Source organism: Peromyscus maniculatus, chromosome 14 (genome assembly GCF_049852395.1).
Source record: "Peromyscus maniculatus bairdii isolate BWxNUB_F1_BW_parent chromosome 14, HU_Pman_BW_mat_3.1, whole genome shotgun sequence".
NCBI lineage: Eukaryota > Metazoa > Chordata > Mammalia > Rodentia > Cricetidae > Peromyscus > Peromyscus maniculatus.
This window is the reverse complement of record NC_134865.1, coordinates 85,218,312-85,499,023: the sequence shown is the minus strand read 5'-3', so window position 1 is coordinate 85,499,023 and position 280,712 is coordinate 85,218,312. Positions and strand designations below refer to the sequence as shown.

At 51.7% G+C, this 280,712-nt stretch overlaps 9 protein-coding genes, 2 long non-coding RNA genes and 1 other non-coding gene across 43 annotated transcripts; 3 read left to right on the top strand and 9 right to left on the bottom strand.

Moving 5' to 3' along the window:
- Positions 1 to 17,115: 17,115 nt before the first annotated feature.
- LOC121822663 (U6 spliceosomal RNA) lies at positions 17,116 to 17,222 on the bottom strand. Its single transcript, XR_006063831.1, has one exon. It is a non-coding gene; the product is annotated as a U6 spliceosomal RNA (small nuclear RNA).
- A 16,805-nt stretch (positions 17,223 to 34,027) lies between these two features.
- Positions 34,028 to 40,609, bottom strand: Tmem121 (transmembrane protein 121). 3 transcript variants are annotated; one of them, XM_076551549.1, is made up of 2 exons: positions 39,253 to 40,609; positions 34,028 to 38,523 (listed from the first exon to the last, which is right to left on the bottom strand). In XM_076551549.1, the coding sequence occupies exon 2, from the start codon at positions 38,336 to 38,338 to the stop codon at positions 37,382 to 37,384; it is 957 nt and encodes a 318-aa protein (XP_076407664.1). In that variant the 5' UTR covers positions 38,339 to 38,523; positions 39,253 to 40,609; the 3' UTR covers positions 34,028 to 37,381. The 3 variants fall into 3 exon arrangements, with proteins under 3 accessions (XP_076407664.1, XP_006988083.1, XP_042117214.1); XM_006988021.4 differs by having other exon boundaries at positions 40,576 to 40,609; XM_042261280.2 differs by having other exon boundaries at positions 40,268 to 40,527.
- A 17,485-nt stretch (positions 40,610 to 58,094) lies between these two features.
- On the bottom strand, positions 58,095 to 68,381 carry Tedc1 (tubulin epsilon and delta complex 1). Of its 2 annotated transcripts, none has more exons than XM_006988024.4 (8): positions 67,582 to 68,381; positions 67,401 to 67,479; positions 66,752 to 66,954; positions 66,388 to 66,543; positions 65,883 to 65,981; positions 62,351 to 62,437; positions 61,850 to 62,029; positions 58,095 to 60,548 (listed from the first exon to the last, which is right to left on the bottom strand). In XM_006988024.4, exons 1-8 carry the CDS (start codon positions 67,714 to 67,716, stop codon positions 60,219 to 60,221), a joined length of 1,269 nt encoding a protein of 422 aa, XP_006988086.1. In that variant the 5' UTR covers positions 67,717 to 68,381; the 3' UTR covers positions 58,095 to 60,218. The 2 variants fall into 2 exon arrangements, with proteins under 2 accessions (XP_006988086.1, XP_042117212.1); XM_042261278.2 differs by having other exon boundaries at positions 66,388 to 66,537; positions 67,582 to 67,862.
- Positions 68,382 to 70,463: 2,082 nt separating this feature from the next.
- Positions 70,464 to 72,498, bottom strand: Crip1 (cysteine rich protein 1). The gene is made up of 5 exons (XM_006988020.4): positions 72,339 to 72,498; positions 70,988 to 71,082; positions 70,849 to 70,906; positions 70,691 to 70,737; positions 70,464 to 70,571 (listed from the first exon to the last, which is right to left on the bottom strand). The coding sequence occupies exons 1-4, from the start codon at positions 72,376 to 72,378 to the stop codon at positions 70,697 to 70,699; spliced, it is 234 nt and encodes a 77-aa protein (XP_006988082.1). The 5' UTR covers positions 72,379 to 72,498; the 3' UTR covers positions 70,464 to 70,571; positions 70,691 to 70,696.
- A 5,605-nt stretch (positions 72,499 to 78,103) lies between these two features.
- LOC121822505 (uncharacterized) lies at positions 78,104 to 78,694 on the top strand. The gene is made up of 2 exons (XR_006063676.2): positions 78,104 to 78,239; positions 78,460 to 78,694. It is a non-coding gene; the product is annotated as an uncharacterized LOC121822505 (long non-coding RNA).
- A 664-nt stretch (positions 78,695 to 79,358) lies between these two features.
- Positions 79,359 to 84,378, bottom strand: Crip2 (cysteine rich protein 2). Its single transcript, XM_006988019.4, has 7 exons — positions 84,219 to 84,378; positions 81,135 to 81,287; positions 80,800 to 80,940; positions 80,651 to 80,719; positions 80,468 to 80,562; positions 80,027 to 80,084; positions 79,359 to 79,914 (listed from the first exon to the last, which is right to left on the bottom strand). The coding sequence occupies exons 1-7, from the start codon at positions 84,349 to 84,351 to the stop codon at positions 79,847 to 79,849; spliced, it is 717 nt and encodes a 238-aa protein (XP_006988081.1). The 5' UTR covers positions 84,352 to 84,378; the 3' UTR covers positions 79,359 to 79,846.
- A 3,629-nt stretch (positions 84,379 to 88,007) lies between these two features.
- Positions 88,008 to 128,124, bottom strand: Mta1 (metastasis associated 1). Of its 20 annotated transcripts, none has more exons than XM_076551546.1 (22): positions 127,976 to 128,124; positions 113,756 to 113,823; positions 108,750 to 108,843; positions 105,547 to 105,597; positions 104,852 to 104,978; positions 104,718 to 104,781; positions 101,913 to 102,030; positions 98,327 to 98,429; positions 97,481 to 97,580; positions 96,984 to 97,172; positions 94,918 to 94,992; positions 94,528 to 94,586; positions 94,097 to 94,212; positions 93,645 to 93,796; positions 93,354 to 93,543; positions 93,134 to 93,223; positions 91,774 to 91,926; positions 91,538 to 91,621; positions 90,278 to 90,289; positions 89,194 to 89,225; positions 88,742 to 88,893; positions 88,008 to 88,663 (listed from the first exon to the last, which is right to left on the bottom strand). In XM_076551546.1, exons 1-22 carry the CDS (start codon positions 128,001 to 128,003, stop codon positions 88,513 to 88,515), a joined length of 2,208 nt encoding a protein of 735 aa, XP_076407661.1. In that variant the 5' UTR covers positions 128,004 to 128,124; the 3' UTR covers positions 88,008 to 88,512. The 20 variants fall into 20 exon arrangements, 19 of the variants coding, with proteins under 19 accessions (XP_076407661.1, XP_006988085.2, XP_042117200.1 ...); XM_006988023.4 differs by lacking the exon at positions 127,976 to 128,124 and adding an exon at positions 114,214 to 114,494 and having other exon boundaries at positions 91,538 to 91,573; XM_042261266.2 differs by lacking the exon at positions 127,976 to 128,124 and adding an exon at positions 114,214 to 114,358.
- A 9,289-nt stretch (positions 128,125 to 137,413) lies between these two features.
- On the bottom strand, positions 137,414 to 153,886 carry Tex22 (testis expressed 22). Its single transcript, XM_006988015.4, has 2 exons — positions 152,903 to 153,886; positions 137,414 to 137,837 (listed from the first exon to the last, which is right to left on the bottom strand). Exons 1-2 carry the CDS (start codon positions 153,056 to 153,058, stop codon positions 137,514 to 137,516), a joined length of 480 nt encoding a protein of 159 aa, XP_006988077.1. The 5' UTR covers positions 153,059 to 153,886; the 3' UTR covers positions 137,414 to 137,513.
- Positions 153,887 to 153,970: 84 nt separating this feature from the next.
- On the bottom strand, positions 153,971 to 216,740 carry Pacs2 (phosphofurin acidic cluster sorting protein 2). Of its 7 annotated transcripts, none has more exons than XM_076551541.1 (25): positions 216,566 to 216,740; positions 183,018 to 183,105; positions 181,686 to 181,775; positions 179,606 to 179,731; positions 176,531 to 176,693; positions 175,966 to 176,039; positions 175,587 to 175,643; positions 174,271 to 174,330; positions 171,129 to 171,286; positions 169,259 to 169,349; positions 168,904 to 168,978; positions 168,320 to 168,462; positions 167,813 to 167,948; positions 167,342 to 167,446; positions 167,030 to 167,136; positions 166,396 to 166,550; positions 165,563 to 165,673; positions 165,054 to 165,162; positions 163,724 to 163,756; positions 160,474 to 160,516; positions 159,492 to 159,534; positions 159,065 to 159,206; positions 158,143 to 158,369; positions 157,640 to 157,753; positions 153,971 to 156,887 (listed from the first exon to the last, which is right to left on the bottom strand). In XM_076551541.1, exons 1-25 carry the CDS (start codon positions 216,682 to 216,684, stop codon positions 156,769 to 156,771), a joined length of 2,688 nt encoding a protein of 895 aa, XP_076407656.1. In that variant the 5' UTR covers positions 216,685 to 216,740; the 3' UTR covers positions 153,971 to 156,768. The 7 variants fall into 7 exon arrangements, with proteins under 7 accessions (XP_076407656.1, XP_076407654.1, XP_076407655.1 ...); XM_076551539.1 differs by having other exon boundaries at positions 175,563 to 175,643; positions 216,566 to 216,738; XM_076551540.1 differs by having other exon boundaries at positions 167,813 to 167,945; positions 175,563 to 175,643; positions 216,566 to 216,738.
- On the top strand, positions 176,108 to 180,516 carry LOC121822504 (uncharacterized). 2 transcript variants are annotated; one of them, XR_006063675.2, is made up of 3 exons: positions 176,108 to 176,157; positions 179,313 to 179,416; positions 179,720 to 179,857. It is a non-coding gene; the product is annotated as an uncharacterized LOC121822504 (long non-coding RNA). The 2 variants fall into 2 exon arrangements; XR_006063674.2 differs by lacking the exon at positions 176,108 to 176,157 and having other exon boundaries at positions 177,807 to 179,416; positions 179,720 to 180,516.
- An 11,678-nt stretch (positions 216,741 to 228,418) lies between the features above and the next one.
- On the top strand, positions 228,419 to 279,782 carry Brf1 (BRF1 general transcription factor IIIB subunit). Of its 2 annotated transcripts, none has more exons than XM_006988013.4 (18): positions 228,419 to 228,977; positions 235,040 to 235,120; positions 237,446 to 237,619; positions 245,176 to 245,207; positions 249,135 to 249,207; positions 259,294 to 259,443; positions 260,521 to 260,614; positions 263,347 to 263,473; positions 264,085 to 264,124; positions 264,209 to 264,301; positions 267,986 to 268,249; positions 269,915 to 269,976; positions 270,588 to 270,669; positions 270,748 to 270,803; positions 271,570 to 271,826; positions 275,970 to 276,021; positions 276,526 to 276,697; positions 277,256 to 279,782. In XM_006988013.4, exons 1-18 carry the CDS (start codon positions 228,794 to 228,796, stop codon positions 277,291 to 277,293), a joined length of 2,031 nt encoding a protein of 676 aa, XP_006988075.1. In that variant the 5' UTR covers positions 228,419 to 228,793; the 3' UTR covers positions 277,294 to 279,782. The 2 variants fall into 2 exon arrangements, with proteins under 2 accessions (XP_006988075.1, XP_042117195.1); XM_042261261.2 differs by having other exon boundaries at positions 228,619 to 228,977; positions 269,918 to 269,976.
- Positions 250,548 to 252,773, bottom strand: Btbd6 (BTB domain containing 6). 2 transcript variants are annotated; one of them, XM_076551538.1, is made up of 5 exons: positions 252,733 to 252,773; positions 252,262 to 252,568; positions 252,095 to 252,185; positions 251,872 to 251,990; positions 250,548 to 251,708 (listed from the first exon to the last, which is right to left on the bottom strand). In XM_076551538.1, exons 2-5 carry the CDS (start codon positions 252,483 to 252,485, stop codon positions 250,676 to 250,678), a joined length of 1,467 nt encoding a protein of 488 aa, XP_076407653.1. In that variant the 5' UTR covers positions 252,486 to 252,568; positions 252,733 to 252,773; the 3' UTR covers positions 250,548 to 250,675. The 2 variants fall into 2 exon arrangements, with proteins under 2 accessions (XP_076407653.1, XP_006988074.2); XM_006988012.3 differs by lacking the exon at positions 252,733 to 252,773 and having other exon boundaries at positions 252,262 to 252,723.
- Positions 279,783 to 280,712: the final 930 nt, after the last annotated feature.

Genomic DNA, 280,712 nt, shown 5'->3' with positions numbered 1-280,712 from the left:
CTAATGAGGATGGGACTTAGCAGGAAACGGACTTCTTGTAAAACGCCACTGTAGCCTTGGGCCTCAGACAAAAGTGTGAGATGAGGAACAAGCTGTAGGACAAATGTTGGTAGGCAGAATGTTGGGCTACCATCCAGAAGTCAGTGTCGTGTACCAGTGCCCACTGCCTAAGTCAGGGCCCATTGATCACTACTAGCACCTAGTTATTAGAACCTTGCCCCAGTGTCCAGGACTAGAACTCAGTGGTGTTTACCAAGCCCCAATGCCAAATGACCAAGACCAAGATCCAGTTACCAGGATCAAGATCCAGGTTTCATAACCAAACCTAGGTCCAGGACTAGAAACCCAGTGATCAGAGCTGGCACACTGCTGTGAACCAGAGCTCAGTGATGAGGACCAGGGATACGTGACAAAGTCCAGGATTTAGTGGTCAAAACATGAATTCAGTAGGTAAGACCAGGGCTCAATGGTCAGGATCAGGACTCAGTGATGAGGACCACAGCCCAGTGTCCTGGAATAGAACTCAGTGATGGTGTCCAGTTCTCAAAACCTGGGTCAGATGGATCCGAACTAAAACACATGGCCCAGGGCCAGAGTTCAGTGTCAAGGACCAAGGCTTTCTGATGAAGTTAGGGATTAGTGATCAGAACCAGGGCTCAGTCATGAGGACCAGGGCTCAGTGATGAGGACCCCAGTGAATTTCCTATGACTGGAGCTCAGTGATGAGGACCAGGACTCAGTCATGAGGACCAGGGCTCAGTGATGAGGACCAGGGCTCAGTGATGATGACCAGGGCTTAGTGATGAGGACCAGGACTCAGTCATGAGGACCAGGGCTCAGTCATGAGGACCAGAGATCAGTGATCTTGAGCAGGGCTCAGTGATGAGGACTAATGCTCAATGATGAAGACCAGGCCTCAGGATCAGGACTAGTGCTCAGTGATCAGGACCAGGGCCAGTAACTACAATCAGGGCCCAGTGACCACAGCCAAAAACCAGTAACTAAGACTAGAAACCAGTGACCAGGACCAGAACCAGAACTCGGTGCTCAGTGGCAATGCTTAGTGACTGACTATGACCAGGACCAAGCGGGCTGCTCACCAGGACTCAGTGATTAAAAAAGAACTTGGTGATTGGAAGCTCTTCCAGTGATCAGAACCAGGGCTAAGTGCCAAGGATCATGGGTTAGTCGTCAAGACAGTACCTCATTAAGTACTAGCCAGGCCTAACGTTCTGAGCTTCTGAGACCAGGCAAGATGGGGTATGTTTGGGGTGGGGTGGCTAGATATTCCTTCAGTATCTGTGCTCCTCTGGCCCACCACTGTCTTCCCTGTCTCTGTCCTCAGCCACATTTCTGTCTCGCTCAGCTCACTGTCTCTGTCCTTCTCACTATTTCTGTCCCTGCCCCTTCATTCTCTCTTTCAATGTCTCTCCCCGTTTCAGAGTCTCTGTGTCCTCTCATCCAATGTTGTCTCTCTCAGGATTTATCTCTTTCTCTATCTCTGTCCCCTCACCCCACCTCTGTCTCCCTCAGTGCCTGTGTCCCTTCTTCATCTCTGGCTTTCCTGGTGTCTTTGTGTCCCCCAAGATCCTTTTTGAGAGGGGGGAGGGTGGTAAGTAGAGGGTTATGTAACAGTGTGTTTGTGTGTGTATGTGTCATGTTGTGGGTGTGTATGTGTGTGTGTGTCCATGGGGGTGACAGGACAGCATAAGTGGCCTTTAAAGGCCCTTGTGCCCCAAATCTCTTCAACTTGTCATGTCTCTCTCCTCATCACCTCATGATGTCTTCACTTGAGTTGTCTTGTTCCTGAGCCCACTGGTCCCCCAGGTCCCTCATCTGCCCGAGTCTAGGCAGTGCTCCTAGAGTAGAGAGAGCCAAGACTGCTGCCTTTCCCCACTTGTCCCCTTCAAGTCACAGTCCCAGGCCCCAGGGGCTGCCAGGACCACACCACACTGCATCTGTGTCTCTGCCCAGTCAAGGCAGCTCAGCAAACCTAGCCACACCATGAAACCAACATAGGCCAGGGCACGCGTGCACACGTACACACACACACACACACACAGTAACAGAGACACAAGACACAACACAAAATATGGGCACATGCAAAACATGGCCACACAGAGACACAGTACAACTGACAAATACATAGAGATACAGACACATAAACATACTCAGATACACTGGTCACAAACACTCGGATACATATTGTACAGATCCGCTCACACACTCACACATGTATATACACAGAGATGAACATACTCAAACACACATGCTGCTTGTGCACATACCCAGACAACTGGATACACAAGGCATACCACTGTGCACACACAGGAATACAGACACACTGGACACATAGACACATGTGTGTGTAAAACAAAAACACAGACACCTTCACAGAGGCACAACTGCGCTTCCCTAATATGCACCCTTCCCGCTGTGGCCCCTGGTATCACGACTCTGCTTCGTCCTTCACTCCATGCTGGACCACACTGGCCTGTCCACAGCACATATTCCCCACCAGCCATGGCACTATCCAGTCGTCATAGGTGTTAGGATTGCCAAGAGGATGGACAAAAATCTTGTCCTTGGAGTGAGAATGTGAGAGCTTTCTGGGAGCCCCTTCACACACCTGTGCAGTCCCACACACCTCTGCAAAGCTATGCACACCCTCACATTAGCACACGGTGCACAACCATGTGTTCTCCCCAGACTCACTGCTCACACTGAGCCCAGCTATTCAGATTCATGTGTGAATCCCACAGCTACTCACGTGCATGTGTGACTCCCACACCTCTGCATGCACACATACACACATGTGTGTGCGGGCTCACACACACAGAGGTGGCAATAGTAGGGCACACACCAATACGCACACACGAGCCATAGGCTCTGATACCCGGGGTCGAGGAAACTCAAGGAGGGACATCTATAGGCCATCCGGCCAGAGTGTCCTAACCAGAGCAGCTGGTTCAGGCATTGGGCCGTGGCTGCAGTGCGGGACACAGGGACAGTGGCACACGACGAGAGTCAGCTTGGGTCATCATAACCAGAACACTTGGCCAAAGTGAGGGTGTCATGTGTGTGTACACTGGGGGTCTTCAGTAGGCTGGGGTCTGCCACCTAGGATTGGTCCAGAGGCAGGCAACACAGCAAGCCTGGGCCACACTCAGGCTGAGCATCAGGGCTGCCAGGACCTTCCGGCCACAGGTAGCTGCAGCCTGCATTCCATTCGCTGACCAGTGCAGAAGCCAGAAGCTGAGCCAGCCAAGCCCCTCACTGCTCACCCCACCCCCACCCAGTTCAGTCTCAGCAAGACCCTGGGCTGGGGGCCACAGCTCTGCCCCACACCCCACACACAACACAAACACCATTTGCAAATATTTCTAAAAATGCTGAGAACAGGAACCACAGTGCAGGTGGAGGGCTAGAGTGGAAAGCCCCATCACCCATGGGACTGAAACTCAGAGACCCAGAACCATGGGGAGATTTGCATTGGGGGGGAGGTTGGCCCTGGATCAGTGATCCCAGAGAGTTCCTAATTAGTCACTCCCATCATGTCAACCACCCCACCCCCCAAAAAATGGCCAGGCCTAGGCTATGGCTGGGTTCCAATGACCAGACCAAGTCACAGAGGACTTCCTGGTGGGCATATGCAGCAGACCTGCCCAGATGGATTGCAGAGCCAGAGGGAGCCCCCTGGCCAGGAAGGCCACTCAGAGGTGGGCTGTGTCCTCATCTGCTCCCCTCTTAGCTCCTCATAGTCCATGCTGTCACTGTTGTGACCAGACCTGGCCAACCTGGATACCTGTGTAGCAAAGCCAAAGAAACAGTCCCAAGCCTCACGATCCACAACTACTCCCCACGACAGACCTGCCTGATCTCAGCCCACACTTCTGGGACCACAGGAGTCCCTGTATGATCCCACTCTGCTCACAGGGTTACATCAGGCCCCCCTCCCACCAGCCAAGACCACACACAAGCAAGGTGATATGTGTGAGAGGCATTTCATGGGCACTCATGTCTGGGAGACACCTGGACCCTGGTGACTAAGCCAGCCTGTGTCCCTGGAGGAGACTCTGTGCCTGCATCCACCTACCCAGCTCAGCCTAAGCTTGGTATGATGCAGGGTCCCTGAAAGGACCTAAAGAGTAGTCAAGGATGACCCTTCCAACACATGAAGTCTTCTACTAACACAGTGAGGTAGACACACAAACATACCCAGATGCACAGACACACAGACATGCACAAAGGACATGCGGACACAAAGACATGCACAGACCTAGGGACACACATACAAACACACAGCTATATACAGACAAATATACACAAAGGCTCACAGATGCACAGATATACAAGACACACAGAGAGACAGATACACAAACTGATACACACAGAGCACACACATACATGTACACAGACAAATGGATGCAGAGGCTCACTGACACGCAGATATACAAGACACACACATGGGGACACATCAAGACATACAAGCAGACACATAGACTTAAAGACATACATGTTGACCCACAACACACAGAGAAACATACAAACACACTATAGGGACACAGAGACATGTAGACACACAGACCCACAAACACAAACAGACACAGAGGCACCCAGAAGCAAAAACACAGTCAGGCAGTCAACTCCCAACTGGACACACACATGGATACACACAGCAGTCACCCAGACAAACGAAACATACAGAAGTGCAGGCGTTCATGTCACACACACACACACACACACACACACACACACACGTATTCACACACAGGTATGCTCACAAACCCCACACACCCACACATACAGGTCCACACTGGCACACACGCTCTGAGGCCCACGCTCAGCCACAGCCCGCTGACACCGCACACCCCTCACACTCAAGCCCACACAGGTTCCAGAGTCTCCCTCAGAGCTGGAAGCACACCCAGGCCCACACAGGCTCTCGGGCCCATGGGGACACCAGAGCCACACACATGGGACATCACAGACGTGTGTTCACAGGTTTCCTGAGGACCCACCGGCCTGTCCTTGGACATTTCCCTGGGAGAGGGGCTTCCTTCTAGAAACATAGAGACCCCACTCTTTACAGAGGAGCATCCAGAAAGGGGTACCCCAACACAGCTCTGCACTGCCCCAAGAACAACACTCCATCACCTGGGCCCATGCAGGCTGCACAGGACACAGACTTGGGCCCATGTGCTGGAGAGCTCTAGGCAGTGGTAGCCAAGGTGCACGCATCATACACACTAACAATCGCTCACTCCCTGATAACAGCCTGCAGTCTTGGATGAGGCCCTACTAAACCTAATTTAATGGGCACCCCAGTCCTGGGCCTGGACTCTCCTAGCCTCAGAGCCCCCCCCTTACATCCCTGTATGCTGCTCAGCTGTGGCCCCTTCCCAACTCCTAACCTGCCAGCCTGGGAGGTCCCACGCCTCACCACACATTCCCATGCTCTTGGGATAAGGCCCTGAACAGGCCCTGCACCCTCTGCGGCTCATGCCACTGCCTTCCCCTTGTAGCCCTCTCCTCCATTCAGTGGCTGCAAGGGTCAGTGATGCAAAGCCATCCCCTCACCCCAGCCTGGACCAAGACAGCTACTGGGAAGGACAGTCTCTGAGCCCAGCTTGGCCCAGGGCAGCCAGGATGGGAGGACAGTCCCTGACCCCAGCCCAGGACAGCCAGGATCCTGGTGACCAACCAGTCTGCTGTGCAGAGAGAGCAGCCTTTTAACCCAGGATAGCTGTCATGGAATGGGGTCAGGACCTGCCCCCTCCCATCATCTAGCCTGAGCAGAGAGAGCAGCCTTTTAACCCAGGATAGCTGTTGTGAGTAGGTAGCTCCTGACCTCTGCCCAAGCTGGATGATGGGAGAGGGCAGGTTCTGACCCGAGGCCAGGACAGCTGCTGGAAGAAGGCAGGCCCTGGCCCCAGCTTAGCCCAGGACTGCTGCTTAGGCATACAACCCCTGACTCCAGCCCCAGAAATATGCTGGAGCTGCATCCCCTGGCTGTGGGGACTGAACAAATGTCCCCTCATTTCCCTCACCAGATAGGAGCTACACAAGCCCTACTCACAGGGCCCACACAGGCCAGCAGCAGCTGGAGACTGGGAGCCTGTAGAAGTAAGAGCCAGCTGCATACCTTGACGTGGGGCCTCAAAGAATGTGAGAACCAGGCCTCTCCTGGCGGCAAGCACAGGCTGCCATGGAGCTACACAAGCATGCGTACGTCTCCTGTGAGCCTAGTGAGAAGGGCCTGGGACATCCCACAATCCTGGAGCACCCCGATCTCACCCGAGCCCTCAGACCCCACAGGAGCCCAGGCACCTAGCTCTGGCACAGGCTCCTGCCCTGACTTGTTTTCCCTCACCCAACTATCCCAGACATGGTTTGGGACAATTGTAATTATGCCTTGTGGTTTTCTCTGTTAAAAACATTGGCTTCCAAACGAATGGAAACACATGAACTATGAACCAAAAGCTGAGGGGCCCCCAGCTGGATCAGGCCCTCTGAATAGGTGAGACAGTCGATTGGCTTGATCTGTTTGGGAGGCATCTAGGCAGTGGGACCAAGTCCTGTGCTCATTGCATGAGTTGGCTGTTTGAAACCTGGAGCTTATGCAGGGACACTTGCCTCAGTCTGGGAGGAAGGGACTGGACCTGCCTGGACTGAGTCTACCAGGTTGATCTCAGTCCTCGGGAGGCTTTGCCCTGGAGGAGGTGGGAATGGGGGGTGTGCTGGGGTGAAGAGGAGGGAGTGGGAGGGGGGAGAACAGGTGAACCCGTGGCTGATATGTAGAACTGAATGGTATTGTAAAATAAAATAAAAGGAAAAGAAAGAAAGATCAAAAAAAATGGCTTCTAATACACTTTGATGCACAGCATGTTGTGAACTCCCATACTCTGAGGAAGCTTTGTTGAGGCAAAAGTGGAACTAGGGTCACAGCTCAAGGCTAAAGTATGGTTGTCTCACGAGCTAGAGCGTGGTTGCTCGCAGAAAGACCTGGATTACACACACACACACACACACACACACACACCTTAAATTTAAAACATCTAAGAGGAGCCGGAGAGAAAGCTTAAGCTGCTTTTCAGAGGATCCAGATCCAATTCCCAGCACCCACATGGCAGCTCACAACCATCTGTAACTCCAGTTCCATGGTACCCAGTGCCCTCTTTGGCACCACAGGACCCTTCATGAATGTGGAGCACATAAGCTCACACAACCACACACACACACACACACACACACACACACACACACTCACACTCACACACACATTAAATAAATAAATTTTTAAAATAAAAACCTTAAAAAAAAAAAAAAACAGAAGCAAAGGTTCTTAGAGTCCATAACATGGTGGATCAAGGCAGAAAGGCCCGAGTGTCCCCGGGTGCGGGGAACAGCCCTCTCCTCGCCATCCTGCCCTGGAAGCAGATCACTGGGTGCCGAGTGCTCCTCCTAGGGGACTGGGTGGAAGTCCAAACGAACAGGCAGTGGAGAAGAGGGAGTAGGACTAGGAGATTAGGGATGTTGGTGAACTGGTCAGAGAACCCACCCTGGGCAGGCCGGGGACCCCCACTCTCTGCCGCTCTGTCTGGCGCAGGATGCCGTCTGACCAGTGGAAACCCACCGGCCCCGTGCCTCTCCCCTGGCTCCCCTCGTGTCCGTGTTGGGCGCCAGCTCTCCTGAGGCCTCACAGCCCCGCAGGAAACAATCACAGGCCAGGGTGGCTGGGCAACGCCCCGGGGGGGTTAGGACACAGCGACTTCCACTCAGGGCGTTGGGCTCCACACAGTTCCACTGTGACCAGGCTATGGCTCCCGAGTCCCAGGCAGCTCTTGCCACCTACCCCGGCTCCCATTCAGAAGCTGGAAGGACCAGCCTGATGGGAGGGGTGCCAGCGGCCCTTTGGTCCCTTCTTTCTTGCTAGACAGATGCTCCAGAGAAGAGATGAAGGCTGGGGCCCCATTTCCTGCGGCGCTTCAGGAGGGGTCCCAGGGTCTGCCCGCCCTGCTGGTAGTAGCAGAGGCACCTGGGCCTTGGCCTTGCATGTCTTACTGCGCTGCATGAGACTCTTCCTGGTGTCATAGGCTAGGACTATGGCCAGGGCTAGGGACACCAGGTCCCTGGAGGACAGCACAGCTGGGCAGAGTCCGAAGATAAAGACTCGCCTGCCGGCTCTCTTATGGCCTGTTTTATGAGCTGAGGTTTCCAACTTAGGCAGCGTAAGACATAGCACATGGGTGGACCTGCGGCGGTGACATGGCTGGGGGAGGCTGAGAACTGTGGGAGCCTGGCCTTGGGGTTGGCAAAGGGGATCTCAGGACAGTAGACATGTGTGCCTCTCGAGAAGAACAAACAGAAGCATACCCAAGCCGGAAGGGCCGGCCGAGTGGGTTCACCATGCCTAATCCTCAAGCACAGGATCTTAATAGTGAGGATCACAGAGGCATGGCTCTGAAGGCTCCCACAGACCCGAGCGCCTCACACCTGTGTCCCTGTCTTGCAGACAGCCTGATCTGCCCATGTGGCCTGCAAACCAGGCTTCCCTCCCAGGGCAGCCAGTGAGCCAGCTCCACCACCTCCCTGAGACCCCACAGGGCTGCCTGAACCAGGTCGGTAGCTGAGGGGGTTTCCCATGTCTTGTCTCAACCCCTCACTTAGTGTCCCAGGCCCATCCGCTCAGCGATGTCCAAGCGCTGACCTCAGTGGGAGTGCCAGCCCCAAGCATAAGCTCAGCCCTCCACAGCTGAGAACAAAGGCACAGCTGTGCCCAGCGCCCAGCTCAAGCAGAGAACAACCCAGACCGAGGCTGTTTTCAAGCAGGAGCAGAGCCTAACCTAATCTCCACAGTGACCACTATAGTCAGAAGACATCCCTACCGCCCCCCCACCCCCACCCCCGACCCAGCCCAGCCGCCCAGAGCTGGCACTGGGCAGGCAAGCCCCACAAGCAAACTCTGCTGCCCCCGTGTGGCCATTGGCAGCATTGCACCCACAGCACACACCCTCCCTGGGGGTGATGGGGGCAGGGAGGTTTTGTCCGGTTGTGAGGGGCCACCTGGCCCGCCTAGCTGGTGTCTAAAGGGGTGCACTCCTATCTGGTAATTTTAGAAGGAAGCACATGTCCCCCACCTACTTAGGGTGGACGGGGGCATGTGCCCTATTCTTGGTGGCCAGATTGGGGGTACGGTCTTACACCCTGCCCCAGGGGCACACCTCCAGGCTCTTGACCCCCGTGTGCCGGTCCCAGCATCTTTAGACATAACCCATTCCTGGTACTTGACGTTTTGCTAGGCTCTTAGCTTCCTGGAGCCTGCTGGGACCCCCTATGCCAACCAAGATCTGGCGATGATGTGTTCAGGACTAGCCCTGGGGCTGATGGAGTGATGCCCCAGGCCCAGGTGTGCTTGCTGAGTCCCCAGAGTAACCACAGTGCAGAGCTCGTGTGCCCCCTGGTGGCCACAGATGTCACTGCATGCCAGATTCAGACACTTGGCTCCACCCAGCCAGGTGTACTCTGAGTACAGGTAACATAAAACAGGCACAGACAAAGCGCACATGCAAATGCCGTGTGCCTGCGTGCGTGCGTGCGTGCGTGCATGCGTGTTCATGCTTACACACCAGTGTCCCTAGTCGTGACCACTGAGGCCCCGGCTAACTGTTCCTATACCACCCACGATGGTATGACATGGTAAATGTCGACACTGGTGGAAACGGTATTGACAGGCGAGCCCAGGTTTTTGGTTTTACAATCTTACGCCCATAGGGTCTTTGTAATTAGCCAAACTGTAGTCAGCTTGGAAGTAGGTCACCACTAAGTCTGGAGACAGGGTCTGAGTTCACACTGCCCTCACACGATGCTGAGCCTGGGCCAGGCTCCCCCTGCCCACCGAGGTCAGACTGTGCCCTCCCAGCCCATCAGCTCCCGGCTTGCATCACCATGATGCCCTCAGGAGCCGGTCTCTGCTGCCACCGTGTGGCCGTTGGTGGCATTATCTCTGCAGCACACGGGAGGCCCTTGTCAGGGCAGGTGGGGAGGGACAGGCCAGCTAAAGCGGTGATTCTCAACCTGTGGGTCGTGACCCCTTTGGAGTCAAATAACCCTTTCAAGGGGGTCACATACCAGATACCCTGCATATCAAATATTTACATCATGATTCAAAACTGTATTACAGTTACAAAGTAGCAACAAAAATAATTTTATGGCTGGGGTCACCACAACATGAGGAACTGTAGTAAAGGGTTGTGGCATTAGGGAGGCTGAAAACCACTGAGCTGGGGTGAACAGGGATACATGCCGGGGTTGGGTGATCAAGTTGCGAGTTCAGACTTGTACTGCAGTTTGGGAGAGAGTCCAAGGCTCATGTCCTCTTCACGGTTTCCCCCCAAAACTGTGCATGGCCGTGTGCACAATGCACTGGCCACATAAAAGAGCCCCAAGGCAGGCACCCGGGCCCTCTAGGTTCCCACATTCCACACAGATGCTTGGGGACATACCAGGCAAGAGGAAGAGACAGAGACAGAGACAGAGAGAATTCATGACTGAGGTGGGGGGGGGGGTAAAGTGTCAACAGAATTAGGAGACATCCAGGGCCAGCAGCTCCAGCCACGCCCACCTGCACCCCACCCTAAGACCTGTTGGGTTCCTAGGGCCTGGTGATACTTTGCAATCTGGTGTCTGGCACTGAGGAAACATGGTTAGGGCCAGTCCTGGGGCTGGCCAGTGCCTTGTGGGGTCAGGTCACATTAGTCCTGGGGCTGGCCAGTGCCTTGTGGGGTCAGGTCACATTAGTCCTGGGGCTGGCCAGTGCCTTGTGGGGTCAGGTCACATTAGTCCTGGGGCTGGCCAGTGTGGGGTCAGGTCACATTAGTCCTGGGGCTGGCCAGTGCAGGGTCAGGTCACATCATTAGTCCTGGGGCTGGCCAGTGCCTTGTGGGGTCAGGTCACATCATTAGTCCTGGGGCTGGCCAGTGCCTTGTGGGGTCAGGTCACATTAGTCCTGGGGCTGGCCAGTGTGGGGTCAGGTCACATTAGTCCTGGGACTGGCCAGTGCGGGGTCAGGTCACATTAGTCCTGGGGCTGGCCAGTGCCTTGTGGGGTCAGGTCACATCATTAGTCCTGGGGCTGGCCAGTGCCTTGTGGGGTCAGGTCACATTAGTCCTGGGGCTGGCCAGTGCCTTGTGGGGTCAGGTCACATTAGTCCTGGGGCTGGCCAGTGCCTTGTGGGGTCAGGTCACATCATTAGTCCTGGGGCTGGCCAGTGCCTTGTGGGGTCAGGTCACACTAGTCCTGGGGCTGGCCAGTGCCTTGTGGGGTCAGGTCACATCATTAGTCCTGGGGCTGGCCAGTGCCTTGTGGGGTCAGGTCACATCATTAGTCCTGGGGCTGGCCAGTGCCTTGTGGGGTCAGGTCACATTAGTCCTGGGGCTGGCCAGTGCCTTGTGGGGTCAGGTCACATTAGTCCTGGGGCTGGCCAGTGCCTTGTGGGGTCAGGTCACATTAGTCCTGGGGCTGGCCAGTGCCTTGTGGGGTCAGGTCACATCATTAGTTCTGGGGCTGGCCAGTGCCTTGTGGGGTCAGGTCACATTAGCACGATTGCCTAAGCACCTGGTACACCCGCTGAGGCTCCACTATGACCACATAGAGCTCAGGTGCCCCCTGGTGGACAAATGCACCGTGGCATGCTCTGCCGAGCCAGATTCAAAACTTGGCAACCCCCCCCCCCATTTGAAGGGGTGTGTGTGTGTGTGTGTGTGTGTGTGTGTGTGTGTGTGTGTTTCTGGTGCCTTTTTTCTGTTTTGTTTTATTCTGGTTTGTTTATTTGTTTGTCTGTTTACCTGTTTGTTTTCTAAAGAGAGAAAGTTAAATGGGTGGAGAGGTGGATAGTATCTGGGAAGACATGTGGAGGGGAATCCCGATCAGAATATATTATATAAAAAATAAATGTTCCATTAAAAAAAAAAAAGTGGCCCCACCCACCCAGCCGGGAGGACTCTCAGGTAGAGGTGACAAAAACATACTCAGAGAGTGCACATGACTCTGTGTGTGTGTGTGTCTGGTGTGTGTGTGGTGTGTGTGTGTGTGCATGTTTACACACCCGTGTCTTTAATCCTCCCCCACTGAGGACCTGCACAACTGTCCACAAGTGGGTGGGTCACGGATGTCAGTCTGGGAGAGGGTCACCACTGAGTCTGGAGCCAAAGTGTGGAAGATCTGGGACGTTTAGAGTCTGGGCCAAGGAAGGACCCTGGGCTCCGAGCCCGGGCTGAGCTGGTGTCTAGTGTGGTCACGTGGCTTCCCCACAGCCCTGCGGCTTCTGACCTGCCGGAGACTGGGCCCGCGTGAGCGAGGCTCTGCTGACACCGTGTGGCCAGGGGCAGAATTGTGCTCGCCGCCCTCACGAGGCTCTTGTTAAAGCAGGTGGGGAGGGCCGTCTTCTCAGGCAGGTGGGGTCAGTCGTTCTTTCCCCAGTGTGGGAGAGCGCGCGTGCCCTGTAATGGTGGAAAGCACACGTGCCCCATCCATCGCAGGGTAGAGGAAATGCGCATGCCCTGCACTTGGTGGTCGAGGTCGGGATGCAAGCTTACACACCCCGAGGCTCACGTCCCTCTCCCGGCGGTAATGCCCGGGCAGGCTCTGTCCGTGATCGTGTGCACGGCTACCGTCGGCAGGTTCCAGGGCCCAAGCCAGGCTCCTTAGCAGGCCGGACTCCACACTCCGTGCGGGCACATGGCCGCACCAGGCACAAAGAGGGTGCCTGACTGAAACGAAGGGACACTGAGGACCAGGGTCTCCAGCCAAGCCCACCTGCACTTTCCTGTGGGCCGTTGAGTTTCTGGGCTCTGATGGGAAACCCAGTATCCAGCACTGAGGGAGCACGGTCAGTCTGGATCCGCTGAGTCAGGTCTCACGCTCTGGCAGGTCAGCTGACACCCATACACCTGCGGGGTCTCCGCAATGGGCGCGGTGCAGAGCTCGTGCGCCCCCTGGTGGCTAGAGGCACCACTGCACCGCTGCATGCTCTGCCAGGCCAAGCTCAAAGAATTGGCTCCACCCAGCCAGGTGGACACTCAGGGACTAGCGACAGACAGACAGACAGACAGACACAGGCTCAGAGAAAGTGTGTGTGTGTGTGTGTGTGTCTGTGTGTGTGTGTGTCTGTGTGTGTGTCTGTGTGTGTGTGTCTGTGTGTCTGTGTCTGTGTGTCTGTCTGTGTGTGTCTGTGTCTGTCTGTCTGTGTGTGTCTGTGTGTGTGTCTGTGTCTGTCTGTCTGTGTGTGTCTGTGTGTGTGTCTGTGTGTGTGTCTGTGTGTCTGTGTGTGTCTGTGTCTGTGTGTGTGTGTGGTGTGTCTGTGTGTCTGTGTGTCTGTCTGTCTGTCTGTCTGTCTGTGTGTGGTGTGTGTGTCTGTGTGTGTCTGTCTGTCTGTCTGTGTATGTCTGTCTGTGTGTGGTGTGTCTGTGTGTGTCTGTCTGTGTACGCGCACGCACGCTTGCATGCACTTACACACCTGTGTCTCTAATCCTCCCCACGGAAGCCCCCACACAACTGCTCACTTTACCATAAATGACTGAGGCTTGGATAGAGACGAACCCTGGTAGAAACTGAAGGGTTCCCGAGTTTATATGGTGATTTTACAGTCTCACCGTTGGCCAGGATTCTCTGAATCTAGAGCCAAGGTGTGGCAATTCTGGGATGTTTAGAGTCAAGTCTGCATTGGGTGAGAACTGATCCTATTTTAGGGTAGGAGAAGAGCATGTGTTGGGCTCCACGGCCCCCACCATGGTCAGGCCGTGACCTCCCCGACCAACCAAGCACCTGTTTGGTGTCCGCGGGAGCAGAGCTCTGCTGCCCCCGTGTGGCCGCTGGGGCACTACACCTGCTGCTCACAGAAAGCACTTGTCCCAGCAGATGAAGAGAGACTGCCCGGTCTACTTGAGGTGGGAGAGGCCACATGTCCTCTTGGTGATCAGGTTGGGCTTGCAGACTTATACTGCAGTTTGGGGAGGCCAGTCCAAAACTCAGGCTCCCCTCATGGCCATCCCCTGGCTGTGCGTATGGTGGTGTGCGTCCCATCTATCCAAGAAGGCAAGGGGTGTGTGCCCTGTACTTGGTGGTCATGTCAGAGCTGCAGGTTTATACCAAAGGTAGTGGAGGACACCCTGAGGTTCACGCACCCCTATCCCCACATGGACGGACACATGGCCACACCAAGAGCAAAAATGGCTTGTGACTGAGGTGAGAGGGTGTTAGCGGGGTGTCACAGAATGAGGGGACACCCCTCCTACCTGCAATGTGTCTCCAGGACTTGTTGGGTTTCTAAGACCCGGTGAAAGACGGCTTGCCAGGCAGGGTACCACTGTGGCCAGGCACAGCTGTAGGGCTTGTCAGGGCCTTCGGGTCACACTGGGCAGCTTGTGCACCTGCCGGGTCCCTGGAGCATGGAGCTTAGATGCCCCCTAGTGTCCAGTTACATCACTGTGTGCGCTACCAGACCAGGAGGAATCTGCAGAGCAGGGAAAGTGGGTCAAGGTCCTTCTGTGCCTCCAAAAGCCTCAGAGGCGGACACACACATGACACGGGCCCATGTGGAGGTCAAAGGGCACCCTCAGGTGTCAGCCCTCCCCTCCCCCTTCACAGCGGCGCACACCAGGATAGTTGGGGTGCACGTTTCCGGGGATCCTGTCATTACCTTGGGAGCGTTGGGGTTACGGACACAGTAAGTTACCACACCCGGCTCTGTGCAGGCTCTGAGGATTCGAACTTGGGGCCCCACACTCGTTAGGCAAGCACTTTACCCCCTGAGGCCCTGTGTTTTTAGCTGTAGGTTTTAGCTGTAAAGTCAGCCTGTAGGATGGTTCTTACTTCAGCACAGGAACCTCTTCTGAGTGGTCAGTTTAAGTCGCTTTCGCTGGTATTATCAGGGTCTTGTGTCTTAGTCTCATTGTGGGATTTTCTTGTTCGAGGCATTTTCTATTTCCTTCCTGTGTTCATCCTGCCTCCAGATAGATAGATAGATAGATAGATAGATAGATAGATAGATAGATAGATAGATAGATATTTGGCTTTATAGATAGATCCAGGCTGTCCTGGATCTTGCTCTGAAGACCAGGCTGGCCTTGAACTCACAGAGATCCACCTGTTTCTGCCTCCTGGGTGCTGGGATTAAAGGTGTGCGCCACCACCGCCCGGTTTCTTCTGGTTTCAAACATTATGCTTTGTCATTTGGTGGTGATTGCTCTGGGAGCCATCCGACTCATTTGTGGAACTTGTCAATCCTAACGTCCTTCCTTAGCCTAAGTCTCCACATAGCCACCTCTCTTCCGCTGATCACGTCGGGTCCTCTGGATTGCAGTTACGAGTCCCGCGTCCTCTTGTGGCTGCCATCATGCCCTTCCTCCAACAGGAGGCTGCTCACTTGGCTTCTTGCATCTGCTGCAGCAGCTCCTGGGCCTCTGCCCGGACAACGTCCTTAGGCTATTCCCAGTGAGGTCTCTTCTGCCTAAAATGTCTTCATTGCATGCCGGCAGGGACCAGCTTAGATGAAGATCAGGATTTGATCAAGAGATTGGCCCAGGCCCCGGCAGGCCGAGGCGTGCTCAATTTTGGGGTCATCAGAGTCTTGTCAGGGTCCTGTCAACACTGGCAGGCAGGTCAGCCTCAGGGCCTGCAGCGGCTGCTCAGCCTTCAGCGGCGGAATGACAGTGCCTGGGCGCCCTCTGGTGGCCTCTCTGCATCTCTGCCAGCCCCACCCAGACAGACCCAAGCCCGTTTGCCCGACTCCTTGCTCTCCCCAGTGATCTCACGGCGGCAGTTTTACCCGACTTCTGTCTCCTCTCAGGGGCCTGGCCTCTCCTCCTAGGACTCACCTGTGCAAGCACCTGAAGCCCATTCCTAGTACTGGGAAGGGAACACATAGCCGATACCCTCCTCCACCACCGCCAGATGTGACCAGAGGAAATTCTGCCTCTCCCCTTGTTCCTGCTCCTGAAATGCGGTAACACCGGCTGATTCCCAGAAGGCCTCTTCTCCCACGGCCAGAGTCCAAACAGTCCAAAGAGGGCACCCTCAGTGCTGCTGAACCACGAGGCCATCCCTCTCGATCGTGATTGTAAACGGCAAATAAAATCCTTGACACATCAATTTTCTGCAATGGAACTGAATTCACACAGTGCTCGCCCAAAGCGAAGGGTGACCTCATGGTTTCCACCGCCGTTACGACTATCGATTGTATTTTCGCAGCACTGATTGCACCAAGAGGCTTTGGTTTCCTTGCCAAGTTCTGGTCAGCACGAATGCTTCCAAGGGCAGCTTAGTGACTGGTAAAAAGTACTTATTCTTTTACCCATAATATTCCTTCGCCCTTGAGTAAGATTGAAGTCTTATCAAAGTCAGTCCTGCCGGGAGGGGCCGTACAAGCCTATGGGAAGCTGAGGCGGAAGGATCCCGCGTCTGAGGGCAGCCTGGGCTACACAGGGAGACCCTGTCTAGACACAAACAGGCTCTGGCTAATGCAGACATTTTTGAGTCTTGCACTCAAACTTGAAGGTTGAACACGTGCACTCACCAGTGTTCTCCCCCAAATCCCACCAAGGCAGAATCTGGTAACAAAGCCAGATGCTTCTCTGGCCCCTCCCATGAGGCTGCCGCCGCATCCCAGCGCTCGCAGTAAAGCCCCAGCTCTCAGACGAGGAGGCGGAGGCATGGGGCGATTAGGTCACACGGTAAGGAGATCACAGCCAACATGTGAACCCGGGTACGTGCCTGTGACCAATAATTAAGCTGACAAGGTCCAGAGGAAAAGAGAAAGAGATGCCACAAGATCGGGAACAGCTCGTGGAGGTGGTAAATTCAGGCCCAAAGCTAAGGCCGCAGTGGGCGGGCATGGGGCGGAATGCAAGGCCACCAGATTCACATGGCAGCCCCAGGAAGGCTCAGAGCCCAGAGGCAGCCGTATGAAGGTGCTGTGAGCAGGGGTGCGGAGCGGGCTGGGGCAGAAGATGAGAAAGGATGAAGAATCAGCAGGAAATCAAAGAGATCACTGTTCCCTGTCTGTGGCAAGTGTCCCACCTCTACATATTTATTTATTCACTTATTTATAGTGTGTGGGTTTTTATGGCACTCTTTAAGAATTTGCATGTCATCTTTGCTCAGAGGCCATGTTAATCTTCTCTGTATTGTTCCATTTTTAGTATACGTGCTGTTGAAGTAAGCATGTGTGTGTGTGTTTTATGTGTGTACATGTTCGTGTATGTGTTTGTATGTGTAGGTCAGAGGTCAACGCTGTGTGTCTTCTTCAATCACCCTTCACTTTATTTTTAAAATGCTTTTATTTATTCTTTTTTAATTTTTTATTTAGTGCACTGGTGTTTTGCCTGCATGTGTATGTCCGTGTGAAGGTGTCGAATCTCCCAGAACTGGAGTTACAGGCAGTTGTGAGCTGCCATGTGGGTGCTGGGAATTGAACCAGGGTCCTCCGGAAGAGCAGCTAGTGCTCTTAACCATTGGGCCATCTGTCCAGTCCCTACTTATTCTTTAAATTTTTCATACATATCTACGTACAATGTATTTTTATCACATCTGCCTGCCACTACTTCCCTCCAACTTCTTGTAGTGCTCCCCATGTCTCTCTTTTATTATTATTATCATTATTATTATTATTACTCAAACTCCAATTAGTGGTGTCCACATGTGAGTCTTTTATTATCATCATCATTATTATTAATAATAAAACTCCAATTAGTGATGTCCACATGCATGTGAGTCTTTTAGTATTATCATTATTATTATTAATCAAAGTTCAATTAGTGATGCCCACATGCACATGAGCATGGTGGCATCCAGTTGGTCATGGGCAACCTACCAGAGGCCATGTCCCCAAAGGAGAGTGGCATCCCCTCCCTGAGCAGCCAACTGCTCATAGCTCCCCCACCAAGGGGATTTTGACTGACTTGATCTTGTTTCAGTCCAGCTCTGGGTGACACCACTGATGCCCCCCCACAACAGGTGGCATATCAGCTCCAGTACTCTGAAAGCCAGTCAGCAGGAAACAGTTCCTGGCCAGTCAGATGGATTGTTCTAAGCTCTGCAACCAAAATAAGCGGATCTTCAGCAACAAGGTCTCACTGTCTAGTTCTGGTGGACGACGGAGAAAGGAGTGAGAGATGTTGTGATTGCTGTGTGCAGTGGCCATGTCCTGTTCAGAAGCCCGCACCACATAGCACGCCTCCCATCTGGCACCTCTTACACGCTTTTCAGCCCCTCCTCCATGTTCCCTGGGCCTTGGATAGGGGGAGGCTTATATAGATGTTGTTTGTAAGTGGCAGTTTGGCCAGTTATGAATCTGCATTAACCACCACCCACTACAAAGGGGGCTTTCCTGACCACAGCTGAGAGCCACACAAACCTGTGAGTGTACACATACATGTGTAGAAGGTGGTTTGAGCGTTTAACATGACAAGACTAGATTCCCCGCAGGACCTATGATCTCGCTGGTCATTGGCTTTTGACCAGGTATCAGACATGAAGTTCCTTTCTATGAAACAGGCCTCAAACCCAGTCAGAAAGCGCTTGGTTACACTCATAACCATCCTGTCGGCTATTGTACCAGTGGGCAGTGGGCACATCTAACTGGGCAGAATGATATTGTAGCGTTCGAGATCCATCTTGAAATCAAGATCCTCCTGCCTCTGCCTCCTGAGTGCTAGGACTAAAAGCATGTACCACCACACCCAACCTAACCCATTTCTTGAGAGCAACATTGTTCACCCAGGCATATACTTAGTTCAAATAATGGTAGCTAGCTTACAATGTAGTGAATTCCCATAAGGCTTCTTCACGGATCCCTAGCTTTGGCTAAGCTAACCTTTACCCTCTCTGCTCCCCAGTCCCCCAGCCCCTCATCCCACACTTAAATCTTTAACACTGAAAATCCTCTCCTGCCAGGCATGATGGCACACACCTTTAATCCCAGCACACAGGAGGTAGAGGCAGGTGGAGTTCTCTGAGTCCCTGTCCCCTCATGTGTGTTTATCTTCCTCTTCTGTCTCAAGCATTACTTCCAGAATCCTCTGCAGAGCTGGCCAGTGTCACAAACACCTCTAATCTGTTTTTGCTGTGGAAAGTTTTAATTTCTCCTTGAATGTAATAGTTTTTCTGGGTATAATACTCTGGGTTTAGAGTTGGGATCTTTCAGAATTTGGAATGTGTCTTTCCAAGCATCTGGCCTTAATTGTTTCTACTGAGTGAGGGGCTAGAGAGATGACTCAGTAGTTGAGAGCACTTGTTGCTCTGGCAAAGACCTTGGATTTGATTCCTAGTACCACACAGCAGCTAACAACCATTTGTAACTCCAGTTCCACATGATTCAATGCCCTTTTCTGGCCTCTGTGGACACCTTGTGCATGTGGTACACAAACATGCATGCAGGAAAAAGATCCATACACATAAAATGATAGATAGATAGATAGATAGATAGATAGATAGATAGATAGATAGATAGATAGATAGATAGATATTTTCTTAAGTTTCTGTTGAATAATCAAGTATTACTGCTAATGAGGTAGATGAATTTGCCTTTGTAAATAACTGGACCTTTCTCTCTTGCAGCTTCTAATACCCATTCTTTATTTTGTATCTGTAATGTTTAAACTATAATGTGTTATGGAGCTTTATTTTCTTGTTCTGTCTATTTGATGTCCTGTAGGCCTCTTGTGTCTACATGGGCATCTCCTTCTCTGGGTTTGGAATTTTTTTCTTGTGTGACTTTTTACTGAAGAAATTTTATGCCTTTGGTGTGGTATTCTTCTCCTTCTTCTAGACTTACAGTTTGAAGGTTGGGTCTTTCTGCAGTGTCCCAAATCATACCCACACTCTGTTCATTACTTTTATTTATCATTAACTTTAATTAGTAAACCAATTCCTCTTCTTTGTCATCCAGAGTTGACAGGCTTTCCACATGATCATTCTATTGGTGAGTCTTTCAAATGAAGTTTTCATTTGGCTTATTGACTTTTTAATTTCCAGAATCATTTTAACTTGGATTTTCTTCAGGAGTTCTACCTCTTTTTTTTTTTTTTTTTTTTTAGAATTATTTATTATGTATACAATGTTCTGTCTGAAGGCCAGAAGAGGGCACCAGATCTCATTACAGATGTTTGTGAGCCACCATGTGGTTGCTGGGAATTGAACTCAAGACTTCAGGAAGAGCAACCAGTGCTCTTAATCTCTGAGCCATCTCTCCAGCCCCAAGTTCTACCTCTTGATTGAACTCTATTTTCACAACTTGCACTGATATCTCACTCAGATCCTTGATGCTTTTCTCTTGGAGCATTTCCATATCTTCTTTAAATGGTTTGAACACAGTTATAATCATTATTTCGAACCCTTTGTCAGGGAGTTCTTCCAGGTCATTCTCACTATGGAATTAGCAATTTGAGGGGTGTACATTGTCATAGCTCTTCATGTTACTTTTGTTTCTTCTCTGGGACTTTAACAGCTAAAGCCGTTTGGGGTTGAGTTTGTCTGTCTTTTTATTCAAGTCATCCTTCTGATTTTGGTGGAGGTGTGTACAATGTTCACGAGAGTGTTGAGATGCTTTCCTCCTGGGACTGTCGTGGATGGAGGGCTGCAGGTTCTATCCCTGGTTTTCTTTTGAGAGTTGGCTACACCCTCTGCTAACAATCCCTATCAAAAGGTCAGCACACCCCTCACTGCCCCTCTCCCGCAGCACCTTATGGGACGGCTCTCCAAGTCTAGATGCTCTTGAGTCAACCAGAGTTGTGGGATTGAACTCTCAAGGGAGGGAGGTATGACGTTGGGAGGCCTGTGGGGTGGGAAGGAGCAGGGCTACCTGGTGGGTCAAGATTCAGGGAATCTGTGTGGTGTGGGAAAGTGAACTCCCCTTATTTTTTTTAGACAAGGTCTCTCACTGAACCTGGAGCTCACTGGTCACCAGGTAGTCAACAAGCCCCAGGGATCTCCTATCTCTGTCTTCCCTGTGCTAGGGTTACAAGCACAGGCCACCACATCTGTCTTCTTATGTGGATGTTGGGGATCAGAACTCCGGTTCTCAAGCTTGCATGGCATGCACTTTGCCAACTGAAGCATTTTCCCAGCTCTGTGTCCACTTTGTGTAAAAGCCATGCACTGGCTTTCATGATGCCAGATGCTCTGCAGGCTGCTGGGGGAGAAAGACATTGATTTTATCCCCAGCACCGGACCCTGCATGCTTCAGTACTGGCCTGTCCAGAAAAATGTGCCCCCTGGGACAACAGTGGAAAGACTGTAATGGGATGACTGATTGTTCTGTGCCTGGACTTGAGGCCTGCTCCACAGGGGAGTTTCATATGTGGTACTATAATCCTGTTGGGGAAAAAATGATAAGCTCTAAGGTATAACCTGCTATTGTTATTTTGCTAAATGCTCATGCTGTAAAATTGCCTACTCTACTAAACCTTCTTTTTGTGCCCATAGACCTGGGATGCTCTCAACCTTGGGCAAAGAAGCCTCCTTTGGCAGAGGGGAGCAGTCAGTGGAGAGACGCACAGCTCCCTCCACTCTCAGAGTGATGAGACTAAGAGACTAACTGCTCAGCCCTAAACAAGATCTCTGTAGTAATTTCCTCATCATCAAGGTTCAGGGGTCATCGAGGAAGAGAACCCAGAAAGAAAGTAAGAGCCAGAGGCTGGGAAGGAGTGTGTGAAATCTTTCTGGACATGACACAGCCATTGCACTAGTGAATTCATAGCAGCTGTGGTTACCCGTGCAAGGTCAAGACTGCTAGAATCCCAGCATGGGTGGGAGAGATCATCTCCAGGCCTCATCTCGTACTAAGGCGCTGTTGGCAGTGGGCAGTTGCTAGGGGAAGGGAAAGTCATTGTTTTCCAAGGCTGTGGCTACTGTTCGCCTCCAGTCCCAGTGGATGGCCCTATGGCCTTGCACCTATGAGCAGCAATAACCGAGTATAGTGGGTTATCAAAAGAAAAAGAGAGAGGACATAAATATAGGGGGGAAGAGGCGTGCTGGAGAGTTTGGGGCTATGGGGGAGTTGCAAAAGGGGAAGGTAGGGTTATATGATCATATTTCATTGTAGACATGCACGAAATTCTCAAAAATAAAGGAGCATTTTAAAAGAAAGGAAAGGGGCCGGGCGGTGGTGGCGACCACCTTTAATCCCAGCACTCGGGAGGCAGAGACAGGTGGATCTCTGTGAGTTCAAGGCCAGCCTGGTCTACAGAGCGAGATCCAGGAAAGGCGCAAAGCTACACAGAGAAACCCTGTCTCGAAAAACCAAAAAAAGAAAGAAAGAAAGAAAGAAAGAAAGGAAGGAAGGAAGGAAGGAAGAGAAGAGAAGAGAAGAGAAGAGAAGAGAAGAGAAGAGAAGAGAAGAGAAGAGAAGAGAAGAGAAGAGAAGAGAAGAGAAAAGAAAAGAAAAGAAAAGAAAAGAAAAGAAAAGAAAAGAAAAGAAAAGAAAAGAAAAGAAAAGAAAAGAAAGGGGGTGACTTCCTAGATGCCTCTGACCTTGGAGAAGAACTTCCATCCACAAATTGACTTCATTCTTCATCCCCATGTCTGGGACATGCCACATGGCTCACCAGAGCTGGGATTTACGTGTCTGGATTTCAGTCTCATCAGCGTAGGAAGGTAAGGGGCCACCACTGGGACTGCTTACAGTGGCCACAGAGTGTCACTACAGACTAAGGCAAGAAAGACATTTGAAAGAGAAGACTGAGCAAGTCCTTCCACAATCTCTCCGGCCTCAGCTGCGATTAAATTTGGTGTAAGGAACAGTGACCGCACAGGACCAAGTCCAGCCTCCCTCATGTCACACGCCAGGAGAGGGCTCCCCATCCTCAACAGGTAGCTCTCCTCCTGAGTGTTGGATGCAGAAGGGCAGGAAGAAGTGTGAGGGGAATCTCCTCACAGAAGCAAGCTAAGACAAGCTGACAACGCTGAGGAACCACAGCCTGAGTGTCAGTGAGGCTACGACGCACTTTCCTCCACAAGGGCCAAAGGGACCCAGGGCTGTGTAACGGAAGAGGAGGCATAGGTGCTTTGCCTCCAAGACGGGAATGCTAAAAACAGGCCCAGGGCAGAGGCTGGGAAGAAGGCCTGAGGGCAATGTTCGGATCAAGAGCCCATCGCTCCACGAGGGTCATACCACCTGGCTTGCACTCAGCTTCCACCCGCACCTCAGCCCTGGACTGTGAGCCTCAGGCAGTCCTGTGCTTTGTAACCGGCGGTCTGTGCCCTGCTGCAGCAGCATTGGAGCCCAGACACCAGCCTTGTCGGGTGTAGACAATCGATGGTGAAAGGCAAGTGAACCGCGCATGTCTAAAGTAAACCTGTCGATAGAAGATTGTTTCAAGGTCTGTTGCTTTTGTTTATGTTGCATTTGTTTAACTCCGTGAAGCTGTGTGACTGTGCCTGCCTAAAACTCCTGATGGTCTAATAAAGAGCTGAACGGCCAATAGTGAGGCAGGAGAAAGGATAGGTGGGGCTGGCAGGCAGAAAGAATATATAGAAGGAGAAATCTGAGAAGAGAGGATTTGAAAAGAAGCAGCCATAGAGAAGAAGGAAGGCACCAGGGGCCAGCCACCCAGCTACACAGCCAGCAATGGAGTAAGAGTAAGATTTACAGAAGTAAGAGAATGGGGAAAGCCCGGAGGCAAAAGGTAAATGGGATAATTCAAGTTAAGAAGAGCCAGCTAGAAACTAAGCCAAGCTAAGGCAGGACATTCATAAGTAATAATAAGCCTCCGTGTGTGAATTTATTTGGGAGCTAGGTGGTGGGCCGCCCCAAAAAAAGAACAACAACAAACAACATTTTGTTCCAATGTGGGGCTTGAATATCCATCTAGAGCCTGAGAAAGCTGAACAATAACAAAAGAGGGATAAGGCTCCTTTAAGAGTTGTGGCCGGGCTGGAAAGATAGCTCAGAGGTTAAGAGCACTGGCTGTTCTTCCAGAGGTCTGGAGTTCAATTCCCAGCAACCACATGGTGGCTCACAACCCTCTGTAATGAGATCTGGTGCCCTCTTCTGGCCTGCAGGCATACATGGTGTATGGATAATAAATAAATCTAAAAAAACAACACCAAAAAAAAAAAAAATAAAAAAAGCAATACAAAAAAACCTGCTGAACTGTTAAAAAAAAAAAAAAAAAAAAAAAAAAAAAAAAAAAAAAAAAAGAGTTGTGGCCAGGGCTGGAGAGGTGGCTCAGAGCTTAAGAGCACCAGCAGGCAGCTCTTCCAGAGGTTCTGAGTTCAACTCACAGCAACCATGTGGTGGCTCACAACCATCCATAATGAGATCTGGTGCCCTCTTCTGGCATGCAGGAACATATGCAGACAGAACAATGTATATGAAATAAATAAATCTTAATGATTGTATACAAAATAAATAAATAAATCTTTTAAAAAAAAAAAAAAGAGTTGTGGCCAGACAGTTTCTGGCAGTCACTGAGCCCTTGAGCAGCTAGTACATTAAGTAGGACCCTAAAGATGCTTCGTCCACAGGCAGCAGGAAGCAGTATGGAGAAAACTGCGCCCCCATTCCCAAGAGTTAGGGGGTGTGGGTGGTTATTTGGTGGGCTATGGATGTTTGTTATCACTTAGGGGAATGTAGAAAAACTAATTTAAAAAACACCTGCCACAGTGCAAGCATTGACACTGGCATTCTAGAGCTCTAGGAAAGTTGGATGCAGTTCCTAGTCAGACAAACCTCCAACCAACTGGCTGTGAGTTTCAAGCTTGGTTCTCATCGCCCAATAAGTGGGCAGAGCCAGCTGAGAGTCGCACACGGAGAATCCAGGTGGTTAGCAGTCTAAGGTTTGCTCGTATGATCAAAACAGGCTGAAGATATGCAATTAAAGAGGACCAGATGGAAAAACCTCGGTTACAGTCTGTTTAACAATGTGCGTAGGCCTAAGAAAAGGAAAGGGGAGCCAGGCGGTGGTGGCTCACGCCTTTAATCCCAACACTCGGGAGGCAGAGCCAGGCGGATCTCTGTGAGTTCAAGGCCAGCCTGGGCTACCAAGTGAGTCCCAGGAAAGGCGCAAAGCTACACAGAGAAACCCTGTCTCGAAAAACCAAAAAAAAAGAAAGAAAGAAGGAAGGAAGGAAGGAAGGAAGGAAGGAAGGAAGGAAAGAAAGAAAGAAAGAAAGAAAGAAAGAAAGAAAGAAAGAAAGAAAGAAAGAAAGAAAGAAAGAAAGAAAGAAAGAAAGAAAGAAAGAAAGAAAAAGAGAAAGAAAGGAAAAAAGAAAAGGAAAGGGATATAGTCATAGAAAAAATGAATAGTTTATAAAATAAAATCTTTAAAGAGAGAGTAAAACAAAAAGCCATGTAAGATGGGAGATACACAGGTTGTCTGGATCCTGTATGTTATTGTGTTGATTTAGAATTTTTTGATTCTTGAAAAGCAAAGGACAGCTACAAAGAGACCTGGAACTGAAAGAGGGTACTATTGAAATGAATCAGCTTATATACTTTAGGAATGCCTTAACTTTTAAGAAGTCAAAATATATATTTGTCAAATGGAAATCAAAAATGCTTTGGAGTTTTGTTTCCACAGGAGATGAGAGGCTGTGAATTCCTTCAGGATTAATATAGATCAGGTTTGATCAGGAGAGACCTCCTGAAACTTGACAGGTGATATCTATCAGCAAAGGTTACTGTTGGTCTTCCCAGGACTTGTCATTATCTCAAAATTTTCTCTCTGGGATCCTAAAGATACTTCATCCACAGACAGCAGGAAGCAATGTGGTGGTATTGTATTTCCCAAAATATTGTGCACCCTAATAAACTTATCTGGGGTCAGAGAACATAACAGCCACAATATTAAACATAGAGGATAGGCAGTGGTAGCACATGCCTTTAATCTTAGCATTCCAGAGGCAGAAATCCATGTGTTCAAGGACACAGCCAGGCATGGTGACACATGCCTTTAATCCCAAGAAGTGAGCCTTTTATCCCAGGGAGTGATGACAGATAGCAGAAAGGTATATAAGGCATGAAGACCAGGAACTAGAAGCATTTGGCTGGTTAAGCTTTCAGGCTTTTGAGCAGCAATTCAGCTGAGATTCATTTGGGTAAGACTCAGAGGCTTCCAGTCTGAGGAAACAGGATCAGCTGAGGAACTGGCAAGGTGAGGTGGCTGTGGTTTGTTCTGCTTCTCTGATTTTCCAGCACTCACCCCAATACCTGGCTTCGGGTTTGATTTTATTAATAACACCTTCTAAGATTCCTGCTACAAAGCAGAATGGCAAAAACTATGCCCACATTCCCAAGAGTTAGGGTTTGTGGGTGGTTTTGGTTATTTGGTGAGTTATGGATGTTTGTTATCATTTAGGGGAATATAGACTATTGATACAAATTTTAAGTTATTTTTGTTACACTGTATATATGTTTCTACTCTTGTTTAAAGGGTTTTTGTATATTGATAAAAATTTAAGGTTATTTTTGTTACAATATATTGTATATATGTGTCTCTACTCTTGCTTAAGGTATTGTACCTATGCAGTTCATTTAAAAATGTAAGGTATGGTTGGAGAGATAGCTCAGAGGTTAAGAACACTGGCTGCTCTTTCAGAGGTCCTGAGTTCAATTCCCAGTGCCCATATGATGGCTCACAACCATCTGCAATGAGATCTGATGCCCTCTTCTAAATAAATAAATAAATCTTTAAAGATAGATAGATAGATAGATAGATAGATAGATAGATAGATAGATAGATAGATAGATAGATAGATAGAATGTAAGGTAAAGTTCTAGTTTTTGAAAGCTATTATTATAAACTATATAGGACTATCAAGAAACATAGGTCAGTAGTTAGTCATTTCTAACAATCAAGACTGTAGATAGGTTAGGTATGTTTCTAGGTTAAGGAGATATATTTTAGATAGATAGATGGTCTTCAAACCTTTCAAAGACATATAGAATATGGCATTTATAATATTACATCCTTCTGGATCTTTGATGGAGTTGAAGACTAAATAGTTATAGTTATAGTTTTCCTTAGTGATGATAGAAAGTAAGTTAGGTGTAAAACTTTGGAGTCACTAAGATAGGATAGATAATGCATTATTTTCCTTGAATATGCCAACTACAAATGGACAGAATGTTGTAAATGCAATTCCTACTTGATCATTGTTTGTGTTGTTCGTAGTTTTACTGTGTTAAAGTTAAAACCTTTATTTTTACTTAGACAAAAATGAGAAAATATAGTAGAATATTTTAAGGTATGTTACTTTTGTTTATGTTGCATTTGTTTAACTCTGTGAAGATGTGTTACTGTGCCTAACATACTTGATGATCTAATAAAGAGCTGAATGGCCAATGGCAAGGCAGGAGAAAGGATGGGCGGGGCTGGTAGACAGAGAGTATAACTACAAGGAGAAATCTAGGAAGAGAGGATTTGAAAAGGAGGAACCAGAGAAGGAGGAGGACATCAGGGGCCAGCCACCCAGCTATGCAACCGGCAACGGAATAAGAGTAAGATTTACAGACGTAAGAGAACAGGAAAAGCCCAGAGGCAAGAGGTAGGTGGGATCATTCAAGTTAGGAAGAGCCAGCTAGAAACTATAAGTCAAGCTAAGGCCCCGCATTCATAAGTAATAGTAAGCCTCCATGTGTGGATTTGAGAGCCGGGTGGTGGGGCCCCAAAAAAAGAACAAAAACAATAAGCCTAGGACAACACCAAGTACAGAAAGGATCCAATAGGTCTCGAGGGTGAACTCCGTGATGGGTGGGGAGTGTCAGAATTCCAACTCACAGCTCTGCTTAGCACAGGCATCACAGAAGGGACAGGAAGAATGTGGAGTCAGAGGAAGGGGTAGGGTGCCGTAAAAGGCCGTCTTCCAGGCACCGCACGGCTGCTGAACTCACAGCATCTGTAATTCAACACCTAGCCAAAATTGGACCTATCCACATCCTGTCGTGAAGATTTGAGGACTCACGAGGACCCCACTCCTTCCTGAGTATCTACTGGCCATGAATGGCTTCTGGAGAAGGAAGAGACGTTAGCGGAGGTGTAGCTATGGGTAAGGTGAGCATGCTCTGAAAACCCCTCACCCATACTCCTGTAAGCAGCTCCAGTGAAACTCATTAGGTCGCATCCCACCCCACCCCACCCCCCAAAAAAGTCATGAAAAGTAGACGAGGGGCTAGTTGAGAAAAGGGAGGTAATTAGTGGGGGTGGGAAGGGGACAAGAGAGGATAATGGGAATGAATACGATCAAAGAACATTATACACAAAAAATGTTGTAATGAATCCCATTACTACACAATAGTTAATATATACTAATAAAAACTTTTTAAAAGAACAAAACTTGCCAGCCTCGAAAGATTCAATGGTGACTTTCAAAAGATTTTCTTTTTCAAACTAAAACTGCGTTTCTCAAACTGACAATGGAAGTGTGATGGGAAATGCCGCCAGGCAACAGACCATAGAGAGGGAGGTAGCCTGGAGGACAGCTGGAGAAAGCGCAAATCGGAGGTTAAAAATAGGCTTGGCTACATCAGAACCACAGTGAGTGAATGTGAATTAAGTTTGCCTTTTCAACAGAGATTTCCATGGGGAATTTAAATAGCAAGCCCACATCTAAATCAGGCACATACAGCGTCCTTGGCGCGGGTGAACTAGCAGAGGGCCACTTCCACAGCTCTGGAGGCTGGACGCCTCGGGCCGACTGCTCTACCCCAGCTGGCTGGTAAGCAGCTACCTGCTCCCTGTGTCCCCACATAGTGGAGGAAAGAACTCTTGCAGCCTTTCTTCCTATAAGGGCAGTAATCCCACCCCAGGGCTGCATACCCACGTCTCCATCATCGTCTCCATCATCATCTCCATCATCGTCTCCATCATCATCTCCAGAGCGGGTCCCCATTCCCCCAAACACTGCAGCTCTAGGTCATGGCTGGCCCTCTATGGTCAGAAATGCTGACCTAGAACTAGAATGTTCAAATCAGGACTGTTCTGGGAAAAAAAAAATCTAGACATGATTGAAGTCGATTTGCAAGGTGTGGGATGACCATACAGTGGGTTGGGTGTTTGGCTTGGTGTCCTGGTTAGGTTGCTGTTTGTTTGTCTGTCTGTTTTTGTCAACTTGACACAAGATAAAGTTATCTGGGAAAAGAATTCAGTTGAGGAAATACCTCCATCAATTTCTTTGTAGACAAGGAATCAATGTTTGTGATTAGTGATTGATGTGGGAAGGCCCAGCTCACTGTGGGTGATGCCACCCCTGGGTAGGTAATCCTGGGTACTATAAGAAAATAAACTGAGCAGGCCAGGAGAAGCAAGCCAGTAAGTATTCCACTATGGTTTCTGTGTAGTTCTTGCCTGCTGGTTCCAGCTTTGAGTTCCTGCCCTCAGTGCTGGACTGTAGCCTGGGAGTTTTAAGATGAATTAAACTCTTTCCCACTTAAGTTTGGTCATGGTGTTTTATCATAGCAACAGAAACCCTAACAAAGATATTTGGCTTGATTTGGCTTGTTTCTGTTTGGAACAGGGTCTTACTGAATAGCCCAGACTGCCATTAAATTCATGATCTCTGCCATAGCCTACCTGGTGTTGGAATTGTTGGCATGTGCCATATATCTGGCCCACATGGTAGATTTTGGATGGTGGCTGGCTGGTTGGTTGGTTGGTTGGTTGATCGGTCAGTTAGTTTAAGACAAGATCTCATTATGTAGCCCTGGCTGGACAACTCACTAGGTAGCCTGGCCTGGCCTCAATCCACAGAGGTCCTCCTGCCTCTGCCTCCTGAGTACTGGGATTGCAGGCATGTGCCACCACACTTAGAGCAAGATAGATTTTTTTTTCCCCCAGAGTTGAGGACTGAACCCAGGGCCTTGCACTTGCTAGGCAAGTGCTCTACCACTGAGCTAAATCCCCAACCCCACAAGATAGATTTTTAACTGATGCTCAGAATAAACAAAATGCCACAATATGGAAACTCTTAATAAAATACGTATTAAAAAGTAAGTCACAGGGGATTTTGTAAAACTGAAAAAATAAACATTTCATGATTGTGTGCAGATTCAATAAAAGCAGTCAAGCATTGTGGCACACATCCCTAATTCCACTTCAGGCAGCAGATGCAGGGAAATTGCTGCAAGTCGGGTCCAGCCAAGGGTATAGAGTGGGGCCCTCCCTCCCTCAAAAATTACAAATTAAAAATAAGTTGGTAAATTGTATAGAAAGAAAACCCGTGGGGCCCCGGGTGCTCGGGAGTGGAGTGGGGAGGGCTCTTCACACAGGCTCAGCTCGTGTTTGGGGCGCTGGGTAGGAGGTCAAGTGCCTGCTAAGTGATGAAAAGCAGCACATTAAGTGCACAAAGCAACCTGCCCGCCACAGCCCCAAGGATGATGGCGCCTCCTGTTATTTGCACCTAAGATCCATTTAAGCAAGGAGTGGTTATCTATATAAGCCCTATAACCCCAGCATGGGGAGGCTGAAGCAGGAGAGCATCCAAGTCAAGGACAGCCAGGGATAAATAGCAAGATCCTGTCTTAAACAATAGCCCAAAAAAAAAAAAATCCATTTAAAGAAAAGAAAAAATACAAAGTTCCTTCAAGCCCCTTTTAAAAAAAAAAAAAAATGAGCTCCGCAGTGGCGGTGCATACTGTTAATCCCAGCACTCAAGAGGCAGAGGTAGGCGGATCTCTATGGGTTCAAGGCCAGCCTGGTCTACAGAGTGAGTCCCAGGATAGCCAAGGCTACCCAGAGAAACCTTGTCTCAAAAAACAAAAACAGCAGTGGGACCAAGTCCTGTGCTCATTGCATGAGTTGGCTGTTTGAAACCTGGAGCTTATGCAGAGACACTTGGCTCAGTCTGAGTGGAGGGGACTGGACCTGCCTGGACTGAGTCTACCAGGTTGATCGCAGTCCTCGGGGGAGGATTTGCCCTGGAGGAGGTGGGAATGGGGGGTGGGCTGCAGGTAAGGGGAGGGGGTGGGAGGGGGGAGAATAGGGGAACCCGTGGCTGATATGTAGAACTGAATGGTATTGTAAAATAAAATAAAGGAATAATAATAATGGAATAAATAGGAAAACGGAATTGGAAAGGAATCCACAGAGAAGGGATATTCAAAAAGAGAGAGAGAGAGAGACACTCTGCCCCACAAATAGTCAGGGAAAGGATGATGAATCCAGACAGCAGAGCTTGGCTGGCAGCCACTGATATGACTCTGCCAAGGCCAGGCAGAGGTGAGAATCTGAGCGTTGAGAACTTGGTCAAAGTGAGGATTGAAAAGACCAAGTCAGCAGGGCCCGGCAGCCTGTGCTTTCAGAAGCTGCCTGATGAGCCCTGTTCTTTGCTACTCCTGGTCACAGGACACCCAAAAAGTAAACCCTTGCCCTGCTCCCCACCTGAGTGTAGCGCACATCTAAGTTCTGGACAACAGAGATATTATGGTTTGAATATGAAATGTCCTGCAGAGGATCATGTGGAAAGGCGTGGTTGGCCGCTGATGGACTTTGGGAAGTGGTTGACTCCTGAGGGCTCTGACCTCACAGATGAAGTATTTACAGTTTGACACTGGGAGGTGGAGCCTATTTGAAGGATGTAGGTCTTTGAAGGGGTCTCCATCCACACACACCTGCCGGGCTGCCATAAAGTGAGTACCCTCCTCCACCACACACTCCTGCTGTCCTGACGTTGTCTTCCCTTAGGCCCCAAACAATGGAGCCACCTATAGACTAAAACCTCTGAGCCTATGAGACAAAGCAATCTTTTCTAAGTTAAGCTGTTTCTGAGATTTGTCTGTGAAGAAAACCTGCCTACCATAGGAGAGTGAGTATGTGTCTAAAGCCAGCCTCCGAGCACCAGGGCCCTTTTCGGCCTCTTGGGCCCTGTCTCTGGCTACAGCCTAAGGCAGCAGCTGGAGTCCTAGAAGCATAACTCATACCAGGGAAAATGAGACAGGGAGGGACTTGGGTCCCAGAAGAAGTGTCAGCCTGGACCACCTGCCCAGACCTGCAGCAAGGAGAACTGAACTTCACAGGCCGAAGCACTCACTCTCTCTCCACGTCCATTTGTACTGCCGCCACACACGCTCCAGGCTGGGAAATGTCTCAACAACCAAAGCTTACCTCTCATGTTTCCAAAAGCTGGAGGTGCAAGGCCAAGGTGACAGGAAGTCATGTGTGGTGAGAGCTGATCTCGCTGCCAAGATGATGCCTGCAGCACCCTCCCACGGGTCATCCAGGGAGAACAATGGTGGACTCCCCCACTTTAAGCCCTTTTATAAGGGCAGAACCTTCAGCTAGGTTGCTTTGGGTTGAAGGGTCAACACAGATTCTGGAAGGGCATGGACTGCCGGGTTGTAGAGCCGCCCTGAGCTTTCTGTCCCAGCGGGGAGTTACATACTCCTTGGCTGTGCTAACCATGCCAAACCCAGCTCAAGTAAGCACAGCGTCCACTCAAATCAACTCTGACACCAGGGGGATCTCAAGAAAACTGGAGTCCTATCACATGGAGGAGGTGGCTTCTGGGCCCCTGTGCTGACTAGTTTTATGTCAACTTGACACAAGCTAAAAATCACCTGAGAGGAGGAGACCTCAACTGAGAAAACACTTTCATAAGACTGGGCATTTTCTTAATTAGTGATTGATGGGGGAGGGACCAGCCCAAGGTGGGTGGTGCCATCCCTGGGCTGCTGGTCCTGGGTTCTGTAACATGGCAGGCTGAGCCAGCCATGAAGAACAAGCCAGTAAGCAGCACCCCTCCACGGTGTCTGCACCAGCTCCTGACTCCGGATTCCTGCCCTGTTTGAGTTCCTGTCCTGACTTCCCTCAGTGATGAACAGTGATGAGTAATAACAAAGCCTGTGCATCTCGATGGGTCCAGAACCAGGTACAGCCCGGCCACCAGGGAATTCCCACCATACCTACAGGTTTGGCACACACCTTCCCCGGTGAGGCTGAGCCACAGAGGTGATAGCCCTCCTTGGCCACCTCTGGTTGAGGAGTCCTTTGCATTTATTTCTCTTCTCTTGTTTTCACAAGTGAAGTTACTCATGTCTTAAGAGGGTAGTTGTCCTCCTCCTCCTCGCTTTATCCTGGGCTATTAGTAAAGGAGTTCCTAGAAGGCAGGGCAAACCATCTAAATGAGGAAAGAGTAGAGAGCTTTTCTGGGGGCCATTGGTTGGTGCCTCTCATAGTTTCTTTGCTCAGAGGAATCTGATCACAGGAAATTTCACCGATTAGGATAAGTGGGCTTGATGTTGATGAATCTGGGTTTTACTGTGAGACCACCATTCTACAGCAGATGTGAGGGTGCTTGAGAGTGGGAGATGGAGGGCCACAGATTCCTCCGTGGTGAGATCAGACTGGCAAGGAGAGTCTGGCCCTTCCCACCGTCACTCCAAATAGTATTAAAATAAGCAAAGGTGGAATGGGCATTCTTAGCATCCCTCCATCCTCAGAGGCTCTAGCTTGGGACCCCAGGCCTGAACTAGCTCCTAGGACAGCCTCTATACCTTCTTGTGGGGCCCCCATGCTTGGTCATGTCTGGGATTTGACCTTGAGGGCCTGCCACAGTGTCACGGTGGCAGAGAAAACACTGATTCCTGGGCTCAAGTTCAGCACCCCATAGCCTGAGGGTCCTTCTTCCTCTTCGCCTGGCCCAAGGGAGACAGTGAGGACCTGGCAGGTGCTGCCCAACACAGACCACCAGAGCGAGCCGGTGACAATACCGCCCTGCAACACTGAGGTCTTGGAGGTTTGCCCTGGCCTTGGCACCCCACAACACAGCCCTCACTGCTGTCTTCACCCCTTACCACAGCCTGACTAGAGAAAGGTAGAGCCAAGAGCCATAATGCATAGAACCCTCTCACCTGCACCAGAAAAGGGCTAAGATAGGGTTATTCTGTGGCTTTGCCAAAAGGAGGAAACACCAGCCCTACCTTTTTTTTTTTAATGGTGCTGAAGATGTAGTTCAGTTGGTAGCGTGATTGCCTATCATGCATAAAGCCCGAGTTTCACACAGCACTGCTTTTAAAAAAGGGTGGTGGGCACAGTGTTTGTGCCTATAACCCCAGCTCTGGGAAGGTAGGGGCGGGAGGATTGGGAGTTCAAGGCCATCATCCTCAGCTTCATAGTGAACTCAAGGCTAGCCTGGGACACATGAGACCCTATCTCAATAAATAAACAAGCAAACGGTGCAAGTCAGGAAGGTGGCACCTATATTCTCAGCCGCTCAGCAGGCAGAGGCAGGACCGTCACTGGAGCCCAGGAGTTTGGAGCCGATCTGTGCAACAACTCAAAAACTAATATTCGGGAAAGCCGAGAGGAGTTCGGTACTTGTTACTCTTACAGAGGACGGAACTTCAGTTCCCAGCGTCTGAGCTGTGGGAACAAGTCTTGAGCACCATGAGGCTAGGCTCCAGGTCTGCAGAACTGTCTAGACTCTGGTTAACATCTCAGATCTTGGAAAGGTCAAGCTCCCTACAGTAATCCACTGTCTCCGGGGGACAGTACATGTTGAGCACACAGGGACATGGGCATGGGTGATTAATGTATCCAGATAGGGGCTTCTCTGACCCTTCAGTGAGTCTTGCCACATAAGTCAGAAACATCACGTGACCTTGCCTGGTAAGAAGTCAACAAGGTGAGCATGCTCTTGATGACATCAGAGATGGGTCGGTCCCCTGGAGCTGTACAGCAGCTGAGGATAGCCCCCACCCCAGGACATAGCCTTGACACCCATTTCTCTTCCTCCACTCCCCACAAATAGTCTGAAGAGCCAGATGTCCATGCTCTTTCCATCCTGACTCTTGCCCAAGCACTCAGGCACATGCAGCAACCCCCTCCTCACCATGCCCTCCAGTGCCCAGCTACCCCTTCTCTCCCCGCTTGGGCCTCCTCCTCTGGACGGCTCTGTCTAAAGTACTCTGGAGGCTTACCCTTTGACCTATGATTTCTTATGCTTCATACAAGCTCAGAATCCCCTTCTAAAACAGGCACAAAATCTACTTCAGCGTCCTCACAGTGAGCATACCTTGAGACTCCATTCCTCCAAAACCTACCTGAGGGCTAGAACCTAGGAAGACTCCTCCATTCCAATTTACCTCACAGGGAGTGGGCCCCCAAGTCTGTTCACTACCCACCTACCTGCCCTTTCAATTATCAACTTCCTTACCCAACACTTCACCTGAGGTATTCAGCGGGGATCCCCACGACTACAACTATCCCCCCCACCTCACACAGTACCTTTTTTAACACTAATCACATGACCCACCACTTACGGCCCTGGGATACTTGCAGTTAGAGGGCCCAAGCCCAAACTTTTTTCCATGTCCTAAGGACCAGCTCTGCCCAATGCCTCTCCCAGATGCCCATCATACCCAGTCCTGTTGAGGCTCTTGGGTCAAGGTCAGCAGCCTAGCGCCAGGATTCATTAACCAAGAATGAATTAATGAGCACAAAGGGATCCTAGCTCCCTTCTCCACTGCATCTGGCCAAACAAGCCACCTCAAGAACTTAAGGAAGGGATGACCAGATGCAAGCAGGTGCAAATGGAAACACAGACAAGAGACTGGACAGATAGGACGGCCCTGGCTTCATCAAGAGCAGGACACAGGCAACAGCCCAGACACTCAGAATTATAGCTCACCTCTTGGGCCTCAGCTATTGTGGTCTCCATCCAAGACCACAGAGCCAAGGACAGCCAGGGTCTGCCCACTGACTGAGGAACTCCTGCAGCCAGCCACATGTGTACTTTCCAGGGCCAGTGTCCTATACCATAGGCCTCTCTAAGCTTGTTGGTGGGTTGCAGTGTCTTGGGAGGGTAGAACCCAGAGCCAAAGCCTTCAGGGTGCTCATCAGGCACTGCATGGGATGCAGTCAGAGGTGGAGACAAGGTCCAGTGTGGAAGGCAAAAAGAGAGGCACTGGCCACCCTCCACCAGGTGAGGGGCATAGCCAGGGGTCATCTCTGTGACCCTCAAGAGAATGGTCTCCAAGGACAGCTGCTTCCAAAACACGTGACTCTCAAAATCCAGTCTCAGAGAAGCAGCTCTCCGGGTAGGGAAGGGACATCCAGAAGGTGGGTACAGTCAGTGCATCCAGAGGTGGGCTCAGGGATGGAGCTACCCTACTGTGCACAGCTGGATCCACACCCCTCTACAAGAAGTCGGACTGGACAGCAGAGCTCCTGCTCTGGATCACAAGGATGTGGATCCTTGCTTCAGGGAGGTGAATGTGAGGATCGGGCAATGCAGTGGACACAGGCCTGGCAGACCATGGGTCTGTATGGCACTGCGGGGGCCAGGCCAGGAAAACATGTAACCATCACCCCTCACAGGTAAGGCCCCTCAAACAGCCTCATCAAGGCCCCTCCCCAGATGCCACGAAGAGACCCTCCTAGGCCCGGGGAATTTAAGCACCACAGATTTGGGGTGGAGGTCTGGGAGAGACCGCCTGCAGACAGACATCAAGGCCTGCGCAGTGGGCCAGGGCACTGCGGGACTGGCCGGTGTCTGGGGCAGGGCCAGGCTGGGGTGACATGAGGCCAGACGGCTCTTCTGGCTGAGGCTGCATGCAGCTTCAACTTGGGAACAAAGCTGGCACCTGATCCCATTGATACCGGCAGTCATGAGCCGGAGTCGCCACAGCCGGAGGGAGTCTGTACAGGAAGGGGCGGAGTATAGGACACTTCTGAACCTGAGCGGGGAAGCGCAGAGACGTGAGGCCTGGACAACTGTGGAGACTGGGGAATTGGGGGGGAGGGGGTCAGGACACCTCAGTAAGGGCAGAGTCTGTGGGGACAGACGCACTGACGAGGGAGAAGAGTGTCTCTGGCACAGGGCCACAATGGACCTCACCCAGGAACTTCTGAGAACTGCCTGAAGAAGAGACCCCAGAAATACCTGTTTGTTCCAGAAGTGCCTGGCTGCCCCGCGGCTGCCAGCACTCACCAGTCTTTGCCACTCTGCCCAGCTCTTAGGCAGGGGACTTGTGAAACAGGAAGAACAGCCAGGCTCTGGGTACAAAACTGTAAACACAAGTCTTTAAAATGACAGAGGCCTCACTGGCCCCAAACTCTGAGCCAGGGGCCCCTACCATAGGTCCAGATCTCCTGGAACACTGCCCTCCCTTCCCACCCTGGCAGCCCAGCAGCAGGCAGGGGTGAGGCATCTCCACTCGGGACCAGGCCTCACCAAACTGCCCCTGTGCATCAAGGTGAGCCAGTGGAGTGGAAGTTGAGGGTCCATGGTCCGAGAGATTCCTGAGATGAAGAAGCAGACGCGGCCCCGGCACCCCAGACACTGCACAGGTACTCACAGCCCCTGTCCCAAATGGGAGCCTGCCCCATCCCATCCCATGCAAACCGCGTGCGCAGCTAGTCCAGCGTCTGTGCGGCCCGCGGGGGCCCTGTCACGTGTCCAACGCATCGCGAGTGGGCGAGGGCCCGTGGGGGCGCACCGGCGGACCATGCAGTGGCGGAGGTGGCGGCACCGAGTTGCGCTGGGAAGGAGGTGGTTGCAGCTCAAGCGCGAGGGCGGGTGGAGGAAAGTCGCGGACCTGGCGGCGGTACTCGAGGAACGTGCAGGCCTTGGTGGCCAGCGCTACCACGTTCTTGCCCACGAAGATGGCGGAGACTCGGCTATCGCGGAAGAGTGCCATGTTGGCGGCACGGGCCAGCACAGCCACCACGTTGACGGTGGCCAGACTGAGCACCGGGTACAGCATCATCTTCTGCGGTGCGATGTGCTCCCCCTGCATGCTGACCTCGCTGAGCGCCACGCAGGGCAGCACCAGCAGCAGCATGTAGCAATAGAAAAAGGTGAGGCCTTCGGCCCACAGAGGCAGCCCGGTGCGCGGCGGCTCCCAGAGGTTGGCCTGCATGTCCAGCAGATCCAGCAGATCCAGAGCCACCCAGAAGAGGCGGCCGCGAAGGTCCTCGCGCTTTCGGAAGGTGCGCACATACTCCATGCGGTCTAGTGCCACAAGCAACAGGAAGAGGCCGGGCACGCACACGGACAGCAGCAGTGTCAGCGCCTTGCGAGCCACCGGGTCGGCCGCCCCACGCCGCGCCGCCTTGTAGTTCTGAAAGATGAAGTAGAGCTTGATCTCCAGCACGAAGATATAGAGGAACCAGAGGATCATAGCGTAGCCACGCTTGGCCGTGCGCACCTCGGCACCCACCCACACGGCCACATAGCGCAGCACCAACAGGAAGCACACATCGCCTACCAACACAATTATGCACACGCCGATCTTGCGCGGGCCCTGATTCTGCTCCACCAGGTATGCGTCCATGACGGCCATACTGCCCATGATCACCAGCGTGGTCAGGCACACGTGGCGCCGGTCCGGAGGCGGCAGCACCATGGTCAGCGGCCCGGGCTCGGCCCTGGCGCGCGCAGTCCCCACGCAAAGCGGGACCAAGTCCTGCTGTGTCCCAGAGAGCAGCGTCCGCGACGCTCAGCCCTCCGGCATGGCGCGGCGCAGCCGGGCGCGGGGGTTTGTCCAGCTGCCCGGAGCGCGCTGCCGCTCCCGGCCGGCGAGCTCGGAACCTGGGAAAGACCAGATACAAGTGAGATTGTGCTGCAGAGTGTCACCGAGGTTGGGGTTGGTAGGGCACACGGCAGCCTTCCCAGGCCTGGCTGTTTCCTGCGCGTGGTGCTGTCCCCACGCCCGGTGCAGGAGGCCTCCTCGGACGCACGCACGCGCCGCTGCTAGCACCCGAGACCTGGAGCCCGGGAACGGGGCCTCCAGAGGGCGCTGAAGCCCCACCTGAGGGACCGATCTCATTCCCGCCACCGCCAGGAAGGAAGAGGAACGGAAGTGGTTCCCCCCTCCCTCCCCCATCCCCACCGCCACTCGCATTCTAAAAGCCCTGATGATTTGTCGCGGCTGGACACCTCCGACTCTCTTGGCTCTGACAGGAGCTTTAGGCCGCTTCTTTGGAGGTTCTGGGCACCCTTTCCTGGTGCTGCGCTGTACTAAGCGCACAAGGAGAATTGGAGACCCAGGTCCCACCCTGGAGACAAGGCACTGAGCAAGTTTTTCGATCCTAGACGGACAGCCATTCAAATCCTGAGAAATGCATCCTACAAGGCCCTCGCACTTTCCTAGGACTTGCACCACCCCCACCCCCCTTCCCTCTCTCCACAACTCAACCTTTCCCTTCCTGAGGCTGTTGAGGACAAAGCAGACCATTATCTTCCCTGACCCACCCCAGCTAGCTGTCGCTCTGGAGAAGTGCTCTCCCTCCTAAGCGCGCCTCCTGCTGTCTCCTTTACCTGAACCAGCACGCCTGCACTTCAGTCCCTCTGACCGGTGGCTTCTGCTGCCTGCTTCCTTCCCTCCACCTTCGGGGCCAACCTCAGGAAAGCTGTCGCAAAACTGTCTCTTCCTCAGTCCCCAGCACTGGCCATCATGTCTGTGGTACCCACGTTGTGGGCACTCACATCCGGGCCTGTTCTTCACCCACCCAGCCGAAAGTCACTTCCAAGCAGGGCTCTCCTCTCCCCTAACACCTGGCACAAGGGTTCTGTTCACTGTCCTGTCTAGACAAAGACATAAAATTTATTGTCACCCGTGACCGTGATGCATTCAACCTGCCTCCTGGTGACACCACAGTCACCTCAAACTCCATGGTCCCTTCCTCCACTCAGCCTTGCCCCTCTATGTGCTCTTTGGGTTCTCACAGCTACACCACAGCTTTAATAATGTGTTGAGGGAGGCATCTGCCCACACCAGGGTTCCAAGGATCCACACACCTGCTTCTCAGGTACACACTCCATTGTCATGCCCACTGGTAAGTACTCCTCTCCCAGGAAGCACAGGCTGGGCCCAGTCCTGACCCACCTGCAACTCCATTGGCTACAGCCAAACACTGAGAATTAATTCCCTTCCTCTTAGCAACTGTCCAGGCCAAATAGGCTCTGACGGCTAACCCTTCCTCCCCGTCATCTGCACGCCATCACTCCTTTGCTCAGTCACTGTCAAATGCCAAAGGCCACCAGCAAAAGGCTTTAAACTAGTAATGGACAGACTCCAACTCCTAGGAGTGCCCCGGCCTCCGGAAGGCCAGAACCCAAGCCTGGGGTCCCCTCCCCCACACTCCGTCCTAGCCATGTTCTCAGAGACCAAGCCCAGGTCCACCTACCCTGGGTTTCTCATGCCAGGCCCAAATGTCCATCCCTACCAAGCCTGCCCACTGCTCAAACATCACACACAGATTCTCGGGGCCTCCAAGCTCTAAAATGCCTGCCTCTCCCTCAGCTTTGCAAGGACCCCCTACTCGCTTGGTACCTCCAAAGGAGAGGCTGAGGCAAACAAGGGTCCTCCCTCCTCGACCCCGGACAGGAGGGTCTAACAGCTCCCAGCAGGTTGTGTCTCAGTTTGTCTCTTCCCACTAAAGGTTTCCCCCAGTGGTGGCTGGGCCTGGTTCCGCCGCCATGCAGCTGCCCCTGCCCATCCCACGGCCTGCAGCCTGGGGGCGGGAACAGCACAGGCCCAGCTAGCTGCCGCTGCAGCCGCCGCCTACCGCCCAGCTCTACCGACCGGCTCAGCCCAGCAGCCCGCCTCCTGCCGCCCCGCCGTTCGCATCCCGCGCCTACCGGGCCGGCCAGATGCAGCGCGCCGGCCGGCCCCGCCGAGCCTCAGCGCGGGGGCCCAGGCGCTCGGTGCTGCGCTCCGCCCCTCCGCCGCGGGCACCGCCTCCGGCCGAGGCCCCGCCCTGCGCCCCCGGGACGCTCAGACCCTAGCCAAGAGAGGACCCGGGTCCTAGGGCCGTTGCGTAGTTCGGGTTGCCATGACGACAGTTCTGCGCAGCTCCTGCGCCCATGACAGGGGGCACTAGGTGCCAGACAACCTGGCATCCACTCCAGCCCCCGCGGTCTGTCCACTTGGCCTCAACACACAGCAAAAAAAAAATCGTCAGGCAGGTCTCATCAGTCCTCTTCACACCCTGAAATTCCTCTGTAGCCCTCCAATCTTAGACCCTGACGGCCACTAAAGTGACTCTGCGCACCTACAACAGGCAGACCGCTGGACCCGCGGAGGTGGCCGGACGGAGGGGCGGGGCTGATTGCCCCCACTAGACGCAGTTATACCTCCTGGCCAGACCTCCCCAGTGGCCCACAAGGACACACATGTCAGGGCCTAGACCTTAGCTCTCCGGTTGTATACCCTGTAGGAGAAATCCGACTGTGAGGCTCTCGGTAGAAGGGCCAGCTGGGAGGACATTAAAGGGGGGCTAACGAGGCTCCGGGCTGGACCTCCCTCCAGGTCCTGTTCTCACGGAGCACCCCATTCCTACCATGCCATGCTGGCAGCAGGGCTCCCCTGTCACTGGAGGAGGACAACAGGGAGGCTCAATGGTCACCCCCACCTTCCCCTGCTCCGGCTGCAGTGTCCCTCCTGCAAGCACTGAGGACAAGGGAGCTGAAGGGACTAGAAGGGGTGCAGCTGCGTTTCCTCAGCGCCTTTCAGCACCCTAAATAAATCATCGGGTACACTGGCGGCCAGTTCTGGAGAGGTGGTGGGTTCTGTTCTGGTGACTTGGCCCTGGGAAGCTAGACTAGCTGGCCATGGTGGGCCACCCTTGGGGGGAGGTTCTAGGACGCCCATCAGTAAAGTAGGCAAGAGCAGGTGATAAGCAGTATCGATGCCAACCAACCCACTCCCCAAAGCTCTCCTTTGCCCACGAGGGGGCCTACACCTAGCAATGAACGGTTCATATCTCCTCAGCCTCAAGGATCAGAGGGCTGGACATCAAGGCCAGGCCAGACCCAGCATGGAGAGAGGAGGTAGCAGTTCAGAGTCCTGGGCTTGAGAGCAAGACCCCCCTGACAGACCTAAGCAAGGCTGAGTGAGAGGGTGGGTACTGGGAGGAGAGGGGGAGGCAGCCCATGTCAGTCCTGTCTGATCTGTTTCTTCCTCCTTCACTCTCCTACTTCCTCTCGGCCATGGTTAACCCAACCCTCACCTAAGACCTTGCAAGCTTGCCTCAGAGCTCTGCACCACATGTCAGCATCCTCAGACCTATGGCCAGATGATCAAATGCGGGAAAAGGGACTCTACAGCTGTGTTCATGGTGGGGACCACAAAAAGAGACGTCACCCTGGACGACATGGGTGGCCCAGAGTCTTTACCAAGGTCCCTAAGAGAGAAAGGCTAGAGCGTCGGCTCAGAGGGCGGTGAAGAGGCCACACCAGTAGCTCTGAAGGAAGAAGAAGAGGCCAGAAGGCCAGGGGCATGGACTTCTCTGGAAGGTGGTTACATCAGCGCATGGCCTCAGAGAGGAGCAGCCTTGATTCTAGCCTCCTGAGGCTTGGGGCCTATACCACACACAAGTAAACTGTGTTGCTTCAAGCGGTTTCTTATAGCCACAGTGAGGAACCAATGCAATTTCTGACCCGAAGGAACTCCACACAAGTAAATCCAGAAAGCTTTGAGGTGTTGGTCCATAAGTAAGAGGCAGAGAAAGTCAGCACTGTGGCCATACCTTTGTCCCAGCTACTCGGGCCTGGAGCAGGATAGCATGAGCTCAAGGCCAGGATCTTATAGCATGACAAAAATTAACTCAAAATGTACATGGGCCCTAATGCAGTTAGGAAACTTTCAGAAGAAAAAAAAAAAAAAAGAAAAGCCTTACAACCTGGGGCAAAAATAAATAGATTTTTTTTTTTTTTTTTTTTTTTTTTTTTTTTTTTTTTTTGGTTTTTCGAGACAGGGTTTCTCTGTGTAGCTTTGCGCCTTTCCTGGAACTCACTTGGTAGCCCAGGCTGGCCTCGAACTCACAGAGATCCGCCTGGCTCTGCCTCCCGAGTGCTGGGATTAAAGGCGTGCACCACCACCGCCCGGCAATAAATAGATTCTTAGATATGACAAAAAAGCACCATTCATAAAGGCAAATTGGGATTTGGGGTAGAATTTGGGGCAGAGAGATGGCCTAGCCCATGCAAGACCCTAGGTTTATCCTCCAATACACACACAAAAAGACAGATTAGATAAACTGATAAATGAACGTCACAAAAATCTAAAACCTTCCGTTTGAACTGGAAGTGTGTGTGGCTAAGTGAGGGTGTCTTTAGCATTATTGGGGTCCCCTGTCAACCACCAAGGCCAAAAGAGGGGGGAACATTGTTCTCCAAAAGTTACTATTAATAGAATTAAAAAGTCAGCGGGGCAGAGGCCGGGCACACCTTTAATCCCAGCACTCAGGAGGCAGAGGCAAGCGGATCTCTGTGAGTTCGAGGCCAGCCTGGGTAACAGAGGGAGTTCTAGGACAGCCAGGGCTACACAGACAGATGAAGAACAAAAAACAAAACAAAGAGAGAGGGAAAGTTAAGAAGTCGAGATCCGTGGTGCTTGCCTATAATCCCAGCACTCGGGAGAGGGAGGTCTAGGAAGTTTTAGTTCAAGGCCAGGCTGAGATCCGTCCTTAGGAAAGAGAACAGAGACATGAGAGTATTTGTAAACACTTTCTTCTCTGAGAAAAAGGAATCCTCGTGATCACTTGACTTACAATGTCTTTTTCAGCTTTATGATGTGGGAGAGTGATACATGTTCATAGGAACCAGACTTCAGATGCCTATACCTCTGCCCCACGCTGGGCAGCTTGGAAGTGCAGTAGCCACTGGCCTCCGGGTCAGGGTGGAGTCTACAGTGTGCTGGCTGTGGCACCAGTAGTCAGTACACATAGTCTTCAACTTGTGATGCACGTGTCATGCATTTAGATCTGATCTCATTGAAAACAGAGGATCGTCTGTATTTGGAGGGTTTGTTTTGTTTTATTGTTCAAGACAGGGTTTCTCTCTGTGTAGCCCTGGCTGTCCTGAAACTCGCTCTGTAGACCAGGCTGGCCTCAAACTCAGAGATCTGCCTGCCTCTGTCTCCCGGGTACTGGAATTAATAAGTCTCAGCAGTAAGGAGCCAGGCACAGGGGTGCACACCTTTAATACAGGCACTTGGGAGGCAGAGCCAAGTGAATTTCTGTGAGTTTGACACCAGCCTAGTTGACAGTGAGTTCCATGCCAGCCAAGGCTACATAGTGAGACCCCATCTAAACACAGAAACAAGCAGACAGGAAGAAGACCAACAACACAACCTAAAAAATGGGCAGGAACTATGGGTGTGGCTTGGCAGAGCACCTGCCCAGCACACAGAGGCAATGGGTTCAATCCAGCACCCTCCAACCCTGCCACCAAAGTCCAGAGATCTAAACAGACATTTCACCAAGAAGGACATATGAATGGCATATCCTGAAAAGAGGTTCATTGCTAGGGAAATGAACATCTGAACTGTGGAAAATGCAAAAGAAATGTGGTGATATTTTATATGTGCTTTAATAAAGTTTGCCTGGAGATCAGAGGAAATAGCAAGCCATTTTAAGTAAACAAAGAAGTCAGGCAGTGGTAGCACAGGCCCTTAATCCTATCGCTTTAGCAGGCAGGGTCTCTGTGTGTTCAAGGCCACACTGGAAACAGAGCTAAGCGTGGTGACACATGCCTTTAATCCCAGTACCAACCATAGAGACATGGAGGTCTGTACAGACAGACAGAGCCGTGTAGGAAGAGGAAGTGAGGTAGCTGGGCTAAGAGAGCCAATGAGAGGGCAGAACAGCAAGGCAATAAAGGTGTGGGTAAGAAAGTGGCTTGCATTTGGAAGCTGCAGAGTTGGTGAGGTAAGGTTGGCTGTGGCTTTCCCTATTTCCTTGATCTGAGGCTTTCACCCCTATATTTGGCTCCGTGTTTTTTATTTAATAAGACCGTTTAGAAATTCGTCTACAAAGAAATGCTGTCTCTTCTACCAGAGGGTTAAGTAAGACAAAACTTCATTTTTAAAAATAGTAAAGATGTGGGTAGGGAAGGGATTGGGAGGAGAGGAGGAAAAACCTCATTGAGATGCAATATATGAGAAAAGAATTTTTTATTTAATTTAATATTTAATTTAAAATAGTAAAGAATAGTGGGGTGTGGTGGTTCACACTCAGGAGGCAGAGGCAGGTGGATCTAGCCAGCCTGCTCTACAGAGTGAGTTCCAGGATAGCCAGAGCTCCATAATAGAGAGACCCTGTCTCAAAAAAGAAAAAAAAAAAAATGCTGCTTGGCAGAAATTCAAATTCCTCCAGGGTCAGAACTTCTTGAAATCAAAATATATGCTCAAAGTTGCATTATACTTATCAGCTGAGTGACTTTGAATTACCCAGTCCTGGAGATGCAAGGCTGAGCTCTGACCCCTTCTCATTAAGAACAAAAAACCCACCTGGTGGTGTGGTGGCGCGCCGGCGGCGGCGGCGGCGGCGGCGGCGGCGGCGGCGGCGGCGGCGGCGGCGGCAGCAGCAGCGGCGGCGGCGGCAGCAGCAGCAGCAGCAGCAGCAGCAGCAGCAGCAGCAGCAGCAGCAGCAGCGGCACACGCCTTTAATCCCAGCACTTGGGAGGCAGAGGCAGATGGATCTCTGTGAGCTTGAGGACAGCATGATTTCCAGGACAGCCAAGGCTACACAAAGAAACTGTGTTTTAAAAAAACAATAACGATAATAATACTGATGACAATAAATCTAGCAGGAACCCACGGGTGAACTTGCCTGCTTGATCTGACATGGCTATGCATCCTTCTGCCCAAGTAAAACTTTTTGCCTTGCTGAAATACTTAGGATTGGCTGATCATTTCCTTAAAATCCTGGACCTATTTCTAACATAAACATGGGGCCACGTACCACCTAAAACCCTGTGGGCCAAAATCAGCCTTCCTCCCCCTAAGCTGATGATCTCAGTTATTCATTTCAATAACAGGGTGTCACAGACCGAGCGACAATTTTGGAGGCTATAGGTAGCTGGGACTTACATCAGATAGTCATTTACAGACTAAGAGAGACAATCATAAGACAAATAGATTCTCTTCTACAGTTCACATTTAAAAACAAGGATAAAGAAAAATTGACAGTAAGGGCATAGACAAAGTGGTCTCCTGTAAACTCCTGCTAAAAGAAAGGGCAAGTTCCCCTCGTGTCAAAGAGGGCTTCTGAGAATGACGGCCAGGAAGATGTGTCCTGCACCCGCCTGCAGCCAGAAGCACACAAATAGAATCTGGAGGTGTAAAGTATCAACGGGGGCTCAGGGAGGCACACATGTCGGAGCTGTACAGCTGCCCGCGGCCAGTGGGACCAGCGATTCCGTCAATCACTGTGTCAAGCATCACCTGGGGACTCACAGCAGGGTGGATGGCACTGTAGAGAAAAACAGGTACCATTCCTGGTCTGCGTCTACCTGGAGTAGGTGTCCATCCTGGGGAAGCAGCAGGCCAAGGACAAGAGATGTGCTACAGGGATGTGAAGGCCAGGAAAGACAGAACGGCTCTGGGACAGAATGAAGGACAGGGCAGCGGGTGACAAACACAAGAACAGATGTGAATAATCGGGGCTGAGCAGAGGGTTTGGATGCAGGTTACAGATTAGATGGGGCACTGGATCTGTGGTATTTCCCTAACACTGAAGGTCATGCTGTGTTTACCGCTCGGCAAGTCCTTCGACCTCAGGAATATTCTCTTAGGTGGTCAGGGTAATGAGCATCATGCCTACAGCATCATTTTTTAATTTTTCTTTATTTATGTGAGTGTGTATGCGCGCATGTGCACATGAGTTTTCATGTACCACGTGTAGGTGCCTTCCATGGAAGTCAGAGGGTGTCAGACCCCCTGGAATTCAAGTTACAGGTGGTTATGAGGTGACTGATGTGGATGCTTGTAACTGAACCTGGGTCCTTTGCAAGAGCAGTAAGTGCTCTTGACCACTGAGCCTTCTCTCCAGCCCTAAGCTTTATTCTTTCTTAAAGTGTGAGCTGCACAGGATCTGGCTGTTACTGATTGTTTCAAACTCCTCCAACCTCACTGTGCCCAGGAACTGGGCCCGGTTATAAATACCACACGTGGCACTGCAAACTAATTATTGAATAATGCACAGATATCTATGTATAAACATCTATAGTCAGGTTTACATTACACATGCTTTATTCATGTTGCATATGTTTATATATGTATATAGCATGGAGACAGAATGCTGAGGAAAAAAAACGTCAAAACTGGGTGAGTGCATGTAGGAGATATTCAAACTTCTACAGGATTTTTATTTGAAAGTATGCTTTACATTAGGAGTTTCTAAAACCAATAAATGTAATTCTTCACACTAACAAATTCAAGGAGAAATAGGATCATTTCGATAGAAGCAGAAAAGACAGCTAATAGAATTTCATCACCACACATGACTTATAAGAGAGGAGCTCCCAGGAGAATGGAAGAGAACGGCCTTTATAAAATGCACCTACAAAACCCTACATAAACCAGGTGGTGGTGATGCAAACCTTTAATCCCAGCACTCAGGAGGCAGAGGCAGGCAGATCTCTGTGAGTTAGTTCAAGTCAGCCTGGCCAAAGGAGCGAATTCCAGGACAGCCAGGACTACACAGAGAAACCCGGTCTTGAAAACAAACAAACAAAAAACATACACAAACAGCAATCTCAGTAACGAACAGTTGAAAATAATTCTTTGAGCCGGAAGTAGGTAGATGCCCATAGCTGCTGATCTGCTCATTGTGGTACTGGGGACACTAGAAACTAGGAAACAGAATGTAATGAGTAAGAAGTAGACGTTTAAAAAATGAAACAGAGGGCAGGGCAGAAGAGATGACTCCACGGTTAGGAGGATTTGCTGGGGTTTGGGGTTTTTGTTTCTGTGTGTTTGGTTTGGGGTTTTTGTTCGTTTGATTTGGTTTTTTAGTTTTTCAAGACAAGGTTTCTCTGTGTATCCCTAGCTGTCCTGGAACTCACTCTGTAGACCAGGCTGGCCTCGAACTCAGAGATCCGCCCACATTTGCCTCCGGAGTACTAGGATTAAAGGCGTGTGCCACGATCGCCTGACCAGATTTGCTGTTCTTATAGATGACCTGGGTTTGGGTCCCAGCACCTACACCGGTTGTGGTTCACCATAATCCATAATTCCAGTTCTAGGGGGATCTAATGTCCTCTTCTGACCTCCGTGGGCACCAGGCCTGCATATTGTGCACATACATAGTTACAGAGAAAACACTCATGCATACAGAAATTAATCTGCAGCAACAGCAGCCGCAGCCACAGCAGCAGCAGCCCAGGACTGGAGAAACGGCTAGGCCGTTAGGAGCACTGCCGCTCCCCCGAAGACACAGCTTCGGTTCCCAGTACCCACGCGGTGGCTAACCGTTCTAGGGGGTCTGACATCCTCCTCTGGCCTCCGTAAACACGGCACACAGGTGGTACACAGGCATACATGTACGCAAACTATCCAAACACTTAAAACGTTTTTTTAAATTTTATAAATGAAACCGATTAGTCTTCACAGGTGATAGAATCATGCTCTCGGCAAGCTTAAAAGAACTAGGTTTTTAGAATTAGTAAAGAGAGTTTAGCAAGCTTGTTTATACCTGGTCGATATGCAGAAGTCAGTCATGCTTCTGCAATCTTTAGAAAATGTAGTATTAATCTTCAGAGTTAATAACACTTAAAATCAAATATGGATAAATAAACCCTACCAAACAAGACTAATTCTCCATCCAAGGACCCATGAAAACATCAATGGAGAGATGTGCTCAGACGCTGGAAGAATCAAAACCATGGAAACATGGAATCTCTTCAAACTGCCTATACCAACTTTTTGTTCGTTTGGTTTTTTTGGCTTTTTTGGGGGGGGGTTGTTTGTTTAACTGTTTGTTTGAGGGTTGTTTTTTTTTTTCTTTTCTTTTCTTTTTCTTTTCTTTTTTCTTTTTTTTTTTTTTTTAGGGGATGAGTTGTTTAGACAGAATCTCTCTACACAGTCCTAGCTGTCCCAGAACTCGCTCTGTAGACCAGCCTGGCCTCGAACTCACAAAGATCCGCCTGCCTCTGCCTCCCGAGTGCTGGGATTAAAGGTGTGCGCCGCCACCACCCAGACAACCTTTTTCTAACATTTGACACTCACTCTAAGATGTCCATAGGAACGCTGTCAGGAGAGAGAGAGGCCATCCCTGAAGTAGTGCAGAGAACATGCCCTCCACATGACAGATCATTCTAAGGCAGAGTCGGTAACTTACAAACAGATAGGCAAGAAGACAGGAAGACAAGAAGATAGGAAGAATAAGGAACTCGGGCAAGCTGGTCATGGGGGCACAGGCCTGGAATCCAATGCCAGAAGGCTGGCACGGGAACTTCATCAGTTCATGCCAGTCTATGCTAACCCATCTTGAACCAACAGGGAAGAATCCCGGTGTCGTGGCACACACCCATAAGCCCAGAACTTGGGAGATGGAGTAGATGGATCAAGAATTCAAGATCAGCTGCCAGGTGTTGGTGCCACAGGCCTTTAATCTCAGCACTTGGAAGGCAGAGGCAGGTGGATCTCTGTGAGTTCAAGGCCAGCCTGATCTACAAAGTGAGTTCCAGGACAGCCAGGGTTACACAGAGGGACCCTGTCTCGAAAAATCCAGAAAAAAAAAACTTCAAGGTCGGCCATTTCCCAGGAACCTGGGTATGGACCTGGCCAGAATCTACCTGGCCAATATTTAATTTAAACTTGCTTCAAATTTGGTTTAAAAAAAAAAAAAAGTAATTCATGGTCATGTCTATGGGGGAAGGTGCAGCCACCAACCTTGATTAGCTGAATTTGATCCAGAGAATCCACGCAGTAGAAGGAGCAAACTGCCTCCTGCAAGTTGTCCTCCAACCTCCACACACACTGCTGTACATGTACACCCTGTCTTAGTTAGGGTTTCTATGCTGAAGAGACACCATGACCACAGAAGCTCTCGTAAAGGAAATTTTTAATTGAGGTGGCTTACAGTTTCAGAGGTTTAGTCCATTATCATCACGGAGGGATATGGTAGCATGCAGGCAGACATGGTACTGGAGAAGGAACTACATCTTGATCTGCAGGACACAGGAAGTGAACTGTGTGTCACACTGGGCATAGCTTGAGCATAGGAGACCTCAAAGCCCGTCCCCACAGTGACACACTTCCTCCAACAAGGCCACACCTCCTAAGAGTGCCACTCCCTATGAACAAGCATTCAAACACATGAGTCTATGGGGACCATACTTATCAAACCACCATACACCAATACACACATAATAAACAAATAAAATGTATTTTAGAAACTCAGGACTGGGGGAAAGGTTATTAGATGTCTCAGTGGATAAGGACACTTTCTGCCAAGCCTGATGACCTAAGTTTGATCCACAGGACCCATTTGAGAGAAGGACAGGACTAAATTTATCCTCTAATTATTTATTTATTATTATTATTCATTTTAGTTAGGGTTTTATTGTGGTGAAGAGTCACCATGGCCATGGCAACTCCTTATTTATTTATTTATTTATTTATTTATTTATTTATTTATTTATTTATTTATTTATTTTGGTTTTTCGAGACAGGGTTCCTTTTGTGACCCTGGCTGTCCTGGAACTCTCTCTGTAGAACAGGCTGGCCTCAAATTCAGAGATCTGCCTGCCTCTGTCTCACAAGTGCTGGGATTAAAGATATGTACCACTATCACCACCCAGCTTTACCATGGCAATGTTTTTTGACTGTTTCATTTATTTTTTATCTTATGTGCATTGATGTTTTGCCTGGTGTGAAGTTGTGAGCTGTCATGTGGTTGCTGGGAATTGAACTTAGGTCCTCTGGCAGAGCAGCCAGCGCTCTTAACCGCTGAGCCATTTTTCCAGCCTACCATGGCCACTCTTCTAAAGAAAAACATTTAACTGGGGCTGGCTTACAGTTCAGAGGTTTAGTCCATTACCGTCACGGCGGGAAGCATGGCAGCACACAGGCAGACGTGGTGCTGGAGAGGTGGCTGAGAGTCCTACATCTGGATCCACAGGCAGCAGGAAGACAGCAACACTGGACCTGGTCTGAGTATCTGAGACCTCAAAGCCCACCCCCTGGTGACACACTTAGTCCAACAAAGCAATACCCACTCCAACAAGGCTACACCTCCTAATAATGACAGTCTCTATGAGCCTATGGGGGCCATTTTCATTCAAACTACCACAAATGTATTATTATTAAATGTAAAAGAAAGAAAAGAAAAGAGAATTCAAGACCAATCTCTGTTACGTAGTGAGTTTGAGGCCAGCCTGGACTACATGAAACTCTGTCTCAAAAAACAAACAAATAAAACCAACTCAGCAACTAAAGGACACCAGATCTGTAATAAGCAGCTCTTTGGAACAGTGGAAACAGATGGGGCATCAATAAATGATACTAAGATAGTTTCCATCCTGAAAAAAAGTCAAAACTCAAAGAACCAGGGGCTGGAACTGGCTCAGTGAGATTGGAAGTGAGAGCATCAGGACCTGCGTTCAGATCCCCTGTACCTCCTTCAAGTCGGACGCTGTGCCATGTGTCTGCAACCCCAGAGCTAGGAGGGCAGAGAGGTGGACCCTAAGGGCTCACAGTCAGCCAATCTCACCAAAATAGCTGGCTCCAGTCTCAATAGCTAAAGTAGCGAGGCTGGAGAGATAGTTCAGCGGTTAAGAGCACTGGCTGCTCTTCCAGAGGTTTTGAGTTCAATTCCCACACCCACATGGGGCTCACAACTGTGTAACTGTAGTCCCAGGGGATCCAATGCCCTCTTCTGGTGTGCTGATGTACATGCAGACAAAACACCCATATACATAAAATAAATCTTAAAAACAAATTTAAAAAAACAAAGTAGAGCCGGGCGGTGGTGGCGCACGCCTTTAATCCCAGCACTCGGGAGGCAGAGGCAGGTGGATCTCTGTGAGTTCGAGGCCAGCCTGGGCTACCAAGTGAGTTCCAGGAAAGGCGCAAAGCTACACAGAGAAACCCTGTCTCGAAAAACCAAAAAAAAAAAAAATAAAAAAACAAAGTAGAAAGTGACAAAGGAATATTGATGAAGATATAGTGACCTCTGGCCTACACACACACACACACCACAGACACAGACACACACTGAAAACAGATATGACACCAGGCGATTGTAGTACACACTTTTAATGCCAGCATTAGAGAGGCAGAGGCAGGCGGATGTGAGTTCAAGGCCAGCCTAGGTTACAGAGCAAGTTCCCGGACAGCCAGGGCCATACAGAGAAACCCCATCAAGAAGAAACGACTAGTCATTTGCTGAAGGAAAGAGCCAGGGCTGCAGAGATTGCTCAGTGTCTGTGGTACAAACATGAAGGCCGTGGTGTGGGTCCCTAGGACACAAAAGTCAGGTGGGCATGTTGGCCGGCCTGAAATCCCAGCATGGGGGAAGAAGAGACAGAGGAACCCTGAGGCAAGCTGTCTTAGCCAGACTAGCCAAAAATAGGCAAACTTTGAGTTCAGCAACAAACTCTTCCTCAACATATAAGATGAAGAGTGAGTGGGGAGGAACTCAACACCAGCCTATGTGCATGCACCTACCTACACATGTGTACACCCCTATACACACATCCCTACAAACATACCAACCATGCATGCACACATGCACCACACACAGATATACATACCCATAAAGTAAAACCAGAAAACTAAGCAAGTGCATGAAATTATACTCAACTTCAAAGAAGCACATGAGAGAGAATGACCACTCAACATTCAGTCAATGGCCTAGAGAAGCTGAAGCAAACTGAAGGAAATAAGTGATCCCAAGAGGAGCCTGATGGCATCAGGCTGCGCCTGTCACCCTGACAAGAGATTATACACCTCACGTCCACTGACCTGATCTGACTGCACAGCCAAGTCACTGTTCAGAGCAGGACTTTGGTCGCACGAATCCTAAATGGTCTTGTAATAAAAACCCGGAGCCAGACAGTGGGGTAAATGCTGAAAGATCAGAGGAGACAAGCCACAGCCGCTTCTCACCTCGCCCACTCCTCAGCCAAAAAGATCCTGTCCAGGAACCCTCAGACTGAATGCCTCTGAGTCCTCAGCCAAAAAGACTTCATTCCTGTCTCCTCCCACCTTATATTCCTTTCTCTGCCCAGGCATATCACTCCCTGTCTCAACCTACTGCTGGGATTAAGGGCGTGTGACTCCCAAGTGCTGGATTAAAGGTGTGTGCCACCACTGCTTGGCTGTTTCTCTTTTAAACTGGATTAATCTCCTGTGGTCCAGGGTGGCTTTGAACTCACAGAGATCCAAACAGATCTCTGCCTCCCAAGTGCTAGGATTAAAGGTGTGAGCCACCACTGCCTGACCTCTGTGGCTGGCTCTGTCCTCTGATATTCAGGCAAGTTTTATTTCTTAGATTACAAATATCACCACAGACTTTCTTTGGCCTCAGGGAAGCGGAGATAGCTTGAGTGTTGGTCTCTGGGAAACAGACAGAGAAATAGGTACACACACACCTCACTGGACATGGGATAATGTACTTCAGTCAGAACAAGACTCACAACGTGAGTCTTTTAAGACGTAACAGTGCAGGCAGGGTGGGAAAACACAAAGACTTGTCTTAGCTGGAGCTACAGTTCCTGAAATGTGTGCTAAGGCATCCCAGGGTGCCACGGTGCATTCTCAGGGAACACTGCAAGGCATCTGGGGACAGGGAGATGCTTTGAGACAGTGTCTCGGTGTGTAGCCAGCCCTGGCTGGCCTGGAACTCACTCTGCAGACCAAGCTGGCTTGAACTCACAGAGATCCACATGCCTCAGCCTCCCAAGTGCTGGGATTAAAAGTCTGTGCCATCACACTTGGCTATTTTCGTTTTAAGGGAAGGTAACATGGGGATACGTAGTCTGTCAGATACCTCCTGAACACCTTGAGAGAGCTCAGGGTTCCAACACTGGGTACTCTCCCCCTTGGTTACCTCTTTAACAAACTGGGTTGGCAGCCATTGCTGTGATAAGAAAACAAATTCTAGGCAAAAGCCAAAGCAAATTAGGAAGCCCACATGATACACCCAACCAAATTAAAGCTCCAAAGTAGACCCAGAATCCTTCCAATAAGCAAGTGCATTAAGAACTAAAGCAAGGGTTTGTGTCTTTCACTCATTTCCAACTGTAATTTTTTTTCTTTTGAGACAAGGTCTCATGCATCCCAAACTGGCTTCAGCCTGCTATGTAGCCCGAGGACAACTTTTAACTTCTGATTCTCTTGCCTCCGCCTTCTGAATGCTGGAAGTACAGACATGTGCCGCCGCCGCCGCCGCATCCAGCTTACCAGGTGCTGGGAACAGAACCCAGGACATACATGCGAGGCAAGAACTCTACCAGCTGAGTTCCGCTCCGCCATTAACTTCCTAGGACAGCTGGGGAATTCCTGGTTGTTTGACCCAAACACATCAACAGAACGGTTAGGTCTTCCTTTTGCTGGTCTGTGTGTGTGTATGTGTGTGTGTGTGTGTGTGTGTGTGTGTGTGTGTGTGTGTGTGTGCACATGTACACATGGAGAGACCAGAGATCAAGACCGGGTGTGTTCCAGTTCGGTTCCCCACCTTGTTTTCTGAGACAGGGTCCCACTGAGCCTGCAGCTCACCAACTAACTAGCCTGGCCAGCTAGCAAGTGCCTCGGATCCTCTCGTTTCTAGTACCTGCTTTGGAGGCACATGACTCCAAACCCAGCTTTTCACCTGGGTTCTGGGGACCTAAACTCAGGTCGCCACGCCTGCTATGGCACTTTGCCCACGGAGCCGTCTCCCAACCCTCTACTTGGCCGAAAGATGTCACCAGGAAACTACTGAGGCACACACGGCCACTACTGTCAACAGAGGGAGCTGAGACCTCCAGGCCTGCAACAAACAGCAAGGAGCCGTGGAGGGCCGCTAACCATCACCGCTGTGTCCCTCAGGTGCGGGTGGGTGGGAGGTGACACCGCCTCGTGTAGTTCCTGGCTCCCTGGCTGCCATCCCAGGGCTTCCAGGGCCTGACAGCTGTCCCTACCACACTCATTGTCCCTGTCACCGCATCACACGGTCCCTAGAGGACAATGGTGAGGCGGGGGTGGAGTGGTTTAGGGAAATCTCTGGTCCACAAAGAGGAAGTAGGGTTGCAGGCAGACCGCACTGGAAGTGTCTGGCCCACACCCTCTCCGAAATCAATACGATCTCCCTTGACTGCCAGGCACTGCGGTGTGTGGCTGGCGGGTCCTTTCTCTTAGGATGACTATGGGTACCGCCATCACAAGCCTGGCCTAATCTAACAGTCACTTCCTGCTTGTACAGCCTCAGGTGACACCCCTGCCGGTCCCTCTGACCTCGTTTTCCTAGCTGCTGCTGTGGGCAACCAGGGCTCGGGCCTCAGACTTGGATCTGGGCTTCATCCCTCCCAGTGTGGTCCCATCCACACCAGGGTTCTCACCTGTCCTCTAGTCCCAAATTCAATTAGTAGAGCTTAACTGCTTGCCATGTACTCCACTCAAACGTCATGGTGAAGGTACCAAAGCTGGGCTCCGGGGCACGGAGGCAAATGAGCAAAAGCAGGTATGGGCCACAGACCTTCGAATGGCAGGAAGACCCTTCCCGGAGGACTGGCAGCCTAAAGCAGAGAGTTGTCTGCCAGGCAGCCGCCTCTCTGAGAGCTGGCTGTGTTGGACAGTTTACTATCACTGAGAATACCTGACTCCTAATCCAGTCCCAACTACTCTACACAACTCCACCTGTCTTGAAAGGCAGTCTCCCAAGCGAGACCCCGAAGCCATTCTCATTCATGATGGGAAGAGGGATGTCTCCGCAGTAATTCAGCAAGAAGCCAGCGGTGTCTGCGCTGGGTCCTCTGCATATGCACTAGGGCTGTGTAGCTTATTCTTGTGGGACTCCCAACAGTGGGAGCGGAGTTGTCTCTGACTCATTCGCTTGCTCTTGGGACCCTTTTCCTCGTACCCAGTTGCCTCGCACAGCCTTGGTATAAGGTATGTGCCTAGTGCTAGTGTAACTTGTCATGCCATGTTTGATTGATATCCCCAGAAGGCCTGCTCTTTTCTGAAAGGAAATGGAGTAGATATGGGGGAGAATGGAAGTGGGGAGGAACTAGCAGGGTGGAGGGAGAGGAAACTGTGATCAGACTGTAATATATGATAATTTTTTTAAAAAAAGCCAGTAGGGTTGGGGATTTAGCTCAGTGGTAGAGTGCTTGCCTAGCAAGCACAAGGCCCTCAGCTCGGGGATGGGGGTGTGAGCCAGTGATTGGGAACAGGGAGCTGTGCTGATTGGTGTAAATAGAATCCTCCCGTTAACATGTCCAACATGTCCTACACCCCTCCTGGCTATATGACCAGGCGGCTCAGCTTTCTCCAGTCAACGGGGAGACATCTGAGATGCCCCCGGTGCTACACTAGGCCCAGCAAAGGCTTCCTCAGGACAGTCTTTTATCTACTCCTCAGTAGTGCAGGCTCATCTGGTAACACTCACAGTGGCACCAGTGAAGACAGTGGAACAGAGGCGGAAGGTGATGGGCGACAGACCCAGGCCCATCACTAGAAGAGGCCTTGGAATTACCAAGCCTCGAAGGCCAAGGGTCTCAACACCCAAGGGTGAGGAGCTGTAATGCCGCCTTGCACTGCCTGCCTCTACCACCAGCTACTGCTCAGAGTTGAGGCACTGCTGAGTGCTGGGTTGCAGGGAGTAAAAAGCCAGGGCAAGATTCCTCTAACCCCAGCGGCTGGAGCTGCCAGTCTCTGCTGGCTCCTGAGGCCTGGACCCATGCACCTCTAGTTCCCAGGGCTTTGAGCCACAAGCTTGAGTCTATCAGTCCATCAGGTTTCAGCACTCATGAGCCAAGGGTTACTAATGCTAGAACCACTCAGCTACTCTGATTTCCGTGAAGTAAAATGACCCTAGCTAGCTAATTGGTTAACAGCAACTGCCAAGGTCCCCATGATTAAACAGGAGCCAGCTTCTCTCCTAAATGACACCTAGACATCTCCTCCTCGGCCAAATTTGGATGTCAACAGGACACAGAAGATGCTCTCACCGTCCACACAGGTATACATGGTCCTGACCTGCTTGCCCAGGTTGAATGACCCACACCACGAGGACAAAGTTACATATAGCATCTTCATGGGATGATGCTGTCTGGAGTTATGATTTTTCTTTATAAGGCAAGATTGATATACCCAGAACCAGATGTGATATACATGTTATGAATCTATAAAGTCAATGTTCAAGAAGCCCTCAGCAGACCTTTCCAGCACCCACACCTTGTTCCAGCACACATTCTATGAAGGAGGTTATTGTGCGGGTCTTTTTCTGGCCAATTTATGTCTGGGTTTTGTCTTCTGGTACTAGGTACATCTTCAGTCTCGCTTTATTATTTATTTTATGGCCTTGTTAAATGTCATACTGAAACATGGGGTTCTCTTTTTCTTTTTCTTTTTTTCTTTTTGGCTTTTGAGACAGGATTTCTCTGTGTAGTAGGCGTGGCTGTCCAGGAACTTGCTTTGTAGACCAAACTGATGAACTCAAGAGACCTGCCTGCCTCTGCCTCCCCAGTGCTGGGACTAAAGGCATGCATCACAGTTCGTCTAGCTTCAAGACAGTTTTTACACTCAGGATTGCATCATCCTTGGCTTCTCAATGTTGTAGGCATTTCTGGTTCCTGAAGTTAAGCACACTGCTACAGGGTGTCCCTGGCGGGCCTTTTGTGCACATACCATTAATTCTCTGGGACAGACCCCAGAAGTGGTTCTTCCAATCCATTGAGAGCGGTCCTTTACCTACCCAAGGCAGTGTCTCAGCACAGCCTTCCAGCCCTACCCAAGGCAGTGTCTCAGCACAGCCTTCCAGACCTACCCAAGGCAGTGTCTCAGCACAGCCTTCCAGCCCTACCCAAGGCAGTGTCTCAGCACAGCCTTCCAGCCCTACCCAAGGCAGTGTCTCAGCACAGCCTTCCAGACCTACCCAAGGCAGTGTCTCAGCACAGCCTTCCAGCCCGTAGCAAAGCCTTCTTCCCTTTCCGCTGGTTGCCATGAAGATGGCATTCCGGCCATCTTATCAGGCATTCTCAGTTCCCGTCTTACACTCAGCTTTCTTTCAAGATTGATTTCCTGTTGCTCATCTCTATACCCAACCATTTACAAATGTAGCTAATACTCCCAGCTCAAACTGTCTCCCTCACCAACACCCCCAACCAAGAAGATGGAGACGGAATCCAAATTCACACAAGACAGACAAGTGTTCTACCACTGAGACACATCCTATTATATCATCTTTTAATAAACAGAAATTTCTAGCTTTGATAAGAGTTGAAATTACCAAACTTCCCCTCATAGTCAGCATATTTTGGTGTCAGGAAACCACCTCTGGTATTCCCCACGACCTTAAGCAATTGGGGGGGGGTTGTCTTTGCATATTAGGTTCCCTTGGGTGGGAACCCAAGAAACAGATGGCATGTCCTCGCTGGTTTCAGAGCAAGGCCCACTGTCCACCTGCTGGCCTCCAATGTACCCATGGGTGGCCAGATCTTTAGTGTTTGTGCCAAGTATTAGATTTTCCTGACCTCAGGATCAGGTTGGGGGTGTTAGGGACAATGTGACCACGCTTCCTCAAAGTCAGGGAGGATAGAGTGTCAGTCAGGTGGCCCATAACACCCAATCTGTTAGGCTGCCGGTAAGGACCCTGGAGCACCATACATCATCAATTTGTGAGCTTGCCCTTGGACTTCAGGGTCCACCAAGGATGAGGTCAACTGACACTTGGTTTTATTCCTATCTGACTGTGTGGGAGCTCAGGACACAGAACAATGAGAGCACCAATGTGAGCTATTTCAAGCCCTTATGTGTGGAAAAACTGGCACTGAAGTCCTTCCCAAGTGACAATGTCTGACAACTTGACCAAGGATGGGTCCCATGGTTGAGCCCCCAACAGGCTCTTTCCTTGACATGGCCCTCAGACCCTTGAGTCCCACAGAGACAGACAATGCATTCGTGTACATGGAATTCTGACTGGAAATGATTAACTCTGCCGAACAAACAGAGCAGTGGCAGCTGGGAGCACTGATCTGCATTTGGATTTTTTTTCCCCCTGAGACAGGGCTTCTCTGTGTAGCCCTGGCTGTCTGGAACTCGCTCTGTAGACCACACTCGCCTCAAACTCACAGAGATCCCTCTGCCTCTGCCTCCCAGGGGCTGGGATTAAAGACGTTCACCGCCACCACCCAGCTGCATTTAGATTTTTTAAGGTCAAGTTCCTAAGAGCCACTGGAAATCCTATAGCAGGGCAGTTTTCAGAGGCGGGAAGCTTAAGTGGACTTGTTTATAGCCCAAATCAAGGCCAGAAGGCACAGCAGAGGCCCGGCAGCAGGCAGGAGGGTCCAGCGACTCTAGGAGCTACCATCACGAAAGTTAGGAAGGACCTGTTAGACACTGGTCCTCCAGAAGTGTACTAGAAACAGGGAAAAACCATCATGGTATCCTGCCTCCAGGGCCAGAGGCCACCTGCACCAGAACGGTCACCCCAGCCATGAGCTGTCACTCTTACCACACGACACTAGGCAAGCAGGAAAACCCTGTGACAACGTTCTAGTTGAGTGTCCAAGGTGCCCAGAGTCTGGTGGTGGCCTCAGGCCTGAGCTACCAGGAGGCCAGAGGTTGCCTAGTGGGACCAACCACCTGTCCAGCGTCTGGTCAGTTTGGAGCTGGGGATAGGAAGGAAGGCAGGGCTAGAGACCACGGGACCCAGCCTGAGCCCGCTGGCTGGGAGAAGCCTGGGCTAGGAGAGCCATCCCACCAGGCTGTGGGCACATCCTGGACACAGGCCGCTTTGTGAGACCTGAGCTTGCCCGGCAGCCTCCAGAACAAAGGGCTTTCTGTCTACACTGCAGCTTCCCTCTCCCCCAGGCAGAGCCCCCAGGGCCCCCATCCAGCTCCCCACCACACTCACACCAGGCACAGCCACGGCCCAGTACAGGAGGCCCTGCTGTAGGAGGCGTCCAGCCAGAGTCTAAGAAGGAGGTGCAGGGAAACAACCAGGGCCGTCCCACCCAGGGGAGGCCCAACACTTCCTGCACTGTGGGGCATGTGTGATCCCAGCACGGTGCCAACCATGCACCACCTACATCCCAGTGTCCCAAGAGGAAGTAAGGGGACAGTGGGAGAGGGCGGCAGCCTGGTGTCCCCAGAGACAGCTCTACCATGTATCTACAGGTCCCCTCCAAACGTCTCAGGAGGACCAGCCTACGGTGACTCCGAAACTGTAGGCAAAAAGGGCTCTGGCCCTGGAAAGAATACATGGCCTGGACCTCTGCTCCCATGCCAGCCCCAGTCTGCTCCTCTGAGACCCTACAAAGCCCTCTACACAGGTGGGCACATCTTGAGGTCCTCAGTGTCCAGGAGCCAGAATCCAAATCAATCCAGGCAGAGCACTAGCCATCCTGGCCAGCTCCTGCCGACACTGACTCTGCAGCTGACGCAGCACCTTCGTCAGACAGGCCTCCTGGGCGCTCAGTGTCCTGATCACCTCGGCTGCCTGGAGGCCTTGGGGCCTTGGCGACTCCTCCTTACATCTCACCAGTCGATGGGGTCTTTGTGGCTGGACAGGGTTACTGGATGGCTCCCAGGACCCCTGCAGGGCGACCAACTCCTGTTCAACAGCCTTCTGCAAGGCCTTCCTTGTGGTGCTCCACTCTGGCCCCTGACCTAGGCCTCCAATCTGCGTAAGAGAAGATACAGAGGCTCCTGAGCCGAGGGCAGCTCTGTTCCCAGGATGACAGGTCCAGGTGCTCCCAATAACCTTGCAACTCCAGAGCTCTAAGACAAGGTCTTAGCCCATGTATCATTTCCACCATAGAAAGCCAGCCCACACCGGAACCAGTACAAAAGGCCTGGCTAGCCCAAAAATGTCTTACCCCCACAAAGCCCCTGAAACCATGCCAGCAGCAGCTGGGACACACGGACCCAAAACTCGGGGCATCAGGATCCCTAACCTCAACCTCCAGGGCTCCCGTCTCAGGCCTGCTAGCTGCAGGACCACTGGGCAGTTTCTAGCCCACCACGTGCCTTAAGGCCCTTCGGGACTCAAAGAAGACTCCCAAGGACACCCACTACTCCAGGGGTCAGTGCAGCGACCCCCACCACCCTGTTCCGCCTTCCCCTTCCCACTGCTGTCCAGGAGTGGAGCACATGACTTGGCCTGACCCAGGGGACACAGGGTACTACCTCTAACCCTTAGGGCAGTCCCTGTCCAAAGACCCTGTGGGCAGCAGGCCTGGGGTGAAGACCACACTGATGAGGCTTCCCAGCCACTAACCCACTCCAAAGACCCCAGAAAGCTACCTTGAGTCCTGGGTGCTGTGCTGAATGGACTCTGCCCTCACTGTTCTAAAAAAAAATAATATGACCCAGGATAAAAGCAGGGCCTCACTCCTGGGGTAGCAGTTGCTGTGGGAGAGGGGAGGAGACCTCTGGTTCAACCACAGCCTCCTCAGTCTGTGACATGCCAGCCTCACTAGGATGGATAGTGTGGAAATACAGAGGCTGCCCCTGATTTCGAGGAGACCTTCGAGGAAGAGCTTAAGGGCGGCCTGCCTGCAGCTAACATTAAAATGCTTCCCAAAAGGAGAACTGACAGACACAGCAGTGAATGGTGTATGCTACCAGGCACGGCTGGGGAGGACCGCTGGGCAGGGGCTGTGTGGCTGACCAGCAGGCAGTGTGCGTGGAATGGGGATGCAAGGACAGGCAATGCTGCACAGGGTTGCCCACCTCTCTGGGGAGACCCTGGACAAAGTCTGAAGGTGGCAGTGAAGGACGGCAGGATCCCTTCCCTGCGGCCCCCTGCTGCTGGAATTTGCTGTCCAAGTGTATCGCCATCCAATTGAATCCAAATAAGCAGAGTAATTCATCTAGAGACTTAGTCAAATGGTTAACCCAGTCTGGGGGGTGGGGGCAGTAAGAGGCAGGGCTGGAGGATGGGTTGGGAAGAGCGGGCGAAGCAGCTGCCTAGGAGCTCACCTGGGCTTCCCATGCCGCCCGCCGGGCCTCAGCCACTTCCTGTAGCTCCTCCTGCAGGGCCTGCAACTCTTGCTCTACCAGCTCCAGCTCACTAAGCCCACGTTCAGAGATCGCGGGCAGGACTGTGGGCTGTGAGGTCACAGCAGGACTCTCCGACGAACAGGCATCCAGAACTGTATCCTGCAGAGACCCCAGTGAGATGGTCAGGGACGAGATGCAGGGGTTAATGGGGCAGTGGTAGCATTCCCAGGTCCTGGTGTGGACAGGGCACCTCCTTAGCACGCAGGGAAGCACAGAAACCAGATCTCTGGGAGAACTAGGAGTAAGGACCAGCAATACGAGGCCTCCGCTGAGGACCAGCAGCTGTCCTGGGCAGAGCATCCTTAGAGTCCTCCATCTTCCAAACTCTACCACCAATGAAGCCTGGGGCCCCTGGCCAGGGCCCCCCAGCAGGGGGGGGGACGGGGGGGGGGGGGGATGGGACAGGGAAGACTTCCTCACCATCCACTGCCAGAAGACCAGCTCACAGCTCCGCCACTCCAAAGCTGCCCCCAGGCGTGTGTTCTCAATCTCCAGTGCCTGCAGAAGCTAGAGAAAAAGACACAGCTGGGCCAGACTGCCCGCTGACCACCTCCTGAGCCAAGCTGCAGTCCAGGGGCCTTTGACCAGGGTGCTCTGCCCAATACTCCACTGACTGGAGGCTGTCCCAAAGGCTGCAGAGATGAGAAGGTCCAAGACTAGGGAGACCTCTGAGCCGTCCCATGTAACTTTGGGAACCCCCAAAGGTAAGGAAGAGTTTTTAAGTGATGGGGATTTGTGCGTAGGACAGAGGCATGGGACGGAGATGAGACATGCATAAAAGGGGAGGACAGGGCCAGACCAGAAGATAACCTCTGCCTCTCCCCGGCGGAGCAAGGCCTGCTGGTCTTGCACTGATCGGAGACAGCACTCCCCACACTCTGTCTGACCTCCCCTCCCTAAGGACCATCCCCCGACTGGCTTAGTGCCAGCAGCCACTCGCTCCTCGTCTCCCTCCCTTCCCAACCCAGATCACCCAACACACCTGACCCTCCTAAAAGACAAAATGCTTAGTGATCTGTCAACGGAGGGTGCTTCTGGACGCCCTGCAGGTGCCGTGTCTAGTCAGAGGCCCAACCCACACAGAACCTAAGTGCTCCACTCTTGACACCCATACGGGGGACCCAGTGCAAGGACCCCTGAGAAGACAGCGCAGGCCAAGCCCTCTGGACCTAAGACCCCACCCCACCCTGGCTCCACAGAGAATGCAAGAAGGGTCCATGGCCTGAGAAACTGGGGAGAGACCTGAATGCCAGCCAAGGCCGGGCCAAAGGGACAAACAACAGAGAGAGGGCGTCAGAGCCGCCACTTAGCCGGGAAGAGGTGGGAGTGTGGGGAGAGATGTGAGGAGCCAGATCAGGGTGAGGGGGGCCCAACCACCCAGCATCACAGAGCAAAGATCCAACCACAGGCAAAAGGCACCGAAACACACCTTTAGAAGGGCAGGTAAGACAGACTCTAAGAACCGTCCCCAGGGGGCCCAGTGCCCCTAGACTGTGAGGTGTGGGGGGGGTGATGGAGGAACAAGTAAGGCCCTTCCCCTTCCCATATTCCGCCCTCCTCCCCAGCAGGAACAGGGACACAGAGGGTGCAAACAGAAGGCCGTGGACTCCACAGCAACCAAGGGAAGTGACTAGTGATGCAACAACATTCTGGAAACTTCTGGGACCTGTCTGTGGGTGGACCAGATCCAGGTTTTAGCCGGCACCCCAACAAACACGTGGACAGAAGCTGATCTGTGGCCTTGGTCCACCTAACCACTGCTGTCCAGTCCTGTATCAGCAGAGGCCAGTTTCTGAGACACCCCTAGAGTGGCCCCACAGCCAAGTCCTAGGCGGTGCCAGACTGAGCATGGCAGGCCTTTGCTATGATCCAAGGGGGTCAGATCCAAAACAGCAGATCTCCACGACACAGGGTAATAACAGGATATCCGAGAGGAACCCCGGTGAGAGCCCACTATCAGTGGCTAGCAGAAACCAGAGGTCTCGAGCCAGACCAATGACTCCAGGCAATGAACACTTGCAAGCAAAGACGAATGGACTAAAGGGTAGGCTGTGTGACTCAGCGGCCCACACCACAGCCTCCATGATGAGATTCTTCTTTTTTGTTTTCGTTTTGTTTTGGTTGGTTGGTTGGTTGGTTGGTTGGTTGGTTTGGTTTTTGGTTTTTCTTTTCAATTTGGTTTTGATATGTGGGGGAGGTTGCGAGGGCAGAGGGCAGATTTGAAGAGACAAGGAGATTAGAATGCATGATGTGAAATCCACAAAGAATAAAAGTAAAAAAATAAAAGGGGGTCAGAGCCAAGGGTACATAAGGACCCTCAAACGTTGTCTCAGCACCTCAAGGCCTGGCCCTAGCAGGCTGGGTCCAGCCCAGGATTTATCCAGGGATACAGGTCCAGCTGGCACCAATGGCCAGACACGTTACCAGGTGAGTACCCCCGGTTCATAGCAGGGCCTAACAAATCACCCAGAGCACAGATGCCCGGATCTGGAATCTGCCAACTAGCCTTGTAATACGAGCTTGGGAAGACAACAGAAACCATGGAAACCAGCGGGCTAGCTACCTGTCCCTCACCCCGTGATCCTCCAGTACCACCCTGCCCAGCCATAGGACAGGCCTTTGATAAGGTGGAGGAGTCCACCGTCGGACTGCAGAAGGAAGGAGCTGGGCCTGGAAGAAGGGGTCACCCAACCTGAGCTCCAGCTCAGCTGCAATACATGCCTGATGCCAACAGCCACCAACCACTCGGGATGGTCCACAGTCCAGCCCCTAAGTGATAACCAGTGCTGGACCTGTCCTGTAAACCTCAGAAATAAGCTGACCAGAAGGAAGAAACCAGTGATGGGTGGTTTCTATGTGGGAGGAACTGACTATCCTGGGAGAAGCTGGGGATGGGGCCAACACTGACACTCTTCTCAGCCTCAGACAGAAGGCAATGTCTGCCTGAGGCCACTTCGTCACTGGGTCTCATGGCCTGCGATCCTCCAGGTCTGTGCTAAGATTGAGGTCTATTTGGGAACATCAGGAGCCCATTGCCTAGGGCAGCCATGCTTGGAAAGAACCAAATGTCCCCTGGGCAACAGAGCAGGACCGCGGCCTACAAATATCCAGGGCCTGTACATCGATCTACCTCAGCAGACTTCCCCACAGACCCCTGTCTACCCCAGACTTCCCCACAGACCCCTGTCTACCCCAGCAGACTTCCCACAGACCCCTGTCTACATCAGCAGACTTCCCCACAGACCCCTGTCTACCCCAGCAGACTTCCCACAGACCCCTGTCTACCCCAGACTTCCCCACAGACCCCTGTCTACCCCAGCCGACTTCCCCACAGACCCCTGTCTACCCCAGCCGACTTCCCCACAGACCCCTGTCTACCCCAGACTTCCCACAGACCCCTGTCTACCCCAGACTTCCCCACAGACCCCTGTCTACCCCAGCAGACTTCCCACAGACCCCTGTCTACCCCAGACTTCCCCACAGACCCCTGTCTACACCAGACTTCCCCACAGACCCCTGTCTACCCCAGACTTCCCCACAGACCCCTGTCTACCCCAGACTCCCCACACAGACCCCCGAGTCGAGCCCCAGGCTCCGAAGAGCAGCCATCCCCACTCACACTCAGCCTTTAAACACCTCCAGCTTCAACAGGGAGAGCTGGTAGCTCGTTTCAGACCCGAGATCACTGTTCCTCCAATCCAGTGGTCCCCTCCTGGACACCATATCCCTCCGACCCTGACCATGCTGGACAAATAACAGACACACACAACACCTAGTCTGCCTTCCTGGATAGGTGGGCGAACAACGGGACAGGGACAATCCTAAGGGACACACCGGTCACCCACAAATACCCAGAGACATAGAAGTCAAAGCCTAACACCAACCCAGGTGTCCCCCAACAGACCACACCCCACCATGGCAGCACCCACTCCAGCACCCTGCCAACCCTCACCTGCTGGCTGCCCTCTGGGTCTCTAAGCATCTCTGTTTCAGCCACAGAAAGATGGCCAAGGCTCTGTTGGCTGTGACATCCACGGGTGTACAGGTGGATCTGCAACAAGTAACACACCCAGACTGAGAAGTCACCAGTGCTGACTTCACCCCACACACGCCCTTAGCAAGACTTCTCTTAGCTGGATACAGGCACCTTCAGAGACCACGTAGAGCCACAAAGGACAGAGCTGGGCTCAGGGTCGTGATGCTGGGGGTGGGGAGCTGCAGAGGGAGGGGAACTAGACCGTTTAACTGAGGGCTTCCACGCCTTGCTCACCAGGACACAGGTAAAGCAGGGTCCTGCTCTGCTTGTAAAGGTGAGACTTACCGTAAAGGCCAGAGCTGAGGGAAGCCCAGCAGCCCCGTGAGCCAACAGTGGTGACAGAGATGGACCACAGGGAAAGGCAGCCTGGGGCAGAAAGGCAGCCTGGGGCACAGTAACAAGAGCCATGTGTCTGGACTACCTTGCTGAGGAGGGCACACTGCTCCTGCTGACTGGAGATCAGGCGTCGCCACCTAAACCGCAGCTTTCCCATCAGCCATTCCACTAGTCGGAGATCCACAGGACTCTCTGTCTCCACATGGGGTGCAGGATGACCAGGGCTGGCCAGGACCTCACACTGGAGAGGGAACAAGAGTCAGCCCTGCTATACAGCCCATCTCATCCTAAAGGAAGGACCAGGACAAGGAGGCATGCTGCTAGCACAGGATCAAGCCTCTGTATCCTCAGCCCGGAAGCTGGATGAGCCCTTTTGAGGACTGCACCAAGGACTTGGGACAGGGGTTTCTGAGCAGAGTTGGGCTGAGACACCCTCATTACATACTCACCTCACACTGGGGCAACTGATCCCCCAACTGCACCCGGGTCTGGGCAAGCAGCTGCTCAAGCAAAGGTCCTCGTGCCAGGAGCCAGGCCAGGGCCAGCAGCAGTTCCCGGCTTCCCTGAGAACTGCCCGCAGGAAACTGTACCAGCGCAGACCTGGGGTAGCCTTGGGAGCCCAGTGCTGACTTCACCACATGGGCTTGGGCCTCTGGAATAGGAAACCACCAGCTCACGGGGTGCCAACCTGGAGATGTCCCCTGGGTCCTTCCGGGGACCTGGGAGCACCCCTAAGCTGAGAGCCCGCTCAGAGCGAACAAAGGAGGCCCGGGAGGCAGGATTTCTGTGATGGGTTGGCTCAGGGTCTAGCCAGTCTCAGAGCCACGGCTAGCCAGGTGAGCAAGGGAAAACGGGTAGTGGAAACCGGGGCTTAAAGAAGTGGGCGGGACAGAGCTGTCACGAGAGGGGAGAGGCAGGTACCAGCAACAAGGGGGCATTCGAGTTGAATAAAGAGGGGTAGACAAAGGAGGAGCTTTCATGGGGCGGGACTTACTGAGTCAGGGCAGAACTGGGTCGACCGAGTTGGGGGAGTAGAAACAAGGGCCTCGGGGGCGTGGCTTACCTGGAGCAAGGTCCAGGTAAGAGGACCCGGCTTACCTGGAGCAAGGTCGGTCAAGGCACTGTTTGCAGCAAGCGGTGAGAGCACTCGGAAGAGAAGCTGCCAGAGCACTGGAGCCTGCAGCGAAGGAGTTTGTAATCAGCGGACATCAAGGTATCACCTACGTCAGCCCAGGACGAGGCCTGCCCCGCCCCCGGCCGCCTACCCTGGTAGCCTCACCGCCTCTGGACGGTCAAACTTTGCGCGGCGGAAGATTTCGGGGCTGGGCCCAGCGGGCAGGGACCGACTCAGCGCAGCGATAGCCTCAGGCAGGGCCTTGGCCGCCCCTTCCACCCGGCGCCTCCGCCGCCCCATGCAGCCAGCCAGCACCGGGCACTCTCGGATCGCCCGCCCGGGCCAGGCCAGGATCAGCGACCAATCACGGCTTGCGCTGGGACCCGCCTTCTCCGCCCAAGTCCAATGAGCGGTGCGCCTGGCCTTTGAGTGCCTACCAGTCTATCCCGTAGACAGGCACTTCCGGGGTCTGGTTGAGGGGGCGGGGCCTTGGATCTGCCAACTCCGCCGGCTTTGGAACTCACCAATCAGCACCTCCAGCTGCCAACCTCCCAGAGACCTCCCAGGAGCGCGGGGCTGGAGGGCGCGCATGCGCCCGAGCGTCCCCCGGAGGCGCGGAGGAAGCAGCTCGGCTCCACCCAAACACGGAGGCCGGGTCTCCGCGGAGCCGCCCCGGAGCTCACCGCCAGGGGGCGTCAGGGACCCGCGAGGAGGCGAAGCCGAGCCCCGCAAACTGGGTGGGGAGTTCCGGGGGCCACGTCGCCAGAAGTCTCCCGAGAATGCCACCCTCCCTCTCATGTGCAGCCCCAGACATCCTTGTCCCCGTTGTCACCCTCCCTACAGCCACCAGAAGACGAGCTTGTGAGGGAAATTCTCCACTGTAGATAAGGGTGCGGCCACCTCCTTGTAAGGTTGAACTTAAGTTTCGCGCCCTACAGGGTCGATCCCGGTAAGCCGTGAGAACCCTGCAAGGAAAAACAAAAAACAAAAACGTGGACGTACACAGCAGCTCCACGACAATGGCAGAGTGAACCCAGAGTCCAACCTGGAGAGCGGGGGGAAAGACGCCCGCACCACAAGCAGGACCGGAATTGTGCCCAGCAATGGGCATGAGGCTGCTACGTGGCCACAACCTTTACCAGAACAGCCTCTGTAGGAAACCGGGGACGAGAGGGCACAGTGAATGCTCCTGTGCGTGTGGAGGAGGGCCGGACAAAGGCCGGACACCGCCTCCGGGGATCCCGGGACGCGCCGGCGGGACTGTGGGGGCGGGGGCCTGTGCGCTCGAGCGGGCACAAGCCAAGCTTTGTGCACTCGATGTCACCAGAAATGACTGGGACAGTGGACAGTACTATGTGTGCTCTACGTCTCAATAAAGCCGGGAGAGAGGCAGGTGGAGAGGGAGAGGGTGCGGCGCGGAAGAGGAAACTGGGGTGAGAGGGAGGGGCAAAGGACTCTGGACACCTGCCCCCTTAACCGCACCGGCAGGGTGGCCACGCCCCCCGGAAGTGCGGGACCGTTGGCTCACCTTTACCTTAACCTCCCCTGTGCTCCTGCTCCCCGCTTTACCCCCTCATATGACATCTTGCTGCAGACTTTTCCTCGCTCATCCGGGTGCCTTCGGCTATCCTGCCTCGGGGTGTCCTTCCTGGGCCCTTGCCAAGCAGCTAGGGCTGCTGGTGCCAAATGGCCAAGCCCAGTTAGGCCCTACCTGCTCCTGCCGCCCTGGGTCTCGGCCCTGCTTCTGCACACCCTCACACTCGCAGTGTGCTGCAACCTTAAACACAAAAGACCGCGCAGTGTTGGCTACGGTGCCAAGGAACTCCGGATACACCCTTAAGGAGCCCTTTGCCTCTCCAAGCCTCTTTGCAATATTATGCACTTGCCCCGCCTGATCTGCTCGTTCCCACAGGCCTCGGGTTGCTGCTGAGAGTTCACCCCACGGATGCCCCAGTTGGGAGACGTGGAGCTGGGTGCAGGGGGCTGCGACTATGAGGGAGACAGGGTCCTCCAGGGTGAGAGACAACAGGGCAAGGAGAGCTTCTGCCCTTCTCCCACACGCGTCTCTTGCAGGTCCTCTGCGGGTGTTGTTGGACACCCAAGACCTGGAGGTCTGTCCCAACACTCACACCCCTCCCACGAGGAAACTCTTAAGATCTCAGGTTGACCTCTTCTGCTCCGTACTGTTGTCCCCTAAAGCACTACAGCCTCTACCTGTTGGGATTCCAGAGTCGCCCAGTAACACACGCACACACGCACGCGCACACACGCACACACGCACACACACACACACACACACACACACGCACACGCACACACGCACTTCACTGTAGGCCACTTACAGGACTTACCAACAGCCTATCAGGCTCGTTCTTGCAGTATAGGTGCCAAAGACTAAGACAGGCAAAGCCACCGGGCACTCACAGCCGAGACCTTTGTGGCCTTGTTAAGTCCCAAAGGGTCTTGGATGGCCAGTGGCCTGGGGGAAGGGGAAGCAGAGGGTTGCCTCGCTCTACAAGAGTTTCCAGAAAGCCCTTCCTAGTACCACAGAGCCAGCCCTCAACTTCTACTAGAGCACCAGGCCACCCAGGGCATTGGGGGGGGGCAAATATGGATGTGGTATCCGTTGAGCAGCTGCAGACCATCCACCAGGGTACACTTCTGGGGACAGGGTGGGGTTGCAGGAAGTGGAAATGGCATAGGCAAGAAGTCCACACAACTCCCCCCCCCCCCCCGAAAGAATCTCAAAAAGGGAACCATACCAGCTCCCACTGATTCACCCTCTGAACTGTGGCCAGCCCCACCCACTCCCAGGCTCCATGTTCCTGCTGACCCTGTCACCCCAGGCCAGAACCACTAAGGGCTACAGGAGCTTCATGGGTCCCGAAGTTAGCGGTAGACCTGAACTCCTGCTCCCGCAAAGGATAGTGGGCGGCCATGTCCACAGCAGCAGCAGCAGAAAAAGCAAGTGCCCTGCATCAGGCCTGGAGCTGAGGCTCCCACGGCCGCTCCCCTCCAACACACACTGGTAGACAAGCACACAGGTCTTCCAAAAGATCAGGTTTATTAAGGGCATGAAGGGCTACTGAGAGCCCCCCGCTGTCCGGGGTTAAGGCCTGGCATGTGCCTGGGCGGGAAGAGAGGGTTTCCACAACCTGTAAGGAGAAACAGACAAAAGTGAGCACATCTCCAGGTTCTGTTATTTACTCCACTAGGGCTGAGCCCATCCTGCAGGCAGGTGGACTGGGTGGGACTGGAGATGGAGCTACAGTACCTGGGTCTACTTGAAAGTGTGGCTCTCAGCTCCACCTCGCCCAAAGCCTGAAAACAAAACAAAACAAAAAAAAAATAAATAAACAGGAGATCGGTGGGTTGGGGGGAGGGGGCCAGGAGAGATGGGAGGCCCGTTTGGGAAGAGGTCCAACCACATACCTTTGGGCCCAAACATGGCTGAGTAACAAGGATGGTTGCAGTAGGGCTTGCCTTCATGCTACAAGGAGAAGAAGATGAGGGGGGGGCTGCCATCCCAGCCCCCCACTGCTCCTCCCTCTGGCCCCTGGCGGTCCCTTACCTCGGCATGGCCCCCCGAGGTCAGCGTCTTCCCACATTTCTCACACTTCAGGCAGGGCCGATGCCAGTCCTTGCCTAGGGACGTCACTCGCTCAGCTGCAAAAGCACAAACCCACTGAGACCCTGGGGTCCCTGGACGCCCTCTTCTGCTGCACACACAGCTAGGCTTCATCCTCTCAATGTGGCAGCCCACCCTGGGTCCCCAGATTGCCCCTGAGCTCCATAGAGGAGGCACCCCTGGTCCTCTCAGCCAGTCCTGCGGCTCAAACCAGAAGGGTCGCCTTACTGGAGGGATATTCTCTCTCTCTCTCTCTCTCTCTCTCTCTCTCTCTCTCTCTCTCTCTCTCTCTCTCTCTCTCTCTCTCTCTTCCCTCTTCTCCTCTCCCCTCCCCTTCTCTTCTCTTCCCCCCACCTCAGGTTCTTTGAGACAGGGTTTCTCTGTGTAACAGCCCTGGCTCTTCTAGAACTCACTTTGTAGACCAGGCTGGTCTTGAACTCACAGAGCTCCTCCTGCCTCTGCCTCCCAAGTGCTGGGACTAAAGGAGTGGGCCACCCACCCCACCCCAGCTCATTGGTGGGGGCATTTCCAAGCGCTCCCACAGGGATGTGACCCCCGAGGGCTTGTAGGGCTGAACAGGAGGACGCCTTCAGACTTGAGGGACAAGGCATAGTGGTGTTGGAGGGCAAGTCTGGAGGAGCTAAGGCTAGGTCCTCCGGGTTAAGTCCTCTAGGACCTCCGACCTCCGTGCTGGTGGCTGGCTAAATGAACCTGAGCTCACCCTTCTCCACGGCGGGGGCGAAGGGACTTAATCAAACACCCTCTTATGGGGAGCCCTAGGGCGCGCGAAGAGCACGAAAATGAGCACACCGGAGATCGCACCCCCGGACGTGGTTTTCCGCGTCTGTTTCTACTTAGCGTTGGGAGGGGCCGCCTCAGTCCTGCGTTCCTTCCTATCCCGCGGGGATCCCGCCCAGGGCACGCAGAGAGAAGCGGGGGAGAGACAGACGGAGAGACAGACGGATCCAGGGGCGAGGGTCACCGAGAGAGGGGGAGACCCAAAATCATGGGAGTCATGGAGACCTGGAGACCCAGAGGCAAGGAGACTAGGAGACCGACCCCCAAAACATAAGACAGCGAGTGGGCACAGATGTCGGTTCCGTTTAGCACCAAGTTGTCCCTCACGCCCCGGACAAGGTCCATGGGTTCGATCCTAGGCGATGCTCGGGACTCTAGGCACTCCCGCCCACCTGAACAACCCAGCACTGACCGCCTCCGGGCCACGCTTCCGCGTATTGCCTGGGGTGCGCCCGCGGGCATGTGGAGAGAGGCTGGGACACCCAAGCATGCTCACCGAAATACACCTCCTTGTCGCACTTGGGGCACTTCGGCATGGCGGAACTTGGTCCTGCACAAGCGGCTGCAATTAGAATGAAGTAGGTTGTAGGCTCTGGACTGGGTGGCGGCTGCCTGGTCCGCGCTTTTCAGGGACCCTACGGGCCCTGCCCTTTAAGGCCCCGCCCCTGCCCCGCCCCCTGAGTCCGGGACTTGGACCCCTGGGATCTCCGATCCTGACCAACTGGCCAAGAATGGTCATCTGGCCCATGCTCGCCTCTGTCAGGACAAACTGGCCAAGTGCCATGCCGGGGCGCTGGGTCTTCTGGGGACCCTCAGAGGAGCCGGGCAGCTCCTGTGGGCCTAGGCCCCGCCCCCTGCCTGGGGCAGGGCAAGCCCGCGGTCCTGAATAGCGGACGTTGGGTCCTCCCCTCGAAAGAAGAAGCGTCCTATCAGGGTCACCCTGCTCCTTGCACCTGCGAGAGCTAGCAGGAACCGGGGTGGGCACAAGAAACTTCTGAAGTTCAGATAAAGCCGGGCGTGGTGGGATTGCCCGTCCTACTAAAACTGGTGAGGCCAATCTGGTCTCTAGGGTGAGACCCTGTTTCAAAACACACACACACACACACACACACACACACACACACACACACACACACACACACACACAAAGTAAATTCAAGCGCAGATAGATGCAAAACATCATTCAAAAATTCTACACGTATTTTGACCCTGCCTCCTCTGAGAAACAGAGTTGAGAGCATTCAGAGAGTCTCAGCCTTGTAGATCTAACCCCTCCCAGCCTTTCCCAGCTCTAACCCACGCAGACGCCAGCAGGTCCACCCTGGCCAGACGCAAGTGAACACCCTGACCTTTGCCAGCTGACTGGACTGCAGCCACAACTTCACCAGGGGAATTCAGAAGAGGGGACTTCTGACTTCAGGAAAAGCCCTTCCTGCCGCAGGGACTTCAGAATCTAAGTTTGAGGACCCATCAGTTCGAGGTTGGAGAATAGAGGTCAAGGCAAGGAACGCAGGGCGAGGCCACGCCCAGGTCGCCTCCCTGATGAAGAAGAACAGTCCTTATCTCTGGGTGAAGGAGATCAGCGGTCCAAGTCCACCGCCCAGCTAAGGAAGAGGCTGAGCCGTGATTGGTACCAGGTAGAGACTGGACTACCCCTACAGTAGTAAATAAAGTGTGGGGGGCGGGGGCGCTTGCACTGACCCAGGGAACCTGGGTTTCAGAGTGCTCTGCCGACTTGCAGACCGACCTGGTCACTACATTCAGGCCTCCATGGGGGCTGGGCTCTGAACATTGCCTAACACACTGATGGTGTGGTTGCTGTTAGCCGGGCGTTCTCACACCGTATCACCAGAGTCCTCGGCTGCCCTTCACACACTCCTTTAAAAACAAGACCTCATCTCAGGCCAGGCCCGGTGGCCGCTCTTGGCAGCTCAGAAGACCATCCTTGACAATGCTCAGGGACCCTGTGTCTTGGGCTCAGCCCCGACAGAGCCTTTTGTTCACACTCGCCTACCATTATCAGTCTTCAGTCCTGACCCTGTGGCGAGGATCTAGGGTACCTTTATCTTACTGGCTGGGGTGGGGATCAGAGCTCCCAAGCTGTGTGTGGGATTGCTGATGCGCCATGTGTCCAATATAAAAGCCACACTTCAAGGACTACCCCCAGGTACAAACACTCCTCCCCCAGAACTCTCTACCCTCTTCCCAGGGCTCCCTAACTCGAGGCCACAGTTTTGCCCCAAACTGGGACTCCACAAATGCCCAGATCTACAAAGACATTTTGAAGACCCTTTACTACAGGCTGGGGGCTCCAGAGCAGGGGTGCACACGTCCTAAAGGAGAGACTCCCATTCTCTTGCCTACTTGTTGAAAAAAGGTCCAAACTTCTATAGCTCCTGACCTAGCCTACTGAGAAGAGAGGCGGCAAAGGGGGGGTGGGAATGAGCAGAGGCTCTGGAGACCAGGGAGGCCAAGAACCATCTAGAAGGGTGGTGTGTCTGTCATCACAGATTCTGGGGCCTGGCCACACACAAAGCAAACTACCTCACTATCCGTAGAAGAAGCCAACTACTGCCTGCCAGGGGCGGGCACTGGGTGGAGGCACAGGGCACCTGGCAGACTGCCTCCCTCTGGTAGGGTGTGTGCAGGAGGCTGAGTGCTTGGACACACATGCATAACCCCGGGCCTGCAGGCGTACCTGTGGGGGTGATGTCCTGTGGGATGGCTCTAGTAGGGTCATGTGTGTGGCCTCAGAGCAAATGGCTGTCCATGCTTCTATCCAGCTGCACCCAGGGACTCCTTGACAGGCCCTTCCCACCTCCCACCCAAAAGACACTTGCTAAGGCAAGTTGGTCAATGACCCTGGCCATGTTCCTTCCATCCACTGCCCCACCCCAGAGATAGCTCCTTCCTGGATTCAGGCCCAACCCTGCACTAGGGAACCCTCCTCCCAAAAAAAACCAGAGTCTTCTTGGCCTTCCCTAATGTTGTTTCCTGTTTCCATGGTCATGGGAGGGGTGCCAAGGCAAGGGCCAAGGGCGGATGTCTTCTTTGTTGGTACACAGCAGTTTTCTCAGACATTCGATTTGGACATATCCACTCAGACACAGACAAAGACATACACAGCTGGTACAGTTCCACAGGCCTGTGATGGGCTAGGGCCACTCCAGAGGCTGAGGCAGGAGGATCACCTGTTCAATGTCCTGGTCTGTAGAGCCAGGTTCTGTCAAGAAAGAGAGAGAGAGAGAGAGAGAGAGAGAGAGAGAAGAAGGAGGAGGAGGAGGAGGAGGAGGAGGAGGAGGAGGAGGAGGAGGAGGAGAGGAGAGGAAGGAAGGGGAGGAAGCGGAAAATGAGGTAACACCATCTTTGTTTTCTCCGTTCTCAGCCCTGTAGTCCCTCAAAAGTTGTGTCTACCTTGGAAACACATTTGAGGTTTCTATGACCTTGACCGTGGTCCAGATGTATTAACCAGAATAATTAATGTTTAAACAAGCTTAACATAAGCTAAAATAACTGAAAAAGGTATAAGTCGAAACTAACTGTTCGTGGTCTGTCTGAAATAATTACTGTGTTCTGCCATAAACAAACGTTTCAAGGTTACTTGGACTCTCACCTGAGTTACGGCTTTGGTGGTTTTCCTTTACCTGCTCTACCCCAGCCGGGCAGTGGTGGCGCACGCCTTTCATCCCAGCACTCGGGAGGCAGAGGCAGGCGGATCTCTGAGTTAGAGGCCAGCCTGCTGCAGTGTGAGTTCTAGGACAGCTAGTGCTATACAGAGAAACCTGTCTTGAAGAAAAAGAAGGAGGAGGAGGAGGAGGAAAGAGAAGAAAGGAAAAGAAAGAAAAGCTCTACCTGCCCCACCCCCCAGCTGCACCAAAAGACTTTGAGGCACGAGTCTGCTCTTGGCCTGAGAACTCTTTTTCAGAATTTGGAGGTGGAGGCAAGAGGATCAAGAATTCAAAGTCAGCCTCAGTTACATAAAAACATTTAAGGCCAGCCTGGACTAAATGAGACACTGACTCAAAAATAAACAACACACACACACACACACACACACACACACACACACACACACACCACAAGAACTCTTCCAAAGCTTCCATAATGTCAGCAAATGTTCCCCTGATGCTGCTTCTACCCAGACTGCTAGCCTTGGCCCTCACCCCAGCTCTGGGCTGAGTGGGGCTCAGCTGGTGCCGGTCCTGCCAGGCTCCCTGAGGTCCAGCTCCACACTCACCTGCTTCCTCTATCCCAGGCTAGTCCTGGAGGAGGACAACCGACCAGGGCTATCAGGCCAAGCGGAGGCCTGGGGTGCTCTGTACAAGCATGACAGGCCCCACACAGAGCTCCCCACTGCTTGTACGGGGCAGCATGGAGGGTGTGGGGGAGGGGAGGCTGCAGAATCGTCGTGTGTCTGCCCAAGCCTTCTCTGCACACACCTATGCGCCCTCCACCGGCTAGAATGCCACACCCTGAGGCCAGCCAGAGAAGGTAGGGGTGAGCCCTGTGGGCTGATGACCACGGAGGAGTCTCAGTACCCGCTTTAATCAGGAAAGGTCAACAACCCAGGGAAGGGCCTCTGCAGTGTGGCAAAAACTACCCTTATCTACTACTGGCTCTGCTGGTACCTAAGAGTGTAGTCACGTGTGGAGATGTTCATTTAAGGGCTGGAGGCCAGCTGAGCCTGCCCAATGTCCTCTGCTCTCAGGTGCATATCCCGCCAGCACACACTTCAGAGAACATGCTGAGCACACTCAGACACAGCCCAGGCCTCCCTAGGGCCCACCCACCACCCTCCCTCTCCCTTCCCTCGGACCAGTTGAGGACATTTACAAGTTCCCAGGGCCTATTTTCAGCAGCGTGTCTCAAGGGACCCCCCATCTGGCATAAGATCTGGCCCTAGGGTGGGCCTGCTGGGATGGTTAGCCAGTGAGAGGGGGTTGAACCCTGCCCTTCCTCTGACCCTCAGGTTTAGGTGGTCAGCAATTAGCTTCCTCCTTTTCCAGAAGTAACATGGCACGGCCAAGAGGTGGGGTGGTAGAGCGGTAGTATGCACTCCCGACCTAGGACCCATCATCTGGTCAGATGGGGTACCCTGAACCCTGCCTTCCTCGCAGCTGGGCCCCGTGCCTAGGGACTGCTTCCTGGAACCAAAGCTCAGGCAGAACTGCCTGGAATTCCAGCTTTCCCAAAGCAGCAGCTGAGGCCTCGTTCATGGCCCGGAGCCCACCCCCACGGCCAGCCTGGCCCTGGGAAAAAGGGCCGCCCACACCTGGCACCTTGGGCGTTTAGCCAGCCTGCGCTGCACCCACTCAGTAGTCAGAGCACTAGCACATGGCGCTCTTTTGATACCATGCCCACAGGCGTCAGCCCGCAGCCAGTGAGCAGGACCGGCCAGACCCTGAGATAAATGGGATCCGCGGGGAGCCCGGAGCTTGAGGAAGACTCTGGCAGAAGGGCCCCAGAGACCCAAGTCAAGGCAGGAAGGAGGATGCTGGGGGTCTGGAATGCTGGCCAGAGGATCTAAGGCTAAGTGAAGTGGGGAGAGAGAGCCATAAGCTGTGCACCCCACAAAGAAGTCCAGCTGAGCATACCAGTAGGGGTCCAGAGAGGGGCTGGGGGACCCTGGCTGGAGAGGACAGCAAGGCCAGAAAGGTGGGTGGTGCGTGGTTGATAGAGTGTGTCACGGGAACTCCTGGAACACAACTAAACTGTGCAGAGTAGCCTGTGCTGTGAGGCTCCTTGTGGTGTCCTGGACTCAGCTGGCAGAATCTGGAATGAGGTGAGGTGGTCAGATGGCGTCTAGAGCCATCTCCCAGTCTAGGTGTTCGTTTGGGAGAGAGAAGCTCGGAGCACTCTCCCAGAGAAGGGCGGATGCCGGAGACAAAGACTTCCATTCTCTCCTCCATCTTGGGTGCATCGGAAGCCGGTGCCACTGACGCGCGACCTGGTGATGCAGTGGACACCGCCTGGCAACAAGGCCCAGACAAACAGTCGCAGCGCCGCCGCGTTTCCACGACAACTCCTTGGAAACAAACACCACGCAGCGTCATCTTCCCCGGCAGGAAAAGGCCAGATCCTGCCCCGCCCCTCTGAGGCATAGCAAAGCTGGCCGCAGGGCGGGGACGGATCTGCCCCGGGAAGACCCCTGCCCTCGTGGCCCAGCCAGGGGAGTCCCCTTCTTTCCTTCAAAGGTCCCGCTCAGGACTGGGGAGGGCCCCCGCCCGGGCCCCTCCCCCTCTGTTTCCTCCAAGCCGAGCGGGTTGAGAAGTCTTCCTGCTCCGGAGGGCGGACAATTCATCGTTCCCTCTACCCCCACGCATCGCCAACCAGGAAGAGCGCGAGCTGCCCAGCTCGATCCCAAATGTGCAGCCAAGAAGCGGAGTCTTGGTGGGAGGTACCTGCTGGACCTCCCCTTGGCGAGGGTGGAGAGCGGGGGGCACTTCCAGACACCGGAGCCGACCCATGCTCCGCGGCCAGGGACACGACTTTACCCATAGGACACACCAGGGTCAATGGCCTAGAGGGCTGGACAAGAGGCCAGGGACAAGCCCGAAAAGGCTTCGTGCTCTATGGCAGTAGCCAGATCTGGGAGCCACTTTCCCCAAACGCTTTAGGTATCTGAGGCTTGGACCGCGTATGGAGCAGGACCAGATGGGGCGCCCGATCGACGATGGTCCCCCCAAAGCGCCAAGCTGAAATACAGGGGCGCCGTCTAGTGGGCATTTGGGGAAAAGCAAGTGGAGGAAGGCCGCACCCACTGTCTAAGGGGGTTCCAGGCCCACATCCTGGGCCACGTGAGAAGACGCGATTCACTACCTCACTATAAACCCAGTCCCATGAATCCCTGGACCCTCGCCTCGCAGACTATCCTCATTCTGTTCCTGGTCCACCCACTAGAGGCGAGTCAAGGTGGTCCAAAGCTTTGCCCTGTGGACATAGCAGGAAATGGCCATAGCTCTGCCTGGTCAGACTGGGGTCTGACTGCACCCCTAACCTCTCAGGGACGTCTCAGCCCAGTCCTAGGCTGTCCTCCACTTCAGGTCCCACCCAGCTCACACCAGCTTTCCTCGCTCTGCACAAGACCTCTCTGGTCACCTGTCTCCAGGCCCTATCACATGGCTCCTGCTTGTTCTCAAGTCAGACCTCACACACCAAGACTCCGGTGCCTAGAGCTGTATCCCAGGGTCCCAGGCTCATCCCCGGGATCATCTACATGCTTCAGAGCTATCTATGTCTTCAATGGATCCCACCTGTCCCGTTATCTGGACCCCTTTGTCCAAGACACCTCCTCACCTCTGCCCAGAGCAGCCCCCTCCCGCTCCCCACACACATTTCAGTGTGGCCACTGATGCCTAAGTCAGTCTTTCCAGTTCAGAAATGTGTCTGGATTCCATCCCTACCAATACCGGGCCCAGGAGTACAAAGGGAACATCTGTGAAGAGACAAAGGGACACTGTCTCGGGTTCATACACCCCCACCTCCCCCACACACACACACACAAGACACCAGGTCCTGCAATCCTCAAACCAAACCATTTATTGACAGCAAAAGTCTCCGTAGCTGTGAACCACGTGAGGGGTAGGTAGGGCGTAGTGTGGGAACCAGCAGAGGGCTCCTTACAGGGGGCTGCCACCCTGGGAATGCTGTGAGCTCATGGCCATCACCGGCAAGCAGAGCATAAATAATACTGGTGGGCAGGTGTGGGCAACAGCGATATCATAGGGCAGCCACCTCGGAGAGCTATCAGGGACACGGGGACACGGGACACGGGAGGCCCACAGACACAGAGAGGGCAGTGGGAAACACAGGGCACGCCGAGGTGACACACAGAGAAACAGGGTTGCAATTCTGGGCTCTTCTGGAGACTACCCAGGAGGCTTCCTCCTCCGCCACTGAGGCCCTGGGGCTTGCAGGCAAGACGCGCTGAGGCAGGCAGGACTAGGCAGCAGGTCACTCTCCCTCAGGGTCGAGTAGGGGACCCGGAGGGCGGCATCTGCAGATCTAAGGCTGAACGGTGCCCTCAGGGTCCTTGTCATAGATATAGCTGCCCACAGCACCGGTGTTCACTCCTGGGGAGAAAAGTGGCTGGGGTGGCCGAGCAGGAACAAACAGGGGTCTGGGGAAGGAGAGAGATCCCCAGGTCCTCTACCCCCCTCCCCGCCCCACACACACTATACTCACCCTTGGGTCCAAAGAGAATTCCATAGCAGGGCTTGTGACAATAGGGCTGGCCATCGTGCTGGGGGCAGCATAGAGAGAGTGCTGAGCACAGACTCCTCCCCCGCCCCTTCCTTTACGTCCCCCCGAAGACGCAGTGAGACCTTCACAGTGTAGGAGTCTGCCTCCCTGAGATCTTAGGCTTCAAAGGTCATGTGCAGGCCCACTCACTTTGACAGAGTAGCAGAGCTCCCAGGAACATCTGACGAATCTGCCCTCTAGTGGCCAGAGCGCAAGTCCGTATGGCCTAGGGCAACCCCAGGCCAGGGAGCGTGGCCGCCACTGCCGCAGAATTCCTTGCTTCCGGTACCTGCCCCCACCCTACCAGTTCCTGAATCCTCGCTCCAGTATGCTCTTCCTCCTGGAAGACCTATTTGGCTCCCACATCCCAACCGCAGCCCTTACCTCGGCGTGCCCTCCGGGGGTCAGCGTCTTGGAGCAGCGCTCACAGCGCAGGCAAGGCCGGTGCCAGTCCTTGCCTAGAGAGGTCACCTTCTCGGCTGGGAGGGAGGAGGATGGTGAGGGCGGTGACCCCCAGGCCCCCCGAGGCACAGTTTTCCTGAGTCAGGGGCGAAGGGAGTCACTTACCAAAGTACACCCTCTTGTTGCAGCGAGGACACATGTTGGGTTCCCCGGTGAACGTGGTGACACTAGAGGCTGGAAGGGTGTGAAGCTCAGGGTCAGGGTGGCCCTTGGCCACCCACACCTAGCCCCCACCCAGAGCCGATCTATCCCACCTTTGCTGGGACCTTTGGGGGGTCCGCTGGTCTTCCGCTCCTCAGTTCGCACCACAGGGACCTCGATGGGGCCAGTGACCTGAGGGCCCTCGGTCAGAGGCTTCTCATAGATGTAGGAACCGGCGCCCCCTATATTCACACCTGCAGGTGGCAAGCCTGTCAGCTGGAGGTTACTGGCTGGAGGCCTCGACGGCCTCCCCATCTCTCACACAGAACTTCACCCAAAGCTGCTCCACGGCTTTCCAGGGTAGGAGGAAGGGGAGGTAGGAGCAGATGGGCCCCACCCCCATCCAGCCACCACAGGAGCTCAGGCCTGGCTGAGAACCCCCGCTTACCTTTGGGTCCAAACAGTGTGGCGTAGCAGGGCTTGTGGCAGAAAGGTTTCCCATCATGCTCGGCATGGCCCCCAGGGGTCAGTGTCTTGTTGCAGCGCTCACACTTGAGACAGAACTTGTGCCAGTCCTTGCCCAGGGAACTAACCTTCTCGGCTGTGGGTAGTCACAGGAGGTCAGGGCAGCGCTCCTGTTCCTCTTCCTGCAGTCCAGAAGCTCCCAAGCCCACCCCCCTCCGGGTCACACCCCCCGGTAGACGTCACGCCCTACTCCCACCCCACCCCACCCCGCCCGTGGTGGCTCCAAGATTAGGTTACTGTTCACAGAGACTCCCTCAGCCATCCAGGAGCCCTTTTTCTCCTTGCTCATGCCTAAGTGGTCTCAGCCCATGCACTTGGTTTAACCCCTCACTGCAGACAGCACCTGTTTATACCTGCTCCTTCCTCGGACACCTGACTCACACAGAGCCCCACCACTGAGACAGAAGCCCTTCACCTTCAGCACGGGCCGAGGGACCACCAGTCCTGGCTGTGCAGAGCCGCCAGGCAGGATCCCTACTTGGCTCCCTTATCCTAAGCCCTGAGCCCTCCCTCCACCCACTGCCTCCAGCTGCCAGTTTGGCGCCAAAGGTTTGTGATCAGCAGCTGAGGATTGTGGAGCCTCCTGCTCCTCCTGCACCACCAACCCACCCCCCACCCCCCAGCCGCCTCCCACTTCCAGGGCTATGACTGCTGAGCCACATCCCAATGGACGGAAGCTTGGGCCTCCCCAAGGGAGTAAGGCAGGAAAAGGGTGGAGAAGTGGGCAGGAAGAAGGGCCCGAGCTGAGAGCAGAGCCGGAATTCCAAAGGGAAGGGGCCAGGCCAGAGTGGCGGGGGAGGGAGCCGGGAGGGGTGTTATGCTTGCTTGGCTCTGGCATGCTACTCTGAGGATAGAAGAAACAGCTCTCTAGCCTTCCTTTCTCAAGAGTGGTCCAGTGGTCCCTCTGGGGCCAAGCCTCCTCTGGATACCCTTGGCAAATGCGAGGGAGAACAGCCTACTCTGAGAGCTTGCCCCCCCCCCGCCCCCGCCCCCCCCCCCACTCCTGCCCCAGGAGGTGCTGCCGCTGGGCAGCGAGCCTGGATCCTCCATGCGGCCAAGTCTGGCTCTCTGCGGCTCTAACTTGCTGTGCATGGTCAGGACAGGGCGTCCTCCAGGATCCCCCAGACCCTTGCCCTGGAACTAAGTACCCCTCAGTTCCCTTTGTGATACTAAGACACAGGTGAGCCGGAGCCCTTGCTAGGTCCAAGCCAGAATAGGCGAGAGCTACCTGGATAGCAGGCAGGCTTGGCTCCCACGCCGGCCTGGCATCCTCTCTCAGCACAGTGATAAGGAGGTTGTTGGGATGGCCATCAGTGGCTGTGGCAGCTGCAGCCCAAGGCTGCCAAAACCACTCTGCTCTGGCCAGCTCTGGGATGTGGGCCATGTGGGGGCAGGAAACTGACCCTCAGACTCACTCGTTGGGTCGATGGCCCCATTACAGATGTAAATTGGGAATACAGCATCGATTGGGTCTAATAGCTTGGGGGCCGGGGGGGGGGGGGGGGCCGGGGATAGTCTTCTACCTGGCCACATGTACCTGGAGGGAAATCAGTCTCACAGCAGGGGGGGGAGGCTTTGGCCTAGAGTTTACTCAGATGTGGGCTGCCAGAGCACAGGCTAGCTGGGTGGAAAGGGCAGCATTCTGGACACACCACCACCCCCCACCTCCCCATTGCCTTCCCATAGGACAGAAGCCAGCTGACTGTGAGGAGCCTTTGTTTTCCTCCGAGAGCCAGAGGCGCCCAAGCAGGCAGAGTGCTTTTTTCCGGGTGGCCTCTTGGCCAAGGCCCGAAAGAGTTCAGAGCTTGCCTGGCCAGGGGCAAAGTCATGAAGAATGGCCCTGAGGACTGTCCTCACCCTGAGACTTGTCAGACATCCCTCTGTAGGAAAGGGACTGAAATCAGGCAATCTGTCCCCTCCTGGAGGCAACAGGAAACCCCTGGCTCCAGGCCACCCAGAATAACTCCAAGCCAAATCCTGTCCCTCCCCTCTGGGAACAAACAAAAGTGGCCTCTCCTCTCCTTCTGTCAGCTGAAAAAGCCCACTGGACACTCACTACTCTTCAGAGATGGCCATAGAAGGGGACCCTGTCTTTTCAAGCCAGAAGTCTATCTTTTGGTGGGCAGACACTGCTACCCTGGAAAAGTTGCTCAACCAGGAGCATAGCCCCGGGAGGTTAGCAGTTCAGGGATCAGGGATGCCTGATAAAGGTGACTGCCTTCAGAGGCCACCTTAGCAGGAACCAATCAAACATTCCTGCATACTATTGCCTCCTTCCCTGATGGCCTTAACCTCCAAGAGGCCAGGGTCCTGGTCATTTAGTGCACTCTCAAGCTCACAGAGACCTACGTGTCACAAGTGCCCCACCCCGGGTGAAAATGCCGAGGCAAATGGCCAAGAAAGGGAGCAAGCTGGAGCATGTAAGAGGCGGAGGCCAAGGTCGCCCCCGCTTGGACTGAATCCGGAATCCCAGCGGATCCCAGACCTGGTCCAGCGGTCTGGGCAGAGGTCGGAGTGAGAACTGGGGTCACTCACTACCCCGGGTCACACTACTGGCCCATGTGCAGGCTGGGAGGCAGCCACAGACTGAGGCGGAGATGCCGGGACCCAGAGGATCTTATCGGACCAGTCCCAGGCGTCCGACTTCGTTGGATCCCGCCCCAAATAGTGCCACTGACGAAGGGCGATGAGCCGAACATGCGGCTGGCCGGGAGGGTGCTCCTGGCCCCGGCAGACCAGGACTTGCGTACCTCGCCCAGTGTCTACTGGCCGCTTCTGAACCCATCCGACGCCACCGCCTCTCCAGGATCCCAGGTGGCCTCCCTTGCCCGGCGCAGCCCCACCTTCGAGCCTCCGGCCGCACCCTCGTGGGCAGCGTGGCGAGCTTTGCTACCAGCCGGCCGCGCATCCCAAGACCGTAGCTGCGCACCCGGATCCGTGTACACTATGGGGTGTGGTTCTGAGCCAGGGGACTGGAGACGAAGGCGGACGGCGGGTGGATACTCACCGAAGTACACGGTCTTGTCACACTTGGGACACTTGGAGGCCATGGTCGGTGCGCTCGATCGGTCCGCGCCCTCCACCCGCGCTCGTCTCTGCGCCGCCGCCCGCGCCTGCCCCGCCCGCCCCCGGACGTCCATTGGCTCCGAGACCCGGGCGGGGCCTCGGGAGCCCGCCCCCCGGGACGCCAGCAGCTGGGCGCACGGCAGGCGGGGCGCACCTGCCAGGGTCGGAGGGGCAGGGCCTGGCGCCCCCTACCCCACAGTGAGGTGGCCTCTACAGGGATTTCCATGGCAACGTCGTGGCCTCTAGCTGGAGAGCAGACTTGGGGTCCCCAGCTCCAGTCCCCGACGCCCCGGCTGGCTCGTGGCAGGAGGGGGCGCGAGAAGCCCGCGGGACGCCCCCCCCCCCCATCGCCTCCCGCCTCCCGGCGCCGCCTCCCTTTGTTGCCTCGTTTCTATAGCAACGGCCTCGCTGCACAGAAGCACGAAGCATCGGATTCCGGGCGGGGCGCCGCGGTCCTGTCTGTGGTGCTGAAGGAGGGGCGGGCGAGGCTCACTAGTGTAAGCGCCGCCACTTCCAAAAACAGCCTGAGAAACCACTGGGATGAGTGGGGGCGGGGTGGAGACAGCCAGTGCAGGCTCCGAGGGGGCCGCAGGTGCACTTGCGCCCAAAGACTCCTCCCCAGTTCTATCCTTGGAGGAGTGGGGGTACCTGCGAGTTTCCTCGGCATCAAGTGTTGAGAGCTAACACCCCCGTCTGTGAGCGCCCCAAGCCCATGACTGCTGCCGGTCTTCCTCAGGCCAGGGTCACCGACTTCCGGAATTCTGGCCCCAGTGCATTTTGTAGGGCAGCAGAGCCAGAAATCCTGCCAGCCAGATCCTGTCTTCCACCTTGCTAGTCCCCAGGAACAACCCCCCACTCCCCCCTACTCCCCCCCCATCCCATTTCTCCTTCCCACTAGGGGCTTGCTTAGCCCTCCTACTTCTTGACTCCATCCTGGAACTCCTGAAGATATGGACCAAAGAGAGGACCCAGGGACCCACAGACCTCTCTCTGAGCCTCTTGACCAAATCTGGGCCTTGGGTCCGGGGAAACAAACACCCTACATGTCCCAGACCCTGATGACCAACGGACCCAGTACGAGCAACTGACTCCAGAACCACCACGCCCACCCTGTCTTCACAGCTGTGCTGGACACCCAAATTTCATTTCTCTGCCCAGCCCAAGGCCTGGGAGTCAAGTGGTTCCAGGCGCCAGGCATGTTGGTGATCCCCGGCCTACTAACATGGCTCCATGTGGCGGCCCCTCCCCCTTCCCTGCACACATACCCTGCTGCTGCTACCATTTCCATGGTGACAAGAGCCCAGAAACATGTGCCGCCCCCTCCAAGCCTGACTGACCAGCCTGACCAGCTCCCCCTGGGCACCTCTGGACACATGCCAGTCAAGGCGAGAGGCAGGTAAAGTGGCCTCCAGTGCCCTCCTGGACAGGGTCCCTTCATTCATAGCTAGGTTCCTGTTCAGGCTGGATTCACAGGTGCCCTGACTCCCCAACCCAGGCGTCCACTACTGTGCTCTCGACAGCTCCCCATCTTAGGAGTCCTGGGGACCCTAGCTTCCAGCCTGCTGGACCACCCACCACTAAGTGAGCTAGGCTCAGGCAGTCTTCTGAAAAGGCCTCAAGGGTATCCAGCCCTGATGAAAGAGTAGGCAGGGACAGGGCCCCTCCAAGGGGAGGCGGCGGCAGAATGGCACCTAATACTGGCCTGATGCCCAGGGTGAGAAGGGGATCAGCAGGGTGGGGCGAGAGAGCTCAATTGCTGCCGCTGCTCTACCCACTCTCCTGTGGTCCCCGCGCAGTGATGGGGGGCTATGGGGCTGTCCTGGGCCTGGCGGGAAGGCACACGGGCCGGTGACAGAACGGTGGCCTTGGCCTGCGCATCTGAGGCTGTGGGGGGCAAAAGGGCAGTAACAGGACAGCATGGGCAGGGACAGAAAGGCATCTCTGGACACGGACCAGCCAAAGGAAGAGGTGGGTAGGGGGTTCCACAGTACCTTCCTGGATAGGACCCCTTCATTCATAGCCAGGTTCTGTTCAGGCTGGATTCATAGGGGCCCCGGCTCCCAACCGAATCAACCCTTACTGTACCCTCTCATCATCCATGAAGTATGGAAGATGGCAGGGGGTGGAGCAGGTCATGTCTCTACAGTCTCAGCAAGATAAAAAATATCTTGGAATTATATTTTCATGTGTCCCACCCTTAGAGCAGGGTCACAGATCTACTGTAGGAAACCCATGGCTGGGCTGAGTCACAGTGATGCCTGGGGTCCATGGCAAGGCCTGGGATAAAGGCTCTGAGCTGTGACCTGGGCAGGTATGCAGGCTGCTTCCACATCAGGTCTTCAAGTCAGTACCAGTCCCTTGGGTCCTGAGTGCCTGGCCCTCACAGAATGTCCCCTGCCCATTTTCTTCATCAAAAAGGGCTTCCGGATGGAACAGAGTACTTTCCTGGGCCCATCAGCCACCGGCCTGTGTTCACTTCCCATTCTTTGCCTTGGCTTTGATCTCCAGTAGACACATAGACACATGGCTTTGTTTCTATAGTGGCCACCAGAGCTGAGGTACTGAGGCACGTCAAGAATACCAGGATGACACTGGGAACTCGTAGAAGGCCCTCTTGCCCTTGGGTTTCTGTCTCAGCCAGGACCTAGGGATGTCTCATTACCCAGCCTGACTCCTGAAAAGGACAGCCTTTAGAAGACCCTGTGCCTGAGGACAGGGAGCCAGTTCAGAAGGGGCTTCATCTGCCCCTTGCTTGAGCCGACAGCCACGCTCCCTGCAGACTCCCCCATGGGAGAGGACTCCTAGGAGGCCCTTGGAGACTGGGCAGTCCCAGAGCAGTAGAGGACAAGGTGGAAGCCAGCATCAGCTGGGGGAAGCAGCTTAATGACCCTAGGAAGATGGGGTATGTCATAGCCCTATCCCAGACACCTGGCCTGTCACCCTGATAAGCCCCATCACAGGCCCAGGAAAGCCAAGATACCCCCTTATCTGTACCCAGAGTGGGAACATAAGTGGTTTCTATTTTAACCCCCCATCTGAGATTTCCACATATCACAGGCGCCTGCCTGAGTAGGGCAGAAGCAGGAGGCAGAGGCCAAATATCCCCACTGTTCCCAGGGAGGGGCTGGCTGACCCTTTTCTTGGCCAGCTGAGAGGCAGAAGCCTGAGGGACGATGGTCCGTAGCCATCCCTCCTTCCTCCGGTAGCTGGCCAGGCCTGCACCTGTCTCTCGGCCTGCAAGGGTAGGCACAGGCGGAGATAAGGTTTCTGAGCAGAAATATGAGCAAATACTTGAGGAAAGCTCGCCTGCCAGCACAGCGTGGCAGGGCCCAGCGCAGAAGGCCTGACAGCTGGCCAGGGGTCAGCGCACAGGCGGTGGCCCTGGACCTGGAGCTTTTGTGCCATCTAAGTGAACCCTGGTTGGGAAAAGTTGTGGGGCCTCAGGTAGGGTCAGCTCTCACTGTGTGGAGGTCCTCACCATGGCCAGCCCCTCACTGCCCCCCTGGGAAGGGTAGCAGGCACTGGGCCAAAGGCCTGCAGAAACAGGTCTCGGAGTGGTACACTCCACAGCCTGAGTGACCTCAGCACTGAGCTGGGCAGCATCTGGCCTGCCCTGTGGCTCCGGCCCATCTTCCTGGGCTTGGCCGTGTACCTGCCAGGAGAGGCCCTGGGGTATTCCAGGTGTTGGGGCCGGAGGGGGGCTGGGAACAAAGGACGCAGAAGGGCTTGCTGGGGTTTTCCTTTTTATGAGATTTTTTTCTTTGTTTTTGTTTAATATGAAAATTACTTGAAAAGACAAGGGACCAACCCCGCCAGGCAGCTTGGCCGCTGCTGGCCACACCAATCCTAACATTCCAGGTGTAAGTTACAGAGCTCAAGTTCATCTACAAAAAAAGTAATAAAAATAAAATTTAAAATGGCACCTTCAACAGAACACAACAAACCTTAGAGCCCACCCCGGGTGAGAAGCCCTGTGCAGGGCCCGGGCGTTCCTCATCTCTGCTCCAGCCAGAAAGTAAACACAAAGCTAAAAAAGACTCCTCGGTGTCTTGGAATAAGTTAGACACACTTCTTCCCCCGCACGTCCACCAGAGGAGCAGTGTCTCTGCATGTGAGGGCGGGACTTGGGGCGCTATGGAAACCAGAGGGTGGGGTGGGCAGCAGTCTGGGGGGGAGGGAGGCCGCTTGGCCTCTGCAGGCCGCACTGGATACTCGGGGGCTGATGGAGGGGCCGCCTAGTCCTCAATAACAATGGGCTCATCGTTGACTGGTGCAGGTGGGGGTGGCCGCAGCGGCAAGGCCTGGCTCTGGCGCAGGGCAATGGGCTTGTAGGGCCGGCGGGCAGCACGCTTGGTTTCTGAGGACGAGAGCAGCTTTCGGATTTTCCTGTGGGAAGAGGTGAGCCAGTAAACACCAGAAAGCGGTAGCTGAAAACTCCCATCCCGTCCCAGGAAAGGCTCCAACCTGGTCTCCTCAGTGGCCATGTAAAATACGTCGTCTGGGGCGTCAATCCAGTTCATTCGCCGCCGCTTGACTGGAGGCAGGGAGCCACCGCGGATCAGCCGCACTTTGGTGGGGTAGGACTTCCCGTTGAGCAGGAGATTCCGACTTGGTCCCTGTAGTGGACAAGAGGTAGGTATGAGCAACAGTGCCCTGGCCTCACTTACAACCCTCAGACCAAGCGCCCAACTTCCTGGGCAGCCAGGCCTCAGGGTTCCATAGGCCGCCTGCACCCGCCCAGGCAGGGAGCTCCTGGAGGGCCGCTCAGGCCTGAATGTACTGGGCCTAGGCTACCTGCTAGGTCTGGCCAGGACTCCCAGATACTCTCTCCCTGGCACTGGTTGGGGAGTAGGGGCTACCAGGGCCACTTCCCCAACACCTGAGGGATGTGAACACACCCAGTCACCCACTCTTACCATGTGCCTGGTCTGTCCATGGTTTGCCAGACCTGATGAAAAAGAACACCAAGTGAGGCCAGAGCAGGGAAGCACGTTCAGCACCCACACTGCTCGCCTTAGAATGGAGGTGGGACATGATCCCTCCTGAGGCCACTCCCTCCAGCCAAAGCCCACACCCAAGTGGCCTGTTCGCAGCTAGCCCAGATGGTCCCATAGCTCTGCTAACCCTGAGAGCCACCTACATCCTGACCAGCAGAAGATGTAGCAGTTTGGCAGTTTGGGCTCCAGGTAGGAGGACAGAGGTCTCAGATCTAATATTTGCTTCTTTGAAGGTGAGAGATGACTACCCCTTCGCCCCGCACGCCCCCAACGAGGCCAAGACAGGTGACTAGTCAAGCGACAGCCTGCAGAGCTGTATGTACATCATCATCCCTATCCATTCTCGGGGCAGCCATTGTCTGCCGGTTGCTCACATGCTAAAAGCAGTTACCCTGACTACAATAGCAGACTTGTAGGCTGCAGGTCTAAAAAGGAACTGAGATGTCAACAGGATGAAGCTGAGAGGCAAAATCTAGGCTCTGTCAGCCCACCCCAGCAGGAGTCCCAGCTGGGCCCACCTCAGGAATCATTGCCTCCTGGGTCTGCTGGCATGTGTAAGCATGTGTGCCAAACAGGTCTCTGAATGGCCTGGCTCCAAGCGGGGGACAAGATAGGACTCCTCTACCATGCCCAGCCAGTGCCACTGGACCCCTTGGCACTCTGTCAGTCATCAGACACTTCCCATCAGAGATCTCAACAAAGTCTTAACATGTATCTCAGCTACCCGGAACAGAGACCCTCCTATCTTCGGCCTCCCAAGGGTGGGGGATCACAGGGTGGCCCACCTCCTAAGAAGAGTTCTGAAGAGCCTGTCCCACCTCCTCTACTTGCAATTCGACCCTGTTCTGGCATCCTGGATCCAGCCTTCCCCTGCAAGCTCATTTAGCTCTCAGGGGCCCCAATTTCCTGGTCTACAGCACCCAGGCAGGGGTGACCTGTTCACGGCACCTGCTGGGACCCCAACCCGGGGCCCACACAAAGCCCTATCACAGGAGCTACTTACCCAGGTAAGTGCCTGCCAGAGTGATGAGGTGGCAGAGAGAGAAGATACACACTAGAGTTAGAGTGAGCCGCATGCACATGGCAGCTAAGCCGCAGGGCAGAGCAGCAGGCAGCATGGGGCAGGGGTTAGTGAGTTAAGAACCTAGGGTGCCAGGGGCCAACGCCTTGCCCAGAGCTCCCATCCGCCCTGGTTATGCGAGGCCCACTCCTGAGGCTACCGCAGCAGCACTAGAAGGTGGGCTGTCTCCAGGCAGCCAGCCCATGGCTCCTAGGCTAAGTCTAGTGCTGAGACCCGGTTTTACAATTTCAGGACAGCCATTTCTCATGGCTAGACCCTCTGACACAGGGACTGAGCTGCCTAGACCACCTGCAGGGCCAGTGAGTCCCACCATGTCCTGGTTGGGTCCCCATTGCAGACCACACCTCGGTCTGCATGATAGACTGAGAAACTGAGTGAAGGAAACAGCTCTGTAAGGCCGGAAGCAGGTCTGGGGAGGCTATGCCTGGACCCTGGAGTGAGGTGCAGGTAACAGCAGCCAGACAAAAGGGATATGCCTGCCTGGGTGCCTAGCAGCTGGCAAGCTTCCAAAACAGCCTCGAGGGGGAGTGTCCTGGGGGAATAAGGTACAATTGGATGGTCACTGCCCACTGCTACCTCCTGGGCTCGTCCTGACGGCACAGGGGCCTGAGCAGGCTCATGCTGGCTGGCTGGGGTTTCCTGGCTACCCATAGGTCCAGCCTTAAACACTAACCCCCACGCTGACATCAATCAGACTTGGTGCTCTCCCTCATGTCCAGAGCAGGCTCCTGCCCTACAGTCCTTACCTCATCAGGAGAATCTGAGCTAACCTTTAGCAGATACGAAGACCATATGTAAGCCCAGCCACCAGCCCATCCTACTGTCCCCATCAAGCAGGGCACACAAAAACTGCAGGTAGCACTAGCGGCCCTACAAGCAAGGCTGAAGGCATGCGAGCAGGCACAGCGCGGCAGCAGTGGGGGCGCCAGGGCCCTCGTGCAAAGACAGTCCACTCACGCTCAGGCCGAGGGGCCGAGGGGGCCGAGGCCAGAGACCCAGGCTCATGGGCCTTCTACCAAGTCACAAGTCTACAAGAGCATGGGAGTATGGACTGTGGCCTGGGTCTGTGTGGACTGCCCCTGTACGTGCCCCGAACCTCCCAGTCTGCTAGTAGACAGCACACACAGGCATCACGACAGGACTCGGCCACGGCACCCCACCAGCGGCCGCCCCAGGCCTTACCCCTACTGGGCATCAAGAGGCGCTTCTTCATGTTGCCTGGCAGTGCCCAGGGACAGGAGAGAGAGGGAGAGAAAACACCATCAACTAAGATAGCCAATTGAATAAGGGTCATATGGAGCTCCAGGGCCAGCCCCACGGCCCTCGGTAGGCCTGACCCCCTTACAGGGCCAGCCCTGCAGCTCCCAACAGACCTGGCTTGACCTCTTCACAGGGCCAGCCCTGCGGCTCAGACTCACCATCCACCCCATTGTGCTGCTCATAGCTCCTCTTGCCCAAGATGGTGGGGGAGCCATTGTTGATGACAGGGGCTGACTTGGCAGGGGTCAGACTGCTGAGCACGCTGGATGAACTCTTCACAGGGTCAGGCTTCGGGGGGCGGGGGTGGGTCTCTGTGGAAATGTAAGAGTCAAGGGTGTGATTCAGAAACTGCAGTACAAGAGGCTCCACACAGTAATAATAATATCTTCCCACCCTGAAACCCACTGACTAGGCTGGAAGAAAACAGTCACTATCTACCAGAGCTCACTGAAGCTGGGGAAAAATAGCCAGAGGGCTCCCTAGGATATCTTCAGGACAGCCACGTAGAGCCCAGCCTGCTGCCTTGGACAGGATAGCTGGGTAAGTGCTAAGAGCTTACAAGATCCAGACACAGCCCATAAACACAGTAGTCCCATCAGACAGCCTCCACATCCAGGCCACCAGGTCTGATGGCAGAAGACTGGCTACTGGCCAGACACTGAGCTGCCTGGCTGGCCTGAGCAAGGACCCGCCCCACAGAAGGTGGGTCCTGGCACTGACCACATCCTCCTGTGGAACAAGAACCAGGCCGGCCGGCCCTGGGGCCCCGGACCCCGGACAGGGAACAAAGCCAGAGACACTTGTGTCTGCACTGCACACACTTAGCTCATGGTTCTGGAATGTCCTTTCTAGAAGGACTGCTACCTCCACGCTGGAGGACTGACTCAAGCCCACTTAAACCCTGCAAACAACGCAAGTATCTGCTTTAACCTCAGAATGTGCCATTTCTAAATGGCCAGTAGCACTGCCTAGATCTCAGCGGTGCCCAGACCAACACAAACAAGGAACCATCCCCGCAAGGCTGCTAGCCAGATGAGCACCTGGGCCACCAAGGGCTCACAAAGGCCTGCAATGCTGTCCTACAGCCGGGGAGAGGCCTCTTTGCAGGTGGCAGGTGTCCACCCTGCCTTGGTAGACTTGCAGGTTGGGTTACACCTGACATAAACCCTAGTCAGAAGTCAGGTGCAATGGTGCACACCTTTAATCCTAATACTTGGGAAACAGAGGCAGGAGGATCTCTGAGTTGGAGACCAGCCTGGTCTACTGAGTGAGTTAGTTCTAGGACAGCCAGGGCCACACAGAGAGACACAGGGCCCTTACTGGGTGTCCAGTGAGGTTACAGTCAAAGAGCCAGGGGCTCAGGACCAAGGAGGGCAGCAAGCAGCACTGCGGCCTGGGTGTCACTAAGCCCGGCACAGGGCGGCCTCAGCCAAACGGTAGTTCTAGTGATCGTGCAGCGTTTCCTAGACGGCTGCTAGGATTAGAGTCAGAAGGCCACGTCCCCCCGCTCCAGCTTACCAAGGTACCGGAGCACAGCCTCCAGGGGCTTCCGCACTACCTGCTTCAGCACCAGTGGGCTCTGGGAAGCTTCAGGCAGCCGTGCTGTGCCTACAGGAGGGCGAGGTTGGGTGAAGGGCTATGTTCCCCAAGAGTCAGGGCCCTTACCTTTACCCCAACCTGGACACTGCCTGGGTGTGGCTCCTGCCGGCCCCAAGAAAGGGAACAAAGAATGACTCACATTCAGCCTTGATTGCTGCGCTGTTGATGGGCATGTAGGGGTGGCGTGCGGCATGCCATGGGCGTAGGATCTCACGGCACAAGCGCCGGGCAATGCGTGTCAACTTGGTAGTGTGCAGGTAGAAGGCCTGCCTTGTCTTCATGGCAAACTTGGGGCTCCCACTGCTCCGGGCTGGGATGCCATGGGGACTCTGTGGAATGGGGCACACCACCCCAACACAGCACCGTGACTGGAGGCCAAGGACCTGAGGCCTACATGCAGCAGGTGATAGGTATGGCATGTCCCACTTACCATGTTATTGCGGTTTGGTCCCGGCCTCTCTCCATCTAACCGGGTTGGCATTTTCAAGCCACCATATTTCTTCCAATATGTCCAACAAGATGCGCAGAGGCGACACTGCATGTTAGGGGGACCCCAAGAATACCACTGGTAAGACTGTGTGGCTACGGACAACAAAGTTGGAAATAGACGGATTCTTAAGCAGAACCAACGGTGCAGAGAGCATCCCACAGTGTCCCCACCGCCACCACAGCCATCCCACCCACTGGCCCAGGGCCAACGGAGGTCCACCTCATGTTCCTGAGGAACTCTTCCAAACCACGCCCCCACCACTGCAGCCCCATTGTGGGGAGTCATTCCAGGTCTGGGCCAGGGGCCTTTAGGGGCCCCATGAACACCACAGCCACGCAGTAGCATTCCCATGGCCCTTGCTGCCCAGGGTGGATACCAGGTACAGCACTTACTGTAACAGCTCTCGCAGGCCCGGCCGGCCCCGGGGCTCTGGCCTGGTGTTCCTGTGCCATTCACTACACTGGCCTTGACACTGTTGACGCTGATCTGGTTTGGATTTGGCTTGTTACTGATGGAGGAGAAGGATCAGTCACAGGTGCTCCGGGGTGTCTGTATCCCAACAGACATCCCTGTACCCCTAGTCCCTTGTGTTATGGCTGCCATACCCCATGCCCCAATATGCTGAGCACTAAACCCAGCTTGACTCCTGGGCCAAAAGAAGTTGAAGCCTGATCCCTCCTCCCCAGCTGAGCAAGCTCATCAAGAGGGTGACAGAGGCTCCTTGACTTAGCTCCGGAAGCCACCTGACCCCAGTGGACCCTCAGAGTCCCATGCCCACTGCCGTCCGTCCATACTGGCCCCAGGAACATAAGAAGGAACTTACTAGTTGGGAATATAAACCTGCTTTAACTTGCTCTCTGCTTCAGCTGCTTTCAACCGTTTCTTAAAACAAAACAGAGGGTTAGGGAAGTCACCAGGCTGGCCAGGGCAGCTGGGAGACCGCAGGGAGGGGACACCATTGTTTCTCCATCACTGGCTCCCTTGGGAAAGACTTGTGAAAATTGTGCATGGCTCTCTCTGGCCAGCCTAGGGCCAGGAAGTGGGGGTGTCAGGCTGGCTAGGGTTCAGGAATGTCCCTTCCTCCCAATCTGAGTCCTCTAGGGACCGTGGCTCCTTCCTCTTTGCTCCAGGCTTAGGGAAGGTATAAACAAATTAATGTGACTATCTGGGGACTGTGGGGGAAGGTGTCGTGAGGGAGGGTGGGACGGCCCACCTGCTGGACGTATCTGTCGGTGGTCTTCCACATGTAGTAGTATTCAATGATGCTGGTGAGCGATTTCCATGGGAGCTGGGGTGAGAAGGCAACATCAGGGGTGGCAGGGACAGGACTACTGCCCAGACAGGCTGGGGACAGGGCGCAAAGGCAGGGGCAGTGCTGGGATGGCAATTCTGGTCCCCCACTAACAGCACAACAAGCCCCCCTCCCCCACTGTGTTAACCACAGGAATGTGTGGCTGACCTTCCCTGAAAACCCACGCTAGAACAATCACCATTATGTCGGAGAACCTGAGCGAGGTGACAGCAGCCTTGCTGTCCTTACTGAGGATCAGAGACCTTCTTGTCCTGCCCTTCTGCCTCCCACCACGACCATGGACCTCTCAGCCTCCAGAACCACAGACTGATGGATTTGTTCCGAATTACCCAGGGGCTTTGCTCTAGTAGCAGAAGAGGGTCCAAGACAGGACGAGAGGCCGCTGCCCCGTCCACATCCCAGTGCTGCCCCCACCCGGGTTGGAAAGGCACCTTTGCCGCCTCTCTGGGTTAGTTAACTCCACGGCTTCTTCCCCATAGTCTTTGTCCTTCCCTTATCTGTAGCCGAGTGTTGAGGGGCTGGGTGATTCTGATCTTTCAGCACACAGCAGTGAGTGGAGCCCCTTAACCCTGCCCTCTCCCCATGCTTCCCGGGCCACAAGCCAAGCGACTGAAGCTCAGTCTTCTCACCTCAAACTACTGTTTAAAATGGCACTGTTAATTTCAAAGGGCTCATAGGTTGTTTTGCCAGTAGTGGGGATCAAACCCAGAGTCTTGGCCATGAAAGGCAAGCATCTTATCCCTGGGCTATACCCCAAGGCTAGGGCTTCAGTCTTTAAAAGTCTAGCATCTGAGAACTTTGTTTCTTTAGTATTTATCAGCTTTATCTGCATGAACAATTCCCAAGAGCAGACTCACAAAAGTGTGTCTTGTGGCCTGGGCTACACAAAAGCTGGGTATGTCTGTTCTGTGCAGAATCCTGTTTCTGTATTTGGTTCACTTGATCCACTGACCAGCAGGCCTTGCTCTCTAGCAGTTTATCTGCTGAACTATGTCTAGAAATATTGAGATTCCACAGGGCTGTCCAACCCACTGTAGCAACCATGTCCAGTCCCCCCTCAAACGCCACCACCTCTGTTCTAACTGCTGGTTTATTTCTATCCCATTCTTCTAACGCTACTTTTTGTCTAAAAAGGTTGTGCTCACTTGACTTGTTTTTCTAATCCAGTTACATGCCAGGCTGTCCAGCAGAGACCGTGGGTTCTGTGGGCATTGGAGTGACGGGCACCTGGGCTCCCAGGCTGTTCCTGCAGACCTTCAGACCCTCTGTCTATGGCCATGTTAGCACTCTGCATGCTCTTGGCTCTCCCACCCTGGGCTGGGCTTGCTAACTACATTTGTTTGTTGTTTGTAGAAGTTTCTAAGTGTTTCCCAGGCTGGTCTCAAACTCACAATCCTCCTGCCTCAGCCTCCCGAATGCTGGGATTATAGGCATGTTTCACCATGCTGAGCCTTGTTATTCTGATGGTGCTCCAATGGACAATACAGTCCACTCACTACCCATCCTGGCACCTAGTAGCCCACCTCCTCCAGGCTGTGGGTAAGGTGGCCCAGCTGCCTAACCTCACACAGACAAGCTCCTTCCTTCACTAGAGTGCCTGCAGGCTTTCAGTCAAGGTTAATACTGTGCAGTCCTTTGGGGACTTAGGGGCTCTGAGGGCTTGGGTCCTCTCATAGTAAAGACCCTAAAGACTTGCTGGAACTGCACACAGGAGGGAGGCTCAGCTTAGTTAAGAACAAAACAAAAACAAGTTCAAGCAGCTGATAAGACTTGAGGATGCCTCCAGGGGAACCTCCTTCACAGCAGTATCCTAGCTCCACAGTGCGGGCCTATGCCTACCCAGTGCTCACTAGTAGCCATACTATGTCTGGACTGGAAGCACAGAGGCCTGGCCATGGGCACAGGCATCTTCCTGGGTGAGAGATGGGCCTGGCCAGCCACTCCCCCAACCTCACTTAAGCACTTACAAAATCTTGTTGAATGTCTGTGAAATCTTTCCCATATTTTTCCAGAGCTTCCTCAAAGAGGTTGGCTTCTGATGCCGACCACTCCTCCATCTCATCCCGGCAGAGCACCGGCCCCCCCTGAGGCACGAGGGCTGAGATAGCCTTGGAGATGTCGTAGATGTTCTTGTGCAGCGTGTCCATGGCATGGAACTGTAAGACAGCAGGGCTCCCCTGGGTCCAGGCTGTCCCCAGGCCCTAAGGAGGACCTTCCGGAACCACGATGTGACCCGCCCACTCCTTCAGGTCTCAAAGTGGCAATCTAGGGGCTGCCAAGGCCCCTGGGTGGGGCCCCTCCCCCCTCCCCCCTCCCCCCTCCCTAACTCCCTCAGCATATGTTAAACAAATCTAAGGTGTACTAGGAGACGCTGAAGTCCTCAGTTACCTTGCTAGGACCCTCCGTGCCTATGTGGCTGTCGGACCCCAGAAGAAAGCAGGGGAGGTGGCAGTGGCCCACTCACCAGGGTGATGTCTCGGGAGGCTGCTGCGGCACTCATGTGCAGGCTAGGCTGCCGCACGGAGCTGCTGCAATCCAGGGCCCGTGCAAAGGTGCCCACGGAGCTGGGAAGAGGGAGACTCACTAACCACCAGAGCTGACTTGGAGGGATTGCCTCACCAGGCAAGACAGTGAGGGCCGGGGCCCCGGGGCACCCACCAAAGGCCTCTGGGGCTCAGCTTCAGAGGAGACAGGGAGAAGCTGCAGGAGCATCTTGGTGGCATATGAGTCCCCGTGTGCAAATGAGTCGGGGACAAAGAACTTACGAAAGTGCCTCAATGCCGCTTAGGAGAATCTGCCATCTCCAGTGTGTCTGCTGGAGATCTCTCTACAGGGAGCTGCCTCACACCTGAGGACCCTAAGCCTCATTGTCTATGGCAAATGTAGCCAGGCCTCCTCCTGGGCCATGCTGAGATCTATCTGGGCTTCAACTGCTGTGTAGGCTCAGCACTGGTTCTGGGGTCCTACCTCCATTCAAGCAGCCTCCAGCCACCCACTGGGACAGCTGGGAGCTTTTAGATGGGTCCCAGCCTAGCCCTGGGAGGAGCACCTGCCTATGGTGGAGACAGACCTCAGGCACACAGTGAGAACATAGGCCCAGACACACAGGCACACTTGTCACGGGATCCAAAGGGACCCAGGGGCATTTGCAGCCCTAAAAGCCTCCATCCATACTCAGGGAAAGATCTGAGCAGGAAACAAGGACAAGACCATGGACTTCATGTTGCATGTACAAATTAAGGCTCCATGTCTCCAAGACCCATCACAGTGCTTCAGGCAACAACCTGTTTGTCCCTGGTATTGAACTCACCGGGCCACTACAAGGAACTGGTCAATCTGCTTATCCACAAGCGGATTATGGGCTTCCCACACCTTGGTCTCCAGTTTCGACTGATCACGGCCGTCCTCCTCACCTATGGGGAACAAGTGTCCCTTAGAACAGCAAAGACTGTGGAAAAAACTCCAGAGTGGAACCAAAAGTCGGTTTGCTCTCCTTTTCCCCAGGTGACGGGAAGTGCTAGCCTGGAGGGGAGGCCAGCACACATATCCTCACATAAAACCTCCAAGGCACACTTGGCTCAGGATTGACTTGTACATCTTATATACCCAATACCTGGGGAGGGGATGACCTGGGGAAGGGGAGGTGCTGGGCACTCTGCTCTTTGATTTCTATTACTCTGAGAGTCTGGGGACAATTACTGATGAAATAACTGTATACTCATAAAAGGCGTACAAGCACCAAGAGTCTCGAAGAGAACTGTGTCATGAGCCAGGTCAGGCCTGACTCTAGGGAGATGCCCCGAGGATAAATCCCACAATCATCCATTGTCTGACTCTCCAGCCAAGGGCTACATTCATAATTTAATGAAGGGTATCATGCTTCGAAATTTGCATCAGATCCAATCAACTCCCCTTTGGCCCTTGGCATCAATGTACCATGTGGCCATGAACAGCCAGCACTTGAGTGCCTACAGGGTACTGGGTTCCAAGTCAGGGCACGGAGCAAGTTCTCTAACAAAAGGACTGGACGTCTCCAAGGAGATATTTCTGACCCTCTTAAAGAGTTACTATCTCTGAGCCCTAAATCCAGGGCAGGGCCAGTCACAGAGGATGAGGGCCCCGGGATGGAAGCCCAGCACTGCAGAAGACCCGGCAGAGACCACAGTAGAGACTGAAGAACTTGAATCATCAGTTCTCTGGTGGTCACGGTCCACAGCTGGATTCTATGAACTCCAGCCTATGCCGGCCTGGTACAGTGGCATCCACCCCTCCCAACCCCCCCCACCCCACCCCCCGTGCTATGGGTGAGTTTCTGTCTTGGTGTGGACTGTACTCACTCCCTTCACCTGGGGTCACAGGGTGTAACCCCTGGCATTCCAGGGTCCCCCAAACCAAGACATTGTTCACAGTAAATGATTTACAACTGCCTGGAACAGAGAGCAAAGAATGCCGGGGGATCCCAACCCACATTGCTCATTTTGAAATTTCCAACACAGTTACTGGAGGCAGCATGGGGCTGGAGATGGCCCAGCAGTTAAGAGCATGTTAAGAGTATGCTCTTCCAGAGGACCTGAGTTCAATTCCCAGTACCCGTGTCTAGCAGCTCACAAACACCTGAACTCCAGCTCCAAGGGAGCCAACATCTCTGGTCCTGGTGGGCACCCCCAACATGGCATATATACATGATTAAAAGTAAATATAAGGCTGGGCAGTAGTGGCGCACGCCTTTAATCCCAGCACTTGGGAGGCAGAGGCAGGCGGATCTCTGTGAGTTCGAGGCCAGCCTGGTCTACAGAGCGAGATTCAGAAAAGGCACAAAGCTGCACAGAGAAACCCTGTCTCGAAAAATAAAAAAAGTAACTATAATTTTTAAGGAAGACATCATGGGGAAGTAACTGTCTTTGTGTCAAAAGGCTGCAGAGGAGTGTGCTGAGAGAAGAGGCCACTGTGGCAGGCGGCTCCCGTGGGGCCCTGAAGCCAAAGCATGGCTCTCTTGGGGATTCTCCTAGCACTCATCACTGAGCCCACAAATGCCTAGGAACATGGACACGCCAGATTCAGAGGAACAGATGCTCCAACTGAGGTCCTCTGACCTTTGAGACCTCTCCCGCCTCTCGGGTCCCCGTGGAACCCAAGTTCATGTGGATTTCATAGGCAGGGCCTCTGTTACTTCCCGCTGACCCTGGCTAAGCAAGCAGATACTGGGCTTCAGCCCAGGAGGCTGGGCATGGTTCAGGACTGCCTACAGAGCCTCAGGGCTGGGCCATTTGGGGCAGAAGCTCAAGAGAGGCCAGCACAGACAGCAGCTGGCTCTGGCTAAGAGGTTGTGTGTGGGCATCAGGATGTGTCAGGGACAGGGTGACAAGCTCAACCATGGGACAGAAGTCAACAAAGGACAGTCTCCCAAACACAGAGCCTTGTACCCAGAGCCAGCCGTCTGATGAGCCAGGCCCCACCCAGCACCCACCCATTGGGCCTAGGACCTCATTCTGAGATCCAACAAGCACCAGAAAACACCAAGACTAGAAACCAATATGGTAAAGGGAAGGGCATGCAAAATGACGTCACCATGCACCACACTAGGGCCAAGCACTCTAAGAAGGCAGCGCACTGTCCTCGCACACACAAGGTTCTATCTGAAGTACTGCCAGAGAATAAAACAGCAACAGCCTCACAGCCTCGGCAATCCCTTAGAATGCACCGACAGTCACATGGGGTACGGAGCCCCTGACAGCCACTGGGGCCAGGACCTGGAGCTCATCAGACCATTCTGCAAGGCTGCGGAAGGAGGATGTGGGACGGACCCGCAAGCCTCAGGTGCCAGGTCCGAGTTGATGGACATCAATCTGCTCTGGCGGTGGCAAAAAAACCTTCCGACCAAAGGTGACAACCCGAGTTTGACCTCTGTGACCCACATAGTAGGATAGGACCTGTCCTTGCAGGGTGTCCTCTGACCACCCCTACATACAGATTAACAAATGAATAAATGTCATTTCACACTCATCCCCAAAAGACGAGGTGGTGGTGAGATGGCTCAGTATGCAAAGATGCTTGCAGCCAAGCCGGACAGGCTGAGTTCCGTCTCCAGAACCCACATGCTAGAGAGAAGTGACTCCTCAGACTGTCCTCTGACCTCCACACACACACTGAGGACCTGGTTTGATCCCGGAGTCTCACATGGTGGGATGAGAAAACAGACTCCACCAAGTTGTCTTCTGACCTCTACACACACACACACACACACACACACACACACACACACACACACACACACACCACAGGCATGCACGCCCACCCCCATGCACACACCACACACAAATGTAAAAACTATAATGAACCATGTGTGGTGGCTGAAGCAAGAGGGTGACAAGTTCAAGGTCAGTTTGGACTATATAAGTAAGTGAGACCCTGGGATGGGGCTAGGGAGATGGCTCAATGGTTAACAGCACTGACTGCTCTTCCAGGAAACCTGGGTTCAACTCTCAGAACCCACAGGGTGGCTCACAACCTTTTATAACTCCAGCCACAGGGGAGCCAACGCTTTCTTCTGACTCCATGGCACTGTTAAAAAGTGGTGCACCAATATATATGCAAGCAGAATATCCACACACACAAAATGTAAGTAAATAAATGAAATAAGGAATGAGGCTAGGGGTGTGGCATGTGTAGAGCACTTGCCTAGCTGAAAAATATAAAATCAAAGTCGTAATGAACTGCTGAAGGGAAATCCGAGTTCAAGCAGCCACAGCAGGTCCACAGGTGGCTCTGGGGTTGAGACTTGCTGCTGGATCCCAACGTCCACTAGGAAGGAGGCTTGGAAAGCCGAGGTAACCCAGGCTGCAGCTGCAGGCACTACCCGCAGCTTCCTGCCTGCCACGGCCCAACCTGAACCTCACCTTCCTTCAGCAAGTCAGTGATGTCGGCCTGGTACCGGTTTCCTACTCGGATCTCCCCTTTGTCGGCCAGGAGGGTCTTCTGCTGTGGGTCGTAGACTAGAGAATAGAAGAAGAAATCCTGAAAAACACAAGACAGAGGCGTCAGGTGAGTCCTCTACCTTCAGCTGTTTCCAACAAGCCTGTCCAGTTCTGATGGGGGGGAGGGGGCCCGGTGACCTGCCTGTCCATGACCCCAGAACAGAAATGAAGTAAGAACTGGGAGGGACCTGATCAAAGTGCCGCAGAAGGTGCTTGTCTGGTCAGGAGCTAAGAGCTGATGAGCCACGAGCTTGCCAAGGTCACTGGGCACAGCCCTCACAGAGCCACAGTCTTTCTGTCTCAGTAACAATTTGAAATTCAACTTAGGAAGGCCGGGCATAGTGGCGCACGCCTTTAATCCCAGCACTTGAGAGGCAGAAGCAGGCAGAGCTCTGTGAGTTCGAGGTTAGTCTGACAATAAGGAATAGGATTGGTCTTAGAGCCTGAGACAGGGAAAGGTTGAGAAAGCGCTCACTGTGAACCTGCTCTGTTCCCAGCCCTGTTACCAGACATGGTAGTTCAGCTATTGCTCCGTGAGCCCCTTCAGGCCCACGAGTCTGAGCAGCCGTGGACATATTGGTCTGGTGAGAACTGCCTGAAGTCCTGCAGGGCCAGGAGTCTGAGCACCATGAGATGTGCGCCACAGTCCCCGAGGCAGGCCAGGCCTACGGAGGAGGAGGCCGTGGAGGACCATTGGCCACACAGGAGGGCGGGGCTGTGGTTGATGCTGGGTGTGTTTCCCCTGGGCAGAGAGGAGCTTTGGAAGGACCCCGCTGACAGCTGTGGAGAAGGGTGACTACAGGATGGGAAGAGTCACAAGCATTTGTGAGCCAAAGGCCAGTGGTAATATGGCACACACAGTGGCAGCCCCAGTAGTATGAGTGACACACAGACAGCCTAGAGTGTTCCAGGTGCTGCCTGCGTCCAGGTGGTGAAGCCCATGTGCTCTTGATACTGTTTTTCCATTTAGATGTTTAGGAAACATGCGATACCTGAGTGATGAAAAAAGCAGGTTCCTGCTTCTTCTGGCTAGGCAACTCACTGCCCTCTGTGTGCCTGAGACTGCTATTTTTTCCCCTTGAATACCTGTGGCTTACCAGGCGTAACTACCAATAGTCTCTTAAGAATCATACTTTGCCTAGGCCTCAGCCCTCACAGGCAAAGTCTCAAGAAACAGGGACCCTGTTGGGCAGTGGTGGCGTAGCCTTTAATCCCAGCACTCGGGAGGCAGAGTCAGGTGGATCTCTGTGAGTTCGAGGCCAGCCTGGTCTACAGAGTAAGTTCCAAGACAGCCAGGGCTGTTACACAGAGAACCCTGTCTCGTATAAAACAAAACAAAACAAACCAACAAAAAAGAAAGAAAAGAAAAGAAACAAGGATCCCACCAAGAAGAGCAGCCCTCCCACAGGCAGTGGCCAACAGAGGGACACCTAGTGTGGTCAGTACCCCAGGCCTTCCAGCGAGTGAGGCTTAGCATGAAACAGGCTGCATGGTTTTTATAATTCAGAAAAATGGTATGGGGTCTGAACACTGATGGGTCTGGGACAGTACCACTACCCCCTGGGTGGGCTGGACCCCTGAGAAAGGCAGCATTCACTGACAGGTCTGAATGTGGTACTAACACCCCGGTGTGGCAGTTGAGAGAAGTTAGTTTCAGAGTGGTAACAGGAAGTAGATTAGGAGCTGGAAAGAGGCAGAGGAACTGCTGGCCATGGGATGGAATGTAAGGTGAGGACCAGCAGCCCAAGAGCTGTGGAAGAGCTGGGCAGCAGGCCGGGGAGCACTGAGAGCCAGGCTATGGGGAGGAACTGATCTCAGGCCCAGGAGATACTACTCAGAACCAACGCCATGCTGACTGTAAGGAGTAGGATTGGGCTTACGGCCTGAGACAGAGAAAGGCTGGCTGTGTGACTCTCAGCCTGGGTCAGCCGTGAAAAGCTGCAGCCTGCTGTGGTGTCCAGCTGTGCTTGGTGCAGCCTCACATGCCTGCTTGCCTGCAGCCTGTTGGAGGGTTTGTTCCTAGGCACCTTGTGTTTTGCTGCTCTCCTGAGGTGAATTTCTTCTCCCCCTCTCCCCACAAGGTGTTTGAGACAGGTTACTGTGTAGCCCTTGGCTGTCCTGGAACTTACTGTGTGGTTTCACCAAGCACAGCTAAACACCATAGCAGCAGGCTGCAGCTTTTCACGACGGACCCAGGCTGAGAGTCACACAACCAGGCTCAGAAACCTGACCTTCCCAGTAGTAGGTACCCTACAACATCCTCAGGGGCTTCGCTTCCCCAGAGACGCTAATTTCTCTAGGGAGTGGTATCTAATGGGTACTACCCAACTGTGTGCACAGTGACCCTACAGAAGAACCACTTGCCCCAAAGGCAGCAGCCCTGAGGTCACTTCAGGCTGTGGACAGAGATGGCCCGTGTAGCCTTCTGTTTTCCATGTGTTATCCACAAAGTTTTTCTGCGAGCACCCAGGTAGGAGACAAGGTGGCTCTTGTCCCTGGAACCCTGGCTAGGAAGGCTCATCAATGCCAACCACTTATTCCCCCAGAGTTGGAGCCTCCACACAGGGGTCATCTTGAAGAAATGCCTGTGAACACCTGAAATGGCCAACAGGATCCAGACAAACTTCTCTGGGTCCTGGTGACAGGGCACTGTGGGCAGGGAAGGAGTCGCAGTACAGTTAAAGGGCAGGCATCAAGCCAGGCCAGAAAACAGTAGATGAGTCTTACCTCACGCTCCAGGTAGGATTTGAGTGACTCAGTCTCATTGAGCAGGGTAACACTGCATTTGCCCCTGGAAGAGAAGAATGGGTAAGAGAAGGAGGGGCAGGCGGCAGGGCACCAGGCGGGGCCTCGAGAACTACCTGATGTGGGTGGCGGGCAGTGACTCCAACTGCCGAGAGAGGAACAGTTCCCGGTGCCGCAGCTGATGCTTCAGTTTCTCAGGCAGGTCCACCATCTCTGGGTTCTCCACCTCTTCCTCCACTTCCCCTAGAGGACAAAGAGGTCCTGTCAGTCATCCCTGAAGATGGCAACTGAGAACCCTGCCCCCCAAGCTAGCTCTCCCTCGTGCAGGGCACCAAGCGCAGGAGGGCCACTTCCCTGCCTATCACATCTCTGCCCACTCCGAGGTGGCTCAGGAGCTCTGGGCAGCCCCACAGATGCCCTGGAACCCTGGAGTAGAGGGCTCAACATCAGATGGGAAGAGGAGGACAGTATTCAGACTGGCCTCAGAAGCAGCAGGCAGAGAGAGGCAGGAAAAACATGGGCACACTACATGTTCAGGACAGGAGGTTTTACCCGCTAGCCTGAGGCCAGACGGCCCTGCACAAGACACAGTAGATGTCCTGCACTAGCAGGACATCCCCTTGAGGCCTGGGCCACAGTCAAGGCCGGGCTACAGGCTGAACATTGGGGTTCCCAGCCCTCAGCCGGCTGGCAGAGGATGCAGGGATGGGCACGCAGGCAGCCCATCCAGGAGACATCCACCTGTGCGTCGCCCGCCCCAGCCCAGGGACACAGACGCGAGGACACCCTCCTTGCAGAGGTCGGCTCTTACCTTCCTCGCCGGTGTCCGCCCCCGGTCCGGCTCTATAGCAGACTGACAGGGCTACATAACAGACAGACAGCGCCCAGATGGCAGGTTAGGGCCAGTGCCAGCGCTTGCTCCCTGCCCAGGGCCCGGACCGAGGAGACATGGGGGCCACAGGCCTCCCAGCAGAGGATGAACACCACCCAGCCAAAGACTACCTGAGTCTCCTGACTGCTCCAACATTCAGGCCGCCCACCCAAGACCCATCCCTCTTCCAACTACTGTCTGAGACCTTCTGTGAGTGAAGCTCTTGACCACCCCAACCAGAATGTGCACACACACTGCACCAGTCGGGGCCTGACTCCTCCCTAGACGGCAGAAAACACAGGAGTCAGGGGCCTCCAGACAAGACTGCCCAGAGAAAGGCAAGAAAACAACAGGACGGCCAGCAGAGGACACTGGCTATTGCGAGAAACCCAGGCTGTACCAAACGCCAGGTGGTCTGGCTACTGTCTACGACCCTGCATCAACAAAATACTCCTTTGCCTATCCCAGATCCCGGAATTGGGGAGTATGGAATAATGTGCACAGTGAAGCCCAGGCTTGCCTAGTGTGTCCAGCAGGGGGACAGCCCTGCCAACACCCACAGCTCCAATAAGGCTGCCAGACATGGCTGCTCTCTGTCGCCCCCATGTGGTGACTGCAGGGCGTTCTGGCACTTTTGGGAAAGGAATCCTTAGCCTTAGGCATCTTAGATGGAGGCCAGGGCTGGGAGAGATGTTCTCTGTATGACTGGGCCCGGGGCATCTCCACTGAGCTATTTTCCTCCTAAACAAGGCAGGCAGGTCTGTTCAGAGCAGCTCCTGCCCAGTGGACAGGAGCTATGCACACCATCATTTAGAGCCTGAGATGTAGTTACATGAGGTTAGCTTTTATGCACACCCACTCTGCATTATACAGTACATCTAGGGGACACAGCCACACCCTCATGATAGAGGGACCTGTGGGCTGCATCAGTGTCAGGCTTCAGGTACAATCCCCCACTAACCCTGAAAGACACCAAGTAGTTCTAGGATGCCCTCATCTCTTCTAGGCCTAAAGCAGAGCCAGACCCTATCACGGCTATACGCACAGCCTCTGGCTCCAGCTCTCCCTGGAGACCTTACAAAGGACAAATCCTGAAGGCGGTGGGACAGTCCCAACCCATACTCCACGCCCTCCCCTCTTCCCAGGCCTAGAAGTACCAGCTCTGGGCTCCCACGCCACCTCCGGTCTCACTCTGCTAAGGCCTAACCTTGCTCTGGAGGGTACTGGGTAGAGGCCAGGCCACATTTCCCTCTGTGGGCATCTGGAAGGGGTTCCTGTATGGGTGCACCATAAGCTACAGTGTCTGGCCTCCCATCTGAGGCCAGTGCTTGGACTAGACACCCTGGCAGTGCACCAACTGGGAAGCCAGAAGCTCCTGACCACAAGGCAGGGCCCTCTCTGGGTCTCTAGCTCCTCTAATGCCCCCTACTGTGCAAACAGCTGTGTGTGCCCTGGCTATGGGGAGCCACGTCATCAGGAGGCAGCCCCAGGGAATGGGGCACTCGGCAGTCACATGACAGGCCGAGAGAAGTCAGCCCTGGTACTCATGATGCCCGCCTCCTCAGCTTGATGAAGCTCACGAGAGGCCTGGCCAGAGATGCCCCACGCAGCTTTTCTGGGAGCACAGTGTGGGGGCTCTGTAGACGCCCTGGTTCTGGGAGGCCCTCCACACTGAGGTAATCCTCCTGGGACTGAGTCTTCACACCACACACCCTCCTCCACAGAGACAGTAGCACCTCTGGGGCGTCCGAGACAGCAGGAGGTTCGGACTGTACAGTGGTCCTTAAAGCAGGTCACTGCCCTTCCAGCAGACCATCCCCTCAACTGCGGTGGACACAAGATGGCTCTGACTTTACTGCAGACTTGAGACCCACACCTGCAGGTTACAATCAAGTCAAACATTCACAGAGCATGAAGCATATGCACCCACAGGCTTTGAGGTCAGAGGTCGAGGGAGCCCAGCTTTGCATCCAAAAGGGCTCCTAAGCACATGGTCTAAGATGAGGGCTGCATTTTCATTTTGGAAGCAAAAACAAAGGGTCACAGTGCTGTGCTAGTGAGTCATCCAGGGCTACCTGCAGGATGACAGGACGTCACTGCACAACCAACCCTACTCTCAAGTCAGCTCTGGCTCCTTCTTGCTCCTCCCTGACCTAGTCCCTGGGGAGGACAGCTACTTCTGGACACCCTGCCTCTCACACTCCTGCTTGAGGTGGGTTTCTAGGGTTCCCACCTGACTGGCTGCCACCACAAGGGTATGCTGGCTCCTGCAACCCTACCCTTACCTGTCAGGAGTGGGGATGACGGAGTGTGTGCACAGGCGTGTGTGTGTGTGTGTGTGTGTGTGTGTGTGTGTGTGTGTGTGTGCATGTGCACTGCGCATGTGCGTCACAAGTGGGCCTTGAGCCCTTCGCCCAGCAACGAAAAGTCAGGGATGATACCTATCGAACTCTGAATGGAAAAGTACCCTCCCTGGGTGGACAGCCCAGGCAACTCTGCTCCTCACCCACAGTGGCGAGCGCCTTACAGTTCCCAGGCTGAGGCAGAATGCCTGGGTCAAGCACCCAGGGCTCAGCAGTTATGCAGCACTCACATAGGCCTGCTCCAGTCATGATACCGGCCTGCTTCAGTGAGAGGTCAGCCCCTAACCATGAGGACCAGGCAAGGTTCCAACAGAGAGGAAAAGTGCCCTTGGACCATGCTTATTAGGCTTGGGTTTGAGTTCCCTTGAGCAAGGAGGAAGGTCTTCGTTTCTGAAAAAACTACTGAAAACATAGACATCTTCCAGTGAAATGAATCAGTCTATCTCAAGGGCCAGACAATGACCACAGCATCTGCTCTGGGCCAGGACCTTCCTTATCGTCTGCCCTATGGGTCTGAGCCAGGCACCAGGTACACCAACATCCCACACTGGACCACAACTATGGGTATGGGGCACAAAGAGGGATGTTTCACCCTAGCCCATGGGTAAACAGGACTTCAGAGGGACTATGCACTTGCACAGAGCTATAAAGGTGTCAGAATACAGCTAGAGACAGGAAAGGACAAAGCAGGCCAGCAGAAAGGCCTCAGTGAGGCCAGAACCCAAGAGCAGGCACTGAAGGGGGCAGGCCCATCACCCCAGGGGAAAGGCTGGGACTCACTTGCATGCTTGTCAGCCAGGGCGATGAGACTGCTGGAAATGTCCCGCCTTCTGTAGAAACACACCACCTTGGCCTCCACATTCCCGTTGGCTGTCTGTAACAGCAAGGCAGAGGTGTCTGAGCAATGGAATTCCCAAAAGGGGCCTTGAGACAGGACCAAGGCCCCAACCAGAAACATTCAGAGGAAAATGACAGATCTCCAATACCTGAGCCCAGGTGTGAGGCCCCGAGGAGTGAGCTGAGGACAGCCAAACCTCTGACTCATCAAAGTCAGGTAAATGTGACCGAAAGGGAATGAACGCTAGACACACAGATTGATTTCTCCCACCCAATGACCTGGACCCATGAGGTTCTACATTGCCAGCCAGGGGCCCCACCAAGATAGCGGCCCTAAGATAGCAGCAGCCCTTTACCAAAAAGCCTAAGGACAGCCCTGACACAGACTGCAGGTACCCTTCTTCCCTTCCAGGTCAGGCTCCAACACTGTCCACCCCAGGACTGCCAGCAGTGGAGACCTGGTCACCTGGACCCACACCACCAACAGGAACCACCAAGGTGAGACCTTGAGTCAACTGTGGACCTTGACCTGGGTTCCTGTAACACTCTGCATGTTAGCACTAGCAGAGAATACTATACAACTAGCCAGGGTTCACATAAATGCTAAATAATGCAGGGCACATCTTTAATCTCAGAACTTGAGAGGCAGGGGGAGGCAGATCTCTGTGGGTTGAAGACCAGCCTGGTCTACACAGTGATTCCAGGCAAGTCAGAACTATACATGAGACCCTGCCTAAAAACTAACAATAATGTTGTAATGATGAAAGGTTATAACCCTGGCTAGTGTTCCCACCCTGGGTGGAGAATGTATATATCACCAAGTTCTACACAAGGTACCTGTCTCCTCACTCCTGTTTATCCACCCTGTTCACTCACGCACATTGGCATGGTCTGTGGACATCTGCTATACCCAGAGCCATCATCCCAGAGAACTCTGTCCATCCTCTATGGCCACTGAGATCTCTCTGGTTGGCTCTTCTGGCTGACAGACCTCACATGGTGAAGCAGTTCATAGTCTGAAGCATCGACACTCACAGTGAGTCCTGCAGCAACAGCAGCCCCACCCCAAGACAGCCACCTGGGCCCGGACTTCCACAGGCTCTGACAGTTACTGTGGCCACAGCGCACTCCGCACCCAGCCCAATACCATCGCACATCCCTCAATACAGCACTTATTTTATTTATTTTGGTTTTTCAAGATAGGGTTTCTCCGTGTAACAGTCTCAGCGGTCCTGGAACTTACTCTGTAGACCAGGCTGGCCTTGAACTCACAGAGATCCACCTGCCTCTGCCTCCCGGCAGTACAGTATTTTAATGCTGTTCCACGTTTATGCTGTCTTCCTTTCTTTTCCTGCTGCTGTGTTAAGTCACTCTGACAGAGTAACTTAAGGGAGGAAAGGACTTAGCCTGGCTCACAGGTCCGTGTTACAGTCCACTATGGCAGAGAAGGCACGCACCAGGAGCTTGAAACAGCTAGTCACATGGTATCCACAGTCAGGAAGCAGAGTGAGGTAGCCTGGGGCTGCTCAGCTCCCTTTCTCAGCTTACACTGTCTGGGGTCTCAGCCAGGGAAGGGTGCTGCCAGAAGTGGACAGGTCTCCCTACCTCAATTTACATAATCAAGGGAAGACACCCCCCAAGGTGTGCCCAGAGGGCAGTCTTGCATGTGATTCTAGATTCTGTCAAGCTGACAATACTAATCAACCATCACATACTCTGACTACATAGAACTACAGAAAAATGACCACATACTCTGATCAAATGTAACTACAGAAAAATGGCTGAGCCAACACCATGACCCTGTTCCTTCTTCCCCATTCCCCAAGCTCATGTCCATTCACATTGCTCTGTTTACCTAGTTTTCCCCTCAACTGTCTATCATGGAATCCTCCAAACAGCTTACAAGTGGGGGCTAGGAACAAATGTCAAGCTTTAATCACTGGTGACACTCCCACATCATCTTTACGGCTGTCTAAGCTGGGGGACCTCTTAGCGTACCCAGGATGATGGTCTCGTCTCACTGTAGCCAGCAGGTATAAAGACTCTGAGAGGCCAGCAGGTATAAAGGTGGTCACTTGCCCGTCTTTAACTGGACACAGGGTTGGGATGACCTGCCTTCTGCATAGACTGGAAAAGGCCAAGTGCAGCTGTGTGCCCATACAGTCCGCTTCTCCTCTAAACTGAGAGGAGGTTTTTTTTTGGGGGGGGGGTTATTTGAGACAGGGTCTCACTATCTGGCCCTGGTTCGACTTGAACATACTATGTAGACCAGGCCGGCTTCAAATTTGGAGTTCCACTGTCCCTGTCTCCAAAGTGCTGAGATTAAAGGCATGTACAACCACCACCCAACCCCGCTAAATTATTCTGTCTCTTGTGTTCTGAATGACAGGACACACCTAAGAAGACCCCCTGTTCGGTCCCTATTCCTTGGGTCACTCCTACCTGTTGGGAGACTCTTGTTTCCTGTAATTCCTTCTCAGTGGGTGCTGGGTTTTGGAGTTGTCTCTGGTTTTCTGATTTGTGTCCCAGTCTCTCTGCTCCTGTCCTACTTTCTAGACAGTGTCCTCAACTGTTACCAATCCTCCCTTTCTGTTTGCACTTCGCTAAGTCCATCTCGTTTAGGGAGCTTCTCTCACTCTGTGCCCTGGCCACAGCACCTGCCCATGCTTGGTCCTCTCTCCCTCCTGGGCCCTGGGTTCTGTCCCCTGCTCGGGCAGCTCCTTTTCCTCCTGGTTCCGTTTTCACGTATGTATTCATCTCGCACAGCCTCTGGGATCCAGTTCCTCGTCACTGAAGGTACTTGTCTTTCCTCTCTAACAGTCCTGAGAACGTTTCATGTGTGTTGGACATGCTAACTGCGGATGGCAGCCAGGGACATCAGGCAAGTCACACTGCCTTGTTAGCCTCAAGTGTTGCAGGGTGAAACCTAGAGTACCTCTCTCAGACTGTGGAAATCAGAGGTATGCTCTGCCATAGAGGTCCATGACTGAGGCCAAAACAGAAGCCCAGAGAGGAGCCCCACCCCTCTAACAGAGTCTGACATTAAGGGACAGCAAGACTGGTCCACAGCTGGGGTGTGAGCCTGCCCGTGCAGCTCACACCTCGCCACTCCATGACGTGTCCTCTGCACTTGGCTTTGAGGTAGGTGAGACTTACGCCGGACTACCACTCAAAATGCTACACATGCTGGGCCAGGGGACACCCTCTAGCTGCTGCTCACTGAGGATCTAGGGGACACAGCCAGCCAGACTTGGCCCACTCACTGCAGATGGGGTACTCCTCTACAAACTTGTTTGCTCATGTCCAAGTCTGTGCAACTGAAATGTGTAAATGAGAGCCTGTTGGTCCACATCTATAGCAGCCAACTGTTCAAACCGAGAAGAGCTCCAGCTACCCAACCTACTGCCCTGCCTACTGGCAACCATGACCAGGGCCAACCCTGAGGTTCTCGTCAGGGCTCTGGTCCCAGTGAAGTATATCAGAGGAGACACTCGTACCCACCGATGCCATGACAGGCCTCAGGCCTCCAGGAGCTCCCTGTATGCTCTGACTAACTTCACTTCATCTTCCCAAGACATCCCCGGTGTACACATGCACACATGCACACACAACTTATCCCTGGGCTGGTAGCAGATGCTGCAGCAGCAGCATAAGGCCTTAGACAGCACAGCCTGAGCAACATGGGTCCCCAGGAGCTGGAGCTGGTAAGGTCACACCCTAGAAGCTGGGCTACACCTAGGCTTCCATCAAGAGCCACTGCAGGGCCTGGCCAGGCTCAACAGGGCCACCTGAGGGGTAGCGTTCAACCTTGCCTTCCCTGTCCATTTGATCCCAAGAATCCCAAGCCACAACTCCAGCAAGCCTGGAGGCCTAGGAAAGCAACCTCCTCACTGGTTTGTGGTACTCAAGAAGGCTACGGAGGCCTCACGACCACCCAGTATGGCAGGAAAGAGTGTGTTTTCGGGGACACGGGTTTGGGAAATTTGTTCCTGTCCTCTGCCTGGCATTGGAAGAAGCAGAGCAGGAACATGCCCGCCTACCCTAGCACCCTTGAAAAGCCTCTACTCATGTGTCAACTTGTCCATGTCTCCACACTCCTAGCCTCCACCCTAGGTGGCATGTGGATATCCTGGGGTTCCAGTAATGGAACAACCATGTCCCCAGACCAAGGACTAAGCATCTGCCAAGGATTCCCAACATCCTAGCATACACAAACCATGGTAGAAGAAGTGACCAGAGTATGACATCAACAAGGACCCCCAGTATATAAATACTGCATGCGCCCTCAAGGCTGTAATGGACAGAGCAGACAATTTTGAAATGTTCGTGGTAGTCCTGTGTCCAGGAAGTTACCTAGGCTAACGGAAATGGGAGGAGGATGAGGAGAGAGCATGTATGTGTAGTTGGAACCAAGAACACTGAAGGCCACTGCCCCTGATCTGTCACTAGTCTCCAGAATCATCCACTCAGATCCCTCTGAGTCCTTGGTGTGCTCAAGTCCATGCCTCGGACAGAGCAATATTTGCTGGGAGATGAGGTAGGAAGACTACAACACCTCAAGGCTGCCCTGGGCTTGTCCTCAAGAAGCCTAGGCAAAGGCTGGAGAAATGACTCAGTGGTTAAGAGCACTGGCTGCTCTTCCAGAGGATTTGGGTTTGATTCCCAGCATCCACATGGCAGCTCACAATCTGTAACTCCATCTAGTTCCAGGGGATCCAATGCCCACTCCGGCCTCCTCAGGCACAGATACGCATGCAGACAAAACACCCATACACATAAAATTTAAAAAAGCCTAGACATGGCCCGTAAAGAGCCACAGGGACTCACTCACAGCCTCCCCTGGAGGGACATCAAAATCCAGGCAGGAAGACCCTCACCACCCACAACAGGGAAGGCTCCACCCCTCCCCACCAGGGCCAGGCAGTAGTGTTCCTGTGTTGAGCCCTTACCTTATTGAGCTCTTCAATCCTGCGGATCAGGTACGGATTGCTGGAGGAGTTCTCAAAGTAGACATAGTCTGCAAACAGAGAGGCCATCACACAAAGCACCAAGTCTCTAAGTCATTCCCACCATTCTTAGGACCCCCAAAGAACTGACTGGGAGCCTCAAGCTGACCCTCTAAGCCCCAGCCCCACTCTGCTAGGGACTGGAGGGCTGGGGAATGGAGGAGGCAAAGCCCTCCACTGTCAGAACCCAGAGAGGGGTGCTGGGCCAGATCATAGCTGCAGTGGGCTAGGAAGAGGTAGGATTGAGGGGCTGTCCTGGGAGGGGCCTGCAGCCCTCAAACCCCCAATGTCAACTGCCTTCAGGAGCATAAGCCTTAGTGGGAAGGCTGTGGGGGCTGACTTCCCCCTTAAAGTCCAACTCTAAAGCTACCCTGAGGCCCTTGCTCAAAACTATTGGACACCTTCCCAAGTAGCTGCTGCAGGCAAGAACCGTCTGTCTACCATTCACCACCAGAGGCCAGGCTCCACAGATAGACACGAAGACTTTGAAAGCTGGCAGACTTAGCCTGGACAGCTCAGATCACCCCACGACCACAACGCTCCAGGAGTCCCAGTACAGAGAGCATGCTGGATTGTCATCCTGCCAGGCTGGCAGAACTCCTTGGCAATGAACCCCCTCCTTAGCTGAGGTGACTAGAAGGTTCCTCCTGTTGAAATGGGCAGAGTTAGCAACTGCAGTTCCCTGCTCCCACGTAGGCACACACTTGCAGGCCTGCCACCATATTGCTTCCTGAGCCTGGGCCACCTGCCAGCAGGTCAGCCACATCCTTTTACCTCCAGCAGCTAGTGCTCAGAGGCATTCACACCAGGGTGGAGGGTCTCCTGGAAAAAGCAAGGCCCAAGGGAAGGAAAGAGTACAGAATTGGAGGAAGTCTCTGGGCTTAGATTTGGGGCCCTCCTGGGCACTTTGTTGAAATTCATCAATGTGGATCATTTCTTAATAAAACTAGTTTTTTAATAGGGCACCCAAAAGCACTGGTGGTTCAGTGGTAGAATTCTCGCCCGCCACATGGGAGGCCCTAGGTTCGAGTCCCAGCCAATGCAGAAATATACTTTGAGCCAGACAGTGGTGGTGCACACCTTTAATCCCAGCACTCAGGAGGCAGAGGCAGGTGGATCTCTGTGAGTTTGAGGCTAGCCTGGTCTACAGAGCAAGTTCCAGACAGCCAGAGCTCTATGAAAAAAATCCTGTCTCAAAAAAACCAAAAAAAAATTTTAAAGGGGGGAAAAAGGCATCCACAATCTAAACTTTCATGATTACAAATCATAGCAAAATAAGCCCAAACCCCAAATTATTTATACTTGTCAAACTCTGGAATAAAAGCTAATGTCTCCCAAGAGGCAGGCACTGAGGTAGCTCATCTCAGAGAAGGGCAGGCACACAGACATCCAAGAACAGGGGATGGGCACTGGTATGGGGATGGGGTGGTACCATGATGGGAGGGCTCGCTCATGGACAGGGCCACACATTATGTCTGTGGCAGCAGCGACTCAACCACACACCTTCCCCAAACCTCAGGGGTGCCTGCCCAACAAGAATGAAGTATGCTAAGTGTACATTATACATTAGTAAGAAAATAAAGAAGGCAGAAAAAAAATGAACTAAAATCAATGTGAACTTAGACAAGAGGGAAAAAAAAAATCAAACCAGAGAGTGGTTAAAACATTAATAAATGATCATGAATAAAAGAGAAAAGCTACAGAAAACCACCATCAGCCACGACAGGGGGACATCCCTACAGGTCCCAGTGCTGTGGGAAGGTCAAGTGACAAGGCGGTGATAAGATGTTTATGCCAATCACTCAACAACTGATGAAATGGACCAACCACCTAGAAAACAAACCAGTACAGCCTACCCAGGAGCCAAGAGCCACCACACACCTGCAGAAGAGATGCAGACTCCCAAGAGTGGGAGCTGGGGGTGACAGTACAAGACCCTGGTTTTGATATCCAGTTATACACACACACCCTGAAAAGGTCTGTATGATAAAAAATACCAGCAGTAGGTGGGCTAGAGACGGCTTCGTGGTTATATGTACAGCTCAACACCCTCATGGAGCGATGACAACCGCCCGTAACGCCAGCTCAAGGACCCGACATCCTCTCCTGGCCTCCTCGGGTACTTGCACCTATGCGCACCCCCACCCCCCACTCCCCCGACACGCAATTAAAATGGCAGGCACTGTAAGGTGTCTGTGAACTACAATGGAAGCGTGGCACACTTCTGCAGAGGTCCAGATAGTAGAATTTAGGCATGTAGGTCAAGTGTGAGCTGAGTGCAATACGTAGTAAGTACAACCAAGCTTCCAAGTGTTTACTGATGAAATTACGAAGTACAGACGGATTACCGAGAAAACAAGTGCTTTTCGGGGTGACGACAGCTCAGGGTTACTGTGCTGCACGTGCTCCCCAGCAATGCTGCCATAGCTCAGACCTTGGTGACTCTGGAAACAGGCTCTCAACAGGACCGCAAGCATGGGATCTGTATGCAGATATTGATCTGAACAGATGCAGTTGCCGTAGAGCTCATTATGTTCTTTTTATGGGCCTGTTCTCTCAAGATGTCCAAAGTAAGAGCTCTCCCCACAAGCCTGGCTGTCCAGTCCTAGGAGTGTCTCCTTCCCAGACCTTGGCCGTGCCCAACAGTCCTTGGTAACAAGACCTCCGGAGGGCAGAGATGGAGTGATGAAGTGGTCACCCATGAACTTATGACCAACCTCCAGTAACAGTCCTGCTTCCAAGGCCCATCTCTATGTGTGTCTCCAATCATTAGTAACCACATGCTGGCCTCAACACCTTCCTCTTCTGAGACTCAACCATGGCCTTGGCTGGTGGGGCACACCCTTCCATTTCAAGGAGCAAGTAACTGTGTTCAAGAGCGCTGCAGCCTCATGAGTCTTTCTATCAAAGTACTGGTCCAGATGGTGGAGCACACGCCCACCCCTCACAGCAAGGATTACAGTGTAGACCAACCTCTACATCACCGCCGAGGTGAGGACTCCCAACAGACACGGGCTTCTGCCAGAGTGGCAACATGAGCTAGGGAATATTCCTGATCAGACCTTCCCATTTTATTCCTCCCCAGTAAGAGTGAACTTAATACAGTATAAGCTTCTCAAATAAGTGCTGCTCAGCCTTGAGTGGTAGTACTTTACAATGAATTAATAGCATTACCAAGCATGTAGCAAGAACTAATTCTGAAAGTCATTCATTGCATTAATAATGGTGATTATAAGTGGTTTGTCTTGTTTTGGGAATCTTCTACTGTGGTCCAAGTTTAAGCACTGGCAAGCTACCGTGGTGAGCTGTACAATGGGTCAGATCACAATGTCCACCTTCTGCTTTTGACAATGTCCACAGGACCGTGACCCACCAAGCCTTTGCAGTCAGAAGCATGCTGTCTGTGGCACTGGCTCAGTAAAGCCGTCTTTCTGGCTCTTGACTCTTTTTTTAAACCACGTTCTTCATTTATCTAGTCCTACCCCTTCCTGCTCCATGCATCCTGCCTGTCCCTCATCTTAGCAGGTTCCTCCCCCGTTTGCACCATCAGTTCTTTCCCAACTTCTCCAGCTCACAGACTGTTCCAGAGACTTACACATCCTTCTGATGCCTCAGATCAATGACTGAACAGCAGCAGCAGCAGCAGCAGCAGCAGCAGCCTTAGCTTGCCAAGGGCCAAGGAGCCCACTAAGGCTACATACTGTCAACCCCACCCCACGCCACCCACACCAGGCTCACTGTCTGGTGCAAGCCCATGTCCTTCGCTCCGGCAGCTACGTGGCTTGTAAGTGCGCTGCTTTGACAACCATTTCTGTTGGATCCTGATTCTCTGAGGAGGCTCCCGTGGTATGAGAGTCTCCCTTTAAATTTTTTAACTGTTCTGACCATTCTGCTTCCTCAAGCAGAGGATACTGTACCACCAACATATACTGTACTGCTCCCGCACAGTAGCGGAGTCCTGGATATTGAGCAAGGCTTTACCATTTGAGGTAATCAATGACTGATGACACATTCAGCACTGCCTTAAAACCACAACCAAGTCCCCAATTTACACCACAAGTGTATCCACAGCACACACACAGACTCAGAATGGCAGGGCCACTGTGTCTGTAGGACCTGCAGCATGGTGAGCACACATAAAAGCAACAGCTACTGTGATACTGTTGATAAAGGAAATACATATTTGGTCTCTAGCCCCACTTCCTGGCACATGGCTCCTGAAACCTTGGGACCTTCAGAGAGATAAGTGTTCTTTTCATGTGCTACTACAAGATATGGGGTGTCTCCAAAGGCCCCCCACAGAAAGGCCTGGACCCCAGTTTGGCAGTATCGGGGGTCGCCCAAACAGCAGGCATACCCCTGAGGGAAGGGTAGGGCCTGGGTTCCTTTCTTGCTTTGTTTTCTTTTAATGCTCCCAGCCACCATGAGATGCTCCGTTTTGTACCATCTTACATCTCTACCCAAATACTCTGCTGTATCACAGGCCCAAGGGCAGCAAGGACCAGGGACAGAGAATGAAACCTCAGAAGCTGTAAGCCAAGATAAACCTTTCTTCCTTGTAAGGTGGCAGTCTCAGAGTGTAGCCACAATAAAAAGTTGGCTAACACAGAGCGCTGTGGGATGGTTATACCGGATAGAACACCGCGGGATGGTTATACCGGATAGAGCACCGTGGGATGGTTATACCGGATAGAGCACTGTGGGATGGTTATACCGGACAGAGCACTGTGGGATGGTTATACTGGATAGAACATTGTGGGATGGTTATACCGGATAGAGCACCGCGGGATGGTTATACCGGACAGAGCACTGCGGGATGGTTATACCGGATAGAGCACTGAGGGATGGTTATACTAGATAGAGCACTGTGGGATGGTTATACCGGACAGAGCACTGTGGGATGGTTATACCGGATAGAGCACTGTGGGATGGTTATACCGGATAGAGCACTGAGGGATGGTTATACCGGACAGAGCACTGTGGGATGGTTATACCGGATAGAGCACTGAGGGATGGTTATACTAGATAGAGCACTGTGGGATGGTTATACCGGACAGAGCACTGTGGGATGGTTATATCGGATAGAGCACTGTGGGATGGTTATACTGGACAGAGCACTGTGGGATGGTTATACCGGATAGAGCACTGTGGGATGGTTATACCGGATAGAGCACTGTGGGATGGTTATACCGGATAGAGCACTGTGGGATGGTTATACTGGATAGAACACTGTGGGATGGTTATATCGGATAGAACACCGCGGGATGGTTATACCAGAGGCTCCGCTGCCCAGCACAGAGCCAACCACAGAAAGACCAGGTATGAGCAGAAGGTTGAGAATGTCAGCTCTTCATCTGTATGCTTCCTTGTGTCCTTTGTAAGGAGCCAGCAAACAAGGCAATTGCTCAGCCCTGCAAGCTGTTTCAGCAAATTAATCGAAGCTGAACAGTGTAGTGGGCGCCTTGACCCAAAGCTGCCCAGTCAGGAGCACAGGCTACAACCAGGGGTGCACAACTGGCCTGTGAAGTACGGGGGTCTGGTGGGACTGAGCCCTCAGCTACAGGGTCTGTGTTCTCTCCAGGCAGATGGCATCAGAGCTCTATTTAACCACAACACGCCCAGCCAGGGACCTATGCAGATCTGCTGTGAGCGCCCCACACCACTATGCTTGATGGCAGACACAGTGCTCTGTACTGTGCCTGAGGAGGAAAAGCTTGGTTATAACTCAGAATCAGCCACGGAATATACATACATTAGCTTCACAGTGGCCATGTTCCAATAAAACTTTATTTATGGGCAAAGCAATTTGAATTTCATATCATCTTCTCATGTCATGAAGTATTCTTGTGATTTTTTTTTTCCTCAACCACATAAAAATGTAAACGCCATTCTTAGCTCATGAGTCACACAAACCTAGGCAGTGCAGTTTGCCAATGCAGTTTGCCAGTCTCCAAGAGGCCCTGCCATGAGCCACGGTCATCTGAATCTCACCAACTTGTTTGCTATGTAGAGATCAACAAGCCAGGGCCAGCAGCTAGGAACACTTGGAGCCAAACCTGACAACCTGAGTTCAATACCCCAGAACCCACATGGTCAAAGGAGACTCCCTAAATTGTCCATATGTGTGCTATGTGGACATCCCTCACAACACACACACACACACACACACACACACACACACACACACACACACACACACAGACATAAATATAAAAACTTAATTTTTTAAAAAAATGAGCAAGATACTGGGTGGTGATGGTGCACACCTTTAATCCCAGCACTCCAGAGGCAGAGGCAGGAGGATCTCTGTGAGTTCGAGGTAAGCCTGATCTACAGAGTGAGTTCCAGGACAGCCAGGGCTACACAGAGAAACCCTGTCTTGAAAAACCAAAATAAACAAACAGGGGCCAGGCATGGTGGCACACACCTTTAGTCCCAGTGCTCATGAGGCAGGGGCAGGCTGATCTCTGTGAGGTTGAAGCCAGCCTGGTCTAACTAATTCACTAGTTATAGTGAATTCCAGAACATCTAGAGACTCTGTCTTGAAAAAAAAAACAAAACAACCAAACAAAAATCAACAAGCCAATTCTACACTTTTTAAGGGAAAGCTCAGAAACTAGGACAGTCTGCACTATTTTGTAAAAGAACAAAGTTGGAGGCCTCACACAGCTGACTTCCAAGACTACAGTAAAACTACCGTGATCTAGACGTCCACTGGCAAAAGCTGAGCCGTGACCACTGAGCAACCTAACACCCACCGACAGAACACCGACCTCCGGCAGCCTCGTTTCCCACAGTGCTATCAAGGTGCTCCAGTGGGGAGAACTGGACACACACGAGCAAAAGCACCAAGAATCCTCACCCTCCAGGGAAACTGATAAGGACACTAAAGCCAACTCAAATGTCAAGGGTTCTGTAATTATTACAGAATGGTAAGCATAAAGACTCTGTGATCCTGGGTTCTAGAGACACCAAACACGCAACTTCAGTCTTCTGACAAGGGGCTGAATGCAGAACCTAAACCACCTCTGGGGCTGGGGCACAGCTCTTGTCCAGTGTAAGCAGGCCCTTGGTTAGGTCCACACCACAAAACAACACATAAATAATCACCTCACAGCTCACAACAGTAAGAATACAATCCAATTTTAAAACCTGGGAAATGCCTGGCATGGAGGTGTACATCTTTAATCCCACCCAGTACTAGGGTGGCAGAGGCAGGTGTGTGAATCTCTGCATCTAAGGCCAGTCCAGTTGACACAGGGAATTCTAGGACAATCAGCTACATAGAGACTCTGTGTCTAACAAACAAAACCAAATAAATGAACAAACAAACAATAAACATCAGAGGCAGCAGCTGAACATGGTGGCCACACCTTTAGCCCCATGCAGCAGAGGCAGGACATCACCAGTTCACAAGCAACCTGGGCTACACAGCAAGATCCTATCTCAAAGAACCAACTAAACCAAACAAACCGCCAGGGATGAGGACAGTAACAGAGAGATGGCACTGTGAACTCACGAGAAGCCGAACACCATCTACCATCAGGAAGCTCAAATGAAAACAGTAAGGTTGCTGGGTGCACGCCTTTAATGCCAGCACTTGGGAGGCAGAGGCAGGGGGATCTCTGTGAGTTCGAGGCCAGCCTGGTCTACAGATCAAGTTCCAGGACAGCCAGGGTTGCACAGAAGAACCCTGTCTTGGAAAAACAAAACACAACATGTAACAGTAAGAACATCCTGTACACCTGACAAAACACTGTGAAAAGCAGAGATGACACACATGTGTGCAAAGGTAAGGCTAGACACGAACTTTTTGCTGTTCTTGAACTCAACTCTTGCTTAGAGCACTTTGGAACGCCACCTGCCAGATTCTCAAGAGCTACATACATGTCGGCTGGCCATCCAACCCTACAACTGCACAACTGTAAATTTTTATTCGGAGAAATGAGAACCCGTGTCCACTGTTTTTCACCTGGAAAACCTGGAAATACCCAGAATGTCCATGGGTTGGTGGACACACGGTGGGTGGCACACCTGGAGACAGGCACTGCTCAGCACGAGAAGCCGATCTCAGATAACACTAATGCCCACATGCAGAGTGCTTGGTGAAGAAGCCGTCTCAAAGGATGGTCCCATCATGTGACACTCTGGGGTGCAGAGCACAGTAGTTGAGAGGGAGGGGAGGCTTCCGGACAAAGGACACCAGGAACTGTGTGAGGTCATGAGAATGTCTGAAGGTCCGCAGTGACATTTGTCAAAAAGCACAGATCCACCTGGGTATGGGCACACTTGCAGCTGCAGCCCTTAGAAGGGCCGGGACAAGAGGATACCATGAGCTCAGGAGTTCGAGGGCAGCTGCTCTGGCTAACATGGCTGCCGCCTTAGCCCAGCAGGGCTGGGGGTGGGGCACACCAGAACCCACACTTGCCCGTCACAGACACGGACCCTCCACTCCCAGTCAGGAGGCAAGGTCCCCGTGAGAAGACCCATCTGCAGCATCCGCTCCCAAAGCCTGCGTCTCATCCAGCCCGGCCCAGCAGTCTGTGGCTCAGCTGTTTTCCATTTCCAGTTGAGGGACGGAGTGGACGAAGAAGAGGCTGACCAAGCCGTCCCTCAGGAAGGAACCCAGCACCTCCAAACCCACCTGCTGCTCAGCTCACACACGTGCTTGGCTGGCTACCCTAAGCACTCCTGTAAGCTGCAGCTTCAACCTCTAGGGGCGCTACACTTCATCCTGGCCCACGGTCCCGTCACCCTGCCAGCACCCCACTAATCCTCAGTGGCCTTTGGTAACACCTTGGAGGCAGCCAGCATAGGGGGCCACCTCACTGGCCCCATAAAATCTAGGATGAGGAAGAGGCCAAGACCCTACCTGCAAAGGCAAGTGACCAATAATCCCCTTGAGTGGCACCCAGTATGCGCAAGTGGCCAGATGGCCCGGGAAGGCCACATGCAGCTCCATCACTGAGAACAGGCCCACTATGGTGGTAACCCACACCCTGCCTCTGACCCAGGTTCTTCGGGATACCACATATTACCCTTGCACATAGCAATGGCCTTTGCCTTGTGAAACTCCTAAACACCAGCAACACCCAGTTGGGGACCCTAATCAAGAACCTGAGTCTCCCTAGATCCCACAGCCCAAGGGTACCAAGGAACACGCCTTGACGCCGAAATCCTAAAGACTCCTCTAGGGTGAAGTGGAACAACATGGGGCTAGAGCAAACAGCAAGTACTTTAGGCCACCAGGGCTCCACGGGCAAGGGAAACAGGAGGGCCTGACAGCAGGAAGCTGGCTAACAGGCCCCCTAAGTGGCCACAAGCAGGGACATGGACAGGTGAAATCTACCTGGAAGGATCATCATCCCCCTAGAAAAACATCAGGAGTCAGCAGCCTGAGCCAGGAGGGACCACAGGGGGCTGTACCCTACAGATGCATAAAGCCTTCCAGGCCTAGGGATGTCAAGGGACCCAACTAAGCACACAGGTAGACGGAGGCAAGGAAATCCTGCACAGGAGCAGGTACAGGGGCCACATCTGACATTACCTCATAGGCTAGTGGCCGGAGCCTCTCTCATGAAGGCCACCCCAGCAGCCTGCACCCATGCATCAGCTGACATGGAGCCCACAACTGCACGGCAGCACTTGGTGTATGCAGCCTGGGGAGTACCACGGAGGCCCTGGGCCCAGGGAGACGGCTCTAGGCCAAGCAGCAGGGAAAGACACTTTCTGCAATCGTAATTTCCTGAGAACACAGGTGTGAAGCAGAGTGCACGCTGGGACAGGAAGTAGGAGCGACAGTCCTAAGCAGGACCAAGCTCGATATTTGGACAGGAGCACCTGAGAGTTCATTAGAGCCAGCCTGGGACTGAGAGGGCCTACACCTGTCTCAGGAATTCACCTAGCATCCCTTATGACATGTTTAAGTGACACTCTGCGTCACCGATCACTAGCACCCTGCTCAGTGGGACCACCTTGGCGGCCACTGTGAATGGGTGCCAGTTCCAGGAGCCCATATAGAGGGAGGCATCGTGTTTGGGGCTTCGGCCACGAGAGCTGCTTCTCGGGACCATTTACTTCAGTTTTGTTGTTGTTGTTGTTAATACAGGAGTTTAATGCCAAGATCTTCCCTCTCAAATCAAAATAATTCAGAAGGCTAAAAGCAGGCACACAGCCCACCTCCCACCCCATATGGGGCCATGCTCATCAGGTGAGACAAGATGGGGAACAGGCCTCTGTGGGGGAGCAGCAGGCCCTGCCTGGAGCAGTAATGCCCTGCAGCCCTCCAGCGCAGATTCAGCTGAGACTTGTGTGGCTAAGCAGCTGAGCAGACTCCACAGACGCGCTGCAGCCCTGGGCGTGGCCACTGCTACATCTCCTGCTACAGATGCAGGCTTGGGGGAAGAGAGTCAAAACTTCTGGGGGCTTCCCTGAAGCATGTGCTGTGACAAAGAGCTGGGCAGGACCCAGAAGCTTCAACGTGGCTCCTCAACATGGTCCCTGTGCTAGGGAACACCAGAGACACTGGGACATCGCACGGACTCACAGCAGAGGTATCCCCTGGAAGCCTGGACTTCTTAACCACGGGAACAGCTGAGTGAAACTTCCAACTGAGAAATAAAGATTGCTAGAACCGAAGCTAGTTCAGTGGTCTAGTGATTCATTATTTCGCACAGGCCTTGGGCTTAACCTCCAGTACCACACACTAAATTTAAAACAAACAAACGAAATAAAAAAAGAACAGGCCAGGCGATGGTGGCACATACCTTTGACCACAGCACTCTGGAGACAGAGGTACTCTGAGTTCGAGGCCAGCCTAAACTACAGAGTTCCAGAACAATCAGGGCTACACAGAGAAACCCTGTCTCAAAAAACCAAAACAAACAAAAACATTGAAGCAGCACACAAAACTGCATCTAATACCACAATGCAATACAAATGATTAAATTAAAACCCAAGGTAGGAACCAAGAGGCTGGCTTTAGGCATATGAAACACCAGACCAAGGCAGGACCCAAGGCCAGCTGTGATGTGGCTTAAGCCTGCAGGCTGTTGCTTCCTGTCATCTTCCACGAGCACAGTAAAATAAAAACAAAAGCCACTCAAAAGTATAGGGGTTAACTTCTTGAAATGAGAGGAAAAACAAAAACAAAACAAAAACTGCAGAGGGAATGGCCACAGCCCTCCAGTTAAAGGAAAAAGGATCCTAACATAGGCAGCTGTGATGTGAGGTGGAGACGGAGTGATTTCTGCTCTTCTGTTCAGAAATGCCACCTGGTTTTGTAATAGATGCACAGGTAAGAAACCCCTCAGGCGTCACAGGCTGGCTCGGTAAGATCCCAAGCTCAGGGGACAGGCTCTCAGATCCTCTCTGCCACCTGCCTGGCTCTCAGGCACTGATGCCACAGAAACTGCTCAGTGAGCCCACTTCTGGAGAAGGCGGCAGTCCGTGATCCCTCCCTGGCCGACCACCTGGCCCAATGGTCTGCTGGCTTCTCTAACCTCTCCTGCACCTTCAACCCAGCCTGGCCCACCCCAACGAGGCCCTCAGGCAGCGTGCCAGGGGGAGCACAGGACACTCAACACACTGTGCTGCAAATCAAATTCTTCTAGTGTTCATGCCTTGACAACATTTGGGACACACATTAGGGCATGGTTATTTTTCTGGAACTTAAACCTGACCAGAAATCCTGTATTTTGTTATATGTGCTGAGAGAAAAAGGGGGGGGGGGGCATTTTCCAAGCTAGGTCCCCACGAGCACTCCCTCAGGACAAGGCAGACTTCCCAGGGGATCAAATCCCAGACGACAAAAACAGACTGAAGCAAGGCCTGCTCAGAGAGCCACAGTGTGTCCTCTCTCATCTGGGGGCTTGAGAATCTGGCAAGCAGCGACTGAGGCAGGAAGCCAACAGCCAACACCCAGAGTACCATCACAAGGCCCCGCGGGGACTCACAGGGTGGCACTGGAGTTCCCTCTGTAGGTGCTGGCCCTCCCCCTGCCTCGGACACCCTCAGGGCTAGCTCGGGCGACGAGGGCACCGCGAAAGCACTCGTGGCAGAATAGCGGGTGCCCATCCTGTGCATGGCAGCCAGCATACACACGGGAGTGTACACACCTATCCCCGCTCCTTCCTCAGCCACACGCACACCCGCCTGGCGTGGAAGCTCAGGGCCCGGCCACCCACCCTTATGGGACCTCAGACAGGCCACAGGACGAACACAGAGACGGATGCCTGTCCATACCATGGGGAAACCGAGGCAGTTAGAACTGAGTCAGAGTCCAGGTCTTCCTCATCAGCCTGCTAGGGCCTTGGCTGAAGCTCCCTGCCAGGATTACTCTGCCAGGCAGGCATGGGAACTGGAAGGCTGGCATCAGCCCCCGGGCCAAGGACCACAGAGGCCTGCAGCACACCTTCCTCACTCTCACCCCCCCCCCCAATCTGAGTCAGATGCAGGAGCCCAGCTCCCCAACTCTCTTGCTACTCATTCACTTCTTCAGACATGGCATGCCACCACGGGCCAGAAACCACAGCAAGGAAGAAATGTGACCCGGGGGGAAAGGGTGGCCAGGGACTAGGATAATGGGAGCCTTTCACAGGTGAAGAACCTTCCAGAATGAGGGAACTAGAGGTCGAGTCTAAAAAAAGGAGCAGCCCAATCAGCAGGAACCCTGGGCCTCATGCTGAACAGGAAGGGGGTCTGGAGGCAAAAAATGGTCCACGGGGCACAGCAAGGGGCATCATCTGGGAGAGGGCCACCAGGGGAACCGGCCAGCCGAAGCTTCGATGAGGACCAGCCCCTCCTCACGGGGCCCCAACACTCCAGGCTGTGCCCTGTGGCAGGACCTGGCTGGAAGCAAAGGTGTGAGGCCAGGAATTCCCTGAGAGGGCGGGCGAGCCCCGGGCGCCTGCTGTGGGTGGATGACCCATCCGGGTGGGGGGGACAGCCGTACCACTGTGCCCAAGACCACAGACCTGGGCCGCCTGGGTCCTGCTGGTGTGAGATGGAAAGAAAGATCCTGAGCACTCAGGGGTCAGGGTCGTATGGGGTAGTGGTAACGGGCACTTCTGGGTGGTCTCCCACTCCATCACACTCTCACAGCAGAGCCCAATTTCGCTAGTGGGGGAAGGTGCTAGCAACAGAGACCCATCCACATGTAGGCTGTGACCCCCACGGAGAGGGTCTCGAGGTCCAGAGAGGGGGGCAGAAGGCTCTGGGAGGCGATGGCTGTAAGGGTCAGCATGGACCGAATGTGTGCAAGGCCATCCCAGAGTGTCCCCATCACACACACACACACAGGGACCAACATCAGGGGGACCGGCCGCGGCGGCCAGGCCCCTGCGACTCCAGCTCAGTGGGGACCTCTGCCCTCCCAAAGGCTAGCAGTTAAAAGCGCCTCCTTGCTAGGGTGAGCAGCGGGCTGAGAAAAGTTTGGGGGTGACTCAGACCTGCACTTGGGATGAAGGTCCCCCTGCAGCATGCAGCCAACCCTCCCCCTCCCAGGAACCCCTGGCTTAGGGGAAAGCCCCTCGGCCACGCTCGAGGGGCGCGCAGCCCGGCTTGTGGTCCCTGCCACGGGACTCCCGATGCCCGCGCACCTAGCCCGCCCCGCGTGGCCTCTGAGGACACCGCTCGCCACCCCCCCAAGACCCCCAAACTCCTGCTCGCGCGGGACGCTAGCCAGAGCTCCGGAGGCACGTGCTCCGGCTCGGGGACTCCGGCCCGGGACCCAGGCCCAGGCCGCGCGCCGCCGGGCCCGCGGGGCCACCGGGATGCCCCGGGGCCACTCGCCGCTCCTCCGCCCGCCTCTCGCGGGCCGCCCGCCCCCACCCCGTCCCCGCGCGCGCCGGCCCCCAACAGGTGGGCATCGCCCCCCTCCCGGCGCCGCTCGCCCTCCTCCTCCCCACCCCACCCCAACCCCCGCGCGCGCGCTCGCGCGCCCCCGGGGCCCCGGCGGCCCAGGGGCCATTTTGGGCCGGGACGGGCACCGGAGACCAGAACCGAGCCTCGCGGGCGGGGCGCGAGCGCGACGGGGGCGGGCCGGGGGGGAGGGGCGCGGGCCGCCGCGCGAGGGCGGCGTGGGGGGAGGCGCGGAGGCCGCGGCGGGGCCCGGAGGCGCGGGCGGCGGGCCCGCGGCGCATAAAGGCCGTGGCGGGGCCTTACCTCCGACCCTGTACATGTTGGCGGCCATGTCCGGGCCGGCGGCGGGGCCGCGGGGCGCGGGGCGAGGGCGCGGGCGGCGGGCCGGGCGCGGGCCGGGGCGGGGGCGGGCGCGGGGGCGCCGGCGGGCGGTTTAAAGGGACCGCGCTGCTCCGCCGCCGCCGCCGCCGCCGCCTCCGAGGCCGCCGAGGCCGCGCAGGGACGGGAGGGCCGCGGCGCGGGCGGGAGAGGAAGAGGAGGAGCGGCCGCGGGCGGCGGGGAGGGGCCTCGGGCGCCGCCGCCCACCGCGCGGGCCGTTACCCGACCCCGCGCCGAGCCGGCCCGCGCGCCCCCGGCCGAGTGGTGCTTCTGAGCTCGCCTGGTCCCCCGGCTTCCCCCGGAGAAGCCCTCCCACGACCCCTCCCGCCTGGCTCTCCGCATCCCGGGGTGGCCCCCCCTGGAGCCCCGCGCCCGCCCGCCCGCCCGGCCCGGGCATCTCCGGGTGGCCCTCCCGCATCCTCTCCTGAGTGGTCCTCAGCATCCCCGCGTGGCTCTCCCACCCGGCGGCCCTCGGCATCCCGGGGAGGCCTTCCAGGTACTCTTCCGGGAGGTGCTTCCAAACCTCCTCCGCTTGAGTAGCCCTTGGCATCCCCAGGTGGTCCTCCGGAGGCCCGAGCCCTGCATCCCCGGGAAGCACTCCTGCCACCCTTCCAGAGTGGACCTAGGCATCACCGATGGTCTCCGGAGACCCCTCCGGAGTGGTACTTGGCGTCCTCCGTTCTCCATAAGGCCCATGGATCCTGGACCTCGGCACTCACTGAGTGGTCCTCCTGAGCCCCAGGCCCACCTAGCCTTCGGCATCCCCCAGGTGGCCCTCCAGAGAGTACCCTCCCAAGTGGCCCTCACCATACCTCTGTGACCTGTCGAGGTGGGCCCTCCTAGGACTCCCCGGGAGTTTCAAAGTGCCCTTGGGTCCTTCTTGTGTGAGCCCTTCCCTGCACCCCTCACAGGGATACTCTCCAAATCCTGTAGACGTCCCGAGTGTGTCCCTTATCGTCCAGCCTCCTTGGTCATCCTTGAGCATCATAACTACCCTCCCATGAGGCAGGCATGGTCCTGAACTGCCAATGCCTTGGTGGAGCTCCCTTCTCCCTTCAGTTTCCCCCCAAGGGCCCCAGCTGAAGCTCTGGGATCACATAAGCCTCCAGCCACAGACATTCCTCCACCCCTAACCTCACCCCATACCAGGGCTGTCCTCTGTGGAGGAAGCCACCTCTTTGTAGCATCCAGAAGCATCCTTTGTGCTCATCTAAGGTCTGTGGAGAATGGGGTACTTGGACATTACCCCAAGGGCAGAAGATAAAAGGTGGTGTCCCTGATGGAACCCTGTCTCTGCCATAGGTGGGGAGGGGAGGTGAGGAAGAGCTGATTCTGGCTGAGTCGGAGCACTGTGGGCTACTTTGACAGAGAAAGTCAGTGGCTGCTGAAAGTCTGTGCCCCGTTTGAGTGCGTCCTTATGGAACACGAAGTGGGGAGCACAGTAAGTGAAGCCCAGGAAAGCACTGTAAGCCACTATGTGAGGTGTAGGCAGTAAGGGGGTCAGGGCTGATACACTGTGCATTATTACTAGGCAAGAAATCTGCATGACACTTGGACCCAAGCTAGGAAGAATCTCAAGGCCTATGCCACCTCCTTGTGTGCTGATCTCTTGAGTTCAAGGCCAGCCTGGTCTACAGAACCAGATCCAGAACAGTAGGGCTACACAGAAAAACCCTGTCTTGAAACAAACAAACAAAAAACACCAAACAAGCAAACAACCCAAAAAACAAACACTCCCCCCCCCAAAAAAAACCCAACAGCAACTGCCAAGTGGTGGTTTAATTCCAGCACTGGGGAGGCAGAGGCAGGCAGGCAAAGCTCTGAGTTCAAGGCCAGTCTGGTGCCAGTCTGATCCAGGGCTACACAGAGAAACCCTGTCTCAAAAAACCAAAAAACGGAAAGAAAAAAAAAAAGCTACAGATGAAAAAGCCAGGTGGTGGTGGTGCACACCTTTGATTCTAGCACTGGGAGGCAGAGGCAGGTAGATCTCTGGATATAAGGCCAGCCTGGTCTACAGAGCGAGTTCTAGGATAGCCAGGGCTACACAGAGAACCCCTATCTGAAAAAAAAAAAAAAAACAAAACCAAAACCCACAAAACTACCAAATAATATCCAGGCAGTGGTGAGGACAGGACATAGAATTGGCAAACTCTGTGGCATCTCCATTTGCCTCCACTCCAGAGGTAGGCAACACAGTAACCGTCCAGCCTCAGCTGCAGGTCTGAATCCTTTTCCTTGAGGAGAGAAGGTAAGAGCAACCAGGGCTGACTCCTGAAGGAGACTCTGAATTCCAAGCTGGTACTCTCCAGAGCTAAGGACATTCCCTCGGAGTGGAGTGCTATGAACCTCAGGAGGCAGTTCAACTCACTGCCTCCTCAGAGGCCAGCAGAAGAGCTCAGTGGCAAAAGGGACCAAGAAGAATGAATCCACTTGGTAGCAGAGCCACTAGACAGGAGAGCTGCTTTGTGCAGCTTGGAATGCTGATTTGGGAAGCGGCAAGGTGACCACATGAAGTAATTTGTCAGGAATACCTTTCACAAGGGAGGCACAGGGCAGGTGAAAATCCAGCAGAAAAGAAAGTGAATAGAAGCCGGGAGGTGGTGGCGCACGCCTTTAATCCCAGCACTCGGGAGGCAGAGACAGGCGGATCTATGTGAGTTCGAGGCCAGCCTGGACTACCAAGAGAGTTCCAGGAGAGGCGCAAATCTACACAGAGAAACCCTGTCTCGAAAAACCAAAAAAAAAAAAAAAAAAAAAAAAAAAAAGAAAGTGAATAGAAAGGACAGGAGACTCCATCACAGGAGTGCTTTGCCTTCTAGATCCTAGCGATGATGACGAAGAAAAACAAGGGGAGACTTAGCGCCAGGGAATGCCGTATGTGTCCCAGCCCACCGCAGAGGCAAACTGTTGGACAAGTAAGAGAAGTAAGGTTTCACGGCACTCCAGGAGACGGAACTATGGAAGCTGTCAATGGAGCCCATTCAGCTTATTTTCTGAGCACCTCTTTCATGCTACCAAACAATGTCAGGCACTAGAGGGTCACACAGTCTCTGCCTTGGGGAGTTTATCACATAGCAGGAGTGGGAGAGGAGCAGTAGGGAATGCCATGTGGTAAGTGGTCTCAAGGCAATGGAGGCACCATTATCCCATGAGAGGGCAGGGAAAGAGGTCCAGAGATGGGGACATGGGGCCACATCCCATTTTAGGACTTTCTAGTGCTGTGGGATTTGGGTTTTGCCTCCGGGTGCTCTGGTGACCTGAGGCGACCTGTTGATAGCAATGCCTGAAGCCGCTGTGTGGTGAAGGATGGGAGAAGAAGCCCAGCTTATGGCACCTGGTCCTAGAGGCGAGAAATCAAGTGTTCAGAGTTAAGCTGCAAGAAAGTCCTCCTGAAGCCTGTGTGGGAGAGATCCACGCATGCTCCAGCCATCAGTGCGGCACAAGTCATCTGAGGTCTGTCCTATGTGTTACTGAACTTCAAAGATTCCTGAAACCACCTTTCAGAAAAAGAATATCAACAATGAGGACAAAAACCAAACAAAAAAGGAGCACCGGGTGTGGTGGCACATACCTTTGACCCCAGCACTGGGGGGCAGAGGTGGGCAGACGTCTGTGAGTTGAGGCCAGCCTGGTCTACATAGTAAGTTCTGGGACAGCCAGGGCTACGTACAGAGACTCTGCCTCAGACCTCCCTCCATGGCCTTCGCTGAGCTGCGGAGTGACCTGGCCTGAGCCTGCTGGACAGGCTGTGTTTGCTGGCGATGGAGACCCGGAGTGACAGGGCTTCCTTCGCGAGCCTTCTGGAACCCAGAGAAATATGAGTGAGTCCCAGAGGGCAGATTTTCACATTGCTTGCTTTTGGTTTTGCTTTAATATGGTTATACCTGTGCCCTGGTTCTTCCCTATTGGAATAAGAAAGTATTTATTAATATGATCTTGAGGACAAATGAGAAAGATTGTTTTGTGTTGTGTTTATGTGTCAAAAAGGGGTCAATTATGGGTATTTTGTTGTTGTTTTCAACTGGACCCACACTAGAGTCATCTGAGAAGAACCTCCATTGAGGAATTGCTCCATCAGATTAGCCTGTGAGCATGTCATTAATGACTGATGTGGGGGTGGGGGGTGGGGCAGCCCACTGTGGGTAGGGCTACCCCGGGAGGTCGTCCTGGGTTGTACACGAGAACAAGCTGAGCCAGCCGTAAATAGCAAGCTAGTAACTGCAGCATTCCACCATAGTCTGTCCTTCAGCTCCTGCCTCCAGGTTCCTGCTTTGAGTTCCTGCCCTGGCTTTCTTTGATAATGGACTGTAAGCTAAATTAAACCCTTTCCTCCTTCCTCCTCCCCCACAAAAATAGATTGACCTTTTTTTTTTTTTCTAGCAGCACTCAAAGCTTAGAGAAACAGTTCTTAAGAAGAAAATACAACCCACAGTTTTTTACCCAGACAGATTTTCTTGCATATATAAAGCCCTCAAGATACATGTATTTCAAACATACAAGAACAGGAAAAAGTTCTTTAAAAACTCAAGTGGCCAAAAGTGGACAGGGGGAAGACCAGGAGGGTCTCCACCCTACACAAAGAACTAAAGGCAACTACGGAATGCTGAGAGTGAGATATACTCTTCCCCAGGGAGGGGCACAGCATGTGGTAATCCAGTACCAGTGGTCAGTCCTGAAAGCATCCATACAAGTCACAGTATTCAGACTGAGCAGGTTATACCTAGAAATACATATGTGTATGTACACACACACACATACATGCATGCAACAACAATCAATGCAAAAAAAGGCCATGAATTTGAGAGAAAGCAGGGAAGAATATGGGAGGAATTGGAGGGGGAAAGGGGAGGAGAAAATGATGTAATGATAACATCAAAAAGGAAAAAAAAAACTGACGAGGTTTGGTGACACACAGCTGTAATCCCAGCACTTGAGAGGTCGAGGCAGGACAGAGGAAAGCTACATCTTTTAAGGCCATCTAAAAGAAACCAATTAAAAATAAGAACTTAGCTGGGCAATGGTGGCACACATCTTTGATCCCAGCACTCAGGAAGGAAGATGCAGGTGGATCTCTGTGAGTTCAAGGCCAGCCTGGTCTACAGAGTGAGATCCAGGATATCCAGGGCTACAAAGAGAAACCCTATCTCAAAAAGCCAAAAAATAAAATAAAAATAAAAACTTAAGAGGCCTGGACGGATGGCTCAGCACTTGCTGCTCCTGCAGGAGCCTGTGGCGCAGTCCCCATGTGGCTGTCTGCAACTGTAACTGCAGTTTACAGGGATCTGATGCGCCCTTCTGGCTGCCTTGGGCACTTCATGAATGCATACATGAAGGCACTGTACACATAGTATAAAAGAAATAAAACTGGGCTGGAGAGATGGCTCAGCAGTTAAGTGTGCTGACTGCTCTTCCAGAGGACCTGAGTTCAATTCCCAGCACCCACATGGTGGCTCACAACCACCTGTATTGAGATCCGGTGCCCTCTTCTGGCTTGTAGGCATACATGCAGGCAGAATGTACACACAATAAATAAATCTTTAAAAAAAAAGAAAGAAAGAAAACTTTGAAACTGACCTTAATTTCAGCTAATTATAAAATAGAAAACAAATAATGCAAATGGCCCAAGTTCTGGAGGTGAGCTGATCACAGGAGAGCAGAACAAGGGCTGGGAGCTGGAATGGAAGGGAAATGTAATTGGTCTTGCTTGCATGAATTGACTGAGCAGGGGAGGCCCATGGCACTCAACACCAAACCAAAAAACCAGTGCATTGAAAAATAAGCAGAGCCGGGCGGTGGTGGCACACACCTTTAATCCCAGCACTCGGGAGGCAGAGCCTGGCGGATCTCTGTGAGTTCGAGGCCAGCCTGGGCTACCAAGTGAGTTCCAGGAAAGGCGCAAAGCTACACAGAGAAACCCTGTCTCGAAAAAACAAAAACAAAAACAAAAACAAAAACAAAAAAAAAAAAGAAAAAGAAAAATAAGCAGTACGTATCCCTCACTGCAGTTATAATTTCTAAAAACAACTTACAATGTCCTCAGACAGGGTCTCACTATATACCCCAGGCTAGCCTCACATTTACATCAATCTCCTGCTGCCCTAAGTGTGCACCACCACATCTGGCATTTTACCATCTTTCATTGGGTTTTTCCAGTTTAAATGGTTTTACTTTGTTTCTCTTTAGTGTAATTTTTTTTTGAATGTGTAAGCAGAAGCTCTGTGCTTCAGAATTCCCATCATTTCATCCCCTCAGATGTCCCAGAAATAGCTGAGATAACCTCTACCTGATGTCAACAGCCCCCACTTTAGCAATCAAACTGCTTTAAAAAAAATACTCGGTTAATTTTGAGCAAGTGTCTTTTACAAATCCCGCGAAGTAATCTCTTATGTGGTGGCGTGCAAATTCAGCTGTGAACCACATCTTCTAAGAGCTCCAGCAGCCCTGCACTGCAAAAGTCGGCTGCTGGAGGCTTTTTCTGCTACCGGGGTCCAGAGTGTACGGGCTGGTTTTGTTGTCAACTCTGTGAGTCACCAGAGAGGAAGAAGTCTCAATTAAGGAAATGCCTCCATGAGATCCAGCTGTAAGGCATTTTCTCAATAATTGATCAGTGAGGGAGGGGCCCATTCCATTGGGGGTGATGCCATCCTTGGGCTGGTGGCCCTGGGTTCTACAAGAAAGAAGGCTAAATGAGCCATGGGGAGCAAGCCAGTCAGCAGCACTCCATGGCCTCTGCCTCCAGGTTCCTGCCCTGTCGGAGTTCCTGTCCTGACTTCCTTCAGCGATGAACGGCAATGTGGAAGTGTAAGCCAAATAAAACTTTTTCCTCCCCAACTTGTTTTTGGTCATGGTGTTTCATCACAGCAGTAGAAACCGAGACACTGAGTGTCCTCTGCAACCCATTCAGAGCCAGAGTATCAAGCTGGGACAGGTGCTGAGCGTCCAGTGAGGTCCCGTGGCTGTGGCTAGCTAAAGAAAACTTGAGCCTGCCCGTTGCGGGAGGGGTCTCCCAACCTGACCTGCTTCCCTTGACTAAGGTGCTAGGGACCCTTCCCCCAAGGCCTTTCTGCTCCTTCTAAGATGAACCAACCTGTCTGAACCCCTACTCACCCCGTCTCCTCAGAGCTCCCCACCCCCTACACCCTTCTCTGTCCCAAGTTTTTCCCAGTAGACATCCTGAACAGGGGGCCAGGTCATGTGTTTGTGGGGAGCTGTCCTACACACCTGGGTAGCACCTAGCCCTCTGCCCCTAGAGGCCAACAACACCCTGGGGAAGGTGCCATGCTCCCTTCCCAAAAGGGGGATCCTGTGAACATGCTGATGGAGCTAAGGAAATCAAGTTCACTAAGTCTGACCTTAGAACTGAGAGGTTTTCCAGGTCATCTGGGTGGGCCCAGAGTCGTCTTAAGGGTCCTTAACCATAGGAGCAGAGAGAGGAGGGAAGAGGGGTGAACAGAGAGCCAGGACTGCAGTCTGACTTACCCCAGGCAGCTGGGGAAGGTGAGCTGCAGCTCCCCGGAGCCTCAGGAGGAACACATCTCTGCCTACATCTTCACCCTAGTGTAGTGAGACCCTCTGTGGATGGCTACAGAGCTTCGTGAACTTGTGTTCTCTTAGAACACTAAACTCGGGATAATTAGTTGCAGTAGCCACTGGAAACTACGCACCGCCCCAGAATTTGGGCAACAGTGCTCTCACTGGTGCTGCTAACAATTCCAGCACCAAGCTCCATTCCCTGATGAATCCATTGGCTTTGCAGCCACGTTAACTATCACAAGCGGCCGGTGGGCGGGGGCCAGCTCTGGGCCTCAGCCCTGATACTCCAAATGATTTGACTTGTGTTGTGAGGGGGAGATTCTAAGAGGAGCTGACCATCTCAATATCCTTCCTGCTGCAGACTCGGGAGGAGCAGCCCTGTCACCCCTCAGCCATGAGGGAACATGGAGTAACAGGGCATCCTTTAAAGCCACTCAGAGCTGAATGCACAGAGCACAAGGCACGTGTGTGGTGACCTTTGACTTCAGCTCACATGAACAGGGCTCTGTATCTTCTTGCCCAGCCCAGGACTTAGCCCGCTGCGTGCTGTGCTCTAAGTCATCTTCAAACTCTGAGGAGGTGGAAGGGTCATGATGTGCCCCACAGCCCTGTCCAGACTATCCCTGCCCTAGTCCTTGTGGCACCATGCCCTGCCTTCCCTTTACCCTCTGTATCCTGAAAAACGTAGAGGAGGGGCCTCCTAGGATGGACAAAAATTTCATCAAGGGACAGCTGGGAAGGGGTGCCCAGTAGGATGATGCAGGCAGGCTTCCTGGAGGAGGAGGGATTTCACTGAGTTAGGAAGGGAGGGCAGAGAAGTCAAGTCAGCAGCTAGGGACCCAGGGTCGGGCATGGGTAAGTTCTGTGTTTCAGCAATGGACTCTGGGCAGGGGCAGCTGGTGCTGCCCTACCAAGCTGGCTGGTTCCTTCAAGGTCCAGTACACAGTTCTGGCTCATGCCTGCCCTTGAACCTAGCCTATCACTTCCTCTTGACTCAAAATCCCCTGCGCCCAGACTCACTCACACAGGGGCCCAGGCCACCAACCACTACCGGTCTCTAAGTCTGCGGTGCCCCTATAACCACCGACAAACTGGAGTTACCACACTTTTCCTGCCTCTCCTCCAGCGTGGTGTCCCCCAAATGTGTCTGGTGTTACCACCCCAGTCCCAAACCCCTCCAAAGGCCCCCAACCTCGGACAAAGTGAGACGTAACTGAAGAGCCCTTACGTTACCCCGACCTCTGTACAGTGCACACTGCCTTCCCAGCCCTTCCCGACGTCAAGTTCACTGTCTGGAATCACCAGCGACCTGAAAACCTACCTATGTCTAGAGCCTCATAGGTCCCTATCCCTGAGCTGCCCCCACCAAAGTCTTATCCTAGGTCGCATGTCCCCTTTGGGCCTTGGAGCTAGATCCCATGGGTCCCAAATGGTTCGTGACGTGAGAACCCCACTGGAGGAACTGGGCGTGGCAGGGATCTCACCACCTCCTCGTGCAGCTGCTCAGTCACAGGGCTGGCAAAGCGGTGGGTCACAAGCCAGGGTCTGGGAGGCCATCTGGCCTCCTCAGAGGCCCGTCAGCGCTGGTCACCATTATGCCCCACATAGCAGGGGCTCTTTGGGAAAGCCGCCCCTGACTCTCCTTTCCGCGGCTCTCCCACAGTTCCCAACCAGGTTCTCAGGAGGGGCAGCTCTCCCGAGTCCTGAGACCTTTGTCCTTACCTGTTTGTCCTCTGTGGGTGGGTCATGCCCACGGTGGGACACTGTGGAGGGTACGCGGGGTACGGAAGTCATGCTCCACCACAAAGAAAGGCACTGGACAACATACGCTGGGCTAGTCAGGGAATCCTTCTTAGGAGAAAGGTGACCTCGAGGTCTGGGCCTCAAAATTCTCGCTCTGCCAGAGGGGAGTGCTCTGGGCCAAGAAGTCCTAGGAGGCCCTGGGGTACATGGTGGGTTCCAGTGGATAGGGTAGGAGTACATCCCTGTCCACACCCTCGGATATCAGCTGGGCCACCATCTGCACAATATCCTGCGAGGGATCAACCGTGTCTTCGGGGACCTGGTTGGGAGAGGTGGTGGGGGCAGGCCCGGTCAGTGGGGAGGGTACAGTCTGCAGGCCCGGCTTGTCTCTAGATAGGGCTCTGGCTGTGTTTGTCCTGTTGGGCGTACGCATCATGGCCAGACGCCTACGCTCTTCGATGCTGACACTCCAGCGGCTACCTCGGCTCCTGCGCTTGGGAGGCTCAGACACCTGCAGGGACAGAGTGCACAGTCACCTCCTCCAGACTCGGGTCCTCATAGCTGTGCGGCAAGCACTTTACCAACTGAGCTGTGTCCCCGGCCCCCATCGGTTTATCTTTGAGACAGGGTCTCACTATGAAACCCAGGTTGGTCCGACTCCCTCACTCTGCTTCAGGAAGCGGTCCCTGGTGGGGAAGGCAGTGCCCTGACATGTAGTCCTGTGTGCACAATACTCTCACACCAGCCTGCCTGAGCACTTCACGTGAGGTGTTCATGTGTACCGTTATATCTGTCCCCGGATATCTGTGCAGATACTATGGTGGGTGCTGGCAAGTACTCCAAGGTGGAGGGTGGGGCTGGGCCCACGGGCATAACAAAGCTAACCTATTGTGTGCCCCCAAAAAGTTGGGTCTCAAAGATCAACCCCAGGCATCCTTCCTCCCTAATATGAGTATAAAGTGATCCTAAAGACTGGGTTTGGTTAGCAAAACCAAAACCAAAACAAACAAACAAACAAACAAACAAAAAATGTGGTGACTTGCAAGAGAGCTGGCATCGGCTTGTAGGTAAAGCCCACGTATAACAGCTACAGGATGCCCCTCCTTAGGCAAATGGTCTGTGGAAGTCCCTCCAGACTGCCCATTTAGGAGACACACCTAGCGACCTTCTGGATAGAGGGCTAACCGTAGGGATGAGACCATTCCAAGTGAAAGACCTCCTTACCCAAAAAATCTGGAAAGAATTAACGCACAACAACGCGATGGTTCCATTTCTGGGTACAGACCCAGGAGAAAGCAAAGCCTGGATGTGCACACCCACATCCACAGCAGCTTCAGTCACTTCCAAAACACAGAAGCAATCGCGTGCTGTGGAGGGGTGGACTCACCCAGACAATGGAGCGTTATGACCCTAAAACATCATGAGGACAATTGGGGCATCGGGCTCAGCAGTAAGTGCATTCTGCTCTTGCAGAGGACCTGGGATCAGTTCCTAGCTCACATCAGGCAACTCACAACTACCTGTAACACCAACTGAAAGAGCTCTGACACCCTTCGGCTTCTGTGGGCACCTGCATGCACATGGTACACATCAATTCACATGTATATACATACATATAAATTTTTAAAAATTAAAATTTTTTAAAAAATTTAAATTTAGCCGGGCGGTGGTGGCGCACGCCTTTAATCCCAGCACTCGGGAGGCAGAGGCAGGCGGATCTCTGTGAGTTCGAGGCCAGCCTGGGCTACCAAGTGAGATCCAGGAAAGGCGCAAAGCTACACAAGAGAAACCCTGTCTCGGAAAAACCAAAAAAAAAAAAAAAAAAAAAAAAAAAAAAAAAAAAAAAAAATTTAAATTTAAAAATTAAAAAAAAAGGCACATGCTGTTGTGTGGGTGAATGTGAACCCAGAGGGCACTGCTTGGTGAAATAGCAGCCGCCAAAGCACATGTTCCGCAACTGCTATGACCCTGCTGGTCCAGGGCTTGTCAAACTCAAACTCACCGAGAGAGAAAGTAGAATGGTGCCTCCGGGGCCTGGAGAGGGAAAGGGGCTGCTTCGTGGAGGCAATGCAGGTTCTGAGGGTGGAAAAGCCCTGGAGAGCTGTCTCACAACTATGAGAATATACTCAGCAAGAGGCCGGGCAGGCTCCGTGACAGAACACACACTGAGCATGTGCATGACCTTGGGTCCATCATTAGAACCCACACCAACACACCACACACACACACACACACACACACACACACACACACACACACACACACACACACAAAGTGGCCTTGATGGCAAAAATATGAGGGGGGAAAAAGCGAACATTTGACTCCAAGACATATACTGGGAGAAGATACAGAAAAACACAGGAGATGACGGTCTACAAGCCAAAAAGGACCCTGCAGGTCCTCATGCAGCCCTCAGAAGCCAGTCTTCAGGATTTGTGTTTCCACCAAACCCACAGGACAGGGCCTCCCCTTCACAGTGCTGGAGCAGGAGGAAGGCCTCAGGGGAAGGGTTAGGGCCTTAGCTCATCAGAAAGGGACCCACAGAGCCCACTCATGCCCCACACATTAAAACACAGGGAAGGCATCTTCTGTGAACCAAGAAATGGGCTCTCTCCAGACCTGAATCTGTGAGGGGCTTGGCCTTGACCTGCCAGCCTCTAGAACTGAAAGGCACCATTTCCATACTGCCTAAGCTGCAGCTGTTTGCTCTGGCAACGCCAAAAGGAGGCCACCACCGCTTCTGGTTCCTTCTCACTGGAGACCTCTGGTTTCAGAAGCGTAAGGCACCACATTCCTGTTGTTTAACTCGGAAAGAAAGAAAGAAAGAAAGAAAGAAAGAAAGAAAGAAAGAAAGAAAGAAAGGAAGGAAGGAAGGAAGGAAGGAAGGAAGGAAGGAAGGAAGGAAAGACAGAAAGAAAGAAAGAAAGAAAGAAAGAAAGAAAGAAAGAAAGAAAGAAAGAAAGAAAGAAAGAAAGAAAGAAAGAAAGAGGTGGAAGTCCACAGCTCCTCATCCCATCCTGCAGCCTAGCTTACTCTGTTTTCCTAGCCCAGTCCAGAGAAGTTCTTCTCTGTTGAAAACCAGAGGCCTATAGCCACTGAAAGCCAGATGCCTGCCTGTCCACGCCACAGCAAAGTCGTCTGCTACCAAAGGCCATCTGGACACCTACACACGCAAAGTCACCAGTGTCACAAGCCTAAGGAGAAGAGCAGGATGGAGCCACTAGCTGGCTGAGAAACAAGAGAGAGAGCCCAGGTCTGTACTAACACTGTGGCCTTTGGGTGTAGGAGACAGGCCATGGATGAAACCAGAGCAGAAGCATGTGGAGAGGGGCCATCTAGAGGACAAGAATGACCTTGGACATGGAAAGTGTGACTGGGCAAGATGGATACTCAGTGGGAGGCTCGTCTGGAGCTGTTCCTACTCTCAACCCACTTTGTGTGGCAGGACTGCACACCTCTCTCTCTCTTGTAGCACTGTGCGGTCACGGTTCTTCTTGCTGGAGTAGCGTCTGCTCTGCTGATGACACTGGCTGGAGGCATATGCACTCTACACGTGACACACAGACACGAGGCCACATGCTATGCCCCTTGTGTTTGTGCAGCAACCTCAAGAAAGGCAGGGACAGAAGACCTTTGAGAGTGAGAGGCACATGCAGGACAATCAACCTAGCCACTTCTGACCAAGAAATGGGAAAATGTAAGTTCAGAATTCATTTGGAGATACTCATTACACAGCATCACTACCACAAGCACTAACTAACTGACATAGGATTGAAAGCAAAGCACCACTGCAAAGATGCACCTAGGAAGCCACGAGAAAGCCAGAGAATCATTCCTGTTGGATCAACTTGTGGTGAATAAAACAAGAAAGAGAAAAGAAAGACACATACACATGCACATGCACACATTCTGTCCCCAGAGATGGAGGAGGCAGCCTTAGAAGAAAATATTATGCTGACATTTCAGAACACTGGCAAGAGGGAAAAGATCTTAAAAATTTTTGAAAATGAAGCTGGAGAGATGGCTCAGTGGTTAAGAGCACTTCCGTTCAGTTCCCAGTACCCACACAGTGGCTCACAACTGTCAACACCAGTTCCAGCAGATCCAAAGTTTTCTTCTGGCCTCCACAGGCACCAGGCACGCACATGGTGCACAGACATATATGCAGGCAAAAACATTCATACGTATAAAATACATAAGTCTTAAAAAAATAAAAACCTCTCAAAGATAAAAACGGCACAGGGGTGGTGCTACATACAGATGCCTAGCAACACACAGAAAAACCAGAGCATGCACGGAGAAGCAGAAGCCTGCATGTCTATGGCTTTACACAGTCGCACTGGAAGCTGATAGGGAGAGGCCTTAAAAGGCCTGAAAAAAATTCTCTCCTAGAGTTTTTACCTAACTAAAGTGCTGTACAAGTATGCAAAGTCATTTCCACACCTTTGAGTCTCTAAAGCCCTCCCCCCCCAAAAAAACCGTCAACATCCTCTAAATCCTTGTGAATGAAGTGGCTAGATGGTATGCTCTGGGAGTAAACAGAGAAAGAGAAAAACCAAGGGCTAAGGAAACAAGGAATCCTGAGATAGACAAGGAAGGCCTTCACGGGGCCCTGAGGACAGCAGACCAGCGGGAACAGGAAACCCAGGACAACCAGGAGAGAATGGAGCTTTCAGATGATCTGACGTACCTCTCAGTACCTAGAGCCATAGATGTGGCTCATAGAAGGTTCCGTAAAAGAGAGTTAATCCAATTATTATCCCCGAGGAAAAGCAAAAGGCTGAAGGAGAAAAGCAGCAGCAGTGGTCTGGAGAGACGGCTCAGTTGTGGTTAACAGCACTTGTTGCTCTTGCGGAGGACCCAGGATCGATCCCTGGCACCCACATGCTGGCTCACGACCATCCACAACCCCAATTCCAGGGATCCGACAGGCACACATGCAGTGCACACACACCACGCTAGCAAGACAGTCATATACATAAAGTAAAAGAAATCTGAAGGAGGAGGAGGAGGCCGGGCATGCTGGCACATACCTGTAATCCCAGCACTCAGGAAGCAGACGCTAAAGGATCTCTGTGCATTTGAGGCCAGCCTGGTCTACAGAATGAGTTTCAGGACAGCCAGGGCTGTTACACAGAGAAATCTTGTCTTGAAAAAACAAACAAATAATTTATTTTAAAGAAGAAAAGGAACGTTACCGTGTCCATGCCTTAGCTGTGGCGACACTGCCACTGCCATCCTATAGTTGGACACTGGAGCCAAGCATGCCAGCGCGTGCCTGCAACCCCAGCATATGGGACACAGAGACAAGAGGATCTCTCTGAGTGCCAGGCCAGCTTGGGCTGCCTAGTGAGACCTCGTCTCGGGAAAAAAAAAAATCCAACTAATGCTGGAAGCAAATCTAAGAAGCCCGATTGGAGGCTGAGGGCAGGGCACTGTGGGTAATGGCATATGAGGGTCAGAGCCCCAGCATGGAGGTAAACACCAGGTTCAGCAGTAACTGGAGAGATGGAAACAGGAGACTATCTGGGGCTTGCTAGCTGTCTGTCTGGCAGAACTGGTGAGCTATCTGTGTTCAGTTGCAAACTGTTTCAAGAAATGAGGTAGAGAACAAAGAGAAAAACATCTGGCACTGGCCTCTGGCCTATGTACACACATATACATACCAAAAAAAACCACATTTGCATACATACACAAACATGCACATACACACACACCCATACACACAAACACTCATACATGCACCAACACCCATAAACATGCACATACACAAACATGTACACATACATACACACAAAGAAATGCACACACATGCATATATACACACACACATAAACACACATATACATATATACATAAACAGGTACCCACAGACACATGCATACATATATAAACACACACACACACACACACACATACACACACACACACACACACACACATAAACGAAATGAGTATAATATAACTCCTTGGAAAAATGGGGAGAGAGAACAGGTGGAAGGTAGGGCACCAAATCCTCAATTTATATGGCAGAAAATGAGCAGACTCTAAAATGCAGGAGTAGGCCGGGCGGTGGTGGCACACGCATTTAATCCCAGCACTCGGGAGGCAGAGCCAGGCGGATCTCTGTGAGTTCGAGGCCAGCCTGGGCTACCAAGTGAGTTCCAGGAAAGGCGCAAAGCTACACAGAGAAACCCTGTCTCGAAAAACCAAAAAAAAAAAAAAAAAAAAAAAATGCAGGAGTAGGAGGGAGCAGCATTAACTTCATGTGCACATTGGTGAGACCATAGTCTAGAGCACTGACAGCAAGCAAGGCTTTGGGATTACCGCCCAACAGCATGCATGCATGTTTTAAGAACAGCAGCACAAAAAATGTAAAGATAAAGATATAAGTAACTGACGTAGGAGAATATGCCCAGAACTCTTACCCATGTCCTAACCAAACAGATGGAACATTCACACAAGTTGGACATGATCTACGCCACAAGCAAAATGGACCCACACCAGGTCCCCAGAGCTCACAATTTTGAGTGCACAGAACAACACTACCTACTGGAACTACCTACTGGAGATAACACACGCCTATCAAAATGGGCACGCTTTTCTATTCCAACACGTGAGGATGAAAGTTGAGACTGAAATGCATATTTATTCAGATAGAACATGAGGGCACACCAGAGCGTCAGAGTGTGGCCAGAACTGCCCCGCCTCCAGGGCAATCCACAGCTTAAATCCACCATTGGAAGAAAGCCCTTCAGTCCCAGCACTTGGAAGGCAGAAGAAGGCAGATCTCTGTGAGTTCCAGGCCAGGCAGGCAGCGAGGGCTACATAGAAATATCTGTCTCGAAAATCAAAGAAGGAGGAGGAGGAGGACAATGACAAGTCGGGGGTGAGGTGGGGGATGTTGGAGGCAGAGGCAGGTGGATCTCTGAGGTCAAGGCCAGCCTGGTCTACAGAGCAAATTCCAGGACAGCTAGGGCTACACAGAGAAACCCTGTCTCAATAAAACAAAAAACGTGAGAAAAAGGATTTTAAGGACTCTGGAGCGATGGCTCATCAGTTACTCATCACATACTGCTCTTCCAGAGGACCCAGGTTTGATTCCCAGCACCCACACGATGGCTCACAACCGTCTGTAACTCCAGCTCCAGGGACTGAACACTTTCTTCTGGCCTCTATGGGCACCAATCATGCATGAACTTACATGCAGACCAAATACCTATACACATAAAATAAATTTAAAAACTCATAATGACTTATCTTTTTTTTTACTTGCTTGTTTGTTTATTATATATACAGCATGTATAACTACAGGCCAGAAGAGGGCACCAGATCCCATTACAGATGGTTGTGAGCTGTCATGTGGTTGCTGGGAATTGAACTCAGGACCTCTGGAAGAGCAGGCAGTGCTCTTAACCTCTGAGCCATCTCTCCAGCCCATGACTTATCTTATACCTACAGATCATCAGTGAATCTTCGACCCTCATCAGAGAAGTGTCTTCTTGCAGTCAATAGCAATTAACAGAGATCCACAAGTGGTCAGCAAGCAGAGAATAAGAGGCCGAGAGTGCTCAGCCCTAAATGGACATCTATATCACATCTATCCCCTCAAAGGCTCAGAAATCTTTGACGGAGAGAGAACAGAAAGATTTCAAGAACCAGAGGTGGTGGATGACTTCAAGGACACAGTGGTTTTTTGTTTTGTTTTGTTTTGACACAACAGAGCAGGTACACAGAAGAACCCACAGTGAATTTGACAGAATGCACAAGCTCCAGCCAGACAAAAGCCCAGTGTGGAGGGGAAGAGGACACATGTCCCTCCCTTAGCAGAGGAGCTATTAGCATTTCAGAGCTACTAGGTGAGGTAACATTCGTTCTCTCTGCGTGACCGCTGGTAGGCTAACCACACTGCACGGCAAGTCCCAGACCCAAAAATAGCTGGGCAACCCAAATGAGGCTTGATGAGTTAAAAATTACAAGAGGACATAAAGGCCGGGCAGAGAGGTGGGCTGGGTCAGGGAGGAGTTGGGGTGTGTGTGACTGTGATAAAACACATAGCTGTTTTTTGAGACAGGGTTTCTCTGGGTAGCCCTGGCTGTCTTGACTGGCAATGTAGACCAGGCTGGCCTTGATCTCTCAGAGAGCTGCCTGCCTCCCCAGTGCTGGGATTAATGGTGTGCACCACCATACCAGGCCCAGTCAAAATACACTGTATAAAGTCCTCAAGGGATTAATAAAATTTGTGTTTTGATTTTGTGTTTTGAGGCAAGGTCTTTCTATGTAGCCCTGGCTGTCCTTGAACTCACTAGATAGACCAAGCAGACCTCAAAATCACAGAGAGCAGAATTAATAAAAAATTCTTGTTGTTGTTGGTTTTTGAGGCAGGGTTTCTCTGTGTAGCCCTGGCTGTCCTTGAACTCTCTATGTACATCAGGCTGACCTCAAACTCACAGAGATCCACCTGCCTCTGCTTCCCCAGTGTTGGGATTAAAGATGTACGCCACTACCAGAGGGCCAAAAAACATTTTTTTTTTTTTTGAGACAGTGTTCCTTTGTATATCCCTGGCTATCCTGGAACTTGCTCTGTAGACCAGGCTGGTCTCAGACTCACAGGGATCCACCTGCTTCTGCCTCCTGAGTGCTGAGATTAATGTCGTGTGCTACCACCACCAGGCCAGAAAAAAAAAAAATTAAAGAAAAATGTTCTAAACTCATATACTCTGGCCAAACAATTACATACTTAAGAATTTAACCTGAGTCGGGTTTGGTGGTGCACACCTTTAACCCAGCACTCAGGAGGCAGAGGCACATGGATTCCTGAGTACCAGGACAGTTATGACTATACAAGGGAAAACCCTGTTTCAGAAAACAAAACAAAACAAAAACAAAAGCAACAAAACAACCCAAGAGTTTCACCTAGGGGCTGGAGAGATGGCTCAGCAATTAAGAGCCCTCGCTGTCCTTCCAGAGGACACGGTTTCCATTCCCAGCACCTCAGTTAGTTCACAGTCTGTAACTACAGGTCCAGGGGACTCAATGCCCTCCTCTGGTCTTGTGGGCACCAGACATGCATGTAGTACACAGACATACATGCAGACAAAATATCCATACACATAAAATAAAATTAAAATTAAAATTAATTAATAAAAAAATGGCATTAGGAAAGACAAGTGAATAAAGTTAAAAGAAACAGTGGGCAGCATTCACAAACAGGTTCTTGGAAAAACCAACTGACAGAAACTCTTCCCTTACATGTTCGTGGGTCCCAGCCACGGCCATTGCCATTATTTCTACCAATGTAGTCACACTCGGTATTCATTCAGGTGGGGTTTGTTTGTTTTGGAACTGAAAGCCAGACTTCACCCACTTTCTTTTTCTCCATGTTTGGTGTGTGGTACTGGAGAGCAAACGCAGGACCTTGTGTGTACAAGGCAAATGCTCTACCAGTGAGCTACATCTCCAGCCCACCACTCAAGGTAAAAAACAAAAAATATGAGTGTCTGCTTACATGTATGTATGTGCATCACAGGTATGTGTGCTGGCAGATGCCAGAGAGGATATCAGAACTCTTGGAACCGGAGCTATAAAAGGGTACATGTGGGTGCTGGGAACTAAACCCAGGTCCACTGCAACAGCTTTAAGTGCTCTTAACTACCAAGCTGTCTCTCCAGCCCCCTTCCACTCAACTTTCGAGAAAGTTTTCTCATTGCTGTTTTGTTTTGTAGACAGAATTTTTTTGACGTGTAGCTGAGGCTGGTCCTGAACTCACAATCCAGCCTCAGCATCCAAATGCGGGAACTACAGGTAGGGGCTGCTATGTTGGTTCCTCATTTTTAACCATCTCTTCATAGATTCCTGTTAGTAAATATTTCAATGATACAAACATTTATAAGCATTTCTTCCAGACCATCATTTAACATTTCCACCTCTTGCTTGCCCTGTACTCTTGAAACCTGTTGGGCTTTTCCTTCAGGATTTTATGTTTGGATTAAGAAAAGCGGTTCTCATTTGGGGTTCTAAATACAGATTCTTCCAAAGCAACTTTGGGTTTGAGTTCAGCGTGTTGCACATGGGTGCTGAGAGGCAGGGCTGTATCCTACTGTGCTGTAAACGGCCCGCCAATCACTCCAGCACTATCTGCTGCAAACCTTTTACTTCTGCTTTGAAGTTCCATGGTAAGCAGAAAGTAGCCCCCTAGATTTACTCAGAGGTCAACTTCCCAGCATTTGTCCTGGATGGTAGGTACATCTGTCCAAGTCCTGATTCCACACCATCTTTTTGTGCTAGAGCCTAGAGCTGATAAAGCCTTGCTCGTTTTTTGTCTTTGTCTTTGTTTTGTTTTTTTTTTTTTTTTTAATGCTGCATGGCTCAAAGTAAAGCTTTGAAAATACCTTTGCCTTTCAGATTATACATTAATAGACATGTCAGCAACAGATTGCTTACATGTGTGTTTTGTTTTGTTTTGTTTGAGACAGGGTCTCATTGTGTAGCCCTAGGTGGCCTAGAACCCACCTTTCGCTTACCTGTGTAAGTGGGGCAGTGAGCTTGCCTTGGATTCTGATGGTCTTCCCTTCAGTTTGTCCTCCACTCCCTTCCTTCTCATGTGTTCTGAGATACCCTCTTCCTTCTCATGTGTCCTCAGATACTCCCTTCCTTCTCATGTGTCCTCAGATACCCCCTTCCTTCTCATGTGTCCTCAGATACCCCCTTCCTTCTCATGTATCCTCAGATACCCCCTTCCTTCTCATGTGTCCTCAGATACCCCTTCCTTCTCATGTGTACTCAGATACCCCTTCCTTCTCATGTGTCCTCAGATACCCCCTTCCTTCTCATGTGTTCTGAGATACCCCCTTCCTTCTCTTATGTTCTGAGATACCCCCTTCCTTCTCATGTGTCCTCAGATACCCCCTTCCTTCTCATGTGTTCTGAGATACCCCCTTCTTTCTCATGTGTTCTGAGATACGCCCTTCCTTCTCATGTGTTCTGAGATACCCCCTTCCTTCTCATGTGTTCTCAGATACCCCTTCCTTCTCATGTGTCCTCAGATACCCCCTTCCTTCTTATGTGTTCTGAGATACCCCCTTCCTTCTCATGTGTTCAGATACCTCCTTCCTTCTCATGTGTTCTGAGATACCCCCTTCCTTCTCATGTGTTCTGAGATACCCCCTTCCTTCTCATGTATCCACAGATACCCCCTTCCTTCTCATGTGTTCTGAGATACTCCCTGGTTCTTTGAGGTGTGTTCTCAGAACTGAGATAAGAGTCTCTGATGGGAAAATTCTTTCTATCACTTTATTTTTCTTTATGTCAGAGATTTTTTTTTAAAACCAGGTATAAAATTGAAAGTCGACTGCTGGGCTGGAGAATGGCTCAGTAGCTACGCGTGCTGACTGCTGCTCTTCCAGAGGACCCCATCAGGTTCCCAGCACCTGTACGGCAGCTGACATCCTGCACCTCCAGCTCCAGAGAAATCTAACACTCTCCTCTGCCTCTTCGGGCTCCTGCATGCCATGGTACACAGACTCATACAGGCGCACGTACATTCACATAAACATAATTTTTTAAAAGGTGGCTGTTAGGCTAGAGTGTAGTGGCATCTGGGATGCTAGTATCCGGAAAGCTGAGGCCTAAGGACTTCAAATGACTTCAAGGCCAACCTGGGCTTGAGAGCCTATCTCAAAAAACCAAATAGAAGAAAACATCAACTATTTCCTATCAGCACACACAAGTCACCCTGCTCTGTAATGAGCTTCAGCAGCAATGCGTGAGGTGGCCCTGTGAGTGTCGGTACCTCTCAGACCTTCATCTCGGCATTCCGCACTTCCACCGTGATGACGCACAGTAGACGATCCTTCCATTCATTCTGCTTGGGCCCTACCTACAGACTTTGGTTTTTTGAGACAGGTTTCTCTGTGTAACAGCTCTGGCTGTCCTAAAACGTACTCCGTAGGCTGGCCTCGAACTCGGAGATCTGGCTGCCGCTGCCTCCCAAGTGCTGGGATTAAAGGTGTGCACCACCACCGCCTGGCCAAGGGCCCTACATTACTGCATATGACAGCCAGCCTCTAGAATGGTCAGACCCATGGACAGCCAGCCCCTGGTGACCACACTCCTGTTACCCCCAACTCTCTCTCACGCACCAAGTAGGAATGACTAGTGTGATCTCCTCCAAAAAACAAACAAACAAACTACATGGAAACATGGGACGTGACTCCCAGGCTAGAATGCAAATGTCTTAGCAACTTCTACCCTGTCCCTTCCCACTCTCTCACAGGGAAGCCAGTGCTTGGCTGACTTCCTGAGGCTACTCACCTATCCTGGGGAGATCTCCACCCAAGAGCCATCCTGTGGTGAGGGTCTACAGGCTCTCAAGGCCCCCCCACTCTTCACTACCTACCATTGACTTCCTGTGGGCGGGAGCTACTGCAGAAGCAGCTTCTGACTTCCTGCTTTCAGAGGACCGTGGTTGACCGACCCCTCGGCCGTCACCTCCTGAGACTCAAGCAAAGCACCTGCCCTGCAGTCTGTAATTTCTGAACTCATGAGGTAGAGGCAGGAGGATCAGGAGTTCAAGGTTATAGTTGGCTTAAATAGCAAGTTCAAAACCAGCCTGGGCTACATGAGACCTTGTTTCAAAAACCCAAAACCAATGTCCCCTCCCCATAGGAATACCACTTAAATTATTTTGGGGGCAAACTTGCAGGTTTAAAACATTATGTATTAGCCAGCAGTGGTGCCCACACCTTTAATCCCAACACTCGGGAGACAGAAGCAGGTGAATCTCTGTGAGTTCAACGCCAGCCTGGTCTACAGAGTGAGATCCAGGACAGCCAGGGCTACACAGTGAAACCTTATCTTGAAAAACCAAAACCAGGTCGGGCGGTGGTGGTGGTGGTGGTGGTGGTGGTGGTGGTGGTGGTGCACACCTTTAATCCCAGCACTCGGAAGGCAGAGGCAGGCGGATCTCTGTAAGTTCGAGGCCAGCCTGGGCTACATAGTGAGTTCCAGGAAAGGCACCAAAGCTACACAGAGAAACCCTGTCTTGAAAAACAAAAAACCAAACCAACAAACGAAAATTATATATGTCCACACAGTAATAGGATCTGGTTCCACAGAAGATCTTGGTGTTATCTGGCAAAACTCTTGGTGTTCCTCGAAATAAATAACCTAAAGGACCTCATAATTTCTATTGCTAAAGTGAATGGGAACTTTGCATGATATTTTCTAATTTAGTGTATTGAAACAAGTAAGTTACAATAGTCATATAACCAACCTTTGTCTTTTATTTTTGAGCTGGTTTATGTGGATTTTCTAGACAGACAATATATTGCTGCCAATAGCGATTGTTTTCTTCCTATCTGGCTATCAGCTATCCTTTTTCCTTGACTATGGCGAAGCCTTACATATGAATTCCCATCTCCTAGGTTGAAGCTAGCCCAGCTATTCTTATTTTTCTATATGCAGTTAACTGTAAGACAAGAAAAATGTAGGGTACATTATTATTATTATTATTATTATTAGTTTTGAAGAAAGGTATTACTATGTAGCCCTGGCTGGCCTGGAAGTTTCTATGTAGACCAGGCTGAACTTGAACTCGGAGAGATCTGCCTGCCTCTGCTTCCCAAGTGCTGGGAAGTTGTGTACCACTGTGCCTGGCAACATGTAGCATTTTTAGTGATATCCTGAGTTAGGAACCGCCTTGGAGAGAACCCACAGAATCTGACATTGCTCTCCAGAACAGAGTATCTCTCCTATCATTGAGTCTTTGTAATTCTTTGGGGGAGGGTGGGTAAAGTTCATCTCAAGTAGGTGATTCCCCCCCCCCCCCCCCCCCCCCCCCCCCGCTGTCATGAAAAGGGAGGACTATCTTCTTGCTGATCCTGTCTGCTGTTGTGGCTATAGAGGCTACTGACTTCTGAACACCATACTGGCTAAGATTCCAGAAGACTCTTTTGGACTAACCAGGACAATCACGGGGTCTCCACGTGAGGCTGGTTTTGCATGTCTGGTGCTCCGTGGCTGGCCACTCACAGTTTCAGAGGCAGGTGGGGTGAGGAAGGTGTCCCTTATGTGGCTCAGCCTAGAGCCACCCCAAGCCTCCTGCCTGCTCCTCTCCAGTGTTGACAGCATGCTGGCCAGATGGTCTGGAAGAACTGTACTGTGGCTGAACTGGAAGCCTAAGGACCCTCTGCTAGGAAGGCTTTCTCCAACCCTCACCTCAGCCCAAGGTCCCTGCACTCTATGAGGCACCGTGTGTGGCACCGTGGGCTGACTGGGAAGGGAGGGACCAAGGACTATGTTAGCCAGGCCAGGAGCTCTGTGGGAGGCGACACGAGACAGAGCCCGCCGAGGGAAGACCCAGAGGAAGCACAGTCTATACCAAGGGCGAGAACTTGACACAGGACAAGGTTAGGGAACGCAGCCTGGACATCCTTCAAGGCCAGAGCCACTAGCAGGGCCTGAGAACTGTGGAAGAAGGAGGCAGAGGAACTTCAAATTGGAGCTGACCTTTTTCCAAAAGGAGCCAAGGTGTGGCAGACACTGAAGTGACTCTCTCACTGCAGCTGCCCTTGTCCTGGGCAAACCACACCCAACAGATGACACTTTAGTGTCTTCACAATCTAGAATGTCCGGGGTGAGACCCTGGCCTCATGAAAGCTGAGGGGTCTATTGGTTAGCATTGTAGAGGTCAGGTCTTGGCACTTGTAACCTTTGTAGGGGCCTCAAGGCACTGGGTCCCGCGGGGGGGGGGGGGGGGGACATGCTGAGGAAGTCATGGGGTAGTCATGCAGGTGACCCTGGGACCCCACTCTTTGCACTGTTGCTAGTTTTTTTGAAACAGTGTTTTGTTATACAGCTCAGCCTGGCCTTGAACTTGCAATGCTCCCACCCCACCTCTTCAGTGTGTGAACCATGACACCAAGCTTGGGAGCCTGCCTTCTTTACCCGCCTGACCTTTTACCTGGGCACGCACACGGGCTCCTGGCTGGTTGCACCACCAAAGCACTGTGGGCGTGAGTTTTGCCAGTCTTGACTGATGTGGTTTGGCTTTGAACTCTTTCTCAGTGGACACTATACTGCAGATGATGTGGTATCCTCTGCTGGGGAGTGCCCTAGGGGTCTGCACAGTCGGGCCTGTTTCTCCTCCCTCTGGGCCGAACACGACCCAGCACCTGCTGTCCGGTGACGCTGACCAGGGTTTGCTTACTGTTGGAGGCTGTCCCAAACACAGCTGCCGTGTGCGTTTCGGTGACGGCCTGCTGTGGGGACCTCATTCCCCCTCCCACGTAGTGGTACCCTCTTGTCCAGGGTTGGGGGACACTGGGGAGGGCTGAGAGAGGTATGTGTGGCACCCTCTTCCTGACCTCAGGCGATCCCTCCTTGGTGTCCTCCAGAGGAAGGAAAAGGGGTGCAAGTCTACGTCCAAGCCTCCTGGCCGGAGTGGTTGGAGAAAGAGAGCCCTGGAAACTCTGTTTCTGTCAGTCCCGTCCAGGCCTCTCCCCTGGTCCCAGAGGTCCGTTCTCCACGCCCCTCCCCAATCAGCGTGGGTTTTCAGAAGAGCCTCCTGCCCCTTACCCAGTCTTGGGTCTGCAGGTCCTCCTGAGGGTTGCTCTTGGTGTCTGGCTGGACGGAGGCCGCCGCAGGCCCGCGTGAGGGGGACAGTTGCGGTTGTTCTTGAGCGAGCTGCCACTGCAGCGTCTTCCTCCGGGGGCGCTGCCGCCTGCTGTCCATCTCTCCCTACAGCAGGCTGCAGTGCGCACATGCAGGGCTCCGCAGCCGCGACAGACAGACGCGGAGCAAACGGCAAAGCTCTAGGGCCACCTTCTCGCCAGTGACTACTCTTGACAAACAGCGAGGGCGCCTTACGTGACTTCCCTCCCTAGATCCTGCGGCCGCTGCCCACCACACCAGCAGCGCCCCCAGGGGCATCAGTAGCCCCGCAGAAGTAGATGCTTCCCTTCTCTGCTCTCACCAGACCGCCTGTCAGCCTTCCCCAGCCTTGCCTCGGAGGGGGTGCGTTGTCTGCTGTTCTGACAAGCTCTCAACCCTAGGATCCTGCCCTCAGCCCGCCTCCCTTCTGTCATTTCAACAACCCTGCTACACACAAGGCTTGGGGTCAGCCTGAGCTCTCATTCCCCTCCCTGTCCGCGGACCTGAACCGTGGAAGTCAGTTGAGGGGCAGGGGTGAAACGTGAGGGAGTTGGGTCACCCGCTCCCACGCGGGAGCAGAGCTCGCCCCGGGGGCTTCCGGAGCGGGCTCGGTGGACACTACAAAGGGAAGGGTCAGGAGGATCCCGGACAAATGAGGCCGACTTAACCGGACCCAACTGACAACGGATCAGCCGGTGGGACCAGGCTCAGAAGGGCCTGCACAGGGAGTGGGGGGGATGGATGGAGCGGCCAGGAGGACTCAGTAAGGAGGCGGTGAGCTCGGACTAATGTGAGGGCGACCCAGTGGAACCTAAGGGACCAGCCTCAGACAGCAGAGACAGAATCCTAAGAGGGGCGGAGCGGACCTGAGCTTCCGTTCTACAGACCCCGCCCTCCGCTGCTGCTTCCGCCCCTCGACGCTTGCGCCCCAGCATCCCAGCGCCCCAGCCGCGTGGCCCCAATACATTGAAAGAAATCACAGCAGTGGGCGGCTTGAGCGCCGTCAGTTTATTAGTGTCGCTTCAGCACCTTAAAATCGTCCACATGGTCGCATGGGACAGATCAGCATCTGTTCCCAAAAAAGCTATTTACATGAATCCTGCTTTCCATTAAAAACAAACAAACTAGCAATACATACACACCCTAGAAATCAGTCACAACGCGCTGGACAGTCTTCAGAAGTGGACGGAGTCATCCTCACGCAAGGCGGTCAGCCTCTGCTGGCCCCTCTCCAGGACAGAGCAGTCTCCGGAGGGCGTGGGGGTTTGGAGAGCAGGTGAGGGTCCAGTACCCTGGCTCAGGGAAGAAGTGCCGGGACGTTTTTTATAAGGAATTCATTTGAGATGGAGGCTAGAGGCAGAAGTGAGGCCTGCAGGATAAGGCTAGGACAAGCCTCGGCACAGGAGCCGAGGGCCACCCCTCCCCTCCCCTCCCAGCTCTGGTACCCAACAGTGATACTGAGCTGCATATCCAGAGGGTGGTGGCAGGGACCCCAACTGACAGGAATGAGGGCGAGCCTTCCCATCCACACAGGCTGTGGCCAGGCCTAAGGGAACTGGCTGGCAGGCTCTAAGGGCCTCAGGGCTAAGGCCTGTGGGATGCATCACACACACACTGCTGTCCTCACCACTGCACTGCCTGTCAGGGGGCTTTGGTGTCTAGTCATCCTTCAAAGGGACAAAAGTGCTTCTCTTGAATCCTCATTACAGCTCCATGAGGTAGGCAAGGAAAATGGACCATCTCTCTTTAACCAACGGGGAAACTGAGGCACAGGGGATGACTGCTTCTAGGTCTGCACCTGGCGCTGCTATGGTGGTGGGTGCATGGTGCTCATGTGCTAGGCTTTACTGACTTGGTCTTGGGCCAGCTGCTGACAGGCTCTGCCCATACCCTCTGTATAAAGTCAGACCTCTGGACAATCAAGGACGCATGTACAGAGGAAGAGTTCTCCAGAAAAGGGGCTGTTCTCAGGCATAAGCTTGAAACACCCTCCCTCTGCTCCCCCCGCCCCCCATGGCCTCAAGGCCAGAATTCCAGGCCAAATCTTTCCTACCAAGGTTGACCTTTGGGAAGAAACTCAAGTGGTAGGTAAGCCAGGCTCTTAAGCTCCAAGGATCACAGTGGCCTGGCTCTGTAACAGGATCTTTTCAGAGTATTCCTCACCAGGGGCTCCACTACCACTAAGCCCAGGTCCCAGCAGCAGTACAGGGCCTCACCCTGCACAAATGGACTCTTTTCAGCAAGGTGGGGCTGGGGAAGTAAGTAAATAGAAAATGGGCCATCTTTCACCCAAGAAAAAGTGGGGAGTCCTCAAACTCAGCCCTATTGTTGGCAAATTTCTGAGCATGCTCTTAGGAGGTTCTCAAGGTCAGGACCCCAAACTCTGGGCTCCTACTGAACCACCAGGGTGCTCGGGATTGCCACAGCTTTCAAGGGGGCAGGCATTCATTCTTCCAATGACACCCCAGAGAGGAAGAAAGAATTCTTGAGAAAATCAGGACTGAGGCAGTAACCCCTCCATGAATCCTGTGGGGCATATAAAGTCAGGATGATCCTTGCTGCAGGCCAGCACATCCCTCTCCTGCTGAGTGGGAAGGTGGTGGAGGATAGAGCTGCCACCAAGAATGAGATCCAGGTGGCTTTGAGGAGATTAGCTTGGATAGACCCTTGGATAGCTTCTGTAGTTAGACCAGCCTGCTGGAGCCTTCACTGGCTACACACACACATACACACACACACACACACACACACACACACACACACACACACACACACCTCTAGTTGCCTGTTTCCTCCACTGGCTACACTAAACACCACACACCACACCACACCACACACACACACACACACACACACACACACACCACACACACACACACACACACACACACACACACACACACACACACACACACCTCTAGTTGCCTGTTTCCAGTTTACAACCTTGATTCTCAACCCCACATGGCCAGTCCTGGATGTTCCTGTCCAGCAGGCAGAATAGAGGTGGAAGGGCATGGTAGAGCAGGTAGGTCTCCGACAGACCCCAGGAGTGTCTCCCATTTCCAGGACAGACACTGGGAAATTTGCAAGGACCACCTATCTGAGCAGCAGGATCTGCAGAAGCCTAGCAGTGCCTCTGGAACTGAAGCCAGAGGGGCAGGGGTGGGTATGTAGCTCCTGCTGGCTTTACCCCACCCAAGGGGACTTCACAAGAGCAACATCTGCTTGGCAGCTACGTCGTCAAGTGTATCTGAGAGCATTAGAAAGATCTGCTACTGTAAAACCTCCGCCATGAGGCTGGAGTTTATTGGGAACCACACATGGGACTGCTTGGGGCCTGTCGACATCCCATGCTAGGAGACCAAACACGTCCTTCACCCTCAGCTTTTGGCCACTAAACTCCAAAGCCTGTACCCTGCTCCCTAGTCCCCAAGAAAGTAGAATCCGGACTTCAGGGAAGGACAGGACACAAAGACAAGAACACTTCTTGCTTGTGGTCCTGGGGTTTCATGAGACCACAGCTCACCTCCCTTCTTACCAGCCTTTCCACTGCCCACATATTCTGGTTAATAAGCAGAGCGAAGTTACTCGGTAGCCCACAGGGAGCTAGCTTCCCCTTAGTTCTGGGCTGTGAGCACATTCATACTTAAGACTGTTTCTTTGTGTTTTGAAGAGTCTGTCTCTGTAGTAACCACACGTTAACAGACACACAGTGTCCCTCCATTGATAGCTGACACAGAGCAGGACATGGGCCCCTCCACTGTCCTGTGTCAGCCCTTCCGTGGGTAGGGCTAGAAGGTGGCCTTGGAGTGTCCAAAGATGCAGATAGGGAAGTGCTTCACATGGGAAGACCACTGGGCAGCCAGCTGGAAGAACTTGACATCGCTGCATTCCACGCCATCGATGAGGACTGTGGGAGAGGGCCACCTAACCATCTGCCTGCCTGGCGAGGCAACCACCTGAAATGGTGGGCTGCTGCCAGGAGGCAGGGTGATCCTGAACTGGAGGAAGCCATGCTTACCAGGCCCATTCTACCACCTGCCCTCCCAAGACTCAGTGCCATGGTGGGTCTACCTCCCGGGGACTAGTGGCCAAGGCAGTCTAGCCACACTTCAGCCAGGCATGACTCATTATGCCACGTCCACTTCACAAGGTCCTACTTAAAATAGCTGCATTTCCAGAGGGAGCCTTAGGAAGACTCAGGACCTAAATCCACAGAGGACCAAGAGTCCTACACTCTGAATGCACTGCTTACAGAATAGCCTCTGTAAGACACTTAGGTATAAAACCAATCGTTAAAATGAAGAAAGGAAGGGCTGGGAATATAGCCCAATGGTAGAGCATTTGCCTAGCATGCATGAAACCCTAGGTTCAATCTCTAGCAACCCCTACATCTCTATCAATAAAAACACAGAAAAGGCTGAAAAATTATTTGAATTTGAAAGGCTATTAGATGCATGTAAGTACCTTATCAAAATGTGTTCCAAGTGTGAATTTCTCTAAGAATGCCTTTCATAGCAAAACTGGTTCCTGTGCTGGATCTGAAAAGCCAGCCATCTGTTTTGCTCTGCATTCACATTTTATAGACAGAACCAAAAAGGACCTGGGTCATGGACTGATTCCCCCAGCACCCTATAAAGCAGCCCCTTGGCCCATGCTCACCCCGAAGCATGTTCTGTTGGTGCTTAGCTGTGCAGATCAGCCGGCTGATGCCTTCGATGCACTGGCTTTTAGATTCCACATCCTTGTCCTTGGTTTTCTTGGGCAAAAACATCACTGGGAAGAAAAGAGACCTGCTGTTGATCCACTGCTCCTTCAGGGCCAGGCTGGCCAGAGCCTCAGCAGCAGGCAGGACGGGAGAAAAACAGCGATGGGGACTTGGCTGGCCCCTGCTCACCTGGGGCCAGCTTCTTGTTGTGAGCACATACAGAGCACCCTCCTGCCTGATAAGTCTACCTGAAGTCAGAAGCTGCCTAGAACCTCAGTGTCCTCACAGCCATCAAAACATATCTGACTGCCAACCCCTTCTGAAGTGAGTTGTGGGCTCATGATTATGAATTTACTGGGAACTTGCTGAGGGGTGAGAATGATATCCTCATCACCAATAATCACCACAGAGACCCCTCTGCTATTGTCCAGCCCTGCTCAGTATATTCCCACCTCACCCTTCTTGTTCTTCTCCTTGGTGACCACAGTCATGGACATGGTGGGTGTGGCTGCAGCCTCGCCACTGCTGGGCAGCCTGCTGACCTGGAGGGACCGGAAAGTGCACTTGAGCGTGTTTTTGGTGGTGGGCAAGTCCTTCTTCTCAGCATCTCTCTTCCTGTCCGCGGGCTGTGCTGCCGTCCAGTAGTCCACCTGCAGCCCCATGAGCTCGGCGCCGATGCCCTGGCTGTGAAAGGCAGAGGGAAGGAGCTCACACTCATGATGTACGTCACTGTGCCATTGTAGGCAAGGAGGTGTGGCTGGCACCTTACCTACTAACTTGCTAGCCAGTGCCAGTGAACTATAAGAAGCTCTGCAGAGCTGACTGCCCACTTGTCTTCTGGCATACTGTTAGTGCCCTGGCAAAATTGCCATGCAGCCTGTACACCTACTCTCCTAGGACTTAGATGAACAGCTTCATCAGAGGTTGAGTGGCTGGTGGGAGCAGGTAGCTAGAAGGGCCCTGACAAAGAGCCAGCTGACTGACTGGACCTTCAGGCCGTGTTCATTATGCACTCAAACTCCCCGGTTGAACTTGGTTGTCTGAGTTCTGCTCAAGACTCGGGTGGCCTGTGTGGGGCCTGAAGAGCTGTCCCCTGCACCGCCCCCGTCGGCCCCTCTTTAACAGCCCACTCTGCGCAAAGGTGCGTCCAGGCTCAGTGAGGCCCATGTTCGTTTATGGTGACTCCTGTCCCTAGGAGTCTTCATTAAAGACACCAGCTACCTCCTACACTGCTCTATGGCACCCGGCCCCAGCCCCAAGTGTCCCTCACAGGACCCCCACCACACCTTCACCAGTGTCTGCCCGTATTGCTGACAAGACGGGAACACAAAGGGTGGATGTCACCTTATAACACGTAAGATGAGAGCCATGTTGTTTACCTGGGGGAGGACAGGCCTCCGCTCACTGAAGGGGAGGAGGGTGGAGTAGGTGAAGCCTCCTTGGCCGCAGGAGATATAGACACAGACGGTGGGGTGGAAGAGAGCACACTGGAGCCCGAGGGGGCCGCATCGTCCGAGTCTCCTTGGGGAAGAGTCACAGGCAGTGGTCAGACAGCCTCCCGGTCGGCCCACAGTTGGCTGGAGCCTGAGTTAGGGCTGGAGCGGCAGCTCTCAGGGCAAGTAGGGTAGGCAGAGGAACTCATGTGGGGGGCAGGACAGCATTTCTTGGCTGGGAGAACTGCCACTTTGCCTTGAACCGAGGCTTTGTGAGTACAGGAGAATCAGTAGACACTTGCTGGTCCTTCAGACCAGAGGGACCACCTATCCAGAGGGCTACTGAACAGTCCTCAAAGAGGGATGAAGTTACCTGATGTGGCTGAAGATGGCTCCACAATTCCAACCTTCACAACCTGGGAAGTAATAGATGCTGGCTAGAGGCAGGTGGGGAGGTCCAGGAGCCCTGCTGCTCTGCTTAGGCACCACTTTGGAGTTCATCTCAGATAGGTTCCTATGTCCCTGCTGCTGCCCAGCTTCTGTACCCACAGAATAGGAAACAGGTCCCGGCATCCTCCTATCTATGGGGCATGGCTCAGCTCTGGACAGTGGCAAACACCATGTGCATGTGACTGGTTAGTCCCAGACATCCATCAGACTCGGATGCTGGCAGGAGAAACATGGATGCAGAAGCAAAAGCTGCTCCGAATACTGTGTGGGCCAAGTGGGAGAGTGCTTCAGGCTTGAACCGTCCAGCATGGTGGCCACTAGCCACATGAAGCTGTGGCAGTCCAGAGTGAATTACAGTATCACATTCAGTCTCAGCCATGTGAGGTACCCAAAGAGCACTTCTGTCACTACAGAAAGGGCCCCGCCCAGGATGCTATAAAGATAGCTGTCACTGCCTGGAGATCAAGTGTCATGGTGCTCTAGAGGTCTCACAGCAGGACAACCTATGAGAGATGAAAAGGCTGTAAAAATGGGACTGAGAGCGAGCCTCCACATTTAGTCATGTCTAGCCTATGCCAGGAGGTCCAGCCCTAACTGAGCAAACCTGCCAGAAGGCTCATCCTTATCTTGTAGACAGGGCTGAGCCTCCTCGCCTGAGTGCTGAGTTGACAGCCTGACACACCTCCCCCAGAAAAGGGGCTTACACTCCCATGTATTCATTATGGGAACCAAACAATGCAGGAAGGGAGCAAGGAGCATTTATGAGAAGGGATTAAGCAGTCCTCGGTGGGCTCACATGGTGAGGAAGGTTCTTGTATGTGTAAGCTAATAGAAAAGTACTCTATTTTGACAGGAATCTTGGCAGGTTCATGTTCCCAGTGAACGAAGCTGGTGATGATACTCACCCCAACAAAGGGAATGAACCTCTGAGAGGATTCTTCATCAGGGCTGGGAGCAAAAACAGACTGTTAGACTCTCTGCTACAGCACCCCAACCTCGGCTGTCCTCTGCCCAGGGGCCCAGCCCACTCACCCCTAACCGCTACCCACCATGGCCCCCAGCCACATCTCCTGCCCATAGGTACTCTTTGTCACTACAGAAAAGCCCCTGGATGACCTGGCTGATACGTGGATCCTTTCCCGTATACCAACATAACGATAAGCAGAGGATTTCTGCACCCCGGGAGGAAGCTGGTGTACAGTCCTGCAACTGGGGACGAACACTAGAGCTGGAGACCTCGAGGGAAAGAGCTCCCATTGCAGGGCTGGGCAGCCCGGCCCACCTGCCGCTCCCGGCCGACCAAGCCAACCCCGTGCTTCCCGTGTATGCCCATGGGGTCCAGAACCGGGCCTTCTCCAGTGACCGGGGTTGCCCTTCCCAAAACCAGTGCGTGAAGGTTTCTTCCCGAGTCTGTGAAGTCAGTGCCATCTACACAGCCTGCAGCTTTGGCTGACATGCTGGGGTAGGCATGCGAGGTTCTAACTAACATCTAAGTGTAGTCTGAGGCCTGGGCAGGACTCTTGGGACGAGTTTGAATAGCTGACCAGGATTAGTGACTGGATGAGGTACTGTCTGTACTTGACTCTGTACAGCACTTGGCAAACAGCAGCTTGTCCTGGAAGTGCTCGTCATGCCCATCCACATGAAGATGCCAAGGGCCTGAGATCAGGAGCCAAGATGAAGAATCATTCGCTGTCCTCCTTCCACGCACTACCCACAGGGCTAGCCATGTGGTGCATCTCTGAGGAGGAGGCTCCCTGACCAGTCCCCCACAAGGCACAGCCTCAGCATGGTACACATGGTTCCATCAGCAGTCAGAGTGAGTCCTGCATCTCTTGGAAGGACTGACGGCAGAGGCAGTCCTATTTCCTCCATGCCCTTCCCGCCTGCCCTCTCCCGAGACTTCCTGACCCGAAGAGCATGTTAGCAGCTGGAGTCATTTCTGCATGGTTCTCTCAACTCTATCTGGTTTCCTTACACTGCTACTAGAGGCCAGAACACCGGCTGCAGAGATGTGCATGTACATGAAGCCAAGTGCTGAGATGGATGGGCTTCTTCCTGTCTCGAGGCTTGGGGGTGCCTCTCAGGTGTCACACTGCAGCAGGTGCTGCCTACCACGGTTTCAGCGAGACATCTTTGTGGGAAAGAGAACTCGGGAGGTGTGTGGCCGGCCAGTCACCTGTCTTGGGCAGCATGAGCTTCCAAGACTGGCAGCTCATCTCCCTGGTGGGGCAGAGGCTTGTTCCCAGTGCTCCTACTCACAATGCACCCACAAGATAGACCAGTGGCCTATGCAGCAAGAGGGGTCTCTCTATGTCCTCCTCATACCCACAGGCCTGTCAGATGTCTTGGACTGTGCTGGCTAAATCCCCAGCCTTCCTTTCCTTTCTAAGGAGGGCAGTTTTGACAAGAGAAACCTCTTCTCCCTTATCCATTTCAAATTACTCAACTCCTGGCCCCAATCTGCCCTACTCTTGTCTGCCCACTTCACACAACATTCCAGGCCCAGGTCAAATGTAAACAGCAGGCAAGCATAGTGGTTCCTAATGTGGAGGGCTCTAGCCCACTGGGCCACCCATACTCTGTAGGGCCCTCTAGGACCATGGCAGAGCAGCCTCTTATCTGTGGTCCACTCTAAGATACTTGGGAACAGAGCGGGGCTGACAAGGCCATGTGTGACAAGACACAGGAGACATTGCAACATGGAGAAGCTACCGGAACTCAAAGCCAGGCTGCATCCAGGGCCATGCAGACAGAGCCAGCGTAGGTACAGCAACTGTGACACCAGTGCCACATTGCATCCTGGGCCATGCAGACAGCACCAGCATGGGTGCAACAGCAGTGACACTAGCTGGCAAACCAAGAGCCGGGATGCAGAGGCAGCCAGGGCCTGTAGGACAGGTACTCATGGAAGTCAAGTGGCTGGCGTCTAAGAACCATGCCCTTGATCTGTTCCCAAGACCTGCCATGAAGCCAAAGACACAGGCCTGGGCCCCACGACCATTTCACCCATATACACCAGAACAGGAGCCTGGAGCATGTGCTGTCCCTGTATGACTGGGGGGCTCAGCTGCCATCAGAGGACAAGCTCCAGTCCCAGCTTCAGGTAAGAGGCACACAGGAGCAGGCCCTCTCTGCCAGAGCTCCACAGGGAAGGCCAGGCAACACGGGTCCTTGCTGGTTCCTTGCAGGTACCCGTGCCTACCTAGTGCCGGTGTCACTACTGTGCCACAGGCAAAGGGAGGTATGGGGGACAGAGTGTCTCCTCAAGCCTGGTTCACTAGACAGAAGTACAGCACAGGAGAGCATGCTGCAGGCTCTTCCTTTCACAGCCGCTGGCACAGGCCAAGCCTCGAGGCAGGAGAGAGGATGAAGGCTGGTCTTTCTCTAATTTGGGGGCTTGTTTAGCAGGGCAAACTGGTATTCAAGGGCCCTCCTCTGTGTCCTGCTGGCTGGGATAATGGGTAGCACTACCAGCAATGAGGACTCTGGACCCATGACTCGGTCCTGGGCACTCTTCCCAGGAGAACAGATACCTTGAGGCCAGTGTGCAGGACCCTCTCAGCAAGGAAAAGGGTAGCTCTGAGGGTACCTGGGAGTAGTCAAGTTTTCAGATGAGGCCTTCCCAGGGAAGAAAAGCACTTTACCCCTACTTAGGGTCCTCAAAAGCCTGGCTGCCCCTCCAAAGAAACTAGAAAAGATATTACAACCCCTCTGTGCCTCTGCTAGCCCTGGGAGCTGCCTTTATAGTGCAGAAAGTGGGTAGGGCCCTGGCACACTGTGCCAGCTCCGTGATCTCCTACCTCCACACTCTTAAATTCAGGCCCAACACTGGTGGTGCCATGCTCTCCTGAGGCTGTGTGTGTGGCCAGATTGCTGCTATCGTCAAGTGCGAGGAGCAAAGCCAGCACGGGAAGTCAGACGCCAACCCCAGGGTCCACACAAGCTTAGTTTAACAGTACAAACTGCCTGAGTTGGCTCTCTGGGCCAAAGGACCCATGTGCGGCTCTCCCAAGAAAGGGGTTCATTCCTGCTCCTCAAGGAACAGGTATCCTGCCTGGGCATCAGAGGAGAGGCACTTGGGCAATGATCCTGCTAAACAAGCCCTAAAGACCAGCCTAGAGACAGATAGGGGTGTAGGCCAGAGAGCTGTACCTCAGGGTAAAGTCAAAGTGAAAGTGCTTTTTCCTTTTTTGGAAAGCCACCAAGAGAGAAAACATACATGTTAGGACACCCAGGAATAACAACAAACCCTCCACACACTGAGGCAGGAGCAGAATGGCTCCCAGTGGTCTGGCTGGCTCTTCACCCACCTTGATCTGGAGCAGCAGCTGGGAGGGGGATGAGGGTTCCTAGAGGGTCTGTGCAGGATGGATCTGCCCCCCACCACCAGGAGGTCCCTGACCACCAGGCAGTCAGGGGGCAAGGCTCAACTTCTCTGTTGACCTACTACATTGGATTAGCCTTCAACTATCTTTCGGTCCGGGGAAGGTAGTGTGTGTGGTATGTGCAATTTACAAGAGATTCAGAACTTTGCTGTCATTAGCTGCAGGGTCTATGCTCCTCCTGAGCAAGGTGCTAGGCCCACCTTGGACACCAAAGAGGAGGCTGCCTTAGGCTCTGTGCATTTAACTCTTCTTGACTGCATGTAGGGTAGTGTGGTAGTTTGAAATAAAATGGCCCCCAAAGAAAGTGGCATTATAAAGGAGGCGTGGCCTTGTTGGAGAAGTGTGTCATTGTGGAGGTGGGCTTTGAGGTCTCATATCTGCTCAAGCCACACCCAGTGCCTCAGTACACTTCCTATTGCCTCTGGATCAAGATGTAGGATTCTCAGCTACTTCTCCAGCACCGTATCTGCCTGCACACTGCCATGTCCCACCATAGTAATAATGGACTGAACCTCTGAACTGTAAGCCGCCCAATTAAATGTTTTCTTCTATAAGAGTTGTCATGGTCATAGTGTCTCTTCATGGCAATAGAAACCCTAAGACAGGTAGATTGTCCAGAGGTCTGAGCCAAAAAAGGTATGTTCAGTTCCCTAAGATGCAGTGTTGAGAAGGCACTGCCGAAGGCCCTCAGCTTCTTGAGAGGAAGGATCTAGGTCATTCTGTCCAATCGCTCACACACAACTCCTGAGCACTGCCCCACTCTGGGCAGATGGGTTATGACCTGACTGTTCACCCAGAGGCCAGACCCAGGGTAGGGACCTGTGGGGAAGGAGCCATGTGGAAGAAATACGACCAGATATGAGGAATACAGGAACAAGTACCTTTTACTACATCGTGTAGAATGTTAACATGCACAAAATAAAAGGTTCTGAAAACTCAACCGGGTATTCTGATCTGACACAGATTCATTACAGGCTCTTGTCAAGCAGGCACACTCAGGTTTTCCACCCTGGCCCCTTGAATCTATCCCACAGCTTATCAAGAGCAGAGGGGCCGGTACTTCCTCCAGGGCCCCCAGCCCTGGCCCACCATGTTACCTCTTCTGCTTGTAGGTCAGCATAGCCTCTGCGATGGGCAGCTGGTGAGCACAGTTGGCTCCTGAGATGTACTGGGTGATGCGTGACACGATGTCTGGTGTGTCCTGCACTGCACAAGGCAGAGGCGACAGAGGTCAGCACGGTGACGAGGATGATCTGCTGGGGTCTGGGCTGTGTCCCGGGCACTATATTCTGGCTCTTCTCTGTTTGCTTTCTGCTAGCTGCCTCTGGCTCAAGTGCCCACCCACAACGGTCCTAGACAGGGTGCCAGGGTTCCTTCTCAAATCCTGAAGGCCTGTTCTGGAGTCCTGTGCCTGCCCCTTCCCAATGTCACAGCCCACAACAAGGCTAAAAACTCAGGCTGGGTGAGGGAAGCCCCATAACATCCATCCCACCCCACAGTGAGCCTGAGAAATAGGATCTCTTGTGATGGGAGGTCTCCAGTAAAAGGGGCCTTTTCTCCAATGCAAGGGGCAGCCCCCCTCACCAACACAGTGCCCTGGCCTCACCACTGCTCTGGGCTTCCAGCTTGTTGAACAGGTCTCTCCAGGCCAGATCCTGGAAGAAGTTGTTGTAGCGGTAGTCCACAGAGCCCAGGTACCTGGCCACAGGGTGGGAGCCTGGGAGCCCCAGAAAATCTATCACCATGTGGAGTTGCCCAACCCCAGACAACCCAGCTGCCCTGAGCCCCTCTGCTGTAAGCCTGTGGGGGGGGGGGCTATGACAAAGTTCCCACTTCCTGTTGCTCTACCAGGGAAGGCAAATGAGATGGACAAAAGTCAAAGGCGAATGCAGAAAGACCAATGAAGACAATAAGGCAAGGCTCCCAGGTGAGTGCTGCCTTTAAACTTGACTGCTGGTAAACAGATGAAGCCCGGGCAGGTGTGTTTTATAGTTATGCATCTATAGAACTCCCAATGGCTACTGGAGTTCAAGTCCACAGAGCCATAACAACCTATAAAGACTGTCTTGCATTTTTGGTGACAGAAACCAAAGCTCATGTGGAGTGATCTGCGGTGGACCACTAGTTTGCCTGTGACAGAATCTACGTGATTAGGACATTTGTGAAAGAGAAGGAAGGAAAGTGGAGGGAAGACTCAGGTCTCACTGTACAGCCTGCTTCCAGGCTGATCCGGAACTTTTGACCCTTAGCTTCCGAGTGCTAGGGTGACAGGCATAACACTAGATCTGGCAGACATGACCTTTCAATGTGGTGAAAATAACTGAATTGTTAACAACAGAAGCATGTCATATTGGCACCTCTACCCTCTCCAGGCTGTGTCCCTGTCTCTGAGGTCTCTCAGGTTTAGTCACGGGTGGCCAGTAGCCCAAGGCCCCTCACCCAGGGGGATGATGAGGAAGCGCATGTAGCCGAGCCAGTCAGGCGTCTTGTGAGACAGCTGCTCCACGAAGAGCCGCAGGATGGCGCTGAGGTAATGCTGTGCTCCCGCCACAGCGATCTTCACAGGGGTTGGTGGCTGAGAATTGCAGTTGCAGCTGCGATCCCAAGAGGGTGGGGCAGAGAGGGACAGATGCCTCACTGTCTCTGGCCCAGGATCACCCTGCTGAGCTCTAGGAAGCCTATGGCCCTCAGGTGCAGGGGCTATCAAACCCAGGACGCCCCACCAAAAGGAGTTCTGAGTTTGGGGGATAGGAAGCCGAATATCTGCCTGGATATGCCTGGGCCAGAAGACTGTGCTCAAGACCTCTGCTAGGATCACTGTAAATGGAAGCAGCCCACCAGAGAGTGCTTCTTCCCCTTATCACCCTTAAATGAGCTTCAAGATACCCACTGGGAATCAGAATAAAGCTCTGGGGAGTCTATGGGAAGCACATCCGGAACCATCCATGATTCTCAAGATGAAATATCCTCTGTCTCCAAACAGCAGGCAGGGTTGGGATGTAAGGCCCCAGCAAATACTCAGGCAGAAATGCCAAAGGGTGGTGCCCCAAGTAAGGAAGGATGGCAGACTCACTATCGCTGTATCCGAGAGACAATGGTGCTGAAGGCAGCCTGCACATCAGCAGCAGAGCATGTGCATACCACAGGAAGTGTATGCTTCTGTAGGACATCTGAGAGGAACTAGAAAGGGACAAGCTGACAATGACCTTGGCATAGCACCTGGTAGTCCCTATCCAACCCTCATCACAGGTCCCACAGGACCCACAGATATCCAGGCAAAGCTGATCATCAGCATCCCCCACTCCCCCAGCATGGACTGGTGTTCTCCAAAGCCATATGAAGCCTTAATTCCCCAGAAGACAGAGCACATGGCTGTACCCCTTACCTGTCCCTGCCAGTCAGAGGTATTGACAAGAATGATATTCTCGGGGAGTTGGTCATCAGAGATGAGGATGTGGTTCAGTTGGTCATACACAGTTTTCCTGGGAATCTAGAGATAGTGAGGTGTCCACTCAAGGAGATGCGTCACCCAGGCCTTTCAACTTCCAGCCCTGGGCCTCAATACTCTATATCCCAAAGCAGGCATGGAGGCCGGGAGTAAGTAAGAAAGTGCCTAACAAGGACCCTTGGTCTGGGGTGGTCACCCTTTGGGTGGCTCTGATTCAGAGAGAGAATCAGGATGGCTAAAACTAGCCCCAGGGTCAACAGGCTTCCTAACAAGAGGACCCATGACTGTCTTCCTGTCTGCAGGGATTTCACAGTAAACCTTCCAGGTCTGCCCAGGCTTCAGGGCCCCTGCGCTTCTCTCTGCCCGTGCCTGCTACTTGGAGCATCCTCCCTCAGCTCCCACCCTAACCTGCAGCTGGCTCCGCGTGTCGGGACAGCGCTCATTGTCCAGGCTGTTGGCCCGCTCATTCTGCGGTCGAGCTGGCTGCCGCTCCTTCAGGGATGTGCTCCGGCCCCGGCGGCCAGCTGGCTTTGCCTCTGACCTGCTGGACACCAGGAAAGGCAAGGAGAACAGCTGGGGTGGCAGGCCAAATGTCCCCTGCAGGCTGCACACTGAACTGTCCCACAACAGCTGCCACCACGCCCACCCGGTGACAGCAGACCTGTGATGTGACATTGCAATCTCCCTAGCACCCTGGGCCCTGAGCAGTTTCATTTCCAAGAACAGCAGAATGGAAGTAGGTGGCACCTCTTGGGCACACTGGCCTTAGGGTCGCAGGCCAGCAGATGGCCAGAGTCAGCAGCTATTACAGATGGGGTAGGGGACCCACATGCAGTTTCTGGAGTTGGCCCAAATAGTTGGCTTCCCACAACCCTTCCCCAAAGGAGTACATAGCCCCTCAGCGCAGGCCCACACCTGGTGGAGGGGATGACAAGAGACTCAGTCTTGGTGATTCTTCCGCTGGGTGGCAGCTTCTCAGTGAACACATCCAGGGTAGACGTCTCAGCCTCTGGACTATCATCAGGTTGCCCTGATGGCTCCCGAGGGGCTGGTGAACTCTGATGGATTGAGAAGGAGCCATATGCACCCACCAGCCAGAAACATTCATCATGCCTCTCCAATGCATGTGCCCCTGGTTTAGGGTAAGGCTCTGAGCATCCTCTGACCTAAGGTCTTGCATGAGGCACAGTCACATGGAGGCAAGAGGAGAGGCACTCCTCTCCTACAAGTAGCTCCTGGTCCAACTATTAGTAAGAGACCAGCACCCACCCACCCTGCACCATATCTGAGAGATTCCATGAGGGCCTGGGTCTGATAGCAAGGCTAGAGACACAGCCATCGCTTGAGCTACCCAGTCAATATCCAAGAAGGGTGAACCAAGGGTGCCCTGATCACCAGGCAGCCTGGTCATCCGAGGGTGGTGCACACATTTTCCATGTGGAGTTCACTGTACACTTGAGTTCTGCTGCACATGGTGAATGCTCCCCATGCTTGCTTACAAGGGCTACCGTGTCAGAGATGCTGTCACTTGGCTGCTGGCCTCCCAGGGATCTCATCTTCTCAGGTACATCAGCCTGCAGGTGATGAGACAGGAATTGGGCTGTGCTGCAGAACGAGGATGTCTACTTTTGGATGGGGGGAAACCCAGGGAGACTAGCTTGGAATTTCACAGACCATGAGCTCAGGATTACATTAGAAGAATCACCTTCTACTGGGCAGAACCCTGAGCCCAGGACACATGACGCCCAGCTGGATACATGCTGGCTAGGCATTCAGGACTCATAGGGGCAGGAAGGATGAGAATGTCCAGCCTGGTCTAAGGGTCTTACCACTGCACAGCATGGCCCTACTCACCGGGCTTGGAGGCTCCCTGTGGCTCCGGGCACTGTGGATGCTCCCTATCTCTGTCTGTGAGCTGGAGTGTGACAGGCCTTCGAAGTATGGCCTGGATGAAGAAGGAGTAGATGTTATTTCCCAAGATCCCCTGTACACTGAAAAGGAGGTTCTACCCACTGCACAGAGAAGGGAAAGCAGCGTGGAACTCAACAGCAGAAGAGAGCTACATCCAAAGACGCAGGCCGTGTGGAAGAACGGTGTGACTACACATGCACTCCTGAGGGGACCTTATACACACAGTAGGATTCTGGAGTGACTGGACTCCAGGCAGGCACAGCTCCTGCACTGGCTATGAAGTCAGTTGCAGAAAACATGTATTCCAGGGCTGGTGAGATGGCTCCATGGGTAAAGGCACCTGCTGCCAAGCCTGAAGACCTGAGCTTGATCCTTGGGACCCACACAGTGGCAAGGAGAGACATAACCCTACCGATTTGTCTTCTGACCTCCATACATATGCTGTGGCACAGGCATGTCACCTCCCATAATAAAATTTAAATTTAAAAAAGAAGAAAAGAAGAAAATCAGCCAGGTGGTGGTAGCACACGCCTTTAATCCTAGCACTTGGAAGGTAGAGGCAGGAGGATCTCCGTGAATTTGAGACCAGCCTGGTCTACAAAACACTGTCATGATGATGATGACGATGATGATGATGGAAGAAGGAGAAGAGGAGGAAGAAGAAGAGGAGGAGGAGGAAGAGGAGGAAGAGGAAGAGGAAGAAGAGGAAGAGGAAGAGGAAGAAGAGGAAGGAGAAGAAGGAGAAGAAGGAGAAGAAGGAGAAGAAGAAGAAGAAGAAGAAGAAGAAGAAGAAGAAGAAGAAGAAGAAGAAGAAGAAGAAGAAGAAGAAGAAGAAGAAGAAGAAGAAGAAGAAGAAGAAGAAGACCCCCATCTGCTCATGGTGGACCGTAAGGAGATCGGGTATCAGCACAGTCTGTGCATGTGTGTGGACTGGCCTGTTTTCCTACTTCTCTCTCTGCCCTAGGCCAGACTTGGCCAGATGTCCTCCCAGCCAAACCAAGGAGGGGCGCTGGCTGGGGCCTCTCCTCTGCTGCCTGTATAGTAGACGCTTGCAGTTTCCAGTATATTTCAAACCCGAGGGCAGTGGGGGTACCCTGGGGCCACCCATTCCTCCACAGCCTGCCTCAAGGACCAAGCTCTGGCCTCACAGAGAACCTTCCTAGATGATCCTCCTTGCCACCTCCAGATGGTTCTGCCTGTCTGTAGCTCCCAATGCACATGCAAGCACCGTGGTCTGTTCATATGGTTACCACTCACCCTGAGAAATATTCCACCATGTGAAAAGATTATGGACCAAGTTACAGTGGGTCAGGAGTAGTTACATCCTCCCTCATCTGCCTTTCTACAAAGGTATCCTTTTCTCTGGGCCATCGGGAAAAAGCTACCTGGCTCTGTCCATCCACTATGACCTTAGACTCAACTCATGTTGCCTCCTCTCAGGATGTCCCTGCTGGTCTACCCTATGAGAACTGTCCAAGCCCATGGTTCCCCAGGGTTAAACATGGGTCACAATCACAGGGCAACTCTACCAGCCCAAACCATTCCAGAACAATACTGCCAGACCACTCAGAATTCCTTCTGTCTAGGCTTAAGCTTATTACAAGTGACAGTTTCAAGCTGGGCGGTGGTGGCGCATGCCTTTAATCCCAGCACTCGGGAGGCAGAGCCAGGCAGATCTCTGTGAGTTCGAGGCCAGCCTGGTCTACAGAGCGAGATCCGGGACAGGAACCAAAGCTACACAGAGAAACCCTGTCTTGAAAAACAAACACACAAACAAACAAAGAAGTGGCAGTTTCAACCTGGCGTGGCTTACCTTAGCTTGGGCTTGGGGGTGCTAAGGACACTGTCATCATCGTCCATGTCAGGGCCACTGTCGCTGGGGTTCTCCACGTCCAGTGTGTCATACAGAAGATCCAGGTCCTCCTCCACCTCAGGAACATGTTCTGCAGGGTCCTGCTCCGAATCTAAAACCTACAGCAATGCTGACATGTATGAGAGCCCCACAGGGGCCTGTGCCACTGTTTGGCTAGTAGCCGAAGGCTAGCTAACAAAGGCGGATGTGCAGGAACAAGACCAAGAGGACAAACAATGCCACAAAACAACACTTATTGCCAAACATCCTATTTTGATTGCTTTTTTCTTTTTCTTTTTCTTTTCTGTGTGTGTGTGTGTGTGTGTGTGCGTTCACAGGATAGAAGCTAATGTCAAATATCAGGTGTGTGGCGCATGCCTTTGGTTCCAGCACTCATGAAGCAGAGGTAGGAGAATCTCTGAGTTCAAGGCCAGCCTGGTTTACAAAGCAATTCCAGGATGGCCAGGGCTACACAGAGAAACTCCCTTCAAAAAAATAAAACACAAACAAAAAAAATCCTTCCATTTCTATGTGCCTTATTTTTTGAGATTGGGTTTCTTGCTGAACCTGAAGCTGAGTAGTGGTGGCACACGCCTTTAATCCCAGCACTTAGAAGGCAGAGGCAGGTGGATCTCTGTGAGTTCGAGACCAGCCTGGTCTACAGAGTGAGTTCCAGAACAGCCAGGGGTACAGGGAGAAACCCTGTCTCGAAAGATAAAAAACAAACAAACAAACTCAGGCCCTCGTGCTTGTGCTGGCCTCATAACTTACCTTGAAAGCACATAATTTGATTTTATGCTCACACCTGGACAAGTATTGATGTCGACAGTACTTGGACACTCTAGTTTTTAAGAATTTCAGTTGGCCAGGCAGTGGTGGTGCACGCCTTTAATCCTAGCACTAGGGAGGCAGAGGCAGGTGGATCTCTGAGAGTTTGAGACCAGCCTGGTCTACAGGGTGAGCTCCAGGACAGGCTCCAAAGCTACACAGAGAAACCCTGTCTCCAAAAACAAAAACAAACAAACAAACAAAAGGAATCTGAGTTGATGCTAGAGTGAATTAAGATTTCAAAGGCTAGTGTCAACTGAAGAATGGATTAAGAAAATGTGGTACATATACACAATGGAGTACTACTCAGCAGAGAAAAACAACGAAAGCATGAAATTTGCAGGCAAATGGATGGAACTAGAAAAAGATTTTAAGGGCTAGAATGAATATATTTTGTGTGAGGAAAGGAAATGAATTTTGGGGTCTAGGGGCAGAATGTTTTAATATGAATATTTGTGTTCCCTAAATTTTTTTTTCTGTGCTGGAACTTGCTCTGTAGACCAGGCTGGCCTTGACTGAGAGAGCTGCCTGCCTCAGCCTCCAGATGGCTGGGATTAAAGCCGTGTACCACCACCACCACCTAGCTTCCCTAAAATTCTTAGGTTGAAACCTAACTCCCAAGGTGATTCAGTAAGAGGCAGGCCTTTGGAATAGTGCTGTTCCCATCCACTGTGTGAGGATGTGAAGATGCAGCACTGTCTATGAAGATCTAGTCCTCTCCAGATAAGAATCTGCCAGCACCTTTGGCTTTTCATTCTCCAACTATGAACAGCATTCTTTGGATGTACTTTAAAGAAAAAAAGTACACACACACACACACACACACACACACACACACACACACACACATATGCAACTCGCCTGCCATTTTCTTTTTTAATTACTATTATTATTTTATGGGTATGGGTATTTTGCCTGTATATATGTCTGTGGACCACACGTGTGCCTGGTGTTGGTAGAGGCCAGAAGGAGGCACTGGATTCTCTGGAGTTATAGATGGCTTAAAGTTATCATGTGTGTGCTAGGAATTGAACTTAGATCTTCTGGAAGAGCAGTCAGCCAGTGCTCTTACTGCTGAGCTGTCTCTCCAGCCCGCCTGTATTTTGGTCTACAGCCCCACACAGGTGAGCACACGTTCCAGGATGTGGGTTGTGAGTGGGAGAGTCAGTACCTGTGCGTAACTCCTAATAACAAGGGTGTGGAGACACATGGTGGAGTTTCTGGCTAGATGGTCTTCTCACATGAACGGGAACAGCACAGAACAGATATGGAACAGATCACATGGCTTGATAACTTGCATGAATTCTTCACAAACATGGGAGATTATTCCTATCAAAATAAAAATGTTCTTTCCCTGACCAATGTCCAGGATGTTGGCTAAACTTTCCAGAGTTTAGGCTGAGTCTCAGAAGCCAGAACAAAAGCCAAATATGACAGGTTTATTTGGAGACGTAGCCCTATCGCTTGGTAAATATGAAACTCCACAGTCATGATCCAATTTCCTCAACCTAAAAGCACGGTCCTAGGCTAGGCAGCTTCCTTGCCATGTGCACACTTTCAATTAGGCTGAGTCTGTCTCGCTACGAGATGCAGCTTCAAGATTTAGGTCCTGGAGGCTATTCCACTGAATCATGCTGGTGATGTTTCAGAGGGGATGCTGGCCCCACAGAAAGCCCCGTGGCTGAGAAGAGCCACCCTCAATACCTGCACATGTGAAGAGCAGCTGCTAAGTGTTGGTGCTAGGGCTGGATTGGGACCCTGCTGCTGTGGGGTGCGGCCCTGCATAAATGGATGCAGAGGGTGGGTGCACACTTTGAGGACAAGCATTCAAGTGTCCTCTCTCTACTGTGGGGCCAGAATCGTGACTCTGTTTGATGATTTTTCTTTTGATGAACAAACTCAATACCCAAGACTGGGGATTAGAGTAAAGCTAAGAAACCAACACTCGTGGCATGTTGGCTACAGAACAGGCTGTGCATGGCAGGAGCTGGGGTATGGAAACTCTACTTTCTACTTACTTCTTCCATGAACCCGAAACTGCTCCCCAAAACAGTCTGTTTATAAGAACCAGTGATTAGCCCTCTGCTCGTCCTACTACAGGCGCACCGTGACTCCGAGTTCAACAGAAACCAGTGGGTGAGCCTGGCTCTCTGCTGGCTTCTCACAGCTGCCATCCAGGCCGGCAGGCAGAGGGCAATACCCACAGATGGCAAGTGCAGAGCCAGACCTGGCCTGGAGCTGGCTGCAGCACATCTTAGCGCCCTGGCCGACTCACCTCCTCTGACACTTTAAACCTGCGCAGTAGCGCCACCACCTTCTGCTTGAAGTTCTGCTGCTGTAAGACAAGAAGTCAAGAATCTCACGTTAGAATGAGGGGGAGGGGCTACATTCCGGGACACAGCAAGGAATCGCACTCTGGACTCAGTGAGGGACAGGAGGGGACACAGCCCACATCTACCAAAGTGTAAACGGCATAAACGCCACGTGAACGTTCTTAGTGTTTGAAAGCACAGCCTGCGGCCAGACTCCGAAACACGGGGAAGGAAGGTGCTGATAGTCCACACCCACTGAGGGGCAACCAGGCAAGGGCACAGGGTGGCTCTGCAGTTCTAGAAGCTTCTGCAGCTCTATCCAGGCTCTCCAGCACCTTCCCACAGCTGCACCTCCCAGGAAAGGCCCTGACCTCATCTTCAGGAGACTGCCGCCCTGTGAGAGGCGGTCGGGAGAGCACAGGGTGGACGACACCGTGGGACCTGTGTGCCAGGAGTCCAGTGAGGCTGCTCCCACTGCTGGCCGCAGCGCCTCTGCTCCAGCCACTGTTCTCCAGGGGCTCTCGGCCACCCTCAGAGCTGACCCTAACAGGGAGGGTGCGTCCTGCACGGCCCTCAGGCTGGCCCATGAGCTCCCGATGGTGCTGCCTGTATTCAGGGAAGACCCAGTTTGTATCCAGAGTGGCTTTTGTCCTGTGGCACTGTTTGCCCACAACCTCCTTTTCTCATCTGTCAAAGGCTGACAGTGCTGTCCTGTCAGTACTGGTCAGTACTGGTAAGGGCTACCCAGGCCAGCCAGTCCTGCAGCCTGGTTCCGGGCCCCAAGGCCCGCTGATGGTCACTGTGCAGGCTGAGAAGTCCAGTCTCTATGCTGGCAGACCAGTCTTATCCCCCCAAAAAGGAACTGGTCCCAACCATGGTGAGTCTGAGTGCTGTGGTAACGGACAAAACATCACCTCAGTGGCCTACACAGGCAGGTTTGTGGGCTTGAGGCAGCTATCCCAGCCTACTCCAGACCCCAGGGCTCCAGGACCACATAAAGTTGGAGTGGGGTGTGAGAGAATGGCTGCCCGAAGACAAGCCTGCCTGGCTTATTATGTCTATTTTGACTAAAAACAGCCAGGTGCCTGCTAGACAAGATTCTGCCCCGAGGGCAAGTGGGAATTCTAAGAATCTTTTGGGCCATATGTCATGTGAGGCCATCTGTCCTTTCGCCCACAGCCTCCCAGGGCGCCTCCCAGCCACTGCCCACCCTCCTTGCCCTTCCCCAGTGTTAGTAAAACTAGTTTCCACCGACCCTGGTCATGGACGTCGTTCTTACTATCGAGCGCCGCTGCTTCTTGGGTTTTCCCACATCAAAGTCATCCTCATCAAGATCCTGTGTAGACATGCACAGTGCCTGAGGCCACAGCACCTGCACGGCAGGCCCACCCCATGGCAGTGTGACAGAGGCCATCACCTGGCCTCTAACACTCCCAAGCCTTGCAGGGCTGCCCACTGACATGTCCTAGCCCCAGGGAGGAAGCAACCAGGTGCCACACATCAGCTCCTCTGCCCTTCTCATCCCACGTGGCACTTGAGACCCACAGACCTCATATGGGCTAGCACAGGGAAGTCCCCTTCAGTCCCAAGCCACTTATCTATAGAGATGGAAATGGAAGCTGTCAGGGGCCTCTCCCACCTCAGGCTCAAAGTGTTACCTGCCCTTGTACAGCATCATCGCTGGCTTCTTGCTCAGAGGAAAAGCTCTCATACTCCTCCTCAGAGTAGTTATCTGCGGAATGAGCACACAGAAGGAAGAGTACCTTTAGATTCCACCTGATGCCATGGCAATGAGTTGGCAACAGAACATCCCCTGGGAGCAAAGGGGAGCTATAAGGTGACAGCCCCAGGTAGACCAGGGGAACTTGAGACACATGGCTGTGGGGTTGGTGGAGCAAGAGAGCAGGGGAAATACAGTGACCCCAGTTGTGATATTAGCAGCAGATGATGGTTGCCGAGTACCTGCCCCATACCAGAACCTGGGTGCTCAGAGCATCAAAGGTACTGCATGACAGACCCCCTTGACACCTACATATCGTAGGTACACAGAACTTGTGACCGAACTTCAACAGCACACATGACTTCCCCAAAAGTTTCTAACTAGAAAGAAATCCAATAGACACATCACATCCCACCCTACCTTCTCCAACCACACTGGGACAGCCCTCCTACACATGTGGGCAGGAAGTGGCATGAGCAGAGGAAGAAGGCACAGTGACTCACCTGTGGATTTGACCTTGGGGCCAGCCTGCATTGCACTATCCTCATGGTCGATGGGCTGGCTGGACAGGGAGACGATCCAGATCTCAGCCACCTTGACAGAGGCCTCTTTGATGCTGCTGCAGAGGCTCAGCACCTGGCCACCCTCGGAGGGGTGCTGCATTACCTGGGGGGCACGGTTCTAGACATCAGGAGGGCTACCATCCCAGAGAGCTCCAATATTCAGAAGAAACAGACACCTAGTAGAAGGCCGAGCAGGAAACCAGAGGAAGCCCAGGGACCAAGTAGATTGGCTGAGTGGGGAGGTCAGTGCCAGGCTTGGTATTTCTCTGATTACAAGCAGACAGAGGAATGTATCTATAGATCACCCAATTCTGGCACCCATGCCGCCCCTTGGAAGTCACTTAAATAGTTCCTGGCCCCCACTCACATCTATCTACTGTTCCAGCCTGGGAACCTCAGTAGCAGTCACAGTGTGTGACCGGGGATCACCCAATCTTGGGAAACCAGATGTCTAAAGCCTCGTGTACAGAAGTCAAGGAAGAATAGCTACCAACATAGGTCATGTCTGTTATGGCACAAGAAGCCCAGGCCTGGCTCACTGGAGGGCCAAGACCCTGGCTAACTGTTGTAACAAACTCAAGACAGCAGGAACCAGTACTGACCTAGATATTGTCCTGGCCCTGACACTGCCTCAGAAGCAGACACAAGTGGCAGCCCTGTCCCTGACAGGGCCTCTGCACATGCACAGCTGCTCTGGGGTCATTTGATCAGACCCAAATGTTAAAATTTTATAGATTAAAAAAAAAAATTGGTACCTGGAGCCAGCAAAGATGTCTCAGCGGGTAAAGGCATTGCTGCCACGCAATGACCTGAGTTCAATCTCTAGCAGCCACATGGTGGAAGGAGAAAATCTAATGCCACAAACTGTCCTCTGACCTCCATACTCATCACACACACACACACACACACACACACACACACACACACACACACACACACACAAATAAATAAACATAGTAATTTTTTTAAATTGGGAACTGATTTAGGGTGACAACTCTAATCAGTGAAGAAAAGAAATTTTTTTTTTTTTTTTGGTTTTTCGAGACAGGGTTTCTCTGCGTAGCTTTGCGCCTTTCCTGGAGCTCACTTGGTAGCCCAGGCTGGCCTCGAACTCACAGAGATCCGCCTGGCTCTGCCTCCCGAGTGCTGGGATTAAAGGCGTGCGCCACCACCGCCCGGCGAGAAAAGAAATTTTAAGGACATTCACATTTATTTTCACCAACATTTCAGAAACCAGGAAGACAGGCCCACAGCTCCATACCAAATACTGGGACCTTCATGTGCCAAGTGCACATGGAGGACACACGGAGGAAAACCTCTCTCACCTGACTCTACGGATGCACTGAGTGCTTGGCTCCTCCCTAAGGGCGACCTCAGATTTAAGTGAGAACAGCAATCTGTTCAGAAATTAACATCTATTTCGGAAGCTGACCCCTTGCAGCACCAGGATTTGAACACAGGGGTTGAGGGACACCCAGGCTTGTATGAAACAGGAGATTGGGGGAGGTGTGTGTGTGTGTGCGTGTGTGCGTGTGCATGCATAAGCCAGGATAAGGTGGAGTCTCTTTACCTAGAAAACCTGCTCTCTGGCCTCCTATACTGCGAGGGTAGGCAGCATGCCTGCTCTGACTACAGTAGCCTACTGTTCTCTGGGATGTCCTGAGAAAGGTTGGTCCTGCCAGGAAAGTCAGAAGCATATTCTGTACTAGTTGCTTCACCTACAAAGAACCTTTTTGGCCAGGTAGGCCCCAGGCAGACGGGCACAGACAAGGCCCTGCCGAGGGGCTTTTGCCTATCTCAATCCTGCTTTGCTGCCAGCCCTTTTCCTCATGTCCCCTTAGCTTCCCTGGCCCAGAACTCCTGACCCCTGGCTAAAGCTGGGCTTCTGGGAACATCCTGGGTTGGTGCTGGCAGGCTAGGCACAGTCCTGGGTAGTAGCAGTTCCCTCTTCAGCACCTCTGTAGCTCAGCACTCGGGAACCCTCTGGCCCACCAGGAGCTGGTGACAGTGAGTTACCACAAGGGGCTGAAGCCAAGTCAACCTGGGGAGCCAACTCCTCTTAACTCCCTCATTCATTTTCAAAGTTAAGGTAGCTGGAGAGAGTAAAAACAGAGGAGGGTAGCAGGAGAGGGTGAGAAGTGGGCTTTGGGGACTGTAGTGAGTGAGGGGAGCCTTAGGAGTGACAGGACACAGGAGGCATGAAATCTTTAAAACACAGGTGCTGCAGCAGGTGTACCTTTGGGGCGGTCACTCCAGCACAGCTTAGGAAACTGAAGGGCAGCCTCAGCCTAGGAGGACAAGGGAAGTTCCAAGAGACAGGCTGTAGCAGGACTGGGTGCTTAGGCCAGAGCAGAGGAAGAAGAGGATGGGGTGCCTGAATGCACAAGTAGCTGAGTAGGTGCTGGGCAGCCCAGAAGCCTGGGTAGTTCAGGTTGGGGGCAGTGCCACGATCTGGCTTGCAGCCAACCTTCTAGCCTCAGGTGGCCACCAACACAGCTGTGCTTGCCCTAGACACTAGATGGAACTCCAAAAGAGGAAAGCTCTATGACGTAGAGACAAAGTGGACAATGCTGAGCTGCCTCTTCTCCCAGGCTGTTCATGTAGCTAACAGGGGTCCAGCTGCTCAGCTTGGAGGCTTCATCTGCCTAGGAGCCCACCCTGTCTCCTCAGTCTCCCCAGGAGACATGGGAATCTCTAGCTGATGTCCTTTCTGAGCTGCTAGGGCAGGGTGAAGACGAAGGGGGCACCAGAGGAGCTGTGGAAGGAAGGAGTCCTGACAGACAGCGCCAAGCACTCCTCTGGGAAGCGGAGTACACCTGACCACAGGTACAGGAGCAGCCATGCCGCGCAGCATAGGACTGGGGACCTGGGAAGTAGCTACAGAGTGGCATCCTGCCATGAGTGTGGGACCCAACCTTGTGGATTCTCTGATGACCTGGAGAATGGTCTATCAGACACATAAAAGAAATCTGTTCAGAGTGTTCTGGAGTCCTGGACACCAGCCCAGACACCTACCTCAGCCATGTTGATGGAGCCTGCAGCCAACGTTTTATAGCCCAGGATTGTTCTGTTCTTGTACCGCTTTCTGCGCTGCAGCATGATCTGGAGCTTGTTGCCTTCTCTCTTCAGGAAGTGGGGGTACTGCAGACACAAGCAAGCTTGCCTGATGCCCGGTGCAGCACAGACATTAGACCACATAGTCAACAAGGTCCCTAAGGAGCACCTGCCGACACCGCTAAGGCCTTCCAGCGTCTTGGTCCTTCCAGCCCTTCGTCAGCCCACCCTCAGGAATCTGCAACGTCAGTGAGGCCACCTTCTGCTTAGTGTCAGGGATTCCATTTCCACACTAGTGGGACTTATCTGTTTTTGAGATGGGTTCACATGTTTAGGGACACCTGAAGAGAGACTGGCTGCTTCTCTTTATGTACAGCCCTAAGTCTTTGGTGGTCTCCCATGTGTGGGAGTAGCTGGGTGCCTTCTGTGGGTCCCTGTGCACTCCCTGGCTAAACTGCCAGGCAACAGTCCCATCTGCTGTAGCTTGCCCATGCCTAGAACCTGCACTTGTGACAGGGGCTTCACTCAGTGAAAGCAGCTCCCACAGGATTCTCAGAACTCACAACTAGAGCCTGGTGTAAGTTCTGGAAGCGGGGTTAAACTCTAGTCTCCAAGCAGGCTGGTCATCCATACACATTTCTCAGAAGCTATGGGAGCCATGTACCTGATACAGGTGTATTTGGTAAATTACACTTCAATAAACTGGATTCGCTGCAGTAGTGCACAAAACCCAGAAGCAGATGATCTGGACTGACAGTCTACATTCTCCACAAGGCACTCAGAGAACTCTGAATTTAATACATTGGGTTTCCATATAGTCTTGCCAATCTTTGCTATACAAGAAAATAAAATAACTCTGACTTGATAATATATTTGATCCTTGTGATGCTTAATACTGACTGTCACCTTGAAGGATCTAGAATCGCCTAGGAGACAGGCCCTGGTGTGCTCCAGTCAGGAGTATCTAGACCAGGCTATCCTTTGAACATACCTGTGAGGGATGTATTTAGATTAGGTTAACTGAGGTGGAAAGACTACTCTAAATGTAAGTAGTTCCTTGGGTTCTAGGCTGGAGGAAGAGAGCTGAGCATCCGCAATCACTGCCCTCTGCTTCCTGACTGCAGATGCATTGTGACCAGCTGCCTTTCCCACCATGGTGAACTGCAGCTCAAATCACAACAGAAACCTCCTTGGGTTTGCTTCTGACAGGTATTTTGTCACAGCATGAAACAGCTTACACAGACCTCACCATTCCATTTTCTTTATTATGAGAGAGGGGGAAGAGTAAACCAATAAAAATTTCTAATTGTTTAAGAATAAACTTTGGGAGCTGGAGAGATGGCTCAGAGGTTAAGAGCACTGGTTGTTCTTCCAGAGGTCCTGAGTTCAATGCCCAGCAACCACATGGCTCACAACCATCTGTAATGAGATCTGGAGCCCTCTTCTGGCCTGCAGACATACATGCAGGCAGAACACAGTATACATAATAATTAAAAAAAAATAATAATAAACCTTGGTTGGTTAGTGGTGGCGCACGCCTTTAATCCCAGCACTTCGGAGGCAGAGGCAGGTGAATCTCAGTGAGTTGGAGGTCAACCTGGTCTACAGAGGGAGTTCTAGGACAGTCAGAGCTACACAGTGAAACCCTGTCTCGGGAAAAAAAAAAAAAAGAAGAAGAAAGAAAAAGAAAGGAAGGAAGGAAAGAAGGGGAAAGGAAGGAAGGGAGAGAGAATAAACTTGATCAAGAGAAGATCAAAGTAAGAACACAGGGGGCTCTGACAGGGACATGACCAACATCCAGGACACGACAAGGAACTGATCTTGTCTCCACCACTCAGGGAACTGATGAGGAAACATGTCCCTCACCTCCAAGGAATTAACCAGGGCACATCTATCACTCAGGACACTGTGCAGAAAGTGAGTCCATCACCTCCAGGGCACTGAACAGAGTGTGCCCATCACCCTGGGCACCAAGGAGGAAGAGTTCATCATCCAAAGCACTGACAAGGGAGGGTCCTCATTACCCAGGTGTCAGACTCACCTGGAGAGAGAAGGTCAGAGCAAGGTCAGTTTCCACCTGTCCACTGGGAGGCAGCACAATCTCGTGTGATCTCAGGACACGCTTGGAACCCTGGAAGGAAACACCCCTTCTGATCTAGGGCATGTTAAAGCGAACCAGCTGAGAGCATCCTTATACCAGCACTCTGAACTATGATGATAAAGGCCTCAATGGGTGGGGATGAGGTCTGTGTATGTGTGTGAGCAGGAATGTTTGCCAGGACCCCTAAAACCTGATTCCAGTGCTGGGTTCTGCCCAGGAAATGGAAGGGGGAAAACCAAGAACAGCTCCTGCCAAAGGAGCAGTCACCAAAGCTCAGCACAGGCCACTGACGGCCTCTGTAAGGACAATGCACAGCTATGGGTGTGTGGAGCCAATAAGATATGCCACTTAAAACACATACTGCCACAGGGACAGGAAGAGCAGGAGATGTTTAAGACAGATTCAAACTGCACAGACGACATACTGGCATAGTCTGGCACAAAGCCAAGCAGGTGGAGAACTGCCTGCGTGTTTAGATGCCAAGAACCCACAGCACCTCTAGGGAGGAGTGTCTCCCACATCTTTACCATAAACAGAAGCCAGGCCTCTCTGAATTCCAAGCACACATCTCAGGACAAAATGGGAGGGTCCTGCATGGATGGGAGGGTTCTGTGTGAGACAGAGGAGACCCCGAATGACAGATGAAAGTCTGACCCAGGGCCAAGGCTTAGCACAACTGTTAAAACAGGTTTAGAATGTGTCCAGTGCCACAGGTCGTATGAGTGGGGTCAAACACGGGCTACTTTAGCAGGGCCCAGGTACTCTCTGGCGAAGCTTACCCAGGCACATACAGGCCTGGTGTGAGGTTGCCTGACACCTGCCCTGCACACACCACACACCTGTGAAGGGTCATCAGCAGAGGGCCACCAGGAGTTCCACGTGAGCAGCCACGAGTCAAAATCCACATCCTGTCCACTGCGAGTGGACTGGAGCCTGGCAGTCCTCAGCACAGCAAAGGCAGCCAAAGACCCAGTGGACACATCTGGACAGCTAGGGCTGCTCTCCCCAAGAAGGGTGCCATCCAAGCCCACCCAGTCACAGGCTCCTCTAGGAACCCACAAGGGTGGGCAAAACACCGGGGCAGGCTCTAGTCCAAAAAGCCCCACGTCCTGTTTCCTCTTCCTGTTCCTGCTCAAGCCTATCACCCTGGGAGAGGCATGAAAGAAAGCTCTGGGTGGGTGGCTCAGTGTAGGGTGGGGGTCTTTGAGAACAGTCCAGGAACCACGTGAGAGTGAGGCTGGCCACACTTGGGGGTGTGCAGTAAGGGCTCACCTGCATCTTGACAGCAATCACCACGGACAGGAGCTCCTTCTCCAGCTCCCGGAGCACTGCCAGTTTCTTCAGGGTCAGGCTACATAACCTGCAAGACACAGAGCTCAGCCTTGTAGCATGCTTCGTAGTACACTGTGCAGCTGCCCAGAAAACTGCAGGTCTGGCCCTGTTTCGGCTACCTTTGAGCATTCCTGTGAGGGGCACCAACAGGTAGGGCTGGATGGGAGGGCTAGAGAAAAGACATCTGAATGCCAAGCATGTGGGACTGAAGAACAGGGAGGTTTCCAAAGGCCAGGGTGCTGGCACCAACAGAACACAGCGCTTAGCTGTGGGAAGACAGCCTCTCATCCCAGGCCTGGCTTCACCTCCATGAAGCAGGCATGAATTCGCCTCAACATTCTGCTCTAAGGTCTTTGAGCTACATGGAGACAAGTGTTGCCTACTCAGCGACAGTCTGTTGACATGCCCAGGATCCATACAGCTGTACGAACATTTGCCAAAGAGTGAGCACATGGCCTCTGGGTCAGCTTCTGCAGAACTCTGCATGTCTGACTTCTTCCCAAGTAAGCGCACACCTTCCTGGAGTCATCTGTGCCACCCACACCTGGGCACACACTCCACCACACTACATACACATACATGAGCCCCTGAACAACCTCTTGAAGACAAATAAGCCCACCAAAGGTGTGGAACTGCACACCTGCCTTGGCAAGCTTTCTAGAAACCTCCACAGCAATCTATAAATACTGATCGCTTTCTACCTAAATCCTGCTCTGTGGCACTTGCTCAGTGGGGCAGCACAGTAAACAGCTGTCTATGGGGCAGCTGTCTAAATTAAAATGGCACATGCCTTTAATTCGGCACTTTGGGAGGCAGAGGTAGATGGATCTCTTTGAGCCTAGCCTGATCCACACAGCGAGTCCCAGAGCAACTAGGGATTCCTAGAGAGACCCCGTCCCAAACAAACTAATTAATAGCACTGGCTCCCCAGCACTGCTTCACATTCAAGACGAACAAGTCCCTAGAAGTCTAGGCTGGGTCTCAAACGGTAGGCCTGGAATTCTGCTTCCACACTGAGCTACCACGGGTCCTCAACATGACAAGGAAGTAGCAAGAAGACAAGAGGCACAGCCCTGGAGCTTGGCCTCCTCTCACATGAAAGCAGCATGCTTCTGTCCTGGTGCCTGAGAACTACGTGTGGAAAGTGGTCCCTCAACCGTCCTTCCTACGCTGGCCACAGGAGATGTCCAGAAGGTATCTGTGCCACAGAAAGTGTCTATCATTTTCATGGAAAAAACAGTGATTCCACTTAAGACGGAGCCCTCTCCATCTTGGGTTTATGACAAGACCCTCTTCTACTCCATGTTTAAGATAGGGACTCCATGTTGTTCTGTGTCTAAGATGGGGACCCCACGGGTCCTCACTGACAGGGTGACAAAGAAGAGGCTGTCTTCACTGCACTATGTTCAGAGAAGAGAAGGGACAGGCAAGGGACTCCCTCACAGGATGTGCCCTGACTCAACAACAGCTGCAGGTTGGAGGCAAACACAAATATCCCAGGCAGTCTGATGCCAGAGAGCCACGAGAGCTGGGCAGGACAGAGAAGCTCAGCCATAGGTGGTGGGAGTGTATTTCAACACCTATGCTCACCAGAGCTCCTAATGGGCCACCAAGGTCACCAGCTGGGCTGTGCATGCAACTCTGGGAACCTGCAGGACTTCACTCCACCATTTGGGAAACCATGCAACTGAAAACTTACAAGCTATCTCTTTCGGGAATTTTCTCTGTAATATTTTTTTTTTTTTTTTTTTTTTTGGTTTTTCGAGACAGGGTTTCTCTGTGTAGCTTTGCGCCTTTCCTGGAACTCACTTGGTAGCCCAGGCTGGCCTCGAACTCACAGAGATTCGCCTGGCTCTGCCTCCCGAGTGCTGGGATTAAAGGCGTGCGCCACCACCGCCCGGCGTCTGTAATATTTTTATACCACAGTAGAACTTGGAAAACTAAACTATGGGAAATGAAACTGCAGTTGAGAGGCAGCTACTGTGGCAGCAAGGCAGCTGGAAAGCACAGGTTACCGGGGAGATGACCTGTAGAAACAGCCTCTCCAAGGACACTAGAAAGCGTGAGGAGTGGGATAAAAATGAAGACAACATGTCAGGATTTGTGTGAGTGTTAGCGCTTCTACTGGAGGGAGATTTCCACTGTACAAGCTAAGCTGCATGAAAAAATAAGAACTAGAAGAGGGAGGGATGGAGAGAGGGGAAGGGAGAGGGAGGGAGGGAGGGAGGGAGAGAGAGAGAGAGAGAGAGACAGAGACAGAGACAGAGACAGAGACAGAGACAGAGAGAGCAAACTGAACACCGAGGAAGCATTAGGAAGGAAACAATAAAGATAATATCAGAAACAACTTGAAAATAGAGAAAATAAAAACCAGATGTTAGTCCTTCAGGAAGATTGAAAAAATTCATAAAACCTCCTGCTAAACAAAGATAAAAAGAAGACAGAAAATTCTCTTTATCAGGAATAAAAGAGCACTAGAGATCTCAGACACCCACTTCACAAGCAGACAAAATAAAACAACTCTTACTGCCCCCAACCTCCAAAGCTTACCGAGCCAAACTGGTAACAGGACAGAACTGGCTATTAGCAAAGTCAATGAAGCACAAATGCTCTAAAGAAGAAAACTCAGCAGATCCAGAGGCACGGACCAGCGCTTGCCGAGCATGCATGAGGCCCAGGATTCCATCCCTAGCACAGGAGATACAAGCAGAAGACAGAGGGAAGCAAACAAATCTACAAACCATCTTCCAGAAAACACAAAAGGGCGAAATGCCTCAACTCAGGAGGTCAGCATTGCCTTTCTACCACCAAGACAAAAACAGCACAACAATCAAACACACTAAAGCTGGGCGTGGTCACTGGCCCTCACCCACAGTCCTGGCACTCAGGGAGCGGAGATAAGATGATCTGGGCTAGCTTGGGCTACACAGCCAGACCTTGTTGAAAGAAGATAGAAGGTGAGGAGCAGGAGAGAGGAAGGGACTAGAGAAAGCATCCTACACTAATGTCTGCCATGAACATAGATGCAAAGTTCTTCCACAGGTTATTTGCAAGCTAAATCTAGAAAGACATAAAAATATTAATTACCATACACAGCCAAGTGAGGTTTTGTTCTAGGAATGAAATGCTAGTTCAGCATTTGAAAATAATTTTAATTTACCATTTCAGCACGCTAAACAGGGATGGGGGAACAACAAAACAAAAACCCACATGTACCCTCAATCAAAATGCTGTGGTTTGGTCCAGTCGCCTCAGGAGCTGTGTATTAAAGGCTTGGTACCTGTGCCACTATTGGGTGGTAGAATGTTTAAGGAGGAGGACCCAGTGGAAGACACACCCTTAAAAGGGACCATGGGACCCAGGCTCTTCCTGGGTTTGTTTTGGTTTTGTTGGCAGCTATCCTGTGCGCAGCTTGCATTACACGCATGCTGCCGTCATGATGTGTGCTGCCGTCATGAGGTGCCGCTTCACCACGGACTGGAAGCAATCTCTGTAACTCGGAGCCCTCTAAGCTGGTTCCTTGGGTGTTTGCTATCATTCCAGACGTCAACTGACACAGAAAGCTGGCACCAAGTGGGGTTGCTGTGGCAACAACTGAGGATGTGGGGAGCCTCTTGGACTGTGCAGGAGGAATGTGGTAGTTTGCAGGAGCAGGCTGGAAAAACTCCAGCTTACCGGGCAATTCTAATATTCACACTAAAAACTCCCAGCAAGCCGGGAAGAGAAGGAACCTCTTGATCTGCTCCTATCACAGCAGCAGAGGCCTGCTTCCCTCAAGACAGGATGGAGGCTGGCCTAACGGTAGTAGAATATTATTTTAAGGTGTGTTCCTTCTGTTTATGCTGCATTTGTTTAATTCTGTGAAGCTGTGTGACTGTGTCTGTGTAAAACACCTGATGGTCTAATAAAGAACTGGCCAATGGAAAGGCAGGAGAAAGGACAGGTGGGGCTGGCAGGCAGAGAGTAGATATAGAAGAAAAAAAATCTGGGAAGAGGGATTGAAGATCTAGGAGCCAGAGAAGGAGGAGGACATCAGGGGCCAGCCACCCAACTACACAGCAAGCCACAGAGTAAGAGTAAGATTTACAGAAGAAAATGGGAAAAGCCCAGAGGCAAAAGATAGATGCAAGCATGGGCATCTGAGTTCCATCCTCAGACTCCATGTAAAATGTCACATGCCTGTAATCACAGCACTGTGGAGGCATGGAAGAATTTTAGGGGTTCCATAGCCAGGCAGTCTATAACAACTGGTATACTCCAGGATCAATGAGAAACTGGTCTTTAAAAAAAAAATCTCTCTCTCTCTCTCTCTCTCTCTCTCTCTCTGGCGGGGGGGGGGGGGGGAGGGGGGACGACCTGGAGCGATGGCTCAGTGGTTAAGGGTACTAGCTTCTCTGACACCCTCTTTGAGCATTTGTGGGCACAAGGCACACATGTGGTACACAGATACACATACAGGCAAAACATCCACAACACATAAAATAAAAATTAAAAACAAAAAGAAGTGAGCAAAGTGTTTGATCTTCAACTGTGATGCAGCACAGGACGATGCTCAACACCATTAGTCACTGGTGATGTAACTACAAGTCACAATCACAAGCAGGAACTACAGCAAAGCTGCTCACAAAGAGTGGCAAACACCAACACTAGCCGCTGGCTGGAGGAAGAGCAACTGGAACTGGAAATCAGTCTGTAAGTTTCCATGAAGCCACACACAGCTCTCAGCACAGCGCAGCAGCCCTTGGAATTCAGCAGGGAAAATGGGTCTGTTCACACAAAGATCCATACATGAACACTCCCAACAGCTCTCTTCAACAACCCGGATGTTCTTCCCATAAACAGGAAGAAATTGCAGTCAAGGGGGCTGGAGAGATGGCTCATCAGTAAGAGCACTTGCTCTCCAGAGGACTGAAATTCAATTCTCAGCACCTACATGGTGGCTTACAATCATCTATAACTCCAGTTCCAGGGACTCTGACACCCTTCTGGCTTCCCTGGGCACCAAGCATACACGTGGTTGATGGTGCACGGGCACACATGCAAGCAAACGCCATAACATAAAGTGAAAATAAAAACAATTTTAAAATATGTTTTAAAAAAGGAATTGCAAATCAGTATGGTTAACTCTCTGGGCAGGGCACCTCTGAGTCATCATGCTGGACAACAGAGCCTAGTGTCAGGAAGGTAGCACTGTGTCCAGCCACTCTGAAAAGCACACATCTGAAAAGACAGTGATGGCATAGGTGGACCTATGGTATATTCTAAAAAGGCATCAGGATTCAGCTAGACAGGAGGAACAAGCTGCTAACACATGGAACTTAGGAGTAAGGACATTCCTGAAAGACGACTTGTCAGTGAGGAGATGTGCACTTCAAAGGCAATGTCATCATAAAATGCAGTTCCCCTGACAGGTGGCACACGTCCACATCTGAAATTGCCAAGTATCAAGTGTCACCATCTCCTCTTTTACTGCATCCACTTAACACATGTAAGTAAAGACCCAGCTCAGGGGCTGGAAGTTGCTGGAGAAGGATCAGGGATCCCCAGAGCCCATGCAATGCCAGTGGGAGTGACAGGCACACAGTGTCCTGGAGGCAAAGACAGGGGATGCCTGGAGCAAATGGGCTAGCTGGAGTAGCCAAATTGGTCAGCTCTGGGTTCAAATGAGACACTCTGCCTGAATATGTAAGATGAAGAGTGATCATGGAAGACACCAACATAACCTCTGGCTTCTACATGCACTTGCACAAAGGTACTTGCAAAACCTACATGTGTGCGAGGAAGAAGGAGGAAGCAATAGCAGCAACCGCTCAGAATAGAATTCAAGGTCAGACTGGACCACAGTGTGAGATCCTGTCTCAAAAGAACCAGCTTGGTGCCCAATCCTGCAGAGACTTCTTTGGTTTCAGGAATAGTGTGAGCAGCAGGAGTCAGAACAGCATGCACCACCATGAGTTAACAGGTGTTCTCAGCATAAGGATGGAGGGTTTTCTTGGAGACAAAGCTTACACTAGACCTGTGCTCACTACACTGCTTTTCCCATTGGCCTAATGGAGGTGCTGCATGTTCCCGAACTGTGCTCTACCCTTACTCTGAGGGCTGCCTTCCAAGCTAGCTGGATGACAGCTTCCCCTTTGTGGGAAGCTAGTTAAGGGTATGGACAGGTCAGCTCTGGGGAGACCTAAGCAGAGGTGACCTGTGTCGCTTTTTAGTAGCAGGCCCCTTGCTCATTCCCTTCTCTCTGCAAGGACAGACCCCAACACCAAGAATGAAGCACCACATGGCCAGCCCTGCACCAGAGAAACCTGCCACATCACATATCAAAGAAGAAAACACAGTTAACTCAGCACTTCATTTTTGACTTCCAGTTACAGAAACATTGTGGCCTGGGTAGGCATGCTACCTATAACATGAGACAATAGTCCACTGTTGGTTGGGCTGGATCTTGGCCTCATCTGACCATCTCAGGAAGGCATGTGATGGCTAGGGAGGCTGTGGGAATGCTAGTTAAGTAAGGGATGTTTTCCTTAGCCATCAGGGAAATGCAAATCAAAGCAACTCTGAGATACCATCTCACACCAGTCAGAATGGCTAAGATCAAAAACACTGATGACAGCTTATGTTGGAGAGGATGTGGAGTAAGGGGAACACTCCTCCACTGTTGGTGGGAGTGCAAACTTGTACAGCCACTTTGGAAATCAGTATGGTGGTTTCTCAGAAAATTGGGAATCAATCTACCTCAAGACCCTGCAATACCACTCTTGGGCATGTACCCAAAGGATGCACAATCATAGCAAAAGGACACTTGCTCAACTATGTTCATAGCAGCATTATTCATAATAGCCAGAAACTGGTAATAACCTAGATGCCCCTCAACCAAAGAATGGATAAAGAAATTGTGGCTCATTTGTGGTACAAATACACAATGGAGTATTACTAGTGGTAAAAAAAATAATGACATTATGAAATCTGTAGGCAAATGGATGGAAATGGAAAAAAAAAAAAAAACCATCTTGAGTGAAGTAAACCAGACATGGAAAGACAAACACAGTATGTACTCTGTAGCTGGAGTTATCTCCAGTCCCCCTGGCCGGCAGCCACTCCCGGGCAGGACTGAAGACAACTCCAGCTACAAATGGCGCCCAACATGGGGCACCATTTATAGTTGAAGTTTTCCTGTGTCCACCCAGCTCCTGCATCCTTGCATTTCCAAAGCTGCTCAGACCCAAATAAACACACACAGGCTAATACTATTTAAAACTGATTGGCCAGTAGCCAGGCAGGAAGTATAGTATAGGCAGGATAAGGAGAGAGGAGAATTCTGGAAAATGGAAGTCTGAGTCAGAAGACGCTGCCAGCCACCGCCATAAGGAGCAGGATGTAAAGTACTAGTAAGCCATGAGCCACATGGCAAGGTATAGATTTACAGAAATGGGTTAATTTAAGATATAAGAACTAGATAGCAAGAAGCCAGAGCCACATGGCCACAGTTTATAAGTAATATAAGTCTCTGTGTGTTTACTTGGGTCCAAGTGGCCAGCTGCATGCTCGCAGGAGCTAAACAGAACCAGGAAACCTTTAGCTACAGTACTCACTCATAAGTGGATATTAGGCAAAGGATAACCAGGCTACAATCCACAGCTCCAGAGAAGCTAGGTAACAAGGAGGACCCTAAAAGGGACACACATAAATCACTCTAGGAAGGGGAAATAGATAAGATCTCCTGGGTAAACTTGGAGCGGGGTGTGTGTGTGTGTGTTTGTGTGTGTGTGTGTGTGTGTGTGTGTGTGAGAGAGAGAGAGAGAGAGAGAGAGAGAGAGAGAGAGAGAGAGAGAGAGAGAGAGAGAACATGAGGGAATGGGATGGTCAAGTTGAGGGAGGGACAGAGAAGGAGAGCAAGGAAAGAAATATCTTGATAGAGGGAGCCATTATGGGGTTAGGGAGAAACCTGGTACTAGGGAAGTTCCCAGGAATCTACGAGGATGACCCCAGCTAATACTCTAAGCAATAGTGGAGAAGGTGCCTGAACTGGCCTTCCCCTGTAATCAGATTGGTGACTACCCTAATTGTCATCATAGATCCTTCATCCAGTAACTGATGGAAGCAGATGCAGAGGACAACAGCCAAGAACCAAAGCGAGCTCTGGGAGTCCAGTTGAAGAGAGGGAGGAGGGATTATATGAGCAAGCGGGGAAGGGTCAAGATCATGATGGGGAAACCCACAGAGACCTGAGCTAGTGGGATCTCACTGACTCTGGACTGACAGCTAGGGAACTTGCATAGGACCAAACTAGGCCCTCTGAATGTGGGTGACAGTTGTGTGGTTTGATCTGTTTGTGGGTGCCTTGGCAGTGGGACCAGGATTTATCCCTAGTGCATGAACTGGCTTTTTGGAGCCCATTACCTATGGAGGGATACCTTGCTTGGCCTTAATGCAGGAGGGAGGGGCTTGGTCCTGCCCCAACTTGGAATACCAGCCTGTGTTGACTCCCTATAGGAGGTCTTACCCTCTCTGAGGAGTGGATGGGGGATGGGGTAGGGGGAAGGCAAGGGGCAGCAGGAGGAGGGGCAATTGTGGTTGGTATATAAAATGAAAAAAAAAAAAAACCTTTTAAATAACTCCCAAAGTGACAGACCTAGGAGTCAAGGAGGCGGAGTCTCATGAGGGGTGGGGGAAAGGGGAGGGGATTATAAGGAATCGGCCTGCACCACTGGTCTTTCTGCCAGGTGAGGACACAAAAAGATGGCTGATGACCCAGGAAGTGACCCCACCAGGCCCTGAATCCACTGGGGTCCCATCTTGGTTGTGTAAGTCCAGGAGGGTCAGAACTGGTTTTAAGTCTCCACCTATAGTAATCATCTAACATTAAAAACACTGAAAGTTGAGGGCTGGAGAGATGGCTCAGAGGTTAAGAGCACAGCCTGCTCTTCCAGAGGTCCTGAGTTCAATTCCCAGCAACCACATGGTGGCTCACAACCATCTGCAATGAGATCTGGTGCCCTCTTCTGGCCTGCAGGCATACATGCAGGCAGAACACTGCATACATAATAAATAAATAAATATTAAAAAAAAACACTGAAAGTCCCTCAGGACGGCATGTCTATTTCATATACATTTTAGAACTAGCTTGACAGAACTTAAAAAAAAAAAGTGTGGAATTTTATGAGATCAAATTTCATTTAGGGACAAGTGATATTTAATACCCCCAAGTCTTTGCTTCTCTGCTTCATTCTTGAGATCTCTCCCATCAGCTTTTCTTCCTCTGTGTGCATCCCAACCTAGGACATGCTAGGTAGCTGGTCTACCACTGAACTATGCCCTCAGCCCATTTTACTTTATATTGACGCAAAACCTAAGTTGCCTGGGTAGGCCTTGAACTTTCAATCCTCCTGCCTCAGCCTCCTGAGTACTTGGGTTTACAGACATGCTTCATCTTCCTTAGTTGTCTGCAGGTGGATCTCTGAGTTTGAGGCCAGACAGGGATACACAGAGAAACCTTGTCTCGAAAAATTAGATAAATAAATAAACCAACGAGGATGCCTGATTTTGTATTTCACTGCACTGTCTCCTATTTCCAGAGTAGTTTTGATAAGAACTGGAGAGATAGCTTGGTGATTAAGAGCATGTGCTGCATGGTCATAAGGATCAGAGTTCAGATCTAGGCATATGTATAAACAAGATGGGCATACACATGGATATAAAAAGCATGTGTAGAAACATGTTATATACATGTGTATTTACAAGTCTGTAACTCTAGCCTTGAAAAGCTGATGCTTTCTTCAGGCCTCCACAAAACACAGGCATGTGCACCCACACAAACATGTGCATACACTGAGATACATATAAATAAACGCAAATAGCGCTCTCTCTTCTGGCTTCAAATATACTACTACTGATGTCTGTAGTGAACTGTGTGTTGATGCCACACTGACTGAACTTTCTGCAGCGGGCTACAAACTGGTAGGAATTTGATAACAAATTATATGAGTTTCTAAACAGACAGGCAGACAGGCTCTCTCTCTCTGTGTGTGTGTGTGTGACACACACACACACACACACACACACACACACACACACACACACACAGAGTTGGGTACCCAAAAGCACACTCTCACTCACCTGGGCAGGGGATGGTTCAGTGTTTCAGAGTATATACTGCTCTTGCAGAGGACCCAAATTCGGTTCCCAGCACCTACACAGTGTTGCTTACAACTGCTTGCAACTCAAACTCCCGAAGACCTGACAACTTCTGGCTTCTGTAGAAACTTGCACTCACATGCACATGCCCACACAGAGATAAGATAAATACACATAATTTAAAATCAAATTTAAAATTTTTATTTATGTATGGAGGGGGGTGTACACATGCCACAAGGTACATGTGGATGGGTCAGAAGTAAACTTCCAGGAATCAGTTCTCTTTCCACCACAGAGGTCCTAGGGATTAAACTTAGGTCAGGAGACTTGGCAGCCGGTCCCTATACCCACCTAGCCATCTCATTGGTCCTATTTCTATGGTCTTAAAGACACATTCAAAGCTCGCCAAATACTTTTCAATCCACAGTCCCTCTTCCCCACGAATACTGTATGCTAACAGACATCCTAATTGCCAAGTCATCCACATGTGTATGTAGTCAACCAGATTCCCTCCATTCTATCTGGACTGTGCTGAGCCTTGCAAGGTTCCCACAATGGGGGCTGGTGACATCCACCTGCTCTTCCTTCGAGGCTGTGTATTTCCTGACACCACAGCTTAGGAAATGCACAGCTTGACCTCCTTCCACCTTCTTCAACCTCCGCTTGATTTCTTCAGGTTTCTACTTTAGGGGTCAATTTCTGAGAACAGTTCAAGTTTCCCTTGCCTGAAACACACCCCCCCACCCCCCCACCCCCACACACACATGTATCTTGGGGATGGCACTTGGGCTCTTCCAACACATACCTTGAAGATAAGGTGTACCTGCATTTTTACTGGGACCCACCACGTGAGGTTGAGAGTGGAATTTTCCACCTGATGCATCATGATGCTCAAAACATTTTGAACTTTGGATTATGGATTCTCAACTGATAATTCACACTTTTTCTGGAAAATTATCAAATTTTCATACTTACTAACAATGCTGTTTGATATTTTGGTTTTTGTTTTTAGTCAGGGTCTCATTATGCCACCTAGCTGGCCTGGTACTCTCTCTGTAGACCAGACTGGTCTTAAACACACAGAGATCAGCCTGCTTCTGCCTCCCAAGTGTTGGGATTAAAGGTGTGTGACACCATATCCAGCTAGTATTGTCTTTTGTTTTTGTTTATTGTGTGTGGTGTATGTGTATACATGTTCATGTGTGTGCACACATATATAGGGTGGCTATAAATCAACATCAGCTATCTGCTTTTTTTCCACCTTATATTTTGAGACAGGGTTTCTCACTGCATCTGGTGCTCACCAACTGGCTAGACTGTCCTCAGGTTCGTCCAAGTATGTCAGAATGCTCTATGTATAGTGTAGATGGACCACATTTGTGTACCTGTCATCTGTCTTTGGCATGTGAGCCATTTTGCCTCTTGGCTGCTGTGAATGTCATGGCTATGGTTTTTGTTTGTTTTTTTAAGAAATGGAACTATTAGATCACAGAGTAATTACAGGCTTAATTCTGAGGCATCGGCATACAATCTTCCACAGCGGCTGCCCTGTCGGCTTACAATCCCACCAAAAGTGTGCAAGGGCTTGACTTTAACATCAATGAATATCTTCTGTAGGGCTGGAGAGACAGCTCAGTGGTTAAGAACATGAGCTGCACTGGGTGGTGGTGGTACACACCTTTAATCCCAGCACTAGGGAGGCAGAACTCTGTGAGTTTGAGGCCAAACTGGTCTACAGAACGAGTTCCAGGACAGCCAGGACTATACAGAGAAACCCTGTCCCAAAAAAATAAAAGAAAGAAAAGAGCATGAGCTGCTCTTCTACTATGCCTGATTTTGGCTACCACTTCAAGTGCCCATACCAAGATGTTCACAACTGCTTGTGAAGAGGACTGGCCTATAGTTGTCTTCCATACACAGGGCTTTACAGCCACAGAGGAAGTGAGGCTCTTACCCAACAGCACACTATCATTCATGAGGTGACTCTGGACAGAAAGGGAGCAGAAGACGCCGTGCACACACACACACACACACACACACACACACACACACGCACACACTGGCCACTCTAAAACAAAAGTTTCTACAGGACACAGAAGTACAATCTGTTGAAAGAGAAGACATACCCATAGTTAGAGGCAGGACCTCTCAGTGAGCTACCCACCCGGTAAGAGTCAGAAGACCCCTCTGGGATACAGGGTGTGGGGCTGGCAGGAAAGGTCAAGGTAAAGTTCAGTTGTCCCTAGGAGCCTGGGAGCCTATGTGTGCCTGAGCAGAGTAGTGATAATGGCCAACAGTAGACTCATTGTCATGGTTCTCTGAGCCACTCACTTCTCATCCATCCCTCCAAGTAGTGAGGACCAAGAAACGAACCCGATGTCCTCTGTGCCCCAGACCTGGCATGGATCCTCTGGGAATCTGAAAGCTGGGGTCTCCTCAGCTGCTGACCCAGGAAAGCAAACTAGAAACTCCATCTTGGGCCTGTAGGACCTTCTCATCCCTTGCTTGAGCCTCACTGTCTTGATCTTTTCACGCCAAAACAAAAGGTTCCACAGGTCTGAACAGTGTCCTGACCAACAGGGACCACCTCAGGTCCCTGTTGCCCTTGCTTCCCCATCTTCTAGATGCCCACTGGTCCTTCCCTGCCCTCTGTCCAGTCTGTCCCAGAGGGGACTCTGTCTTGGGGCTCCACATCACATTCTCTGTTCTCCTTGGGGCTCTACTGTCCAGTATCAGTAAGAGAAGACAATGGACAGAGGCCTTGGGGAGAGACCTGGCATCTGTCACAGACATTCCCAGGAACATGCTGGAAGGGGTGAGCAGTTATGGAAGGCTCATCCGCAGGGGTGTTGAGAACCCAGTATCAGAGCACATGAAGCCAGAGACCAGAACTTCACTTCTCGGCCATCTGTGAGGGCTGAAGTGAGGGTCTGGTCAACAACCCTTGAAAATGAGGCGAGCAGTAGGTCAGAATGGCACAAGCAGGCTCCAGAACCACTCTCAGCCTACATGGCTCAGGGAGCAAGCACCTGGGCTGGTTTCATACAGTAGGTTCCTAGTGGTAAAGCACCAAATCTTTCAGACATGTGGTCACCCCAGGTAAAGTAAGGGAACACTGCCTCAGTTGAAAGGTCAGCATGGAAAAGGAAGACCTATAGAAAAAGAACAAAGCAAGTAAAAAAATCAGGAGCAAGGCAAGGCGGGCCATCACCTCAGGGGCTGGCTGGCACAGGTGGTGTGTAGATGTCACCCTGGTTGCTGTGACTCTAACCGTTCCACCTACAGCAGCAGCTCCTGAGACGATCAGCCAGGTCTGTGAACACAAAGCACAGGCATACCCACTGGCCGGGAAGAAGGCACCAGGCAGCAGGAGAGCTCTAGAGGAGGCAACATGCGAAGGGGGCTCTCCACACCCCACCCCACTGCAGATTCTCAGAGGACAGCCTGGGGACACAGAACCTGCATATGGCTCCACAGCAGCCCCTCTGTCACTCCCCTCTGTCACTCTCATGTGACTGGCCTGTCTTACTTAGCCCTCATCCCTCCTGCCTTGGCTCTCACCAGTGAGAACTTTACAGAATATACTCTCCATGACCAGGATCACCTCCATCAAAGTATACCCAGGTAATGTCACCACCAGAGAATATCCCCGCCCAGAGATGACAACTGGCCACTTTGCACCACCCTAATAGCACTGTGGAAAGCAAGGACATAAAAGCATATTATGGCTTTCCGAAACCCCACTAGCACCTTGCTGGCCCTCTAAGAACATTGATTTCCACCCTTTTCCTTCAGGCATGTGATGATGGCACACAAAAGGTTAGGACCGTTGTCTCACAAAGGACTAAATCTAGGGGCCCCAAACCTGCTGACCATATGTTTGTTGGAGGAAAAATTAAAGGACCTTTTGTTCCAGGCGCAGCCCCCTCACACATGCCTGTCCACGTGGGAGCTGGGCCTATGGTGGCGGCTGGCCAGTTGTCTCTCATGTCCTGCAGGCCGAGAAATGCCACATGCCAGCACCCTGGAGGTCAGGCAGGGTGGTGCCTACTCCTGCGCAGGTCCAAGTGTCAAGGCCACATACGCAGCTCTGGCAGTCCTCACTGCAGTGAACATCTGAGACTTGTTACAAGACAGAGTGTGCACAGTCCCGGAGGAGCAGGCCCTACGAGAGGGTCCGGGCTCAGTCACTGCACCCTGAGCTCCTGCTCACATTTGAGCCAGAAATGTACCTGCATGGCCGAGGGCAGTTAGCTGCCAGTCCTCCCTGGCTGAGCTCAGTTTTCTCCACAGTGCCTGGACCTTACTGGACATGGGTGTTCCTGGGTAATGAGGAGAGAAGTCTAGGGTGCCTTCTCAATGTCTCCACTCAGGGCTAGGGCAGCTACTATAGAAGGCAAGGGTCAGTGGGCTGGGACGAGGCCAGATACCCTCCAACCACTGGACCTCTACATCCCCACCTTCCCATCCCATCAGTGGCCAGCCCCACCATCAAGAGTAGTAGAGAGGGAGGTAGGGATAGTGCCACTCAGTCCCAGGACCAGGAAAAAGAAGACAACAGTCAACAAGGGAGAGTCATTTATGTAACGTCTGCTGGGAGAGTAGGGGATCCTCCAAAGGGGTTCTGTGGGGAGGCTACAAATACACCTGGAACTTAACTTGGGGTGCACTCACCACGCACTCCACCACTCCACCCAGGAGCCACTGGCACCACCTATTCTGGATCCTGCCATCAGGAGGGTCGATCCTCAGATGGACAGGGCCTGGTCTTCCAAAGGACCGCCCCCCATTCTTCCATCACAGCCCAGAAGCCCCAGGTATGGGTGTGTGCTGTGCATCTGACAGATGACAGGAGGGGGGGGGGTCTCTCTTTTCTCTACCCCTGTCTCCCATGTCACACACATGTATGCAACTGTGAGGCTGTGACAGGCACCTTGACTGTGAACTTGATGGAACGAGATGCCTAGGAGATCATCAGAGTAGAGCTCTGGTGAGGGCATTTCCAGCGGACTACACTAAATCAAGAGAGCACTGACCTAATCAACGACCCACTGACAGAGTGGAACGGGCTATTGGGAGATGATGGGACTCTGGAAGGTGGGGCATGGCTGGTGGAAAGAGGTCATCCTGGAGAGTCTATCTTGACTCTGGCCCTTTCTTGTCTACCGTGAGGTAAATGGTTTTCTTCTACCATGCCCTTCTGCTTCTCCACAGGTTTAAAAGCCAGCAACCATGAACTGAAACATCTGAAACGCCAAAACAAGCTTCCTCCTTAAAAATGTTTCTGTCGCAGGGCAGTGGTGGCACACGCCTTTAATCCCAGCACTCAGGAGGCAGAGACAGGAGGGTCTTTGTGAGGCCAGCCTGGTCTACAGAGCGAGTTCCAGGACACCCAGGGCTATATAGAGAAACCCTGTCTTGAGAAAATGTTTCTGTCAAGCATCTGTCACAGTGACAGCGTTAACACACAGGGGGAGGGTCACACAGTGGGGAGGTGTCACACAGGACAGAGGCCAGCCTAGCTGGCAGTTATCCTTGTGGTGGTGATAGCTCTCTTCCTTCCAGTCCTCCTCACCAGGTTTCCTAGGGTTATATGAGGAAGCCATGCTCCAGGAGCCACAGCACTCAGCTATCTATGGTCAGGGGCCCATCTTTGGGGAGGTACCGCAGAGGGACAGAAGACAAGCCCCAGGAAGGAAGAGAAAGTGCAAACACTGCTGTGGGACACTGTAGGGAGCCCTGCTCTGCAAGTGGCCATATCAGAGGAAGACAGGCAAGGCTCTGTGTGGTTCAGGCCCAAAGCCACAATCACCTCAAAGTCACCCAAAACCTCCACAAGCCAGTACTCTACAGTGCCCAGGCCAACAAGGGCCTGGTGGGAAATGTCCTTTAGGGGTGGATGCTATGAGCACAAGCATTGTCAGGTCCTTAGTGGTAGTCTTCTTCTGGTGCAAGGATCTAAGCTGTCAGTCAGGTCCTGGGGCAGTCTCATGAGCCCTCCTACAAGGGCCGGCCATTGGCCTGAGCAACCATCCTGTGGCAGCCACCCTATCTCTGCAACTGCAAGAGATATCTCCACCTAGGAAGGTGAGAGTCTGGGAGCCACCAGCCCTGGGAACATCACAGGACAGAGGGTGAAGGGTGGGCAACAATGAGAATACAAACCAGGCGTAGTGGGGTACACATCTGTGATCCCAGTGCTTGGGACCATCAGGAGCTCAAGGCCAAGCTCCACTACATATTCAGATTCAGCCTGTCTCAAAAACAAACAAAAAGAATGGGGCACACTCTGGGCAGGCGTTGGCGGATACACAGTTTCCTGTGCCTTCATCCTTCAACCATCATCAACTTGACTGATTTGGAAAACACCTAAAAGACTGGTATACCTCTGGATGTGCTATGAGGGTGCTGAGGGCAGACAGACACACCCGAAGTGTGGGAGGCACCACACACAGCTGGAAGCAGATGGAATAAAAAAGGAAAAAGAGATGATAGCCTGTAGCACAGGCATGCTCTCTGCTTCCTGTCTGCTCTGAGGTAAACAGCTGTGCACTAAGCTTCCCACTCAGCTACCAAGGACTGGAACCTCTGAAACTGTGAGTAAAATAAACCCCTTGTCCCTTAAACTGCTGCTCTCGGGTTCTTGTCTCACCAAAGGGTCTGACTAACTCAAATGACCAGTTCTCTAAGGAGAACCCAAAGCTGCCTGTGCTAGGTGTGTCCTAGGCTGTTTTAACAACCCCTCCACAGCTGGCTGGCACCAGCAGAGGCAGGGCAATCCATAATGGCAGTCTGCACAGGGCCTGATCAGCCTTCTCAGTTGACTATAGTGCATTGTTCCACACACTGTAGCTACCAACGCGGTGCCATATGGGAACACCTCCAACGAGGCAGTATCCTATATAAGACAGACCCAACACCTGCTGGATACAAGGCATCTCTGGAGGACACAGCGGGGGTGACTCCAGTTATCTGATGACAAGAGTGAGCACCAAGGTACCTGGGGTAAGAGGTAACAGTAGCGGGGCAAGAATCAAACTAAGCCTTAAGAGCAGGGAAGGCCGTGTGTGTGTGTGTGTGTGTGTGTGTGTGTGTGTGTGTGTGTGTGTGTGTGTGTGTCTGTGTGTCTGTGTGTGTGTCTGTGTGTGTGTGTGTGTGTGTGTGTGTGTGTGTGTGTGTGTGTGTTGCTAGGAGTCATGGGTCAACAGAGGTAAGGAACTGCAGTGCTGCCCTGCCCACAGGTGTGGGGTGTGGGACTGGATCAGACGACACAGAACAGTGCACACACTCCAGGCATCCTGTCCCCTGAAAATAAGGGGGAGTGGAACCATGAGGTTGTCTTGTATTTCTTCCTGATCCGACAGCAGAAAGACATTCAGGGTAGACACTGTTATGAATTAGAACTGCTTCTAATTAGAACCCCTGGGAAATAGGAGGAGGGGGTAAGTTGCTGATGGGGTGAATCACTATACAGTAGAGGACTCACACTCCAGGGCCATAAATTCCCTTGCATCTGTCCTGGGCTGAGCCATGAGGCCTCATGTGGAGGGAAGTACTGGAGACCCTACCATCAGTCAGGACTTAGCTAGGCCCTGTGCCCCCGCTGCACATCTAGCCTCAGCTGTTACAGTCACAAAACGGGATCCACACAGTAAGGCTTCCCAGCAAATGCCCGGGCTTCCTTTTAGGGAGGCTCCAATGCCGAGCTGCCTCCTCACCCTCTACTCAAGCCACACAGACAACCCCTGAGTGTGGCCGCTGAGAGTACATAGACCTTCCACTAACTATGTCCCCAGAGCTGAGAGCCTTACACTCACGGGGTCAGCTGGCAGTGCCCCCTGTGCTCAGGGCTAAGGATCCAGAGAACAATGACCGCACTTCTAAAGCAGAGCCCATGGGGACAGATAAAAACAACTGCACATAAACAGCTGGCCTGGCCTGGGCTCGATGCCGGGCGCAGGCCTTGAAGCAGCCCAGAAACCAAAGGGAGTGACCAGGCAGCCTCCATCCAGGAGGGGAGTGAGCAGCAAAGGGAAAAATGTTTAAACCTGAACAAGGAAAGTCATGTTCATATGCCACAGAGTGCCAAGGGGAATAAAAAATAATGTCAATAATAAATAAATCCTATCTATTCAGACTGAAAGGAAAGCTCTTTAGAATAACAGAGAAGGTACATTACTCACACGGATCAAGGGGCAAATTTATTACCAGCGTCTCAAAACCATAACAAAGGTAAGCCAGAAGGCCGATCTCTAAGTGTACGGGGGACACTGACACACAGCCTCCACTCACGAGACTGGAGCACATGCTCCAGGAACAAGAAAGTCACTCCAGCAGGCAGGAACACAGTCAGGGAGCTATTCTGTGCAGCAGCCACAGCCTTGCTGAGGAGAAACGAAGGCCAGCTGAGCCCACCTAAGAAGTCTACCTGTGAGAGCTCACTCTCTCGTAGAGGACAGCAAGGGGTGCTGGTCCTTCAGTGCTAAGATTCACATTTTTGGGGGGGCGGTCGGGACAGGGTTTCTCTGTGTAGCTTTGCACCTTTCCTGGATCTCACTCTGTAGCCCAGGCTGGCCTCGAACTCACAGAGATCCACCTGGCTCTGCCTCCCAAGTGCTGGGATTAAAGGCATGCGCCACCACCACCCCGCAAAATTGGTTTTCTAAGTGACTTATCTTTTTTATGTCATTAAAATGTGAATCTTGCTGGGCCATAAACGAAAAGATAAAGGAGGACTTCTGGAAAACCAAGGCAAGGTTGGCCCTGCAGATCTCAGAACCATCTTGAAGATTGAATATCTGAGGTTTGAGTGGGCCCAACTATATCCCAAGGTAGGCCTGGGACACACGCACAAGATGCCCCTCTGAGGCTCTGACCCACAAGAGGAAGAGAGCTTAACCTGGAGAGCCCTGGGGACGCTGCTGCCTGACCCTGGGTGCCTGGTAGCATCGGCAAACGCCCTGAAGGAGTGAGTGTGGGATGGTGATGCCTCACCTATGCAGCACCGCTGTAGCAAACTTTCCCAATCTCATCGCCCTCCACAGCTTCCTCTTGGTTCCTTCCCACAAATGACCTGGGCGTCACTAGGCTCCAGCTAGTCTCCCAATTCTCTATTGAAATCTCCCTGTAGGTGTGACTACACCCTTTACTGACACTGGCTCCTCTCCAGTGCTTGAAAGAGTTTAGCAGTCTCTCCTCCGTGGGACATGGTACAACATGGCAATACTCACCATGGACCATCAGGATGATTTTTACGTTCAAATGATTTTGCTCAGTTTTATTTATGCTCCAAGTGTTCATCCTGGCTGTCCCCTAAGACTGACCTGACTGAGCTCTGGTGAGAAGCCCTGTGGATGGTTGTACGTCATGTGGCTAACAGCACAGCAACCCCTCAGAATGCCTAGGACTCTGACCCCTGACTTTACCACTGTAAGCGAGGACATTGAGCTCAAACATTGGCCAGCCTGGTATCCAGGATAGAGGCAATAGGCACGTAACTAACTGTATGTAGGCTGGTCTTGGTTCTGGGGCTTTTGCCTGGTGCCATGCTGGACACACAGGACCTGAGAGAAGCCAGGAGAGGACGAGGCTAAAGGCCATGACACAGTGACACAAGGCATCTGTACCCAATATGGCCAGCTATATTCAGGAACCCCATAAGCTACAAGCTTTATCCCAATCTAGTCCTCTGCTTGGGCTACTTGCTCTTGAACTGTGATGTATCACGCTCAATAGCTGACACTTTGATTGATACACTTGCTGAGTACCAATTACAGCCAACCAGGGCTACTGATGGCCCAGATGCACCAGCAACACAGGTAGACCCAGGGGCAGCTTCCATCTCATTCTCTCCCTCTGCCCCCAGGAGAATGCAGGTGAAGAAAATTAAGCAATGCCTGAAGCTCCCAACTGCATGTCTGTGGGTCCAATGATGCCCGAAGCCAGCCAGCTCTATATCAACAGAAGCAACAATGCCCACCTCTATTCATTATCCTTAGAGCAACTGAAGATGCCAAAAAGAAGTTCATAAGGAACTCTTGTATTCAATCAGACATACATTTTTTTAAATTCTGAACAAAATCAACTTTTTAAAAATTTTGTTGTTGTTGTTGTTTTGTTTTTTAGAGACAGGGTTTCTCTGTGTAGCTTTGCACCTTTCCTGGAACTCACTTGGTAGCCCAGGCTGGCCTCGAACTCACAGATATCCGCCTGGCTCTGCCTCCCGAGTGCTGGGATTAAGGGCGTGCGCCACCACCGCCCGGCTCAAAATCAACTTTATTGGGATATCTAATTACATTGTCTTCCCTGCATTGTGGGCAATCCACTTTCTACAGAAAGGTGTGGAGGAATCACAGGCACTATCCTAACAGGGAGCCCCCAAATGGAGCACATCCCACTTAGCAAGGCAGCCTGGGCTTCTATTTTAAGTGCAGAGCATGTGTGGTGTTGATGACCCCAGAGCAGAACCCCTCCCCATATCCTTGAGCAGTGTCAGAGCACAGCATTCCCCAGTTGGTGGTGCAGCTGTTCCTGCTGACCTGCCAGATCCCTGCCTCAGGCCTCTGTGTAGTGGTGATCATGTGGGCTGGTAACCGGGCCGAGGCACAGTGTTCCATAACAGCAGCTGGAATGTCTACACTGAGTGGGGTGTCCATGCTGTGGCCTGGGAAGAACTTGGGAGATGGTGAGTGTTCTCCTGGGGTTACTACTACCCTTTCCTAGGGGAAAGGTATTTTCCAGGAGACAAAACATGAATTAGTGAAAGAAAAGTAAGGATGACTGCACAGGCTACCTCTCAAGTCATAGGAAAGCCAGGTGCTCAGAGAAGAGCAGGGCTCCCTTCATCCCCCAGGACCTTGGCCCCAGGGACTATTCTGTGGGCCATGGGGAGGGGCTCCCTTCAATTTCTTGTGTACATGACTCTGTGGGCAGACTCTCCATTGTCCAGAGCCCCTCTCCCTCAGTGCAGGGTGCTCCCCCAAAGCAGTTTTCAGAATACCTCCCAGGTCCTGGTTATCTGGAGGTCAGAGTCCTAGAGAGAAACCTTTACAAGTCAGAGGCCTGAGCCTGTAAGGGCCCAGCTTTCCATCTCAGGATGTCCCATCACCAATCAGAGAAGTATCTAAATGTTCCCATGACATACTAGAGATGAGCCAAAGTGTATACAGCAGCTGTCCAGTCTTTCCATGCTCTCTGGGTGTGTGCATGGGAGTAATTAGAACAGAGGCACCAACTCCTCCCTACCCCAGCAGATAGTCTCAGATCCTACCCAAGGCATAACTATGCAGGATACTGCAAGTGGGCAGATGCCAGCTCTGGTCTCCACACTATCACCAGGGAGAACCTGCAAAACAAAGGCTGCTGGAGGAGCCATGCAGGGAAATGAACCACCCTTCCCACCTGTTCCCACCATGCCAATGTTCCTTCCAGTGAAGGGGCTTCTTAGCTCCCCTCACCAGGTCTCAAAGGACAGTCCCTGGGCAATGCTGTCCTGCCTTGCCCAGCCCAGCCCAGGTACCATAGTCCCTGATTCTCATAACAACATTCAGGATACTGTGTGGCCTACAGGCTACAGTGACCCCAGGTCCAGCATCTCCCAGCCCTCTGCTGTCCCCTAAATCTGCTGAAGCTCCTGCCACTGTTTCTGCAGCCAAAGCAAACACCACCCACAAACAAGCAGGCCCCTATCCCTAGATTCGATCGGTCTTACATTTATAAATAGATCAAGCCAAGCTACTTTTGGTTGAACTTCCTGCCAAGTCTAGAAGACAGCAGTGTGCAGTTAGGGTATGGCGACTTCTGTGTTAATCTTTTGTTTTTCAAAGGGTGAAAACCCATCAGTCATACTGAAGGGAGGCACTTGGTGGTTAAAACAGTAAGTTCAGGGGCTGGAGCAACGTCTTCATCAGTAAAGAGCGCCCACCGCTTCTTCCTGAAGACCCAGGTTCCATCCCCAGCACCCACATGACAGCTCACAAGTGTCTTCAACTCCAGTTCCAAGAGACATGACACCCTCTTCTGCTCCACAACAGAACTGCATGCATGTGGTGCACGGACATTCAAGCAAAGCACCTGTACACAAAACAATTCAAACAACAACAAAAACAGCAAGTTCAGGGCAGCTGGACGGCTCGGTGGGTAAAGACACCTGCTGCCAAGCCTCAGGGCCTCAGTTTGATTCCCAAGACCTGCAGAGCAGAAAGAGAGAACTGACTTCCAAAACCGCCACATAAGCACCATGTCACGTGCACGCCTACACACATATACATCATATACAATAAATAAATGTAAAAAAATTATATTTTATTCAACAAGGTCTTCCTATGTAGCTCTGGCTGTCCTGGGATTCCCTATGTAGACCAGGCTGGCTTTGCACCACAGAGACCTGCCTGCCTCCACCTCTCCAGTGCTGGGATTAAAGGAGTGTGCCACCATACCTGGAAAGTGTGAAGAAAAAAAATTAATACAAAAGGAGTCCAGAGCCAGGCCTGAAACCAGCAGAGCTGAGGGAATGGCAGACCCACCACAGTGTAAAGAAGAACAGGGGTCAGAGCAGCATGCAAACAAGCATGCGGCCCAGGTGACCCTGACCAAGGCCAGCAACATTCTAGCTGCTGGGTGAAAGAGTCCATGTCAGTCCACCTGGACATTCAAGTCATGGAAGCCTAAACCATGGGCAGGTTTTCACAGCCAAAGCTCCCCTGCCAGCCCTGGCCAGGGCACACCCCAGACTCAAGGCAAGTGGGGCTGAGGACAGTCCTGAAGAAATAAAGGACGTTCAGGACATGTATACCCACCCCCGATAGAGGGGCCCTGAGGATGTGGAAAGGCATCACCACAAGGCTCCAGCACAAAGGTGTACAGGGCACCAGCAGGCACTGCCTGAGGCCAGACCCAGTCAAGCCTCTCCTCAGCATAAAACAGCCTCTGGCCTCCAGGCACTCTCCTGCCAGCAAGACACCTTCCAAAGGCACTGGCCAGCTCGATACTGTCCTGGTAAAAGCTGAAGGTGCCCACTGCACTGCTCACTTTGGTGGCCAACTCAGCATATGTGTGCGCAGCCCTGCCAAAAGCTGTTGCAGGAAGCACGTGTTGGATGGACAGAACTGAGGACCTTTCAGAGAAACGAACAAGAGCTATGACAGCTAGTTGTCAAACTCAGATTCTCCTGCTATGACAATGTGGTATCTTCTGCCTGAGGTAAGATGTTAGAGGCCAGAAGTAGAAAGGTGTTGCAGAGAGAAGGGTGCATGGGGATCCAACCATGCCCTGCCTGGGCGCTCCAACCTAATGGCTAGGAGTTCACTGTAGCCTGTGTGCACCCATGCTGGACATAAATGCAGAAAGAACCTGACACCTTGGAGACAGGTCCCCACTCTGACAACGGTGCCCTTGGAACTGGGCCACAGGGTGAAGCTCTGCTTCAGACTTCAGCACTTGACACGAAGTGTACATTATAGGGGAGTAACCTCAATCCTGACAGGGTGGTGAGGAGAGGCTAGTGGGACAGTAGGAATGGACCACCAAATCTGTGAGCACCAGAGGGTTCCTGAGGCACTTGCCTCCCTGCACAGGCTCTCAGAGGCCTGTGAAAGTTGTCTGAAAGTTCTAGGACTGCTGCTTGGAGTTCCTGTCTGAGGGGCCATGTGTGTCCCTTGCCCTCCCTAGAGGATACACAAAATCCACCTTCGCTTTAGAACCACCACCTCCAAAGCAGAGACAACTCAACCCTAGATACATTCACATACTATGTTTAGGGCCACCTGTCTCTCAGTACCACTGCAAGTGACAGAGGAGCCAGCAGCTCACACACAGTGTTAGTGGAAACATTGTATGGAGAGCCGTGTCTCCTGAGCACCAGCAGTACTGCAGCGGAGCAGGCCAGTTCCCACAGGGACTGGCAGCCTGGGGCTTGGGTCTAGAACGAGCAAGGCAGACCCTGAGCACAGACCCTGGGCCTTCCTACCCATGTCCCCTCTTATCTGCACCTGAGTGCACACACATACATACAGCACTTGTACTGTTCTGGCTATACCTGAAGTCAGAGTCCATATGATGGAGTTCTGCCACCTGCATAAGCCCACCACAGCATCAAATGAGACCCCAGTTGTATATGAAGCAGCAGACCTCACTCTAGAATGCCCTCCCACTCCCAACCCTGCTTCACTGACACCCTGCAGTACCAAATCTTCCTGGGACCCAAGAAAAGAGTGGATGGACATGGGACAATAAAATAGCAAGGACCTTGAACTGCAAGGCACCTTGGCCCTGCCTAGTTTCCAGGTCATGAGTATTCAATGATGCCCAGAATCTAAGGCAGTGTAGGCCACAGCATTTGCATAAAGCCACTCAAGGGAAATGAAGATGTCACAGCACCAAGTCCCATAGGGAGAGTCAGCCTGCTTGGCTGACAGTTGGCCACAGGCAACTTTCCCTGCCTATGTCCTAAAAGCAGTGCCTGGGCAAGGTAGGCAGATCAGAGCCATGCAGACCCCAGCCATGTGTCAGGCCTATTCTGAATCCACAGGCCTTCACAAGTGCCGTCTTCTCCATCTTCCCACTGAGCTATGTTAAGGAGAGGCCAAGTCCATAGCCTATTCAACCCAAGTCGGTCTCTACAGTGCCTTCCTCCTCCAACAGAGTCCACTCTCGAACCTCACACACTCCTCTGCCCACTTCAACCCCCCTCAAATCCATCTCCAGCTAAACTTACATTAATTCAGGCTCCCAGGCAGCACTACTTTCCCAAACAAACCTCAAAGTAATCCAGATTCCTCCCCTTACTCAAAGTAAAATATACATTCTTTAGCATGCCATCTTGGTCAATTACAACATTCACCAATAGTTAGTTACTTGGACCAGACCTGGACTGGACTGAGCAAGACAGACATGATGTCGATAGAGGGAGTTAAGCCTGCGGCAAGGAGGGAGAAGAGGAATAGGTCTAGAAGGATTATACCAGCACATGAAGCAACAGGCAGTTGCCGAAGAGGAACATGGCCTGCTATCCATCACACCTCCTTCGTCGTCTGCTGACATGAAGTGTCTAGTAAGAAAGGCTGACGTGTCCACACATCCACCCAGTACTGCAGAGGTAAGTGGGGAGCACAGGGAGGAGGCAACAATCAGAGAAAAGGGCTGAGAACCTCCCAGAACCAAGGAAAACCACCAATCCACAAGTCCACCAACCCTACAGGAACCAGCACAAAAGAAATACACGCCAAATCACATCATCAGACGACAAAGAGGTGACCACAAAGCCACCCAACACACTGCCCTCCAGTGAGTCATGGCTGCCTGACTGCTGCCTCCTGCACAGCAAGACCAGAGGCTGCAGTCAGTGGCCCCGGGGGATGAGACAGAGACCTCGTAGCTATCAGATCCTCCCCAGAGGAAAGCCTCAGGAAGTCTTTCCAGTGCAGTGAGGAGGATCTCAGGGCCTAGGTGCAAGGACCCTGGGGGGAAGCGCTACCAAGCAGTCTAAAGTTTCCAAGTCTCGACAGCTAAAGCGACAATGGCAGCATCACCAGGCTTAAGAGGAAGTCACTGCCACAGCAGCAAACGCTCCATGTGCAAATGGAGCGCCGGAGCTGGAGTAGAGCTCAAGAGCAAGGCATGGCTGACTGGACCATGACACAAGGACACAGTTAAAGTTCACAGAGCAACCAGGAGAGGAGTAAGAGTAGTAGATTTTACTACTAACGAGGGAGGGGAAATTTGGTGCAAAATTAAGGTGAGACAAAAGAGAGAAAAAGTACAGGATGATACAAAGCACAAAAATAAAATAGACATGAATACAGTATTGCCAACTTAGATAAATACAAACAGACTAGATGATTCAATAAAAAAAAAAAGAATATCGGGTCATATTGGGTGAGTACTAAATCTAAACACACACTGAATAGGCAGTTACACCCCATACATAAGGCTATGTGACAGTTTAAAGAAAAGGGGGTGGTTATTGGCTGGGGGTGCAGCTGAGGTGGCGGAATACGTGTGTAGCATGCATAAAACCCTGAGTATGGTCACTAGCAACACAGAAACCAGGTGTGGGGGACATGCCTGGAATCCCAGCACCTGGGACGTGAAGGTGGGAGGCTCCTCCACAGCTACATACTGAGTTTTAGAAACATGCAGCCCTGTCTCAAAAAAAGAAAGGAAAAGAAAAGAAGAAAGTTTGTTTTTTGTTTCCATTTGCTTTTAAAGTAGAGCTATTGAGATGCATCAGTGGGTAGAGGTGCTTGCCTCAAAGTGATGACCCAAGTTCACTCCCTAGGTTCCACAGGATGGAAGGAGAAAACTGAGTCCTGCAAGCTGTCCTCTGATCTCCACACATGTGCCACGGTGCAGTCAAACACACACACACAATGGATAAAGAGATGTCATAATTCTTTTTTTTCCAAGACAGGGTTTCTCTGTGTAGCTTTGCGCCTTTCCTGGATCTCGCTCTGTAGACCAGGCTGGCCTCGAACTCACAAAGATGCACCTGGCTCTGCCTCCCGAGTGCTGGGATTAAAGGCGTGCGCCACCACCGCCCGGCGAGATGTCATAATTCTAAACATACATTTATATGGAAACACACTCCAAAAACGTATAGGACAAAGATTGACAGAACAAGAGAAATAGAAAAATATTTCCCCAGATTAGATTTTAATTCGCTTCTGAAGTAGACCAAAAGCAAACAGACTTGAGGACTGTAACAAACCAAGCTTGCCCCAATGGACACACAGCAAGCAATGTCCTATCAGCTTCCAGGTATACATTCACCTTCGGCATAGAGAGACCATGCATGAAAGCTGAGCACATCCTGAGCCATAAAGCAAATTCCAAAAGCATTTTAAGGACCTAGTGTCAAAAAAATAAAAATAGAAACAGATGTTTGAATATTAAGACACTTAAGAATATTGTATAAGCTTAAACCAGGAATAACAAAAACACTGTAAATACTTTAATCTAAGCGATGTACATAAAAGCTTGTGAATGTATACATTTTAAAGAAAATGTATACCTACAACTGCTGATATGAAAAGAAAGAGGAAAAGAAATTAACTATGTATTTAAGAAATTAGAAACAAGGGGCTAGAGTGTAGCTCAGTAGCAGAGTGCTTGCCTAGCCTGCACAGTCCCTGGGTTCTGTCCCCAACAGGAGGAGGAAAAGGAAGTGGGAGACAGGATCAGAAAAAACAAAGTAAGCCCAATGACTACAAGTGGTAGGAAACATAAAACCAATGATCACTTTCAAAAGCAGCAGACCCTTGTGTGAGAGCGATCAGGAGTGCACACCACATGTACAAATAATACTGAGAATGAAAAGGAGTCAGGTGTGGTGGTGTGCGCCTTTAGTCCCAGCACCAAGGAGGTAGAGGCAGGCAGATCTCTGAGTTAGAGGCCAACCTAGTCTACAGAGTGAGTTCCAGGACACCCAGGGTTACGTGGTGAAACCCTGTCTCAAAAAAAGAATTGAAAGACTGAAAGGAAGCATCACTACAGATCCCACATATAGGCAGAAAACAAGAGACCGTTACAAACTTCATGTCAATATGTCTGAAAATCTGGATGAAGTACAAAAGGCCTCAGAAAAATACAACTTTGCAAAACTAAGAGGGGAAAGGGGGCTGTATAAACTTAACTTCTGTAGAAGTTAAACTTTCTACAGAAAAAACAGGTATAGCGCTGCACACCTATAACCCTCACACTGTGGAACTACTGCAGGAATATCTCAAGTTCCAGGCCAGTCTGGGCTACATCATAAGACTTTGTCTCAAAAATAAAAGCAATGTATATTTCTACGAGGAGACTGCAAGGTTTAATTACTTTATTGTGAGTTACCTCAAAGTACTGTAGAGCCATGGTCCAGTCTAAAGACCAACACACAAAAGTTGACCATGTTGGGACTTTATCCCAAGAATAGTGATGAATTTAATCCTAAAACTAACTAACTAAATAAATAAATAAAGATTTTAATTAAAAAATAAAACAGTACATACAATTTACCACACTAGAAGGGAAAGGGTAAAGATCAGCATTGCAGGCCGGGTGGTGTTGTCAAATGCCTTTAATCCCAGCACTCAGGAGGCAGAGGCAGGCGTTATCTTTGAATTCAAGGCCAGCCCTGGTCTACAGAGTGAATTCCACGACAGCCTGGACTATACAGAGAAATCCTGTCTTGAAAAACAACAACAACAAAAACAAACAAACAAACCAAAAAACCCCAGCTGCACCGGAGAACAGCTCAGTAGAAGAGTACGTGCCGAGTGCAAGTGAGGCTCAGATGTCAAAACCCAAAGCCCATTACAAAAAGAAAGAGAAGACGGAGAAGGAGAAGGAAGGAAAAAGGAAAAAGGGGGGAGGAGGAGGAGGAGGAGGAAGGAGAAGGAAGATAGATAGTAGGGTGGAGAGGTAAAGTATTCAAGTAAGTTTATTTAACACCCACCAAAAACAAATCTATCTGTGGGGTGGGAGGCATGTGCCACAGTGCACGTGTGGAGTTAAGATGGGCAACTTGTGGAGTGGGTTTCCTCCTTATACAGTGTGTCTCCTGGGGACGGAACTCAGGTCACCAGGAGTGGCACCTTTACCTATGAACCATCTCACCTCTCACCACCTCAAACTTCCCAAGCACTGATAATGTTTTGAAGAGTCGTATCCCCCCATCATAGAAGGAGACTCCTAACTTTCCCCACTGTCTCTTCATAAACTACAACAGACATCACTCTCAGGATGGTCACAATGGGAACTGTGGCTCGTTTTCATAATCCCAACACGTAGGAGGCTGAGACAAGAGGAGTGCAAGCTGGAAACCACTCTGAGCTACACAGAAAGACCTTGAAGCCTAGTGGTGGTGGTGGCGGCGGCGGCGGCGGCGGCGGCGGCGGCGGTGGCGAGCCTGGTCTACAGAGTGAGTTCCAGGGCAGCCAGGGATACACAGAGAAAATCTATCTCCAAAAAACAAAAAAAAAAAAAAGTTAAAATGGCAGTTTAGGACCCAGACCAAGCCATGTACGTTGGGTGCCGGACATATAGCTCAGTGCTAGAACACTAAGTTTCTACATATCTGAACAGCACATAGGAAAACCCTTGACACTACACATCCCCAAGGAGAGTCCAAGGAAAAGTTACCACACTGTCCAGGACCATTGGGAGACTAGAAGATTACGCCCTTACTTTAAACTGGAGCAACAAAAGATGAGTTTCACTGTGTGTCCACAATATGAACATTAAGGAATGAGTCTGACGCAGACACAAATGACTTGTCAGCAGAACCCACACATTCCTCAGGATGCATCACAGACCTCAGCCAATGCAAGACACATGCCTGAGAAGCTTGGGGCCGTTCTTTGAGAACCACATGCAGCTCAGGAGATTGCATGGGCATTTCAAAGCCTTTCTGTTGTCACAATTAACCAGGCATAGAGCACATTCACAACCTGGAGATTTCTAAGACAGGATACAGAAGCAACTAAAACAGTGGGCTTTACCAAAATCAAAACTATGCTCATCCAAAAATACTAGAGCTGGGCACACAGACACATCTGTGGTCTCAGCAGCCACAGATCAGGTCAGGAGGCTCACTTGAGCTCCACAGTTTGGAGGCCAGTCTGGGCGGCATGTGAGACCAGCCTCGAGTGAAATCACAAAGCACACCCATGAAGAGCGGTGAACCCCAGAACAGAAACACGGGCAAAAGGCACCCACGTCCACTGTCTGAAGGACTCCTAACTCGAGGAGGAAAACAAGTCCTTCCCCGTAAAAACCAGGAGACAACCTCCACTTCAGACAAGCAACAACACACAGAGAAACCCTGACACTGTCCATCTCCGAGGAGAGTCTAAGGAAAATTTACCACACTGTCCAGGACCATTGGGAAAGTGGAAGATTGTGCCCCTCCCCGGCACCTTAAACTGAAGTTTTCTTAAACTGAAGCCCTGTGACAATAATCACCAAATGACAGCCCCAAACTGCAAAGAATCCAATGTCTAAAATGGGGGTTCATGCTTACAAGGGAGTATTATATAACAACAAAAAGGAAAGTCGGCTGACAAAAAAAAGCATGGATGCCTCAAAGAGAGCCTCACTCTATCCACGGGGCCCTCTGGGGAGATGGTACTGCCTGGGAATGCAGAGCTGGTAGCATCGGGGAAGACAAAGAAGGATGGGGGCTCCTTGCTGGAATGATAGAGATGTCTGTGCCTTCCACAAACACACCTCTACAACGGTGTGCACTCTGAACAGAAACTGCTGTCCAGACACCAAGTGACCTTTCCTGAAGTGAGCCAACACATGGGCTAGAAGTCAGCAGAGGTAAGAAAAAGAAACAGGTGCACAAAGCTTGGAAGTGAGTTAATAGATGTCAACAAGAAAAGAATTCGAGTGGGAAGTACAAAGGTCCAAAGTGGTAAAGACCCTGCTGAACAGTGGATGGAGAACATGCCTGGGAATGGGTAAGGACTCTGGAATCCCATCAGTATGGCAGGCAGGACACTGTCCCCAGCAGCATGGTGTACCAGGCTGTTGAGGCAAGGTGAACTTGGTAACACGGCTTGGAGAGCACTGAGTATCAGGAGTTGGATGCCTAGCACCCAGCTTCCCCGAGGACACAGAGCTGTCTCACCACCTCCCAGGGAAGGAAGGAGAACTGAAACTCACCCAATGCCAAAGTGAGGGGGGTGGATTCCACCCGCATCCCACCATCCACACACTCTAGGCCAACTCTGAAGGACACATGCAATTAGAAAGGGGCATTTCGGCAGTTTTAGTTGGGAAGAGATTACTATCCCCTGTAGAAACTGCTGAGACTCAAGTGGCGGAAAAACGAAAAAGAAAAATTGGCTAAAGACATGAATAGGAATTTCACTAACAAGGAAGTACAAATGGTCTAGATTCATAATCAGAGAAATTCAAACTAAAACCACAACACTGTTTCACACCCACCAGCTTGGCAAGAATGCAAGGCAGTGAGGATTCTCACCCTGGTGCTGGGGGCCGGAGCTGGCGCAACTGCTTTAGGAAGCAACTGAATAGTAACACCGAGTGAACACACACCCACACCTCTAAATCCTCCTACTTGGCAAAACACGTTCAAGGCAGTCAGTCCTGCCTGCCACAGGGACGGGCACGCACGCACACAGGAGAGGGGAGAGAAGCTCCTCTGCAGTGGAAACGGCAGATTTATAACTGGGCGAGAACCTGACAACGTCCCTTAACAGACGCCCGCCCGGGTGTCATCATTCCAAGGGAATACTATGCAGCAGTGACGCATCAAAGGCCACGGGCACAGATGCAAAACTAAAGACTTGACCAAAGCCAGGGCGAGCAGTGGAAAGAACTCAGGGAGCACCATCATGATCCTGTTTGCGGACAGTGCCCAGAAGAGCGGCAGTGCACACAGGTGGTGTGAGGGTAGGTGCACAGGAGGTACATACATCAGCAGAGCAGAGAAGGACTCAGGACTGAGAACAGGCAGCACTGTACTGAGACTACAATGCTTTCACACACAGAACATCTGGTCCACACGACCAAGGCCCTCATCACTCCAGAGAAAGTCTCTCACCTCTGTCCAGGACAAATCCCAGAGCACCCCAGCATCTGTGGCTCCTCATCCCAGATGCCCCATCCTTCCCTGACCCTGCTTTCTCCTATAGAAAGAGGGTATTCTAGGTGCTGTAAGAACAGAGTCCAGAGCAGACATGATGGAGCATGCCTATAATCCCTGTAGGGCAGGAGACAGAGGCAGGAGGATGGAGAGTTCAAGGCCACCCTGGGCTATAAAACAAATTCAAGGCCGTCCATGACTCAAAGCAAAACCCTGTCACAAAAAAAAACAGTCCACCTGGCCAGGTAGTGGTGGCGCATGCCTTTAATCCCAGCACTTGAGAGGCAGAGGCAGGGGGATCTCTGTGAGTTTAAGGTCTGCCTGGTCTACAAAAGGGAGTGCTAGGACAGCCAGGACTACACAGAGAAACCCTGTCTCTAAAAATAACAATAACAACAAAATTCCACTTTTAGAGGAAAAATGAAATGACCTCTGTCTAGGTGAGCGTGGGGCATGCACCTGTAACTGTAGTTCTAACTATAAAATAAGCTCAGGTGTTGGGGGTGGGTCACAAGAGCCTAGGATTCAAGAGCAGCCTCAGCAACATAATGAGATTCAGTGTCAAAAAAAGGAAGAAAGAACAGGGGAAAAGGAGGGAATGAGAGAGAGAGACCCCCTTGGCTCTCATTTAAGGAACTCAGGAGCTGCTAAAAGAACACAAGGGCCAGTGTGAAGTGTGATGCTCAGGGCAACTATTTAAAGAGACAGAAACAGAGTGGGAGGGTCCAACATTCCCCTTCTCCGCTTTTGGTGACTTGGGAGATGCTCCCAGTGAGACAAATGCTGACCCTCAGGTCTAGGAAGTGTGTTCAGTATCCATCCTTCCTTTCCCAAAGGTACAGCCCAGACCCAAAAGGGAAAAGCCACTGTCCAGTGCCCTCTGTACCCCAACACCACACTCAGAGGCCTGCTGAAAAAAGCAGAGTGGGAGCCACAGGCCAACCTGCAGTGAAGAACCTCCCGCTCCCTAGCATCTCTGCACTCAAGCTCACCGCCCGCCCGCGCCCCGGGGCACACTGTCCAGGTTCTGTACCTGGAAGGCTCTTTGGTGATAAGCCTACTTTCCCTGTCTCCCCAGAGGGGAAGCCTGCAGCGCCCTCAGCCTAGCGTCTGGAGTTCCTCTTTCCCTTCACAATCTGAGGCTCCTGAGTAGGATCCAAGTCAAGAAATCCCAAAAGTTTCAAGCTGGGCAGAAGAATGGGAAGCTGTGGGTCCACATAAAGATAGGTGTTCACAGCGTCCGCCCGGTGGGTAAATCTCGTCTAGCCCTTTCCATGGAGCGAGGGAGTGGGAGGGCGCCTACCCAGGGGAGGAAGGCCAGGCTTCTGCAGCCGGAAAATTAACAGCTCCAAGCGAAGAGTAGAGCGGACTCCGGTGCTCACTCCACAGCTCCCGGCACAAGGCCGACAGGTGAAGAGAGAGCCGACCCGACCCGCGGGGCACAGGAGAGGCCAACGGTGGCGTGTCCAGCGAGCCTCGGGTCCAGGCCTCTGGGGTGTGACAGTGCCGCTGCACGCGGGAGGAGAGCGGTGGCACTAGCCAGCCGAGAGCTCGACCGCCCGAGGTGCCCGAGGTCCGCTGCGCGCAGCCCCGCCCGGGACGCAGGTGTCAAGGTGCGGGCAGAGCCCTGGCCCCGCGAGCCACAGGCCCACGGCCCCGCCCCGGCCCTCGCCTGGCTCCGGCCCGCGCGCGCTCCGGGGCGAGGGGGTCCCGGCCCGCGGGCAGGTGCGCGCGGACAAAGCGCGGCGCGGGGGCGTACCTGGGCACGCAGCTGGGGCTGGAGCCGTCCACCTCCCAGGTGGCGAACAGGTTCATGGGCACCGGGGTGTTGAGCGCTCCGGGCGCGCCGGGCAGGCCGAGGCGGCCCCGCTCGGCCATGGCGCCGGCCCCGCCGTCCCTCGGCGGCCTGGGGCTGCGCCGGGCCGCGGGAGCGCGGCGGGCGGGCGGGCCGGGCGCGCGGAGGGCGGCGGCGCGGTCACATGGCGCCGGCGGCCGGGCGGGAGTCGGGCAGGCCCGCGGGCGGTGTCCGGGCTGTGCCCGCGCCCCGCCCCCTGCCGCTCCGCGCTGCCTATTGGCCGGCAGGGCAGGGCTCGCGCGTCCCACCCAATCGCTGCCCACCGGAAGTGAGGCGCGCGCCTCAGGGCGTCTCCGGCGCCCGGCCGCGGGAGCGCGCGCGCGCGCCTGCGCACAGGCTCAGCCCTCCCAGGCGAGGGACCATCCCGGGCGAGCGATGCGATGGCTACCCGAGGGGCCAGGTCAGCGAGCCCTCGACGCTCCCTGCCGCGCGCGGGCCGGGGGCCTGAGCACGTGCTCATGTACCCCGGTGCCTCCTGGCCCCTAGCCATCCTGTGCGTTCCCGCATGGGACCCCAAGGCCTCCGGGCTCCTCTCGCACTCTGTAGGCCCCACCCACTCTTCTCCCTAGAGGAGTTGCAGCCACCATCTGTCCTCCCTAGCTGCCCCATGCAGCAACCTCCTCCCATCCCAGCCCCCCTACATTCAGCCGTGCTGTATTTACTTATTTACTGAGAAGTTTTTCTCAAAACCATCATAGCAGATATTTGGTACAGGGTGCCTTCTGCCTTGTTCACAGTGAACTGGTAACTCGGGCCGATGGGGGAGAGCGGCGGGGGGGGGGGGGGGGACGACGATCAGACTGCTCCCAGGGCCTAACAGGCAGGGGACTCCAGGCATGGCCTTGGGAAGGCCGGCTAGGTTCTGGGGCTCGGAGAGGCTCCGTCCCTCCTCTCTCCTTTTGGCTGTCTTTGGTCAAAGTCAACAAATTTAGGAAAAAGCTTTTCTGGCATGTCTTGTTTCTTTGTATCCACCGCTTTACACAATTGCCTTTCTCCCTCTGGGTCCCATGTCCTATTATCTACAAGTAATTTTATTGAAACAATTCTAACCCAAGCCAATTTGACCTGGCTGTCCCTTCTTGCCCTTCAGGTTTAAACCCCCCCTCCCCCCCGGGCCCCAGCAGCCCTACTTTCTGCTTTTCTTCCCTGGAAGGCCCTGTGGGGGTGGTCCTTCCTCTGCTGTGACACCCCACCCCCTGCCGGCAACATTTGGTGCTCCTCTGCCAGAGGCAGCCTCCTGCTGTAACTCCTCCAGGATGGGAGCTGCAAACAGCTGCAACTGCTTAAAGCCAGAGTCCCACTTTGAAGAGAACAAGGGGACCTGTGTTTTCCTCATGTTCCCCACTCATTGGCGTAGTAAAACAAAGTCCAGAGGATCTGTCAGTCTGTGGCCAGCTGAGATGAATATTGTCTGACATTGCAGCCCTATTGGGGCCAGTCGTGAGACTTGTACCTAGGAAACCCGAGGCCGTGTTCACTGAGCCTCAGCAGCCTTGGTGGACAGGCTGCCTTTGATTGGAAGCAAAGGACAAGCATCCACTGACCTCAGCAATTGGCATACAGTGCTGGGCACAGACCAAGAGTGCATTTGCAGGCAGAAGAATGGGCTGCCTGATGAGTTGTGTCTGTGCGCACCAGGCAGGCATTGCAGCCAGGGTCAAGGGAGGAAACGAGGGTGACCACGCTGTGCACACTGGGGCTTGGCACCAGTGGCCTCGGTTGAGCTGTGCCATCTTGTACTAGACACCATTGTAGCTTCTCAACGAATATATCTGCCCATTCTCACTTTAAAGGGGAGGAAAGTGAGAGATACATGCAGTTCTGCACTTTCTAGGGGGAAGCATCAGGGGTGTGTGTGTGTGTGTGTGTGGTGGTGGTAGTGCTGGTGGTGGCTGTCTGTTAAGGTCATGGGAACGTGTTAGCGATGACCAGTGTGTTTTCTGAGTGAGTAGATGGCAGTTTGAATCTGTTTCACCAAAGCTGTTGTTTGCATTTTTGGCCTTTGTATTCCAAAGTAATAATGTGTCCCTCCTCCTTTTGTAAACTGTAGGTCCCAAGACAAGTTCCTTGAAAGCTGGAAAATGCCTCTTCCTGCAAACTAGGTATGATCCGACTCCCACCCTTCCACATTTGGAGCATTTTTCCTTTAAAATGGAAACTTAGTTCAGGATGAACTCCTGTGGACAACTGAGATGGCTGGTCATGGCCCGAGAGAAGGTCCTTCAGAGCCCTACAGTCCCAAATCAGCACACATAACCCACTGTTAAGGCCAGACATGTTGCCTGCTCACAAACTTTGTTTGTTGGTGGTGAATTAAATTCTTGGGTTCCTAAAAGGACCATGAGTAGTGGCAGGAGGTAGAGGTTTAGCCAGCTTCCTACAGGCCCACAGATTGTGACTGGATTTCCCTCAGCCTGTACATTGGGGATCACACCCTCCTAGCTGGTGCTCTGGAAACTACTGGTCTGTTTAGCTTGGGTTAAAATGATGTAAACCTGGCATGAGAATATGATACCACATGAGGAAATTGAAGGCAAGGCATGCTAAAGAAGTTCCCCCAGAGACCGGGGGCCTTGGGGTGTGTCCAAGGCACTGGAACCACAGGGACTCCAGGCCTCTGTCCGTGCTGGGGGTGCACCAGACTCATGTCCGTGTATTTAGTGAGTGAGCACTGGTAGGCTCTGAGCCTTCTTTACACTGTTAACTCTGGGTTAACTTTACACTGTTAACTCTAGTCCATCAGGTGAGTTGCCAGAGGAGCTTGTGTTTCTGTGACAACTTAGTTCATATTCTGCATGCCTGCATGGACAAGTCCCTGTCAGCCTTGTTGTGTCAGGGACAGGGCTGCAGACTCGACCAAGCTACTATCAGGGAGGCAGGGACAGAAATTTCACACACAGAAGTCACCCTGGTCACGTGGAGTGTGGGTCATGCAGGCCTCCTTAGGGGAAAGGAATGTTCTGTCTGGGAACCTAGGTAGCCTTCAGAAGCCAAGTGGGTGTGTAAGGAGAGGCTGTGGGCGGGAAGGTTCGTGGCAGAGCACCAGACACTGGGTCATTTTGAGCTGAACAATGTTGCAGATGTGGTCCATGGCAGTGGAACAGGACCATAGATGTTATCTAGGGAACTGAGATGCTCTTGTAGTGTACCCAGTCTCACTAATAAAAGAATGAAAAGGCTGGAGAGATGGCTCAGCGGTTAAGAGCACTGGCCGCTCTTCCAGAGGACCTGAGTTCAATTCCCAGAACCCACATGGGAGCTCACAACTGTCTGTAACTCCAGTTCCAGGGCATCTGACACCTTCATACAGGCACACACGCAGGCAAAACACCAATGCACATAAAAATAAATAAATCTTTAAAAAAATAAAAGAATTAAACTCAAAACAATTTTATTAGCATTTAAAAGAAGACATAGTACAGATTAGGTAAAAATCCTGACAGCTGCCAGAAAGAGGTGAGAGAAAAAGCATGCCTTCTTAATTAGACATAGAATAGAAATAGCTAACTAAGAAAGGAACAATGGAGGCTGGAAGAGCACTTGCTGCTCTTGCAGAGGGCAGGAGTTCAGTTCCCAACATCCATGTCCAGCTCCATGGAGAACCAACACCATCTATTTGCATCTGCACACCCACACAAAATAAAATTAATCTTACAAAGAAGAACTTCCAAGAATGGAAATAAACTAATGAGCAAAAATCTGGCCACTCACTGTACGGCCTTTTATAAGCACCCCCTCTGCTACTGGTTGTATTTCACGCATTTGTCTCCAACATACTTTATTCTTTAGATGATGCCAGGTAAGGTTTCCAGTCTTCCCCTGTGGCTCCTTTCATGGTTTTTTTTTTTTTTTTTTGGTTGTTTGTTTTTGAGACAGGGTTTCTCTATGTAGCCCTGGCTGTTCAGAACTCTATGTAGAGCAGGCTTGGCCTTGAACTCACAGACATCTGCCTGCCTCTGCCTCTTCAATGCTGGGATTAAAGGCCAGTGCTGCCATGCCTAGCCAATCTGTTAATTTTTTTTTTAAGATTTATTTATCACATATATTGTAACATATATAGTGTTCTGCATGCACATATGCCTGCAGGCCAGAAGAGGGCACCAGATCTCATTACAGATGGTTGTGAACCACCACCTTCTGGTGGCTGGGAATTGAACTCAGAACCTCTGGAAGAGCAGGCAGCACTCTTACTTAACCCATGAGCCATCACTCCAGCCCCTCCATCTGTTAATCTTGTTGTAGCTTTTTAGTTCCTATTCTCCTACCAAATAACATTTGGAACAAGAGTTGCTTGTAGTTGGAGGATTGTCCTTGGGAAACCACCAAGAGGTTTGAAGTTCACAGGCACCTGCTCTGTCTCCATTTCCTGATTTATTATATGTCTGACCTAGTTAGGCAAGAGCCTGAGCTTTATGCATCAATATGGTCTGTGGGGTCTTCAATGTTGATGCCCTGCTAGGTGGTTGCAGGGAGCAGGACATAAACCACTAATGCTGACTGCAGTCAGAACTACGACAGGGAGCTGACATTGAAGGCATCTCCAAGACCTCACCGGGCCTCAGAGTTGGAAGGTTCGGAAAGGCTCTCATTGACTCATTCAACTAAGTTATTACGAAGCCGGTGTCAAGTCACAGAGATGCAAGGATGGACTGGTTGCCCTGGAGGAGTGGACATCCTTCAGGAGCTAGGACAGTTCCGACATTAAAAGGGTCTGCGCTCAGATACCGTGTGGGAAGCAGGAGGTGGGAGATCATGGATGAGTTTTGAGTGAGGTCTGAGGACTGGGTGGAACTGCCACAGGGAAGGGCAGTACCAGCCAGGCTCTGGAAGATCTAGTGTCCCTGAAGATTTAGATCAGATCTCCCTTTGCCCTAGCAGCTCTTAAGCTACAACATTAGCCCAAAGTAGCTGCAGTCCAGGAGCACAAAGGTTCCCAGCCTGGTCACCTTTGGATTGCTGAAGGGCCCACCCAGGTGAGACAGCTCAAAATAAAAAGGCCAACAGTGCCCCATGGGGGGGTTGGGGTGGGGTGGGGTGGTGGTGTGCGCCTTTAATCCCAGCACTCAGGAGGCAAAGGCAGGCAAATTGAGGCCAGCCTGGTCTACAGAGCAAGTTCCAGGACAGCCAGGGCTAAACAGAGAAACTTTGTCTCAAAAAAAAAAAAAAAAACAAAAAACAAACAAAAAAAAAAACACAACAACAACAAAAAGTAAAGTAAAAGAGCCATCAGAGACAGTTATTTCACAATATGGGACCAACAGCTTCTCCCTCCCAGTTTATAGCTGCTTGTTCCTTTCTTTCCTTCCTTTGTTTCTTTTTCTTTTCTTTTTTGAAAACCCAGGTTTTGCATTCTGCTAGTTCTGCTTACCAGCTTTATCTCTGAGCTCTCTGCCAGACCCAAGGTCATCATGAGCATGATGGTTCTAGTGCTTGTATGTGGGTCTTTTAGGAACTCCTGCATTTATGATGTGTTGCCTTCTTTTTTCTTTTCTTTCTTCTTTTTTTTTTTGTTGTTGTTGTTTTGGTTTTGGTTTTTCATGATAGTGTTTCTCTGTGTAGCCCTGGCTGTCCTGGAACTCACTCTGTTGAACAGGCTGGCCTTGAACTCACAGAGATCTGCCAGTCTCTGCCTCCCGAGTATGAGGATTAAAAGCATTTGCCACCACTGCCCAGTGTGTTGCCCTGTTTTGAGGGTAGTTTGTTGATGAACAATAGATAATAGTTTCTGAACACCACACATGAAGACAGAGAGAGACAAATGCAGTCTGCCCTAGGTATCGGAGGGAGGCCCACAGTGAAATGAAAGGAACAGCTCTTCAGGTGAGGCTCCCTAATTGGTGGGAGTTGACAGTAAAGCTAACCATAACATACCCACTTCCCTGCATCATGAGCTGGGATGGGAGGTGCGAAAGCCAGCCATAATTGCTCATAGAGGTTAGCAATAATAGTGCTGTCACTACTGGTGCAGTGAGAAGACAAGGCCATATCCCAATGTGTCCGAGAGGATGTCAGTAACTAAAACCTCAGGTCTGAAAACAGACGTTGGACAAACCTGCTGAATGAGCAGCCCGAGGCTGTTGGATGGTGAGACCCTGTCTCAAAACAGACAACAAAAAACACTGAAAATAGAAAGTTTAATTCTACTTGGCAAAAGAAAAAAAGCAAAAATTGTCATGTGTGTACATGGCATTATCAATACATGATTATGCATGTCAAATACATTTTTTTCAAAAATATTGATGTACAGGAATTCAAACTGCAATAAGAAAATATAAACTGTGCTCAGCACCATGAGATTATCTCTGTGTGCTGGGAATTCAGTTGATTTCTTTGTTCTCCTTCCTGCTTATCTGTCTTTCGTGTTCTTTACAACAATGAAGTATATTAATTGAGAAGGGAATTGTTGTGTCAAGCCGGTTGTGGGTTTTTGGTGGTGCACATCTTTAATCCCATCACTCCAGAGGCAGAAGCAGTGGGATCCCTATGATTTTTGAGGCCATCTTGGTTTATATAGAAAGCTCCAAGCCAACCAGAGTTATATCATGAGACCCTGTCTCAGAAAAATAAAAATATGTTTTGTGTCAGATAAGTCAAAATAGACCTGTGGCTGACTGGCTGACCAGCTGACCAGCTGATCCAGGGCGCCAGGTGCCCTTTGGTTAGAGCTTCATGAGTTCTGGAAAAATAAATAAGCAAAGGGCAACCCCAGCACTTACCCCTTTACAAGCTAAGGACCATCTTTATAGGAATATATATTTATTTAGTAGGTGATGTCCTAGAGGAGAGAGATGGCTCAGTGGTTAAGAGCAGTGACTGATGTTCCAGAGGACCTAGGTTCAATTCCCAAGCTGTCTGGTGTCCGATCACAGCAGGATTTAAAAAAAGAAAAAAAAAGGAAGAAATAGGTAATATTCTTACAGCCCTGGGAAACCATATAAGTCCATAGGCCAATGCAAAATACAAATGTTAAAATATTCACCAAGAATAAAGCAGGCTTTTGTTTTCTTTATAAGAGGAGATGCACATTTTGATTGCCTGCTTGATTCACTCAGAGGCAGGCACCCCCTCCTGGGCTACTCTGCTCAGGAGTGTGGGCTCCCTCACCCCTCACCTGAGAACGGAGTCTAGAGCTGCCCTCTTCTGGTTGGCAGCGGTCTTGGGAGTTTGCCTGGGCTTGTGTTCTGTTGCATTGCAGGTGTGTGTAGTATTTCAAAGGGAGAGCTTATGGGAAGGAATGTCTGATAACAGGGAAATGACAGACCAGCCATGACATATTGACCCATCCTGGGCATGAGGTGCCCAGCAAAGGGCAGTTCTCAGTGTTGTCCTACAGGACAGTCATGGTATGTGAGAGTGTGAAAAGTCAGGAGTTCAAGCCAATGAGCAGCATGGCCTAGAGTAATGGGCAAATGGCCCACCAGGCAATCATCCTTTTATGTCATTTTGTCTTTTGGTTTTTTGAGACAGGGTTTCTCTGTGTAGCTCTGGCTTTCCTGAAACTCACTCTGTAGCCCAGCCTGGCCTCTAACTGGGATTAAAGGTGTGAGACATCATGCCTGTTAACCTACTGGCCACAGTTAACCTAGGCTTATGAATCAGAGCGTTGAAAAATCATAGAGAGTTTAAATTTTAATGCCCCTCTGTGTTTCTTTCTTTCTTTTTTCTTTTCTTTCTTTCTTTCTTTCTTTTTTTTGGTTTTTCCAGACAAGGTTTCTCTTTGTAGTTTGGTGCCTGTCCTGGATCTCACTCTGTAGATCAGGCTGGCCTTGAACTCACAGAGATCCACCTGGCTCTGCCTCCTGAGTGCTGGGATTAAAGGTGTGCGCCATCACCGCCCGGCTTCTGTGTTTCTTGCAATAGACATAATGATACTATGATCGAGTACATAGGGAAAATACCAAGGTCCTACTGCTATACAGAGAACAGCCAATGACATCACAAAAGACATAATGCCACTGACAACAAATAGATGTTCAAAATCCCGTCAACAGAATAAGAAAAGGTACAGCTTCTTTTCTGTAGGGTGATTTTATTTTTCTAAAGTTTTATGGTTAGCAAAAATGATCCTGGCAATTTGAAACAACAATTTGTTGTTTGTTTTTTTAACAAGGCCATAAGTACCCTAGGCTTGAAGCTCTGTACGTAGCTGAGGCTGACCTTAAACCCATGATCCTCCAGCCCCATCCTCTCAATTGCTGGGATTACAGTTCTGAGCCACTATTTTTACTTAACACTGTTACATTGAGCACTGGGATTTAACAGGAAATGGGGACTTTGAGATTACCACAGGCCAGATGGAGTAGACTTTCAGTGCCAGGTTGTATCCTGGAGCAAGCAGAAATGTGGGAGAAACTCTGGAGTAAAAGGGTATCCAGGCTGTTTTTATAAGGGAGCCAGGGAGTTGTGGAAGAGCCGGCCAGCCACAGGCAAAGACTGCAGGAAATGTTAGCCCCGTTTGCCATGGAGTGTGCCAGGTGGGCAAGAGCCACCAGGAAGAGAGACTCGGCAGGGACATGGTAAATTGGGAGGATGGAGGAGAGAGCCGTAAAAACCACCAATCAGTTCAGGGTTGGAAACGGAGAATGGTCAGGTGAAGGAGAGGTGGAACACACACAAACAAAGAAGGCAAATTTGCCTGTGAATCTGGGATTTAGAAAAACTCACTGTAATTACGTTGTTGCCAGGATCCCTGAATCACAGCATGTGCAATCTTTCCCGGGAGTGTGATCAATGCAGCTCACTCAGACAGGTCACTGCAGTAGCAGGGCATGAACTGGAGGTACATGAGGGGCAGCCTCCCTCACTCACTGAAAGCCGCAGGGAAGGGCTCAGGCGCCCTCACCCAGGGGGGATGATCACTCCATACACAGTAACCTAGGGTTTGTGTCCGATTTAAATCCTGCAATAGGCTGGATGTTTGAAAAAGGATGTTCCATAGGTGCACTGATGCCCATAGAATATTGAAGCGTGAAGCACCAAGCACATTGCCTTGTCACATTGTCTCTGTCAGAGCTCACTGGATGGTCCTGGAAGAGCTGAGCATTCCACTATGACTTGCCCCCATTCCATTCATGTTTGCAGATGTGGCCTTTCAAGAGGTATTTATGGTAGCATCAAGTCATTAGAATAGGCCCTAATTCACAATGGCTGTGTCCTTAAAAGAACTGAAGCCCGCTGAGGCAAGTGGATCTCTGGGAGTTCAAGGCCAGCCTGGTCTACAAAGGGAGTTCCAGGACAGTCAGGGCTACACAGAGAAACCCTGTTTTGAAAAACAACCAAAAGACAAAACAAAAGAAGTGGCGAAGAGGACACAGACAGACACACAGAGGGTGGGAGACCCTTTGAGGCAGAAGGCAAAAGGCCTCAGGAGCAACAATCTTGCTCACATCCTGACTTCCAGCCTCTAGATGACAAGAGTAGAAACATTTAAGCCACCAAGTCTGTGGCACTTTGTTGAGGTGGCCTTGGCAAACAAATACACACTGTACAAACTTTATTGAAGAAAAAAATTGATCTTAAGGAAATGTGTGTGTTGGACTAGTTTGTGGGAAGGGCTTGACCGCTACGCCATACTTGGGAATATGAGCAAGGCTAATGACTGCATGTGAGGAGGGGTGGGGTGGGGAGGATGGGTAGAGCGGTGGAGTAAGTAAGGTCTACACTGAAGAATCTGTGCAAGGCAAGGGGTTAACAGAGGCACTCTTTCACCTTTGTTGTATGTTTGATACTTTTCCATAATGAAGCATTTGGGGGTACTTACTGCTGAAATACACAAAACCCCAGCCCTGAGTTATGTTTTCTCTTATAAGATGGCATTCAGGAGAAAGTGTGTGCCAGGTAAAGGGAACAGTGAAGTAGAAGACTCAGTGGGAGGAACCAACCATGGGCCCACCTTTTTATGTTCATTTCCTGTGCGGCAAGACATTCCTTGCTCTCAAGATCTAGATAGGGTGAGCCTTATAAACTACAACATAAAAGGGCTGGGAAGCACCCCACAGTCCCTGCGAACAAGGTAGGCTTCAACCTGGTTCCTGTGTGGGGCTGAAGGACTCTGCTCTGTTCCCTTCCCAGCCCCTGCCCTTATTGCAATGTATACTGGGGTCACTGAGAGCTGAGGCTGAGACACATCTGTGAGGAGGTCTGAGGACCCTGGTCCTAAGCCTTGGGATTCCTGCCCAAGGCTATCACCTGAGGGCGCCAACTGTATAGGAATCAGGTGCTCCTATAGCTGCCTCACTTGGGTCTTCTGGGGTATTGCTTTCTTCCTTTCTTCCTTCCTTTCTTTTCTTCCTTCCTTTCTTTTCTTCTTTCTTTCTTTCTTCCTTCCTTCCTTCCTTCCTTCCTTCCTTCCTTCCTTCCTTCCTTTCTTTCTTTCTTTTTTTTTTTTGGTTTTTTGAGACAGGGTTTCTCTGTGTAGTCCTGGCTGTCCTAGAACTTGATCTGTAGACCAGGCTGGCCTCCAGCTCACAGAGATCCTCCTGCCTCTGCCTTCCAAGTGCTGGGATTAAAGGCATGCGCTTTTTTTTTTTTTTTTTTTTTAAAGACATGGTCTCCAGGGTCTCTCTACATGGCACTGGCTGTCCTGGACCTTCTGAAGCTGATTGGGAATCCCTCCGCTGGTTGGGATCCCTGGGGTGATATACAGCACTCTGGATCCTTTACATCTTTCATTTGCTATTTTGATTTTAAAGTTTATTATCGTTGTGTATGATGTTGGAGAGGGTACACACGTGTGGAGTCGGTTACTTCCTTCCACCTTTACCTGGGCGTCCCTGGGATCAAACTCACGCAGACTTGTTTGACAAGCCCCTTTTCTCGCTGAGCCATCTCGCCAACCCTTTCTTTGCTGTTTCAAGATCTCTTCCAAGTTCTTTAAAAATTCCTGTTGAAGCAGGGCGGTGGTGGCGAGTTCCAGGGCAGCCTGGGCTATTACACAGAGAAACCCTGTCTCGAAAAACAAAAAACCATCCCGTTGATATTTCAGTTGGGTTTACACTGGTTTTGCAAGCTGGTGAGGCGTTTTCAAGTTTACAGTGCTTTCTCTTAATCCAGGAAAGGGCGCTTTTAAATTTCATCTGAGCTGCCTGCGACGTCCAGCAGCCTAACTTTGGAGTTCCTTACCTGTGGCAGAAGATTTTGGCAAGTTTAGCACAAGATTTGCTAAACTTCCCAAAGACTGCCTAGTGAGCCGCACCTGCAGATTCAGAGGGCTGTGCATATAGGCTCCGCTTCGCCAGAGCTCACCACCCTTGTCACCCAAACCAGTCCTTGTCAGGAAATAGGGAGTGCTAAGGAGAACGAGGGGACCAAGCAAGCGTTCACCTTAGCCGGGAACACTCCCTAGTCCCCATCACAACTTGGCCCCTCCCCAAGTTCTTGGTCTTGCCTTAGGGCGTGCTTACTCCCCAAGCCCCTCCCTCGACATCCGTCCTGGTCTCTCCCACAGCCCACTGGCCCAATCCATGCAGGCCCCACCACAACCCTGGGCCGGGCCTTGGACACTCGCAAGCACCGCCCACAAGCCCTTCCCACTACTTTGTTTCCAGATTGCCTCTCTCAGTCTGTCCGCTCTCCTTAGGCTCCTCCCACGGCCCTCTTCTTGGCCTGGGCCCCGCCTTCAGGCTCCTCCCACACCTCTTGGGACTCATTCCCAGGCTCCGCCCACAGCCCTAGCCCGGGCCCCGTCACGCTAAGCCCCGCCCCAGGCTCCTCCCACAGTCCCATCTCTTCTCAGGCTCCTCCCACGGCCCTTGTCGGGTCCGGGGCGGCGCTCACCGCCTCGGTCCCGCCCTCCTCGGCGACCTGCAAGTCCGTCCCCTCTGCTGGCTTGGGGCCCGCGAGGCCTACGGATTTGGAACTTCCCTTCTGGCGGGCCGGAAGGTTGGCGGTTCGGTCCCAGGGTCCCGACGCGTCCTGCGTTCCTTTCTGGGTCCCGCGGCGCGGCCGTTGGAGGCGGCGCGGCCCAGAAGCGCGTGGCGAATCTGCCACGGCGAATCGGCGGGCGTGGCGCCGGCGGCCTCGCGAGAGCGCGGCTCAGACAGAGGCGGCGCGACGGGGCTTGCAGGCTAAGGGCCGCGGGCGGAGAACGGGCAGCTCAGCGGCGGGGGGCCGGTCGGGCCCCGCGGCTCCACCATGACGGGCCGCGTATGCCGCGGCTGCGGCGGCACGGACATCGAGTTGGACGCGGCGCGCGGCGATGCAGTGTGCACGGGCTGCGGCTCGGTGCTCGAGGACAACATCATCGTGTCCGAGGTGCAGTTCGTGGAGAACAGCGGCGGCGGCTCGTCGGCGGTCGGCCAGTTCGTGTCGCTGGACGGTGGGTCCTGCCGCGCGGGGAAACGGGGGCGGGTAGGGCCGAGTGTGCGAGATGAGTGGGAAGGAGGCGGGGAAATCGAAGCAGCTGATCGTCCTGCCAAAGGCCGTGGGCAATCAGGCCGGGAAACTGAGGCTGGGCCCGGCTAGGAACTTGCAGCCGACTCCCCGCCGTGTCCCGTACACGGACGTGAGCTCCTCGATCTTCCCGGTCCAAGCGTCGCGGTCTGGTCCAACCGAGGCCATCGGGCTGGGTCCCGGAATCTGGAAGGCAAGGTTTTCAGGCTCGCATCTGATGCACGTTCCGTTTTCCCGGTTGGCCACTCTGACAGGTGTGCATTGCCCTTAGGGCTAAGAAGATATGCCCAGCCTCAGTACTCTGCCTAGTCCTTGTTTTTTTTTTTATTAGGGTTGTTTCCTAACCGTTGAGTGCTGAGAGTCTTTGGTGAGTTTTACTTCCAAGACCTTCTTTGTATATATGATACACGGAGCAGAAGTTACTCATCTTGAACAAAGGTTTTACATTTTGAAACACTCAAATTGGTCGTTTGATATCTTGACTGTTCTTTTGTCATGAATCTAAAATGTCTTTGTTTGCGCCACTACATTTGTCTTCTAAAAGTTATTGTTTACATTTTAATGTAGTTTTATTTTTATTTTCTGTACACTGGGGATCTAACCCAGGGCCTCCGGCATACAAAGCCGTTATACCACATTTTGAGTTATGCCTTGTGGAAAATGATGATGTGCAAGCTGAGGTTCCTTTCTTGCATGTGGAGGTCGTTTTCCACACAGTTTGCTAAAAGGCTTCCTTTTTTTTTTTTTTTTTTTTGCATAGAGTTACCATTGTACCTTCAGCAGAGATCACTGTATGCACCTGTGTGGGTCTGCTTCTGAGTTGTTTTGCCTCCATCCTTGCATTTTGTTTACATTTTAATGTCTTGAGATCAGATATTGTGAGTCTTTTTAGAATTGTAGATTTGTGGTCACCTTCCCTTCTGTCGTAGAGTAATTGTATATATGCATATTTATATGTATTTGTGTGTATGGTTCTGGGCTGGAACCCAGTCTTACTCATGCTAAACAAGTGCTCTGCCACTGAGCTGTATTTCCAGCCCCCTCTTTACACTTTGTTTTGAGTCAGGGTTTTGCCAAGTTGTCCAGGCTGGCCTTGAACTTGCACTCCTCCTGCTTCAGCCTCCTAAGTAGTTGGAGTTATGAGCCTACAAGACCTAACTTCTTTTGGTTGTTTTTTGAGACAGGGTGTCCCTATGTAGACTGGCTGGCCTCAAACTTTCAGCAATATCCTTGCCTCAGCCTCCCAAGCACTGGGATTACAAGCATGCACCACCAGACTCTGTGTGGCTGATTCTGTGTAGGGGGTGTGTGTGTGTGTGTGTGTGTGTGTGTGTGTGTGTGTGTGTGTGTGTGTAGGCATACATGCATGTGTGTTTGCATGAGTGAGGAGGCCCAAAGGTGGCATAGGGTGTGTGTGTGTGTGTGTGTGTGTGTGTGTGTGTGTGTGTGTGTGTGTGTTTGTAGGCATACATGCATGTGTGTTTGCATGAGTGAGGAGGCCCAAAGTTGGCATCGGGTACCTTACTTGATATTTCTACATTTTATTTATTAAGTCAAGGTCTTTTGCTGAACTGGCTACTCCAGCTAGCCAGTTTTGACCAAGGGATTCCCTCTCTCGGCCTCCCAAATGCTGGGTTATAGATGGCTACCACACCTGACCAGCCTTTACGTGAGTTCTGGGGATCTGCACTTCAGTCACGCTTGCATTGCAAGCATTTAATCCACTGAACCATCCCTCCAGCCCCTGTGGCAGATTCTTCATTTTCCCCTTCCCCCAATGGCAGATTCTTGAATCTGCTGTGCGTTCCAGAAGTGAGCTCACTTGGGGTATTATCCTTTGGACATGCTGGTAGATTTTAATCTCTGTTTACCTGGGATATTGGTCTGTGTTTAACACCTGTCAGCCTTAGGTATCAAAGTAATACACTCCTGAAACAAGTGAGCAGTGCCCCACTTACTTTGTGGAAGGGACTGTGTACAAACAATGCAATCTGCTCTTTTTTTCTTTCCTAGTTTCACTGTGTAACTTAGACTGACCCCAAACTCATGATGTTCTTGCCTCTAAGCCTTCTACATAGCCAAGATTACAGGTGTGTGCCTCCCACTTCTTGGTCCTGTCTTAATTAAATATTAGGTCTACTTCTCCAGTGTAGCCAGTTGGACTTAGGGGTTTCTTTTCAGCTTCTGTCATAGTAGTGGTTGTAGTTACGTTTCAGATAGTTTCTGACTTGTTTGGGAATTCAGGTTTGAGGAATGGATCCATCTGGTTATGGGATTCATCGTGTGTGTGTGTGTGTGTGTGTGTGTGTGTGTGTGTGTGTGTGTGTGTGAGCGAGCTAAGCAAGTGGTCTGCCCCTGAGCTTTACCCCCAGCCCATGTCCTAGATGTCTGAAAGATAGATGTCCCTTTTCCTTAGATGTTAGTGTCTGTGTTTCTCTTTGTCTTTCTTGCTGGTTTACCAGTTTTGTTGATATCTACAAAAAAACATTGACTCGAGGTTGACCTTTCCCTCCTGCTTTTCCTTCTCTGTGGTATGTTTCACATGTCACACGAGTTCTTATCCTTTGTAGGTGACTTCCCAAGGGTGTCTTCGGGACTGCTGTGACAGCGGTTCTACCACACATTGTCTACAGCCTCCTGAATAGTTACCAGAATGTTGATGCCTGTTGGAGTGATAACAACAGTAATAACAGGTCATTCTGGGAGCAGGTGTCTAGGGCTTTCCATTGGCAGACACTTTTCTAGGTCCACCCATGGCTTGGTGACATAGTGCCCCCATAACATCAGGGAAAATAGTATAGAGCCAGGGTGGAGTGAGGTCTTACCATGCATCCTGGAAATCGTGTTCCAAAGCCTTAAGTGAAAGTCAGATGGGCCCTTAGGTGGCATCAAGATATTTCTCCAGGGAGAAGCACTCCAGCAACCAGCCGTGGCTGCCCTGGGGAATGCACTGTGGGGTCATGAATTCTTAGCCTTGGTAGAAGGTGTAGGTTATACAAGAAGGAGGTGTCAGCTGCTTTGAGCAGGTATCTTTCTTGTGGCTCCTGCCTACACCACCCTCCACCCCAAATCAGCACGACCACACAGGCAGGAAACAGATGACTTGTCCCGTTTCCTGCCCTCATAGGTCCCTGGTGCTCTTTGCTCATCTTGGCCTTCCTCCATCTTCATTGTAAAGTTGTTTCTCCTTGGAGGCTGTCTTATAGGTTCTAACACTGCTGTCCTTTCCTAGGTGTCCTTACTTACAGCAACCTAAGCTGGACACGTAACAGTCTACTCTAGAATATATGCTTAATACACTCAAGTGGGTGATGAGGTCCTGCAGCAGGAGGTTTCTGGCTAGGGAAACTTAACCATCCTATACCTGTAATTAAGTTTTAGAGGCCTTTTCAAGAAGCCTATGCCAAGGGAAGTACTGGGCATCAGGACTGCAGATTCGGATGCCAAATGCAAGGCAGTGGGTAGCTGGAGAAGTTGGAATTTGAGCCATACCATGAGGAGTCTGGGCTAAGCAGGGTTTCCAGTAATGCACACTTCCCAGCATGTGCCAAGTCCTCTGAGGCCTCCCTTTGTCAGTGAATGGCGACCCTTGTGCTTTTTCATCCTTCCCAGGACTTGGGACTACTCTCAAAATGCTTGTTGCAGAGAGAGCTCCTGCACCAAGCAACCTGTGGCTCCTGCCTCCTCAGGGTTTATCCTCCCCTATCCTGGGAGCAGCAAACCTTGTTAGTAGGCTGGAAGTACTCCCTGAGGTTCCAATAATCAGAACTGTTTTTGGTGTTTGGGGTAGAATCCAGGGCCTCATGTGCTAGGCACGTACTCCCCAGCCCACTAATCAGAACTTAACATTTGTATTACATTTATTTATATGCGTATGCACATGCCACTCTGCGTGTGTGTAGAATTCAGAGGCTAACTTAAGGAAGTTATGGGTAAAGCTACTGCTGCCTAGATGGATGATCTGAGTTTAATCACCAGAACTCATCTTCTGCAAGTTGTCCATAAATGTGCCACCATGTAGCTCTTAGTGATCAAACTCAGGTGGTCAGGAGTGATAGCAAGCTCTTTTAGCTGCTGAGCCATCTCACCTGCCAAAGGACCTTTTCTTGGTTTTGTTTTTCATGACAGGGTTTCCCTGTGTAGCTGTCCTGGAACTCACTCTGTAGACCAGGCTGGCCTCGAACTCACGAGATCTGCCTGCCTCTGCCTCCTGAGTGCTGGGGTTAAAGGAGTGGGCCACCACCCTGGCTTTTTTTTTTTAAGGTGGGGGTCTTGCTATGTAGTGCAGACTGGCCTCCAAGTTTTCTAGTCTTCTATATCAAATCAACACAGTTGTAAAGACTTTCCATTCTGGAGACTCTGTGAGAAAAATGAAGGACAGTGCTATGGAGAGGCCTTTCTGGGCACTGAGGTCTCCTGGCCCTCTTCCTAGGTCTAGTCATGTGAGGGTGGCATTGTCTGTTCCAAAGCTCATCCAATCTGTTTATACCCATGTTGTCTTGGGTTCAACCCTCTCTGCTCTTGGCTAAGTCAGAGGCGATCTTCCCCAAGTGGCCTGTGATTGTAGATTCCTTCTCTGTTGTCCACGAGGGGGCAGACTCTGCCAAGCCCATCTATGTTATACTTCCAGCCTATATTCTTTGTTACAGAAACTTGTAGAAAGTACCAAACGTTTGCTGAGCATAGTAGTGCACGTCTATAGTCCACGCACTTGGGAGGCTGAGTTTTAAATCAGTTTTTGCTATATAGTGAAACCTTGTCTGGGAGGAAGGAAAGAAAAGCAAAATACCCAGTGTTTTTATATTTTGGTTGTGAGCCTAGCCTTTAACGGCTGAGCCATCTCTCCAGCCCACCCAGTGTTTTTAGAAGTCAAGCACATCTGAAATTTGAAGATCTAGGCGAATTTGTAGTTGGCAGTTCCATGTAGAGGTTATATTTGGCCTTTCTTCTTTCACACTTGAGGGAGCCTGAGTTCGCTAGCACCTTAGCTTGCTGAGTAAGTGCTTTTCACATGTTTCCTCTAGCTACTCACACATGGAAGGGTGGCAGGAACAAGAGTCAGAAGGTAGCTCCTAGGGCCACTGCGGGTAGAAGAGCCCAAGCAGAAGTGTGGGGGTTCCGGTGCGGGAGGTGGTAGCCCGTGCCTGTGGGAGTGGCAGTGATTGGTGTGGGGCTGGAGTGGAGGAGTGCAGAGATTGCAGTAGCATTCATCTCAAGCGGAAGTCTTCTCTTTGGGGTGGGGGCCTGCAGCCTCGCATCGGCCTGCAGCTCCTGATCCATGTGCCTTAGCATTCTGATTACAGACATGCACCACTGTGCTCAGCCTGGCTAATGCCACCATTCTTTTTCAATGTAATTTAAGGGCTTTTTAAGATCTTATTTCTATTATTCTAAATTATGTATGCATCTTTGTTTGGGTATAGGAATATTAGTGCAGGTGCCCACAGTGGCCAGAGGAGTTGGCTTTCCCTGGACTGGAGTCACAGGTGGTTGAGAAAGACCTTACTTGGAACCTATCTTAAGTCTGTCTAAGAACAGTACTTGTTCTTAACTGCTGAGCCATCTTTCCAGATCCCATGATTGTCTTGTATTAAAAGCACATATCTACTTTAATTAGAGCAATAGAATATCTTTTCTTGTTCTTTTTAAAATTACATTTATTTATGGGGTGTGTTATGGTATATGTGTGGAGAAGACAACTTATAGAATCAGTTCTTCCCTTCTTCTATGTGGGTCCGAGTCATCAGGCGTGGAGACAAGAGTTCTTAGCTACTCAATCATTTCGTCAGTCCCTATTTTTTTCTTTTTTAAAGGTTTAGGATGCCTCTGGTCAAGGCCACATCTGTTTGCTAGGCAGAGCAAAGTCTTCTGCTTAGCCTGCTGCTGTTCCTGTTGGAATGCTGGATCCTCCTTTGTTCACAGTCAGTGAATGGGGCTTCGGGGCTTCTCTACCAGGCTCTAGCTAACCTCTGTTTTTTATATTTCCAGGTGCTGGCAAAACCCCAACCCTAGGAGGTGGCTTCCATGTGAACTTGGGAAAGGAGTCAAGAGCACAGACCCTACAGAATGGTATTGTCCACTTCAGCGTTGCTGGCCATGGGGTGGGACAGGAGAGGGAGATGGGACAAGATCCTGGGGTGAGGTAAGAGCAGAATGGTCCTCAGTTGTTGCTTCTGCTCTGGAGTGCTCTACCCATGCCTTACCCTGTGGCCTGCTACTTTTTGCCATCCTCGCAGCCCTGGGCCCGTAGCTCTCTGGGAGGAATAATTCCGAAGTGTGCTCCTTCTTCTAGGCATTCTGCAGATCTTGCTAGGCCCCCTCAGTGAAGGGCCCCCAGATGGTGCCAGTCTGTAGCTGTTTGCTCCTGGTCTCCTGGAGATAGACATAGAACCAGCAAGTTTATAGCCATTTGACCTGGCAGATGTGACCTTTCATTGTTTTATAAATCAGTTCACAACAAAGAAGAGAAATATCTGTTCTTTTGCTTTGCTTGTTTTTAGTTAAGTTGTTTGCCTTTATTGAATTGAAAAAGTTCTTTATATATTTTAGCTATAATGTTTATTGTTTTGTTTTTTTGAGACAGGGTCTCTATGTAGCCTTAGCTGTCCTGGACCTCTCTATGTAGACCAGGCTGGTCTTGAACTCACAGAGATCTGCTTCTCTCTGCCTCCCAAGTTCTGGGATTAAGAGCATGTACCAATATACCTGGTTTTAGCTACAAGCCTTAAAAAAAATACACACACACACACACACACACACACACACACATATGCACGTGCACACACACTTACTTTATATTTATTCATGGATGTGTGCCTACTATGGCACATTTATTGACAACTTGCAGGAGATGGTTCTCTCCACTATGTGAGTTCTAGGGATTGAACTCAGGTCATCCATCTTGGCAGCAAGTAGCTTTACCCACTGAGCCATTGTGCCACCTTCCTAGGAGTCTTTTGCCAGATATATGTCACAGAAAAATTTCTCCTGTTCCATGGGCTGTCTTTTCACAAGTTTTCTTTTTCTCTGTACTTGATGGTATAAAGTAAAGAAGATTTATTTTAAAATGTATATGGTTGTTTTATCTGCATGTATGTATGTGCACCATGCATGTGTCTGGTGCTCTGGAAGGTCAGAAGAGGGTTTCAGATGTGAAACTGGAGTTAAAGATGGTTGTGAGCCAAGATGTAAGCACTAGGAGCTGAACCAAGTCTTCTGCAAGAGCAGTGAACACTTTTAGCGGCTGAGCCATCTCTCCAGCTCCTTGTTTTTCTCATTCTGATGTTGTTCAGTTTATCTTATGCCTTGTCTGATCACTCACTGACTCTGGGGCTGGGGGCAGCTCAGTGGGTGAAGTGCTTGCTGTGCAGACGTGAGATCCTGAGTTAGGGCCCCAGGTGAGCATATGAAACACTGAGCATGCTGGTGTGAACCTGTCATTCCCGGCACTGAAGAAAGAGAGACAGGACAGCCAGTCTAGTCAAAATGGGAAGCTCCAGGTTTAGTGAGAGACTCTATCTCAAAAAGGAGCTGAGTGATAGAGGACTCACCCAGTGTCTACCTCTGGCCTCCACAGGTGTGATCATGGGTGTGCATGTGCATGTACATACCCACAAACTGATGCTTATATCTTCTGTTGTCTGGGGTTGACCATCTGGGTTGCCTGTTGTGTTTTGGGGTTGTTTCTTGTAAGAGACTGGGTCCAGCTTCCATTTTATGTGTGCATATCCAGTGTTTCTGTGGAAAAGACTATATTTTCCTAGTTGGCACCCTTCCTCATTGAGAATCATTTCTAGGTCCTCTGTTCTGTGCTGCTGGGCTGTATGTGTTATGCTCTTGTTTGACTACTAGCTTTGTGGTGAATTTGAAATTGGGAGGTGTATATACTTCTTAGAATTCTTTCTTAGGAGTGCTGTGTTGATTATTCTGAGTCTCTTGAATTGATCTATGTTGCTTCTTTCCTTCCTACCTTCTTCTCTTTTTTGAGACAGTCTATTGTTCTGTAAGTCTATAAGTTATATACTTAGAAGTTTATAAGTCTATAAAGATTCAGTAGTCAAATATTGGGGTGAAAACCTTATAGATCAAAGAAGCAGTGGAGGAGTGACCAGCTGACCTTTCCTCCATACTTCCTAGACCAAAAGGGATGAAGAAAAGCCAGTGAGTGAATCACCAAGTCCTTCCCTGTTCTTCTGTGCCTCATTCTCTGTGTTCTGGTTCCTCATGCCTGGCCCAGGCTGGTCTTGAAATTGTGATCCTCTTGCCTTAATCTCCCAAGTAGGTAAAATTACATGTCTACACTAACAGGCTTTGCTCAAATCTTAAAGGTGCTCTTGTGATACTTAATTTTAAATTGAAAATTGTGACTGAGGGTCATTCTGTATTCTATCCTAGGGCGGCGCCACATCCACCACTTGGGAAGCCAGCTGCAGCTGAACCAGCACTGCCTGGACACAGCCTTCAACTTCTTCAAGATGGCTGTAAGCAAGCATCTGACCCGAGGACGGAAAATGGCCCACGTGATTGCTGCCTGCCTCTACTTGGTTTGCCGAACTGAAGGCACACCTCGTATCCTTTGTTGTGGAAGCCCCACCTCGGTTCTTTGGTGGTTACTTAAATGTTGACTTAGGAGTTGCAGGAGTTTGGTGTTGGTGTTATCAACGGTTTCCTTATTGGATGTCTGGTCCTAACTGATGCAGAGTTCCCTCTCTAAGCTGCCGTCTCAATTAGGATTTCTATTGCTGTGAAGAGACACCATGACTACGATAACTCTTATAAAAGAAAACATTTAATTGGGGATGGCTTACACGTTCAGAGGTTTAGTCTATTACCATCATGGCAGGGAGCATGGTGGCATGCAGGCAGACATGGTGCTTGAAAGGTAGCTGGGAGTTCTGTATCTGGACTGGCAGGCAGCAGGAAAAGAGAGTGACACTGGGCCTGACCTGAGCTTCTGAAACCTTAAAGCCCACCCTTAGTGACACACTTCCTCCAGCAAGGCCACACCTGTTCTACCAAGGCCACACCTTCAGTAATGCCACTCGATCAATCTATGGGGGCCATCTTCATTCAGACCACCTCAGCTGCCAAGGTGGGTATAGTTAGGCTAGTCTGTTAAGTCCCTGCCCCTTTTGGATGGCGGAGGAGGACAGCTCATGACCTCTGGCTTTTCCCCTCCCTTTGCAGCTTTGTTTCTTGAGGTTTCAGGTCTGGTCCTCCTGTGCACTTCCCAGACACCCAGCACTAACCTCTGTCGGCAGCACATATGTCAGGAATTCCATCTTTTGTTCTGCAGAATCTTCCATCAGTATCTCCCAGCTTCTCCTGGTGCCGTCTTCTATGCATTCCTGTCGTCTGTGTACTGCTTATAGTTTCTTCTCTCCATCATGTCAGGAACCTTGGTGTGCTGCTGTCTCATTAAGCACAGGCATCTTCTCTCCAGTAGATCCCTCCCTTTGGCCACCTCCCACCTTGAACTTGTTAGGTCATTTGTTTTCTACCTGTTTCTATTTTGCTTAGTCTGCCTGCCCCACCAGGCTTTTAAATATCTTTGCTTCCTTTCCATCCATCTACTCACCCTTTTGGTATGAGATAGTTCCTAGATTTTATCTTTTAGCCCAGTCCTTCTATTTTTTATGGGGGTGGGGCATATGTGCTGCAGTGTATATGTGGGGTGTAGAGGACCGTTTATAAGAGTGAGTTCTTCTTCTACCATGTAAGTCCAAGGATCAAAGTCAGGTTCTCAGGTTTGGTGGCAAGCACCTTTACCCACTGAGTTATCTCCCTGGCCTCTTCACTTCATTTTTTGAGATAGGAACTTTCACTAAAGCTACTTTCCTGTCCTCTGCACTTTGCTCTGCAGAGCAGCAGATGACCTCGGGAATAGAAGAGCAATGGTACCTGGCTTTCCTGGTTCAGCTGGCACAGCTGTCCTTGGCAAGAGGGAGAACCTCTATCAGACTGTGAGCAGATGATTAAACTGTGTTTGGGCTGCTGTCCCCTGACCATCAGGATGCTAGGCTGCACAGATATACTTAGAAGCCCAGAACTTGAAGTGGGAGAGTAACTGCCCAGTCAAGTGACTGCATCAAGGCGTCTTTAAGAGCATCTCCAAAGGTCTGAACACAGAGTAGGCTCCTGTGGCTTCCGCCTAAGTCCCGCACCCCTCTCCAGTAGTTGGGAGAGGCGAGACAAGTATGAGAGGTGGATCTGAGTGGGAATTGACTCACTGTTTGCAGTACCACAGTGAGTGGAAAGGCACAGACCATGGGAGGGAGCCGGCAGAAGCAGGGCTGCCATCTCTGGATCTGGTGGGAGGAGGCTCAGTCAAGGCAGAGACTTTGAGGAGACATGTGGGCCATGCCACATTGTACACGTCAGGATAATGTTGCTATGTTGCTATGTCAGTTGTCTGAGAAATGCCACACACAGAGAAACTTGCGGGCACAGGTGGTTGCTGGAGTGGTGAGAGGCCAGTCCTTCCATGGAGATGGACTAAGGAAGCCCATCAGCGGGTCCCGAGTCATTAGACACCATCCAGAGCATTGGTTCTGTTGGGCTTTGAAGCCAGTAGTGTCCGTAGATGGTGTCCTGAGGACTGAGTTCTCGTGGAACCTGTTCTTGGTTGCTGGGGCTGCCTGAGGCCTGGGGTAACTCAAGCCATTCCAGGCTCTGTTCAGTTCATATATTTGGCCTAGGCAGCTGTGAAGAATGCCCTCAGTCTCTAGCTCCTGTTTCAGGAAGACAGATATGGAAAGCTCTGATCTGTGAGCCTACTTCTCTTTCATGGTCCTAGTGCAGGGCTTCTGTCAAGTCTGTCACCCTCTCGTGAGGGGTCTGTACTGTGCTGCACCAAGAGCTCCAGGCCCTAACCGTGTGGGTTTTAATCCTGCCTCTGCCCTGGAGTTTGGTGACCTTGCTTCTTAGACTGTTACCTTTTCAGGGAAATGGGGAAGGGAAAACCTCCACGTCATCATGTTGCCAGAGAGCAAGCCTCAGGAGTCTGTAGACAGCAGGTATCATCAGTTCTGTGTAGACGAGTGTCAGTGCTGTACAGAAAGCATGTGTCAGCATGGACAGCATGCACCTGTGTGTATAGAGAACAAGCTGCAGCCTTCTGTAGACAGCAGGTATTAGTGTGTAGACCGCAGGTTTCAGGGTTGTGTAGAGAACAGAATGCAAATGTCATTCAGACAGCAGGTGCTGGTGTTGTACAGACAGCGGGCATCAGTACCGTGTAGATGGCAGACATCAGTGTTGTTAGTGGGCAGTAGGTGCAGAGCCCTGTGGGGGTGACTCATCCTGATTGCAGACAGAGTTCAGGATGGCTTGCTGCATTCTTAGTGCCTTGCCTGACGGAGCATCCTGAGAGTTCCTGTCTAGAGGTACTGTGGCTGGGCTGAGAAGAAACTTACTGGATAGTACTGTCCAGGGAACAGTCAGTTAGAGCAGGAGGGTCCAGGAGATGTGAGAAGTGGCCTGTGGTGAGTGCGAGGCCAGTTTTTCTATATGTCTTGGGGTCCTGTAATGGTGGTGTTAGTTGGGTGGTTTCCCCTGGCCCATTCATCTGCTGACTGTTACGGACACAGATCTTTTTCAGATTGCATGTAGAATGGCCATTTCTCTTGTTTCTATCTTTGGGTAGCTACGGAAACATTTCATATGTGAGGCTGTATAAACAAATTCCATAGCTGGGCCTGGAGATACAGGCTTGTAATCCCAACCTAATGAGAGGCTGAGTTAAGAGAATCTCAAGTTCAAGGTCAGCCTGGACTTTAGCATGTTCAAGTTCAAGAATAGTCTGGGTGTCTTAATTAGGGTTTCTGTTGCTGTGACCAAACACCATTACCAAAAAGCAAGCTGGGGAGGAAAGGGTTTACTTGGCTTACACTTCAGCATTGCTGTTCATCTCTGAAGGAAGTCAGGACAGGAACTCAAACAGGGCAGGATTCTGGAGGCAAAGACCATGGAGGGTGCTGCTTACTGGCTTGTTTCCCATGGCTTGCCTAGCCCACCTTCTTACAGAACCCAGGACCACCAGCCCAGGGATGGCCCCACCCACCACAGGCTGAGCCCTCCCCTCTTGATCACTAATTGAGAAAGTGCCTTCCAGCTGGATCTCAAGGAGGCCTTTCCTCAGCTGAGGCTCCTTCCCTGATGACTCTAGCTTGTGCCAAGTTGACACACAAAACCAGACAGTACACAGGGTAACTTGAACCCTGCCTGTAGCTCAAACGTGAAAAGATAGGGGATAGGCTAGGGATTTAGCTTAGTGGTAGAAAGCTGTATGTGCCAGGTCTTAGGTTCAAGCCTTCATGCTGAAAGGAAGAAAAAATAAATTCCATGTTTGCTCTAGTTCTGCTTCATTTAAATGTCTAAGCTTTAGCCCTTTGGTGAATCTCAGTTTTAAATCAGATCTTGTCTGCAAATGTTCTTCCACCAAGCTCAGCCAGTCAGATGTTGTGGTTGGCCATTAGCCTGCTGTTTACAGAGAAACTGATCTGACCTCCGGCATTGACTGCATTGGGGCCAGGTTGGTGTAGTTGGCATTTTCAGACTTTGTCAAAGCTGTGGATGGCCTGAGGGAATCTCACACGCCTTTTCCAGCCCTCCAGAAAGTCCAGCCTCTAGCGGCTTTTCATTTCCCACTCTTTGCTGTGTTTACGTTTCTCCTTAACAACTGGAGCTAGAGGCTCGCTGAACACAAGTACCACCTGTCAGGATATGGTAGGGCTCAGATGCAGTCACAAAGTGGTTCTGCCCCTTGGAATTTGGGGTTCTTGCATGCTCAGGGCTTTGGTCAGACCTTGACTTTTCTCTTGACTTACGAAACTCCAGCACCCATGTTAGAAGTAGAGGTTTATCAAAGGAGGATACAGTACCTTTAGTCATTATTTGGAGGACCTGCATATATACTTCCTACTAGCCAGGTGATTTTTCATATCAAGGAAAGCAGTCACTTTGGTTGAAAGTTGAATTTTAGTCTTCTTTAAAATGATATAAAATTTTCATCATAGCTTTATTGTGAATGATTTTCAAACACCACAGAGTTGAAGTAATTGTACTGTCCCTGAACAGCCGCCTTCTCCTCCATCCCTTCTGTCCCTTAGCGTCTTACTTTTGACATAGTTCAAAGCAAGCAGTAGGCTCTGCCCACTCCACTGCCCCAGTCTTGCAGAAAAACAAGATTAGATCTGGAGGTAAAATTGACATAAAACGCACAGGTCTTCCTTTACTGCTTGGTAAGTCCTGAGAAATGTATACCCCTTTTTGTTTGCCAGCACCCCTTCAGTTAGACCCTGCTCCTCCAGTACCCCAAGGCTGCCATCATTCTTCTGTCCTTCATCTGTAGACTTGCTAGCTTATTCTGGGATGTACTTTAAATATAGGTACACAGCCTAAGTTCTTTGCTCCAAGCTTTTTGTCACTTGGAAACCTTTGCATTTGTTAGGTTGCTTCCCTGCTGTAGTCACTGTATGTGTAAGACAGTGTTTAGCCTTCCGTTGATGGATCCCTAGGTTGGTCCCAGTATGAGGCCATTTTGAATGAAATTGCTGTGAGCATGCTTATGCACGTCTTTTGTTTATCTCAGGTAAACGCATCAGACTGGAGTAGCTGGGTTAGAGGTAGGCCTGTACTTTGTCTTATAAGGAACCTGCGGACTGTCTCCAGTGCTGTGCCATGTCAGTCTGTGGGTAGTGTAGGGGCTAAAGCTGTCTGCACGCTTGCTAGCATTTGGTGGTAGGAGTGCCCTGGATGGGTTTCTATGACCCACACCTCATGCAGTAGGGTTCTTTTCATGTGTGCATGAGCTGTTTATCTCTCTTTGTGAAGTTTTGCTCACAAGCTTGGTCCATGTTTTGGTATCTATTTTATTATTCTTATAAAATTATGAATATTTAAAAAATGTATTATCTGTATCTCTCTGTGTGTAAACAGGCATGTATGTGTTACATGGACATTGTGGAGTTCAGAGGACAACTTTTTTTTTTTTTTTTTTTTTTTTTTTTTTTGGTTTTTCGAGACAGGGTTTCTCTGTGTAGCTTTGCGCCTCTCCTGGAGCTCACTTGGTAGCCCAGGCTGGCCTCGAACTCACAGAGATCTGCCTGGCTCTGCCTCCCGAGTGCTGGGATTAAAGGCATGCGCCACCAACGCCCGGCCAGAGGACAACTTTAAGAAGTCACTTTCCTTCTTTCACTTCTTAGGGGTTCCTAAGGTCACACTCAGGTTTTCAGCTCATGTCTTTAGCAGCTAAGCCATCTAAACCCCTCCCTCCCCCTTATCTTCTTGAGATGGCAGTCACCTTCCTTTGCTTTTTAATTTTTGTTTTTGTTTGTCTGAGACAGGGTCTCTATGTAGCCTTGGCTGTCCTGGGTCTATGTAGACTAAGCTGGTCTTGAACTCACAGAGGTCCACCTGCCTCTACCTCCCATGTGCTAGGATTAAAGGCGTGTACTACCATGAGTGGCCTGTTTATTAATTTTATTTTATTAAGAATTGTTTGGAATTTATTTTCATTGTGTGTGTATGTTCTGCCTGCATATATGTCTGTGCACCATATGCATACAGTGCATGGAAGCCAAAAGAGGGTGTTGGATTCCCTGGAACGGGAGTTAATAGGTGCTTGGTAACTGCCATGTGGGTATTGGGAATTGAACCCAGGTCCTCTGGAAGAACAGCAGGTGCTCTTAACTACTGAGACAGCAATTCATCCCCAGCTTTTTTGTTTTGTTTTGTTTTGGTTTTTTTTGTTTTTTTGTTTTTTTGTTTTTCGAGACAGGGTTTCTCTGTGTAGCTTTGTGCCTTTCCTTTTCCTGGAACTCACTTGGTAGCCCAGGCTGGCCTTGAACTCACAGAGATCCGCCTGCCTCTGCCTCCCGAGTGCTGGGATTAAAGGCGTGCGCCACCACTGCCCGGCCCCAGCTTATTTTTAAATAGAATTTTTAGGGTAAGTTTTAGACTTCGCACAAAAATTCTGTAGAAAGTACAGAGTCCCTCATTTTGTTTCTCAGCTGCCATTCTCCAGATCAGTGTGGTATGGGGAGTATTATTTTTGAGACAAGGACTTGCTGTTTAGCCTAGAGTACCCTCTGACTCACATCCTCCTGACCCAGCCTTTATCACTCCACCTGTTCCTTTATGGCATGGTCTCTCCTTGAGCCTGGGCTTCATTTTCTTAGCTGCACTGGAAACCAGCAAACACCAGGAATCATCCCATCTCTGGTCCCATTGATCTGGTTTACAGATGTGTGGGATGCCTGGTGTGTTATGTTGGTGCCGGAATCACAGTTGTGCAGCAAGGGCTCTTGTCTTCTCTTTCTAGTTTTGTTTTTCAAGACAGTCTCGCTGTGTAGCTCTGGCTGTCCTGGAACTCACTCTGTAGACCAGGCTGGCCTTGAACTCACAGAGATCCACTTGCCTCTGCCTCATGAGTGCTGGAGTTAATGATATACACCACCACCACTCAGCCGTAGCAAGTGCTCTAGCCACTGAGCCATCTCTGCAGCCTGTATACTATTTTAATGTGCGGTATTGCAGGTGGATGCAATGCCTTGCCCATGTTAAGCGAAGTTCACCACTGGGCTATACCTGTAGCCAGTAGCTTAACATCACTGACAGGTGACCAGTTTTTTATTTTGTCTGTGTGCCGTCTGAGTGTGAACTCATCTGAAATCTATTCTTGGTGCTGTTTACTGTCATACTTAGGCAAGGATAGGTCACATCAGAGCCCCACTGGCAGTGTTCGGTAGGTGCTCACTGCCTTGCTGTAACGTCTGTTTCTGTCCCCTAGGAGTTGCCCTGCTGACTCCCCGAATGGTGACTTGGAGGTTCCTAGTTTGGTCCATCCCATGCTTTGTCTGGACAGTAAACACCTGAAGCCCCCATTTCTGGTCTCACCGACCCTTTCACCGATCCTTGCCTCCACTCTCTCTTGTAGCTCTCTATCCTTAAAACAGATTCCCAGAGGAACCCTCAGTGCCTGGAGACACAGGGACTGGTTAGGTTCCACCAGGGCCTTTTCCTCTCTGGTCAGATGATGAACTTGGATGTGACAGATGAGGTCCAGCTCCGTGGTGTGCAGCCCTGGTAGCCTCCATGCAAACACTCCTTAACTCTGGCTGCAGACATGCTCCTCGACCTCAGCGACCTGCTCCAGGTAGATCACCTTCCTTAAGTCTTTCTGCCCTGAGGGCATTATAGGGCCACAGCCTGTGCTTCCATAAACCTGGAGACCAATCTGTGCTGCTCGCTATAGTACGCAGCAGCCTTTGTGTTCAGGGTGGTGAAGCTTGTGTGGCCAGAGGTTGGGGCCTCAGTAGGTGAGGGCAGCTCACAGCTACAGTATTAGAGCCTAGTGGCTCAGCCTTAGAATCACTTGAGAGACCTTTGTGAAATTTAGTCTAAGGCAAAGAAGTTTTTTTTTTTAAAGATTTTATTTATTTATTATGTATACAGTGTTCTATCTGCATGTATGCCTGCAGACCAGAAGAGGGCACCAGATCTCGTTACAGATGGTTGTGAGCCACCATGAGGTTGCAGGAATTGAACTTAGGTCCTCTGGAAGAGCAGCCAGATGCTTTTAACCGCTGAGCCATCTCTCCAGCCCCATGAAGATTCTTTTTTTAAGGGAATATTGGACCCCATTGCATGCATTTCAGACTCTGGGAAACCCTCATACGTACAGTCTGTTTAGGGCCATTGGTTTTCTGGATTCAGATAAAGTGGTTTTGTTGTGTTGCTTGTTTCTGTTGTTTTTAAGACCGGGTTTCATGTAGCCCAAGTGAGCCTGGGACTCAGATCCGCCGGCCTTTGCATCTGCAGTGCTGGGATTAAAGGTGGGTGCCACAGTGTCCGTGCACTGTTCACCTCCGAGTAACTGAACATCTAGAGAAGATGCACCTAGGTCCCTTCAAAGGCAGCGAAGGAGAGAGGGGCAAGGAGACTGCACTGTTGCCCCGCTGACCTACTGTGTGTGGCGGCTGGGTGGAGACTAACCGAAGTCCCCAGACCACTCCCTGAGAGCCACAGTGACATTATGGACCAGGAAGTAGAATAAATGCCCACAAATTCACCCTGAATGGGAACCCTGATCAGGAAACCCCCAGGGGTCCTGAGAGCCCATAGCCCAGGCTACTGCTCCTGGTTGCTCATGACTCAGTGTCTCCAAAGACTAACAGTTAGATTCCAGTCAGATGGTGCCTTGTATTTTTGGCCTCCCAGCTGTCTTTATAAATGGCATCTCTCAGAAGCTATTGCTGAAATATTTTTTGGTCAAGCTAAAAATAACCTGTTGGAATTGCGATAATCCATTGACTCCACCTTTGAATGTATTGTACTCAGTTCAGAGCATGGCCACATGACTGTTTCCATCTGATTCCAGCCTCCTAGAAAGGATGGGGGCCAGGGCAGCGCCAGAAGTAGCTTGGACTCCTCTTAGAGGAAAACAGGTGCACCAGCCAGTCATCTTTGGCTGCACAGCTTTGGAAGTGGGAGAACAGCCCAGCCTGTCAGGATAGAAGGTGGCATGCCACCGGAAAGGCTGAAGTCTGGCCAGCTGTGTAGTCTGGGTGGCTACAGACTACTCTTCTTGGTAGAGCTATGCTGACAAAATGGAGTGTGAGGGGCATGCAGGGGAGGACCATACGAGGCTGTCCCTGCCCCAGAGCATCACAGTATGTTCTTTGGTTTCTTGTAAGATCTCCCTGGGGCCAGGCCTTGCCTGACCTTCAGACAAGACACTTTTGCTCTTACCTGGGTGGGGCTCCTGCCCATGTCTGGAGGCCTCTGGTGGGCCTGGCTGCTCTGAAGAAAGGAGTCAAAGAGTAGAATGGGCAGAGACCCTGAGTTAAAGCCTCTTTTCCCTGATTCACATGAATGCCAAAGGCAGACAGACCGCCGTCAGCCACAGCATAGGAGAGTGAATTGTCAATGTAATGGTGTCTAACAGTACCTACCAGTATTAGTGTGCCTAGAAGCCAGGTACAGTGGTACACACTTGTAGTCCCAGATGCTTAAAAAACTATCTCTAGAAAGTATTCTTTAAAATAATTTTTCTTTTAGATTTATTTGTATGAGCATTTGCCTACATGTATGTGTATGAACCACCTGTGTCCCTGGTACCCATAGAGGCCAAAAGAGGGTGTTGGATCCTCTGGAACTGGAGTTAGAAATGGTCGTGAGCCACCATGTCGGTGCTGGGAACCAAACCCCAGGCTTCTGCATGAGAAGCAGGAGCTCTGTACCACTGAGCCGTCTCTCCATCCCCTGGAAAGTGTCAAAACTTTGGATTTACACTTGAAGTCTATTTATTCTCGTCAGACATATCCATCTGGAACCCAAGGTTAAGATAGTGAAGGGCCGGGCAGTGGTGGCACACGCCTTTAATCCCAGCACTCGGGAGGCAGAACCAGGCAGATCTCTGTGAGTTCGAGGCCAGCCTTGGCTACCAAGTGAGTTCCAGGAAAGGCGCAAAGCTACACAGAGAAACCCTGTCCCGAAAAACAAAAACAAAAACAAAACAAGATAGTGAAGGAGTTTGTGGTAGGTAGATGGAGGTCAAAGCCAGCTTTGGCCATACCACTGGAGTGGAGACCTGGATGTCTGTGGGAACCTGAAAGGATGCTTCAGGAACAGAGTGCTCCTATAGGAGCACACTTACTTGCATACTTGAACAGACTATATACCATATGACTTGTGCATATGCTTACATCACATACTCCCATGTTTCCATACCGTACATGAATACTCACATAGGCCATATAGTCATGCACACCATAGTTTTGTAGATGACCCTTGAAACTGCAGACAGGTAGAATTACTTCAGAAAGTGCACTTTGACCTACCAGTCCTCATGAAGGCCTCAGGAAGATACTTGTGTCCAGCCAGGATGGAAGGTAACCAGCCCACTGCTGATTCGCCATGGCGGCTGAACCTGGCCTTCTCAACTGGGTTGATGTACCAAGTTGACAAGTCACAAATCTCTCCCTCTAGTCCTTCATGTAATGAAGATCCCATTGTGTATCATCCCTTAGACTTTGTCTCTTGACATATGTCAACATCTAGGGGGGTATCACTTTCATGCCAAGAAACAGGGCTTAGAGGTCCCACAGGCTAGGCTTGATTAGGTGAGGGAGTTCTTTGAGGAGGCCAGAGGCAGAAGGCTAGACCAGTCATATCTGTAAGGCCCAGGGGTCCCAGAAGCGGCCTGGCATGAGTGCAGTGGGGTTTTCAGGTAGCTGAGGATGGGAGGAGCCTCTAGGGTTGAGGCAGGCCTGAGTATCCCAGGCTAATCCGTACAGTGCTGCACTGATACTGAACTGCACATTAGGGGTTCTGTACACTGGCTATACCTTGGCTTTCCTGACAACTGCTAGTACTCCTACCACTCCAACCCTAGGCACAGCCTTTCCAGGCTGGACTTATCCCACTGCTTACCTCCTCTGGCAAGGAAGAACTATGGCAGGTGGCCAGCAGGCCCCATGGCAGATAAGGACTTGAGGTGAGGGGAGTGGAGGAAACAGTTGGGGTTCCAGCAAGTAAACAGAGATCTATGGGACTGGAAGGTAGAGGAAGAGTAGCCATTGTGTGGTGTACCAGTCTTGGGTTGATTCAAAATTAGGCATAACTCTGTACTGTGTTACCATACTCTAGTGTGTACCCTCACAGAACTTTTCTAAGCAACCACTGACAAGGTTAGGGGAGTCTAGGCAGCCAAACAGGAAGAAGGTTGGCCCTCCTGGTGTGGAGACCAGCGGAAAGTCATGGAGTGGATTTTCCACAGTCCAGCAGGGGCTCTGGCAATGGGTTCTTTGAAGACAGTACAGTGAAACAGGCACTTTAAGAAAACAGCAGCTGAGCAGGATGTGGTGGCGCAGGCCTTTACCCAGCACCCCAGAGGCAGAGGCAGGCAGATCTGAGTTCCAGGCCAGCCTGGTCCACAGAGCAAGTTCTAAGACAGCCAGGGCTACACAGAGAGACCCTGTCTGAAAAACAAAACAAAACAACAAAAATTATGAAAAAAGAAAAAGCAGCAAATGTTTCCTTGAATAGCAGTTCATTCCTAGTTGTGTTCTTTTTGTCACAGGTGAATGTGTACGTGCTGGGGAAGACGTTCCTGCTCTTGGCGAGGGAGCTCTGCATCAACGCACCGGCTATAGGTAGGCTGGCTCAGATATTACCCTCTGGAAACTAACATGCTAAGGTGCTCAGAGCAGAGGGATGTCAGGTCAAAGTACAGAGCCCTAAAGGTAAGAAATGTTTCCTAAAATTTGTGGGAAATACAGCCAGTAGGGTTTTATTTCTGGTGCAGACTTGGAAGGCTTCCCACCACTGCCTGTCAAATGTGGCTCAGGACCAAAGGGAAGAGTATAATGCTTCATGTTGGGACCCTAGCAGATACCTTGAGAAAGGCAGGGGCCTCCTAACACTTGAGGGAAGAAGTTCCAGGAACAGGTGCCCTCTAGCCATGGCCCTTCCCATATGCAGGCATGGGGTTTTCATGGTTTCTGAAGTATCAACTCACGGAGGGCTAGAGCAGAGGGTCTGGGAGGATAGAGTGGAGTCCCAACAGGGCCAGGCTTCTGGTGTTAGGCACACTGGGCTAGGGCACATACTCTCTCCCCAGAGACCACTGCCTTTGTGCTAGTGGGCCTTTGAAGGTCAGGTGCTTTTCCAGGACAAAACAGCTGCAAGAGAGGGTAGAGGCCTGGGCCTATGGACCCTTGTTTACCCCCCTCCCCCCCCACACACACACCCCAGCAGGCAGCACAGCATACAGTCCACTCCTTACATCTGACCCTGCAGTAGAACCGAGGTGCTTTAACAAACACAATCACACTGGGCAGCGGCGCACGCCTTTAATCCCAGCACTCAGGAGGCAGAGCCAGGAGGATCTCTGTGAGTTCGAGGCCAGCCTGGTCTACAGTATGAGATCCAGGACAGGCACCAAAATTACACAGAGAAACCCTGTCTCAAAAAAACCCCAAAACAAACACAATCACCCAGACATGTGGCCTGCAGAACGCTAGCTACAGCCCTTGAGAGGAAGACAGCCCAGATGCCACATAGGCATAGATGAGACAGGGTCTGGTTTTAACTGCTTTGCACTGCAGACTTCATACAGAAGAGATGTTCTCAGTAGTGAGAAAGAGAACGTTAATAATTCCTACAGTCACTTAGCTACAAGTGGCTCTTGTTCTGTTGAAACCTTTATTATGAAAATTCACTTAAATAGGATGGAACTATTTTAAGTGACTTTTCAGCAACTTGTGGCTTGAATAGAAGGTCTCAAGGTAGGCTGGAACCACTTAGAATCCAAAAGAATGGGAGGAAAATCCAAGGGTCCTGAAGCTTGGGTGCCACTGGGCAGGGACCTGGGACTACCTTGGACCCAAGTCTGTCCTCCATCTGTGGAATACCATGTCAGGGTCAGGGGACATCTGCAATTCAGTTCCTAGGCTGTGGCTGTAAAGAGAAGTCATCTGGTTCAGACTCAGGCTGATAGAGTAAGCCAAGCCTTTAATGGTATCAGTAAGGCAGTAGGCAGTGTCCTGCACCTCCACTGCACTTACTGGGTAGACTCCATGGAGAAGAGCCTGGGGGCAAGTCCACCCCAACCCCTACACCTCAGGCATAGAAGATGAGCTCTGGAATCTGTCCACCCTGGACTCCAGTCCCATTGGTACTGTCCGAGGAGCACTGGAACTGGAAGGCTACCTTTCCACACTGCACTTCCGTCATCCCTTCCTGCCCAAAGTAGCTGAGCTCACTGCCGTCCAGGACAGCACTGGCCGTGTAGAAGGTGTCCTGCTCCACCTGGACTGGGTGCTCAAACCAGACTGGGAATGTGTTGCTGGACCCGTCTGACACAAACTTGGTGAGATTCTGAGCTAGGACCATCCCTAGCCGCTTGAGTTCAATCTTCACACTGTACTCGGCCTTCCCGGAACTGGACCCGTATAAGCCCAGTCCAGCAATGAACACCCTTCTGTCCACTGCAAACTGGATGCTGTCGCAGCGCCCGCGGTACCTCCACTGGTTACTTCGGTAGGCGGAAGACTGGAAGCGGTGGCACCTCTGTGGAGCCAGGCCTTTCCTCTTGGTCAGGGGGAAGTCGAGGAGGGGCTTGTTGGCAGCTGTGTACCAGAGGAAGATGTTGTGGGTCTCCTCTAAGGTCAGGATGTCTGACTGGGCAGCGCCGTTGGCAAACTCCTCCAGGGTCATAGTTGGAATTCGGACTAGATAGAGGGCGCTTCCCAAAACATGCCTCTTGTTGTGAGGGGTGACAGGGAGGCCCTGTCTCTTGCACTCTGCCTCAGCCCAGTTCAGGACCGCCTCGAAGACCACAGCCTCTTTGGTGTTGAGGGCCTCCCTGGTCACAATGATCTCCAGGGTCTGCCGGTCAATTTCACAGAAGCCTTCTGACCTCAGGGCCATCTCAGCCTGCGCATCAATGACTTCCCAGCAGCGCTGGGTCAGTTCGGGTTCCTCAAACAGTCGGCTCTGGGATAGCAGGACGCAGGCATTTTTGGCTTCCAGGCTTGTCTCCAGAAAGTTGACGCAGGCCTTGGCTAATGCAGGCACAATGTACTTCTTAGCAGCATACAGAGTGGCGAGCACTGTGTCGGCCTCCAGATCAATCTCATCGCTGTACATGTACCTGGGTAATAAGACAGGGACTCTTCTGGGGAATTGCAAGGGCTGGCCTCAAAGAGGAGCTCATGGGCTCCCATGCTCAAGCTCTCGGATTATAGGAAACATGTAGGGACCACTGGAAGGTAACCACCCCATCTTTCCAGCCCCAGAATAGAGAGAGCACTTACTTTAACAAGACCAGGAAGGCGGCAGGCTCGACGTCAGGAATGTGGATTTCTGACTTGACTTCCGCAAGGTCCCCATAGAACATGGCATAGAAGACGGAGCTGCCGACAGCCAAGACGTACTGTGAATGAAAGAAAGTCACCTGAGCTACAGGGCTGTAAAGACGGTCCAGAGAGACTGCGTTCAGCCAGGCCCGCCAGGGGACAGGGCTGTGCCCCTACCCACCTTGTGAGCGGGCACGCGCCTGGCTGCCCCCAGGGCTCCCACGATGAAGTGGACGTCAGCCATCAGCTCGTTGTTGAACATGAGCGCATTCCTGCAAGGGGGAGAGGCACACGGGCTGGAACGGCGCGCGCCCGGGCTCCGGAGCCCGGGGGCGGGCGTCGGCTCACCTCTCGCGCAGCGTCGGGTGGAAGGACTGCCAGTTGGGGCTCTCGGGATTGTTGTTGTCTGGCGCGGGCGGCGCGGGCAAGGGCGGCAGCGGGGCGGGCGCCAGGCAGGGCGGGCAGCAAAGGCCGACCTTCCTGCCCACGGCCGCGCCTGCCGCGTTGCTGTTGGCGATGTCGGTGGCAGTAGCTGCGGAGGCGCCGGCGGGCGGGTACAGTTCTGCGGCCATCGTCGCTCCCTCCGGGGCCGCCTCCACGCTGGTCGGCGCGGCGCAGCGCGCCTTCGCGCCGCGCCGGGGCCTGGGCAGCGGCTCTGCGAGCACCAGCAGGGAGGTTAGGCACTGCGCCACCCGCCCATGCAGGCAGGCCAGCGGCAGCAGCATGGGGCCACGCCGGCCCTGCCTGCCGCCCGCACCCCCGCACCCCGCACCCCCGGAGCCCGCGGCCGGGCCGCAGGGGGCGCCGTCCCACCCGTACCCACTGAGGCGCCGGCGTCTCTCGTCACTGCGTCACGACGCGGCTCCTCCTCGCGCCGAGGCCCCGCCCCCGAGGGGGGTGCTGAGGCCCCGCCCGGTGACCAGGTTTGTCTGTGTTATAATTGCACCTTCTGTCTCTTAGAAATGAGAACTTCTCAGCAGCTCAGCTTTTGTAAAAGAACCTGACACAGCTAGCTTTCTTCCATGGAAGAAATGAGTTCCGAAAGAAGGCTTGATATCTCTATGTCTGACTTTAACGGAGCATAAAGGGGAGTACGTGTTGTAGTGTGTCAGAATTTCTTTTTCTTTTTTAAATTAGGACTTTATATGCCCCTTCAAACTCCCTATGTAGATCTTCCTTTATAAGTTGAGTATTCTACTGTGCTGCATTTTGTTTGTCAGTTCATCCAACTGATGGGTGAACACCCGAGTGGGTTATATAAACCAGCTGTTGTTACCATAGTAGGGCAATTATCTTTTCCAGATCCTAATTGTAATTCTTTGGGTCTTTACCTAGAACTGAGATGGTTGGAACAAATAGTCATTCCTCATTTACCTTTAAAAAATATTTTTATTTTGCCAGGTAGTGGTGGCGCACACCTTTAATCCCAGCACTTGGGAGGCAGAGGCAGGCAGATCTGGAGGCCAGCCTGGTCTACAGAGCGACTTCCAAGACAGGCTCCAAAGCCACACAGAGAAAACGTGTCTCAAAAAAACAAAACAAAACAAAATTTATTTTATTTGATGTGTGGATGTTTTGTTCGCATGTTCTCTGTGCACCACATGTGTGCCTGGTGTTTCAAAGGGCAGAAGAGGGCGTTGGAGCCCCTGGAACTGGAGACGTAGGAACTGGAGATGTAGGAACTGGAGATGTAGATGGTTGCAAACTGTGAGATGTGGGTACTGGGAACCGAACCAGGTCTTCTGCAAGAGAAATGAGCATTCTTAACCACAGAGTCATATCCAGGCCTTCATTCACTTTGTCAGTTTTTATTGTTGGTTTTGTTTTCTTGTTTTGTTTTGTTCTTTGGAAACAGGGTCTCTCTGTGTAGCCCTGGCTGTCCTGGAACTCACTCTGTAGACCAGGCTGACCTTGAACTCAGAGATCTGCCGGTTTCTGCCTCCCAAGTGCTGAGATTAAAGGCATGCACCACCACCACCTGGCTTCATTTACTTTTTTTTTTTAAGATTTATTTATTTGTTTGTTTGTTTGTCTGTTTATTATGTATACAGTGTTCTGCCTGCAAGCCAGAAGAGGGCACCAGATCTCATTACAGATGGTTGTGAGCCACCATGTGGTTGCTGGGAATTGAACTCAGGACCTCTGGAAGAGCAGCCAGTGCTCTTACCTCTGAGCTACCTCTCCAGCCCCCTTCATTTACTTTTATGAGGAAACTTTGAAATGGTCTTTTTTAGTGGCTTTATCATTTTCTGTTCTTTCACAGTGTGCACAGGCTTTTTTCTCTTCATCCTGGCCAAGGCTTGTTGTAATTTTCTGGGTTTTAATAGAGGCCATGGTAGTGGGTATGAGATGATATCTTGATAGTTGATACCGAGCACTCTTCCCTGTTTGTTTGTTTGTTTGTTTGTTTGTTTGTTTTTTGGTCATTTGCATATCCTCTTGGAAGAAATGTCTACTCAAGTCATTTGCCCATTTTCATTCTCTCTTTTTTTATTTAAAAGTTTTTTTTTTTTCCATTTACAGACCAACCACAGCTGCCCCTCCCCCCACTCCCTCCCCATCCACTCCTCAGAGAGGGAAAGGCCTCCCAGGGGGAGTCAACAAAAGTTGGGCATATCAAGTTGAGGCAGGACTAAGCCCCTCCCCCGTGTATGGGGCTGAGCAAGGCATCCCTGCATAGGGAATGGGCTCCAAAAAGCCGGTTTATGCATCCAGGATAAATCCTGGTCCCACTGCCCACATAATGCCCAAGTCACACAACTGCCACCCACATTCAGAGGGCCTAGTTTGGTCCCATGCAGGTTCCCCAACTGTCAGTCCAGAGTCAGTGAGCTCCCACTAGTTCGGATTAGCTGTCTCTGTGGGTTTCCCCATCATGATCTTGACCCTTTGCTCATACAATCCCTCCTCCCTCTCTTTGGACTCGGGGAGCTCCACCCAGTGCTTAGCTGTGGATCTCTGCCTCTGCTTCCATCAGTTAGTAGATGAAGGTTCTATGATGACAATTAGGGTAGTCACCAATCTGATCACAGGGAAAGGCCAGTTCGGGGACCCTCTGCACTGTTGCGTGGAGTCTTAGCTGGGGTCATCCTTGTGGGTTTCTAGGAATTTCCCTAGTACCAGGTTTCTCACTAACCCCATTAATGGCTCCCTCTGTCAAGATATCTCTTTCCTTGCTCTCCCTCTCCATCCCTTCCTCAACTCGACCATCCTTTCCCTCATGTTCTCTTGCCACCTCCCCTTACCTCCTCCCCTTCCCCACCATGTTCCCAATTTACTCAGGAGATCTTATCTATTTACCCTTCCTAGGGGGATCCATGCTTATCTCTTTTAGGGTCCTCCTTGTTACCTAGCTTCTCTGGGGTTGTGGAATGTGTAGCCTAGTTATCCTTTGCTTTACGCTTGATATCTACTTATGAGTGAGTACATACCATGTTTGTCTTTCTGGGTCTGGGTTACCTCACTCAGGATGTTTTTTTCTAGTCTGTCCATTTGCCTGCAGATTTCATGATGTCATTTTTTTTTTTTTTTTTTACAGCTGAGTGATACTCCATTGTGTAAATGTACCACATTTTCTTTCTTTCTTTTTTTTTTTTTTTAAGATTTATTTATGAGTTCTGCCTACATGCATACTTGCAGGCCAGAAGAGGGCACCAGATCTCATTACAGATGGTTGTGAGCCACCATGTGGTTGCTGGGTATTGAACTCAGGACCTCTGGAAGAACAGTCACTGCTCTTAACCACTGAGCCATCACTCCAGCCCCTGTACCACATTTTCTTTAACCATTCTTCAGTTTAAGGGCATCTAGGTTGTTTCTAGGTCTGGCTATTATGAATAAGGCTGCTATGAACATAGTAGAGCAAGTATCCTTGTGGTATGATTGAGCATCCTTTGGGTATATGCCCAAGAATGGTATTGCTGGATCATGAGGTTGCTTGATTCCCAGTTTTCTGAGGAACTGTCGTACTGATTTCCAAAGTGGTTGTACAAGTTTGCACTCCTACCAGCAATGGAGGAGTACTCCCCTTACTCCACATCCTCTTCAGCGTAGGCTGTCATCAATGTTTTTGATCTTAGCCATTCTGACAGGTGTAAGATGGCATCTCAGAGTTGTTTTGATTTGCATTTCCCTGATGGCTAAGGGTGTTGAGCAGTTCTTTAAGTGTCTTTCTTTTTCCATTTTCTGATCAGTTTGCCTTTTCACTGCATTGAGCTCTTTAGGTAGTATGGCTACTAACCCTGATCTAGTGGTTTACAGATGTTTTCTCCCATTTTTGTAGCTGCCTTATCTGTGTATAGACTCCTTTGCTATATAGAAACTTTGCAGTCTGAGGTCTGTCTATTTTTGCTTTTATTGAATCATTGTTAAGAACAGTGTCATAGTGTTCCCCATGTTTTCTTTTTGGAAATCTGTACATCTCTGGTCTGCTTGGTCGTAGTTCTACATGTGACAGCAATCTTGTTTCCCCAGTCTGTTTGTTGAAGAGAGTGTCCTTACACCTTGTATCATTTTATTCATTCATCTGTTTGTTTCTTAAGACAAAGTCTCAGCTATACAGCCCTGGCTGTCCTGGAACTGACTATGTAGACCAGGCTGGCCTCGAACTCACAGAGATCCATCTGCCTCTGCCTCCCGAGTGCCCCATCAGGCCTGTCCTAGTTTCTTTGTTCTTTAATGCACATGCCATTTTCATAACTACTCCACAGAGTCTGCAAAAGGGTTGCTTTGTGAGGCAGAGAATTAAAGTCTATTTAGTAAATGCAATCTAGTGATATGAATCCCACCTTAATTTTTTTTCCTGATTGACCTCAGATTTGAGAGAACTTTGTCAAAAAGTTCCCATCCTTGTGGTTTGGAAATTTCTATTTCTAGTACTTCTTGCTTTGTATGACTCTAACTCTGACCCCCATGTACGCATAGACTCTACTATATCTTTGGAGTTACTTTTCCCTGTTCACTGCTTGCCTGTTACCCATAGGTCTGCACTTCATTCAGGGAACTGAAGTCAGACAGCCTAGACTTTTTCTTCATCCTTTTTTTTTTTTTTTTTTTTTAACTGTTTGTTTATTTAGAGACAAGGTCTTGTCATGTTTCCCAGGCAGGCTTCAACTCTCTATCTTTGTACTGAGGCTTCTGTAGCAGCTTGGATTATAGGCATTTGTTGCCACACACACTATCTTTATTTATTTATTTATTTATTTATTTATTTTTGGTTTTTCGAGACAGGGTTTCTCTGTGTAGCTTTACACCTGTTCTGGAACTCACTTGGTAGCCCAGGCTGGCCTCGAACTCACAGAGATCCGCCTGACTCTGCTTCCCGAGTGCTGGGATTAAAGGCGTGCGCCACCACCGCCCGGCCCCACACTATCCTTTTTATTTAGGGAAGGCATGTGGAGGGGTGGGGGTCAGGGGTGTTGAGACAAAGTCTTACTCTGTAGATCAGGTTGACCTGAAACTCATAGAAATCCACCTGCCTCTGCTTTCTGGGTGCTGGGATTAAAGACACACACCACCATTCCTGGCCTGAGGACATTTTTTAAAAATCAAGTCTGTTCACTGCCATATTCTCAAGGCTTGGAACATAACAATTATTAGATATATATTTATATATGTTATATATAACTTAAAATTTTTCTTTTGTAGCCTGTGCATGCTTTTAATCCCAGCACTTGGAAGGCAGAGGCAAGCCAATCTCTGAGTTCAAGGCTACCCTAGTCTACAGAATGAGTTTCAGAACAGCCAGGGTTATACAGAGAAACCCTGTCTCAAAAAAACAAAAAAGCACAACAACAAAACTTTGGGGGCCCAAGGCTGCTGAACTTTTAATAAAGATGGCTGCTAGGATTCTCACCAATTGAGCATAACCTGGGGGCACTGGTACCCGATGTAGCCAGGAGTTTACTGTGGAATGTGGCTTGGATCTCTCTAGTCCCTCTGGGTTCCGGGCTGCTTCTGGGCCTCCATTTTCACTGCCCTCTTAAACCCTCCCTACGTCCTTCTGTTGTTTTTCTTTCCTTTTTTTTTTTTTTTTTTTTGGTTTTGTTTTTTGAGACAGGGTTTCTCTATGTAGCTTTGCGCCTTTCCTGGAACTCACTTGGTAGCCCAGGCTGGCCTCGAACTCACAGAGATTTGCCTGGCTCTGCCTCCCAAGTGCTGGGATTAAAGGCGTGCGCCACCACCGCCCGGCTCTTTTTTTTTTTTTTTTTAAATAATTTATTTGTATTTTAGGTACATTGATGTCTGTGTGGGGGTGTCAGATCTCCTGGAACAGAAATTACAGACAGTTGTGAGCCGCCATGTGGATGCTGGGAATTGAACCCTGGCCCTCTGGAAGATCAGCCAGTGCTCTTAACCTCTGAGCCATCTCTCCAGCCTTTCTTTCCTTTTCAAGAGATGGGGTCTCTCTGTGTTGTTGAGGGTGGCCTCAAATTCTCAAATCTAAGTGTCCTCCCCATCCATCACCCAAGTAGCTCAGGTTACAGGTAGAAGCCAGTGGACTCAGCTTTCTTCCCTGAGTCTTTGTGTGAGCTGGACTGGATCTTTGCATGTATAGTCTCATGGAGTCACTTGGTAAAGGTCAGTTTGCCCAGGAGGATGGGCTAGGTGTCAGTCAGCAGTTGATGCCTTTCCCTTCTCAGCCCTCCCTGCTTATCTGGAAGATGAGGTGAACTGACTGGTTCTCTCCCTCCCAGTTTCTCCAAGACTCTTGAGGAGCCACCCTGGTCTTCCTCTATTATTAGCTACTAGTGTTCTCTAAGCTACCTGTTCCTCAGCCTTGAACATAAGTGGCTCTTCTGTACCCGGCCCAAGATCTCCTCCGTCCCCAGGTAGTGCCTTTGCACTGGTGTCATGGTAATAATGAACTGAATCCATGAAGTGACTTGGTTGTTCTTGCTGGCCCCATTCATGGGCTCCATAAATTTTTGATTGAAACTTGAGGACCCAGCAGAGTACCAGGCACTGAGGAGGAGGAGGAGGAGAAGCAGCTGTGAACATGTGTGCACCTGTGTGCCCACTGTGCTCATTTTGCAGCATGCTGAGCTGACACCCAGGAAATTCAAAGGGTGGTGTGTGTGAAGAGCCCACACCTGTCCAACTCTTTGACGTCTCATCACCCTCTGAGAGAAGGTGGACGTTGTGGCCCCGCCAATACCCTATTGCCATACATGCCCAGAATCGCACCCTGTGAAGACAGCAGTTCTCCTCTGGGTGCAGTAAACACACAGCTAAGGGTCAAAGAGGCTGTGCTTCAGAGGAGGGGATGTCAGAGAGCCTGCGTACATGAAGACGTGTGTAGAGTCTCCTAATCGCAGGGTATTGCTTAGTGCTATGTGTACATATATGCATATACACTAAGGTATTATGTCTACTGTGCAGACCCATGCTTATACATTCCACGCTTTGCTCATCTGCTGGAATTTGGGGAGAAGAACCATGAGGTATCCATGACAGCCCTGAGGCTTCTGCAGAGAATGAAGAGGGATTGGATGCATACAGGCCGGCGCCCTTCTGGCCTCTGTGGAGCAGGTACAGTTTGGGCCATATGCCCCCAGGATAGCAGCTCAGTCTAGCACTTGGGTAGCAAATCCATGTGTGTGGGAGGGTACTAGCAGTCAAATGTAGGGTCCCATGCATAGTAGGTAAGTGGAACCCTAGCCGTCTGTCTGAGCCTTCAGCAGTCAAGCCCATGAGTTATTGGTTATAGTTCCAGAGTCCACCTTCCATGAGAGCTGTGTCCTGAACCCAGGACCAACCTGACCTTCATGGTTCTTACTCCTTAAGGACTCTGGCACTCGCTCTCCAGTTGACCACTGCAGGTTCTGAGATGAGAGACAGGACTTCAGAGGATGAAATGACAATTGGTGGCCCTAGTTCCACTCTAGGTTGTCTAACATTGCAAATTGTTGCCGCTCTCAGCATGATTAGTGATATGGCCTCTCATCTGAGACACTGAGTCCTTGCTAGCCCAGCAGCACAGTTGTTCTGGTTGCACCTGTAAGGACCTTCAGGGGCTGACTGGCCTAGACCAAGAGTCTAGGAAGTTCAGGAAGAGCTCCAGGCCAGCAGGGGCCTGTTCCTTCTGTAACATCCATCTTCCTACCTCTCTGCAATGTCAGGTACCACTTCTGCACCCAGTAGGGTGATGCTGCCTAAGACTCTGCTTGTATCTGAAACCTGATTTCCACGTTTACACTGCAGATTCCAGGGCCCCGTCTTACTGTGACCATAATTCACACTTGTCAGATGGTATCTTTAGGCTTGTGCCCGAGCCTCTTCCAGCTTTACTACATTCTCAGAATCCTCTGCTCCCATCATAACATGCATCACCTCAGAGCTAGTTTACATGCTTTGAGGGGTTATAAGAAATTCTCGATTTTCTGTTTTCCTTATGTTTAAAAGTAGAATGTAGCACAGCTTCAACCCAAAATAAGAATGGGACTATCATTGCCATAGACTGTGTGCATTATAGGTCTGTTTAGAAAAGCAAACACCCTGTTACCTTGTGGAAGCCACAGCAGACATATCCCACTCAGAGTTGTTCAGCTGGTCACTAGCGAGAGTCATTTCTGTGTGAGTTTCCTGATGATCTTATTTCTTTCCTAGCACTTTTGGTTGCAGCCAGAATGCATGATTTCCGGAGAACTGTCAAAGAAGTCATCAGTGTGGTCAAAGTGTGTGAGTCCACACTACGGAAGAGGTAAGCATTCTAGTTCACAGTGCGATGGCTACTGGGCCCATCTATATATTGGAGCTGCTACTGCCCTGGGCTGCTCTGCCCTTTGGAAGTGCCTGGCTTCCCACCCTAATGTCTCCTGAGATTAGTAGATTGTAATTTATAGAGGCTCCTCATCCCACAGATTGGAAGCAGGCAGAAAAGCTGCTTTGGAACAGCATCAGAGGCCTCTTCATCCCATTTGGTTTGTTCCATTATGGGCTTTGAGAGCCAAGTGACTTCTTGCTAGAGTTAGTTAAACCTCATCATGTCTGTTGTGGGCCACGACTGTGCCCAGCTCATCTGGGTAACCTGGGCAAGATGAACATGCCAAGGAATTGCTGGGAAACCTGCCATGGTTTCAACACTTGCTGACCATTTCTACTGAGGGTATATACTATAGTACCTTCTAGAAGCAAATTAGAAAATCATTTTAGTACTTTGCCTCTAATACCTTTAAAGTTACTTTTTCAAAAATTGTTATTACGTTTATTGATGTGTGTCTGTATGCACGTGCATGTACACATAGGTCACTGTACACAGTGGTGAGGTCAGAGGACGGTGCGGGGGAGGTCACCTCTCTCCTCCCACTGTGTGGGTCCCAGGGATCGAACTCAGGTCATCAGGCTTGGCCGCAAGGACTTCTATATGCTGAGCCAGTCTCACAAAGCCCTCTTTTTTTCCCGTTCCCCCACCCCCTTCTGAGATAGGGTTTGTTTATGTAGTCCTGGCCTGCCTGGAACTCACAGAGATCCTCATGCCTCAGCCTCCCCAGTGCTGGGATTAAAGGCTTGTGCCGCCAAGCCCAGCCTCTTTTTTTTTTTTTTAATTAATACTTTTTAAAAATGTAGTGTGTGTGTGTCGGTATGCATGCGGAGGTCAGGAGACAAACTACCAGAATTGTTTCTCCTTCTACTCTGGGGGTGCCAGGGCTCAAACTCAGGTTGTCAGACTTGGCAGCTAACACCTTATTTACTGATCCACCTTGTTAAGCTTAAATTTTTATTTTACTATTTTATTAAAGAGAGTTGGCCCTGCCCCTGGCCACTGCAGCAGAGGAGCTGTCCCACCCCTCACGGGAGAGCTGGTCCCACACTCAGGAAAGATGGCCCCACCCCTCACCACAGTTAAGGGAGGAGGGCTGGCCCTGATGGCATAGGCATAGAAGAGCTGACTTTGCCCCTCCCCTAAGGGGGGCTGGGCCCAGCAGCCTGGACTGATCATATCAGCTACCAACCAGACCCACATGCAGGGCTTTGAGTGAGCCCACCCCAACATCTACCCCATCTGTGACCTGCCAGAATTCGTGAAGGGACTGGTCCCGTGGAACCATAGTTGCAGGACCTCCATGACTCAGGGCAACAACAGGATATCAGAGAGGAATTTCGGTGAGAGTCCAGTGTTGATAGTGTACCAGAGGCCAGAGGCCTTGAACCAGACCGACAACGCACTGTAATGAACATTTGCAAGAAAAGACAAGGGGACAAAAGGGTACACTGTGTGACACACCACAGCTCCCGGTGTCACGAAGACCAATGAAGAGGTGTTGGAGAGTTGGGAAAGATGGAGGAGTGATGGGGGGGGGTTGTTTGTTTGTTTGTCTTTGTTTGGTTTTAATTAATATTTTTTATTTTCTTTTGAAGTGGATGCTGGGGGGGGGGCGGTAAGGGACAGATATGGAGGGACAGGGAAATGAGTGGGATTGTGATGCATGATGTGAAACTTTCAAAGAATCAATTAAAAAAATTATGTTAAAAAAATAGCCGAGTGGTGGTGGCGCACGCCTTTAATCCCGGCACTCGGGAGGCAGAGGCAGGCAGATCTTTGTGAGTTCGAGGCCAGCCTGGTCTATGGAGCAAGATCCAGAAAGGGTGCAAAGCTGCACAGAGAAACCCTGTCTCGAAAAAAAAAAAAAAAAAAAAAAAAAAAAATTTAAAAAATTGTAAGCTGGCCCTTAATCCCAGCACTTAGGAGGCAGAGGCAGGTGTATCTCTGAGTTTGAGGCCAGCCTGGTCTACAGAGGGAGTTCCAGGACAGCCAAGGCTACACAGAAATAAAAACCCTGTCTCAAAAAATAAATAAATAATAAAATTAAATTTTTAAAAAAATGTAGCCAAGCACTTCTGTAACTCCAGCTCTAGGTACCTCAAGGCAGAAAGATCAAGAGTTCAAGTCATCCTCTACATAGCACCATCAGAGCCAGCCTGAGCTACATGAGACTACTTTAAAAAACAAAAAACAAAAAAACCAAGCAAACAAATGTTAGCCAACAGAATGTGATCATAATCACAGTGCTTGTGGAGGTGAGGCCTGAGGATGGAGAGAGTTCAAGGTCAGTCCATCAAGATGGCTTAGCAGGTCAAGGAACTTGCCTCTGCTGCCAAGGCTGACAGCCTAAGTTCTATTATATGGTAGAATGAGAGAAGTGAGCCTACAAGTTGTCCTGCGACCTCTCCTTGTGTGCTGTGGCATGAATGCATGCTTGTATGCATGAGCACCCTCCCTGCATAAATGAACTAAATTTTTTAGTTTAAGAAAATGCAGCAGAGTTGCTGGATAAATTGTGTTGGCTGTCACAGAAGTGCCCTGCTCAGGTTGTTGGGTGGGTAGAGGTAGGTCTCCTACCTTGCAGGGTCTCCCGGGATTCCACCAGGGCCCAGAGGCAGGCACATGCAAGTAGTGAGGTCCGTGGGCTTTTTTCTGCTCTTTTGTATTAGGCTCACAGAATTTGAAGACACTCCAACCAGTCAGCTCACCATTGATGAGTTTATGAAGATTGACCTGGAAGAGGAGTGTGACCCTCCCTCATACACAGCTGGACAGAGGAAGCTGCGCATGAAGCAGGTGGCTCCATACCTCCCATTAGCACTCTAGTTTTCTAGGAACATTTGCTCTAACATCCTCACATCTGTTGAACTCTCCGGGCTGCTCACTTGGTCTTCTTTGGTCCTTGAGAATGAGTCTTAGGGGTGTGCCTTATATGGAACCTCCAAGCACTGTCCACATTGGGGCTCGCGGTGAGCTTTCTGTCCCTGGCCCATTGAGCCCATCCCCACAGCCAAGCTTTGTTTCTGGTTTATTCCTTGTCATCTGAGGCAGCCGCCACTGCAGCCAGACTTCCTCTCATTCTCCCTGAGCTGGTGACTACGCTCACACTAGGACGGTAGTCAGCAGGGGAGGCCAGAGGACCAGAGCTAGGTTGCAGCTGAGTTTTGGGGACTATCGGGGTGTATTCTGCACATGGGACAGACCTGACCCTTCGCAGTCAAGTTGGCTTGGGTGGGATGTTGAGGTTCTAAGTCTTTAGGTATTTAGAAAGGCTGCTCTGTCCAGGGCTGCATGCATGGTTGGAAGGAGAGGGCTAGGCCTACGCTCCATTCTGACCATCCCACAGCCTTGTCAATAGGGAGGCATTGAGCATTTGACTCCTTACCAAAGGCTCCTTTGTCTTTCAGCTGGAACAGGTCCTGTCAAAAAAGCTAGAAGAAGTTGAAGGTAACTAACCAGTTCTCACACACGTGCTTCCTTTTTGGTACAAAATCAACATGCTTACTTTTTGCTTTTAACTTGTTACTTTAGGTGAAATATCCAGTTACCAGGATGCCATTGAAATTGAGCTAGAAAACAGCCGGCCAAAGGCAAAAGGGGCTCTTGCCAACTTGTCAAAGGATGGTGAGTCCTCTCTGCCATTAAAGGCCTTGAAGGCGCTAGGCCAGCACCCTGACCTCCCCCACTCAATGGTCCTTGACCCCACCCCAGTCTGCCTGTCATCCCCTGCACTGGAGCACTACACGCATATCCAGTTATTGCCAGGACCTCTGTCCACTTGTGCACAGCCCTGCATGTGCTGCACTGGGAGCCCTGCTGGCCATTCCAGCTGGCCGCAAGGCCGTGACTGCAGGGATGCCCTTGTGCTGTCTGCCCCTGTTGAGCCACACATCAAGATGTAGGCTTTTCAGAGCTGCTATCACCATTTGTATTGCTAGACAGCTCTCTTCCAGGCTGTGCAGAATGAAAGCGTAAGTGTCGGCTTCCTTCCTTGGCACATGGTCTGGGGAAGCCACTCTGGGCATCCCTCTGGTTGCTCGTCTGTGCTCTCTGCCCATCACACGGGCACTGTGCTAGCATCCTGTGCTATGCCAGGCAAGTGTGAGTGTCCTTTGGGCTCCCCTCAGTGTTTGCAGACACTTGCTTATGTCCCATGTCCACATTAGGATCACCTTACCCACCCCTTCTCAACCCAGTCTGCCTCACTTGTCAGCGTGGGGAAAGCCACTGAGCTTTCTGTCCTTCTGTCCTGCTCTAACTTCCTCTCTGTCTGGGCTTTGCTCCTGTGCCAGCACCACACTGCTGCCCTCTGTGCGGCTGGGGTAAGCAATGTCTTTCCTCCTTTGGTCCACATGGCAGCTTGCAGCTTGACAATAGCATTGACTTTCGTGTGCTGGCTACTCCTGTGCAGTGTGAACTCTTGTCACTCATTAGTTTTCAGTCATTTTGTCATTGGGTTTTCCAAGTACTTGATTCTGTCATCTACACTTCGTCATCTACTATTGTTCTCTACCGGCTCTTAATTTCTTTCTTGAGTCTGCCTGGCCCTGCAGCATCTTGCTGATCTTGGTGACGGCAGTATATCCTCACTCCAGCTCCCATGGACTAGTGCGCATGCACTGAGCAAGTTGTTCCTTATCTGTCATGGCGAGTAAATGCCTGCCCATTGCTGTCAAGAGTTTTCTTATCTCCGTGCAAATGAGAGTTTCAGAGGATGACAGTATCTGTGGAGACCACAGGAGTTCCTGCAATGGGTGAATGTGATCCAGTGTCCTGACAGTCACACTACTGGGTTCTCCCTAATGCCTGCCCTACTCACGCCCATCCAAGGCTTTGGTTCTGTCTGTTTGCAGAGTTGAGTTTGCTACTTTTGATTTGTGTGTGTGTGTGTGTGTGTGTGTGTGTGTGTGTGTGTGTGTGTGTGTGTGTGTGTGATCTTTTCTTAACTTACAGTCTTATTTTCTAGCTGTCCTTTGCATGTACATAGTCTGCTGCCTTCTGTTTACCAGGTCAGTTACTTCTGCCTGGCTTCATCCTTCCTTCTAATTTTACTCCACCTTCCAGGTCACCTGCCTGACTTCTCTGTTCTGAGTCTGCTGACTGTGTACATTTGGGGCACTGAACTTCCTGTGAGAATTGTCATGTTTGCAGTTTCTTAGTCTCAAGATATTTCCCCTTCCACATGTGAGGGAGCTATGGAAATTCTGGGGGTAAGGTGTGTTCTGATATAGTTACTAACTGCTGCTTGAATTGTGCAGTAATCAGGAAATATTGCTGATATGTTCCTCCTTGGTACTTGGGCACGAAGTAGCCTAGACACTGCAGAGAGGCACCTTATGTCATGGGCACAGACGACATGTCCCACTTTCACTGTTAATAGATTGCGAGAACCTGCCACTGGTGGCTCTCCTTCAGAGATCTGGTCTTCCCTTACTTTGATTTCCCCAGTGGCTCCCTCATATACAGAGATGGGCGCTGACTTAGTATGATTCCCAAGGCTTATCTTCTACCACAGAAGCCACCCTCAAGCCTAGAGGCCTGACCCTTGGGCACATGTGAGGCCCAGGTGTCACTAAGTCTCTGCGTGTCCTCCTCCTTCACTTCATGTCTCCCTTGAGAACTTCTCCAACACAGAGACCATGCTTAGTGGCTTGATTCAATCTGGAGCATCCTTTTCCCTTAGAGGTTTGAAGTAAGCTGATCTACTCAATAAGCCTTTTTGATAGAGTTTTCTTGGTTTAGCTGTCTGTTCTAATGTCCTTTCTGTAATTTTTTATTCATTTCTCTTGAACTTTATCTGTTCCTCTTTCACACATCCTGGCTTTGGAGCACAGCAGAAAGCAACTAGCCACAGGCAGGGTATTCTGGGTCAGATTACACAGGCTGGGGGCAGAGGTGTGTCTTGCAGATCAGATATCAGAAGGTATAATGCACAGGCTACAGGCTGTATTTGGTTCTAAAGTGCCTTTGGCTTTTGAGCTTTGCCTGTGGACATGTGTGATGTAAGGTGAGGCCAGCACCATAGTCACTGTGGTTATAGACCTGTCGCTGCCACTGTCTTCCTGTCCTTTGTAATGGCACCCCACCCCTCCCTACTCCAGGTTGCCACTGGCTGCTTTCTGTCACTGAATTAGTGGTCTTTTCTAGACAGAGTGTGTACCCTTGTCTTTCCTCGGCGTTATTTTTATGTTGCCCATTGGTAGCATGGTCCATTTTACTGTGGAGCTGCCGTCCGTCCGTTCGTCCGTCAGTGTGGTAAAGTGCTCCTCAGTCCTGTGTGTGCATTTGAGTTAGTTCCAGAGAAAGCTGTGCAGTCTCTGGTGGGCAGAGTGGAGTTGCTGGTCTGGTGGAGGTGGCAAAGAGTGCGCAGCAGCCCCCACTGCTCTCCCACTGTCCGCATGCATGACCAGCACTCCGTCTTCTCTCCATCCTCTCTGAGGAGGTCACCAGTGTGTGGTGTTCTGAGACTGTAGAAGACGTGCTCATGCTCTGACTTGGTCCAGCTGGCGTGTCTCTCAGGGCTCAGAGACCGTGCCCTGTCTAGCTGTCTGCCCTCGTGTATTCTCTGTGCTGGTCTGGCAGGTCTGTCTTTTGGTCCCTCTTTTATTTGGGTTCTGTGTTGTCTGAGCATAGGTAGGTGCTCTCTACATGTCCTAGACTGTCCTTTCAGACAGGTTCTAAAAAAGCTATGGCTCATCTTTGTCTTGACAGTGTCTTTCACAGAACAAACATAATTCTTTCTTTTTTTAATCATAATTATTTCAAAATCTATTTATCTATGTTTCATGGGTTCTGCTTTAGTGTTGTTGAAGGTATTTTTGCCTAACTCTAGATCACAAACTTTATTGATCTTTCCTGAATGTTCTTACGCTCTCAGATACCACATTTAAGCCAGCTTTTGCACAGAGCATGAGGACTAAACCAGGCCATTCTTTTTTTTTTTTTTTTTTTTTTGGTTTTTCGAGACAGGGTTTCTCTGTGTAGCTTTGCGCCTTTCCTGGAACTCACTTGGTAGCCCAGGCTGGCCTCGAACTCACAGAGATCCGCCTGGCTCTGCCTCCCGAGTGCTGGGATTAAAGGCGTGCGCCACCACCGCCCGGCTAAACCAGGCCATTCTTGCACGTGGGCAACCAACACCGTTTGCTGGCAGGACTGTGCTTTCTCTGCTGCAGAAAAAGGCATGCTTTTTGGTAGTTTTTGTGTTCTTGGTTATTTTGCAGCTTTGCAAAAAATGTTTCTGTTACAAAAGTGGGCTCTCTCTGGCTTTCTGCCTGGTTGACAGGTGGTGTGCGAATCGTGTGTCCCTAGGCTCCGGTGAGGACGCCACATCCAGCCCGTTTTGTGAGGAGGACACGGAGGATGAGGAGCTGGAGGCTGCTGCCAGCCACATGAACAAGGACTTTTACCGAGAGCTCCTGGGGGATGATGGCGGCTCAGAAGCAGCAGAAGGCCCTGATGGGGGCAGCAGGCCCCTGGCCCTGGAGTCCCTCCTTGGGCCCTTGCCCACAGCAGCCAGCCTGGGCATCTCCGATTCCATCCGAGAGTGTATCTCCTCCCCAAGTGGGGATCCCAGTGAGTGCCCTGGGACGGGGGAGGTTTATAATCTGAAGGTCTGTGCTGTGGATTAGACCAGAAACACCATGGGCTTGGGTGAGGCTCTGCTGGGCCCTTGCACAATAGTCAGTGGTCCTGGGTGCTCTAGTTTCCTTATCTTGCTGTGATAAACAACCTGTCAAAGCAACTGTGGGGACAGCTTTTGCTTACAATTCCAGGTTATAGTCCATCATTTCAGGGAGGTCAAGGCAGGAACTCAAACAACTAATCACATCAGATCCATAGTCAATAGCAAAAAGGAAACAAACATCATTGCTCGCTTGCTCCTATCTAGCTTTCTCCTGTCTTATCTAGTTTAGGACTCCCTGCCTAGGGAATGGTGCCACCACAGTGAGCTGGGTCTTTCTATGTCAATTAACAATCAGGACAGACCTCACAGACATGCCTACAGGCAAACCAGATAAAGATGTTTATTCAATTGAGATTCTCTTCCTGGGGGATTCTGAATTGTGACAAGTTGACATCTAAAAGTAACCATCACACAGGGTAAAGAGCTGGGTATGTGCCAACATGCTGAGATGCCAGCTGGCCTTGTTACCATCGTAGGCTTCCTCTAGTCCAGCTGCTTTGGCTGGCTAGCTTATGGCATGGGCCCTGAGTTTCGGTGGCTACCAGATGACTAAGGAAGGGTCTGGCATAGCCCTGAGTCATGCAGGTGAGGGGACCAGGCCGTTGCTGGAGTGGGAGAGCCTAGGTTAAGGTGCTTCTTTGCTGTCAGTGTCACTGCTGAGCTCGAGCATGGACAGAGGAGACACACTAGCCAACAATCGCCCCTGCCATCCAACAGTGCCAGACCCCTGCCGCTTCTTTCCCTTGGCCTTTAAAACCTTGGGAGGGGGGCTGGAGTAATGACTCTGAGGTTAAGAGTACTGACTTGCCCTTTCAAAGGACTGGGGTTTGATTCCCAGTACCCACGTGGTGGCTCTAGTCCCAGGGGGATCTGCACACATGTGGTGCACAGACATGCGTGTAGGCAAAAAATCCATACACACAAAATAAATTCTAATAAATGAAGAAGGACTGAGGGACACTGGTGGTCTGGAAGGGTAACAGGTCCTGTCCCTGTAATCTGGCTCTGCCCTCCTGATCAGGTGAAGAGTTGACCTTTGCTTAGAGGGTGTGGCCTCTCAAATGGGTGGAACGACTGAGAAATGGGGCCCGTATGAGGGGTACACCTCTCAGTTGAGGAGGCAAAATGCCAATATATAGTGGACAGTTGAATATCTGCTTTGAGGGAGCAGGTAATTCAGAGCAATACAAAGGGACTTGTCAACCCGATCATAGGGAGCCCAGAGCAGAAAGCAAGGGAGGTGGAGCAGACTTGAGAGCCCCCAGGGGTGGTAGGACACCAGTGCTTTAGCCTGGAATAGGAAAGCAGCAGGCCCAGACCAGGCCTTCTAGCAGCTCTGTCTGTACCCAGTCCTTGACCTGAGCTTGAGTTTCTTGTTGAGGACACTGGGCCTCTTTTCTTTCTTGATGGGCAAGTGTTAAGGTGACATTCTCTCAAAGGAGGCTCTTGCAGCCTCTTTGCCCCAGCCCTGAGTCCCAAGCACCAAGCATCCCCATGGTGAGCAGTATCTGCTAGGGCAGCCTCTGTGACACTGATGGGGCTCTTCTCTCTAGAAGACACTTCAGAGGACGGGGAGCTGGACCTCAGTGGCATCGATGACCTTGAGATTGACAGAGTAAGTCCTGACTCCCCTTGTCCATAGTGGTGGTTGGGAGGCTAAAGTGGGGTTGAACTAGCTTCAGGGCCCGTCACTCACCTTTAGCCTCTCTGTGCATTGTGGCTTTCTCAGCTATTCCCTCACAGGTGCCAGGGGTGGGTCTCAAGTTGTAGTGCCTGTGGTCCAAACATGCCCCTGGACTCCCTCCTCCAAGCTCCATTCCAAAGCATCCTTGGTTGTCCTGTGCCCTTCCTCTGAAACCCCAAACTACCCTACCAGGACCTTGTTGGGAAGGCCCTGAGCTCTGCACCTGGCCTTGGCCCTCACAAATATATTGTGCATCTCTAATCCCCCCATACCAGGGGCCCCAGACTATACACTAACACTTGGCTATGTGTGTTAGTGATCTGCCTCACAAGGCTTAGGAACTGTGAATACTGGCTCACGCTGCAGGATAAAGTTGGCGGAGGAGGACAGAGGACTGACGGCTTCTGTGCTGGAGGGGGCTTCCCACATCCTTTCTTTTAGCAATTTAAGCATATAAATAGGAAGCTAGTTGCTGAGACATCTTAGCATACCTCAGAGCTGAACCTCAAAGATCTGAAGCCACTTCATTGTGCTTTCCACAGTACATCCTGAACGAGGCAGAAGCTCGGGTAAAAGCTGAGTTGTGGATGCGGGAGAATGCTGAGTACCTGCGGGAACAGAGGGGTGAGTACCCATCTATGCATCTGCCCAGGACCCAGGATATGCCCCTGGCTGAGGCCAGCTGTTTTGTTCACCTTACAGAGAAAGAAGCAAGAATAGCAAAGGAGAAGGAGCTTGGCATCTATAAGGAGCACAAGGTGGGTGCCTCTTGACAGCCTAACTCAGCCTTAGTGTTGGCTGATAGGAAACCATTTGGGAACACCTCTGCCCTGTGTCCATAGGCGCATGGCTGGGACAGGCAGTGGGAGCCATAGGACCCCCACCCCTGGCTGCAGGTTGTTGTGTTCCTTTACAGATGGTTGTTCCATGCAGCTTTGTAGTGCGAGATCCAGCACAGCTGCTTAGGGAGACCAAATTGAGATGTGGGGCTGGACTCAGAGGTTCTTGGGCTTCAGGCCCTTGTTGAGGACACAAGACACCCTGTCTTGGTGCCTGTATTCTTTGATAGCAGGCAAGCAGTCTTGGTAACTCGGCTCAGCTGCTCCCTCTGGGCCTTCGGTCTCCAAGTGGAAGGAGCTGAACCTTTTAGGAGCCAAGTGAGAAGATGTGATGCTGGCAAAACTCGGTCCAGGGTGGAAGCTCAGAGAATGAGTAGTACCTGCCTCAAAGGAGGGCTAGAGACTTGGGCAGGAAAGGAGGTCCCAAGACTCCATGCCACCCCGCATCATGTTCCGTGCTCTGGGAGGCACTTTCCTTTTCTGTACACAAAGGCTTTGCTAGGAAGGGTTGGTGTGCAGGAACTGAGGTAGCCAGTGCCAGGGCTGGGAGCTGCCAAGGTAGATACAAGTCAAGCCAACTTACTGTGCCTCTCCAGATGGGCCACAGCTGTGGTTCAGGAGTAGACGGTAGGTGTGAAGCTAGCACGTGACAGAAGGAGTTTGTGTGTGTGTGTGTTTCATTCAGCCCAAGAAGTCTTGCAAACGCCGGGAGCCCATATTGGCCAGCACAGCTGGGGAGGCGATCGAGAAGATGCTGGAACAGAAGAAAATCTCCAGCAAGATCAACTACAGTGTGCTGCGGGACCTGAACAGCAAGGGTGGGGGCAGCCCACCCAGGGAGGACTCGCAGCCCCCAGAGCGTGCCAGCACCAAGAAGCTGTCACGGAGGAAAAGAGCCTCTGGCAGGAATAGTGCTGACCCGGGGACAAGCGTGGGCAAGAGGTATCATTGTCCTGCCCCTTGGCCTGGGGGCTGACTGTTGTTTGCAGCCACAGCTTCAGGAGCCACACTGTATGCTGAATGCTGACAAGCCCATCTCCAAATGTGGATGTGTCCTGACCCCCCTCTACACACACACACACACACACACACACACACACACACACACACTTCTGGGTCCCAGAGTCGAGAGGCTTCTGGCGGCAGCAGGCCCTACTCCGTCCCCAGAGAGCAGTTGAGCACTTAGTGCGAACGGGCTCTTCAGCCCCGCCACACCCACACCCTTCTGCACTCCTGAGTGAATAGGAAACCACTCAAGGGCCAGAGCAGGCCAGCCTCAGCATGGTGGGTCCATGTTGCTCTTCAGCTTGACAAGGGGGTATTTGAGGGTGGTCAGGTGCATGTGGGCCTCCTGTGCAATGACTTACTCTAGGGTGGTAGCTTGCAGCTTTCCTGATGAGGTCCCAAGTGAGCTGATTCCCTTGACTCTGGAGATAGGCTGGACACCCAGTGTGGCTACCATCCACCTGCCCTGAGACTCCTGTGAGGTGCTGCCTGCTCAGTGTCCATGTTTGAATTAGCCATAGCTGTCTAAGGGGAAGCCAGGAGTGCGTCCATGTATCTAGTGACATCCTTTGTGCACCTCTGTGGTGTTGCTTCCCTTCTGCTGTTGGTGGGCTGTTGTTTTCTTAAGAACAGAAAGCTGCTGTAGTCTCAGGAGGGTGAGGCAGGGGGATGGTGAATTCAAGGCCAGCCATGGCTACATAGTGAGATCTAGTCCCCCAAATAATACAAAACTAGCTGAAAAGGTAGCTCAGTGGTTAAGAGATACCCGAGTTCAGTTCCCAGCCCACATGTCAGGCAGCTCCTGGAACTCCAGGGGATCTGTGTTCTCTTCTGGCCTCCACAGGTACCCATACAAGCACGATACAGCCTCAGCCTCTCTCTCTCTCTCTCTCTCTCTCTCTCTCTCTCTCTCTCTCTCTCTCTCTCTCTCTCTCTCTCTCTCTCTCTCTCTCTCCCCTCTCTCTCCTCTCTCTCCTCTCTCTCCTCTCTCTCCTCTCTCTCCTCTCTCCCCTCTCTCTCTCCCCTCTCTCTCTCCTCTCTCTCTCTCCCCTCTCTCTCCTCTCTCCCCTCTCTCCCCTCTCTCCTCTCTCCAGTGCACCATCACTCCAGGCTTTAATATCTTGGTGTTTTCATTTTTTGTATCCTAAGTCTGATCCAGCTGGAACTTACTTTAGCAAAAAGAGTAAGGCGAAAGCCACACTCAGGCTTCTGGGTGGATGCTGTAGACAGGGTCTGTCTGAAGGAAGCCCTTCCTACAGTTGGCTCAGGTGTTCCAAGTCTCCTGTCTCCAAGCTGATGGTTGCTCTACTTTGTACAGCCTGGTAGTGTTTGCTGGGCCAGATTCTTGAGAACATTTTTGTACATGGCCCGTTATTTTTTTCATGAACTGAGAATGAGATGTCTAGGCTAGGCCTCTTCCCACTGCCACTCTCACCGCCTTGTGTGGTCCCAGTCCCCCTGCCCCAGTTGGTGGCACAGTTGTCATAGGGTCTGGAGTTCCTAGGCCCTGATGCGGCGCCCTCTACAGGATCTTCCTGTGATTCCTTCCAGCTGCTTCTGTGTGTGGGCAGGTACTTAATTTCTCTCCATTCGTTATGTTCCCAGAACCTGTTGGGGTCCCCTGCTGCCTCGAGGTCTTCCCTTGACCCCTTGGTGCCTCAGGTTGGCTGTCCCCCCCGCCCCCATCAGTGCTGCTGTACTGAGCGCTGAGTCAGCACGGCTGCTTCGGGTAGGAGCTTCCTCAGAAGGGAGCTGGGTTTTCTCAGCCCCTCTTTGAGATGACTGAGTAGAGAGCTGTGGGCTGAGTTCCCACTGCAGCTCTCCTTGCACATGTAGGTCAGATGGGGCAGGGACCAGGACTCGGCCTTCCCTAACCGCCCAGCCCCAGCCTCAGCCACCAGGAGGCATTCTCGGTTCTGCTTATTGTGGCCAGATCACCATCCTTGTCTGTCCAGCTGTAGCTAGGAATGGGTGCCGAGTCTGATGGCTCTGAGCACTCACAGGTCCAAGTTGAAGCTCAGCTAGGCTGCTCCTGTCAGTGCTGGGAGAGTCTTGTTCTAGTACAGGGATTCAAGCTTCCTTTGTGGCCATGTGGCCAGGGGAAGCCTGCTAGAGTCAGAGTTTGTGAATATCTGATATCCTGAGGGGTTATGAAGGTCTCAAGGCTGGGATGCCCCCTGCCTATACCCACCGCTGCACTCATGTCTGCCTTACTCAGCACAGCCAGTTCAGATAGTTCCATCAGGGAAAGGAAAAAGACCACCGGGCTGTAGGAGCAGTCTAGCAGGTGAGGTTGGTGTAGCACTCAGCATCTACCTCTGGGAAGGTGTTACCCTAATGGATCCAGTGCTCCAGACTTACACAGGTTTCCCAGGTCAGACTCAAGCAGGCTTCAGCTCAGTAGAGGCAGTGCCCAGATCCCACGTGCAGCCCTCACTTGCTCTGTGGCTGTCCTACAGAAAGTGTCCTGGCCAGAGTCCTCAGTCATGGGGTGTTTATGAAAATGTAGCATTTATGGTCAAGGCTGAGAGATTAACAGCAGTGTGGTTCCCTAGGCCTGTGGTTGATAGGGATTATCACTGAAGCTGTGATCTGAGTAATGCCATGCTGAACCTATTCTCTAGGCATTTACAGATTCTTCTGTGAGCCTTGGCCAACTGCTCTTGGGTCTGCATGGGTCCTAAGAAGGTCATGAACACCTGTAAAAAGGCTTCAGCTCCCTCGCTAAGGTGTTCTGTGCCATCTGCCTGCTACGAGATTATCTTTTCAGTATCATCAGAATATCCAGTATGTCACAGCTGGGCAAGGCTGGGCCTCAGAGGGCCCAGTGCAGAGCATGATTCAAGCCTTCACCTACCTACATAGTTGTGCCCTAGAAGAAAAGAGTCTTGACCCTCCCCATGCCCAGAGTCCACTTACACTGATCTGTGTGGCCTGTCTGCTCTGGAATGGGTGACCCATTTTCCTTTCTGTTTCTTGTGGACATGATGCCAAAGGTACCTTTGTGTTTGGAAGTCCTAGGGAGGTCTAAGGCAGCCCAGGTGGAGGCAGGTGGCCAGATGTGGGTCTGCCCACCTCTTTCTCCTCTTCATAACTGTCTATCCCTCTTCCTCACTTTCCCTGGCTGCAGATTGACCAGGGAGAGGGGTCATAGAATCTTGCACATGGTCACTGCCCAGGACCTCACATACCTGTTCAGAGGGGGTGGAAAGACAGTCCATCACCTTGACTTTGGGGTGCCCACTACATGGCCAAAAGGGGAGGCACCTGATGGATCTTGCATTTTGTGGGGTGGGGTTTTGGACAGGGTTTCTCTGTGTAACCCTGGCTGTCCTGGAATTCACTCTGTAGATCAGTCTGACCTCAAACTCTTGGAGTGCTGGGATTAAAGGCATGTGCCACCACCACCCAGCTGTATCTTACATGTTTATATTGTGTTTATATATCTCCTATCTATGACAGAATGATGGCAGGCATTGATTAATGCCAGACAGCGGGTCAAATCAGGATGGACACAGCAGCAGTGGTATTTCAGGTAGTAAAACTGAGGAATAGGTGAGATCTAAGGTCAGAAGGAGGCCAAGGGTAGGAAGAGAGACTGGGGTAAGACTGGTGGCGACACTAGCAGAGGTGGTGAGGGTTCTGTGTCTCTGGGGAGGTCTCCCTGTGGAGTGGCAAGGGTGGGCCCCAGAGTGTGCTGGACCTGCCATGAGGCCGGGCATCTGCCTGGTCGAGCGAGGGCCTCAGTCCTGCTAGTAAGTGATGGTCAGCAGGCAGGTGTGACCTGAGACGACAGACTGTGAGCCTGCCTGCCTGGACAGAGCCTCATTCTCTGTGTGGTACACGCGCGCGCGCGCATGCACACACACACACACACACTCACACGCACACACACACGCACACACACGCACACACACACACACACACATACTCACATACTCACACACACTCACACTCACACACACTCACACACACTCACACACTCGCTCACACACACTCTCTCTCTCCCTCCCCCTGCCCCCCTCTCCCTTTCCCTCCTACACCAGCCTGAACTGAGGTTGCTTCTATGCTTTCTTTCAGGTTGAGGCCTCTGGTGTCTACACAGCCAGCTAAGAAGGCAGCTGTGGGAGAGGTATGTTGTCCTGTACAACCAGGGCAGGGCTCAGGAGCACAAGTTGCCATCAGGCTTGGCAGGGAGAGGCCCAGTTGGTTGCTGCTCAAGTGTTGGCCTGGCTCCTGCTGAGAATCCTGAAGCTCAGGGTGTGAGGGTGCCTGGGTCACAGAAGTGGAGCAGGCAGGTGGTAAGGGCAAGTTATGTGCTGCTGGCGTGCGGCTGAGGGTAAACTGTCCACCACTGTGGTCTAGTGTAGGCAGAGGCTAGATTGCATACCACAGGGCCCTCCCTCCCTTCCTCCCTCCCTCCCTCAGGTGATAACAGCTTTGGAAGAAAGGAGGGCTGGGACTTCATAGCCCCAGGAAACCGGAAGGAGATAGTGGATGCTAGGGGGCAGGCTAATCCACTGACCAGCTCACATGTAGGGTGGGAGCTCTGAAGAGAGAACTTGAGGGTCCCACAGTCAGCAGGAGGGTAGCACACACTCTGCTTTTATCTCAGAGACAGGCTCTCTCTTTCCAGGCCTTGCTCTTAAGTCCCCCTGCCCTGGGCGCTGAGCCCATCAAGCCATCAGCGGTCTTGGTGGAGAGCGGCCCTGTGTCGTACCATCCTGAGGAGGATGCAGACGAGGAGGACGCCGAAGAAGAGGATGGAGAGCCTTGCGTCAGTGCTCTGCAGATGATGGGTGGCAATGGTAGGTATGGCCCACGTGGTTATGGGCACAGTACAGGAACTTTGAGGGAGCATCCAGAGAAATAAAGACAAAGCCATCCACCCAAGTAATTTCCAAATATGAGCCTATTGGCTACAAACTAAAATTCTCTCTACAAAGAAGGGAACTAGGACACTTAAAATCGGCCATGTTGATTTTGAGGCTCCTGAGTATGCTAAAAGGAGCTAGGCAAAGGCTAGGAGGCCAGCTCCACAGGGAAGGTGAGTCATCTACCATGAAGGTCAAGGTTCTGGGCTTGTGGGGAGTCAGAAGGCGGGCTGTTGAACGAGTAGAGAAATGTCTGGGTTGGCCATACTGTTTACAGAGCCCAGGAAGGCGCCAAAGCCTCCATACAGGGCGCATGACCAGTCTACCAGCCCCAAAGACTTCTGGGAATAGGGTGAAATGGTGGTCTTTCAGGTGGTGTGGCCTGTGAGATGAGGCAGTGGGGTTGGTGTTGGGAGCTGGGGATGTGACCGTGGCTCGCTCTGGCACCAGAGGGCTGCCTAGACTTCAGCAACTGTCCTCTGTGCTTTGCAGATTACGGCTGTGATGGTGACGAGGATGATGGCTACTGAGTGGACCTCAAGGCCAGGCAGCATCCTGGTGCTAGACTCCAAGTGTTTTATGGGGCTCACAGGCATGGTTTCTGGGACTCAACCAGTCAAGCACTGCCCCACTAGATTTGAAGCACTCTTCCCATGGCCACACCATGGCCACATCATACCTACTGTTGGGAATCATGTTTTGAGCAATGTACAGAATATTTTTGCCCAGCAAAGGAAGCCAGCTGTGTGTTTATGTGTAATGAAACATGGTCAGGGAGTAGCTAGGTCAGGATCCCACTCCATGGCATAGCCTTGTAGTCATTGATTGACCAGAAATCCTCAGGCAGGCTCTGTGAGCTCCTGTCATAGGGAGATGGCAGCACTAAGGGGCTTCCTTCACTCATGAAGTAGAACCTTGGCCTTAGCCTGCTGCCAGTGTTCTCTGCCCACCCTTCACACCCTGGAAGGGTAGGGTTGGGCAGAAGACGTGGCAGTTACTGCTCTGTGCTTAGCAGCTGTAGTCTGGAGCACCTGCCTTTAACTGCAGCCCCAGCTCCCTGCTGAGGTGGACACGAGCTCTCTACCACCTCTAATGTCTGTTCACCGTCTGAACCACCAGGAGCATTATAGGCCTCAGCCTCTTGCTTAGGACTCATGAGTTGTGCTCCCAGGAGCCCTTGAGGCTGCCCAGTAGCAGATTAGTCCAGTTCATCAGCAGCGCTCAGAAAGCGGAGACCAGCAGACCACATGCATCTGCATGCAGCTTCCTGCTAATGTCCAGACGACCCCTGTGGAGTTCTGGGTTATGGCCCTGCCCTGTCACCTGGAACGGAGCCCTCTGTCAAGAAAGCCTGCAAGCTGTTTCCTCACGAGAAGGCCCAGGACTATCCTCAGTGCACTTAACTCGGGCCTTCCTTTCCTGGACGCAGCCCTGGATGTGAGTCTTCACTACCTGGGCTGAGGCAGAATATTTGACTCTGTTTCGAATCAAGAGGTGGGGGGCCAGGCCTGAGATGACTGAGGTGGGGGGGGGCAGACTGCAGATGGAAGTAGATAGGTGGGACAGATACGGAGTGATTTGGATGAGAGGATTGCAAAATGCTTTTAGATTGTGTACGGGAGTGTGGAACCATAATCAAGGGTCCATCCTAGGGTGGGGCCAGCTTCACAAGAGTGAGGTCACAATCATGGTAGGCAGCCATGACACTGGTCCAGAGTATTTTTAGGATGTTTGTATGCTTATATGTGACAGGACTTGCCTATGGCATGGAGAGAGTACCGGGCTGAGGGGTGGAGGTAAGAGCTGCAGGAACAGAAACAAGTATCCTGAACAGAAGCTGAGCCCTGCTCCCCAGCTCTGCCTTGTCTGTCATGAGAAAGCAGGAAGGGGGTGTTGTCAATGCTAAAAATGAGCAAGAGCCAGTCGGGCTGAAATGGTCTTGTGAGGAGAGGGTTGAAGAAAGTCAGGGCAGAGGGAAGGGGCCGTATCTGCTGTCCCTGCAAGGTGGGTGAGTAGCATAGTGGGCGGATCCTGAAATGGTTGAGAGGCCCAGGTGCTGAGGAGTAAGGTCCCAGTAGGGGGCAGCCGTGGAGTGGGCAAGGGTACCTCTGAGCTGAGGGCACCGCTTTGTATGTGAGCCGCCACCAGCACTCATGTGAGGCTAAGGAGGCATTGGGTCTGTGTGACCCTGTTCTGCATACGGTTGGTTTATTTCTAGGTGCTCTTTTCTGACTGAGGTTACCACAGCATGATCCCCCTGCCTCAGATCTTCCCAGAATGCAGAGCAGTGCCTTAGGCAGCCTCCTGGGGCAGAACCAGGCCTCACCATACTGGACCTTCAAAGAGGGAAGAGGGGGTCCATTGGATCCTGCATTCTAGACTGGGACCCTGTCTTGTGTACACACTGGAGTGCTGAGAAGAAGGAAATTGTACTCTCTCTCTGCCTCCTCTACCCTCTCCTACTGCCTTTCTGCTAGGGTGAGGGAAGTGCAGGGGAAGCTACTGTAGTCTGCACTGTCCAGGGTTCTTGCCAGCCACCTGAACTGAGGTACCTAGTACTTAGTGGTCACCACCATCTTCAGCCCCGGTGATCACCCAGTGATCACCGGGGCAGGACAGTAGCAGTCAGCAAAGGTTCCCAGTAGCCTGCACATCTGAGCTTAGTGTGGGCGCCTGTCTCTAGACGTAACCGGGGCTGCTTACAGGAGCTGGGCCACAGAACGAGAGGTCATAGCAGTACAAGAAAGTGAGGGACTGTTCCCACTTGTGGCTCTTCTGTCCTGAGCCATTGGGCCCAGTGAGAACCATGTGCAGCCTACCCTGGACCCCAGGTTCCTGTCCAGCTGCTTTACCTAACTGTATACCTACCGGAGCAGGAGTGAAATAAGCCCTGTGGGGGTGGGACACTCCTTTTATACCTAGTTAGAAGGTAGAGAATGAGCTCTGACCATGTACCTCCTTTGGTCATGTCCTTGGTATTTGCCTTGCAAGTGCCTGGATTAAAGATGTGCACCCCCTGTGTCCGGCTCCTTACTGCTGAGACCTATTAATTCCAGCATTTGGGAGGCAGAGGCAGATGGATCTCCGTAAGTTTGAGGCCAGCGTGGTCTACAGAGCAAGTTCCAGGACAGCCAGGACTACATAAAGAAACCCTGTCTCAAAAAAACAAACAAAAAACCCCACAAAAACAAACAAAAACAAAAAAACCAAAAACCTACCGCCAACAACAAAAAGAAACCACCCTAAACCTAATTCCAGCTACTGCTTACAACACCATGGTCCAGTGCCCCTAAGTCAGGCTAAACTGCCGAGCAGAGAGCAATTAGAACCCAGGTTATCCACCATGCAGGAAGGAACCTGCAGAGGGTACAGAAGAGTCTCCCTCAGCTCCCCATCCTTTGCTTAGCCCCTGTCCTATGGCTCTAAGAAGGGAGGACAAGGAGGAATGCTGGGTCTGACAGGTGTTCCTAAGGTGCAGGCACCCCACTTCCTCAGTATCAACACCCATTAAGACCCTGCTTCTTTGGCCTCTGGAGTTTCCTGCAGGGTCCCTGTCATCTAGCCAAGTATCTGGTGACAGCTACCTTAAGCAAAGAGGCACAGAACAGAGGGTGGCAAACATCCATCCAGCTGGACCCATGCCCCATTCCCACACTGTGTGAGAGGAGTGGACTCCCACTGTGGCTGGAGCAAGGGCAAGGTCTTGGACAGGTCTCTGCAGCCTTCTCTGAAGCTTGCATGGCCCTTCGCACCTATCTTAGCAGCCTCCCAAGAATGCAAGGGCCCAGCCAAGGACAACAGGCTTACTCAAGGAGAGCCCTGGATAATCCTGCCTGGGAGCACCTTGGAGGAGGTAGCCTGCTCCCTGTGGTGCTGGAAGTTTGCTTATCCCTGTCAGGACTGGGATCCCCACCTGACCTAGAAGGTTATGTGTCCTGCCCTGGGGGTA

What these genes read in the sequence shown, in the direction of transcription:
- Tmem121 (XM_076551549.1), bottom strand. Translation starts at nt 38,338, where the DNA reads ATGGTGCTGCCGCCTCCGGACCGGCGCCACGTGTGCCTGACCACGCTG.
- Tedc1 (XM_006988024.4), bottom strand. Translation starts at nt 67,716, where the DNA reads ATGGGGCGGCGGAGGCGCCGGGTGGAAGGGGCGGCCAAGGCCCTGCCT. An exon ending in CTTGACCGACCTTGCTCCAG is followed by an intron (nt 66,955 to 67,400) that starts GTAAGCCGGGTC and finishes TTCCTATTCCAG; the next exon opens with AGGCCCAAGCCCATGTGGTG. An exon ending in ACCCAGAGGGCAGCCAGCAG is followed by an intron (nt 62,438 to 65,882) that starts GTGAGGGTTGGC and finishes CTTTTTCTCTAG; the next exon opens with CTTCTGCAGGCACTGGAGAT.
- Crip1 (XM_006988020.4), bottom strand. Translation starts at nt 72,378, where the DNA reads ATGCCGAAGTGCCCCAAGTGCGACAAGGAGGTGTATTTCG. An exon ending in CGACAAGGAGGTGTATTTCG is followed by an intron (nt 71,083 to 72,338) that starts GTGAGCATGCTT and finishes GTGCTTTTGCAG; the next exon opens with CTGAGCGAGTGACGTCCCTA. An exon ending in AGCCATGTTTGGGCCCAAAG is followed by an intron (nt 70,738 to 70,848) that starts GTATGTGGTTGG and finishes TTTTGTTTTCAG; the next exon opens with GCTTTGGGCGAGGTGGAGCT.
- Crip2 (XM_006988019.4), bottom strand. Translation starts at nt 84,351, where the DNA reads ATGGACGTCCGGGGGCGGGCGGGGCAGGCGCGGGCGGCGGCGCAGAGA. An exon ending in TGACAAGACCGTGTACTTCG is followed by an intron (nt 81,288 to 84,218) that starts GTGAGTATCCAC and finishes GACTACCCACAG; the next exon opens with CCGAGAAGGTTAGTTCCCTG. An exon ending in CCCCAAAGGTCCCAGCAAAG is followed by an intron (nt 80,720 to 80,799) that starts GTGGGATAGATC and finishes ACACCCTTCCAG; the next exon opens with CCTCTAGTGTCACCACGTTC.
- Mta1 (XM_042261266.2), bottom strand. Translation starts at nt 114,256, where the DNA reads ATGGTAGACAGACGGTTCTTGCCTGCAGCAGCTACTTGGGAAG. An exon ending in CCTGGCTGACAAGCATGCAA is followed by an intron (nt 105,598 to 108,749) that starts GTGAGTCCCAGC and finishes TCTGTTATGTAG; the next exon opens with CCCTGTCAGTCTGCTATAGA. An exon ending in GACCAAACCGCAATAACATG is followed by an intron (nt 93,544 to 93,644) that starts GTAAGTGGGACA and finishes CCCATTCCACAG; the next exon opens with AGTCCCCATGGCATCCCAGC.
- Tex22 (XM_006988015.4), bottom strand. Translation starts at nt 153,058, where the DNA reads ATGGACAGCAGGCGGCAGCGCCCCCGGAGGAAGACGCTGCAGTGGCAG. An exon ending in ACCTGCAGACCCAAGACTGG is followed by an intron (nt 137,838 to 152,902) that starts GTAAGGGGCAGG and finishes CTGTCCCTGCAG; the next exon opens with GTGTCTGAGCCTCCCAAGCG.
- Pacs2 (XM_076551539.1), bottom strand. Translation starts at nt 216,684, where the DNA reads ATGGCCGAGCGGGGCCGCCTCGGCCTGCCCGGCGCGCCCGGAGCGCTC. An exon ending in GTCTCTCGGATACAGCGATA is followed by an intron (nt 166,551 to 167,029) that starts GTGAGTCTGCCA and finishes TTGGGATCGCAG; the next exon opens with CTGCAACTGCAATTCTCAGC. An exon ending in CAAGGAGAAGAACAAGAAGG is followed by an intron (nt 157,754 to 158,142) that starts GTGAGGTGGGAA and finishes TTTTCTTCCCAG; the next exon opens with TGATGTTTTTGCCCAAGAAA.
- Brf1 (XM_006988013.4), top strand. Translation starts at nt 228,794, where the DNA reads ATGACGGGCCGCGTATGCCGCGGCTGCGGCGGCACGGACATCGAGTTG. An exon ending in CTCCCCAAGTGGGGATCCCA is followed by an intron (nt 268,250 to 269,914) that starts GTGAGTGCCCTG and finishes TCTTCTCTCTAG; the next exon opens with AAGACACTTCAGAGGACGGG. An exon ending in AGAAGGCAGCTGTGGGAGAG is followed by an intron (nt 276,022 to 276,525) that starts GTATGTTGTCCT and finishes CTCTCTTTCCAG; the next exon opens with GCCTTGCTCTTAAGTCCCCC.
- Btbd6 (XM_006988012.3), bottom strand. Translation starts at nt 252,638, where the DNA reads ATGCTGCTGCCGCTGGCCTGCCTGCATGGGCGGGTGGCGCAGTGCCTA. An exon ending in CACCCGACGCTGCGCGAGAG is followed by an intron (nt 252,186 to 252,261) that starts GTGAGCCGACGC and finishes TCCCCCTTGCAG; the next exon opens with GAATGCGCTCATGTTCAACA. An exon ending in GGCGCGTGCCCGCTCACAAG is followed by an intron (nt 251,991 to 252,094) that starts GTGGGTAGGGGC and finishes TTTCATTCACAG; the next exon opens with TACGTCTTGGCTGTCGGCAG.